This window comes from Misgurnus anguillicaudatus, chromosome 20 (genome assembly GCF_027580225.2).
Source record: "Misgurnus anguillicaudatus chromosome 20, ASM2758022v2, whole genome shotgun sequence".
Classification (NCBI taxonomy): domain Eukaryota; kingdom Metazoa; phylum Chordata; class Actinopteri; order Cypriniformes; family Cobitidae; genus Misgurnus; species Misgurnus anguillicaudatus.
This window is the reverse complement of record NC_073356.2, coordinates 38,286,945-38,575,302: the sequence shown is the minus strand read 5'-3', so window position 1 is coordinate 38,575,302 and position 288,358 is coordinate 38,286,945. Positions and strand designations below refer to the sequence as shown.

At 37.3% G+C, this 288,358-nt stretch overlaps 19 protein-coding genes, 2 long non-coding RNA genes and 1 other non-coding gene across 43 annotated transcripts in view; 12 read left to right on the top strand and 10 right to left on the bottom strand.

Annotated features, from left to right (window-relative positions):
• Window positions 1-3,239, top strand: part of tert (telomerase reverse transcriptase) — a 13,847-nt gene extending 10,608 nt beyond the window's left edge. Inside the window, exons 14-16 of one of the 2 annotated variants that reach the window (XM_055220192.2) lie at window positions 1,510-1,634; window positions 2,039-2,176; window positions 2,644-3,239. In XM_055220192.2, the coding sequence (XP_055076167.2) occupies window positions 1,510-1,634; window positions 2,039-2,176; window positions 2,644-2,747 (367 nt within the window). In that variant the 3' untranslated portion in view covers window positions 2,748-3,239. The remainder of the gene's footprint in view (window positions 1-1,509; window positions 1,635-2,038; window positions 2,177-2,643) is intronic. The other variant, XM_055220193.2, reaches the window with a different exon arrangement.
• A 283-nt stretch (window positions 3,240-3,522) lies between these two features.
• slc6a18 (solute carrier family 6 member 18) lies at window positions 3,523-15,857 on the bottom strand. 2 transcript variants are annotated; one of them, XM_073858670.1, is made up of 13 exons: window positions 15,630-15,857; window positions 14,920-15,060; window positions 14,618-14,755; window positions 12,938-13,119; window positions 12,619-12,729; window positions 12,425-12,537; window positions 10,386-10,514; window positions 10,106-10,262; window positions 9,656-9,860; window positions 5,260-5,419; window positions 4,990-5,152; window positions 4,478-4,595; window positions 3,523-3,815 (listed from the first exon to the last, which is right to left on the bottom strand). In XM_073858670.1, exons 1-13 carry the CDS (start codon window positions 15,781-15,783, stop codon window positions 3,739-3,741), a joined length of 1,848 nt encoding a protein of 615 aa, XP_073714771.1. In that variant the 5' UTR covers window positions 15,784-15,857; the 3' UTR covers window positions 3,523-3,738. The 2 variants fall into 2 exon arrangements, with proteins under 2 accessions (XP_073714771.1, XP_055076169.1); XM_055220194.2 differs by having other exon boundaries at window positions 3,523-4,595; window positions 15,630-15,854.
• Window positions 5,425-8,342, bottom strand: LOC141351591 (uncharacterized). Its single transcript, XR_012359882.1, has 3 exons — window positions 6,006-8,342; window positions 5,649-5,972; window positions 5,425-5,517 (listed from the first exon to the last, which is right to left on the bottom strand). It is a non-coding gene; the product is annotated as an uncharacterized lncRNA (long non-coding RNA).
• Window positions 15,858-18,414: 2,557 nt separating the features above from the next.
• On the bottom strand, window positions 18,415-25,317 carry LOC129412678 (sodium-dependent neutral amino acid transporter B(0)AT1). 2 transcript variants are annotated; one of them, XM_055167058.2, is made up of 12 exons: window positions 24,917-25,317; window positions 23,600-23,740; window positions 23,390-23,527; window positions 22,425-22,606; window positions 22,251-22,361; window positions 22,056-22,168; window positions 21,857-21,985; window positions 21,628-21,784; window positions 21,340-21,544; window positions 21,101-21,260; window positions 19,810-19,972; window positions 18,415-19,606 (listed from the first exon to the last, which is right to left on the bottom strand). In XM_055167058.2, the coding sequence occupies exons 1-12, from the start codon at window positions 25,113-25,115 to the stop codon at window positions 19,400-19,402; spliced, it is 1,905 nt and encodes a 634-aa protein (XP_055023033.2). In that variant the 5' UTR covers window positions 25,116-25,317; the 3' UTR covers window positions 18,415-19,399. The 2 variants fall into 2 exon arrangements, with proteins under 2 accessions (XP_055023033.2, XP_055023034.2); XM_055167059.2 differs by having other exon boundaries at window positions 19,472-19,606; window positions 19,742-19,972.
• A 92-nt stretch (window positions 25,318-25,409) lies between these two features.
• On the bottom strand, window positions 25,410-35,819 carry slc6a19a.2 (solute carrier family 6 member 19a, tandem duplicate 2). Its single transcript, XM_055167057.2, has 12 exons — window positions 35,525-35,819; window positions 33,390-33,530; window positions 33,174-33,311; window positions 32,903-33,084; window positions 30,104-30,214; window positions 29,915-30,027; window positions 29,710-29,838; window positions 29,463-29,619; window positions 29,167-29,371; window positions 28,925-29,084; window positions 27,531-27,693; window positions 25,410-26,354 (listed from the first exon to the last, which is right to left on the bottom strand). The coding sequence occupies exons 1-12, from the start codon at window positions 35,727-35,729 to the stop codon at window positions 26,103-26,105; spliced, it is 1,956 nt and encodes a 651-aa protein (XP_055023032.1). The 5' UTR covers window positions 35,730-35,819; the 3' UTR covers window positions 25,410-26,102.
• On the top strand, window positions 30,221-35,642 carry LOC129412680 (uncharacterized). The gene is made up of 3 exons (XR_012359881.1): window positions 30,221-30,447; window positions 33,360-33,552; window positions 35,512-35,642. It is a non-coding gene; the product is annotated as an uncharacterized lncRNA (long non-coding RNA).
• A 4,511-nt stretch (window positions 35,820-40,330) lies between the features above and the next one.
• fhod3a (formin homology 2 domain containing 3a) lies at window positions 40,331-77,308 on the top strand. 4 transcript variants are annotated; one of them, XM_055220926.2, is made up of 29 exons: window positions 40,331-40,711; window positions 45,327-45,439; window positions 47,732-47,796; window positions 55,509-55,576; window positions 55,732-55,837; window positions 57,481-57,575; window positions 57,676-57,787; window positions 57,910-58,004; window positions 58,102-58,245; window positions 58,321-58,511; window positions 58,599-58,637; window positions 60,199-60,294; window positions 61,322-61,582; window positions 61,892-61,945; window positions 63,353-63,487; window positions 63,587-63,637; window positions 65,036-65,226; window positions 66,570-66,890; window positions 68,115-68,989; window positions 69,119-69,277; window positions 69,376-69,558; window positions 70,822-70,941; window positions 71,022-71,183; window positions 71,345-71,535; window positions 72,513-72,729; window positions 74,857-74,880; window positions 75,188-75,386; window positions 75,478-75,636; window positions 75,729-77,308. In XM_055220926.2, exons 1-29 carry the CDS (start codon window positions 40,547-40,549, stop codon window positions 75,806-75,808), a joined length of 4,671 nt encoding a protein of 1,556 aa, XP_055076901.2. In that variant the 5' UTR covers window positions 40,331-40,546; the 3' UTR covers window positions 75,809-77,308. The 4 variants fall into 4 exon arrangements, with proteins under 4 accessions (XP_055076901.2, XP_055076903.2, XP_055076904.2 ...); XM_055220928.2 differs by lacking the exon at window positions 74,857-74,880; XM_055220929.2 differs by lacking the exons at window positions 60,199-60,294; window positions 61,322-61,582 and having other exon boundaries at window positions 40,333-40,711.
• Window positions 77,309-77,746: 438 nt separating this feature from the next.
• On the top strand, window positions 77,747-80,184 carry LOC129456121 (glutathione S-transferase A). Its single transcript, XM_055167055.2, has 6 exons — window positions 77,747-78,010; window positions 78,087-78,152; window positions 79,063-79,168; window positions 79,281-79,399; window positions 79,570-79,658; window positions 79,749-80,184. Exons 1-6 carry the CDS (start codon window positions 77,843-77,845, stop codon window positions 79,879-79,881), a joined length of 681 nt encoding a protein of 226 aa, XP_055023030.2. The 5' UTR covers window positions 77,747-77,842; the 3' UTR covers window positions 79,882-80,184.
• Window positions 80,185-82,579: 2,395 nt separating this feature from the next.
• On the top strand, window positions 82,580-87,455 carry LOC141349000 (glutathione S-transferase A-like). The gene is made up of 6 exons (XM_055167054.2): window positions 82,580-82,847; window positions 82,934-82,999; window positions 84,471-84,576; window positions 84,691-84,809; window positions 84,980-85,068; window positions 87,046-87,455. The coding sequence occupies exons 1-6, from the start codon at window positions 82,680-82,682 to the stop codon at window positions 87,176-87,178; spliced, it is 681 nt and encodes a 226-aa protein (XP_055023029.2). The 5' UTR covers window positions 82,580-82,679; the 3' UTR covers window positions 87,179-87,455.
• A 1,150-nt stretch (window positions 87,456-88,605) lies between these two features.
• On the top strand, window positions 88,606-94,542 carry LOC129456120 (glutathione S-transferase A). Its single transcript, XM_055220957.2, has 6 exons — window positions 88,606-88,907; window positions 89,007-89,072; window positions 91,998-92,103; window positions 92,212-92,330; window positions 93,922-94,010; window positions 94,101-94,542. The coding sequence occupies exons 1-6, from the start codon at window positions 88,740-88,742 to the stop codon at window positions 94,231-94,233; spliced, it is 681 nt and encodes a 226-aa protein (XP_055076932.2). The 5' UTR covers window positions 88,606-88,739; the 3' UTR covers window positions 94,234-94,542.
• A 1,624-nt stretch (window positions 94,543-96,166) lies between these two features.
• On the bottom strand, window positions 96,167-102,665 carry msto1 (misato mitochondrial distribution and morphology regulator 1). Of its 2 annotated transcripts, XM_055220949.2 has the most exons (16): window positions 102,508-102,662; window positions 102,121-102,300; window positions 101,919-102,010; window positions 101,535-101,664; window positions 101,238-101,307; window positions 101,045-101,120; window positions 100,915-100,966; window positions 99,894-100,059; window positions 99,239-99,353; window positions 98,962-99,096; window positions 98,552-98,704; window positions 98,199-98,330; window positions 97,936-98,120; window positions 97,733-97,837; window positions 97,502-97,614; window positions 96,167-97,097 (listed from the first exon to the last, which is right to left on the bottom strand). In XM_055220949.2, exons 3-16 carry the CDS (start codon window positions 102,000-102,002, stop codon window positions 96,850-96,852), a joined length of 1,764 nt encoding a protein of 587 aa, XP_055076924.1. In that variant the 5' UTR covers window positions 102,003-102,010; window positions 102,121-102,300; window positions 102,508-102,662; the 3' UTR covers window positions 96,167-96,849. The 2 variants fall into 2 exon arrangements, with proteins under 2 accessions (XP_055076924.1, XP_055076923.1); XM_055220948.2 differs by lacking the exon at window positions 102,121-102,300 and having other exon boundaries at window positions 102,508-102,665.
• A 33-nt stretch (window positions 102,666-102,698) lies between these two features.
• tmem79a (transmembrane protein 79a) lies at window positions 102,699-106,994 on the top strand. 2 transcript variants are annotated; one of them, XM_055220953.2, is made up of 5 exons: window positions 102,699-102,858; window positions 103,487-104,177; window positions 104,851-105,036; window positions 105,883-106,105; window positions 106,194-106,994. In XM_055220953.2, the coding sequence occupies exons 2-5, from the start codon at window positions 103,640-103,642 to the stop codon at window positions 106,384-106,386; spliced, it is 1,140 nt and encodes a 379-aa protein (XP_055076928.1). In that variant the 5' UTR covers window positions 102,699-102,858; window positions 103,487-103,639; the 3' UTR covers window positions 106,387-106,994. The 2 variants fall into 2 exon arrangements, with proteins under 2 accessions (XP_055076928.1, XP_055076929.1); XM_055220954.2 differs by lacking the exon at window positions 104,851-105,036.
• Window positions 106,995-107,942: 948 nt separating this feature from the next.
• glmp (glycosylated lysosomal membrane protein) lies at window positions 107,943-113,634 on the bottom strand. The gene is made up of 6 exons (XM_055220950.2): window positions 113,475-113,634; window positions 112,136-112,408; window positions 111,856-112,050; window positions 111,544-111,762; window positions 111,205-111,467; window positions 107,943-108,597 (listed from the first exon to the last, which is right to left on the bottom strand). The coding sequence occupies exons 1-6, from the start codon at window positions 113,571-113,573 to the stop codon at window positions 108,426-108,428; spliced, it is 1,221 nt and encodes a 406-aa protein (XP_055076925.2). The 5' UTR covers window positions 113,574-113,634; the 3' UTR covers window positions 107,943-108,425.
• Window positions 113,635-114,590: 956 nt separating this feature from the next.
• Window positions 114,591-123,947, top strand: LOC141351588 (uncharacterized). Its single transcript, XM_073858669.1, has 6 exons — window positions 114,591-114,711; window positions 115,281-115,378; window positions 119,514-119,768; window positions 120,541-120,798; window positions 121,434-121,469; window positions 121,555-123,947. Coding segments are annotated over exons 1-6 (804 nt in total). The 5' UTR covers window positions 114,591-114,709; the 3' UTR covers window positions 121,710-123,947.
• Window positions 123,948-130,351: 6,404 nt separating this feature from the next.
• On the top strand, window positions 130,352-135,564 carry LOC141351586 (uncharacterized). The gene is made up of 4 exons (XM_073858668.1): window positions 130,352-130,469; window positions 130,582-130,926; window positions 134,909-134,947; window positions 135,101-135,564. The coding sequence occupies exons 1-4, from the start codon at window positions 130,409-130,411 to the stop codon at window positions 135,280-135,282; spliced, it is 627 nt and encodes a 208-aa protein (XP_073714769.1). The 5' UTR covers window positions 130,352-130,408; the 3' UTR covers window positions 135,283-135,564.
• Window positions 135,565-136,620: 1,056 nt separating this feature from the next.
• nrm (nurim) lies at window positions 136,621-139,384 on the top strand. The gene is made up of 4 exons (XM_055220955.2): window positions 136,621-136,803; window positions 137,342-137,535; window positions 138,173-138,349; window positions 138,448-139,384. The coding sequence occupies exons 1-4, from the start codon at window positions 136,629-136,631 to the stop codon at window positions 138,754-138,756; spliced, it is 855 nt and encodes a 284-aa protein (XP_055076930.2). The 5' UTR covers window positions 136,621-136,628; the 3' UTR covers window positions 138,757-139,384.
• Window positions 137,226-137,298, top strand: trnak-cuu (transfer RNA lysine (anticodon CUU)). The gene has a single exon. It is a non-coding gene; the product is annotated as a tRNA-Lys (tRNA).
• Window positions 139,385-142,545: 3,161 nt separating the features above from the next.
• ppp1r18 (protein phosphatase 1, regulatory subunit 18) lies at window positions 142,546-149,554 on the top strand. Its single transcript, XM_055220945.2, has 3 exons — window positions 142,546-145,608; window positions 148,456-148,654; window positions 149,262-149,554. The coding sequence occupies exons 1-3, from the start codon at window positions 142,558-142,560 to the stop codon at window positions 149,279-149,281; spliced, it is 3,270 nt and encodes a 1,089-aa protein (XP_055076920.2). The 5' UTR covers window positions 142,546-142,557; the 3' UTR covers window positions 149,282-149,554.
• A 1,331-nt stretch (window positions 149,555-150,885) lies between these two features.
• Window positions 150,886-216,195, bottom strand: ptk2aa (protein tyrosine kinase 2aa). 13 transcript variants are annotated; one of them, XM_073858664.1, is made up of 35 exons: window positions 215,980-216,194; window positions 198,539-198,565; window positions 187,251-187,477; window positions 185,909-186,075; window positions 180,712-180,799; window positions 180,222-180,301; window positions 180,082-180,144; window positions 178,788-178,842; window positions 176,789-176,929; window positions 176,590-176,667; window positions 174,304-174,411; window positions 173,557-173,674; window positions 173,256-173,286; window positions 172,979-173,041; window positions 171,154-171,245; window positions 169,202-169,219; window positions 168,230-168,286; window positions 166,679-166,702; window positions 165,653-165,750; window positions 165,378-165,462; window positions 165,088-165,186; window positions 164,534-164,651; window positions 164,335-164,435; window positions 163,655-163,744; window positions 163,278-163,482; window positions 161,464-161,575; window positions 160,983-161,057; window positions 160,334-160,459; window positions 160,129-160,251; window positions 157,942-158,001; window positions 155,288-155,327; window positions 155,062-155,156; window positions 153,259-153,414; window positions 152,216-152,294; window positions 150,886-152,001 (listed from the first exon to the last, which is right to left on the bottom strand). In XM_073858664.1, exons 3-35 carry the CDS (start codon window positions 187,443-187,445, stop codon window positions 151,787-151,789), a joined length of 3,255 nt encoding a protein of 1,084 aa, XP_073714765.1. In that variant the 5' UTR covers window positions 187,446-187,477; window positions 198,539-198,565; window positions 215,980-216,194; the 3' UTR covers window positions 150,886-151,786. The 13 variants fall into 13 exon arrangements, with proteins under 13 accessions (XP_073714765.1, XP_073714760.1, XP_073714766.1 ...); XM_073858659.1 differs by lacking the exon at window positions 215,980-216,194 and adding an exon at window positions 204,993-205,081; XM_073858665.1 differs by lacking the exon at window positions 198,539-198,565 and having other exon boundaries at window positions 215,980-216,195.
• A 2,410-nt stretch (window positions 216,196-218,605) lies between these two features.
• dennd3a (DENN/MADD domain containing 3a) lies at window positions 218,606-239,567 on the bottom strand. Of its 2 annotated transcripts, none has more exons than XM_073858654.1 (24): window positions 239,359-239,567; window positions 236,955-237,239; window positions 236,593-236,878; window positions 236,396-236,511; window positions 236,127-236,257; window positions 235,928-236,039; window positions 235,701-235,820; window positions 235,361-235,579; window positions 235,123-235,231; window positions 232,998-233,160; window positions 232,367-232,463; window positions 231,978-232,081; window positions 230,785-230,959; window positions 229,588-230,122; window positions 227,468-227,727; window positions 227,223-227,393; window positions 226,022-226,151; window positions 225,786-225,893; window positions 223,195-223,329; window positions 222,780-222,945; window positions 222,551-222,690; window positions 222,335-222,453; window positions 219,688-219,825; window positions 218,606-219,598 (listed from the first exon to the last, which is right to left on the bottom strand). In XM_073858654.1, the coding sequence occupies exons 2-24, from the start codon at window positions 237,036-237,038 to the stop codon at window positions 219,395-219,397; spliced, it is 3,822 nt and encodes a 1,273-aa protein (XP_073714755.1). In that variant the 5' UTR covers window positions 237,039-237,239; window positions 239,359-239,567; the 3' UTR covers window positions 218,606-219,394. The 2 variants fall into 2 exon arrangements, with proteins under 2 accessions (XP_073714755.1, XP_073714754.1); XM_073858653.1 differs by having other exon boundaries at window positions 236,955-237,155; window positions 239,359-239,566.
• Window positions 239,568-240,906: 1,339 nt separating this feature from the next.
• Window positions 240,907-247,822, bottom strand: klhl7 (kelch-like family member 7). The gene is made up of 11 exons (XM_055220951.2): window positions 247,458-247,822; window positions 247,138-247,240; window positions 246,901-246,994; window positions 246,694-246,818; window positions 244,416-244,591; window positions 244,099-244,273; window positions 243,591-243,733; window positions 243,256-243,496; window positions 242,966-243,167; window positions 242,791-242,888; window positions 240,907-241,799 (listed from the first exon to the last, which is right to left on the bottom strand). The coding sequence occupies exons 1-11, from the start codon at window positions 247,596-247,598 to the stop codon at window positions 241,480-241,482; spliced, it is 1,818 nt and encodes a 605-aa protein (XP_055076926.1). The 5' UTR covers window positions 247,599-247,822; the 3' UTR covers window positions 240,907-241,479.
• A 12,535-nt stretch (window positions 247,823-260,357) lies between these two features.
• lrrc3b (leucine rich repeat containing 3B) lies at window positions 260,358-270,500 on the bottom strand. Its single transcript, XM_055220956.2, has 2 exons — window positions 270,296-270,500; window positions 260,358-266,936 (listed from the first exon to the last, which is right to left on the bottom strand). The coding sequence occupies exon 2, from the start codon at window positions 266,790-266,792 to the stop codon at window positions 266,007-266,009; it is 786 nt and encodes a 261-aa protein (XP_055076931.1). The 5' UTR covers window positions 266,793-266,936; window positions 270,296-270,500; the 3' UTR covers window positions 260,358-266,006.
• Window positions 270,501-288,358: the final 17,858 nt, after the last annotated feature.

Genomic DNA, 288,358 nt, shown 5'->3' with positions numbered 1-288,358 from the left:
TTGGGGAACAACCTCCTTCCCTCAGTTAGAGCATTGAAGATGGGTCGAGGCTGGGTATTCCAACAAGACAATGACCCGAAGCACACAGCCAGGATAACCAAGGAGTGTCTCTGTAAGAAGCATATCAAGGTTCTGGCGTGGCCTAGACAGTCTCCAGACCTAAACCCAATAGAGAATCTTTGGAGGGAGCTCAAACTCCGTGTTTCTCAGCGACAGGCCAGAAACCTGATTGATCTAGAGAAAGGAGATCTGTGTGGAGGAGTGGGCCAAAATCCCTCCTGCAGTGTGTGCAAACCTGGTGAAAAACTACAGGAAACCTTTGACCTCAAACAAAAGCTACTGTACCAAATATTAACATTGACTTTCTTAGGTGTTCAAATACTTATTTGCAGCTGTATCATACAAATAAATAGTTAAAAAAGCATACATTGTGATTTCTGGATTTTTTTAGATTATGTCTCTCACAGTGGACATGCACCTACCATGACAATTTTAGACCCCTCCATGATTTCTAAGTGGGAGAACTTGCAAAATAGCAGGCTGTTCAAATACTTATTTTCCTCACTGTATGTGGTTTATGGGGAAAATTCCATAGACTCTGTATTTTCTACTGTACAAACTGTATATTTTATATCCCTAACCTGCCCCAGTCCTAACCCTGACCATCACAAAAACCTGTTAGCATTATACACTATTTATGTCCCCCCCCCACACACACACACAGTTCAGAGTCTCTGTCCTCAGACTGCAGCTTTATAAGAAATGATTTTGATTGTTCATTAAATCGTAGCTGTTTTTTAGCAGGTGTATTGTCAGACGTCCATTGGATTCCAGTATGTTGGATTCATATCTTTGGCAAAAGTTTAACAAGTAGAAAGATTTAAATGATTGAGAATGATGTGTAACCTGACTTGAGATGTTTAATGAGTAAATGATTGTAGAAAAACATTCCATTGCTTAAGAAACCGACAGATGAGAAGAAACTTAGTTAATATTCTAATGTTGATGTGAGCGTTGTTTGATTTTTTTTTCTCACTTCAAGATCACAACTACCTCTTCATCATGAGCACAACTCATATTTATGGCCTACAATGCAACCGTGGGCATAAATCTTAACAGTTGGGGGGACAAAAACATTTTTAAGGGGACACAAATAATAAAAAAACAGTACTTGTTAGGATATGTGAACAGAAAGGAAAGCCTATGTTCTTCTTTTAAACCATTTATTTATTGCAATTTTTTAAAAGTTGTTTACAGTCAAGCCACCAAAGCTCGTTGACCTGTTAGTATTGTGTTTATTTTACACTGAATCTTCTGCACAGAGGTTTGTGATATTTCAAAAAAAAAAAAATTCAGTGGAGTGTTAATTGGGTGCAATTTTACCATGGAGCAGAGAGTAAAGGAGAAGTGAGCAGGAAATGGTAAACCTGGAGCGGAGCTGGAGCAGATTGATAATGAAATGCATACTCTGGTTGGTGTTAACATCTGGCTGTGTGTTTGTATTATCAGGTTCCATGCGTGTGTGAAGAGTTTGCCCTTGGGGCAGAATGTGGATGCCAACCCTTCCTTCTTCTTAAAGATGATCTGGACTATGTCTCGAGTTATTAATAAACTCATAAGACACACAAATACAGGTAAGAGTGTAAAGATGCATAAACACAATTTAAGAACCAAGATCCAAACCTTAGGAGGCGTGTGATATTACACAAACAGATGGGTTTTTAGATGCTATAGCACTGTGTTACTTGTATAGAGAACATCAGCCAAGATGATGAAAAAATCAGAGAGAATTTTTTTCCATTTGTTACTGAAAAAACTATCAAACATTAAAAGTCTTCAGTCATTAAAAATCTACACTTTAATATCTCAATCTTCTGTGTATTTTTATTTGTATTAGAAGTTGATCTACATTAGCAACATGCTAATATCAACTCCATTTAATCCCTCAGAATTTAGCAGTTTATGTAGACACAGCTTGTGTGTGTGTGTGTGTGTGTATGTGTGTGTGTGTGTGTGTGTGTGTGTGTGTGTCCTTTAGGTGTGGTTCTGGGTTCATCAGATGAAGCAGGTGTCTTGCAGTATGAAGCTGTACAGTTGTTGTTCTGTTTGGCGTTTGAAGTGGTGTTCACCCGATACAGACTCTTATATCGAGCTCTGCTTCCTTCACTGCACAAACGTAAGCTCAGTGTTTTAGCCAAGTCAAGTGCTTTGCTCACAGATGCATTATGGGTAAAGGCCAATGGTTATCAAACTGCGGGGCATGAGATGGTGCCATGGGGGTGCCATTTTTAAAAATGCATTAATTCATAAATTCTGTGCAATTAAACCACATTAAATAATACAATGTAGTGCTGTTGGTTAGTATTTTTCTTTATTTTTTCAAATTCAAAGTTTCATAACCACTGGTATTTACTAATGAAGCACATGTGAATTTCCTCTTTATATTCAGATAAATGTTTTGTCACATTGTGCTATAGCTGTTCTCTCTGTAGTTGCTAATGATTGGCTTTGTCAGGGTTTAAAGTGTTTAAATGGTTTGTCATTTTAAATGTAAGAGTTAAGCATATGTTGACTGATTTAAAGGCATACACATAAATGTCAGTATTAGTTTATAATGTCCAGTGATTATTTTGTGTTTTGTAGGTAAGAGGCGTCTACAGCGTGTATTGTGTGGTATGAGACTGGCACGAGTCCATCAGGCGGCTACACCCCGAGTCCCTCAAGACTTTAAAACCATCAAGATCTGAAATCATACAGTGAATATTGTGGCTATATTTACAGTGTATTTTGAGACGCACCTCGCTGTAATCGTCTCTTTACTGCAGTCACACGGCAGCCGCGTGTTTTCTGTATGACACATTTACTCTCAGGAAACACTTTTGCAAGTAACATTTTGCTTTTATGCGTCTCATTGCCTGGTGTTGTAAATCGTTAATGGTTTCTCATTAAACTGAGAGATGCAGTGCAGTGATAAGAGAAACTCATAAACTAAAGCTTGTCCGAGTAGAAAGTGCTTCAGGTCTTTCAACTTTAGTTTTTTACACACGGTCAATTTTAAGACTTTAATCTGTAATTATTGTTATGCTGCATGTTAAATGTTAATGCGATGTTTCTACACAGATTTAATTGTTATTTAAGTTATTTGAATGAAAAAAATTTGTTGCGTTCTTTCCCATAAAACTTGATGTATGTTGTGTTCAGTTTGATCAAATCGTATAAAGATCTCTAATGTTGTAAAAGTCCTTTTCTGTCTCATCGACAACTCTTAAACGATTAATCGCATACAAAATAAAAATTTGTGTTTGCAAATATATGTGCGTGTACTGTGTGTAATTATTTTGTATGTATCTAACATTGTTTATATGCACACATATATGCAAACACAAACTTTTATTTTGTATGCGATTAAACGTTTGACAGCTCTAGTCTCATTTAAAGCTATTTTCTCACTATGATTGGTTTAAATTTGTTGTGTGTAGATTGTCATTGTGTTTATCAACTTATGTTGTGTGTTACACAAACTTAAACAGCAGTTGCACACTTTATTAAAATAAGGCTAAAAAGGACGTGTATGACATAAATAGTTTTGTTGACATTGCTTTGACCGTACATGGATGTATTCACATGACAGAATCTCATTTATTCATGTGATCATTTAAACTCAGTGACATGAATGAAGAAATCTCTTTCTCTGTTCTTGGCATAATTTCATGAAAAATTTCTCTTCTTTAGATGAATTTAATCATTTACAGAAATTACTTCTTTCTCCTTAAATGACTTATATTTTTGTCTTGTTTTCAATATTTTACATATTCAAATATTTTAAAATTCTTAAATCAAGATGTATTTTCCTGATTAGTAAAATGATCTAAGAATATAAGTCACATTTAAGTGATTTTGTGCATAAAACAAGCAAAAAAAAATCTGCCATGGGTAATTTTTCTTGAATTAAGTGTTTAAGAAAAAAACATTTGCTTGTTTTGAGCACAAATTAACTTAAATTTTATACTTTTTGTTTATTTTCTTAGGTCATTTTGCTTGATTTTAGATTTTTAGATTTTTGTACTTAAAACAAAACAAAAATATTAAGTTAGAAAGTCATTTTTTTGCAATGCAATATTTACAATTCTGTTGCTTTTATTCTAACGGTTTTCTCCTACTGGAAATATAAAAATGTTAAGATTCAGAAGACGGCAGATTTCTTTCTTTACTTAAATGTGTTTTCTCCTCAGGTTTGTGAAAGTTTATCGTCCTGAGAGGAGTCTTGAGGTTTTTTCTATGCACAGTATGATCCTCTTCTACATCCATCAGAGAAAGACGTGGACACACTTCAGTACACACGCGTGTAACGTCACAGCTGAAGGTTTTCCTCTCAGTCCCGTGAGTCAAGACTCTATTGTATGACTGTCAGGTGTGAAGGCTTGGTTGTTGTAGGGGTTGGGAGAGTTTGGTTTGGATTGTGAGCGTGTTTGTCCTTTAAACAGTCTGTAAATGGCCACAATAGGTACGGACAGAACAGGGACAGAACTCAGCAGCACACAGATGGCAAACACCCAATCAGAATACGGCTTCTCCTCCAACGTTGGGAAATTTTCCTGGGTGAGAACACACATGGTAGAAGATTTCAACTAACACAGCCTTAAAAATGAACAATGATACTAGCTAAAATTTGGGTTCAGCTAGTGATCAGTTTAAACAATATCACATTACTGGCTGGTCACTAGAGGATCAGATTGGTCTGCCTGCAACATTAACTATGCAGTAAAAAAACATAATTGGTCGTCTAATGAGGAAATGTTTCATGGAAACATCTTTCAGGAAACAATGTGATTTAAACCTGTGTTCAAGACATATGTGTGATGTTAACAGTCAACCAAAAGGCAATAATGACTCCTGCTTCTTCAATGAATTATTTAGTAGGATACATAAAAAAAAGAGTCACATTGAGGTCAAGAACCTTTGTTGTGTGCAGATATGACTTCAACTCACATATGCAGGGTTCCAGGCGGGGTACGTGGGGTGTTTCTGCACCTGGACGACAACGTAAGCCACCAGAACAACCACTAGCATGACAGGACTGATTCCCATCCAGCACACACGCCAGAAGATGTTTGGTCTGCGTCCCGTCATGAATTCAATATCATTACTAAACCTGAAACAAATTTCTGTTTTTATATTTCACCATATTCTCCATATGTCCTCTAAGCAATGTACATGATATTCACCACGTTAAAATGTATTTTTTATGAATTTTATTACCGATTCATGCCGTAGAAAACGACGACCCCAATAATCTCGAAAAAAGCAATGACGAGGAGTGGAACAGAACCAACGTAACTGTTGAAGATCTCCAGCCAGTAGTTTCCAGAACCCATTGTGAAGATCAGTGCCATAAGGAAACACACCACACAGATCAGACCTGAGGAACACAAGAACACCACACACATCAGAACCGGTAACATGAGAACACCACACACATCATAACCTGGGAACATGAGAACACCACACACATCAGAACTGGGAACATGGGAACACCACACACATCAGAACCGAGGAACACAACAACACCACACACATCAGAACCGAGGAACACAACAACACCACACACATCAGAACCGGTAACATGAGAACACCACACACATCATAACCTGGGAACATGAGAACACCACACACATCAGAACTGGGAACATGAGAACACCACACACATCAGAACTGGGAACATGGGAACACCACACACATCAGAACCGAGGAACACAACAACACCACACACATCAGAACTGGTAACATGAGAACACCACACACATCATAACCTAGGAACATGAGAACACTACACACATCAGAACTGGGAACATGGGAACACCACACACATCAGAACCGGTAACATGAGAACACCACACACATCATAACCGAGGAACATGAGAACACCACACACATCAGAACTGGGAACATGGGAACACCACACACATCAGAACCTTTGAACATGAGAACACCACACACATCAGAACCGGTAACATGAGAACACCACACACATCAGAACCGAGGAACACAACAACACCACACACATCAGAACCGGTAACATGAGAACACCACACACATCATAACCTGGGAACATGAGAACACCACACACATCAGAACTGGGAACATGGGAACACCACACACATCAGAACCGGTAACATGAGAACACCACACACATCAGAACCGAGGAACACAACAACACCACACACATCAGAACCGGTAACATGAGAACACCACACACATCAGACCCTAGGAACATGAGAACACCACACACATCAGAACTGGGAACATGAGAACACCACACACATCAGAACTGGGAACATGGGAACACCACACACATCAGAACCGAGGAACACAACAACACCACACACATCAGAACCGGTAACATGAGAACACCACACACATCATAACCTAGGAACATGAGAACACCACACACATCAGAACTGGGAACATGAGAACACCACACACATCAGAACTGGGAACATGGGAACACCACACACATCAGAACCGAGGAACACAACAACACCACACACATCAGAACCGGTAACATGAGAACACCACACACATCATAACCTAGGAACATGAGAACACCACACACATCAGAACTGGGAACATGGGAACACCACACACATCAGAACTGGGAACATGAGAACACCACACACATCAGAACTGGGAACATGGGAACACCACACACATCAGAACCGAGGAACACAACAACACCACACACATCAGAACCGGGGAACATGAGAACACCCCACACATTAGAACCGGGAAACATGGGAACACCGCACACATCAGAACCGGGGAACATGAGAACACCGCACACATCAGAACCGAGGAACACAACAACACCACACACATCATAACCTGGGAACATGAGAACACCACACACATCAGAACTGGGAACATGGGAACACCACACACATCAGAACCGGTAACATGAGAACACCACACACATCAGAACTGGGAACATGGGAACACCACACACATCAGAACCGGGGAACATGAGAACACCACACAGAACACCACACACACATCAGAACCGGGAAACATGAGAACACCACACACACATCAGAACCGGGGAACATGAAAACACCACACACATCAGAACTGGAAACACCACACACATCAAAACCGGGGAACATGAGAACACCGCACACATTAGAAAACGGGAACAAGAGAACACCACAAACATCATAACCGAGCAACATGAGAACACCGCACACATCAGAACCGGGGAACATGAGAACACCGCACACATCAGAACCGGGGAACATGAGAACACCACCCACATCGGAACCGGGGAACATGGGAACACCGCACACATCAGAACCGAGGACCATGAGAACAGAACACCACACACACATCAGAACCGGGAAACATGAGAACACCACACACACATCAGAACCGGGAAACATGAGAACACCACACACACATCAGAACCGGGGAACATGAAAACACCACACACATCAGAACTGGAAACACCACAGACATCAAAACCGGGGAGCATGAGAACACCGCACATATTAGAACCGGGGAACATAAGAACACCGCACACATTAGAACCGGTAAACATGAGAACACCGCACACATCAGAACCGGGGAACATGAGAACACCGCACACATCAGAACCGGGGAACATGAGAACACCACCCACATCGGAACCGGGGAACATGGGAACACCGCACACATCAGAACCGAGGAACATGAGAACAGAACACCACACACACATCAGAACCGGGAAACATGAGAACCCCACACACACATTAGAACCGGGGAACATGAAAACACCACACACATCAGAACTGGAAACACCACACACATCAAAACCGGGGAACATGAGAACACCGCACACATTAGAACCGGGGAACATGAGAACACCCCACACATTAGAACCGGGGAACATGAGAACACCCCACACATTAGAACCGGGAAACATGAGAACACCGCACACATCAGAACCGGGGAACATGAGAACACCACCCACATCGGAACCGGGGAACATGGGAACACCGCACACATCAGAACCGAGGAACATGAGAACAGAACACCACACACACATCAGAACCGGGAAACATGAGAACACCACACACACATCAGAACCGGGGAACATGAAAACACCACACACATCAGAACTGGAAACACCACACACATCAAAATCGGGGAACATGAGAACACCGCACACATTAGAACCGGGGAACATGAGAACACCGCACACATTAGAACCGGGAAACATGGGAACACCGCACACATCAGAACCGAGGAACATGAGAACAGAACACCACACACACATCAGAACAGGGTAACATGATAACACAGAACACATTAGAACTTGTAAACTTGAGAAAACCGCACAAATGAGAACCGAGGAACATGAGAACACCGCACACATCAGAACCGGGGAACATGAGAACACCACCCACATAGGAACCGGGGAACATGGGAACACCGCACACATCAGAACCGAGGAACATGAGAACAGAACACAACACAAACATCAGAACCGAGGAACAATAGCACACCCCACACACAACAGAACCGGGGAACATGAAAACACCACACACATCAGAACTGGAAACACCACACACATCAAAATCGGGGAACATGAGAACACCGCACACATTAGAACCGGGGAACATGAGAACACCGCACACATTAGAACTGGGAAACATGGGAACACCGCACACATCAGAACCGAGGAACATGAGAACAGAACACCACACACACATCAGAACCGGGGAACATGAGAACACCACACACACATCAGAACCGGGGAACATGAAAACACCACACACATCAGAACTGGAAACACCACACACATCAAAACCGGGGAACATGAGAACACCGCACACATTAGAACCGGGGAACATGAGAACAGCGCACACATTAGAACCGGGAAACATGGGAACACCGCACACATCAGAACCGAGGAACATGAGAACAGAACACCACACACACATCAGAACTGGGGAACATGAGAACACCACACACATCAGAACCGGGGAACATGAGAACACCGCACACATCAGAACCGGGGAACATGAGAACACCACCCACATCAGAACCGGGGAACATGAGAACACCGCCCACATCAGAACCGGGGAACATGAGAACACCACACACATCAGATCCGGGGAACATGGGAACACCGCACACATCAGAACCGGGGAACATGAGAACACCGCACACATCAGATCCGGGGAACATGGGAACACCGCACACATCAGACCCGAGGAACATGAGAACACCGAAAGCATCAGAACCGAGGAACACGTGAACACCTCACACATTAGACCTGAGAAACACGAGAACACTGCACAGATCAGACCAGAGGAACACGAGAACACCGCACAAATCAGAAATGAGAACACAAGAACACCCACACATCAGAACCAAGAACACGAAAACACCGCACAGATCAGAACCGGGAACACAAGAACACCGTGTACATCAGACCCTAAGAACACAATTCAGAAATCACAGATTAGAACCAGGGAACACAAGAACATCAGACACAAGTATGATATGGCATTAAAAAAATTTCAGAAAGCTGATATTCAGTTATATTAATCCTACGAGTGTTATGATTTGTCTCTGGAAGATTCTGCCACTGAAGCGGTGGTCACTTTGTATTCAGTACCTGTAAAGAGTTCTTTAGGCATCCACTTTGGTACCATGTGCAGGTCCAGCAGGGGTGTCAGAACGCCTTCCAGATTTCCAAACATGGAGGACAGGCCAAGACTGAAGAGCATGATGAAGAAGAGCACAGCCCACACCTGTGACCCGGGCATCTCAATCACAGCCTCCGTGAACACAATAAATGCCAGACCGGTCCCTGAAGCACTCTGGGTAAGAGTCAGTATTCAGTTACTCACAGTAAACTCACACTTTACAGTAAAATGTCTATCAAATGCTTTTCAAAAAACAATTGTGTACTGTATGTAAAGATAAATGTGAGAAATGAAGTAATCCATAGTATTCAGGAGAACTAGCGGCTGTCTGCAGGTATGTTAGTTTACTTGTCTTAATGAAACTAGATGAAGGTATTCAAGCACGCATACTGACTTTTCATCATTCACATGTACTGTACCTGATCCATAAAGCTCTTGAGATCGCACTCTTTCAGATTCAGACTGAACACTTTATCAGGATCTGATGCGTTCAGAAACGTTAGCCAGCCCTCGTAGTTCTCAGTCGTGATGTTCTTGTCTGCGATGTCAAATGCGTTTGTCAGATCTAAGATGTTACTGTAACAGAAGACGGCACAAATCTTTGACTGATCTGATATCAGTACCTCTGCTCATGTGTAATGTATTAATATGTATACAGTTTTAGTTCAGAAACTATATAAGCACTTGTAGGTGATTCACCTGTTTAAACAGTTGTTGTAGTTTGATGTGGCCTTGAAGCCCAAAATGGCAAATATTGGAATGGAGGCGTATAGAGATGTTGCGCTGTTAATACATCCTACAACCAAAGCGTCTCGCTCGCAGTCGTTCCTGAAATATAACACTTCTGTCAACCAATCACAATCAAAAGCTTTGCAGCGTTAACAGTATTATAATACAACTTCCTGAATTCTAATCGTATGAAATATAAATTTGATTTATATGGAGCCCCTAAGGGGACATGCAGAAAAATTAAATAAAGTTTAGTTTCACGTGCGCACGCGAAACTACACTTTTTTTTAAAAATTCTGCACATGGGGGTTTTGCGTGAGCACGTGAGGCTAAACTTTAGATTTTTTTGCTCCAATGTCACCTTAGGGGCTCGGTAGATTTAAGCCTGATACACACCAAAAAAATAATCAGGGTGAATTTGGATAGATTTTTTTCCTCTGGTCAAATCGTAAATATTCAACATGTAATTATAAATAATTCCTTTCTCAAACCCAAGGTTTCTTTACATAGAAATAGCATCACACAGTCAGATAAAGATTACATATGAAACATAAGAAATTAAAATACAAATAGCAAAACAACAAACATTTAGTAAATTAACTATGAATTGTGTGAAGAGAAGTGATCATTAAACAGAAATGTCTTGAGATGGGTTTTGAAGAAAGAAAGAGAAGAACTGTCACAAAGAGGTTGTGGGAGGGAGTTCCAGAGTTTTGGGGCCTGGGCACTGAAAGACCTACCACCCAGGGTGGAAAGTCTAGTGCGGGGAATGAGGAGAAGGTTGTGGTCTGAGTGAGCGGGAGGGGGTGTAAGTATTTAAGAGGTCGCAGATGTATGGTGGAGCAAGGTTATGGAGGGCTATGAAGGTGAATAGTAGTACTTTGTATTTAATCTGGGATGGAACTGGTAGCCAGTGGAGCTGATGGAGAATGGGGGTGATATGGGCAGATCGTTTTGTATGTGTAAAGAGCCTGGCTGCAGAGTTTTGGATGTATTGCAATTTTTGAAGTGATTTGGTGGGGAGACCAAGGGATAGTGTGTTACAGTAATCTAGGTGGGACATGACGAAGGAGTGAACCAGAGTCTGTGCATCACTAATAGAAAGGAAGGGTCGAAGGCGGGCAATGTTACGGAGGTGAAAGAATGCAGTTTTAGTGAGTGATTTGATATGATGATCAAAACTGAGAGTGGAGTCAAATATAATACCAAGGTTTTTGACAACCACGGTGGGGTGAATTATCAATATTAAGAGTGAAAGTGTACGGTTTGGAGAGCATGCTTTTAGGGCCAATCAGCAGAATTTCAGTTTTATCCGTGTTGAGTTTAAGAAAGTTGTTTTGCATCCATGTTTTTAAGTCAGAAAGGCAGTCAGTGAGTGAGTGCGGGGGGGGGGGGGGGGAATCAGAGGGTGAAGTGGTGGTAAGATAGAGTTGAATGTCATCTGCATAGCAGTGGAAATTTAGACCGTGGCTGTAAATAATCTGACCAAGAGGGAAGGTGTATATGAGAAAGAGGAGTGGCCCGAGAACCGAACCCTGAGGGACACCACGAGTAACCGAGGACTTGGAAGACTTATGTGAATTAGAAATCTTGTTGTGTGGGGGGAACCCTGAGGACAAACGCTGTAGATTGTCACGTGAAACAAATCGATACCTAATCTGAAAGCGAGCTGATGTAAAACGAAACCATAACAAAAAAAGTCATGGCCTAGCAGGCACAGTCCAAAGTGAGATGGACATCAGAGATGTATAAAGCAGTCCATTGTGTTAATGCCATTTCTTTATGCATGTTTGTTTACTGTGAAGTCACGAGACATCGCAAGATCTCCGCTAGATTTGCTCTGTTTTCAGCTGAGCTTTGTGAAGTTAATCTGATGGTGTGTGTTGTGCTGTCATGAACACATAACAGCCCTCCACACATCACGTTTGTGGTCTCGCACATTTTGAAAATCTGATAAGATTTAAAAAAATCTTAAGGTCAAGGAAAAATGAGCTGGTAACTGATGGTACTTTTTGGGGTTGTAACTGGAGAATGCGATGAGACCTCCGAAGGCCAGAGACAGCGAGAAGAAGATTTGAGTGGCAGCGTCCAACCACACGCGAGGATCCATCAGGATCTCCCACTACAGAGAGAAGATCAGATTTACACCTTCTTGTTTGTATGTTTGTGTGTGTGTGTATTTGTGTGTTTGTGTGAGACTCACGTCAGGTGTGAAGAGATATATCAGACCATCTGTAGCTCCTGGCAGAGTCAGTGCTCGAACCAGAAAGATGGTCAACACCAGGTATGGAAATGTTGCGGTCACATACACGGCCTAGATATAGAATCGTTAGTGGTTTTATATTGGATTTCAATTAGACTTTCTAGTTCTTACTTGTTTATCATTTAAATCGTTTAAATTGTTCTTCTTCAAATGTGCTTGAATAAATCTTAAGGCCGCTCTCTATGCTGTTTTGTTTTACAGTATAAAATACAGTGACAATTAATCATATGCCAGCATTCGAAGTCCGTTTTGTCCTCACCTTGCCGATAGTTTCGATGCCGCGTATAAAGCAAATGTATACAATACTCCAGGCAGAGGCCAAACAGATGACGAGCCACCACTGCAGCGAGCCGTTCTCCTCGATGTCTGGTGTGATGTTCAGTGTCTTTCTGTACCAGAAGTAATTCACCGGCGTGCTAAGAACACATTCTTCCACATAACCTGTCAAAGATCAGCTCAGGTGTAAATATAAAAATGCTTAAAGGGTGGGGTGCATGATCTCTGAAAGCCAAAACATTTGAAATCGCCTCAACAAACATGCCCCTACCCCAATAGAATCTGGACCTTATTTTGATAGACCCGCCCCACACATACGCAACCCAGGCCATGATGTTGTTTAGTTGACATGCCCCTTACTGCTGATTGGCTACAAGTGTGTTTTGATACTCGGTCCAACTCCCTTTTCCAAAATGTTTTTTAAAATCGTGCACCCCACCTTTAATTCTTTCACTGCTATTGACAAGTTATCTCGTTAATTAAGAGAAACTGCTTCCCTGCCAATAACATGTTTTATGGCAAACCATATTTACGCTATTATCCACTAGGTGGCACTCTTACCCAATTTATAAAAAAATTATTTACCAACATTTTAAACTGTTTTGATCATCGTTCTGAATCTGACCTTTAACAAAATTCCTTTAGAAATTATTTCAGCTTTTTACTCAAAATGTGGTATATTTTAAAAAACCTACCCATAGTTATAAAAAGAGAACAAATTAAGATAGGATGAAATGTATTTTGTTTGTTTAAAGCGTAACTAAACCCCTGGTCAGCGCCTGACTCCACCCACTGTAAATATTTGAAAATGCAAGAAAAGTGGGCAGATCCCAACGGAGATAGAGGGGACAAACTAAACTCGTACCAAGTGTGTGGTGAGATCGTAACAAGGGCGTGGTGAGCTTAAACCTGCTTACGTCACGAGTTATTTTTTGGACCCAACATTCAATAGGAAAATTCTACTGCAGTAGCCACCATTTAACCTGAAGAGGGCAGCACTCAGACGTTTTTACACCATATATTGTAGTATTGAAACACTTTATATCCAAATGTCAAAAAACGTACTAAAATCAATGAACAGCACTAATAAAGCCCCATTCTTACAGATCAGTAACTAAAAAAATTTGGTTTAGGGTTTAGTTACTCTTTAAAAGCAGAGGCTTTGTTTTTTTTTATTTGATATATTGTATGTTTATATTTTTAAAGAAAAACATTTTTTAGAAGGCATTAAACTTCTGTGAAAATCATAAAAAATGCTGGCGCTGACTGGCAACTTAAAAATGTTAATGTGTCACATTTCACTGCCAACATTCAAAAGAAACAATACTTGATTTATATGGCATGATTTGTACCATTAATTTTTTTTTGCATTATTTTAGAATGCACTTGACTTTTAGGAGCTTGTTTAAAATGGGGCACTATCCAATACCATTATAAATCTGAAAAGAGCCAATATAATGCAACAGGAGTTATTTGGTATATATTTCAATGTTTTAAATGACCGGATGCATCAAACCTCATTGAGAAAATTACAAACTTGGATGTCTATGAAAAAGCAGTAATAATAATAAAATACAGTAATAATACTACATTACAGTAAAAGGAATATGTCATGAAAAGCTTCCGGTTCTCTTAAAGTAAATGCTTAAGGTTTTTTTTATACCTGTAAGGTTGTCATTTATTGGACACTGACTCCAGGGAAGAGGATCCTGAAACGAGTGGAAGAAATACCACAGAACCCAGGCCAGAATAGTGTTATAAAACAATCCCACCAGGAATGAGAGGATCATAGATGCCACACCTGCAAACATATACAGTACAACAACATCCGCTTTAAAAAACTATAATGATTCAAAGGCACTGAGAAAATATATAACAGTTACACGGTTACTTTATAACCTCAACATTATAAGCAATGCTTCAGATGCCAAACACTATTTCTCTTTGTCTAGTTTATCGACTCACCCACTCCACCTAACAGAGGAGAGATTGAATGCCAAACACCGATGCTGCCCATCCGCAGACTTTGTCCGATAGCCAACTCCAGATAAAGTAAAGGCAGACCCTCGAAAACCAGAGCGATCAGGTATGGGATGAGGAACGCACCTGAATGTGCACATACACACATACACTTATTTATTTTCATACCAGCGTTGGGTCAAAAAGGAACGAACCCGAACCACTGAGTTGTTTCAACCCAAATGCTGGGTAGGTTTAACCCATTGTTGGGTCTCTTTTGACCTGACGCTGGGATGAAACTTACCAAACATTTTCTATTGTATTGTATTGAGTGTATTGTAGAACAAAGATCAAAATAAGGAAAACATTTGAGGATTGAACATTTGATTGTAATATTAATTAGAGAATAAAGCTCAACAGCATTAGAATTTGTCATTAGAAAATATCTGAGCATTGCAGTATTAATGTCTGTAATTATAGCTAAGAGTTTTTTTTTTAAATCACTAATCGTATTTTACAAGCAGACAGAAAATGATAAACAGTTAATGGAAAAAAAAAACAGAGAAAATATGCATATTGCAGATGCTTTTAAGGAAATGGTAACAACCACAGTGGTTATCCCAAAACCTTTCAAATCTCTTCTAGTAGTTTCTAATATCCTGTCTTTTAGATTTTATTTTTAAAGCAATGCTGAAATGAAATCACAGATGTCGCACCTCCTCCGTAAACCTGGCACAGGTACGGGAATCTCCAAACGTTCCCAAGTCCCACAGCAAATCCAATACAGGTCAGTAAATACTGAACTTTATTGTCCCATTTCGGTCTTTCTTCAGTGTCTTTGGAGGCATCGGTGCTGCTGGTTGTGTCCATCCTGAAGTTCAGGTGAGTAGTGGTGTACAGGTGTAGTGTCAAACAGTTTATAAGCTCTGGGTCATGGGTGGGTTATATACTAACAGGACTAACCGTGAAACGAATTGATTAAAATGCAATAGCACAGAGGCGTAGTTTAATGTGTAACCGCAGATACTGTGACTCCACCAGGAAAACTATTTAAATCCATGTTTTCAATGTAAAAACAAACTGTTCTGGATGCAAAGGTTAAATGCAATAATATTTTACGATGTGTATTATGTGGATAATGTCATGTTGTTTAAAACAAAGTCCTTTGTTATGAAATGAAAATTAAACGTCGTAGGATCAGGTTACTTAAAAAAGACTTTGACTTCACAGTTTTCTCACTAATTCACTTCATGAGCAATAATTCACACCTTTAAACCAGTGCCTGCGACTCAACTCAACCATTATGGTGTCTAGTTTAAGTTTAATCAACTTTATTTCATCAGATTTGGAAATCACATGTTTGCTATGCAGGATCATGTAAAATATTCGATTATGTTAAAAACGACAGGTAGATAAATATTTTTTACTTGAAGAGACAATAAATTCCTTTTCTTTTAAATTTCAATTCAACATTTAGTCTGATCTTCTGGTTCACAACAATAAATACAGATTATACACAAACACATTTTTTATCCTAAAGAAGCTGGATGTTCAGAACTAGTTTAGAGATATCGGCAGCAGCTTTTAGAGACACATTTTGTTAAAACTACTTGATTACAATCACACAGTCATCAGAGATCAAACAATGTACCATTTACAATTAAAGATGATTTTTTTGTTTGCTATTGACAGTTGTTTGAGGGATTATTTAAGCCCAATGTTATACTTTAAATTCTTTAGCATTATAATGATTCAACTATTCTAAAATACACTTTAAAAAGTTGGTTCAACTAAAAGAAATACTTTAACTGGTTACACCTAAAAATTTTGAATTATTTTAAATAAAAAATTTACTTTAGGTGAAAAATATAAGTAAAATAAACTTAAATTGTTTAGGTTGTACCAATTGAAGTAATTTTTAAGTAGAATCAACTTTTCACTTTTTACAGTGCATATAGATCTGTGCAAATATTACATGAAAGAAATGTTGTATTTTAGACTAATTGTAGGTTTATTAGTTTTAGCAGATTTTTCTGTTCCTGAAATCACCTTTCTGCCGGGATCAAATGTATCCCAATCTTACTAAAATGTTTTGAACAACACAATCTGACAATTTGATTTAGTTTAAAATAGACTGTATTTTGTGATTCAATCTGATGCAGTGTTCACTAAATGCACTAAACATCTCGGCTTTGACATCTCTAACTCCTTTCGCTTTAAGAAATAATGTTTAGTGTTGTGTTGACGCACAGTGATTATAAAACAATAACACAATAAACAAGTCATTGTTTATCAGTAAAGATTCAGTGTCAAGTCCTTTAACAAATCCATTCTTCTTATTGCTTTTAGGTTCTTTGAGACTCAATACACTTTCATTTTAAAGTTGAATCTGAAAAAAAGAAGATTATTATACTTAATGTCATATTTAGTAGAAAATATATAATTATATATACTCATTATATAAATGTTGATGGTTGACCTTGACCTTACTGACGTCATCCACTCATTTAAATAGAAATAACTCATTAAATTAAACTTTCAATAAAAATCAATCGCAGACATCAAGGAGAATAGATGAAATGATATATTTCTGTACATTTATTTTGTGTTATTATTTATTATTTTTATTTATTGGATTTTTGCGAGATCTCTTTACAGAGATCATCATAGGAGTGAATACTGAGACAGTTTAATGTTTAAATGTGAGTCTGATTTCTATATAAACTAAACATAAATCATGAATCTAAGGTTTGTCCTGAAAGGGTTTGTTTTAGGAAAAGACAGGTTAACTTCACCTGATGTTGAGATGAACTAAAGATTATATTACTGCTCATGGATGTGATCCAGACTCCATCAGTAAGATCTAGATAAAGCAAAGGTTTACCATGTTCAATTTGATTGTTGTTATTTATGGTCAATCACATAGTTTTTATGATCGAGTCAGCGCCTCCTTCTGTTAACTATGTGCAGATGCAGTATAGTTCTGGGTTTGTTTATTATTAACCTCGGTAATGTGATTGGCCTACAGAGACTAGTGATCCTGATTCAACACAATATGTGTTAAAAAAGATTTTATATCATCTAGTCAGTAGTTTTGTTAGTTAATTTGACATTATTGTAATAGTTTGTGTTAGTAGTACTTCCGTAGTGTTAAACGCATTACAAGTTAATCATTATATATATAAAACCTTGAGGTTGTGAAATATTGATTTTCTGTTTGAATGGTATATCATATTGATAACTCTTTATAAAGTGTGTGTGTGTGTGTGTGTGTGTGTGTGTGTGTGACAGGTTCTCATTGAGTGTATATATCAGTAAGATGATGTTTGTGTTGTGTATAGTACATTGTGTGTTTGTAACACAGGAGAATTGTAAAAGTATTATTTTCACAGCTCTTTCCTCGTCACACAGAGACTTTAATGACATGCAGCTTAACATTTCAGAAGAATGTGATAATGATTAATTTATTAGTGAAAGATAAGATAAACTATTCCAGTAAGAGTTTTTTTTCACTAGTACAGTCTTCTGAAATACTTTATTGTGATTGGACAAAAGCAACATTCTTCATTCATACAAAAATATAATGAGGAGTGCAGTGTACCGTAGCTGTGTAATATACTGAATTATCAACACTGAACTCCTGCAGACTGATGCAGGAAATATAAGTCAAGGTTTATTATGACCAGCTGACTAACTTTTATCCTTTAAATTATAAATCTCTTCATCTCTCTCTTCTTTTTTATCATCCTTTCTATATGTATTGTAAACATTTCTGTCCAGTGTCTGCCGAATTCCAACAAAAGCAAACCTCAGACGTGACATAAACAGCAAATGTAAAAGGGTTATTTCATCAAATATCATTTTTGAATCACTCCTAAAATAAACATAATACGAATGTTGTTTAAAAATGAATATAAATGTGTTTTCTTTGCAGTTTTCAATTTCTGAAAACATTGCATCTTTTTGTTAGTTAGTCCGGTTTCATTGTTCTGCAAATAAAAAATGTTTTATTAGGAATTTGGCAGAAATGTTGTCCACAGTTGACATAATGAAACAAAAAATGCATTAAACGCATACCTATAAATAGTAATTTTAGAAAAACTGAAAATAATCTTAAAGTGGTCTCTTCATTTTTTTCCATGGCTGTTTATTAGTACAGATGCACAAATACAAAACATCTGTGCTGATAGCGATATTCAATTGCTTAGATGTCTACTGATATGGATAGTTTAGCTTTTTTCTTGTTTCAAATGATTCTTTCTTAAAGGTCTTAACAGTGCAGAGCGTACAAACTTAAAACAATCACACAGTATGAGATCTACCAGAATATAATCTGTATAATCTATCATTTTTGATTGTCAGGTTGTAATCTGTGCTAACAATCGGCTGATGAAAAATGCATTTATAGGCTGATATGTCTGTTTTAAAATTTTCCTTCATGTTTAAATTCCTCAGAAATCTAAAACAAGATCAGAAATGTATTTCTTCACTTGAATGTCTTTAAAGTAATGTGAAGTGTTTTGCAGTTGTCAATCTCTTCTTTCTGTTCATGTTTTCTTGAACGTAATCGTTTCCACAGACATTTATAGATGATGACTCCAGGGATCGCCAGACTGGGAACTCCAGCCAATATGAAGATGATGCCACTGATCCAGTCAGGATATGTTGCTGTTTTAAGTGTTGGGAAATGAATCTGGAGACAAAGAGAGAAGAAAGTTCAGTCTGTGATCATCTGTAGCTTCTTAGGCATTATAATCTGAATGCACACATCATATATAACAATAATACAGACACACAAAATCAATGCAATATTGTGAGAATATCATACCAGCACAGTCAGATTCATTACAGAAGTAGATTTTATACATTTTGCTTTGATGTATACAGAGCTTTTACCCAATGAGGATCCCAGACATTATACGTGAGCTGTTTTCTGACTATAGTAAAGAAATAGAAGATGAGAATGACCAAGATGATGACCGGACTGAGAAATCGCCAGGTGATCTGCCAGAAAAGATTGGGCTTGTGGCCAACCATGAACTCAATGTCTTTGTTAAACCTGAAAGAGAAACAGGAGAACTGTAACATCTCATCAAACTTAGAGCAAATTTCTTGATATATTTAAAGGGGACATATCATAAAAATCTGACTTCATGTTTAAGTGCTATAATTGCGTCCCAAGTGCTTCTATCAACCTAGAAAATGTGAAAAAGATCAACCCAGTAACTTAGTTTTGGTAAAACATTCTGTGCAAGCACATGAAAAAAATAGCTCATTGAAATGTGGCTCCCTTTGTGATGTCAGAAGGGGATCTTATTATAATAATACCACCCCTTAATCTGCACTATCCAACCACGACACTGACATTAAGTGTAGAGAGAGAAAAAATAATTGACAGCACAATCGAATTTCAATTAAAAAACACCATTATGGTGATCAGTGCTTGCATTTGCATTTTAAAGGACACACCCAAAAACGGCACATTTTTCTTCACACCTACAAAGTCAATTTTAACATCTTATAATAAATTATCTGTGGGGTATTTTGAGCTAAAACTTCACATATGCACATATGCATTCTGGCGACACCAAAGATTTAAAAAAAGATGATGCCTTTCATAATATTACATGTGATAGTATTCACATGTAGAAGTGTACTTTTAAAAGTGTAAAAGCCACACACTACTACAGTTTTACTAATATACTAATCTTTTTGATTTTGGTATTTGAAGCATTTGAAGGCAGTTTTTAAATAGTAAAACATTTCTAAATGTCAAAACATTAATAAACAAAACAAATTGAATAAATAAGCCATGCGTTGTTACAGTAACTTTGAGGCAGATGCTCAGTTTGTGGTTCATACTATTTTTATGAAAACCCAACAACAATTACACAAATACAAACTCATTTATATTAAGAATGAAATTAAACCTTTTATTAACCAGTGTTCTTTTGCTTCCGTCATTGTCCTGTCAGGGTTGCCAGATCCTCGTAACAAAACCAGCTCAATGGCCACTTAAAATTAGTCCAAAGCATCCCAATGACTATTCACCGCCCAAACACATACCAACAACTAATGAACCTAATGTTCAGAAAAACAAAAACCTTTATGGTTTTTATTAATTAGTTGTTGCAGAATAAAGTCTCTCCTGTGCTATTTGTTCGGTTTAAGAGTGATTTGACTTTACCTGTCAATCCCATAGATGTAAACAACAGCAATAATCTCACAGAGTGCGATCACCAGAAGAGGAATCGAGCCGGCAAATCCATCAAACAGAGCGAGCCAGTAGTTACCGGAGGACTGGACGAATATCAGAGCCATCGTGAACGACAGCAGACAGGTCAGACCTGAAACAGCAGTTAAGAGAGCTCAACACGTCTGCCCACGTGACGAATTCATGAACGTCATTAAGGATCATCTGTGTACCTGTGAACAGTTCTTTTGGCCATGTTTTAGGAAGGATGTTCAGGTCTTGTAGCGGCACCACCACACCTTCCATGTTGCCAAACATTGTGGAGAGACCCAGACAGAAGAGCATGATGAAGAAGAGGACGGCCCACAGAGGAGCGAAGGGCATCTTAGTGATGGCCTCGGTGAAGACGATGAAGGCCAAACCTGTGCCCTCCACTCCCTCATGTGGGAACAAAATAAACCAATTGAAGTGAAGGAAAAACAAACCCAAGAGACTTCAGATGAATGAAAGTAAGCCAGTACCTCACTGAGAAGAGTCTGCATGTCACAAGTCTTCATGTTGAGCTCCTGAATGAGGTCTGGTGATGTGATGTTGAGATTCTGGAGAACTTGAGCGTAGTTTCTCTCTGTGATGTGTCCCTCAGGAAGATCAAACGCATTTAGCAACGTCAGGATGTTCCTATAGTATAGGATGTCAAATTTATTTAAAGTAGATTTTTTTTGTTAACAGATTCAAGTGATTTGTACTCACCTGTTAAGACAGTCGTCATATTTCTCAGTGGCCCTGAAGCCGATGATGGAGTAAATAACAGTTGCGGAGTACACAGACGTGAGGCCGTTGATAACGGAGATCGTCACGGCATCTCGCTCACAGTTATTACTAATGGAACAGTGTGTTTATATTTAAAAAGTCATAAAGTTGAAGTCTCATTTCTTGTTTTTTAACTTACTGAACAGGGTTGTAACTAGAGAATGAGATGAGACCACCAAACGCCAGAGAGAAGGAGAACAACACCTGAGCTCCAGCGTCCAGCCAGGTTCCTGGTTTCACTAACTCATTAACCTTAACAGGTAAGCAGATCCATTAGAGCTCCCACTAGTGTACCCCAGAGTAAATGAACGACTGGTTTAACTGGTAAACGTACATCTGGAGTAAAGAGGAACCTGATTCCATTCTGAGAGCCTTTAAGAGTCAACGCTCTTATCAGGAAGATGGTGAGGACAACGTAAGGTAACGTGGAGGTGATGTACACGGCCTACAGACAGAAAATGAGTTTACACGCGTAAGCACTGACGTATGCAGATGACGTTCTTCTTACCTTTCCTGTCGTTTCGATTCCTCGAATACAGCAGACGTACAGCACGGTCCAAGCACAAAGCAAACACAACACCAGCCACCATTGCAGACCACCGGAGTCCTCGATCGCCGCTGAGCTGTTCAGAGTCTCTCTGTACCAGAAATAATCCACCGCTGAACTTTCAGTGCATTCTGACTCCAGACCTGCAGGGGGAGACACTCAAACACTTCATCATAGAAAACATCAAACTAATATACACCGTTCTGCATCTTTCCAATGCTAACACTTCTTCAAATCCATCGCTGTGTGCTGTTATTGTTAAAATGTTATTACAGTAATCCCTATTAAATCAGACTTCGGATGAAGAAGCAGTCAAAGTGAATGGTAGTTTCTTTAACATTCATTTAACATAACCACAGCAGAAGAACCATTTTTGGTTCCTCAAACAGTCATTCAGTCTCAAAGATCCATTTAACAACCTTTTTTTTTTTTTTACAAAAATTGAGATAACGATATTGACAAAATGTTCATCAATTACTTTCACTTTAAATCTGCTTAACCCCAGCATCAGGCTATTGAGAAATACTGGTATGTCCACTAAACACCACATCAGTTTTCAGCAAAATCCTCTATGTGCCCAGCAAAACATGGACCTGAATATGACGAGTCACGAGCTATCATTTACATGTATTCTTTTTCACATCTTGGGGATTTTGCAACTGTTCATCATGTCTTATTTAAAGATTTAAAAAAAAATTTTTTTTAGAAGTGGTGGTTTTTGCCAAAAAGCTTGCATGTCCTTAGAGGGTTTTGCAGTGAAAGACTGTCAAATTTGTTAAAAACCAATAAATGACTAAAGTAAAGTTTTTGAAAATAACTTTTTTACCTGCCATCAAAGTGAAATGACTGAACCTAAACACATGAGCCTGTACATGATAACATGGTTTTGCATGTGAACTGTAACACAATAAGAGCATCAGATGTACCGGTTCGGTTTGCATTGAGAGGACATTGACTCCATGGCAGCGGATCTTGAAGAGAGTTAAAGAAGTACCACATGACCCAAGCCATGATGGTGTTATAATACATCCCCACCAGAAACGACACCAGCATTGAGGAGATACCTGCGGGACCAGATTAACATTTGTAAAACATGTTTCATGAGTTCACCTCTTTAACACAACATTATGACTGACCGACTCCAGCTAAATAAGGATTGATGGCGGTCCAGACTCCAACACTTCCCTTCCTGAGCCTCTGTCCGATGGCAAACTCCAGGTGAAGCAGTGGAATTCCCTCCAGGACCAGAAGAATCAGGAATGGGATCATAAACGCTCCTGAAACAACAGAACAATCACATCTGAACTCTTTCTGAATCTGACAAAAGTTATTTCTTGTTTAAGGACTCTTTCTAGATTCTCAGCTGTTGTAGGATTTTGTGTATTAGTCGGGTTGTCATAAATTCACCAATAGAGCAAAATGATGAAAATTCTATGATTTTTTTTCTATTCCAAGTATTATTCTGTTGAACTAATGGATCCAGCAGGTTATTAACCGACTCTTTAACCTGTCTTTCTGTTACTCATTCACTGATATCACATGAAGTTTCTCTTCTTAACTGGTGCGGAGAGTACACCTTAATTTATACACCTTCAAATTAAGATACGGTAACTGGCATTTTTTTGGTCTAAAAGCCTAATCTTGGTCTTGTTTTAAAGAAGACACTTTAAAGATTTTCACAGAAGTGACTAGAAGTGAAAATATTAAATATTTTTTGCAATTTATATTTGAAGAGTTTCGTTGCAAAACGAGATAACCACCGTTTTTTTTAATTGTTCAGAAATCTCGTTTTTTGGTTGTGCATTTCAATTAATTTCAATTCAACTGCAGTTGGTTTGTTTTGATTTAAACCTTCATAACTTAAAAAATACAGCTAAGTAGCACCATAAAACAAAATAATAACATGATAACATGATAATAAACATGTTTTGACAAAAATGTTAAAAAATGGATTTATCTCGTTTTGCAACGAAACTCTTTATTTATTTCATGAAACAAAATAATGCAATAAAGTATGTTTTACACATAAAATTATCAGAAAAAATTGGTTTGTTACACTTTTAGTAGTTTTACCAACATCGGCCACTAGGTGTCAACGATTTGCTGCATACTCTTGTCACACATTAATAAATTACTGTTACTGCATTATTATCACTGCTAAAAGGTTTTAAAAAACTACATTCACCACAAGTTTATCGTGATAAATTAAAATAAACTCAGGTGTCCCGCTCACAAGACAGCGCCAGTTAAAATGTTTTTAAATGTCTGTAAATTCATCTGTTAAACCAATGAGAAGATTAAAGAAAAGTTTTAGTTTATATTATCTGACAACAGTGATATGTTTTGGTCTACATCTGATATTAATGCAGTGTTATCTTATGTCCTCACAGGTAGAAAAGCAATGCTAAATAATAAACGGTGGTGAGGTGAAATATTGAAATGTTCAGCCAAACCTCCACCGTGACTCTGACACAGATATGGGAATCTCCAGACGTTCCCCAGACCCACGCAGAAGCCCACACAGGTCAGCATGTATTGAGTTTTGTTGTCCCATTGAGGTCTTTCTTCAGCCTCCTCTTCCTCGATCTTCTCCAGTTCAGCGTGAGATGGGATCCGGTCATCAATACCCGGGTTTGGAATCTTAATCCTCATCTTGGTCTATGCGTGATCGTCGTCCAGTCTTTTGTCTTTCTTGTCCTGTGCCGTGGGTTTATGTGGTCAGTTCATTAACTCTGTGACCTTTAGTACGTCTCATTATTCAGATGATCTGTGCTCAGCACAATAACTAAACTTCATTAATGTTAGTTAATAAATAACGTTAACTTATGAATGGATTTTGCCTGTCAGTGTCTACTCAACCTGAATCCAAACGTTTGCGCAGATTTGCAACTAGATGTCATTCACTCATATTTTTTGTTTCTTTCCAAATAATTGAAAACTCCATGATTTGTGTAGCTATTCAAATCTGCTTTATTATTAGATGTACTGCGAGAAAATATTAAAAATGGTTACTTGTTACAAATGTTGAGTTATGACTTGTAATAACTGTTTAGATTTTACACTTTGCATGTCAATAGTTACTGTGTAAAATACACACAAACACTGATGTGTCCTAACTTTGGTTCAGTTACAGCCGGGTATACATTTTTTTTTTTTTTTAGGAATTATCATTTGACAATTGCATGTAGAGTTTGTGGATTTTGTAAAAGCATTATTTTTGTTTGACTTACACACCGTATTAAAACAATTCATAAAGCATATCTGGTTACATATCAAAACACATATCAACATCAGAACAGAAACACATCAGTATTATCATTTACAACTCACTTTAAATTATATTGTAAACTTTAGTACATACATTATGAATAGGGTTTCATATCTTAACTATATATAGACTCTGTACTGTAAATGATGAGGGAAGGGCTGTTTATATACAGTACAGTACATGTGTGTTATATAGATGAGAACAACAGCTCAATGAGGATCTCTGTTAACCCCTTCATCACAGCGCATCATCATATTACTGATATCACTTCATTTCTGAATGTAAACCAGTCATGATGAGGGTCTCTCTCTCTCTCTCTCTCTCTCTCTCTCTCTCTCTTCTCTCTCTCTCTCTCTCTCTCTCTCTGTTGTTTAGCTGTGATTTACTGAATGAGCTGTGTTCATGTCCACATTTGTCTTGCGTGGCTCATCCGATATTTCAATCCTGGCAGAGATGGAGTTGACGGTGTCTTCTGTTTTTTTCCCTTTTCTGCAGCAGTGTTTCTGGATGAGTTTGAATAAAGCCACACCTGGAATGAACAATGCGGGAATTCCAGCCAAAACAAAGATTATAGCATAAATCCATTCAGGGTAGGAAAGTGTGGCCAGGGCTGGGAAATTCTCCTGCAATGAAACACGACAAAAGTAAGGAGAAATCATTTACATTTACACATTTGGCAGACGCTTTTATACAAAGTGCACTGAAAAAAATCACCAGTTGCACATGATTGAATAAAGTCACATTCTTAAAATGAAGTGAATGTGAGTTAATCTTCATTCAATCATGTGCACCAGTGTCCACAAGTTTTTATTTTCTCAGTGTGACTTACAGTGCGTTACAAGGTTTGATCAGTATGTGCGTTCCTTGTGTTTTGAACCCATGAGGTTTTGTGCTGCTAACACAATGCATTTCTATACATGGTTCATGTTATAAATCCTTATGGACAAAAGCACAGTTGGCAAAGCCTACACATCATATACTTGGATGTTATTCCCATGTGCTAAATACAATTCTTTTAGTTAGCCTATAACATTTGAAGTATATATTATATATGTGAGGTTGTATTTTCCTCATGCAGTCTATTAGTTTATGTTACAATCACAGTTACAGTGTAGCTATTTTGCCTATAAGTGAATGTTTCTATAGAAATAAACTATTATTGCTATTTGTGTTATTATTTCTCTTACAGGCATTTCAACTGAACAGATTTTATCTGCAGAAATCCTCAGCTCGTCCTCCATAGAAATGAATGTGTGAGTAAAAGCATCTGTATGAGATGTACATTTATGCATTTGCCAGATGCTTTAATCCAAAGTGACTTTACGGTGCATTACAAGGTTTGACCAGTCTGTTTGTTCCCTTGGTTTGAACCCATGACCTTTGCGCTGCTAATGCAATGCTCTAAAGTTGTGGCTAGAAGGGATAATATAGCAAACGCCCAAATCTTGCTGGATAAGTGGTGTTTTTTATGCTACACTCTCAGAAATAAAGGGCCAAAAGTTGTGGGACAGTACCCTTTCAAAAAGGTACACCTTTGTACCAAAAAAGTGCATATTAGTACTTCAAAGGTACATATGGGCAGTTCAAAGATACATATTTGTACCTAAATGGTACATATTAGGACCTTTTTTAAAGGGTACTGCCCTATGACAGTGTAATCCTTTCCTTCAAACCTAACTCTAAACCCAACATCTCAGGAGATTTCAGTGTTTGCTGTATCCCTTCTAGCCAAAGCCACGCTTTACCATTGAGCTATACAGGAGCACAGATGTAAAAATAGGATCAGATTCAGTACATACAGACTCGGGGTCCCAGGCGATGTACGTCAGGTCTTTGCTTACAGTAGTTACAAAGTAAAAGAGGAAGATAACCAACACAAGAAGAGGACTGACGAATCTCCATGTGATCTGCCAGAAGAGGTTGGGCTTGTGACCAATCATGAATTCAATATCATCATTGAATCTGTTCAGAGAGAACACAGATACACATTGACAGAGTTTAAAGGATTGAAATGATAAACAAAGGCCATAAATAAAATAAAAAATTAAATCACGAGCTTGATAATGGGCAGAATATTGCCTATTTAATTTTGGCTAAAACAAAGGCTGTCAGTGAAAGTCTAATAGACGTCTACACTGCAAAAAATGATTTTCAAGAAAAAAAATTCTTAGTATTTTTGTCTTGTTTTCAGTATAAATATCTAAAAATTCTTAAATTAAGATGCTTTTTCTTGATGAGCAAAAAGACCCAAGAAAACAAGTCCAGCCCTCAGACCAAAAATATCAAATTTATTTGTGCACAAAACAAGCCGAAGAATCTGCTAATGGGGTAAGCTTATTTATCTTAAATTTAGTGTTTAAGAAAAATGTTCACGATATTTTGCTTATCCCACTGGCAGATTTTTTTGCTTGTTTTATGCACAAAATCACTTAAATTTGATATTTCTGGTCTAAAAACTAGACTTATTTTCTTGGATCGTTTTGCTCATCAAGAAAAAGCATCTTAATTTAAGAATTTTTTGATATTTATACTGAAAGACAAGCAAGACAATTTTTTTTGAAAATCCTTTTTTGCAGTGTAAGTAAACATAGCCCAAAAATAGACAATGTGTTTATGCTTAAAACATGTAAAAAAAAAATAAAGAAAACACCTTGAACACCTGTTGACTTTGCTTAAAGATGGAATATCAGATATTACAGAAGTTAATTTGTCAAAAATAAAACCAAATTCAAAGTTATTTTGGGTTACTCATAGCCGGACTATATTTGGCCTATATTTCCGGTCTCGGTTATTTCTTGCTTGAAAACTACTGAAATATTTTGAGCTCGAACTGATTTTGCCAAGTAAGAGATGTCCTCATGAAAGCATATTGTGTTGACCCATGGACAACATTTTTGATTCTAAAACCTAAACCCACCCCAAATCCCAACCCTAACCATAACTGAACCCTAAAATCAGAGAAAAGTGAAAACCAATGAAGAAGCTAATCCTGGTTTTTAAGCTTAAACTTGAAACAAACTGTAAATAAATTTTTTGAAATCTAATTGGTTGATTGAAATTTTGTCCCAGTGTCAACATAATGTTCTGGGAGTCTTCTTTCAGTTTTAGGCCAAAAAGTGCTTATTTGAAAATAAGATGATAGACTTACATCCATCATATTGACATTAGAAACAAGAAACATCTTTAGTCTGACCTGTCAATCCCGTAAATGTAGACCACGCCCACCATCTCACAGAAGGCAATGATGAGAAGCGGAATAGATCCAGCGAAACTATCAAACAGAGCCAACCAGTAGTTCCCTGAACCCTGAGCAAATATAACAGCGATACTAAAAGAGACAAAACACACCAGACCTGAAACACAGACACAGAAACTTCAGTCAAGTCAGAGCGAATGACCCAATCAGAGTCAACACGATGTATGCATCAGCTCCACCTGTGAAGATCTCTTTAGGCCATCTCTTTGGGAAGATGTTCAGATCTTGGAGCGGCACCACCACACCCTCGATACTGCCGAACATGGTGGAGAGACCCAGACAGAAGAGCATGATGAAGAAGAGGACGGCCCACAGAGGAGCCACGGGCATCTTAGTGATGGCCTCGGTGAAGACGATGAAGGCCAAACCTGTGCCCTCCACTCCCTGTCAACATCAGATGATGATGATCACCTCAACAACACCTTAGCTTCAGATGTAAAGATTTTATTCATCTACCTAGTAGTGAAAAACAGACCTGACTGAGGAAGGTTTGCATGTCACAGGTCTTCAGACTGAGGTCTTGAAAAGTATCTGGTGCTGTGACGTTGAGATTCTGAATGTACCAATCATAGTTCGCCTCTGTGATGTTTCCTTCAGGAAGATCGAACGCATTCAGCAGCGTCAGGATGTTTCTGTGCACAGATAAACACGATGTCTTTAAGTTAATTTTGGGATTTTTGTTTTACATGAATTCTGTGTAAATGTCAGATGTGAACACAAACCCATTGAGACATTCATCAAAGCGCTCCGTCGCCCTGAAACCGATGATGGAGTAAATCACAATGGCAGCGTAGATGGATGTCATCCCGTTTATTATAGAGATGATGACCGCGTCCTGCTCGCAGTTATTACTGTAAAGAGAGAACGAGTTCATATAAATGTGCTGTAGATGCTTTACTGTTATATAATGTTGATAAAGTTTCTCACTGTACGGAGTTGTAGCTGGAGAAGGCGATGAGACCACCGAACGCCAGAGAGAAAGAGTAAAACACCTGCGCACCTGCGTCCAGCCACGTCGATGGGTTTGCAAGCTCATTCAACTGCGTACATAAGATATGAATACATACAGCGCAGGAGTCATATATATGATTGATGTAGAGTATAGGAGAAGCTTACGTCAGGTGTAAACAGGTACACTATTCCCCTCACAGAACCTTTCAGGGTCAAACCTCGGATCAGGAAGATGGTGAGGACCACATAAGGAAGAGTTGATGTGATGTATACGGCCTGAAGTCAAAGCAACACAACAATACTGTTATATAAAAGTTCATAGAAAGTGTTTGAACTCTTTACCTTTGTACTCATGATATATAAGATAAGAAGATTCCATCAGTTTCCATCAGATTATCAGTTTAGTTTTTGCTGATCTCAGAGCTGGACTGATATACAGTACAAAGAAATGCATTTCAACTTTATGAGGCGGTTTACCGGACAGGGTTTACACTAATACCAGACTAAAAGTAAGTTTGAGCTGCTTTCATTTAAAAATATCTTGACTTGTTTTTATTTTAACATATATCAGTGACATTTGTCTCAAGACGCACATCTGTAGTGTTTTTTTTTGTAAGGTTTGTCTGTAAAAACTTTACAACTTTAATGGGCGGTTTCACGGACAGGGATTAGACTAGTCCTAGACTTAAACACTTTTAAGAGCTCTCCAAACTGAAAACAACTTGCACTTACATATCTTCAAATACATCAGTACCCTTTGTTTTACCTCAAAATGCACACAGGTAATGTTTTTAGTAAGGCATGTTTGTTAAAACTACTTATATTTCCTAATTAAACTAAGACCTAGTCCTGGATGAAGCTAATCCTGGTCCGGGAAACTGCCCCTAAAAGACTTAGTCCTGGATTAACCTAAACCACACCTCTATGATTCATCTTGATTAGTGAGGAGTTGAAACAAATTAAGCTAATTCAATTTTTTTACTTTTTAGTTATCTACATGTCACTAGTCAACATTAATCATATTCAACTGAAATGACTTTCCATGTTGGTTATACTTAAACATTTAAGGCAACCAGGAATTTCCCCATGCACACACCCGGCCTAAGAATGACTTTTCACACTTTTCAGTGGTTAATTCAGGGTTAATACACTGTAAAAATGATATCATAACATATATTTTTATGTTACTTTGACTTAACAAATTAAGTTGAACAATTTCAATTTGTTTTTCTAAGTTATGTCAACTTACCACAAGTCAAAACTTTAAAAAGTATGTTGGGTTTGTTTCATTTAAGTGGTAACTAAATCATAAAGAGCTAGTATGTTAAGCACATTTTAGTTCATATTCCAACCCTATATCACGCAAATACGTGACCATTTCACGCATGGACCAACGCGAAAACGTCACGTTCCGCCGGCCCTGAACGCGAGCATGTCACGTTTTCTGTTTGTGTCACTTTCACGTTTTGGTTACCCAATCTAACCCTAAACCGAAGCGACAATGGTAAGAAATTAGGACAAAAAAGTTGAGTAACCAAAACGTGAAAGTGACACAAACAGAAAACGTGACATGCTCACGTTCAAAACCGGCAAAACGTGACATTTTCACGTTGGTCCATACGTGAAATAGTCACGTATTTGCGTGATATTGGGTTGCATATTCACGATGTCTTGTAATAGCACAGATAAGTAGACTTAGATGAAGTACTAAAGAAGTAGAAAACTTTTTTAGTACATAATTAGTGCGCAAAAACTTAAAGCACTTCAATTGAAGTGTACTATTTTATCACCTATTTTAGGTTTGCTACCTAAAAAAATGCAGCATTTGTGTCAAATCAACATATATTTTTATGCTATTTAACTTATAAAACTAGTTGAAGTTGTTCAACTTAAGTTATGTCAACTATTCACAGGTCAAAACGTATACGTTGAGTTGACTAGTTGTTTTAACGTCATACTGCATTTTTTTACAGTGTGGGTTGAATTCTGGGTAGTCATCATTAGTTAAGACTTAATATTGTACAGCTATAAACCACACACAGTGTAAAAAATATTTTGCTGCCTATTGAATCAACTGGGATTTACAAGTCATTTCAACTTACTATTATTTATCTTGACTATGAGCTGTTATAACTACAGGTGAGTTGTTATAACTTATACAATTGAGTTGACTTTTCTCAACTGTATTTTGTAAGTTGTGAAAACTCATCTCTGTTGACATGGCTTGTAGATCTGAGTTGATTTAACAAAAAAAATTTAGGGCAGCAAAGTATTTTCTACAGTGCAGGTTTATCTTCCTATTTTCATACTGAGGAGGTTATTAACACACTATAAAGGAAATGCAGGATGAAGTTAAAATATCTTGGTTTTGAAAGTCAATTCAACCTAATATTTTAAGTTTTGACCTCTGAATAGTTGACATAACTTATAAAAACTAGTTAAAGCCGTTTAACTGAAATTTTTAAGTTAAAGTAGCATAAAAATATATGAAGAGTTTCGAGGCAAAACGAGATAAATAAGTTTTTAACATTTTTGTCAAAACATGTTTATTATTATGTTTTCATGTTATTATTTTGTTTTATGGTGCTACTTAGCTGTATTTTTTAAGTTATGAAGGTTAAAATCAAAACAAACCAACTGCAGTTGAATTGATATTAATTGAAATGCACAACCAAAAAATTAGATTTCTGAAAAATGAAAAAGTTATGCAACGAAACTCTTCAAATGTTAATTTGACAAAAATGCTGCACTGGTTAAAGTAACGTTTGTCTGTTTTTAAAAATGTGCTTTTCTATGTGAATTGTTAATAATCTTAAATAAATCTAAAATAATCTTTTGATGTGTTTTACATTTTGATGTGTATTTAATGCTCTTGTTAAGTTTATTATGGTCTTATGCTAAACAACATTTTTAATGTCATCTGTCGAGGGCTTTAACCCGTGTGTTTAAATGGCTCGTAATGACCTTGCCGGTGGTCTCGATGCCCCTCAGACAGCAAACCCACAGCAGCGTCCAGGCAGAGACCAGAGACACCACCATCCACCACTGCATTCCTCCTGATTCACCGATGGATGTGGTCGTGTTGAGCGTCTCTCTGTACCAGAAATAATCCACCGGAGAACTGCGCGCACATTCAGACACGAACCCTGTCACATACAGAAGAGTTTTCATTTATAAAGCACACACAAGAGCACTATATAATAACATCATGTCAAGATCAAAATCTTGTGTGCACCTGTCTTGTTCTCATTGAGAGGACATTGACTCCAGGGCAGCGGATCCTGAAATGAGTTAAAGAAGTACCACATGACCCAAGCGATGATGGTGTTATAATACATCCCCACCAGAAATGACACCAGCATGGAGGAGATACCTGCAGGACCAGATCATCTGTTAACATCTCACACTTCTTCTTTTACAGATCATGTGCTCTTCATGATCTAATACTGACCCACTCCAGCTAAATAAGGATTGATGGCGGTCCAGACTCCAACACTTCCCTTCCTGAGCCTCTGTCCGATGGCAAACTCAAGGTGAAGCAGTGGAATTCCCTCCAGGACCAGAAGAATCAGGAATGGGATCATAAACGCTCCTGAATGGATCACACATTTGAAGTATGTTTGCTTTCATTCATCTCATTTGCAGTATTTTATAACATAAAAACACATTGAATTTAAAAATGATTTTAGTTTGATTCACCGAAACCCTAATAAGTTGACTTAACTCATTTGATTGGGTAAACTAGTTCCCTCAATTCAATTTTCAACATTTTTAGGTGCAAGGGCTTATGTGTATTACTCACAACATTTTGATTTTTTTAAGTCAATGGTTTTTGGAAGTTACCGAGCCCCTAAGGTGACATTGGAGTAAAAAAATCTAAAGTTTAGTTTCATATGTTCACGCGAAACCTTCATGTGCAAAAAATTTTTTATGTTTAGTTTCAAGTTTAGTGCGGGCACGTGAAACTATAGCGCGCACGTGAAAGTTTCACGTGAGCACGCGAAACTAAACACGGTAGTTTCACGTGCGCACGTGAAAGTTTCATGTGAGTATGCAATAGTTTCATGTGCACGTGAAACTAAACTTTATTTAATTGTCCCCTTAGGGGCTCCGTAGTAAGTTAATAAGTTAAATGAACAAAGATAGTTAAGTTATGGATGCAGAATGACTGTTGACTTTTTGCGTACAAACAGCATTATGGCTTTCAGTGTTCATATTTTGAATTAGCTTTTATTTTTGATATTTTAGCTTTCATGATAATTTTAATGAAATTTGTAATGATTTAGTTGTAATCACGTGTGATTGTATTTTAATACTTTGTTTCAGTATTAGTTTTTTGCTGTGTCATTGGTGTTTTTATCTAAGCGTGGAGTTATTATCAGCTCATAGATGTGAAGTCTTAATGACCCGAGCTTAAAGTCCACATGTGGATATCAGCACCTGAGTTTCAGGTGTGAAGATATGAAGGACAACAGAAGATCCATCAGGAAGTTTACACCTGCTGTGTATACCCTCAACATATCTAAGAGATATACACAGTAATGATATATCATCATGAAAATCAACTCATGTTCATGTTTACTAGATTAACTCTACTATACACAACCCATAAAACATCTCACTGGAGACTCTTTTTATAACTCTTCATGGAGATCTCAGATGTGTTTACATTCAAGAAATCTTAAAAGACAGATTGTTTCTTTAAAATTCTTTAGGAAAAAGAGAATTCATTGATGTTAAGACATTGTTGAGATCTTTTAGACTTTAAATAAGACCCATAACACACAACTGAGGTTTCAGCTGATATACAGATGATTTGTTTTTGATCAAAGAGAAATGCAACCCATCTAATTTCAGATTTGATGTAATAACTTGATTTCATTGTTTTCTGTATAAAGAAGAATCTTGTCAAACAAACACAAGATGTGTTGAGATGTGTTAAGATGTTAACTGATTATGTTCATCAGGTTTAGATGTCTCACCATTTAAATCAGCTCTTCGGTTCATTACTGTGCTACACATCTGCTGTTTCTTTGAGGTTAAATTAATGTTTAACTATTTAACTGTTTTAAGTGGTTATATGGAGCCCATTAGGATTGGTATGAGGTTTTATGAGATGGATACACAAAAATAAGACGCATGCACGCAATTTGTATCAGACTCATTAACTTTGATTTCACTTTTTTACCGAATAACTGATTGTCAATTTAGTCACACTTAGAAAAATGCTATTGGTATTACATTAGACCCCAGTGGTCTCCAACATGCATGCCCACATGGAGTCTGTGAGTTGCCCACTAAAGCACATTATATTAATAACCTCTTATATTGACTTGGCTTTTAAACTATAAAACATATCAATAAGTAAAATAAAATAAAATAAACAAGTAAAAGAAAAATGTTTTGAGTAGACTTTATTAAAAAAGTAGCCCTCCAGGTTGGAGACCCTTGCGTTAAAATGTCCTTGGGCATCTTTCAATCAAATAATTTCTACTTGCTTTAATATTTTATTTACTAATTTAATGTAAGTGTAGCTTAACAGTTCAGATAACATATATTGTCTTCTTTTAAAGGTTTGTGTCTTACCTCCGCCGTGACTCTGACACAGATACGGGAATCTCCAGACGTTCCCCAGACCAACGCAGAAGCCCACACAGGTCAGCATGTATTGAGTTTTGTTGTCCCATTTAGGTCTTTCTCCAACTTCTTGTTCCTCGATCTTCTCCAGCTCAGCGTGAGATGGGATCCGGTCATCCAGACCCGGGTTAGGAATCTTTAGTTTCAGCTTCATGTCTTCTGTGTTTGGTCTGAGAAATGAAAGAGATGAACAGGCTGATGGGAGAAGAGAGCGATGGGTTGCAGTATATCTCAATAAATACTGTCACCAATATTAACATGATGAACTTTAGCTCTTTAACCCCTCCCTCTCTCGCCTCTCTCTCTCTCTCTTTCTATATGGATTGTTATTACACTGGAGAAAATCATTTGATCAATCAATATCAATGTGCTTTATGTTACTTTTACTTATGTACAACTTGTTTTATAAGTTATAGCAACTTATCACTAGTAGAAGTTTAAATGACTTGCAAAGTAAATGTGATTAAACTTAACCAAATTAAACCAAATTTGTCTGTCATCCTTTACATCAAACATGTACAAATGGCTGTTTTGCTGTAATGAAGCAGGAAACAGGAGCACCATTGACTTCCATTATAGGAAAGAAAAAACCTATGGAAGTGAATGGGGCTTCTGATTGATTTGGTTACAAACATTGCTCAAAATATTTTCCTTTGTGTTTAGCAGAACAAAGTCATTTTTACAAGTTTGGAGCAACATGACTGTGAGAAAATGATGACAGAATTATATATATATATATATATATATATATATATATATATATATATATATATATATATATATATATATATATATAAACTATTTAATACAAATCTCATTTAGATTAGAATTAAGTTATATTTGTTGTACTGAAAGTAATTTGTTTATTTTAATAAAAAATGAGTAAGAACCGATTAAAATCTTCTTGAAATAATGTTACTGGAGTTGCCTTTCATGCATTTATCTGTTATTCATAAAATCATTAATGTGTCAGATTGACAGCTGCATGACACACGTGAGGGGCGGAGCTACACTTGGCCACACCCACTTCAGCAGCAGAACACTTAACAAGGGCAGATTTACAATGTCCACAATCTTAGGTATGTTACAGATATGACATGAAGACGTCATAAACCCTGAAACTCACACGAGAGAACTGAACTGAAGTCCACAGCTGATCTCTGTTAATGCATTAAAACACTTCATACAGAGTTATTTAATGCAAGCACACGGATATATTTGTGGTTTTAAGCAATGATTGATAGCAATTGAACAGCTCAGCTTTCACTAGATGATATAAATAAAAACTTATTGACCAGTTATAACCTCATGTTCTGCGTGTTCAGGCATTTAGTCTGGTCAATGATTTGGGATTAACACTGAATAAATAGTTGTAATCATTTCTCTAAGCAGGTTCAATGTGTTGTTTATGTAATGTGAAGATTCATTTGGCAGATGTTGTGTGTGTAGGAGATCTTCACAAGCTTTACATGTGTTTTAGCTGTAAATGCAATCTTACTTTTACATTCAGATAAAGTTGACTGCAGGGGTCAGATAGTCATCATCATTCCTGACACTGAGTCATGTTTACAACATTGTTTACAACAGAAAAAGACGTAAGTACGACCAATTATGTTCTTAATTACTGATAATACAAACTGCAAGTGTCATTTGAGAGAGAGCGAGAGAGAGAGAAACAGAAAGAGAGCGAAGTTATTTATCTAGGTGCCCTTGTAAAGGTACATAAATACCCCTGGAAATCCCAATGGGCACATTTTGTCCCATTTAACACAAATGATAAAAAAGCGCAACAAGTATAAATCTTAAAACTTTCAAGCTTTCATTCAAAGTTTGATTGAAATCGACCCCATGATCCTGATGTTACAGCTACAGCTACTAAACTGCTACTGACCAGCTCCAGCTGTTTTACATTTACTAATGCCCAGTCAATATATCACTAATGCTTGTAGGTTTATTATTAAACTCTTGGTGATTTTTGTGTGCATGATTTTTAGAAAGAAAAGATAGAGATAATGAATGATGTGACATTACTTATGAGAAGAAAATCAGAACCGCTGAGAGTATTTAACCCATCACAGTGAGTGATCAATCAATCATTAACTCACACAGTGACACTTGTGATTATTGTTACGTCTTCTGTGTTGTCTCTTTATTTTACAGCACTTTGGTCACCTCTGTTGTTTTTTTATATGCTACATCAGTGTTTCTCAAAGTGTGGGGCGGGCCCCACTGTGGGAAATAGGAACATTACAAGGGGGCGTGTCTAATGGAAGGAAATTTGGTAATTTTTGTGCCCATCTCTATAAATTCCTTTATTTATTGACCATACACTCAAAACAACACCTTAAAATTCAAGACAAACTTAAAACAACATCAGACTGTGAAGACAATGTCACATGGAACTACAAAAATTGATCAACGCCATGATGTTAATTAAAGCGGAACAAAAATTTTAATGTGGAGAGGCGGTATAGCTGGTAGCGGGTATAAAAGTTAACAATGGATAAGTTTGTGACACAGAATGAAAAGAAAACTGGAGATTTGGCATCAGCAGAGAAAACCAAGACAGACAGTGGACATAATCAACTTTTTGCATTATTATTTAATTTTGAACAAAGTCTTATTTCATGCAAAGTGTTAATACATGTGCACATTTATTTTCTTTATTGAAAGTGTTTAATGCTGTCATGTTTTCAAATATGATACATTTTAATAGTTAAGCCTATTGATTGCCATTTTGTTGGGGTGATTTGGCACATGTGGGGCTTGGAAACCATTTTCTACATCCAAAGTGGGGAATGGCAAAAAAAGTTTGAGAAACACTGTAATACATGAATAATAAACACTAAAACACTTATTAAATTTGTGTAGATGACTTTTCTGTATTTGAATGAAGATGCAATGATGCAGTGCTGATTTCAGACAGCAGGGTGGCGCTTTTCCAGCACTACAGCATCACTCATCTATTACACAAATACACATGATCTGATGATGTAGTGTGTTGTAATGTAGACTCCTGATGCTAGTGCATGTTTACGCCACTAGGGGGCTCTCTTGGTCTTAAGATTACTTATGTTTATGTGCTGTTTCATAGTTTACTATTATTATACATTTTGAAACATTGTCATAATAAAGAGTTTAGATGTGAACAAACTTTTATTCATTAGCATTTATGCATTAGAGAGACGCTTTAAATTATTTAATAGAGTCATTTTCTCTGCATGTGTTTTCTGGGAATCAGATCTACAACCTTTTGCGCAACAATACTGGTTGTGCTTTTACTTCAGAGTTTACCTTTATTATACAAAATATAATAAGCAGGTTTTAGCTTGTACTTCATCATTTATACTTTACATATTTATGTGATTAAAATGAACAGATTAAAGTTTTATTGGAGTAAAGTGAAAAAGTAATACACTTCCATAATGTACTTAAAGTGCTCTATTTTCATGCACTACCTTTGTATTTAATATACTCCGTGTTGGGTGTGTAGCTAGTTACTAAGTAATCAGTTACTGTAATTGAATGACTTTTCTCTTGAAAAAGTAAAGTAAGGGATTACTCAGTCATTTAATTTCAGTGACTTCTGATGTAATTGAAGTAAATACTGTATGGACCGTAGATCAATTAGTCCTATATATATATATATATATATATATATATATATATATATATATATATATATATATATATATATATATATATATATATATATATATATATATATATATATATATATATTTTATATAATACAATAGTGGATTTAACATCAACATTTACAGTCTGTTGTTTTTAAGAATCCTTCTCACTTTAAATACTTGGGTGAGTTAATAAGAATAATGGTAACACAATACTCACTGTTAAGTTAACTAGTTGGTTATTAGCATTAATATTACTGAGATATTGTTTGTTTATTAATACTTAAAAAGCACATATTAATGCCTTATTCGGCAAAATCTTACTCTACATCCTTACCAATGATTAAACTTAACAACTACTTTACTAAGTATTAATAAGCGGTAATTAGGACTATATTGAGGCAAAAGTAGTTAATAGTTAGTTAATAGTGAGAACTGGACCTTAAAAAGTGTGAATTATTGATGTAATTGATGATTATTGAATAATTAATGTACTTTTATGATTTATTCCAGCTGCTTCAAGCCTTTCTTTGTATCATTTACTCTATAGGATTTAGAAGGTAATTAGTAATTAAATACTTTTTTGGAGAGAGTAATATGTAAAGAAATCTAATTGTAACTAGTAATTAATTATTAGTAATCCAACACTGAATATAGGCTACTAAAATACTTCTTTAGTACTTCTTCAGATGTTCTTAAGATTATCTGTGTAGTTATTTGTGCTTTTCTGAAACATACTATCTCTGTAGAAAATGTATTTTACACTTTTATTAACACTTTTACTAACCCTAACTTGAACCTTACATACCAAAATGGGTTCAAGTTTACTACAAGTGTAAGCTAAATACATTTATAGACATTTCAGTTCATATTCATGATGACTCAAAATAACACAGAGAAATACACTTATATGTACTTAAGGTTATCTTTAAAAGTATTAAGAAAGACTTTTAGTTTATTAAGTACAAAATTAGTGTGTGAAAATAGAGCACTTTTAAGTACGCTATATGGAAGTGTACTACTTTATAACCAGTGGTGTTTGAGAGGCTGCGATACTCTGTCTGTCCGCTGGATGTCGCTGTTTCACAGTAATCTGATCCCGCATCTGAAGCGCTAAATCCACGGGGGGCGTCCGCCCGGCTGTCCAGCACCTTCCGACGCGTCCACCCGGTCGTGACGCGCGACACTGACGCTCAGACGCGCAGCCACGGGACAGACTACTAGAATACTGCCCGTATCTTCACTTCATCCGCGGGTGCAGTCAGTGAAGGTCGCGGGACTTTTGTTGTCGTTACCGGAGAGCGCGCGCGTGGAAACGGCTCATGGACGCATCATGTCGACGTTTGTGTGTCGGGTTCAGTTTTTAGACGATACCGATCCGTTCAACAGCACCAGTTTTCCCGAACCGAGCAGACCTCCACTTTACACATTCAGAGAAGATATACCGGTGATAAACCAGCTCGCGGGGATCCACAGACTCCTCAAAGCTCCACACAAAGTGAGAAACACGCAATCTTTATTTCTTTATAAGTTATCTACTAAAGATTGTGCTTTTATGTTGGCATATATATTTAAATAAAACTTTTTTTAATTTATAAATACGCATAGTGTAGGCTTGTCACGGGTCTTTTATATATTTTGTATTATAATGAACTTGTTAAAGTATGGTGATTGTGTGTATTTGTCACAGTATTTTATTGTTTTTTAATCAGTATTTTGTATTATATAATGATTGATAAATAATTGTAGTGTGTTGTGTGTATTTGTGAGAGGTCTTGTTAAAGTGCGACAGGTGCTGGTGTGAGATTATAGCTCTGCTCCAGATATAGCGGCGCGGCGCGCACGAGTCTCTCTGTACAGCACTCATTTCACTCAGATTTAGATTATTAACACAAGCTCTCATAGAGAATATTCAAAAGATCCCTGCAGAATTAAAAGCAAATCTGTTGATTTATAATCTTAGATCAGGTGAATAGAAACCATCTTTAGTAAAGTTCTCACAGACTGAATACTAACAGTTCAATGTGACTTCATGATGAGATGTTTGTCTTTTCTCTCCTTGCATCCCAATTCACATCAATACTAAATACTGAAGTAGTCAACATTAGATTTAATGTGTCTCATTTCTTTTAATGCACTTAAATGTCTATACATTCCCATAACCTAACCAGTACATGCTTTACTTTTAGGGCAGAGTAAAATCAGATGAATTTGTATGCAGGCTTTGTCTGATGTTTGTGTGTGATGCTGTGTTTTTGTCTCTTGAGTGATCGTCATGGTAACAACAGCGGACAGTAATTGGCTGTTTTGGTCAAATGTGTAAAATAAAGTACAGGTCAGGTCAGCGCTTGACCCACATTGATGCTGTGGAATATTTCTACACACGCACACACACACACACACACACACACACACACACACACACACACACACACACACACACACACACACACACACACACGTTGTAGTTTTGCCGTTTTGTATTTTTAAGGAAATATTTGACTAAAACTGAATCTCAAGAGAAATTAATTTATTGTTCTTAAATGAACGGTCGTGGATTATTGCTGATGTTGTTATTGACTGTGAGAGTTGCTCACCGGCTCTCAGAAGAGTTTAGTGCTCACTAACCAGCACTTACTCAGTCTATTTATAACTAGAGAATGTGAAGAGAGCTGCTGTCTTTCATTCATGTTTGACAGACAGACGCTTAGATGTTTGTGTTTTGTCTGCACTGAGCTTCATTCAGTTCTTCATCATCTCATTATACACAAATATACAGACTCAGTCATTCAGACTTAAATATAAAACATCAACATTAGGTTAAATCCCCTGCACTGCTGTAGATGAAGAGAAGATGTCTGTCTGTCAGTCAGTCTGTCTGTCAGTTTCTCCGTCTGTCTGTTTGTTTGTCCGTCCGTCTGTCCGTCCATATGTCTGTCTGTCTGTCTGTGTGTATGTGTCTGTCCGTCTATTTCTCCGTTTGTCTGTCTGTCCATCCGTTTGTCTCTCTGTCTGTGTGTATGTGTTTGTCCATTTTCGTCCGTCCGTCCGTCTGTCTGTCCAGCTCGCAGGGATCCATGGATCTCCGTCTGTCCATCCGTCCGTCCGTCTGTCTGTCTGTCTGTCTGTCCGTCTGTTTGTTTGTTTGTGTGTTTGTCTGTTTGTTTGTCCGTTCGTCCGTCCGTCCGTCCGTCCGTCTGTTTGTTTGTTTGTCTATTTGTCTGTCTGTCTGTCTGTTTGTCCATCCGTCCGTCCGTCTGTCTGTCCAGCTCGCAGGGATCCACGGATCTCCGTCTGTCCTTCCGTCCGTCCGTCCGTCCGTCTGTCTGGCTGTCTGGCTGTCTGGCTGTCCGTCTGTTTGTTTGTTTGTGTGTTTGTCTGTCTGTCTGTTTGTTTGTCCGTTCGTCCGTCCGTCCGTCTGTTTGTTTGTTTGTCTATTTGTCTGTCTGTCTGTTTGTCCGTTCGCCTGTCTGTCTGTCTATGTGTATGTGTCTGTCCATCCGTCTGTCTGTTTCTCCGTTTGTCTGTCCGTCTGTCTGTCTGTTTGTTCGTCTTTCCGTCTGTCTGTTCGTTCGTTCGTCTGTCTGTCTTTCCATCTGTATGTATGTGTCTGTCTGTTTGTCTGTCTGTCCGTTTCTCCGTCTGTCCGTCCATTTGTCTGTCTGTCTGTCTGTTTGAATGTGTCTGTCCATTTGTCTGTCTGTTTCTCCGTTTGCCTGTCCGTCTGTCTGTGTGTATGTGTCTGTCCATCTGTCTGTCTGTTTGTTTGTCTGGCCATCTGTCTGTCCGTCATCCGTCTGTCTGTTTGTTCATTCGTCTGTCTGTCTTTCTGTCTGTGTGTATGTGTCTGTCTGTTTGTCTGTCTGTCTGTCTGTCTGTCCGTTTCTCTGTCTGTCCGTTTGTTTGTTTGTCTGTTTGTTTGTATGTGTCTGTCCGTTTGTCTGTCTGTTTCTCCGTTTGCCTGTCCGTCCGTCTGTCTGTCTGTCTGTCCGTTTCTCCGTTTGTCTGTCCGTCCGTTTGCCTGTCTGTCTGCCTGTCTATTTGTTTCTCTGTTTGTGTCTCTCTGTCTGTCCGTTTGTCTGTCTGTCTGTATTTCCTTTTTTTCTCTCTGTCTGTCCATCCCTATGTGTGTGTGTGTGTGTGTGTGTGTGTGTGTGTGTGTGTGTGTGTGTGTGTGTGTGTGTGTGTGTGTCTGTGTCTGTCCGCTTGTCTGTCTGTCTATCCGTCCATTTCTCCGTCCGTCTGTCTGCAAAGTTTTTTATTAATTTAATATATATCAAGAATAATTAAAATAAATTAAACATTGAATGTTTCATGACTTGTAATGTCATCAAATGAGGAAAGTATAGTGGATATACGTTTTCTTTAATTAAAATAGACCAGTTTCTCTGATTGGATGTATTGCTGCATCGCATGTCTTTACGTCTTTAGCATATTTGTGACTTGATACTAGCAACGTGTTTTTTTGCGGCATTTTATGGATCGCGTAAAATATGGATATTAGAAAATTTAGAACGAACCAGCACCGCCTGCTTCATCTGACTTCATGCAAACACAGACTGGCTCAAACTCAGAGATTAGAGGTCGAGGTGGAATTTTCAAATCTACAGGACACTGTTTTAAGGAAGTTTAATGTTCGTACACGCCGTCTTCAGCTATTTTAAAGGTAAGTTAGCGTTGTTTTAATTTACGTAATGTGATTATGGTAAAGCGGCTTTTAGGACGCGGTGTGCGCTGCCCTATGAAACCCATTCATTTCAATGGTTTGTTGTTGCGTCGAGCAAAGTGCGAGCGCAGCGGAGCACAGCTTGCGCTCATGCCGCGGTCCAAGTTCAAAATAGTTTTGCGCATAATTTGTGATCTTTTGCACTTTATACCGGAAATGAGCTGACAGTCTGTACTAGTTGTATGAGTGTGTGCTTGCACTGTATTTGTGTTTTAATGGCTTGTTTTTGCAAGGTATTGTTGCTATTGCGTGCCCCCCCCGTTGGAAGCCATGTGCCCCCCTGTTAATTATGGTCTGGCGCCGGCTCTGTCTGTCTGCCTGTCTGTCCGTTTCTCCGTTTGTCTGTCCGTCTGTCTGTGGTTCTTATAGCTCACTGGTGTAAATCAATAAGAATGTCAAGGTCATCATGTGTTTGATTCTCAAGTGACACACAAACTGATGATGTACTGACTGCACTGAAAGATGCTTTGGATAAAAGTGTTGAATACATTTACAAACATATAGTAGATTTGATGGCTCATGTGATTGAGCCGAAAACTATCCAGACATGAGTGTCTATAGCGCTGAGAGAGATCTGAATGACATTAAATGATAAATAATTACTATCCAGTTTATTGATGTGTAATGTTTAGAGGAACAGCATATAGATCAAGCAGATTTTATGCTGACAAGCCGTTGAAAATCCTCTCATTGAACGCTTACGGCTGTCACACATAGAGCAGATGTATGATCTCTGTGTTTATCTGTTATGTTATGTGACACATTCTTGGATAAGTGAAGTCTGATCATAAATCAAAGCTAGAAACTTTTGATGAGGTGTTTGTTAGGGTTTGGCTGAGCTCAGTTGAAATAGAGAAGCAAGTGTTTTAACCATAATGCTGCCAAACCCAATACTGAAGACAAACACAAACTCTCTGAGCCGAACACATAACACAGCAGGATCTGAACTGTGTGCTTTCATTTATATGCACACCTGTGTTTGACATGATCTGGTATTATTGCACCTACGGGTTTGAGTTTTTTACTGGTCACACACTTACGGATATCAGTGTTTTAACATCAGCACATGTGTAAGATACGTTTAGATATGCTGATCAGAGGTCATTTATATCTGAAAGATTAGCTTGATGTCTGGCCACAGTGTGATTGTTGATGATCTGACAGATGATGATGATGATCAGTTATGATGAGTCTCTTATAAATATCTATTAATGACTGAACCTCATAAAACCTTGTGAATCCCTCTGAATTGTTTCTTTAAGGGGTGTTAGGTTAATGAAAAGAGTCACAACACAACACAATCCCATAATCCATTGCTGTAGTGTGTTTACAATATCTACTGTATGATGATGTGTAAGTAATGATGAAGTATGTTTTCTGTGTGTAGCTCGATGACTGCGCTCTTCAGCTCTCTCATACTGGAGTTTATCTTGATCTGGAGTTATCTCTGTCTGAACAAAGAGATGAACTCGAAGGATTTCAGCAGGAAGACTGTGGAGGGTAAGACTCATACTGCATACTTTATACTATACTACATACTCTACTCTACACTGCACTGCATACTCTAAACTACACTACATACACTACATTACACTACACTACACCACACTGCATAATCTAAACTACACTACACTAAACCACACTACACTTATACTTTAAACTATACTACACTATAATACATACTAGGGATGCTCCGATCGATCGGCCGCAGATCGGTATCGGCCGATAACGGCATTAAATGACTCGATCGCTCCTCGTTAAATTTGCCGATCTCGTGAACCGATCTTTCTGTTTACTTTTGTCTGTCATGATATGGCTCCTCAATGCGGCTGCACGTAGAGACCATTTTTACGCAGTGAGAGCATTTTTATAACCCGTGGCTGATGAGCGACGTGTAGATTTGCATTTCTCTCTTTGCCTTCACAGAGATATGTGTATTTTCTACGAGGACGCGGTCCGGTCCTAACATCGCGACCCGTCTTCAGATCCCCATCAAACAGCGTATACAACACATATCTATCGCGGACAATTGCATCCTCATGTCAAAAGTTTATTATTTGCATGCATTTTAAAGTTTTGAGCGTTTAAACTTTCATTTTCCTCACAGCTGCTCTCGTCTGCATACACCCGCCGCGCGCACACACAGCAGCCTGTCATCAGTGAGTGCACGTGGACAGAGCGATCTCTGTCAAGTCTTAAAGCTACAGTAACCTAATTCATCTCTCAATAAAATCACTATCTGCTCTTCACTAAAGAACTGTTGTACCTCATACGAATGCGTGTATATTTAATTCATACAGTAAAGACTGTTAACTGTTTTATTTTCATTAGTTTTTACAGACAAGCCTTTTTAAAGGCATATTAAATTTCTCTTTGCAGAAGAAATATTGTTGCTAATTTATTTGATTCTCTATTAAAACAATAATATACCTAATTACTGCAAATAATATAACAAAGGCAACATCTGTGGTTTTACTTTATTTAGAAAAATTTTAAAAAGTTACAGTCATCAAAGAGCTTGCATATCAGCTTGAAAAATCGGTATCGGCATTGGTATCGGCCGATCACGAAGACAACAAATCGGTGATCGGTATCGGCCTGCAAAAATCCTGATCGGAGCATCCCTACTACATACTCTACACTGCACTGCATACTTTATACTTCACTACATACTCTATACTACACTGCATACTCTGCACTACACTGCATACTCCACACTACACGGCATACTCTAAACTACACTACATATTCTATACTACACTGCATACTCCGCACAACACTGCATACTTTATACTACACTACACTGCATACTATATACTGCACTGCACACTTTAATCTACACTGCATACTCTATATTACACTGCATACTTTATACTACACTACACTACACTACACTGTATACTCTACACTGCATACTTTATACTACACTACACTACACTACACTGTATAGTCTACACTGCATACTTTATACTACACTGCATACTCTGCACTACACTGCAAACTCTACACTACACTGCATACTCTACACTACACTGCATACTCTAAACCAGTGATTCTCAAACTGGGGGCCCGCGAGATGGTGCCAGGGGGGCCCCAGTTTTATGACATTTTATAAAATACTTGAATTTATCATGAATATTTATCATTCTGTGTAATTAAACCAAAATAATATATAAGGCTACTAACCAACACCACTACTTTGAATAATTTTATGTTTTGTTTAATTAAAATGTACATTTTAGAACAAATTTGTCATAAATTTCTTTGGGGGGGCCGCGAAGAAATGCACTGTACACACTGCTCTAAACTACACTACATTGCATACTCTACTGTACACTACAGTGCATACTCTCAACTATACTGCACTGCATACTCTAAACTATACTACACTACACTGCATATGCTAAACTACACTACACTGCACTACACTACACTACACTGCTCTAAACTACACTACATTGCATACTCTACTGTACACTACACTGCATACTCTCAACTATACTGCACTGCATACTCTAAACTATACTACACTACACTGCATATGGATTGATTGTTTATTTGTTCTGCACATTTCAGCTGTTAAGTGATTTGAATATGATTTATAAATCTACAATATATCCTTATTTAGATAACATGTGTGTGTGTTTTTGTGTACTCATGGTGTATTATCTGTCTGTGTGTGTTTGTGTGTAAATCACAGTCATGTTTCTCAGATCTTTAAATTGCACGTCCATCTTCAGACTGTGTGAAATGTTTGTGAGACATTAATGAACATTATTGTGTGTTTTTCAGGAGGGGAAAGAAACACAGCATGATCTTACGAACTCAACTGAGTGTTCGGGTTCACTCGTGTATCGGTGAGTCTTCACAGATTAAACACATCCTCAACACTCACTGTCACTGTAGATTTACTGTTTATAACAAACACACACTGACACTAATGCCGAGAAATAACTCACACATCTGTTTAAGTCATTACAGACACATCTGTGAGCATTAAATTATACACTTTACCCATCTGTCTCTCTCTCTCTCTCTCTCTCTCTCTCTCTCTCTCTCTCTCTCTCTCTCTCTCTCTCTCTCTCTCTCTCTCTCTCTCTCTCTCTCTCTCTCTCTCTCTGTCTGTGGTTATCTGTTTAGTGATAGTGTAGCTATTCCTGAATTGCAGTTCAAGCATCTCATTGGCTGTTGCTGTTAGAGACCGGATGAGGTCATAGGTCAGGGGGTGTGAGGGGGGTCGATCAGGTTCATTTCACTTGTCTGTAGTATGAAGGCTGTAAGCACAGTGTATTACAGAGATTGTACTTTAAGATGATCCGTCTGATCTCAGATCTGCTGGAGACTCTTAATCTTAATCTTGAGAATAAACTCGTTGGTTTATATGGTTATAGTTGCTGTGAGTGAGTTATTAAGCTCTTCATTCACACAATGATCTGTTCAAACACTGTGCAGCATTACAGTCAATGTGTGTTAGATTGTGTTTGTGTATCTGATGATGTTTCATTTCACCTCCATATTGATGACATTCACTTGAGGAGAGAGCTAGTCATTTCCTAAATGACTGATGGTGTAATGTTGAGACACACACACACACACACACACACACACACACACACACACACACACACACACACACACACACACACACACACACACACACACACACACACAGACACACACACACACACACACACACAGTGAGTTGTCATAGAGCAGCAGTGATGTGAGTTTGTAAACTGATATCAGAAGCAGCAGTGCTCTGAATTTAGCATCATGGTGATGTTGTTCCTGTCACAAGCCCCACAGTGACCCAGAGAAACACCCGGCTAACTCTGATATCTATAGAAACTGATGACAAGACAGAAGTATGCATGTGTGTGTGTGTGTGTGTGTGTGTGTGTGTGTGTGAGAGAGAGAGAGAGAGAGAGAGAGAGAGAGAGACAGGTCATGTTTTATTTCAAACTAACATTCAGGGTTAAGCGGGTGAATCTTCTGTTATAAGATTTAATGATTTAATTCTTCAGTTTTGAATCAAGGCAGCATTGATCTGTGTGTGTGTGTGTGCGTGTGTGTGTGTGTGTGTGTGTGTGTGTATGTGTGTGTGTGTGTGTGTGTATGTGTTTGTGTTTGTGTGTTTGCTGTGTGTGATTCAGCAGTGGATTTATATCATTTACTTTATAGTAACAATATTTTGTTGTATGTTCTTCTATAAACATGAGTTTGTGTGTTTGTGAGTAAAGCAGATCAAAATCTGACTTCATGATAAACACACAACCACAAATAGTGTGAGCTGCTGCTATTTGAATACATTTGTATATTTTATGGGCGTATTGTTTCACTGAGCCATTGTGTGTGTGTGTGTGTGTGTGTGTGTGTGTGTGTGTGTGTGTGTGTGTGTGCGCCCCCACAGCTTCTTTTCTTACTGCATCAGGTTGCCATGGCAATGTGATGTCACATCCTGAATCTTAAAGCCCCCATGAAGTTACAATGTAACTTTTTCCTTTTAGTATAAATACGTTAAGCTTAAAGCGGAATTGATCACAAGACATTCTAGCCTGTTATCATGGGTAATTTATTTAATTAATTTATTTATTTAATTAATTAATTCATTTTATTTTTCAATAAATTCGATTGATATTGTGTTAAAGCAGAATTTTCGTAACGTCCTTGATGGACTGATTTAACCAAAAATGCCCTGTGCAAAACTGAGTCATTAGCTCCACCCACTAACTACCGATCGATGCAGCCTTCAGGTTTGTTCGACTTCAGTCTTGTACATTTAATTTACGTAGATATTTATTCTTATATATGGTATGGATTTATTGTTATTATTGTTGGGGTTTTTTTTAGGTATCCACTCGTAGTGGACTATGATTCATATTCTGTGTATATTGCGTTATTTATTAATGTATGATGTTTTTATGTAGTTTGTATTGTTTGTGTAACTCTATGTGGCTCTGTGAATTGCCCCCTTGTGGATAAATAAAGTGTTTGAAACTTGACACTTCATGCGGCGCTGCAAGAATCGACAGCTGGATGACGTCAAAGTTCCACGATAGCGATTTAAAAACAAACTCCTCCGTATGATTTTGTGAATCGCTCTCACGGTACTTGCAGCGCCGCATGAAGTCGAACAAACCTAATAGCTTTTTTTACCGCCCAACCTGCTCTCAAATTAACCAACCAAAGAGTAACTCCACTTTTACCATCTCTGAAGGGGAAAATCACCAAAACCCTCAATAAGAGATGACTAATCCTGTGCAGTATGTGGATGTAAGGACAACAAATTCAGTTTTTATTTTTTACCCTTAGTGTGAAACTCAGTTGACACACCACTAACAGATTACTTGAACTTTCGTCAGGAAGATTTCGAGTTCAGTTTTTTTGCCCAGTTTTTCCGCGGACTCAGGAAATATAAAATGGTCAAAAAATCTAAAACATCATTTGTCTTAGTTGTTGCTTGTTTTGTGTTACTAAGGTAAACATACTACTTAGAAACTTATTATCATGTTGTTATAGACCCCTTCAAGGTTTGTAAACACTGAATGACTATCGGGTGCGCGCACAGCATGGGGTCAAACTGTTCATACCATTTAGGCTTTATAATTTAATATAACAGTGCTGAAAATGATGCCTTACCTCAAATGAAGTGAGCACTACAAACACAAGCCTTTTTGATATTTGCATTGTTCCAGTCCGCATGTTAATTGCTTGCAGACGCAGATGTTTTATTTTTTTGTTTTTGAGATTCTGCATGAATCGCAAAGACTTAACGGAAGACCTGGTGTGATTTTCAAAGCCCACGACGTAAGTAGGCATTTTTGACGATACCGAATAATACGCAACTCAATCTGCTGTAATGACTTTTCTGACCCCGACATGCGCAGTGGGAACCGCCTGTGACGTGAACCGTGAAGGGGTCTATTATGAACACGTGCAAAGCAAGCTAACGTTAGCTCATACTGTGCAGCTGTCAATCACTGTCAATCATCTCGCCTCAAGACCCGCCCCCATTCAGAACGTTCAGAATTATGTAGTAGTGCATTTTTCTTCCGGTGATTTGACGACCCATCCCACCTTTAAAGCGCCCCACCTTCTACGTTTTGTTACAGGACGTGCCATAAATTAAATTCTATTGGTTATTTTAACAAACGTGGGAGGGGCTTCTCGATAGTTCCATTGTTTCAGTAAAACTGACGTCACCACATTAAATAATGCTGCACAATTAGGGCACTTCAATGGACCTTTAAGATCATCATCACACATCCATGGGAAGAGTCTGATCATTAACATACAGTGTGTGTGTGTGTGTGTGTGTGTGTGCGTGTGTGTGTGTGTGTGTGTGTGCGTGTGCGTGTGCGTGCGCATGCGCATGTGCGTGTTGGTTGTTTGTTATTAATGAAGTGAATCTGAATATTAGTGTGCAGTATGTTTTATACAGGCGTGTCTGTGGTTAAAACAGAAGTGCAGGTCATTCACCTCCATCACCCGTCAGCTGTGTTAAAGACTGATGAGGTGAGAATTTTACAAATGACTGTCACCACGGAAACATAGCGCCATCCAGATTTAGTGATGTCACATCGGTAACAGGAAGAGAGCGCCTGAGCTTCTGATATTAAAAGAGTACGACAGTGGCGTGATGTTCATTACAAACACAAGAGTCACTGAAGATATAAATAATCATGAACCATATTTAATATATATTCATAAGGTCTTAACAGATCATTCAAACTCTAAATTCTGATTTGAAACTATAACTATGTGAAGGTATAACTCAGTTGTTTATATGTTGGTTTGTTAAGTTTATTTTGATTTGTGTCGTATCATACAGCTCTGGTTTTATTCTTCTTCTATAAAACTGTCTTTGTGTGGATGTAAAGAGACAGATGTAAGATCTCATTTAACTTCACCACAGACCTCCATCTGCTGCCAGACGACCGGCCGTCTCTCCTGACTCACATTCAAGAGGTTATTTTGGGCTTTTCTGCACTCAAATCATCTGCTGGTTTTCTTCTTCTGAAGCTCATAATGCAGGAGCTGTTGTGTGTTTGTGTTGTTTACACAAACCGACACACACAAACACATTAGATGTGTGCCACACAATGAGATGTTGTGAAGTGTGTGATGTTTTTTGTCGGTGGAGAAGCGATGCTGCTGTTGTTTCAGGACGTTTCACACTGCAAAAAATGACTTTCTTACTTCGTTTTGTCTTGTTTTTAGTACAAATATCTAAATCAAGATGCATTTTCAGAATGACCTAAGACAATACAGTAAGCTTAGATTTTAGTCATAATATATAAAATTCAAGTAGGTTTGTGCATAAAACAAGCAAAACAATCCGCCAATGTGGTAAGCAACATTTTCATTGATTTATTACTGGAAAAAAAGTGTTTGGGGAAAAAGTTTTTTTTCTTGCCCCATTTTTGTTTGTTTTCTGCTCAAATTCACTTGAATGTGATATTTTTTGTCTAAAACTAGACTTAGTATTTTTGTCTTTAAAGGTGCAGTGTGTACATTTTAGAAAGATCTAATGACAGAAATGCAATCTAATCTCCATAACTATATTATCAGTGGTGTATAAAGACCTTACATAATGAACTGTTTTGTTTTTATTACCTTACAATGAGATATTTTTATCTACATACACTGCGAGTCTTACATGGAAGTCGCCATTTTGTGCCGCCATTTAAACAGACAAACTGCTCTACAGAGCGCGCTTTGCCAATATTGTATTTTGTCTTAGTCAACGACATGTTTGTCCTGTGGCGGCTTCTCAATCCGTTTCGGTAAACGGTTGAATGAGCCGTTGGTTGCGATTCACAATCTCACTGCTAGATGCTGCTAAAATCTACACATTGCACGTTTAAGTACAAATATCTAAGTAAAAAAGTCATTAAAGTGCATTCTGAGTGACTTTAAGCCTGGTGGTTGCTAGGGTGTTGCTATGGTGCTCTGAATGGTTTTAAGTATGTTGCTAGGTAGCTTCCCTGATTACCCAGGTTAAGGCTGGTTGATTTAACAAACACAACTAATGGTTTTAGAAAAGCTTACTGTACACAAACCATCACAGATCTTTGAACTTTATTTTGGTCTGTCTGGTGTCGTGTCCTCTGAGTTTCTGTCATTTGATCTTCTTTTATTTCTGAAGACTGTAAGTTCAGTTTGTTTTACAGTAGCTGGTGTAGTGAGTTCATAAACAAAACTGGAACCACAATAATTAAATATTAAATAACATAAATTATAATTTTACCTGTATTGTAAAATGTAAAAATGTAAACTTTACTGTGAATTTCACGCAGTACACCTCCACTGGTGTGATGGTTAATGTAAGCACTCACCAAAGTCATATACTTACATATTATTTGTATTTTACATACTGGTAATAGTGAGCAATCTAACAACATCTTGTATTTTGGTAAAAGTAAATTTATATTAAGGAAACAGGGAGATATGTGAGCGTCTGTTATGTGTTTCTGTGCAGATTAACCACATCACTAATCTGATTTAAACATTGAGATAGCCTGCTGGATTACAAACACAGACACACACATGTGAGGTATACATACAGGAATTTCAGCAAACAGATTTGTGTTTAAAACCACCACAGACAATAATGATAATAGCAGTTAAAGAAATAAACCATCAGACAGAGAAAGAGACTTTCAAATCATCTTACCAGACTGAAAAACAAAGTCAACTTGAATGTTATTTGGTCCTGAATAGAGATTATACAACAGATGGCAAACTATCTGAGAGTTTAGTCAATAAAGAAGAAGAGAGATGTGTAGATATCTGTAACTTTATCACCAGATGAACAAACTATAAGGAATGTCTATTTAAAACTTGACTTTAGAAAGTTAATACTACACTATATTTTAGTATTTATTCAATGAAGAAAGAGATTGTATCTTACTGGTGGCACGATACATTAATGCCTTTCACATAAAAGATTGAGACAGATCCACACACAAACACACTGAATATTGAATCATTCATAGATGTTTATTATCCTGTTTACTCTGACCACATTTATGTGCACCCTTATAATGTGATTATAATGGGAATATTGTCATTATACTTTACCTCATGTAAACACAATACTTCACTAAAAATAATGCAATTAAGCTCATAATCACAGCGAGTGTTTTTGTCACGCAAATTCATTTTAAACATCAGGAAATTTTCCCTGAACTGTCAACACGACTCCCTGCCAGAAGTCTGTCTTCATCCAGAAACAGCTCAAATAACACAACAACAGCGTATAAAACCATTACAGGCACTGTCATAATATTTTTGTTTTCATCACGGCACCGAATAACAAAATACATCCATAAGATTGTGTTGGGAGAGCAGGACAGGACTAGAAGAAGTGAAAGTGAATGTGATGCCTGTGACAGCTTAAATGTAAATGTCTGACAGAAGAAAATGCATCTGAAACACTTAATCTGATCTGAGTGAATCTGGTTTATATTGAAGTCAGTGTGAATGTTGTGTTTGGATGTCTGACATGTGATGTGTTTGAAGCTGGAGTTTCATCAGTAGATGATCGATCGATCGATTGATTTTGTGTCTGTGTTGTGATGTTCAGAGCCTGTGGGGAGGTGACCGAGATCTCACTGAACTCATCTGATCTCAGCACCATTGATCTGATCTACAGTAGATCAGACTTAACCACAGATATACTCAAGCTGTTTCATTGAGGATAGACAAGGTGTTTTGTTTGCTTTATTGATGTTTCAGTGTTTCATCAAGTTTATGGAAGATTAGAACGACTGATGTCATATTTTGTATCTTTTCTGTTACTTTATTATTTTTTATTATATTTTTCTTACATTGCCAGCAAGCAATAGCCATCATTTCAGCATCTAGGTTAACTACAAACCTGATATAGTCTGGCCGTGGGTAACCCACCTCTAGACAAAATAAACTTGAATTTGGTTACATTTACATTTCGAGAGTTTGCATATACACTTACATTTGGGTTTTTTGGTCGTTTTTTGCACAAATATCTTGTGAGATATCTGATATTTCATTATGTAAGTAAAGATTTCATAAATTTTGGGCTTTGGTTAGTCATGATTAAATTTTCACAGATAAAATGATGCCTTGTTTTAGCCTAGACGTCTGGCTTGTGTTTGAACAGCTTTTGATTCTTGCATTTATTTAGCCAACACTTTTAAAGCGACTTACAAATGAGTCAACAGTAAGTGTAGTATAAAGCCATGTTTACATGTAGGAATAGAGTTGCATTTTGGGAAAGATGGAGGGTTTTTGTGAATAATCATGATTGATTCTCTTGGCGTCTTCATCCGCACATTCCTGTTGAGTTCTGTTGTGTTTCCATGAGAAGATCTGTGCTGGAGAGACACCTTTGTGATGCTTTAAAACTGCTCTTTGTCAATCTACAAATCTCTCATCACTCAATTCTGCTGTTACATTTGGAAAAAAATATCATGTGACTGGAAAAGCAGCGGTCTTTAAAAACTATAATCGTGCTAAAAACAAAGAAAAAAAGACAGATGTATGTTATTTGAATCTTTAAACGATGTCTTTGTTTCTGCCTCTCTAGAGAAGCTGTATGATTCAAATGGACGTGACTTGAGAAGAGCTTTGTTTTCTCTCAAGCAGATATTTCAGGTAAATACAAACAGACACACACACACACACACACATGCGCTGTAGTTGTAGTCAGATTAAAGACTGTGTGTGTTGTTGCCGTAACAACGAGGAGCTCCACGTGTCTGCGGTTGTAAAAGTGTTTGTGCTGCAGTCTGAGTTTTGTCTTTTTTCAGGATGATAAAGACCTCGTGCATGAGTTTGTGATGGCTGAAGGTCTCACCTGTTTGATTAAAGTCGGTGCTGAGGCGGATCAGAATTATCAGAACTACATCCTTAGAGGTAAGATCTTTATTTATTTATGTATGTCAATTATTTACTGCTTTGTTTTTAGAAGCTAACATTCTGCTGATTTACATTATGTATTTTTTTCACTTCAGACTATATTTCTTGAAATTTTCTTGTTCTTTAAAAAATTATTTCCCCCCTAGTCAACTATAGAGAGTTTTTGTTAAAGGAGGAACAGCACCACCTCGTGTTTACTGTTGTAATTACATGCAAATACTGTAAACTGATTTATTCTTTCTTATTGGGCATCAAATACTCTTCAAATAATAATAATAATAATAAGTGTGCTGTTATAAATTAATTTTCTATAAGAGCTGCTTGACAAATTTTCTGTAAAGAATTAGTCAAAAAAAAAAAAAAAATAATAATTTACTCACCACCATGTCATCCAAAATGTTGATGTCTTTCTCGAGAAGAAATTATGTTTTTTGAGGAAAATATTCCAGGATTTTTCTCATTTTAATGGACTTTATGGACCCCAAAACTTAACAGTTTATAATTGCAGTTTCAACGCAGTTTCAAAGGACTCTAAATTATCCCAAACAAGGCAAAAGGGTCTTATCTAGAGTAACGATTGTCATTTTTGACAAGAAAAATAAAAAATATGCACTTTTAAACCACAACTTCTCGTCTTCCTCCGTTCTTGTAAAACGCCAACGATACCTCTCACAATTGCGTAATGCCGTGGAAAGGTCACGTGTTACATATATGAAACGCACATTTGCGGATCATTTTAAACAATAAACTGACACAAAGACGTTAATTAGTATCATTCCACGTACAACAATGTCAGAACGGTCCTCTTAACACTTGTAAACACTGGGGCGTAGTTTTGATACGTCAACCGTGACCTTTTGACATGATGACGTATTATGTGAGGTCACGTTGGCGCATCAAAACGACTAGCGGAAGACGAGAAGTTGTGATTTAAAAGTGGATTTTTTTCTTGCCAAAAATGACAATTGTTTCACTAGATAAGACCCTTTTGCCTCGTTTGGGATCGTTTAAAGTCCTGCAATTTTAAACTGCATTAAAAGTGTTAAGTGTTGGGGTCCATTAAAGTCCATTAAAATTTGAAAAATCCTGGAATGTTTTCCTCAAAAATCATAATTTCTTCTCGAATGAACAAAGAAAAACATCAACATTTTGGATGACATGGTGGTGAGTAAATTATCTGGATTTTTTTTAAGAAAATCAATCTGCTCGATAATAACAAACTGTGATTGGTACATACTGATATACGCTAAATAAAGTAACAGCTATCATCTGACAGCACTTTTTTATGTGCCAGTAACCAATAATTGAACAATGACGCTGTAAAACTTTCATATACATAATGCGGTGGTTTCCTGGACAGGGATTAGGCCAGGACTAGGCCTTGGTTTAATTATGAAATATAACTGGTTTTAACAAACATGCCTTAATAAAAAAATTACTTGTGTGCCTTTTGACACTGATGTATTTTAAGATGTGCAAGTGGTTTCAGTTTGGACAGCTCTTACATTTATTTTAGTATAGGACTAGTCTAATCCCTGTCCAGAAAACCGGCTCTATATCAGAATCAGAATTATCAGCAGGACCACTGAGCCACACCCACATTTTATGTAGCGCTCTGTGTTTTATTTGTGTCTCTGTAGCTTTAGGTCAGATCATGCTGTATGTGGACGGGATGAATGGGGTCATAGGTCACTCTGAGACCATACAGTGGCTCTATCATCTCATTGGCTCAAAGGTGACGAATCAGAATCAAACTACAATTACTGATGATTAAATAAAGACTGACTGTATGTGCAGATATGTGATGTGTGTGTTTGTGTGTGATTGTGTTGTAGTTTCGTCTGGTGGTGAAAACAGCCTTAAAACTGCTGCTGGTGTTTGTGGAATATTCTGAAGCCAACGCAACACTGATCATACAAGCTGTTAACAGTGTGGACACCAAAAAAGGTACACAAACACGCACACACACACATATGCACACACTTGTGTGTTTATTTGTGTGGTTATTGGTTTTACTCATTTTCTAAGTGACAACTAAAGGTGTGTGTGTGTGTGTGTGTGTGTGTTAGGCTGTAAGCAGTGGTCAAATGCTATGGAGATTTTATCAGAGAAGGACGGCGTGGACACAGAACTTCTGGTGTATGTCATGACTCTCATCAACAAGGTCAGAAACACGCGCGCGCGCACACACACACACACACACACACACACACACACACACACAGACACACACTGATTGTCTCTGTTGATGTTTGTATCAGACACTGGCAGCTCTTCCGGATCAGGATTCGTTTTATGATATGGTTGATGTTCTGGAGGAGCAGGGGATGGAGGCCGTGTCCCGCAGGTATCTGGGCCGTAAGGGAACCGATCTGGACCTACTGGAGCAGCTGAATATATATGAGGTGTGATGATATCTTAAACATCAGTTAGACATCACAGACAGATCCTTTCAGATAATCATCATTTATTCACCACAGGCGACTCTTCGTCATGAGGACGGTGATGAAGACTGCTTGCCTCCGTCCTCCGGTCGCCGTGAGAGACGCCGCTCCAGTGTTGGGGGAGAAGAGAGACGAGGCTTGCAGAGACGTCGCAGCCGCAGGCATTCGTTGGGTAGATCAAGCCACGCCTCCCCATGCCACACAAATGGAAAGGACATTAATGAAAGGTGAGAGACGAGGTCATAGACGAGCTCGTGACTGCTACAGGATTTCTGCATTTGTTTGTGAATGATTTGTGTATTTTGTTGCTCCAGAACACATTTGATGCACAACACAAATCATCTGCCAGCCATGTAAGTGTTCACGCTGTTCAACAGAGCAGGTGTCCACTGTTAACACTGATCTGAGAACAGTTCATTCACACATGAGTCAGACAGGTTTCTTTGTGAATAAATGATGTGTTTTTGCCTGAACTGGTCCTGTATCAGCCTTAGGGCTGGGTATTTTAACCAAATTGTTGATACGATTATTTTTTTATATGGATTTGATTTTGATTTAGTCTAACGGGGCGTACACACCAACCACAAACGATTTGTGCGAGTAGATTACATACAAAATCAATGTAAAGACGCAAACTCATGGGGGTGATGCAAATGACACAAATTGGGCAGCGCGATTGCCCACAAAAACATGCACTATTCGCATCAAACGCATCTTTGCGCAAGTTGAAAATATTCAACTACAGCGCAAAAATTCACATGACACAAAGTTAAATCCTGCGAGTAATCTAGAGCAAGGGACACGATGCTTCGCGTTTGGTGTGTGCACAGCATAATGGGGCATACACACTGAACGCGAATTTAACGATTAGAGCAGTTTCATAGAGAATGAGACGTGATCTGGGAACCACACGTTAATTTCCTCGTATTTGAGGCGTGGTTTACGAATTCGAGGTTTACGAATGCCCAGAGCCATTTATTGGGCACTACAAATGTCATAGATGCCGTCATCGTCTTGCTGCCCCCTCCCCATTCTGTGATTGGTTCCCTATTTCAGGTGAAAATTTGTCTCATGGTTTCCATGCTAGACTTGCTGTGTGAATAAATGTGCGTGCAAGGCAGCATGGGGAAACTCAGGCTAAGATTACATACAAAGCCAAAAGACGCGAATAGACATGAACTTGCGTGGGGCGATGCAAATGATGCAAATTGGGTGGTGCAATTGCTACGAAAACGCAATATTTGTCTGAAACGCATCTTTGCACAAGTTAAAAAATATTTAACTCAAGCGAAAAATGTGCATGACACAAAGTTAAATCCCACAAGTAATTTAGAGACGAGGAATGTGATGCTTTGTGTTTGGTGTGTATGCAGCATTAGTTATTAATATTTCATTAAAAAATGAGTTTTGCAGACATGAAAATTATTTGATGTGCTGTCACTTCAGGAGCTATGTGCTGCTAAAACACGTCCAAATGATAAACTTGTAGCACTGGCCCAGTTCTGACAATGGTCCTGAGCATCATTCACGCTTGCCCGGTCCATCAGGCACATTAAGAATCCATTCAGGAATTTCCCGAAGCGATTTTGTTTTGCTTAATTGAAGCTTGATTAAAATCGAGAATCATTATTTTTTACCCAGCCCTAATCGGTCTGACTGTTCACACGTCTGACGTCTGTGTTGTTGTGTTATGGGCACATGTGCTGTGTGAATGGACAAAATCACAGCTGAATGAGTCTTGATGTGATCACACAACTAAAACAAAAAAAGTCCTTTCAACCTGAAACAACACTTTTAACACACACACACTTATGAGATGTATATGTATTTGTGCTGCTGGCTGCTTTCTCGCTCTCTCTGTGCTTGTCGTATGTTTCTTTCTTGGCATGATCAGTGTTTGTCATACCGCTGCAGAGAGGAAGATGAGGATGAAGCTCTGCTCACAGAGTCTTCTGATGATGATGATGATGATGATGAGGGGGAAATGAATCCTTCATCATGTGTCATCAGGTATTTTAGCGCAGAACTGACAGTGAGACCATCAGGTCCAGAATACAGTACAGCAAAATATCTTTTCATCCCAATGTCTAATGAAACCTGAGAGGTCGAATTCATTTATATCAATGTTCCTCATGCATTGTTGAGGTGCACCGATCGACCGGCCACAGGCCGATGTTACGCATGATTGGCCGGATCGATAACCAGCGGCTCAGTCTGAGGACATTCTGATTCTGAGACGGTCCTTTTATTGGCAGTTGCGCAAACAATAACGTCACAGCCACGTACACACTCGCAGTGGAAGCAGATCATGACCTGTTATCCAACAGCTGCATTTATTTAATTCTGTATTTTCATCAGGTTACGTTTATAATTTATTTAGAAAGATTGTGACCCGAACCGCCTGTGCAGTCCACCCGTGCCTATTGATTCCTGCCCTTGATCCACAAATGACACGTTAATATTATTCCACCAGTTCACCCGCAGGACCCAAACCGGAAAACTAAGAATAAATAACAAGTTCTTTAAACTTAGTTTATGTATATAACAAGCAAAAAAACAACACATAGATTACCTAGGAAACCAAAACATTTGTTATTTTCGACGAGGTATTTGTTCAAGAGATCAGTTTAGCAACTAGTCAGACAATAAAAAAAACGAAACCTGAAGTAAAGTTCGGATCCAGACGTGTATCGCGTCAGTGCACATGCATCCGATGAAACCGTCTATATTCTGTTAATTAAAGTTCTTAGAAAGATAATCAGAATCAGTAAAAATTGGAATCGGCAGATCACACCTACAGAAAAATTGGAACTCGGACTCGACCAAGAAAGTTGCAATCGGTGCATCTCAGGATATTAACAAACTTTATTAAATGATGCTAAACATAAAAGCCTAAATGTAAGTGATTAACTATAACAGTGAAGGAGTAAAGGGCTTTTTGATCACGCATCATAATCATAAACATGAGGGGTGAGATTTACTTTTAAATCAATCTGCTGTTTGCCCCCGCTGTCCTCTACCGCCCCCTTGTGTTCAGTGAAGATCCTCTCAGTCAGCACAAAGAAAACATAAACCCTGAAGAGAACTGCTTGACTCCGCCCCCTGATGACCCCGCCCAACCCTCTCTACTGGCATCTCTACTCGCACATCGCAAGTTGTCCGTCAGCGTGCCGCCAACCAATGAGGTGAGCCCTCCTCTCCGTGGATCTGCTCGGCCTCTGGACCATCTGCCGTACCTCCCGCACTCGCCCTTCTTCCTCTTCTCTTATGATGAAGAGAAACCGCAGGAGAAGAGCAGGTAGATGACCACGCATCCCATGATGCACTGCTGTAGAGCATGTTCACGTGTGTTTCACTGGACTGAAGCACCTGACAGCGACCTCCTGCACCTCCTGATGTTGCTTTCTGTCTCACTTCATGTTTGTCTGTTTCTCACTGTTCACACTCTGAAGTTAAAATGATACGATGTTGTGTTCACATACACACGCGTGATGATGTGTCGTTCTGCTGTATGATTTATCACTGTAGCACACATAACACCACATCTGATTGATTAAACCAGAAGCATTCATCATTCATTCATTCTGTCTCTCTTTCTCTCTCTCAGGTCATTTTCTGCCGTCAGTTCTCCATCATCAGCAGTCAGACAGCAGAATGAGAAGTGAGTTTGAGGTCTGCAGACTTCACAGCTGATGAAACCGAGAAATAACACCCTGTACCTTTATTCACTAATATAGTCCACATGAATAAGTGAATGAAAATGATTGAGTAAATTCGGACACTGAGTGCACTGGAAGTACTGCGGGTGCCATCTTTTGATCGTTTATTAGGCACAAACCTCACAGTGAAGGGGTAGCAGCTAGACATTAAATGTAGGAGATAGCGGAGCACAAAGTAATGCTTTTTAGATTAATAGTTTTTTACACAATCAACACACACATCTCTGCTATAAATGAACTTAAAGTTTGTTTGTGTGATCTACAGTTATCGTACAATTACACCGAAAGTGATAGGAGTGCAAACGTTACCCCATAGGTCAGGTTCATTGTAACAAACAGAGAGTTTGTTGTAACACCTGCTAGAAAATTGAGTTTAAACACAAATAATTCTGAACCACAAATAAATTTTAGTTTACACAATCAAATTGTGTCTATATACTAAAGGTGGATATTGTTTCTATATCTGTCTATAATAGATAGATATCCACACATTCATCCATCCATCATCCTTCATGTAATCATCCTTGTATTAAGCATCAATGCATATAAATTATTAAAAAAATCATAATGGTGAGTTATTTCCCCTGATATTGTATTAACAGTTATCATTTTGATGAATAGTAATTACATTATACTATTCATTTCATTATCACTGTATACCTGTGAGGCTGTGTGACAACTAAACCCGCTGTGTAAAAATGTTTTCAATCGCAGCTATCAGTTACTAGGAGTCGCTGACATGTTTTAAAATGCTGTTATGTTTTAGGTAACAAGACGGTGATTAAAATAATATAAGGTTTGATTTGGTGACTTAAACACCCAACTTAGAAATAGGATGAAGAAATTTACTTTAATGCCTCCAAAACACTCTTTGTTCAATATCTTCACCAAAACACATCAAAACTTTTCATCTTTATCTTCTGACAGTAAGAGAAAAAGACCAAAAGCACAGATTAGACCTGTATACATACTGTATGTAAAGTAGTCGTGTTACATTTAACCCTGTGTTAGTTTATGCCCCCCTCACCCTTACTCGCTATTGCGGTGCATTATGGGATTGAGTAGGTGCACTCGATAATGTCCACTATAATTTCATACAGTTTAAGGGTATAGAGAGCTGTTGCGGACACAGCGAGAGAATCAGATGTACTCATGATGTCTGTTCTTTTTGCACCTGATTCATTAAAAATAAAAGTCAAATATATGACCAAAAACTACACAGATCTACACAAATATGAGTGCTGAAAAGAAAGATAGATACAGCATCCCCTCATTAATGCTGTGCTGTCTGTCTGTCTGTCTCTCTGTCTGTCTCTCTGTCTGTCTGTCTGTCTGTTTGTCTGTCTCAGGCCGGCTCATGGTGGACTCTTGTCATCATCATATCGTCAGCATCAGGAGTCTTTGGCTGCAGAGAGAGAAAGACGACGAGTCCAGCGAGAGGAAAGACTTCAGAAGATTGAGAGAGAGGAGAGAAACCGACACAGGTTTAACACATCATCATTACACTCTCAATACACTTAATACACACAATAAAACCTACTGTACTCACCTGTGTGTGTTTGTGTGTTTGTGTGTGTGTGCAGTCGTGACTATTTGTTAAACATGGAGGAGGCCAGACACGCTCGAGAGGAGAGGTCAGTATTATTCATTCACTACAATTATTATACAACATACAGAAAACTGAGAGTGTGTGTCTGTGAATGTGTGTGTCTGTGAATGTGTGTGTCTGTGATTGTGTGTGTGCGCATGTGTGTGCGTGTGAGACTGATGTCACATCTTGAACTGGTTTTGTCTGTTTTTCTTTTAACGTTTTTTAAAGCACTTCTCAAATCCAAACCATTTGTGACCCGTGCTGGCAAAATGAGCAGATTTTCATTGAATTTTCAAATGAGTTATTTATTTTGACATTCTTTATTAAAAAACTTCAAAACGTTGTTTGATTTGTTGGAATCTGACACAAAATGACAGAGCTACACCTGTTTGAAGTTGATAAAGTCAGCAAAGTCAGTTTGGAGAAAAATTGACTTAAAGATTTATTTAAGGTTCAAAAGCAAAATCACTTCATCCATATCTTAAAATCACAGTAAAACTAACAGACTTAGCACACAAAGTCAAAAACAATATCTATAGGAAAATATATGTTAACTTTTATCTTTCTTTTATTGTTTGATTGACATTGAGACACAGACAGCTTTAAGATCTACTTTAATGCAAGAATTTAATATAATCTTACACATCAAATCCCCAACACCTACTAAAACATTCACTTAAGACACATCAGATTATATCTGCGTGAATTATTCTCAAAACAGATATTTGTAAAACTGTAATTCTGTGAATGTGTGTATATATTTGGGTCGCATGCTTCAGATCTGTCAGTCAGTGCAAGAAAGATTGTTTTCATGTCTTATCTCTCTTAACAACTCTTTTAACATCGATCAAGTCCTGCACTTTATTTTCTCAGTCCTGCATGTTTTAAAAACAAAGCCAAAATATCAGACATGTATGTGGATGGAGACACATCTGTGTATTAGATTAAGCATTTAGGACGATAACACCTCTCAGAAAACATACAAATAAAGATCATTTTAGATGTTTAGTGAATATTTAGAGCAATTAGACGAGGGCTTAATGTACTTATTTTTTATCAAAACCTATTTGACCAAAATCAACATTTATACTTTCTTTTGCCTGTAGCTCAAAATGGGACGGTGCTATTCAGACTCATTTTGCCAGCACGGGTCACAATTTTTCTGGTTGTTCTCAAAGATTCTTCTGTTTAAGTGCAAAAGTTTGACAATATAAAAGATTTTATAAACCAAAAGCAGCACACAGACTGGATTCATAGCTAAGAAACCTGAAAAAAACAAATAAAGTGAAGGATTGTTTATCGTCTGTTTACTGACTTCACCACAACACAGACTTTGTGCCTATTGCAGTTATTTACCTGAATCTCTCTCTCTCTCTCTCTCTCTCTCTCTCTCTCTCTCTCTCTCTCTCTCTCTCTCTCTCTCTCTCTCTCTGTTTCTCAGGTTTAAGACAGCAGAGCGTCTCGCTGCTGAGGAGTTTGAGAGAGAGCGATTACGTTCAGCACCTCGTGGTATCAGTCTCACTCTGAGTCCATCTGACAACTGTCAATCATCCCGCAGTTCCACACCCACCTCTATGACATCACAGGATGACCAGGACACGCCTGTCGAGTCATGCCTACCATCTGAACCAGGTAAACTGATAGATAAACCAAATCTAATCATGTAGTTTATAGCATGCAGTAAATGGAAATAAAGAGAGAAACCATGAGTTTTGTTTTAATTGCAGATTAATGGATTGAAAAGCATCTAAAAGATTTTTAAATATGTTTGTTTTTTAAACATGACAGTAAAAATGTTTATTATTTCCTTTTGCATTTTAGTCAGAAATCTTCTAGTCTCTGTTGATGTGTTTCACAGCACCTGGGGTTCATATGAAATTTCCACATGTTCAACCTGTCAAATGATTTAAACATCTGTCTTCTGTTTTATTCTTTCATAGCTTTGGGTTTTCTGTTTATATCATACAAATGTTTTGGTAACACTTTACATTAAGGTTGTATTTTTTAACAATTTGTTAATTCATTAGCTAACATAAACTAACAACAAACAATACTTCTACAGTGTTTATTCATCATAGTTCATTTCAGTTTTCCAACATTAACATGAACAACTAACATTGACAAGAATTAATACATGTTGGAAAAACAATCGTGTTTATTGTGTCAGTTAATGCAATAACTAAAGTTTACTAATGCAATCTTTTATTGAGTGTTACCACAAAATCATTACTTCAAAGTAATAATAAACTGACATCTGTATTATATATAAACATGGTGAAACATTTTACAAAAGTTGAGTGAAAGTGTTCAGCTGAAGGATTTGGTTGTTGTTCATCAAGCCTGGAAATATAAACTTCAGTTGTGTTCAGATATTTGTGAGCTTGCGTGAGGAAACTGTTCTGGAGTCAGTGCGTCTTTGTTTAACTACTTTAAATGGGCACAGTCATGACTGTTAATACTGTAACACAAACGCACACAAACACACAAGGAAATGAGCTCTGGGTCATGGCAGTCTTACAGGAAGTGTGTGTGTGTGTGTGTGTGTGCGTGTTTATGTTTGTGTGTGTGTGCGTGTGTGCGTGTGCGTGTGTGCGTGTTTATGTTTGTGTGTGCATGTTTGCATGCGTGCGTGTGTGCATGTGTTTGCGTGCGACTGTATGTGTATTGACACAAACAGGTGTGTATTTTGTTCATATACATGATCTACTGTAGCTGTGTTCTGATTGGTCGAGCAGATGTTATTTCACAAGGCCTCAAAGCACTCACAGGAAATCATAAATGCGAAACATGCAAAACTCATATCTTTAATTTTTACAAATAAAAATGTTAATGTTAAGCTTTTTGTTCTGTCAGATGTGTGTTCAGTCCAGTTAACAAAAAATGTCATTGCATTTATTCCCCACACGGTTGATTACTGTATTAGATCATCTGTGATGTCAATGCATGATGGTTGTATAACTCTATCTTCTCCCCAGATCCAGATGTAACGCCAGCTCTTGAAGTTGAGGAGAAAGAGCCAGAGGAACCCACAGAAGAACCAGAGGAGGAAGAGGAAGCGGAGGAGATAAGTGCTGAACAGGAAGTGGGCGGAGCTGAGGAACAGGTGGAGGAGGAAGAGGAGGAGCCTGAAGTGGAAGCTCAGGACGAAGAGGTGGAAGACAGCGGGATTTTGAGCGATAAAGAACGTCAGAATGAAGAAGTGAACGAGAAAGACAACTGCTCCGCCTCCAGCATCTCTTCAGCCAGTAGTACACTAGAAAGAGAAGACAGAGTCACTGGAGTCAACACTGAGACCGGTGAGAAAAGACTGTGTTTACGAGTATTGGGGGTAATGCATTACAAGTCACGTGCATTACGTAATAATATTACTTTTCTGAAGTAGCGAGCAAAGTAATGCATTATAAATGTACACATTCATTTTTTTAGACAATAAAATAAATTTAAATAATTTTTTTTAAGTAATTCAAGTTACTTTTCAATTTAATTAATTTGATAAAAAAATGTACTGAACCTAGTTACGTATAATTCTGCGCACTAGGCGGGAACAGCTTGAGTCAGAAATGGAGATGGCTGGCCAGAGATTAACATTTTTGCGATAAAAATATTATGCCAAGCTGTAATATTTTTAATTTTTTTCCTGGAGGAAAAAGTGTTTCAAAACTTCTTGTAAACCTTTTATTGTCCTCCAGTTCTTTTCAGTGTCCTATGGCTTCATTAGCTGAATGTCTATGGTGCTGAACTCAAGCTCATCAGGTGTTAGTAGATCACCTGCACCTCATCAGCTCAGATTATTTGCAACCCTTAACTAATTTGCGTTGCTTTTACTGTACATTCACAACGCCGCAGACTTGAGCTTCCAAAGTTACCGGAAGTCATTAATTTACAATGGAAGCTGGCTTCTCTCAGCTGTAAGGAGCTTCAAATCGTTTTGGGCGTTTTGAGCGACCAGAGCGTTAATCAGAAAGTTAAGCTGAACTTTATGGTAATTAGCTATGACGTGATTCAGCGGCAAGCAGCGGCAAAATGCCAATGACCTATCGGAAAAATAGCCTAGACGTTCTTCGCTGGCTGGTTCCAGAGAAACATACGATGTAAACTTTCATTCCTACCAAACATTAGTTACAAGAACACAGACTTCAGAGCGACCAAAGCGTCAACATGCTTCCCCGTACTTTTTGACAAGCGTCCTTGATCAGGTGGCCTGAGCTTCTTTGGAAGCTCAAGTCTGAGGCGGTGTGGACGTACAGTTAGTAGATTGTGTTGTGATTATGGAATTCAGCTGTTGTGCCTGTGTTATTTATTTTGCGCCTTTTTAGTAAATGACCCACAGATATTACCACTCCCATCGACCATTCCCTCTCCCATTTTTGGGAATTGCGCTCTCACGCTTATTTGCCGCATTAAGTAAATCTGTCCGTTATTCATTTTCCCATTTTATGTGGTTTTAAAAATTGTAAAAAAGCACTATATAAATATATTTTAATTGACTTGATTCTCTCTTCTGTCTGTCTGTACTGCAGGTCAGTGGTCTCAGAGCATCAAAGATGTCAATGTGAACGAAGAACGAAACAAGATCCTTAACAGTAAACTCTTTATGCTGGATATGCTGTATTCACAGAGCAAACAGCCCTCAGAGGAAGATGAGGATGAGGAGGAACAAGATTCAAGAGAGAAAGAACAGGCTGAAGATTCATCTGTGTCAACGCAGGAAACGCAGCATCCACAGGAGGACGACGTCAACCATAAAACGGAAGAAGAAAAGAAAGGAGAGAACCAGAGCAATGTACGAGCGTTTGCCGAGCGTTTTGGAGACCTGGTGAAGGGTCTCACCTCTCCGCCGGTAGAACCCAAGGAAGCCCCGGAGAAACAGCCGCCTCCTCAACCTCCGAAAAAGGAGTCAGACTACATCTGGGATCAGTTGATGGCGAGTCCTCGGGAACTCCGCATCGGTGACATCGATTTCACCGATTTGGGAGAAGAGGAGGATCGGGACGTCCTGGATTCTGAAAGTTTTCTGAGCTCTGGAGATTTACCCCCGCCACCGCCTCCACCCCCCTGCCCCTTCAATCTACCACCACCTCCTCCTATGTTTGGTTGCCCCCCACCTCCGCCCATGTTCAACATACGAATTCCTCCTCCCCCTCCCTGTTTCTCCTCCTCAGCCCCGCCTCCCCCTCAGCACCAGTCCGGGTCGCCTCCGTCCCCTCCACTGTTCCAGAAAAAGAAGAAGACTATCAGGCTGTTCTGGAGTGAGGTCCGACCTTCTGACTGGATCTACCGTCACCACAGACGAAGTCAGGAGTCCCTGTGGACCAGACTTGAACCTGTTAAACTTGACACCTCTAAACTCGAGACGCTCTTCGAGACCAAATCCAAGGAGATGCCCGTAACCAAGGTAAGATGTGGATCTCAGACAACAACAGGTAATAGAGGTCTTCAAGGGTCCATTTAGATCCAAAAACCTGAGTTTCAACCCGAGACGAAGTTTTGTAGTATAATTTCACAGCTTGTTTATATCTAACAGAAAACCGCAGCAGATGGGAAGCGACAGGAGATCATCGTCCTGGATTCTAAACGCAGTAACTCCATTAACATCGGTCTCACGGTCCTCCCACCTCCCCGCACCATCAAAACAGCCGTACTCAACTTTGATGAATATGCGCTTAACAAGGAGGGAATCGAGGTGAAGAGGACATAAATGCGGTTGACTGCTGTAAATAAGTTGAATTGTGATGTCATGATTATTTATAAATGAACACCATCTCTGTCTGTTTGATGTAGAAAATCCTCACCATGGTTCCCACAGAGGAGGAAACGCAGAAGATTCAGGAGGCTCAGTTGTTGAATCCTGATATTCCTCTGGGCAGCGCTGAGCAGTTTCTCCTGACGCTGTCGTCCATCAGTGAGCTCAGGGCCCGTCTGCAGCTTTGGGCTTTTAAACTGGACTATGAGGTCACTGAGAAGGTGAGAGACTGTGGGTTCGTCTCTTGTTCAGTAGTCAGGGGTTCAGCCATTTTAAGGGCGGTCTTAATCAATTATGTTTTTGGTTTTGCATTATGGTTTCACAACGTGTTTTAATGTGTCACGTCACTAGAAAAGAAGTAATCTATGGCCGGTTGCACCAGCTATGTCCGGATTTGTGAAAAATATTTATGCTTGTTGCAACATCTGAAACTACAATCAGGCATAGGTTTGTGTGTGTGTCAAACGTCCAGAGTTGTCCGTGTTTTCCCTCTGACGCTGGAGATACGTTTGTTATTAGATGAACATCATGTGCCACAATCAAAAGACTCCAGTAACAAGAATGTTTAGGAAACAAATGTGCTGATCACACTGTAGGAACAGGGAATTTGATTTCCAGCACAGGGTTCCCACACCTTAGTTAACTTTAAATTCAAGGACCTTTCAAGGACTTTCCAGGTCCAATACCCTCAAATTCAATGTGGGGACACATTTCAAGTCAGAGCAAGGTTAAAATGGTGTTACCTTTTAAGATACATTGTTACAGTTCCCTTTCAAGGGAACACGTGCTGCATCACTGCGGTGACACTTTGGGGACACCTCCAGGGGTAAGTGCGTCTGAATGTGTATATCAAATTCAACCAATGGTGAGGCTTAACCACAAAGACAGGGTGACGCGGGAGCCAGGAAGTATATCGCTATCTGAAATATTGCCAAAGACAACATTACAGGGATGCAGGAAGTATGGCAAGGGAGACGCAGCGTCTCGTTCCCTTTTCAGGGAACAACAGTTACATACGTAACCCGAGACGTTTTCATGTGTCAAACACAACTATGCAAAAAAACATTTTGGTATGAATTAACATTTACATACAGAAGATATAAACATTTAAAGTGAACAGTTTAGCACATATGCTTAAAAAGTCTAGAATTTTTATGATATTATCATACACTACACAGGGAATAATAGGGATTTTTTTTCCAGAAAACTTCTTGCATAAAACAGATTCAAGCACTTTCAATGATCTGTATCTATGTATGCATTTTCAAAAACTTCCCAGGGCCATGAATTTTTTCCCCCAGATTCACAAACTTTCAAGGATTTCGAGGACCCGAGGGAACCCTGCCAGCAGTCACATTGGGAATTCTGTGAAATCATTCATCTAGATTATTGTCCTTGTTCTGTGATGTCATTAAATGACATCATTATCTGAGACTTGTTATTTAATGAGTTTAATTAACCATGTGCTGTCTCCTGTTGGACAGGAAGTGGCTGAACCTCTACAGGACCTGAAGGAAGGCATGGATCAGCTGGAGAAGAATAAAACGCTGCGATACATCTTGTCCACTTTGCTCGCTATCGGCAATTTCCTAAACGGAACGAATGTGAGATTTGAACACGTTAACTTACACACCAATGCAAGAAATTCATCAGGTTATATTGACAGGTTTTTTTTTCTCTACAGGCTAAAGGCTTTGATCTGAGTTATCTGGAGAAGGTTCCAGAAGTAAAGGACACGGTCCACAAACAGTCTCTTCTGCATCATGTCTGCAGTATCGTTGTGGAGAACTTTCCAGACAGCAGTGACCTTTACTCAGAGATCGGAGCGATAACACGTTCGGCTAAAGTAAAACGCACACCTACAGTCTTACTCTTATGTCTTCTGATAGTGATTTATAACAACAGCCATTGAATATAAACACTGTCTGTGTGAATGCACTTCACTGATAAATGTGTCACAGCTGATGTGATGATCAAGGTCACAGTGAGTTTCGTCATCTTCTCCAGGTGGATTTTGATCAGCTGCAGGAGACCTTGACTCAGATGGAATGGCGCTGCAAAGCATCATGGGACCACTTAAAAGTCATCGCAAAGCATGAGATGAAGTCCACGCTGAAGCAAAAGATGTCAGACTTTTTAAAGGACTGTGCTGAGAGGATCATCATCCTGAAAACAGTCCACAGGCGAATCATGAACAGGTGAAGAGTCAGTTTAACCGATGATGGCCGATCAGTGACGCATTAAAAGATTACTCCACTTTCATAAGAACATTTCCTGATAATTTACTCACCTGCATGTCATTCAAGATGTTGATGTCTTTCTTTGTTCAGTCCAGAAGAAATTAAGTTTTTTGAAGAAAACATTCCATTCCATCTCCTTTAGTGGACCTCAACAGTTTACAGTTTCAATGCAGCTTCAAACGACTCTAAACGATCCCAACCGAGACATAAGAGTCTAATCTAGGAAAATCATTCTCATTTTTACAACAAAAATCTTACGTTTTAAACCTCAACTTTTCATCTTGCTCTAGCCGTGTGACGCGCCAGCGCGACCTTACGTAATCACGTGGCATGGTCACACTTTACATATGTGAAACGCACACTTGTGGATCATTTTTATACAATAAACTGACACAAAGACATTAATTAGTATCATTCCTCATACAACAACATCTGAATGCTCCTCTTTCTCCACACTTGTAAACACTGGAGCGGTAGTTTCACATACGCCATGGTGCGTCACACGGCAAGTGCAAGACGGGAAGTTGTGGTTTAAAGATTTTTTGGTGAAAATGAGGATGGTTGGCTAGATAAGACTCTTATGTCTCGGTTGGGATCGTTTAGAGTCCTTTGAAGTGTCATTAAACTGTAAACTGTTGAGGTCCACTAAAGTTCACTATATGGAGAAAAATCCTGATTGTTTTCCTCAAAAAACTTCATTTCTTCTCAACTGAAGAATGAAAGACATCAACATCTTGGATGACATGAGGATGAGTAAATTATCAGAATTTTTTTTTTATAAAGTGAAGTAATCCTTTAACAGTCTGAATGTAAGTGAGTGCTGTGGTTAACCCAAACCCTGGGTTTAAAGATGTTGTATATTTTTTTAAGAGCTGCAGTATTTAAAACAATTACTCTTTAACAAATGCACTCAATTATGAAATATCCGTCTCCAGATTTCATTCATTTCTGCTGTTCCTGGGTCAGCCGGCGTACAGCGCACGGGAGGTCAGTGTAAATCGTTTCAGTCGGATCATCAGTGAATTTGCCCTGGAGTACCGGACCACACGTGAGCGCGTTCTTCAGCACAAACAGAAACGAGCCGATCACAGAGAGAGAAACAAAACACGCGGCAAAATGATCACAGACATCAACACACAGGTCAACACACAGGTGAGTTACACTGAAATACACAAACATGGTAAACATTCATCTTATGTGAATTGAGTTTCTCTTTTCATTTGAGCTGGAAATATTCATGGAAGCAACACTGATTCTGGATCAACACTCAGTTATTATGAGCTAGAAAATCTCTTTACTAACACTATTGCTCATCATCTTTAATTTCAGCACAGAACTGAAGAACTGAGACGGCTAAATGGATGTTTTGTCTGGATAGAAAGCAAATCTTCTTTATATATTTGTACAGCGTTTATTCTGGGGCTCTTGTTGGTCTCGATTCTCTCAGCCATCGCTTCACATTTTCACAGTTTGATATTCTAGTGGTTTTTAATGGTGGACTCGTCTGCTGGTTTAACCGCTGGGTTGTGGGTTCATGTCCCGGATGAGATATCATTTAACCCAACTTTACTTGAGCAAGTTTGCAGCTGTTCAAACACAGACACTGAAAGAGCCGGTGCTGCAATAATAATCTTCATCTGAGACCGAGGAACAGTGTTGTCTTCAGTGACTCGCCTTGAAAGATCTCCTCTTAGTTAAACACCATCACTGGAAATAAATGTAATATAGTGATAAGAAGAGAATTGTGATAAAGAAACATCCACCTGTGTGCTGTTTAATGTGATGTGAGTACACAGGGCAGTGTGATCAGTCAGATATACAATCTTATTTGGGGTTAAAGTTATGATTGTTTAGAGTTGTGAGGCCAAGTTATGAATGTTCAGTAATGTGGGCAGGGCTAGAGTTTGATCGCTTAGGGTTGTGGGGCAGAGTTATGAGTGTTCAGTAATGTGGGCGGGGCTAGTTATGAACGTTAAGGGTTGTGAGGCAGAGTTATGAATCTTCAGTAATGTGGGCAGGGCCAGAGTTATGATAATTTAGAGTTGTAAGGCGGAGTTATGAATCTTAAATAATGTGGGAGGGGCTAGTCATGATCGTTTAGGGTTGTGTGGCGGAGTTATCAGTGTTCACTGTTCAATAATGTGGGCGGGGCTAGTTTTGAACGTTCAGGGTTGTAGGGCGGAGTTATGAATCTTCTGTAATGTGGGCGGGGCCAGAGTTATGATTGTTTAGGTTGTAGGGCGGAGTTATGAATCTTCAGTAATGTGGGCGGGGCCAGAGTTATGATTGTTTAGGGTTGTAAGGCGGAGTTATGAATCTTCAATCATGTGGGCGGGGCTAGTCATGATCGTTTAGGGTTGTGGGGCAGAGTTATTAGTGTTCAATAATGTGGGCGGGGCTAGTTATGAACGTTTAGGGTTGTAAGGCAGAGTTATGAGTGTTTAGTAATCTGTGCGGGGCTAGTTATGATCGTTTAGGGTTGTTGGGCGGAGTTATGAATCTCCTGTAATGTGGGCGGGGCTAGTTATGATTGTTTAAGGTTGTAGGGCGGAGTTATGAGTGTTTAGTAATCTGTGCGGGGCTAGTTATGACCGTTTAGGGTTGTTGGGCGGAGTTATGAATCTTCCGTAATGTGGGCGGGGCTAGTTATGACCGTTTAGGGTTGTAGGGCGGAGTTATGAATCTTCTGTAATGTGGGCGGGGCTAGTTATGATCGTTTAGGGTTGTGTGGCGGAGTTATCAGTGTTCAATAATGTGGGCGGGGCTAGAGTTATGATTGTTTAGGTTGTAAGGCGGAGTTATGAATCTTCAATAATGTGAGTGGGGCTAGTTATAGTCGTTAAGGGTTGTGGGGCGGAGTTATCAGTGTTCAATAATGTGGCCGGGGTAGAGTTATGATCGCTTAGGGTTGTGGGGCAGGGTTATTAGTGTTCAGTAATGTGGGTGGGGCTAAAGTTATGATTGTTCAGTGGTGTGGGCGGGGCTAGAGTTATGATAATTTAGGGTTGTGTGGCGTAGCTGGGAGTTGTGATTATTCAGTCATATGGGCCGGGATATATTATGATCATTCAGTGGTGTGAGGCGGAGCCAAGTTATGATTGTTTTGTCATGTGGGTGGGGTTAAAGTTATGATAGTTCAGTGGTGTGGGGCGGAGCCAAGTTATGATTGTTTTGTCATGTGGGTGGGGTTAAAGTTATGATAGTTCAGTGGTGTGGGGCGGAGCCGGTGTTATGATTTTATTAGTGCTGGTTTAACTCTCTTCCTCTTTCTCATCACAGACTGATGATGAAGATGACAGTGAGGTATGAGGATGTGTTTTGATTGGATTGTCTGTTTGCTTTGGTTTCTGTCTGATGGATATTAACCACTAATGTCTCAATGCTTTTTAATGTTCTTTTTTGCTCACCTTATTAATTGAACTCTGTCGTTGTTCAGTTTTGCACTTTGTTGCAGAAACAATAACTCGTATTAACCAAATATGTCTGAGTTCACAGTGTGATGTGATAGAGTTTGCAGATCTAACCTGAGTATGCTCTGTGTTCCTTTATGTAAACTCAGTACCTTCACATATAAACACAGTGATTTGTGTGTGTGTGTGTGTGTATACAGGCGGGTCGGTCAGGTGGGGGCAGCAGTGTTACCCCGGTAGTAGTGCAGAAGACTGAGCCACAGGGTTTGGGTCACGCAGAAAACGCAGCAGATCATGAGCAGATGAAGGCAGTACTCAAGACCGGCCTGCAGGGCGGCGACAGCGACAGCTCTGTTGTGCCTGGATTACGAATCCGCACACGCACTCGAGCCAGCCGAGGTGAGAAGCTCATGTTAATATAATCCTTCAGAATCCATTAATATCTTTAAGAATAAGAATTTATGCGTGTGTACAAACTTGATTTCTGCAGGTCGCACCGCCTGGGCCGCTGCAAATGAAGAATCACAGTGCGTTAAAGATGATGCTGCAGATGACATCATGGAGAGGATTGTACGTTCAGCCACTCAGAATCCTCGAGAAAGAGCGCAACCCCGTGAACGACGACGCTCACGTGCAAATCGAAAGTCACGTATGTTACCACCAGATGTTACTAGAACAAACAATTTATATATCAAATGAATTTTAATTTGGTAAGTCTCGTTTATACTTTGTGTCTTTCAGTGAGAAGGACTTTAAAGGGCGGTTTGACCCCAGAGGAAGCTCAGGCACTGGGATTGGATACATCAGAGTTGTCAATGTAATCAGACGAATAATTGAGCCTCACTGATGCCTTTAGCTGAACTTATCTCAGGTGGATTCATACTGAAGGAACAACACATTCAATTAAACAGCTGCCAATTCTTCTTATCTCTCAGATATATTTTCATGCCAAATATTACTGTATGATGTCACTGCTTGTTATTCTAAGCCACACCCACCCCGTTTTGCCACAACCAGCATTTCCACTAGCCAATCAGAAGCCTTTTAGCAGCTACATTTTAGTCTGTGAGGGATTTTACACTGACATGTTTAAATGTCATTTACATGGGATTTGTTAAGAGATGTTGTAAACATTTTAACTATTAATGACTGTAAAAAAGTCAAAATAAACTTTATCTCAGGGTTCCTAATTCTTCCCTTTCAGAGGTGAACAGTACATAAGTATTTTTACTCCACTTACGTACATTTTTCAAGTATCTAATCAAGAGTTTTTTCTTGAGAAAACTTTTACTTTACTACATGTTAAATCATAATATCATCCTATCTTATTCCACTACAGCCATGCTTTCACAGATGAGGCTTAGCTAAAGGCAGGACTAAACCTTAGTTAAATTAAGATGTTTAAGCATTTTTATAAACATGCCTTAGAAAAAAAATGATACTTAGTTGTATCTTGAGATAAATCAATAGCACTGGCATATTTTCTCTATTAAGATCTGTATGTGCTAGTAAAACCATGATTAATTTTTGTAAGGTAAAAGTATGTTAATATGCTTTGGAATGTAGTGAAGTATGTTTTCCAAAGAAAAACTGATAAAGTACATATATTTGAAAATGTACTTAAGTAGAAAGTAAAAATAGTTCACTATTGTTCATTTTATTTGTTTCATCTCGGAGATAAACGCAGCGCCATGTACTGAAGGTTGAGCTTGTGAGGAATCAAACAGTGCTGTGAATGTTACAGACTACTGTAAATGATCTGTTTTAGTCAGATGAATACTAGTGATTTGATCAGACTGAGAGATGATATTTAGGTTTATTTATTTTAAATGTGCATAAGTAAAGGCATAGAAAACCCCTCTTGACTTCTATAGAAACCCCATCAGATGTGTTCTCTAAAAATGATTCAAATTGTACAAAACTCTAAAAATACAATATTTTTGAACAAAGACTGTATAAATTATTTCTGCCCTTTTGTGTTCATTTTGTATTTTCTGTAGATTTGTGTCAAATGTTAATTTAAGAAATGCAAACACAGTGTTTAGAGGACGTACACAACTTGTTGTAAAAACAGAAAAGGTTTTCTCTAACAGAACACACGTTTTTAGTTTTGTCAATGTTTAGAAAGAAACTTCTGTTATATTTTATTTGCTTTTCGGTTTCAAAAGACACCGTACAGAAGAACATCTGCTCAACTCAAGCCTTTCGTGTTTAATAGTTTCTTTAGTTTAGCACGTGAACGCTGAAGTCATTTTGCAAAAAGATTTTCTGCTAAATTCACACATGTACACATTCTGCAATAAAAACCCTCTGAAAAACAACTATGTTGTCATGTTTTTATTGTGTATATTTGTGTGTGTCCGTTCCCAAGAGTGTGTGACATAAAATATAAAAATAAAGTACTTGCTTGTACCAAAAAACAGCAAGTAGGCTACATTTTAAGAACATTGTAATTTTTATGCTAAATAAAAGTGTAAATGTTACACACTATACAAATATGCTAATTAAAAGTATACTTCTACTTCAGTACACTTGGAATAAAAGTATACTAAATACCAGTAATACTTAGAATTGTAGTGTATTGAAATAAATGGCGTCTCAAAATAGCATAGTTAAGGTCTTAGTTTCTCTTAAGAGGTACTAGTATCATTTTTTTTTTTTAGGGTATGTTTAGGATTAGGATGAAAACAGCGGTTTTGTGTATTTTGTGAAGCAGACTCGCTGTTCCAGTTTCGTCCAGCAGAGGCGCGCTGTTTCCTGTCTGTCAGCGTGCACGCGCTTCTAGGTGCGTTGTTTGACGTTTCGTAACGTGCAGTGACTGTCATATTAAATCATTAAAGTGCTCAGTTGCAGACATGTCTAAAGATATCACACTGTATTGGTGCTCGGATTCTCCACCTTGCTGGCGTGTGAGGATCACGCTGGAGGAGAAACAGCTGCACGGATATAACAGTAAACTGCTTTCGTTTATAAAAAATGAACATAAAGGTCCTGAGGTGATGGCGCTAAACCCCAGAGGACAGGCAAGTTTTACACTTTAACATGTTTAATGAAGCGACAGAATAGTTTTGGGATTCATGTTGAACTTTGTTTTCGCAGCTTCCAACTATGAAGCACGGAGACAGAATCGTGAACGAATCGTTTGGCGCGTGCATGTATCTGGAGGTAGGGTGCGCGTGAACCATACATTTCTGCGCTGACACTCTTAAATGAACAACTAAAATATACACAATACCTCAAAAACCTCACCATTTATGTATTCAGATGACTTTGTGTAATATCTATATTTTATTTGTATATATATATTCAGGTATATGCTTTTAAAACATTTTTGATATATTGATGTAATATACTTTAGATGTTATTTTTTATTTTTTTATAATAATTAGAAATAGACATATGTGAAGACAAAGGTCTCAGCTAATATATTTTGTAAGGGAACACATTTTATTCAATTTGTAGGGGTGTGTCCCCAACTATGGTTTCTACAGCAACATGGACTTTTTGTGGACTAAACGCAACTTCCGGTAGACTTACACATAGAATCAATAACAAGAAAGTCCTTAAAAAGGAGATTATTTCTTATAACAAGGAATATAAATTACAAGTAAATTTTTTCATATATCTAACACGCAAAAATGTCGCAAAAAAAGTTTGATGAACTCCTAAACATGATCCTAAATACGACATGCAGAGCAACTAGCGCATTTGGCTAAATGGCATGCAAGCACGCAACAGCGCAACATCCATACAACAAAAAGCAACCAACATTTAGAGACTAAAATTGGATCAGAATTTACCTTAACTAAATAAAGTCAGAATTAAGTAACCATGTGCAGAACAAATCTACAGGGGAACAAACACAAGCCACAAATAGTTAAATTAGATAACCATGAGTAGTGTATAATTAATACTGGGGTCACTCCTAGCAAAATTTAAATCTAAAAAAATCTAAAACTTGAATAAAATGGTACACAATATGCAATGAAAGCCTGTAGATATAAAATGGTTTTTTTTAATGAATTTCTAATTTTTTTAACCATAAAGAGGTATATTACTTGTTTTGTGTGTGTAGAGTGTGTTTAAAAGGCAAGGCACCCAACTGATCCCAGATGACCCTGCTGAACAGGCTTTGGTTTATCAGCGCATGTTTGAGACAAACACCCTGCAGCAGAAAATGTGTAATTTTCTTACATTAACCGACACAAACACACACGTTGGCTGTACTGTGTGGTATAATATCATGTTGGGTTATTTGACATTGAAAGCTTGTGTTGTGTTAAATCTGTTCAGATGATGTGGCTTTCTATGAATGGGTTGTGCCTGAAGGAGAGAGATTTGAATCTGCCCTGAAGAGAAGGAAAGAAGATTTAATTTCTGAGCTGAAACTGTGGAACGGCTATCTGGAGAAGGTCTGATCATCTCCAGCTGTCTCACTTCATATTATCATCAAAGCTGAATGACGGTCCCCGTAGTGGTAGCAAGAATACAATGGCAGAATAAAGTTATTGACATTACAGCAGTGAGATCAGATGTTTTCTTAACATCTTTAATCTCTAATATAAACCTTCATCTTCATCAGATGGGGAAAGGCTCTTACCTCGCTGGCAAAAACTTCACCATGGCCGATGTTGTTTGCTTCCCCGTCATTGCATACTTTCCACGTCTTGGGTGAGTGAAATCTCCACACAAAATATGAATCATTGACAGTGTCAGATCAAAGTCTGGTTCAATAATGAATCTGTCCTGATAATCTTTCAGTTGTCCTAAAGAGAGATGTCCCAGACTGATGGAGTATTATGAGATGGTGAAGGATCGGCCCAGTATTAAAGCCAGCTGGCCACCACACTGGCTGGAGAATCCTGAGGCCGAGAGCAAACTGAAGGACTTATAAACTTCAGCCTTCTGTCACAGACTAAACTTTACTTCTTTATATAAAGTGTGTGTTGTGTTTATGAATATATATAACATTACAAGAAAATTACATTTAATTTAAACTGATATCACACACTAGAACAGGGGTGGGCATTCCTGGTCCTGGGGGGCCACAGTCCTGCAGAGTTAACCTCCAACCCTAATCAAACACAACTAAACATTTATTTAAAAAATCATTTTCCACCAAGATGAACTGACTCTTCATGGATCTGTAATTACAAACATTTATGAGTTTTCAATAAACCATTTTCTTGTTTCATCAGCTTGTGTTACATCTAGAACAACAAAACTAAACTTATACATTAACAACGCCTGAGAAAAGAAAATGACCTGACAGTTCCGTCTCAGTACACACAGTGTTGGGCAGTAACTAGTTACTAGTGACTACAGTAACTAGTAACTACAGTTAAATATTAACTTCACTGATACATTGTAGTGTAACTAATTACGTTTATTTTTAAAATAATATTACAGTTACCATCCAAGTTTTTAAAAAAGTTTGAGCAATGCCTACTCTTCATTTATCTGTAACTTTCATGGATTCACAGACTGCATAAATAATGCAATTACTATTTTTTATATAACAGAAAAGTAATGTAACTAGTAGTGTAACTAATTACTGTTGGCTAAGAGTTATAAGTAAAGCAGTAATATTACTTTTGAAAGAAGTAAATAGTAATGAGTAAATAGTAATGGTAAATAGTTACTTCTTATAAGTTACCTGTAGCTAGTTACTTGTAATCAGTTACCTTGTTACTTGTTATCAGTTACCTGTAACTAGTTACTTTTAGTAAGTTACCTAGTTACTTGTAATCAGTTACTTGTAATCTGTTACTTTTAATCTGTTACTTTTAATCCGTTACTTGTAACTAGTTTATTGTAATCAGTTACTTGTAATCAGTTACTTGTAATCAGTTACTTGTAATCAGTTGCTTGTAATCTGTTACTTTTAATCCGTTACTTGTAACTACTTACTTGTAATCAGTTGCTTGTAACTAGTTACTTGCAATCAGTTACTTGCAATCAGTTACTTGTAATCAGTTAGTTGTCATCAGTTACTGTAAAATATTACTTTTACTTCTCACATGTTGCCGGTACTGTGCCTCTTCAAGTTAAAGCGTCAGTGAATGGGTGATTAATAGATATGACATCACACTACAGGGAGGGGGCACTAAGTTAATTATCTGTTAACCAGCTAAATTTAGCTAAACCATCTTAAAAAGTCACCAGTTTATGCTGGTCTTAGCTGGATTTTTTCAAGAGAGTACATTTCAAGCACTGATTGATATATATGTATACATATTATGATTTCAGTGCAAGCAGTTTTCAGTTAAGAAAACTCAAACACATAGACGCCAATACTAGGATGAAACCAAATACTATGGAAGTGAATGGGTACTTCAAGTGTGTGCTTACCATCATTTATCAAAATATCTTGTTTGGTGTTCAACAGAATAAATAAATTCATACAGGCTTGGATCAACATGTGGATGAGAAAATATGACAGAATTTAGACTTTTGGGTGAACTGTCCCTTTAAGCTCCTTCATCAGAAACGATCTATTGAGACGTTTTTTTAGTCCTTTCAAGTGTGTTCTGTTTAGCAGACTCACTGTTTCGTTCCAGTTTCGTCCAGCAGAGGCGCTGTTTACCGTCTGCCAGCGTGCACGCGGTTCAATGTGCATTCCAGTCAGGAGGACGTTCTTTAGGCCCAATCCCATGTCTCTAGGCTTGTTCGACTTCATGCGGCGCCGCAAGAATCGACAGCCGGATGACGTCGAAGTAACGCGAGAGCTAGAAGAAATTAGACATCTTATGATTTCTCGAATCATTCTCGCGGTACTTTGACGTCATCCGGCTGTCGGTTCTTGCAGCGCCGCATGAAGCCGAACAAGCCTTCTGTCTTACCCCTACCCCTTAGTTTTGCACATTCACGAGAGCGAAAGGGCTATCCCGATTGGTCCTTACTCTCATGTGAACATGCAAAACCAAGGGGTAAGGGGAAGGGGTAAGACAGAGAAATGGGATTGGGCCTTAGGAGAAACGAAGCTTTTCGAAGCTTCGAATCAATTGAACCAATTGCTTAACAAATTGATTCAGTTTCGAAGCGTTCGAAACACCACACACGCTGGCGTCACCTGCTGGTCAAAATAGTGTAAAAGCAATAAGATCTGTCTAAACTTTTGACACTTTTTACAAAATAATAGCAAGACTTTTCTAAAATATGTTTTTAAGAAACAAAATATGTTTTTAAGAAAAATAAATTATTTAACTTAATTAAGCCACAATTAAAAGTGTATTTCGTGTTTTTTGTTTTATTTAGGGAAAACAAATAATTAAAACTTATACTTCCATTTTAATTATGCACATGTTTGTCATTAAATCTGTATAGATATAAAAAAAAAAAAGTAGGCAAAACCGTAGTGTTATCAGTCAGAAAGAATGACTTTTTTATGAAATTATTTTATTATGAGCATAATAAAACTGACCTGAGTTCACCTAGCCACTGGCCAATTGTAATCAACTCCCCCTAGTGGTGAATCATCAGATTTTCGAAACAGTTATGACGCAATGAACGCGACTTGACAGTTCGAAACCTCTCCGAACCAATGATTCGAAACAAAAGAATCATAAATGTTTCGAAGCCCCAAGAATGAAGCAGTGTTTCGCAAGCGACCATCATAACTAAAACGCGATACGGCTTGCAGTGACATTGACTGTCGTATATATTAAATCTTTAAAGTGCTCAGCAGCAGACATGGCCGAAGAGATCACACTGTACTGGTGCACGGATTCTCCACCCTGTTGGCGTGTGAGGATCACGCTGGAGGAGAAACAGCTGCACGGATATAACAGTAAACTGCTGTCGTTTATAAAAAATGAACATAAAGGTCCTGAAGTGATGGCGCTAAACCCCAGAGGACAGGCAAGTTTTACACACTTCATTTAAGACTGTGTCTTCATTTAAATACAAAATAGTTTTGGTCTTCATGTTGAACTTTGTTTTTGCAGCTTCCAACTATGAAGCACGGAGACAGAATCATTAACGAGTCGTTTGGCGCGTGCATGTATCTGGAGGTAGGGTGCGCGTGAACCATACATTATTGCGCTGAAAACTAAAATATAGACAATTCCTCAAAAACCTCATAATTTATGTATTCAGATCACTTTGTTTGTATATCTATTTTTTAAATATTTTTTATATATTGTTTCTGTTGTTAAACGTTTAACGTACAAAACATACATTAGATTTATTTAATTTTTTAAATACATTAATTAAAAGTGGACATTTGAAGAGTCACGTTTTTTTTTTCATTTTTCAGAAATCTCTTTTTTTTGGTTGTGCATTCCAAAAAATTCAATTCCAAATCAATTCAACTGCAGTTGGTTTGTTTGATTTAAACCTTCATAACTTAAAAATTACAGCTAAGTAGCACCATAAAACAAAATAATAACATGATAACATAATAATAAACACGTTTTGACAAAAATGATAAAAACGGAGTTATCTCGTTTTGCAACGAAACTCTTCAATTGTAGATAAAGGTCTCCGCTAATGAATTCTGCAAGGGAGCGTTTTATTTTGTAACTTAATTTGCATTTAAATTAAATGAAAGCATATCGATTTTCTAATGTTTTTTTATGAATTTAATTTTTTTAAGGGTTTTTGTATGTGTGATATTACGTCAGCTCAATATTGAGAAAGTTATGCGGTATGCTTTCGCTGATGGTCATCATGGTAACAGAATTTCTTGCGGTGTACCATTTTCCCTAGAGAAATGCTATTTTTATAAGCTATTTTTAAATATTTTATTCATGTAATTATCATACTGAAATAAACAGGTAATACATTTTCTTCTGAGTTAGTTAAATCTTATTCAGGCAAAAAAAATTCAGATGTACCATTCTTTTTAGGCACAAGTTTGCAGTGTTGGGGGAAACGCATTACAAGTAACGTGCATTACATATTACTTTTCTGAAGTAATGAGTAAAGTAACACATTACTTTTTAAATGTACACATTAATATTTGAGTTAATTTAATAAAAAAGTAACGTGAGAATTATTTTCCATAAAAAGTAACTTAGTATGCAATTAGTTACTTTTTTGTGAATAACTTAATATTGTAATGCATTACTTTTAAAAGTAACTTTCCCCAACACTGCAAGTTCATCGCTGTAGTTTTGCTCTCTCGTGTCTACTCCTGCCATATTTATTTTTCGCTCTCTGCTTTGAGCCGCTAGGTTCACCTTTGTGCCCGCAGTCTAGCCAATACAATAACAGTATGAAGCCAAAGGTATAGACTTTTTAGTGTTTGTACACAATGATGATATAGAAACTTATGCGCGTTCATTTTGGCAACGCAAGTATGGCGAGAATCAGCAGTGTGTTAGCAGAGTTGCTAACATGTTAGAACCACTGGGGAATAACACCACTTCTGTTGCCAAAATGCGCATTCAACTATTTTCACTATAACGATAAATGTTTTTGGTATATCGTGCAGCCCTATATGGGTTATTTTTTCATGTATTAATTGTTTTGTGTGTTTAGAGTGTGTTTAAAAGGCAAGGCACCCAACTGATCCCAGATGACCCTGCTGAACAGGCTTTGGTTTATCAGCGCATGTTTGAGACAAACACCCTGCAGCAGAAAATGTGTAATTTTCTTACATTAACACACACAAACACACACGTTAGCTGTACTGTGTGGTATATCATCATGGTGGGTTATTTGACATTGAAAGCTTGTGTGTTGTGTTAAATCTGTTCAGATGATGTGGCTTTCTATGAATGGTTTGTACCTGAAGGAGAGAGACTTGAATCTGCCCTGAAGAGAAGGAAAGAAGATTTAATTTCTGAGCTGAAACTGTGGAACGGCTATCTGGAGAAGGTCTGATCATCTCCAGCTGTCTCACTTCATATTATCATCAAAGCTGAATGATTGTCCACGTAGTGGTAACAAGAATACAATGGCAGAATAAAGTTATTGACATTACAGCAGTGAGATTAGATGTTTTCTTAACATCTTTAATCTCTAATATAAACCTTCATCTTCATCAGATGGGGAAAGGATCTTACCTCGCTGGCAAAAACTTCACCATGGCCGATGTTGTTTGCTTCCCCGTCGTAGCATTTTTTCCACGTCTTGGGTGAGTGAAATCTCCACACAGAATTAATTATTAATCAGTTGTCCCCTTTCACACATACAGTCTTTACTGGTGAATTGCAGTTAACAGGTCCGAGCCTTTCTGGTAAATCAGTGCTGCCAATTTACCAGTAAGAGAGGTTGTAAGATTACCAGTAATTTACCCGTAGGCGCTATGTGTGAACAAAAAATAAAGATTACCGGCATTTCGAACGGACGACGTCAGGCAGCTTCGGCCCAATCGTTACTTTTTGATACAGATGATGCGTTATTTACGGATGTTTCCACACTTAAAAGCACACATATTACTGCTGTTCAAGACGCTGGTTGCGTATCTTCCCCAGTTCAGTTACGGTTTGAAATCATCTAATGCAATGTTGTTTGGTCATGAGCATTTTCGTGACTGTCAGTGTTCACAAAGTTGTGAAACCAACAAAATACGGATTATAGATATGAAGTCATACGGACTACCGGCACATCCGGGAACTTGACTGTAAATTTCGTCACCGCCCCTTTTCGGGGGATAAAAAGCAGCGCTTCCATTGGCTTCCATTTAAAATAGCGGAACAAAGCAACGTTTTTACACAGCCGGCAGGCGTAAATAACTTATGAAATCACTCAGATTAAACATGTCGAGTATTTATCTGTCCACCCTGCCTGCCATAGAGCGCGAAAGATACATTAACACATTTAATTTGGTCAATATAAAAATATGTCCCTTTCATTCTCACAGCGTCAAATGTGTGTAACAACGCCATCCAGTGATTGCTGGAAATATCGCTAAGCCAGTTAGTTGTATGGCTGGACGGAAAAGTGCACTCATTACTCTAAATATAAAGACATAATATATAAATACGAAGTAACTTTCAAATACGAAGTAAAATCATTCACTTGCTTCCCTGTTGACTCGATGAGGTACGAGTTTAATGTCCGGGTAAGACACCTCTGGCCAATAGGGAGCGTTGTTACACAAATTTGACGCTGTGAGAATGAAAGGGAGATGCTTTTATATTGACCAAACTAAATATGTCAATGCATCTTTCGCGCTCCATAGCAGGCAGGGTGGACAGATAATTACTCAACATGTTTAATCTGAGTGATTTCTTAAGTTATTCTCACACGTCTATGAACGTTGCTTTGTTCCGCTATTTTGAATGGAAGCCAATGGAACGTCTAGTGCGATTTCCCCCAAAAGTGGGCGTGAACCTGTTCAGAGACATTCTATGACGTTGCACCGGTTGTGCGTATAACCCACCAATGTTTACAAATACAACACTGAGCTTGCCGTGCTGCCCAGGTAACTTCCGCTTTCTCTCTGAGTTTACCTGTATTTCGTTACTGATGTGTGAATGATGTCGTACTGGTAAAAAGACGTAACGTCACTGCATGTGTGAACAGCACATTTTTGTATTTAGGGCTGTCACAATGATTAAATAATCGTCTCATTGCGTTTTTTTTATCTCATCGTGATTATTTCAAATCACCGCAATTATTGCACATCTCTCTAAAAACACAAGGGGGAGCTGTAGCACCTGTATAAGCAAGATGGTATTAGATGGCGTTCCTTAACTGACACTGTACTGTAAAGAGATAGATTGCAAAACCATTCAATACGGTGGAAAAAACAGCATTTAAAGAAATGCTGCGAAACTTTGATAAGCAGTATGAACTATTATCATTAAATAATTACTTTTAAATATGTGTTATGTGTATTAATATTCACTGCTAGGTAAACCTATAAATGTATACAAAATGTATGAGAATTAAATGGCAAAGCCCTAAAACCGTCAATTAATCATCATAATCGTCACAATTTATCAGGCAATTAACCGTCAGCCAAATTTCATAATCATGACAGCCCTATTTGTATTTACTGGTAAATATATTCTGGTAAATTCATGGTCATTTTTGTGAAAGAGCCTATTGACATTGTCAGATCAAAGTCTGGTTCAATAATGAATTTGTTCTGATAATCTTTCAGTTGTCCTAAAGAGAGATGTCCCAGACTGATGGAGTATTATGAGATGGTGAAGGATCGGCCCAGTATTAAAGCCAGCTGGCCACCAAACTTCCTGGAGAATCCTGAGGGTGAGGGCTCAATGAAGGACTTATAAGCTTCAACCTTCTGTCACAGAGACTTAACTTAAATGCATTGAGTATATATAACATTACAAGAAAATTACATTTAGTTTAAACTGATATCAGAAATGATACTAATCTTTTATTTGTTTGTTATTTGAAGTTAATCTTACATTTTTTTTGTTTGATACTTGAATAATAACTAAACATTTATAAAAAAAATCATTTTTTCCATCAAGATGAACTGTCTTTTAATGGATCTGTTATTGTATGTTATAGATTCATAAGTATTCAATAAACCATTTTCTTGTTGATCGGCTTGTGTTACAGTAGTGTGAAATCATTTCTCAGTATGGATTTTTACAAACAAATCACCAAACTTTGTAATCTAAAGTTATACATTAACAACGCCTCAGCAAAGAAAATGACATGACAGTTTTGTCTCAGTACACACAGTGTTGGGCAGTAACTAAAGTAACTAATTTCTGTTAAATATTACTTTTCTGATACCTAGTAGTGTAACTAATTACTAAAAAAAGTAATAATATCTAGTAACATACTAATACCTAATTGTAATAATAACTAATTACAAGTAACTAGTTACTTGTAATCAGTTAGTGTAGTGTAAGTAGTGTTAGCAGTATAACTACTTATAACTAGTTTAATTACTGTTGGTTAGGGGTAATATTACTTTTGAAAGGAGTAACTATTAATGAGTAATATATTACATTTTTCTAACCCTCCCAACACTGCACAGAGCGTTAATATTTTTATGGAGATAATTATAAGTGGTGGGATTAAAAATGTTTGTGTGTATGTACATAAAATGTTAGTTTTGCATCTGTTGTTAACCATCACATGGTTAACACCAGATGGAGACAACACCACCTGCATCGATGTGGAGGATGTTTATCAAACGTGATCCCACAGGAATTTATATGCATGTTACGAGTGTGCTAATTCATTTTTTGTGTAGTCTAATATAAATATATGAACAATGTTGACACACAATAATGTGAGAGAAGCATTAAAAAAGTAGTTTTCAGTTAAGACAACGCAAACACACATTTTAGTCTAGGACTAGATTTAAGACCTGTCTGGGAAACCACCCCATTAACTATCTTACTAAATTAAAGTTTAACGTGCAAAGAATCAAATGAAAATAATATGTATTTCGTGACTTTATATACTTTTTTATATTTCAACCAAATATAAGCACAAGTTAAACCTCATAAATATTACAATGTTTGATAAGTTACTTTTTTACAGCAAATACTATGATCAAAATATCTTGTTTGGTGACTTCGTCTTGTACATGTTAAGATAAACTTGAACATCACACTTAACTGCTATTTTGAGATACATTTTTTTTTTTAGTATATTTTAGTCCTTTCAAGTGTGTTCTGTGAAGCAGACTCACTGTTTCGTTCCAGTTTCGTCCAGCAGAGGCGCTCTTTACCGTCTGTCAGCGTGCACGCGCTTCTAGGTGCGTCCCAGTCAGGACCGTCAGGACGTTTACGTAACGCGATTCGGTTTGCAGTGACATTGAAAATCATATATTGTCATTTTAAATCATTAAAGTGCTCAGCTGCAGACATGGCCGAAGAGATCACACTGTACTGGGGCTCAGGTTCTCCACCCTGCTGGCGTGTGATAATCGCGCTCGAGGAGAAACAGCTGCACGGATTCAACAGCAAACTGCTGTCGTTTATGAAAAAAGAACATAAAAGTGCTGAGGTGTTGGAGTTGAACCCCAGAGGACAGGCAAGTTTTACACACTTTATCTGCTGTGTCTTCATCTAAACATACACAACAAGCGACAGAATAGTTTTGGGCTTCATGTTGAACTTTGTTTTTTTGCAGCTTCCAACTATGAAGCACGGAGACAGAATCATTAACGAGTCGTTTGCCGCGTGCATGTATCTGGAGGTAGGAGGCGCTGACACAACTCTTAAAACAACTAAAATATACACAATTGCTCCAAAACCTCACCATTTATTATCTATTCAAATCACTTTGTTTATATATATCTATATTTAAAAAAAATGTTTATATTGTTTCAGTTGTTAAACGTTTTTTTTTTTTTTAGAAAACATACTTTAGATTTATTTTTTTATACATTAATAGGGCTTGGGCGTCGTGACGTCATTACTTGTCGTGGCGGCCATGTTGGTTGCCTCCTTTACTGCTGCGCTCCATGCTGCGCTCTGTTTATAGACATACTTTCTCTCAATCGTGTGTCTTAATTTGATTAATTTGTCGTTATTTTTTCAACCATTGTAAACCGTTGCTGTATTAATAATAAAGTAACACATTAAAAGTAATTTACATTAAAAATGACAGATAAGAACAAAACTTCATTATGTTTTATTCAATATCGGAAACCAAACATTAACCTCAACCCCTCAGTAATGTGTATACATGACATATAAATGACATTTATATATACGACAGTGAAGTATAACATCTGAATATTAATTTATATAGCTTAAGTCAACACTGAACATAAGGGAAATGTCCCGGTGTACTCGCCCAAAATACGGGAACATTTCAACATTCATCTTTCTGTTGCTATCCCTCTGCTGACAGCAAAAACTGCTGCATTAACTAAGCTAGTTGTGAAGCTAGGTCATACGTGACTTTGCTTACAGATTGGCGTGAAATCGTGCTCTTACAACAACCACGCTGTTATTTTAAATGACTCTTTTTTTCATATGGATCCCAACCGTTAATAGTTCCGATTTTGTCCACATACCGGTCCCTGCTTCCCTGTTTAACGTATCCCAGTAAATTACACATACTTTTCCGGATTGTAAAATCTTTTTTCTTTATTTTAATTATCCCCACTCTGCCGCTTCTCCTCGTTCAACTTGCTGTATGATTACATTCGCGAGGCCACCAACATGGCCGCCACGTCCCAGAATGCAACGCGGCGCCCAAGCCCTATTAAAGGTGGAGTCCACGATGTTTGAAAAACGGTTTGGAAAATTAGACGGGCCGTCTACCAAAACACACTTATAGCCAATCAAATCAAATCAAATGCCGGTTTGCGTATGTGTGGGGCGGGTCTATCAACAGAAGGTCCAGATTCTATTGGGGTCGGGGCGTGTTTGTTTAGGTGATTTCAAATATCAACATTGGCTTTCAAACATCATGGACTCCGCCTTTAAAAATGGACATTTGTAGATGGTGTTAGCTAATGAATTCTGCAAGGGAACGTTTTATTTTGTATCCTAATTTGTCTCTTTTTTTATTTGTATTAAATGAAAGCATATAGATTTCCATTTAAGTGTTTTTATTTTATGAATTTCAATTTTACTTTTTTTTTAAAACCCAAGAAAGGGTTTTTGTACGTGTGATATTAGGGCTGCACAATATTGATTACTCAATATTTTGGATGGTGCGATAGCGGTATTTCTTTGGGTGTATCATTTCCCTTTTTATTAGTTTTTTTTTATAATTTAGATATGTAATTATCTTACTGAAATAAACGAGTAGGGGGAGGCTGCAGACCTGGAGCCGGTAGATCTACGCCCCTGGCAGTTTTACGCCCCTGACAGTTTTACGCCCCTGTTTTTCCTCATGCGTCCAGTAGGGGGAGGCTGTATATTCAGACAAATATTAGTATATGACCGTATGATAGCAGCAGACCTTCTTGAAGCGATACGAATTGACCCTTGGAATTTTAGAAAATGTACATTGTGTTTGTCTCCATAAAATGCTATGTAGGACATGTTTTGTAGCTGTATGACGACCTATTGTGAATTGTACAGCAGATATTTAATTAAGGATCCATATGATTACACAGTACTTTATGTCTAATGGCCTACATATGGTTAATATCTAAATGTAACGTTAACTTAATATAAATTCACAACATCATATCAGTCAGTCTCTTGTATATAAAAACAGTTTATAAAAAAATATAAATAGTTAAGTGTGACGTCATCACGAACCGCTTCCGGGTCCAATCGATTTCAAATGCCACAGGAAAACACGCTAATATACACTCGTATCATAATGCAAAACTATTTAAACCCATGATACTTATTTTTATCTTCAGTAATAAAAACCAAGATGACCAGACCTGGATTTTTTTTACTGTCTGTGGTTCCGTAGTGTGCAGACTGCAGTGTACACTGTAAGTTTATACAATTTTCGTTTAAATGTGTAATATTAATAAATAGTGCTCATAAACGGTTGTTTAAATAGGCTTGTATTTCCCTCTCCCCCTACTGGACGCATGAGGAGCAACAGGGGCGCAAAACTGCCAGGGGCGTAGATCTACCGGCTCCAGGTCTGCAGCCTCCCCATATAGAAATAAACAGGTAATACATATTCTTCTGATGTAATTAAATCTAATTCAGGATAAAGAAACTTTGGCTGCGGATGAAAGCTTATGAAGCTGACTTGTTGCCTTGACTTGAAGGCAGCTCAGAGAAATGAATTCGGACAGCCTTCGTATGCAGCGTAATGGAATTCTGTTTGAAATATAAACAGAGAGCGCCTTTATGATAACTAATCCCATATTTGAAAACTACAATACTAATTTCTCACTAGAAATGCAATTAAAATGTATTTAAACTAAATTTATGCTCCAGCCGCTTCCTTCCTCCTACCTTTGCGCCCGCGGCCTAACGAACAGTATAACAGTATAAGACCTACTTGCCGGGTATTTAATAAGGTCCCTTCTGATTGGTCTAATTTGAACAATCTAAGCATGCAACACACAAATGATAGACACGTAAAATAAATATAAGTTATGGCACCTCTGCGATAACAATATTTTCCCGGGTATATCGTGCAGCCCTATATGGCGTATTTTTTCATGTATTACTTGTTTTGTGTGTGTAGAGTGTGTTTAAAGGGCAAGGCACCCAACTGATCCCAGATGACCCTGCTGAACAGGCTTTGGTTTATCAGCGCATGTTTGAGACAAACACCCTGCAGCAGAAAATGTGTAATTTTCTTACATTAACACACACACACGTTAGCTGTACTGTGTGGTATAATATCATGGTGGGTTATTTGACATTGAAAGCTTGTGTGTTGTGTTAAATCTGTTCAGATGAAGTAGCTTTCTATGAGTGGGTTGTGCCTGAAGGAGAGAGACTTGAATCTGCCCTGAAGAGAAAGAAAGAAGATTTAATTTCTGAGCTGAAACTGTGGAACGGCTATCTGGAGAAGGTCTGATCAGTCTCGCTTCATATTATCATCAAATCACATTGACTATACTGCTGGTCATAAAATTGGAATATCCTCAAAAAGTTGATTTATTTCACTGGTTTCATTCACAGGGTGAAGCTCATGTATTATATTCATTCATTACCCAAAGACTGATATATTTCAAATGTTTATTTCTTTGAATTTTGATGATTATAAATGACCACTAAGGAAAATCCCAAATGTAGTATCTCAGAAAATTAGAATATTACTTAAGACCAATACAAAGAAAGGATTTTTAGAAATCTTGGCCAACTGAAAAGGATGAATATGAAAAGTATGAGCATGTACAGCACTCAATACATAGTTGGGGTTAAGGTCAGGTGAGTTTGCTGGCCAAGGAATAGCATGGAATAGCATGGTCCTTAAACCTGGTACTGGTAGCTTTGGCACTGTGTGCAGGTGCCAAGTCCTGTTGGAAAATGAAATCTGCATCTCCATGAAGTTGGGCTGCAGCAGAAAGCATGAAGTGCTCTAAAACTTCGTGGTGTACGGCTGCGTCGACCTCAGAAAACACAGTGGACCAACACCAGCAGATGACATGATACCCCAAACCATCACTGACTGTAGAAAATTTAGGCTGGACCTCAAGCAACGTGGATTGTGTGCCTCTCCTCTCTTCCTCCAGACTCTGGGACCCTGATTTCCAATGGAAATGCTAAATTTACTTTCATCAGAGAACATCACTTTGGACCACTCAGCAGCAGTCTAGAAGCGAGACACTTCTGACGCTGTCTGTTGTTGAAGAGTGGCTTGTGCGACAGCTGAAACCCTGGTCTTGTATATAACTGTGCGTGGTGGTTCTTGAAGCTTTGACTCCAGCTGCAGTCCACTCTTTGTGAATCTCCCCCATATTTTTGAATGTGTGTTTGTTTCACAATCCTCTCCAGGGCGCAGTTAGTTATCCCTATTGCTTGTACACTTTTTTCTACCACATCTTTTCCTTCCCTTCGCATCTCTATGAATGTGCCTGGACACAGAGCTCTGTGAACAGCCAGCCTCTGTCAAGTCAGCAGTCTTCCCCATGATTGTGTAGCATACAGAACTAGACTGAGAGACTATTTAAAGGCCTTTGCATTTCTTCAAAATTGAACCTTTTCACAATATTCAAATTTTCTGAGATGCTGAATTTGGAATTTTGCTTGGTGGTCGGTTGTAATCATCAAAATTAATAAACATGTGAAATATATCAGTCTGTGTGTGGTGAATGAATGTAATGCACAGGTTTTACTTTTTGAATGGAATGGGTGAAATAAATCGGCTTTTTCATGATATTCCAATTATATGACCAGCACCTGTAAATGAGATACAGTACAGTAGTTTGTTGACTAGAGTCCCCCACCTCACTTCACATTGAAATCCATATAAGTGTATACTTCACAATAAAATAAAGGTTATTTATAAAAACATTAAACATTTTTGCACTGCAACATTTTGTCATTATTGGTGGTAGCGAATACTCCAATGGCAGAATATAGTTATTGACATTACAGCAGTGAGATCAGACGTGCTCTTGACATCTTTAATCTCTAATATAAACCTTCATTTTCATCAGATGGGGAAAGGCTCTTACCTCGCTGGCAAAAACTTCACCATGGCCGATGTTGTTTGCTTCCCCGTCATAGCATTTTTTCCACGTCTTGGGTGAGTGAAATCTCCACACAAAATATGAATCATTGACAGTGTCAGATCAAAGTCTGGTTCAATAATGAATTTGTTCTGATATTCTTTCAGTTGTCCTAAAGAGAGATGTCCCAGACTGATGGAGTATTATGAGATGGTGAAGGATCGGCCCAGTATTAAAGCCAGCTGGCCACCACACTGGCTGGAGAATCCTGAGGCCGAGAGCAAACTGAAGGACTTATAAACTTCAACCTTCTGTCACAGACTAAACTTAAACACAACCCACACTTTATATAAACAATGCATTGAGTATATATAACAAAATTGCATTTCATTTAAACTGATATCACACACTAGAAGAAATGATACTAATCTTTTAGTTTGTTATTTGAAGTTAATCTGAAGTTTTTGTTTGATACTTTAATAATAACTAAACATTTATTAAAAAAAAAATTTTTATTAAGATAAACTGACTCTTAATGGATCTGTAATTGTATGTTAACATATACAAACATTTATGAGTTTTCAATAAACCATTTTCTTGTTTCATCAACTTGTGTTACAGTAGTGTGACATCATTTATCAGTGTGGATTTTTGCAAAAAAAAGTTGTTATTTGTAATCAGTTACTTGTAACTGGTTACTTGTAATAAGTTATTTGTAATCTGTTACTTGTAATCAGTTACTTTTAACTGGTTGCTTGTGGTCAGTTAGAGTAAATATTACTTTCACTGGCACCTTGTAATCAGTTACTTGTAACTAGTTACTAGAGTAAATATTTCTTTCACTGGCACCTTGTAATCAGTTACTTGTGATCAGTTACTTGTAATCAGTTACTTGTAGTCAGTTACTTGTAGTCAGTTAGAGTAAATATTACTTTCACTGGCACCTTGTAATCAGTTACTTGTAACTGGTTACATGTAATCAGTTACTTGTAATCAGTTACTTGTAACTAGTTACTAGAGTAAATATTTCTTTCACTGGCACCTTGTAATCAGTTACTTGTAATCAGTTACTTGTAATCAGTTACTTGTAATCGGTTACTTGTAACTAGTTACTAGAGTAAATATTTCTTTCACTGGCACCTTGTAATCAGTTACTTGTAATCAGTTACTTTTAACTGGTTACTTGTAGTCGGTTAGAGTAAGTATTACTTTCACTGGCACCTTGTAATCAGTTACTTGTAATCAGTTACTTTTGTAACCAGTTACTTGTAATCAGTTACTTTTCAGTTACTTGTAATCCAGTTACTTTTGTAATCCAGTTACTTTTGTAATCCAGTTACTTTTGTAATCCAGTTACTTTTGTAATCCAGTTACTTTTGTAACTAGTTACTTGTAGTCAGTTAGAGTAAATATTACTTTCACTGGCACCTTGTAATCCAGTTACTTTTGTAACCAGTTACTTTTGTAACCAGTTACTTTTGTAACCAGTTACTTTTGTAACCAGTTACTAGAGTAAATATTTCTTTCACTGGCAACTTGTAATCAGTTACTTGTAATCGGTTACTTGTAATCGGTTACTTGTAATCGGTTACTTGTAATCGGTTACTTGTAATCGGTTACTTGTAATCGGTTACTTGTAATCGGTTACTTGTAATCGGTTACTTGTAATCGGTTACTTGTAATCGGTTACTTGTAATCGGTTACTTGTAATCGGTTACTTGTAATCGGTTACTTGTAATCGGTTACTTTTGTAACCAGTTACTTTTGTAACCAGTTACTTTTGTAACCAGTTACTTTTGTAACCAGTTACTTTTGTAACCAGTTACTTTTGTAACCAGTTACTTTTGTAACCAGTTACTTTTGTAACCAGTTACTTTTGTAACCAGTTACTTTTGTAACCAGTTACTTTTGTAACCAGTTACTTTTGTAACCAGTTACTTTTGTAACCAGTTACTTTTGTAACCAGTTACTTTTGTAACCAGTTACTTTTGTAACCAGTTACTTTTGTAACCAGTTACTTTTGTAACCAGTTACTTTTGTAACCAGTTACTTTTGTAACCAGTTACTTTTGTAACCAGTTACTTTTGTAACCAGTTACTTTTGTAACCAGTTACTTTTGTAACCAGTTACTTTTGTAACCAGTTACTTTTGTAACCAGTTACTTTTGTAACCAGTTACTTTTGTAACCAGTTACTTGTAACTTGTGTAAAACCTCATAAATATTAAGTCTCAGTTGTTTTATAAATGTGTATTTCTTCAAGCACACACAGCAGAAACAGTCAAAGAAAATAAAATAGTTTTATGAAACATGAAGCTCTGCAACATTTTAATAATAAACATTAACCGTTAACTTACAGACACATATGAAAACATTTACTTTCTTTATCTACATATTTCTCATTGAGTGTGACTTTTGTTTCTTTATTCACGAGTGACGTGAGAACTCATTTCCACCAATGACCTGCAGATCTTTAAAAACACAATTGAGGTCACACGTTCTCCTCCATCTCTTCTGTCTCCTCAATCTTTTTCTTGAATAGTTTCAGCTCTTGAGCATTTAATGAATTCACAGCCCATCAATGTGAACATGCTAGAGATAGTTCACCCAAAAGTCAAAATTCTGTCATCAACCTCATGTTGATCTAAACCTGTATGAGTTTCTTTATTCTATTCATAGGAGGATAAAAACAAATACTATGGAAGTGAATGGGTACTGTCAACTGTGTGTTTACCATCATTTATCATAAATATCTTGTTTTGTGCTCAACAGAATAATGAAACTCATACACGTTTAGATCAACATGAGGATGAGAAAACAGAATTGTCATTTTTGGGTGAACTCTCCTGTTAAGCTCCTTCATCAGAAACTATCTATTGAGACGTGCTTCCCTCTTATGACAGTTGCTTCATAATCTCTTAGTCATCATCGTCATCTGATGAAGATTGAAGCCGGTCTGGGCGATAGCAGTGTGCGAGATTGCCGAGCTGCTCCATAGCTTCAGTCAGCTCACTGAACTCAAGACCGTGAGAGAGGAAACTGGGAGCCACGCGGCGTATATCCAGCGCAGCACATGATTTCTGTAACTCAGACAGCTGAAGACCAACGGCCGGACTGGACTGCAGAGACGTTAATACAGGAACACTAGAAACTGAATGAGCAGCGGCTGAGGAGACAACAAACAGAGGATTTACAAACAGAAAGAGACTTTTAACTTAATGGCTGTTAGCTAGGTAATGCTAATAAAAGACTTATGGAAAAATGCATCGTTATCATCATTTTTTGTCAATTAATTTAATAATGACTCAGCTAAATCTGTATTAAAGAGAAAAGAATCACTTCATCTGATGTATAAAGTGAATAAAATAACTTTGACAGTCAGTCGACTTACTGGAGTTCACAACTATTTACACAATTATTTAAATTATATATATATATGTTTATAATACATATGGTTTTTAATGATAATTGCTGGGATGTCCACCCAACACCCCCAGCATGTAAGCCTATGCTTGTAAGAGTAGTCTAAGCAGTTAATGCCACAGACTTTAGTTATAAAGTATCACTCACAGCCAGCAGGTGCAGAATGGTTTTGGAGGAAACCCTGTGAACTCAGATCTGGACTAAACATCTGAGGGAAAGGAGCTGTAAGCTTACTGGGGCTGGACACCAGCTGGACCGCCCTACAGACAGAGAGACAGACAGACAGACAGACAGACATCAGTTGTGTGCTAACAGTTAAGATTACTGCACTGGTCTTATACTGATTTTCAAGCAGTAACTGGATTATATGTGACTCACAGTGGGGTTGATGGGTAATGTTGCTGAATGTATGTTGCCAACACATCTTCACCACAGCGCTCATAGTGCAGAGGACTGGACGGCTCTATGCCGGGCAGCAGAGGACTACAGAAAATAAATACTGTATCAAAACAACACATCTGAAAAGTGTTTCACACATTCAGTATTCACATTACTGTTTAATGTTTCTCTATAACACTCACCTGACTAAACTCTGTCCCTCAAGGCCTTTGAGCGTCACCGATTGACCAAAACAGCATCCATCACCGAGCTCTGGGCAAGCCGACAGGGGTTTCCACGGCAACCCATTAGCAAAAGCATCAAGGGCATCCGGTAGACAGCTGCCGTGCATCATGGGAAACGGAACGGACCCATAAGCTGAAACAACCTGAAGAACAACAGAAAGTTGTGGGGATTCTGTGACGATCTGTTGTGATGAAATTCACAGATGAGTGACATCACTGACCTTCCTCCCTGAGGCGGTGAGAGCGTCTGAAAGATGCCACATGGGAGCGCTGTTCTGTCTCAGTCGATATGATACGGTCATAGCATCCAATGCAAGAGCTAAAACAGCGCTGGAGTGATACCACAGCGTCGGCTGAGACAAGACACGACAGATATGAGCAAGAAATACAAACAGTTCAATACTGCATATTATATTCAGGACAAAATGCAAGCATCCCTCAAAAGACAAAACTAAACATTGGAAATTAGTTAATGCAGTGTTATTAAAAAAAGTATTTATATTAACAGATCAGATCAGATTACTCTGATAATTTCACAGGCACAACCTGAAAAAGCAGAATGAAAGAGACTCACATCATAGTTAAGTAGTGGAAAGGTCGTGGGTGGAGGTGGGCGTCTCCCCAGACCCCCGCGCAGGGTCAAAGGGCAAAAGAATGAGCTGTGATTGGCCATACTGACAGTACCTAATGCAGTGTTCATCATATGAAACACGTCCTTTATGGAGCTCTGATGATAGAAAATCACAACATTATATATTATGGGTAACTATATTCATTTACTGTAGTGAACAACTTTAACCAGCATATTACACAACCATTACCAAATATATTATTAAATAGATTAACCATACACACGGTTGTCAATGTTGTTGGTTTCATTATACAAATATGAACATTTGAAGATGTTTGGTTAAATATATAATACAAGATGATGAGATGTCATAACATCACTACATTCATCAGGATGAATGAAACTCTTCTCACCTTGTCTGAATGACTGACAGGACTCATGCCCCAAGTGAGGATGCTACGACCTCCATAAGAGTCCTGCAACATCTCTGTCACCTTTGAACCCAAGCCTGAAAACCCATCAGCAAGATCACACAACACCTGAAATCCCTGAGACAACAGAAGATGATAATATTTATCCTGATACTCCGAAGAGATGCTTTAATAAGTCACACGAGGCAATGATATTAACATATAAGACAACTCTTTTATAGGAAAAGAGTTTGCTTTGTAGTTTTGATCTGGTGTTTACCTGCAGATAATCACATTCTTCAGTAAAAAAATGAAGTCGGTCCTCCAAATCTTCTAACACTGAGCGCTGTAAGAGCATCTCTCCCTGACCGAACGCCTCTAAACGCTCCGATTCACTGATGACAAACACATACGCAACACATCTGTGTGACATCATTCAAAAATCAAATGTAATGCTGCGTACACACCAAACGTGAAGCATCGCGTTCCTCGCTCTAGATTTCTTGTGGGACTGAACTTTGTGAAAATTTTTCACAAAAAGTGCATGTTTTGTGACAATTGCGTCGCCCAATTCGTGTCATTCACACAAAACGTTGAATCCGCGTTTGGTGTGTACACCCCATTCTTCTCCTGTGTTGTCAATATACTCCCTCCTGAACAGGTATTTAGGGTGGCATACACAGTATGAAGGCTCATCCCATTTAATAAACAGTAAACATGGATTTCATTGAACATTTACACACCCGAGAAGAGGGCTGAACATTTTTGGTCTCAAGTGTGCTCTTTGCTATTGCACTTACACAGAATTTCATTAGCATGCAAGTGACCCTCAAAGCTGATAGACATGAACTTAACACTGACTGTGATGTTAAACCCCTGATACTGATGTAAATGAATGCTCACTGGTTAAACTGGTCAACTTATCATCTACTCACCCATCATGATTAAACTGGTTAATGACAGAAATGGTACGCGGGTGAAGGTGAATCCTCAGGAAATCTGACCACACCCTCACACTTCCCTCCAGCCTATAGGATTTCTGTATCCGGTCCAGACAGCTGTTTACGGTCTCCATGGCAACAGCAGCTTTTCCACTGGTTACTGTATGAGGGTTAAAAAAATTGGAACTTATATTTCAACAAATACAACTTTGATGTCAATCAAACGCATGATAGCAACAAAAATGACATAGTATCTTTAACGCTCTCACTAACAGAGGCGGACACTATTTGAGTATTTTAAGTCAATTTTCCAAGCATCTGTGCTTTATCAGAGTGTTTGTAAAAATTGAAAAAATTTACTTTATTAAATTTTTTTTACTATATTCTAAAGCATAAAATCAAACTGTGTTTTCCTTTTATATTGCATATTAAAATTGATTTAATACCTAATTACATAAAAATTGTGTACTTTTATTTTTATAAAATACTAGATGAGTATGAAATTATGAAATGTAGTGGAGTAAAAATTATGATAATATGGAATGTAATAATGGAATGTAATAAAAATATTGGAATGTATGTTTTCCAAAGAAAAGACTGATAAAATATATATACTTAAAAATGTACTTTTATGTAGAAAGTAAAAATACTTAAGTAGTGCCCGCTCACTAATGCTTCTTTACGAAACTAGATGGCCAAGTGAAAAGTGCATTCAATTATTCATGAAGATACACATCTGTAATGAGGGGTACACACCAAACACGAATTCAACAATTTGCGCAAAAAAGAAACAACGATAAAGACACAAAAATATCGCAAATATAGACGCAAACTTGTGCAGGGCGATGCGAATGATGTGAATTGTTCTGCAAAAAACACACGCTATTCACCACAAACCCGTCTTTGCGAAGCTTAAAATATTCAACTCAAGTGAAATATTTGCATGCCACAAAGATAAATCCCGTGAGTAATCTAGCGTTTGGTGTGTACGCAGTATAGCACTGACACATCTCACCTGAGCAGTGACCTGGACCGGAGAAGTCCGACTGAGCTGGAAAACTGCCCATCTAGAGGAAAAACAGAGAGAAAACCTTCAGAAACATCACTGGAATTAAACATCATCACATCATTACAGACAAACTCACATCCAGACGGTTGAGATCTTGTAGGAAAGAGTTTTTGCTTGTTGGGCTTTCTTTATGGGTCATAATCTGTCCTTCCCTAAAAAGCAAAAATACTCAATCATTTATATTTGTCAAGACATTTCATTTACAAATACTACAATAAAAAGTGTAACTGTAAAAACAGAAACTGTAAATGCACATAAACACATCTAACCATGTAAATGTTGCATCTTCATGCTCTGTTTCATACAAACTGCCCTCCTGTCGCAGCGTCTGAAGACTTCCTGAAGAAATAAAACAGACATGATGATGATAATATTAAACAGACATGATGATGATAATATTAAACAGACATGATGATGATATTGAATACAACAGCACTCCTCTATTATAAACTGTAACTCTGTGTAATCAATACAAATTTGGGTTTGTCCATGATGTTATTATTGTACACTGAACAAAAGATGTAAATATGCCGGACAAGCTATCAGAAGAGATGTGATAACTTTACCCTTCAGGTCCATGGCAATGAGTCGGGGGGTGTATGTGACGTGACCGCCCAGAGTGCGACCCTCTCTGAACAACACATCACTCTGTAGCTCACCCGGAGGTGAATCCGGGTCATAACACAGACCTGCATCCTAGAGAGAGAGAGACAGAATTATTACTGAAACACCCGGGTTTATTTCTTTGTTAGTTTATCATATTATTTTGTTTAACTAGTTTACCATGGTACGTTTTGTAAAGAAGCTTCCATCTGAACTCAACTAAGTAACGAATCATTACACAGATAATGTTTTTCACAGATGCTAGGTTGACATAAAACTTGAATAATTATCTCACTATTAAAAGTGATGATAAAGTGATGTGATCCGCTATAAACACACACACTGACCTGCAGATTCCACCAGTGTGTGCCGATGAAGTTAGAATAATGTCCCAGCTGAAGTGTCACAACCTCCCTGCAGATCCCGCTCATAATGATATCTGAACATTAAAACAGATTACAGATTACTTCTGTGAAATTTAAAATGATTCAGCTTATGATGCGCTAAAGAAACACCGCACAACTCTCACGCCATCAGTGGCAGACTAACTTCCGCATGTGGGCGTCACTCTGAGAGTTCTCAATGATGATTGGCTGCTACATCTCAAGTAACGAGATGATTGGCTTCTGTAGCTGAAGGGGTGCAATGATTGGCTGAGGGAATGTTGGTGTCGTCTAGGGGTAGTTTGGTTTCACTGCGCCTGACGCGCACGTGTGCAGCGCTAATAAACTGCGTAGATGTTTAAAACAAACATTTTATATATATACATGCTTTAAATAAATATTTATTTATTTATTTATTAAGTTAATATACGGCATATTTATGAGCTTAATAAATATTTTACTAACAAAAAGAGCAGCATATACACAGTAAATAAATAACGCACGTTAAGGTATAGTTCATATAAAAATGAGAGTTCTGTCATCATTTACTCACCCTCATGTTGATGTTAACCTCTACGAGTTTCTTTATTCTGTTAAATACAAAAGAAGATATTTTGATAAATGATGGTAAGCACACAGTTTACGGAACCCTTTGACTTCCATAGTAGGATAAACAAATACTATGGAAGCCAATGGGTAACCCTTTAGTTACATTTGTCGCTATTAGGGGCGTTGACGAAAGTCACATGATAGTGTAAGCGAAAGATCAGTGATTTACCTACAGCCACACCTGTTTCTTTAAGTGTGTGTGTGTAAATGTGTGTAAGTGAGATCGGACTATGATCAGATTTGACACTCGTCATGACTTTATAAATACTTGGCTTCTGTCTTACTGGAGTAACAGGTGCGTCTTTACTTCCTGTCTCTAACTTTAGAGTTTGTACGATAAGTGTCATGTGAAATAATTAATGTCGGTGTGTTTAAATTTATGATGTACGCTTTACAAGCTTTTAGCTTTAATCGATTTAATTTAAGTGAAACAGTCTATCAGTGGAGTGAAACATTCAACAGAAACTGTGTGTGAGGTTTGTTTATGTCTCCTGTACTTTTAGGTTAGACTTCATGGGGGGTTACAAGAACTGACAGGCGTATGACGTCAAAGTACCGCGAGAGCCAGTCGAAATTAGACTTCCCCGTATGGTTTCTCGCGGTACGTTGACGTCACCCCCTGTCAGTTCTTGCAGCGACTCATGAGGACGAACAAGCCTAACGTCTTTATTCCCTGAGGTCTGATTTCAGGTTAAACAGGTGTAACTGCTTTATTGCGAGTGTAAAAGTAAACTCTGCACTCATAAACACTGTTCTTCAGTTTGAAACCATAGATGAGCATTAAAAACATGAAAACATTATTGATTTTTTTGAATGTTTTCATTTTCATTTAATAAAAAACATCTTGGTTAATAATGAATCAGTCTGGTAGATAAATAGTTCTTCCTGTAGTTTAAAATATCTTTCTTTATCTCTTTGTTCAGGATTTGTCAGTGCAGATCAAAGTTAAGCATTCAGATGAGCATCAACTGGACTTTAATGCTTTGTTTCAACCAACATGAGAACAAACAGATGTTAAATACATACAGAGCACAGTTTAGTTTACAAGCTAAAGAGAAAAACAAGTCAGTGCCAAAATGACAGACGCGCTGGTTTTCAGACCTGAATCCCCTGAAGAGAACCTCACAGAACCTCAGAGGAGCGATGGAGATGAGCTCGAGTCCGGCAGCCTGCGGTGGTTTGAGATTCAAAGCACAGAGAGGGGATCGCCTGAAGGACGGACGTCCAGTCAGGAGCAGATGAACCAACCGGAGAGATCCAGTGAGCTGAAGGGACAAGAGAACTGGATAGACATGCAGGATAAGAAGAAAGATGATAATGATGATGATGAAGATGATGACGATGAAAGTGAAGATCAGTTAAAGGAGGGAGACGGCTCATTGGCTGATGATGAGGATGATGGTTGTGATGATGATCTCCAGGAGACCTGGACGTCAGAGAAAGCAAGACTGGTCTTTACTCCAACTGTAATGATCCTGAAGCCAACAAGCAATCAGGAGGACCTGAATGAAAGCAATATGATACAGATGGAGAAAGTTCCTCTACATAACTTACACATGAACCAATCAGAACACTTCCACCCGCAGTGGATTGATGAGATTGATAAACCCAAAGGTAAAAAACAATACATCGGATATGTCAACTATAATCATTTCTTTTTAGTTTATAATAAGCAAAACAATGACACTGATATATGTCAATGCAAGATGTTTTTAAATGAAGGCAGCTCAAACATGCATTTTAGCCTTGGACTAGACTTAAAGGTGGAGTGTGTAAATGTTAGCGGTAGAGGTCGACCGATTTATAGGCCGGGCCGATTAATGAGGTGGTTATTTTAAGTTATGCCATGGGCCTGTTGAGTGCTTTATTCTGGTTGGTTGGGAAATGTTCCATAGGTGTGCATTATTTTTCTGTAGACCGCACACCTAACCTGTCAAATGTCTTAAAATAACCACTAGAGCAATTTGTATGATAACCATCCGTGGTATAAGTGGAATAATTGACTCCTGTCCTTTGAATTATTGAAAATAATGCACACCCGGCATTACCACTTTGGGTGTGCATTATTTTCAAAAAATTTATTCCTTACATATTTGACTGGTCAGGGGTGCGTTTATGAAAAAATGATGCATACCTGTGGAGCATTTCTCAACCAATCAGAATAAAGCATTCAACACTCCAGTGGTATAAATCATATATATAAACTTCTCCTGTATCATTAACAGTCAGTGAATGGCTCAGAAATGTTGATAAAATAAATGTTATTTTCTCTCTTTGTGTATATCAGATAGGTGTTGTGGAGAGATCATAAAGCTGTGTTTGTGTGTAACGTCTGCCGCTGTGATTTTTCCTCTATTGACGTGGGGAGGTTATGAGCTGTTGCCCTTTAATACCCCTCCTCTCAACAGTGCCCCCCTCAGGCTGCTCTACACACTGCGCTGTGCTTTTTTTGCCATTATTCCTATAGTGCTGGGTGAGAGAATATTTACTTTCTTATTGATAATTATGAGGCGTACACACCAAACGTGAATTGTGTAGATTACATGCAAAGACGCGAATAGAGACAAACAGGTGCGGGGCGATGTGAATGATGCCCCATTCAGACCGCCAGCGACTAGCAGTAGAAGAGTGAAGCAAACCATCTTTCTTTTAAATGGGAGCTTGGCGACTTTTAGCGACATGAGCGAAAGTGACTGTTGGCCGGATGGTCTTGTCCAGCGACGTAAGAAAGTTATAAAAGTTTAACTTTATGCAAATGATGAGCAATTTTCAGGAGCGACTACCAATGGGAGGAAAGTAGGTGGAGTTAAGGTCATCCGACTCTTGTCAGTAACTGGACAGTGCTCATTCGTTTATGACAACCAGATTTAGAAACGCCTCATTGAAAAAAAACGAGTAACACACAGCGAGAAAGTCACTGGTGGTCTGAACGAGGGGTAACACGAATTGAGCATTGAGATTTTTACGAAAAAACACATGCTATGCGTCTCAAACGCGCAAGTTGAAAATATTAAACTCAGGTAAAAATGTGCATGACACGAAGTTAAATCCCGTGAGTAATCTAGAGTAAGGAACGTGATGCTTCGTGTTTGGTGTGTACGCAGCATTATAGCTGCTCCTTATATAACCTATGAAGAAATGATGACTTGTGTGTTTATATAATACTAAGTGATATCAGGATCATTTGTATCGGTCTTGTCAAGGAAGTACAAAGTTGAACTTTCTTTAGGAATGTGCTTTTCTCTATTAGAAGAGTTTGTTTAAATCTCTTTTGAATCACACTTGTGTAAACACGAGCTTTGATTGTCGTCTGTTTCAGGTGTGTTGGTTCAAGGTGTGTCTCGTCTGAAGTTTGGGACACTGAAGCCTCTGTTTGATGGGATATTGAGGAATCGTGAAGTGGGTGTACACAGCTACTATGTCAGAGAGTCGCTCCATCTGTACCTCCTTTATTTCATGCAGCTCGCCGTCATGGCAACGTACGCCCAACAGGAAGTACTTAAACTGGTACCGATGCTCACCATCATCTTTGTGTTTGGCAGGTGCGTGCTGGAGTTTATGTGTGGGGAAACATCACTTTTAAAAGTATCTTTAGTGTTTATTTGTATCTGATATTTTCTGCACCATCAGGTTGATTTACTGGGTGTGCGCCGTGTTTGGTAGCAGCGTGCGAGCGTTTGGTTTCGGCCTCTCATTCTTGCCCCTACTTCCCCTGCTGGGGGCAAACATTTACTTCATCTGCTCGGCTGAGGGGCAGGAGGTGATGTTTGATGTTGCCCCGCCCACTACAGCCCCGCCCCCAAAACAGAGATGGTGGGGGTGAAGAGAAACGGAGTTTGAGGATGTGAAATGTTCAGTATGTGACGTGTTTGCTCAAGACAGCACAGCAGGACATTCAGAGATAAAGACTGAAGAGTTTCACTTACATTGAGTTAGATGATGAACTCAACATGTGTCATGAGCTGTTTAACTGATCTGACCTCAGTTATAATACTGCGGTAAACATCACAATCACATGACACATTATAATGAACATTTGAAGTGAACTCTGCATAATTATCTCAAAATCAGCTTCATTTCCTTTGTGCAAAAATCTGTAATATTTCTTTCTCGTGATTTTGTGATGAATATCAGTCAGTCATACAATGAGAAGTCATTTGCTTTGTTTTACACAAAAGTATTTTGATGTTGCTGATATTCCAGTTGTTTACTATAATATCATAATTATTGTTATTAGCACATTTACTTGTGATATATTACTGATGTTTTATTCATGTCAATGCAGTGTTATATTTCTGTGGATTTTATCTGTCTCCTTTTAAATCATTTCAAATATTTATGATGAATTTAAACACATGATGTCTGGATGTTCTTGCTTTTTAACAGCATCTTTAAAATGAATCGCTAATAAAGAACAAACACTAAACGTCAGTCAATGACTTTATAGGGAGAGAAAGACGAGCGTTACAGAAAATATTATTTACATTTTGGTCAGTTACTGAGAAAGATACGGGGGTCATAAATGTTAGTAAATATGCTGCTTTCAGGGGCATCATGCACCAATTTTTAAGGGGGAAAAAGTGTGCATAGCTCAGAGAATGGGGACCGTTGACTTTTCATAGTAGGAATAAAAAATACTATGGTCAAGTCAATGGGGCCATTTTTGACTGAACTACTCCTTTAATCGCGCCATTAATGCATTTGCACAACAACTGCATTATGCTATAAAATGTATGTATAAAGTATATAAACAATGAAAATGACAGAAGCAACAATCCTGTGATTGATTTTAATGTTCGATAATGATTAAAAAAAATGTTTATATAAAATTATTAGAGGAACGCACTAAATTTTACCGTGCCCCAGTGAACTCTGGCGTTGTACCAAGATGAATCTTGAAATCTACTAATATAACATTGAGACGGTCACATTTTGAACCATACATTTTCTACACAGCGGAGGTTAACTGCGCATTACAATACTGGGGTTTGACAATGTTGTGAGCATTTCTGACGACGTTTTTAATTTTAATTTGTTTAATAACAAAATGCCGCAGCAAGGAGCCATGACTGCGCTAAGATGCTGATGACGTCTACGACTGTGCTGTTGCGTCTGACAGCTGAATAAAGTAACATGTAACACTATCAAACGCGAAAATCTCTGAAAAGAGACAGGTATGCAGTACAGGATTGATTAAATTGTGCGTATTAAAGAAGAAGTCCACTTTAAAGATGGGGCCCATTGACTTCCCATAGTATTTTTTTTCCAACTAGGAAAAGTCAATGGGCCCCATCTTTAAAGTGGACTACTCATTTAAACAGATAAAAAGACAAGTAACAGATTTGATTTGGAGGTTGCATGCATGACTCCTCTGGCTGCTTTTGTCAACAATTACAAGTAACATTCACTTTATTATAAACTCATAGTACATTTCTCTTAAAAACAAATGATGCATTTTATTATCAGATTAAAAATAAATTGTCAGCGGTTTAACAGCGAGAATCCCTGAGAAACACTTAAGTGCAGATTTGATTGTTTTCATTCACATATATTAAAATCTCCTAAATTTCCACCATCAAATGTCAGGTTTTTTACAGGTCAGATTTTGCAAGACAAAATAATCAAAAATCACTCGACTGAATCTTGGATTTCTACTCTGATCTGTTGTACGATCAGAATCATGACATTAAATCCAGACAAGAGAAAACGTTTCATCCTGCTGTCCACAGAAGTCAAATACTGTATCATTCCCTGATTGGCCAATTTTAAGGTGCACTGACCAATCCTGAGAGAGTTTGTGTGTAGGTGGTGAGTGACAACCACACTACCAATCAGTAAAGGCAGAACTTGTACCATACGGTCTCAGTTGATTGGCTCATATCCTGTGGATTGTGACATCCTCTTACGAATCCAAACAAAAACTCCACCCACGATAATAAGAGCCAGCGGTGTGCCGAGTCCAACAGCCATGATGATGATGATTAACGTCGAGAAGGAATCAGCCGGAGGGTCACCCATACCCATTAACACAGTCCTGTCGAACACATGAGACACAGCGAGAGATCAGAGTTCAGATCAGATAGTCAATGAGTGACAGATCAGTGTTATAAACACACAAAAACTAATCTATACAGTTATGAAATGTGACCCAAGCTGGCAAAATGAGTCGAAATGAACAAATGTTCAAAAATGAGTTATTTTGACATTCTTTATAAAAAAAAATTCAAAAAGATTCTATGATTTCTTGGAATCTGACACAAAATGAGAGAGCTACACCTGTTTGAACTTGACAGTCAGCAAAGTTAATTCTGAAAAAAATCCAGTTAATTATTGTTGAAGGTTCAAAAACAAAATCACAGTAAAACTAATAGATTTAGCACACAAAAACAATACTATAGGAAAAAAATATATTCAACTTTTTTCTTTCTTTTATTGTTTGATTGACATTGAGACAGACAGATTTAAGATCTACTGTAATGTAAAGATCTAATATAATCTTACACATCAGATCTCCAACAGTTAATCTAACATTCACTTAAGACATAACAGATTATATCTGTGTGAATTATTCTCAAAACAAATATTTTTAAAGAGCACCAATGGTCCGATTCAAGTTTTACATTTCCTTTGGTGTGTAAGTTTATGTTAATGATATGCAAAAGGCACAAACCCCAAAGAAAACGATGATGCGAGTTATCGTCTCCAACGTAAATCTCTTTTCTTGGACTACAACAAACACACGAATTGTAGGCAACAGTTTACTTCCTGGGATTGGTGATGTAGTAAAGACCGACATTATCATAACTCCTCCCACTTCAGACTCACAGGCCGTAAGTTAACTCCTGTTAGCTATGCATTGTGAGCGAATCTTTCAAACATGGTAAGGAGCGTCACATTTCCGGCTGATGTCAGAGGTATTCAGACTAATCACAACGTACAGATTAGCTGGCCAAACAGGGACACAGAGCTTTTCAAATCAATGAGTTTTATACAAAATCAGTGCGTTTCAGGAAGAGAGTGAAATCTGGAGCAACAAACGTGTTTAGTATTTAAAAATAATGTGTTTTTTAACTATAAACCAAGCGATCGCATTTGTTACAGCAAATACACAAAATAACGCTGTTTAAGCAATGAAATAGGTGCTCTTTAAAACTGTAATTTTGTGTAGATGTCAATATATCAGACTCACGCATCTGTGCATGTTTCTGATCTGTCAGTTAGTGCGAAGAAGTTCATTTTCGAGTCTTATCACTCTTAATAACTATTTTAACATCAAGCAAGTCCTGCACTTTATTTTCTCATTCCTGCATGTATTAAAACCCAAACCAAAATATCCGACGTGTATGTGGATGGAGACGCATCTTTGTATTAGATTAAGCATTTAGGATGATACACCTCTCAGAAAACATACAAATAAAGATGGGTATAGATGTTTAATGACTATTTAGAGCATTGAGATCGCTAGATGAGGGCTTAATGTACTTATTTTGATCAAAACCTCAACATTTATACTTTCAGGGTTCCCACACTTTAGTTAACTTCAAATTCAAGGACCTTTCAAGTACTTTCCAGGTCCAATACCCTCAAATTCAAGGACTAAATGTGGGGACACATTTCAAGTAAGAGCAATGTTACATTGTGTTATCTTTAAAGATACATTGTTACAGTTCCCTTTTGAGGGAACTGGTGCTGCGTCACTGAGGTGACACTTTGGGGATGCCTCCAGGTGTAAGTGTGTCTGAATGTGTAAATCAAATTCAACCAATGATGAGGCTTAACAACAAAGACAGGGTGACGTGGGAGACAGAAAGTTAATCGCTATCTAAAATATTGCCAAAGACGGCGTTACAGGGACGCAGAAAGTATGACAAGAGAGACGCAGCGTCTCGTTCCCTTCTCAGGGAACAACAGTTACATACGTAACCCGAGATGTTTTCATGTGTCAAACACAACTATACAAAAAAGCATTTTGATATGAATCAACATTCACATACAGAAGATATCAGCATTTAAAGCGAACAGTTTAGCACGTGTGCTTAAAAAGTCTAGAATTTTTATAATATTATCCTGCACTACACAGGGAATAATATAGATTTTTTTTCTAGAAAACTTCTTGCATAAAATAGATTCAAGCACTTTCAATGACCTATATCTATGTATGTATATTTTCAAAAACCTCCCAGGGCCTTACATTTTTTTCTCCAGATTCACAAACTTTCAAGGATTTCAAGGACCCGTGGGAACCCTGTACTTTCTTTTGCCTCTAGCTTAAAATTACAATGTAAGTGTTCAGACTCATTTTGCCAGCACGGGTCACATATACTTTTACAGACATCCTCATAAGAAACAATTACTATTACTAACAGAAAGAGCAGAATAATTTTCATGTGGAAATCACTGAAATCTGAAAAGCACGAGTGCAAATGTCCTAAAGTTTAAATGCATTGAGTCTATTTTATTAAAATTGTGTGCATACAAATTTTCAATTTTAAAAGTGTGAGTTAATTTGGGATTAGGGTTAAGACAGAGATATGGTAAAAATCATATGTATGGCTCTTGCATTCATAAAGTTATTATTCACTTGTATCGATGTGTAATGTGTAGTGAAGAGATTTGATCATGAAAACTTTGTCTCACTAACCAGCTGAGGTAATTGGTGACGTTATAAAACGGATCTCCAGCGATTCCAAAGCTGATGTTCAGCCCGTATGTCTGTGGATGACCTTTAAAATATGCCTGAATCAGACCCGAATGAGGCGGCTGGGCGATGGGAACTGGCTGTGAGTGTTTGCAGGGTGTGGCATCCTCAAAAACCGGTCTGGGTTTACGATACGCGACAGGTTTCCATTGAGTGTAACCCCAAATCCTGCTGCTGTTGACTGGAAATGAAACCCACTGAGACACCTGAGGACAATGAGGTGAACACATGAGGTGAATATTAGCAAACCTAAACATTCAGTAAACCTTTAGATGTTTTCACCTTAAAAATGGAGGGCGTGTATTCGTCATCTATAGAGCTGCGGACGTCGACTCGGCCCTGAAACTCAGAGTCTCCAACCGTCTGCAGCTCAAGCATGAATCTGGAGTTATTGACCCGCGAGGTCACACCGTCCAGCCACATGCGCACCTGTGTAGAGTTTGAGTTATGGAGGAGGCTCGGCCACGATGACTCTCGACCTTCTGACTCATACGCTGAGATCTGATGTGTTAGAGGAGATCAGACACACATACAGGTGACTACACAACATCTCTGCAGACCGCATCTGTTTGTTTGTTTATTTATTCTCCTCACCTGCAGACAGAAGGAGCCGTTGATAAAACTGACAGTCCTGTCACCTCCACAGATCATGATCCTGTGATCCGACTGGTTAACGGTTGTGTTCAGATCAGACCAGATGAAGTTCTGGAGCTCATATGGTGGGTAGAATCTGGACTCTGATGTATTTTGTGGGTCTGCTGTGTTATTGACATCACTGTACTCCCACAACTGAGACACACAACATAAGTTATTGTTTGATTTATTACATGCTCAATCTGCTCTTGATCAATCCTTCATATAAAGTTTGACTTACTCTGGTGATCATGAGTGCATTGCTGTACTGTATGCTGCTCTGTGGCTCCACCTTCAGGCTGCCAGATGAAGTGCGGTTAATAAACTCCGGCCAGTTCACGTGCACTGTTGACTCGGTGCTGTTAGTGTGGACCAGCAGCAGTGATGGCGCCCCCTGGTTACAGAAGAGGAAGTGCAGGGTGTCATTGTGACCCAGTGCCCGCACGTGCACCAGATTGACTCCAGGGGGAAGTGAAAAGGGAGGATTCAGACCAGGATTCACTTCTACAGACAACTGAGGAAAAAGATGATGACCATAAGACACATTTAAAGAACTTTAAAAGAAGCATAGACAAGATTAAACCAGCTTTACATAAGGTGTTTTTGGAAAAGGTGTTTTGAAAGGTATATACAAAATACATGCAAGTTTAACTTGATATTTTAAAGGAAAACACCACAGTTTTTCAATATTTTACTATGTTCTTACCTAAACTTAAACAAATTAACACATACCACCTATCTTTTTCAATGCATGCACTTTCAATATGTTAGCATTTAGCCAAGCCCCATTCATTCCTTAGGATCCAAGCACACATTTTATTTTGTGCCACCATACTTACTCGTGTAACTACTCATGTAACAGTCTTTAAATAGGGAAACCATGGAAGTGTTTGGAGGCTTCTAAATTCATCCCTGTTTGGATCCTTAGGAATGAATGGGGCGGGCTAGGCTAAATGCTAACACATACATGATGCGCTGTACAAAGATTAAAAGTGCCCGCATTGAAAAAAGATAGGCATGTATTAATTTGTCTAAGCTGAGGTAAAACTTAGAAAAATGGTGGTGTTTTCCTTTAAACAAACTGGATCGTTTCACAACTCAGTGTTAAATCACCCAAGGAGATTAATAGGAAACTAATAAACAACTGCACTGTCACTGACACACTACCAAAATCACATCTTGGTAGTCTCCCAGCTTGAACATCTTTGCCAGGTTGGGAGGACCAGCTTCAATCAGCTACCAGCAGCTTATACCGGTCTAAATGGTTTAAGCTGGTCTTACAGCCTGACTAGCTAAGTCCAGCTACACCTTCTTAAAAAGTGACCAAAACGCAACTAGACCAGCTAAAACAAAGCTGGGAGACCAGCTAAAACCAGCTCATGGCTCATATGCTGGTTTTAGCTGGGTTTTTTTTTTCAGGAAGCATCCTGAAGTTATGTGTACATAAAGACAGTATAGACATTTATATCATGTACAAAACTCTATGACCACAAATAAACATCAAGAGAAAAATCTAAGGCACACTTCAGCTTAAACATACGCCCATAAACTCTGTCTCACTTGTCATCTTTGAAATGTACCTTCCGTCGAAATGTTTCTCCATTTGTCATGAATGCAGACGCTGAAGTGAAGACGACAGACAGCACCGAGCAGATAAAACACAATTTAAACATCGACATGACTTCAACTCTTAAAACAGATGAGGAACCAGAAATCACATCTTACTGCAGCCGTGTTGTGTTTGTCAGAAATCATGTGACTCGCCCGCGTCAGCTGATGTTTGTTACTAGAAGCTTGTTCAACTTCATGGGGCGCGGCAAGAACCGACAGCTGGATGACGTCAAAGTTCCGCGAGAGAGATTTAAAAGCAAACTCTTCCGTATGATTTCGCGAATCGCTCTCGCTGTACTTTGACGTAATCCGGCTGTCGATTCTTGCGGGCCTGCATGAAGTCGAACAAGCCCGGCGGATGACGTCAAAGTACCGCGAGAGCGATTCGAAATTAGTATTCTCCTATGGTCTTCTCCATATGACTTCTCGAATCGCGGTATTTTGACGTCATCCGCGAACAAGGCTAATGCTGCGTTCCAGGCAACCTGTAACCCGTAACTCACGACTTCAAAACCACGACTCACGACTCTGAACTGGGAGTACATCGATCTAGTACGAGTTCACGGGTGGAAAGGCACGGGTTTTACTGCCGTTCCAGTGCACTTTCACCGGTAGAAGGTTGTAAAAACATGAGTTACAGGCTGCCTGGAACGCATAGGGTCGTGAGTCATGGTTTTGAAGTCGTTCCAGGCAGGTTTAAAAACCTGCCTGGAACGCAGCAAGTCCATCTACTGGACTGTAGAATGTATAAATCTGATTTGATTTAATAACAGCACAATAAAGTGAGTTACGACACAAACAAACACTATTCAGAATCAGATTCCAACAAACTTCTGAAACTCTTAGTAAAAAAAACTCTTAGAAAAAAAAACAGAAGTAATATGTCTATCGCACTTCTATTTTTCAACTTTATCCCTTGCTGACTGAAGAATGCTCATGCTGAGTACACCTGTATATTTAATGTTCTGGCATTTTCCACTCACACAACCACAAGATGTTGTATATTTAGGTCGTGTTCACACTTTGCGCACAACAGGCAAATAATGAAAAGTGAAAGTGATGTCACCCGCCACACCCGCAGGTAACGTTATGCAGTACGCACGCACGCACAGTTGTAGGCTACAGTAGTTTACCTAGGTCATTGGTACTATCTCCAAAATGCAGCGGGCATTATAGTTTTGAAGACGTATTCAGCTGGTTTAACATGTGAGTTGTGATGTTTTTACATAAAGCGGCCAGTCGATGTATTTATTATTTAGCTACTAAAATTTATTAACTAACCAAACTAAGGGACTGTGTCAATCAAGTGCTAAGGAAATACTCTAATGCAACTAACGAATGAGTCAGCGTTTTTATTTTTCCTGTTAATATGATTATTGATGACTGTGTATTAATACAGTTGTTAGGTTATTATAATCATTTGTTTCAGTCAATCAAATTTTGAGATGATAGTTTGATACTTTGTAATTATACATTTAAAATCTAGGATAAATTAACCATGTTGTTTGTAATAAAAGTGTAGTAACCATGTTTGTGTGTGTGTGTGTGTGTGTGTGTGTGTGTGTATTGATTACCATTAGCATATTATATTGATATTGATTACTATTAGCACTATTACCGTGGTTTTCCTACAGTAACCATGCTTTTTTGTTTTAACTGTAGTAAAACCATGGCTAATTTTCGTAAGGGTATTGTGTGTTCTGCAATATTTCCGGATTAATTTATAATAACGTGCTGCATTATGATCATTTCGTTTTTTTTATTTATTCTTTTAGGTGTATTTTATTCCAGCATTCCTGTACTCTCATCGGGCTCAAATTGTTACAACTTCTACTGCTCTTTGTTGTTACTTGCAATGAGTCAAGTAGTAAACGTAAGTATAATTTAAACAATAAATGTATTTTTTTATTTTGATAATAAATCAATGTTTTCACCGAATTTTGTGAGACTATGGGGCTGGATTGCACTATACTGTATGCTAATATGCAGAGGTGGGCACAAATACATCAAAAACTATTTTGTTACAAACTACAAATACTGGCTCATGAAATGTAACAAAATAAAATACAAAATACTGATGTGAAAAATGTATTTAAATAAAATACAAGTAATTAGTATATACAAAAATACTCCCAATAATCTTAAGTCTATTATTATTACTTAAAGGTCAATAACACAAATAGTAGTGTATATATATATTTTTTATTTTTTTTTCTCTATAATGCCATTCATTGTGCAATATGTGTGTGTAGACTGTATATTTTTCAAAAAAAATTCAAAACACTTTACCTTAATGCCGTTTTTAAGAGGAGCAGCACCACTTTTTCTTCTGTGTTCAAAAATGATTCACTTCTTAGGGAGCCCGGTCTACAGGGTGTCACATGATTTTCGTGCATCTTACTTGGACATTGCCTGCATTGCCAACATCAGACCGAAAATATGGCAAAATCATTTACTATGGTGATAAGCATATGGCGATTTTTTTAATACACTCCCTCAAAATATTTTGGGATTAGAACAAACTACATTTTACTTTTTCCACACCTGAAAATAGAAATGACAAAATACACTTAAGTAATTACATACGTATTTAAAATACATTTAATTGAAATACTACCCATGTCTGCTAATATGTTAATAAGTGTATCCATGACGTCATTGCATCATATTTCATAGACATTATGCTTGTTCGACTTCATGCGGTGGCGCAAGAACTGACAAAGTTTTGCAAGTCAAGAAATCTTGCGACACTTTGACGCCATCCAATTGTTGGTTCTTATGGCACTGCATGAAGTTGAACACCTAAAAAATACGTAGTCTGCATCCAAAATGGCACACTACATGTGGACTTGCAGGCTGCGTTTGAAAGCCTAGACAGCTGACTTGATGCTTCAAGAAGCAATGACTTCGGAGGCATAAAGACAGCCCTGAGAAATGCATTCTGACACACTTCATAGGCAGCGTAAAGGAATTCTGTTTGAAATAAACAGAACGTCGTAAGGAGTAATTGACGACCGTCCATTGAGTTATTATGATATTTAAAACAGCCGAAAGTGTTACCTGTCATTCTGGCCTTCAAATCCGTGGCGGAAGAAAGTAGTTCCCAAACAAAGAGGCTTTTAAAATAACTCCGTTGTTGTTTTCCTGTTTTCATTTTTCAAACGTGTGCCGTCGAACTGTTGTATGAAAGCGGAGTCGTGTGATATATGCCAGCGGCCTCGTGCCACTGGCCTAATAAGAGCCGTGATGATATAGAGCTATATCACACGACTCCGAGAGTGATATTGCTTTTATACAACAGTTCGACGGCACACGTTTGAAAAACGAAAACAGGAAAACACAACAGAGTTATTTTAAAAGCCTCTTTGTTTGGGAACTATGATATTGAGCTATATCACACTCCTACTCGAGCGATGTTGCTTAAATAACTAATTCCATATTAAAAAACTTTAGTACTAATTTCTCACTATATGCAATGAAAAGGTGTAAAAGGGGAAAATGTTACTTTATTTACAGTAAATTTGTGCTCCAGCAACTTACTTGGCCACCATTTAACTTGACAAATCACATTCCCGTGGACACCCACGCATAGAATTGTGGGACAGGACAATGATGTATCTTAAGAGACAGGAAGTAAATCTAACATTCACAGTTTTGTAATTCAGTTTATAAATCATACTCACAGAAACTTTTTACAGTTTAACAAATGCACAAGTTTCCGATCCGTGCTGTCAAATTTGTAAACCATACCTTCAGTTTCTACCATGGTTTTGCAGACTGTGCTCACAGATTTGTGGCCTCTCCCTCATTTTAGAAATCTGTACTAAAATCGGTTAATCTGCAAACAAGAAAAGGAACTCCCAGGACTAAAAGTTGATTGAATACTGTTTTCTGTTTATTTGTGATTTTGCTCCTCTATTACTCTCCATAAGTTACTTTTGAACTTTCAATAAAAAAGTTTTACTTCAAAACTAGTGTTGAAAATACATGTAAATACATTCAGAATACATTCAACGCCATATGATACATTATTAATATTATTAGGAGATAACTGGTAAATTTAATCTAAACTTTATTCCTGTACAGTATGACTTTAATATCATGTTTGTAATGTACAATATATTCCTTTATAAGTTTTCCTTTTAAAGTTTATTTATTTGTTTAATTTAACATAGAAGAAAACTAAAAAAAAACAAAATCAACAAAAAAATTAACGGCATCCTTTAACCCCGCCCTCCTCCAACTGTCAGTCTGCTGCGAGTTCCATTTTTGAATGAAACACTTACTTTTAATATCCAATCAATTCACAGTGAAAATCATAATTAAACAATACTACTACATGTACAATAGGTGAAGATTATAGCCTAATGTTAACATAAAAAAGTGGGCTAAAATCACAATCCATTGACATTTCAGCACTTGACTAAAAGATAGCGACTCCTATGGAATTTAAATGCTGCTGCATCTGATGGACTTTTAAGTGCATTTTTGGGAAATGTACATGAAAAATAACAAACTGAATTTGTTAGTACAAGTTGCACTTAAATGCTAAGGTCCATAGTGAAAATTAGGCACAGATTTCTAAAATGAGGGAGGGAGCCACAAATCTACAGTTTGCAAAACTGTATGGATTACAAATTCTATGCATGTGCACGTAAAAGTATGAGGAATAGAGTTCCGATGTGTTTGTCCTTTGCGTGGTGTTCCTTTGGAGATGTTAATTCCTTTTTGCGTTATGAGTTAAGGCCAACCTCCCTGAAGTTGAGATGACCAATGGGGGAAGCTGCGATCCAAGCAGGAAAACTGTCTTTGTTCTCCCCCGGGGTCCTTGTGCGTGATTGCTTAATGTTTAAAGTATTGTCTCCATAATACTTCAGATCAATATTAAATGAGTTTGATATAATTTATGGTAAAATGATACACATCATTAACCAGGAAATTATCAGAGGATTGTTTAGAGATTAAACTTGACATAGTTTCAAACATGCATCAAATAATAATCTGACAAATGTGAATTATAAGGGAAATAATGATTGGAATAAGACCTATTTAGATCAAACAAAATAACAATATAGTGTTATAAGAAAATGGTACATTAAAGATCTAAACATGCAATATGTAATATATACAGTACATTTTAAAACAGCTTATTTTGGTCTCTTTTGCATTCTTAGCTATAGATCCACCGGCTGTGGTGCCCAGTTAAGTCTCTGGCGATTGTCTCATACAAATGGTCACTTGAAGTCTTTAGATCTCATGTTGCTCTGGGGGAGATTCTTTTGAACCGGGTTTGAGGTGTTCATTTAATAAGATTGCCACAATAAAAGACAGCCAGAGAGAGTCAGTACGTCTGGATGTGTGTGTTTTCAAGAGATTAAAATCTCTGATGAAAGCACCTTAGTTCTGACCAGGTGTAAAACTCAAATCTAAAATCAAAGTGTGACAACTGATAACAATCCAGACTAGTGCTGTGTAATTTGAGAAGCTGAACAAGCTTAAATTTCCCTCACAAATAACTACACACTTTTTTGGGGACGTTGATTTCGTGTCAGGTTTTGGTTGGTGTGTGTGTGTGTGTCCGCGCACGCTATTCTGGGTGAAGTTTATTTTAGTCTAGGACTAGACAAATTCCTGTCTGGGAAACCGCTCCATAATGTGTTAAATAGCATAACACAAAAAATGTGTTTAAAATGAACATCCGTTTTTAGAGTGCTACCATCGCTTTTTGTCACAGTCATCTTGCACAAATGATTTTACTTTATTTTGTCTGAAAATGAAAACATCCCTATAGTTGATTGTCACAATATTCTGTGATTTTATATCTTCAGCACAATTATCTTGATAATATCTAATAATTGATAGCTTGTGGTGAAATTGTCATAAGCAATAGAAAACACATTCAGTTGATTAAATAACTCTACTAACAGATAATAGAAAAATGCACCACAGTTTTAATTATTAATGTTTTATGTTAAATATTGAAACTATTATTTTGTTTTCATTTCTAGCACACCCTGTGGATAGGAGAAGGGGTGGCAACTTTACCTTTGAATGCAATTTTCCTAATCCCATTAAGATCAGTTTAACGGCTGAATCAAAGGAAATTAATGATTCTCGGGTGTTTAGAAATGAATCATTATGTATCATCATCATAAAGAACCTGACGCTTAGTGATGCTGGGAGATACACTTTGACAGTCCACCTTAAGACTGACCAAACAGTTGTGGATCCACAAGACTATTATTACCAACTTCATATCCATGGTACAGTCAAAACTGATTAAATTGTCTAGTTTTCCTGTTTTAACAGTGTTGGTAGCATTGCATGCAAGGCAGTACTGTAACTACACAGCAAAATTGTTACAAAGTTAACACTGCTTGGTACATCCAAAACGGGATAACTTAGTTAAATTGTTGTCAAAACATGTTTATTATTATATTATCATGTGTTTATTGTGCTACTTAGCTGTATTTGTTTGTTATGAAGGCTTACATCAAAACAAACCAACTGCAGTTTGATTTATATTAATTGGAATGCATCAAAAAACAAGAGTTTAGAAAGTTTTAGTTATCTCATTTTGGAACCACGCTTCATATAATCCACACCCAGTATGTTAAAAAATTTACACTAAATCAGTGATTTGATTTTTTTGTATTCTTCATTGAAACAAAAGTGCGGTTTAGAGTCGACAGACTCGGTTTAGAGTCGAAAGCGCGGTTTAGAGTCAACTTCCTGCTTTAGAAGACAATAACTTTATTTATCTTTACATTGATGGACACATGACACACTACAATAAAGGTAATTTTCGATATTGGATCTTTCTGGCACTTTAACACTGGGGATTTTGCTGTGTACCAAAGGCATTAGTTGGGATGCAAACTCCCCAGTTTGCAGATTAGTGGCTGACCAATATGGGTTTATATTATAAGGTGACCCCCAATCCATAAAGTGTTTATGAATTTTATTAAATAACATGCTTATAATAACAACAAAAGCATTACATCACAGTCATTCTCTGTCTTTATTTTTCCTTAGATGAGATTACTTTGAATAGTGGAGAGAATCTAACATTAGATATTCCACCGGTTAAAGTGAATAAAATCGAGCATGAGCAAACTGAACGTAAACACGAGTCAAATATCAGCACCCCACTGTGGAGAGAGGTTGAGGGGGTCCTGAATAAACAACTGACCAATGAGAACCTGACCATTCCTAATATTACAGAAAGTAATGCTGGAACATACAGATTTCTGGACAGCAAGAATAATATCTTGATCACGGTGACCGTTAAAGGTATGAGAAGCAACTTTAGGTCACAATTAAAGCATTTAGAAAAGGCGTAGTAAATATTCAGTAGTAATGTCCATTTATTTCTATAGCATCATTAAACACAACAAATGTTGACCAATGTGCTGTACAGCTTACAATTGTAAAGAAATTTGACAGGTTATATCTGGTTATCGAAAAATAATGCACAGTGGAACATTTCTTAACCAATCAGAATAAATAATTTAACAGCCCTGGTGTATAACATAATTTAACATACTAAGGGGTTGTTTCCCAGACAAGGATTATCTTAAACCAGGACTAGGCCGTAGTTTAATTAGGAAATATAACTTGATTTAACAAACATGCCTTACTAAAAACATTACTTGTGTGCTTTTTGAGACAAAACAAAGGGCACTGATGTATTTTAAAAAATGTCAGTGCAAGTTGTTTTGAGTTTGGACAGCTCTTACATTTATTTTAGTTTAGGACTAGTCTAATCCCTGTCCGGGAAACCGCCCCTATAACATTTAAAGGGGATAAACTATGAAAGTCATCACTAAAAGACTGTGTAATAGTAAAATATGTTTGTCAACTTCAATTCATTTTTCCTCTCAAAATAATGCTTAAACTTATGACTAACCTTTTAAATTCTTTTACAGTAAATGGCTCAAACATAAAAGATCTTGGAAAAACGTGTAAGTAAAACAGGAGGGAATCATGGGTGCACAATGAACTAAAAAAAAAAACAAATATGAAAATGTGTGCTCTCTTCCTCTCTAGTTCTAGGTGTCGAAGGGGAACAACCATCTGATAACAGGACACATAATTGGATTATTCTGCCTTTTGGTCTTATTATTATTATTATTATATTTTTGATTGTGGCTATCTTAATAATAAAAAAAAGAGCAGTATATAGGGAGAGTGGGGTGATTTAAACCAGGGGGAAATTAGTTCCACCCCTTGTTTCTGTAAAACCATAGAAGAAATTGGTCATGTGACCACATCATTTTGAAAAGCCATAAATTGTACTTATCCTCAAAAAAAGAGAGACACATGGCATGAGAGGTAAGCACATATTGGCTTTTTTTCCTTTCAAAGTAAAATTTATTTTATTAAAGCTCACGTAACACATGCTGTTTCTGCATTTCTGATGTTAATCTGGAGTACCCATAGAGTAGTATGACATCCTTTATATCTCTGAAGAGTCTTTAGTTTAATCAGATTTATAAAAGAAGGATTAGCTTTACCGAATCTTTCCGAAAACGTACCAAAAAAATGAAGAAGGAGGAGTTATAACGCGGGAGGAGCAAGTACGAGTCATGCAACACTATACAACACTGTTTAATTCACTACATGTTCGTGTGATTTATATAATATACACGCGACTATTTCCAACATAAGACAGAAGTCTTACTTACCACGTGTAACTCGTCATGACCCGGTTCTGAAAATCCACCGCATCAAACACACACGCAAAACTCCGCTGCTAATCCGGATAATAAACTATATCCATTGTTTCCATAAGGCTGGATGTCTTCTCCTTACATCCAAAAACACACTTCTTGTTGTGCCATTGTTGACTTTTGAAATTAAACAAAGCTGAGTGGCGTGATAGCAGCTCTAGCGTCTCCCGCTGATTGACGGCTGGGCGGGGTTTTCCGGGGAAAGTTTTCCGGCGGAAGCCCATATAAAGAAGTGATACGTATCGAAAACCCCTGAAACGTCAGTTGGACCTGTAATCGAAAAAAACTTGCCGAAACTTGTTCGAACCATGGCGATGTGCATTCGGCACAGAAATACTCTGAAACACGCCCAACTGCGGTTTTGACACTTTGCCTACGTTTAGCATGAGGAAACAACTCTATAACTGTGTTAATAAGTCAGAATGCTTGAAATACCATTAAACCCCCCCTTTAAAGTATTTTGTTTGTAGTATCTAAACAATTATAGATTAGGTTTGAAAATATTTCACACATGTTTTAGTGCTTTAGCAGGCTACACAATGAATCTATACAGTTAGCATAATGTTAGCTCTTAACTGCTGGATCAAGCTAATTGTTCAGACTTGTAGGTCTGGGTTAAGTTGTACCAGAGGTGATGTGCTCAAGAAACTACCCACACCCCAAAAACTTGGTGGTTGAGCCATAAGACAGCATATGTTTATATTCCCCTCCAGTATTGACAAGTGGGATGTTAAATAGTAGGCCAGATCCAGACCACCTAGACCTACATACTCACAGGGGATAATCTGGAGAAGTGAGGAGATGGACATGCCTCACCAGTGTTTGACTTAGGCCTTCCTGCCATTTTTTTCATTTAGCTAACATTGATTTGAGTTTGCACTATGTTATTAAAGAGAAGTTTTATTAAGTTTTTAATTGGCCAAGTTACAATAGGATGTTTAGAAATTAGTCTAGTCACTTTATTCTTATATATTACATAATTGACAGACAGCGTTTCTGTGTCAACAGGCATCTATTGCCAAAGCCACTTTGCCTGAAATTATTCAGAAATATCAAATATTGTGTATTTAAGTGTTTTTCCAAAAACTACAAAATATGACTTATTCCAACAGTTTAATAGAGTGACATTATCTAAATAAACCTTAAATGAGTAATTGTGTATTGAATTTGTCTTGCTTTAATACAGCATTACAGTTCATAACATTAAAATGTTCTGTTTTACATCAGAAATCACCGGCACAATTTACCTCAACTTATTTCCCCAAAAGGCACAACTTACCCCCATGGCCGGAGCCAGGGTTTGAAAATTACCGAGGTCCAGGGTGGGGTGTTAAGAGTTAACAAATGCTATCTGAAAAAAGTGCACTTAAATAAAATACACTTTTTAAGTACACTTCGTAAATGTACTATTTTCGTGCACTCATTGTGTGGCTTATATCACATTTGTTTTTGGTACTTCTTTAAATTAAGTTCAGAACATCTAAGTTTTATTTTGAGACATTATTTATTTCAATAAAAATCTAGTTGGTACTACTGGTATTTTTACTTTTTCAGGTAAACTGAAGTACTGCTCAAGTAGAACTTTACTTTCAATTAGTATATTTGTAGTATAACTTTACATAACTAACAAACGTACTTGCTAGTAGTATTTAAGTGGTTTAAGTACATTGAAGCATATTTTTACCTGGGATCTAATATTTTCTGTCTTAACCTTTTTACACTTTGGGTACACTCTCTGTTTTGGGGGATGGACTTGGACTGCTGGATTATTTATTACTTTTTCATGCAACAATGTTTATTTTTGTAATCATTTTAATAAGCAATATTATTTAACAAAAACGTTTCAAGATTTTAAACAAGAACTTGTTTAGTGCTCTTATTGTTTTCAGCATGACTTTGTTAAAGGTTAGCTTCTAAATTAAATGAAATAACAGAATTCTTAATGCTTTTGTTTTGTTGAGATTAGCTTTACCGTTTTACGCTACGTGTTTTAACATATTTGGCATATTTTATTTAATCCCTATTCTTCTACATCTTTGTACCAGAGTTATTTTCTGTTTTTCGATAGTGTTTTTGATACTGTTGATACACAATTATGATGATTACTGCTCTTATCTTACTGCTTTTATCCTGTCAGCAATAACCTGCTCGCGCTGAATGATGCGTCTTATTTGATAACGTTCAGTTTCCATGTTGCCAGATATTAGTACGAAAAACAAGCAAACATAAGTGGCCTTAAAAAACAAAGTTCGTCCAAACATTGTATTTCAGAAATAAATCAGAGAAATCGCTAATACTAACCTACACCTAACAATCACTTTATAGATAATGTCAAAGTGTCACATTAATTTCTAAAACACTACGTCTAAAGAGGATTTTGAACAATGGGATCTGGCAACACTGTAAATTCTGTACCTGTGTCAATCTTCGTAATTTTACACTAAACTATACAGTAAACTGTCCAAACTTAATTATATATGCGTATTCGTTTTGAAAAACTAATTAGTCATTCAGAGAACTTCAAATTAAAAAATTTTATATGAAAAAATTACCGAGGTCCGGACCTCTGTGACCTCATAGCTGGCTATGGCCATGCTTACCCCGCACCAGGGGCAAGTTGTGTCATGAGACCACTTTTTCCCCAAAAGCTATATTTCTGAAACAATTTATTTCAGACCCAAAGTTCTCAGGGATGCACGACATCCTGAAATATATGTACATCCTTAAGTTGAAGGCGTTACTGTCATGGCCTCACTTTAAAGTCACTTTGAGTAAAAACTGGCACAACTCACCCCACTTTCCCCTACTGTAACATTTACTCACCTCCAAGCTACCATGGTTCTGTTTAATTGATTTTTGTTACATGCTGTACAGCATCTAGTCCAAGCTGTTGTCATATCAAAACTGTACTATACTGTAATGCCCTTCTGTGTGACCAAGCCCATGCAAATTTTTCAGAATGTAGCACATCTGGTGAGACTGTACTCCAAAAACTACAACCTCATGGTCATTTGTGCAAGCACCTTATTACGACATAAAGTGACGTATTAAGGGATTAGTGTCCTCTATTGACAGCTTATACAACCTGTTGTTACATCAGATTAGACACATTTAATTTTATGAATTTTTAAATGTAGAAATGGTGTCATAAACATTTCTGGTTTTCAAGATATTTTGGAGCATTTAACCACACCCTTAACATACCCTAAACTCAACCACTTCTCAACCATATAAAACACAACATGCAAGTAAAAGTACAGTCACAGGTGTTTATTGCATAAAACAGAATAAAATTATTACAAACCATTCACGTTGCAAACCTTGCGAACTGAAGCCATACGATTACTTTATGAAGAACTCTGTGATCAAAATGCAGTTGGATCTCATTCAAACATAACGCAGTCGGTCACGAGAGCCAAGAGCGCTTCACGTTCTTAATGCACATAATGATGCAATCGATCACGAGACACACGAGAGCCAGTGCCTTTGCACAATCATAGATGATGTATCATCGCTTCTTCAGCCGGCAGTTTTTAAATCAGTGATTCAGTGTACACTGGATCTGATATTTACAGTTGATTGTCATCACTTTTGCATCTTTGCTTCAAATAAATAATAATAATAATAAATCATTACATTTATATAGCGCTTTTCTGCAGCACTCAAAGCACTTTACATTTGAAAGGGGAAATTCTTCTTAACCACCACCAATGTGCAGCATCCACCTGGATGATGCCACGTTGCGCCAGAACTTCCACCACACACCAGCTTATTAATGGAGAGAAGACTGAGTGATTTAGCCAATTAGTATGAGGGGATGATTAGTAGGGCAATGGGCATCTTTGGCCAGGATGCCGGGGCACACCCCTACTCTTTTTTGAAAGACATCCTGGGATTTTTAACCTCGACAGAGAGTCAGGACCTCAGTTTAACGTCTCATCCGAAGGACGAGAGGTGCTTTTTTACAGTATAGTGTCCCCATCACTATACTGGGGTGTTAGGACCCACACAGACCACAGGGTGAGCATGAGAAATCGATCATTTGACCTCTGTACGCTTGGAATATTTTAAGTACATTTTGATAAAGTTGTGACTGTTTTGTATGCTGTGTTTATATCATATAACAAATAAATGGGTATGTTAATTGCCCTAAATGCCTGTATGATGTAATGTGTAATAAAATACAATGAATCCTGGTGTTTTAAATTGAAAATCTTATCCCAGTACATGTCATCATAGCAAAATTATACCCCAAAATATAATTTTATACCCTAATATATTAAGTTTCACCACTAATTTAGTAAATGCATCTATTGGTCGTATTTGGTGAACTAGACAAACAACCAAAGCAATCGTATGGGAATAGGTTGCATCAGGTCTTTAATCAACCACTGTGCAGAACACACATACACACACAAAGAAAGATCATCCCACTGGGTGATTTGAAGATGCTTCCAGAAAACATTGCTGAAGTTGAGTTTTCAAGTCATTCTGTAGCAGCCCAATGGCAACGAGGTTTCCTGTAGGAACCCTGAATCTCGTACTTGAAATTTGATGCTTTTCGCTGCAGATATAGGTATCTCTATACTGCCCTTTCTTGTTTTTCTTCCTATCTTACCAACAGACAGTTTTAATGTCATGATGCATAACTGTAGTTCACCATAGCACATCAGATGCAGAAAAGCTTATTCATGCTTTTATGACCTCTAGAATAGACTATTGTAACTCGTTACTCGGGGGATGCCATGCAAATCAGGTAAACAAGCTACAGTTCAAAACGCCGCCGCAAGAGTGCTTACTCGATCTAAAAAGTATGACCACATCAGTCCAATTCTGGCATCTTTACACTGGCTACCAGTTAAATATCGCATACAATTTAAAATAGTACTAATCACCTACAAAGCCTTAAATAGCCTAGCGCCTTCGTATATTAAAGAACTACTATCAGAATACAATCCATCACGTAAACTGCGCTCACAAAATTCTGGTCACTTAATTATCCCTAGAATATCAAAAGTGTCTAAAGGTGGTAGATCCTTTTCCTACTTAGCCGCTAAGCTCTGGAATGATTTACCAAATAATGTTCGAGTATCAGACACAGTCGATCAATTTAAATCTAAACTTAAGACATTCTTCTTTAACAAAGCATTCACATAAAATGTCCAGTAAATGTACTTTTCCCACAGTAGTTATTTTGTCTAGAGCAAAGCACTCACATACCTCATATGGGTAATATACTATTGCCGCAATAGTTAGCCTGTCTGGAACCGAGCTGACTTGAACCACTATAATGTTTGAAACTTGCATTACATGCGAACGGCCCCTACGCTATTAGAAATTCTGTTTTTTTTCTCCCTGTCTCGTCCTTGACCCCGAGGACAATGAGACAAACAGACCCAGTTCCGGTTGCTGTGAAGATCATTGCATCACTGATCCACTGGCTGTCCTTCAACGTGATGACCAGCCGATGCCCGACCAATGACCACCGGCAAACCAGTTTATATAAATATATATTAATTCCTCCCAAGGGTTTTTGTCCTTCTAGGAGTTTTTCCCATTGGGTTTTTTCCTAGGGGGTTTTATCGTCCCAGGGAGAGTCAGCCAACTTTGGCTTAACTTAGCACTTTACTGTATACATTACATTATTAATATGCTCGCTTGTACGGTTTAACCTTAGCTGCTATCTCTACTTCTTATATTATCTATTGATTTTCTGTGTTCTCCTCTACATCTTCTCGTGTAAAGCTGCTTTGCAACAATTAACAATTAATTTGTGAAAAGCGCTATATAAATAAAATTGAATTGAATTGAATCTGAAGCATGGTGTTCCCCAGGGATCTGTTCTTGGCCCATTAATATTTACCATTTACATATTATCCCTGTGCCAAATCTTGTGCCGGTATGGTTTTAATTATATGCTCATGACAGCAGATTGGCACATCTGTAGACCGACATTATCCACTCAAATCACCAAAATCTCTGAATGTGTTTGTGCAATAAAACAATGGCTAACCTCTAACTTCTTGAAATTAAATATGGACAAAACTGAGATGATCATTATCGGTACTCCATCACTTACTACCAGCATTTCTAGTTATTTTCCATGTGAGGTCACTGTTACTCACCTCAAATTATCCAAAACTGTCAAAATTTTAGGTGTCATTTTCGACCAATCCCTCTCCTTTCTGTCGCATATTAACTCAAATCAAGCATTCTTTCAGTTGAGTTGCATTGACCAGCTTCGTTGGTTTATTAATATCAAAGAATCTGAAACCATTATCCATGCTTTTGTCACATCCCGCCTTGATCACTGTAATGCCTTCTTCATGGGTCTACCTGCCAGCTCCATTTCTAGATTACAGTATATTCAAAACTCTGCCACTAGAATATTACACTAAAAGTTCTTCCCATATCACCGCACTTTTATTCAAACCCAATGGCTTCCAACTGTATATGGCATTAAATACAAAATTCTACTACAAGGGGGGTAGATCATTATGTGTCTATGCACCAAAGCTGTGAACTTCTCTACAGCAATCACTTTCCCGTGTCAGCAACATTTTTGAATTTCATTCATTACTCAAGACTCATCTGTTCTCTGAATGTTATCATTTATAAGCTTTTTTACCAGTTGTGTTTGTTCTGGCATGTGTGTATTGTTTTTCTTTCATGCTTTAATTCTCATCTGTATTTGCTTGTCATTTTTGTCTTTTTTTATTGCTGTTTGTACCTCACTTTTCTATTTCATTTTAATGTTAAGTGACCTTGAGCTCTGGAAAGGTGATATATAAATATCACTTATTATTATTATTATTATTATTATAAAATCTAGAAGATAAGACATTAAGTTTGTAACAGTAAAAATGTGCCATGTTTGGGTGTTTCCTTAAAAATGCAAATGAGTTGATCTCTGCAATAAATGTCAGTGCTGTGGTAAGCGGCGTTATTACTATAAGAAGATCCCCTTCTGACATCACAAGGGGAGCCAAATTTCAATTATCTATTTTTTATTAAAAGTGTGTTTGCATGTTGTATTACCTGCTGGTTTGGAAATGCCACGATGAAACAAAAGAGTTTGATTAGGAAAGTTTTGAGTACAGCGAGTAAAATAATTGGCATCCCCTTGAGAGGTCTGGAACAAATTTACCAAAACAGATGCCTTAGTAAAGTGACAAAAATCCCAGAGAATAGTAGGCATCCTCTGTTTACTAATTTTGAGAAATTACCTTCAGGGCGTAGATTCAGGATGCCAGTGATTTTTAAAAACGGGGAAAAACTCCTTCCTGTCTCAGGCAGTTAAACAAAGGTTATGTTGCATGCGCCAACGAAGCGGGTCTCAGGTATGAGTGTGTGCATTACTCTTATGTTTTTATTTTCATTTTTATTCTCTACTATGTGTGTGTGTATTGTCGGTGCTGTGTGTGTGCATGTAAAACGCAAGCAACAAAATTCCCTAAGCGGATAATAAATTATAAAGTAAAAGTCAATGTGCATCCAAAATTTCATAGATGAAACATAACAGATCCCTTTCTAAACGCTTTCATATAGTTTCAGGGTTACTATTACATAAAACCTTTATTTACTTAAAATAGTAAGGTTTGTAAGGTATAAGCAATCTGGTTTAAAATTATTGTTCAACCGCTATCGATATCTACAATGCTTAAATGCTGTACGATTGCCTGCCAAAAGGGCGGAGTTTAGGCTGTGTGACGTCAACTGCAGGAACTCCATAAAAGGTTCTTTGCAGCGATGCCATAAAAGAGCACGTTTTAGTTCCAAACAGAATCATTCAGTCAAAAAGTTCTTTAAGAGAGCCATTTCACTCATACATTTTTAATCTAAAAATCTCTCTTTCACTACAACCACTTTTGTGAAACGTTGATTTCATTGTGAAGCACCTTTATTTTTTAAAGCTAAAACATAATCAGTAATGCACGCAAATATTCCACAGTACAAATTATCTATATGTAAACTCATTAAAGCTGCTCTCATATTGAAAATAAATGTCTGAAACAACAGACAAAAGCAGAAATGTTAGAAGAACTATTGAATTTTGTAGACTATATGCTCTCAAAAGGATGTGGAAACAAACTGTGGTTTTAGTCTATTTTAGTGTCAGCATTCTGCATATGCCTGCAGTTTGATGTACTCGGTTTAGAGTGACAGATAAAATGGAGAAATTCCTTCTCTTCTGTGTGTTTTCTTATTGGATAATGCTAATCACGTCCAATGGTAAGTGTATTCTATTTAAAGATGCATAATTGACTAACAAATAATCAATTAACTTCAATAAAAGTATATATTTAAGTATAGTTCACATTATTTAAAAACCTGGTCTCTTCAGATGTGTCAAGGCAGGAGGTATCTGGTCCATTAAGACCTCAGCTGGGTGATAATATCACTCTGAACTGCAGCATGATCGACAGATATGAAATCACTTGGTTTCACCTGAATGCTGAACAGCTGACTCTTCTGGTATCTGCTGAGAAAGATAGATCAGGAAGAAAACTTCTAATTAAGTACAATCACAACAGTAAACGACTGAGAATAAACGCAGACAGCTGGATCACAGTGGTCAGTCTGGTTATTTCTGAAATAACACAGTCAGATTTGGGACTTTATTTCTGTGGTACAAAATCTGATACTCCAGAGATGCAATTTGACAAATCCTTCAGACTAGAAACTCAGGGTTAGTATTGGTATTAAATTTCATTGTCTTTCATTAAATCACCACGGTCAATATATGTTCTCAGAAAAAGGTACAAAAGCTGTCAGTGCAATTGTCCCCTTTAAAAAGGTCCTAATATGTACTATTTAGGTAGAGATATGTATGCATTAAGGTACAAAGATGTAGGGGAGAGCAGGGGCGAAAGTAGCATTTTTCAGAAAAACGTCATTTTCAAAGCTAATGTTTTAGACAGAGATATATTTTTGCTGTGGTTAGTAACTCACAAGTGTGGTCCATCAATACCAGATGCAATTTTGAACAAATGTAAAACAACTTTAGTATAATTTCACTTTGAACATAAGTAGCGCATTGTTACTCTTGAACCTGACAGCTGGAACGAAAGTAACACACAGGTGGGTCAAAAGTAACAAAACAAAATAGATTTTTTAGTAAATAAACTGGACTATGACCTTGCAAAAAAAAAAAATCTAATTGCAAACATATTTTGTTGTATTTTGTTGCAAAAAATAATGAAATTACATTTTCATTTTAAATTTCAGTTTGAATTGAGAATAAAAAAAAATTCAACAGAATGAACACTATAAAAATGAAATTAAATCAAATTAAAATAATGTACATTAGTAATATAATATAATATACAATATAATATAATATATAATATACAAAAGTAACAAGTAGGGGTGAGTGGGGCACAAACTAGCGCAGGGTTAATTGTAACGCAGCTACTTTACATATTTCTACAGGGCCGAGCAATCTGTGCTTTCAGTCTTTTTCTCTTACTATCAGATGATGATATCCTGTGAATTTGTGAAAAGTTTTGATGTGTTTTGGTTAAGATATTGAACAAAGAATGTTTTGGAGACATAAAAGTAAATTTCTTCATCTTATGTTTTTTTTTGTTCGATTTCTGAGTTGGGTGTGTAAGTCACGAAATCCAACCTTATATTATTTTAATCACTGTCTTGTTAACCTAAAACATAACACCATTTTGAAACATGTCAGCAACTCCTAGTAACTGATAGCTGGGATTGCAAACATTTTTTACACAGCAGGGTTAGTTGGAACCAGTGTTGGGGTAACCCATTACAAGTAACGTGCATTACGTAATATTATACAACAGTTCTTTCTGGTTCTCGAATCTGATTGGCTAAGAGCTATACGATATTGTACTGATAACGGCACTGTAACCGCTTCACCTGTCGTATTATTCCGCCACCTAGTGAATGGAGGTCCTAAGCAGGCTCATCTCTGAATGGAAAAACACAGACGCGTTGTGTGAATCACTCTCCGTGTGTCTCATTAGTTTACTAGCTCATAAATCAGTCTGTGAATCCCCAATCAGAAGTATTATTCCGTCAAAGATCAGCGCTCTTGGATGTTACGTTACAGTTAATGGGAGTAATGTCTTGTCACATCGTGTGGACGATTAACACTTGGAAAGAGGAATATAAACACTCTTTTTTCTGGAGCTATATCTCTTATCAGAACGCGAAAACACCGTGAAACTGCAGGTAAGCACTGCAGCTTTTAAATGTGGACATTGATCATTTACTTTATCGTGACGTGACTATTAAAACATGTTATGAGATATCGCCACTGGTATATTTATAAGCAGCATGCAAAAACATCTCTCTGACACTTATAAAAAACCGTTTTGTATAGTACTGACAAGAACAAAGTTTAATAATAATAATCGAGTGCTCGTATCACGTTAAGAATAAATGAGAAAGCAATAGTAACGTTATACAAGTATAGTTTTATTAACGTTTACCTCGCGCCAAAACAATAACAACACAAAAGACACTAAATATGAATAAAAAAACAAGTACTAGTTTGATCATGACACCAAATACTGCTGATTTGATCTCATTTTGACTATCATAAACAAACAAGGCCAACATGAGAGCCGGGGTATCCCTTTCAGAAATGTAGCCCAGAGAGGGCGGTGGTCAGCGGGGCGAGTGAACACTGATGTCCGCTCATGCTTTGGTTCTCATTCGTACCGAATCTCACTAAGCAAACGTTCAAACAGGCGCTATCTTTACTAATCGACTGCAGATTTAAATATAATACATATACATTCTCGACTGAACTAATCTTAAAACTACACTTTGTGACCAAGAAACGGTAATATAAAGTAACGGCTTTTCCGTCCATTGAGTTGTTATGAGCTTCAAAGCAGCCGAAAGTTTTACCTGTCATTCTGGCCGCCCTCAAATCCGTGGCGGAAGAAGTAGTTCTCAAACAAAGAGGCTTTTAAAATAACTCCGTTGTTGTTTTCTAGTTTTCGTTTTTCAAACGTGTGCCGTCGAACTGTTGTATAAAAGCAATATCGCTCTCGGAGTCGTGTGATATAGCTCTATATCATCACGGCTGTGATTGCCTCCGGCACTCGGCCTAATCACAGCCGTGATGATATAGAGCTATATCACACTCCTACTCGAGCGATATTGCTTAAATATTACTTTTTTGAAGTAATGGGTAAAGTAACGCATTACTTTTTAAATGTACACATTAATATTTAAAAAAGTAATGCAAGTTACTTTTTTAGTTTAATTAATTTGATTTTAAAAAATGATGTACTGAATTAAACTAAACATAGTCATATTATGCACTCTATGCGTACGTGTGGGAACAGTTTGAGTCAGAAACTGAGAGGGCAGGCCAGAGCTTGACATTTTTGCGATGGAAATATATGCAATTTCTGAATGCAGAACTTCTCAGTCATAAAAAATACCTGCAAGGCCTGAAAGAGATCAAGCCTTAGCCAAGAAAAAGTAATGCAAAAGTAACGCAAGCATTACTTTTCCTGAAAAGTAACTAAGTAATGCGATTAGTTACTTTTTGTGAGTAACTTAATATTGTAATGCATTAATTTTAAAAGTAACTTTCCCCAACACTGGTTGTAACACAGTGTTACAACTAAGCCTCCAGTATACAATGAGAATGAAATGAAAACAATGTAAATAATGTTCAACAAATGATAACTGTTAATACAATATCAGGGGAAATAACTCATTTATGATTTTTTTGTCTTAATTGTGCAGCCCTTTAAAAAAAAAACAGTTTGGATGGTTAGATAAAGGATCATGGATGGATTGATATCCACACATTCATCTATTATAGACAGATATAGAAACATCCACCTTTAGTATATAGACAGAATTTGATTGAATTATTTGTGTTTAATCTAAATTTTCTTGTTACAATGAACCTCACCTATGGGGTAACGTTGGCACTCCTGCCACTTTCGATGTAATTAGGGTTAGGTACGATAACGGTAGGTCTCACAAACAAACTTTAAGTGTTAGTTTGTAGCAGAGATGTGTGTGTTGATTGTGTAAGAAAAATAATTTATCTAACTTAAATATTTTTTGAATGATAGAGCCAAAGCCAAAAAGCGTTAGGTGTGCCCCGCTCTCCCCTATTACTTTCGTCCCGACAGGAACTCCTGACATTTAAATATGATTCACTTTTATTTTGAAAAACTCTAAGTCGTCAAACTTCAGGATGTGTTACAGCACCTGTAGATTGATCAGTACTGTAACACATGAAACCAGAAACACAACGCGTTTTAAAAAAACATGACCGTTTTAGGAATTTACTTATCATGGTCGAAAACAGCTTTCTGGATCTACACATGCAAAACGATAACGAAATATTTGTCAAGTCTGTAAAGGGTTGCGTGCTAAAGATGCTTTTATAGTTTGAAATGCAACTGTAATCAGGGCTTGGAGAAAATCACTTTGTTACTTTCGCCCTGTTTCTCCCCTACTTTTGAAAGGGTACCGCTCCAGTAACAGCTTTTGTAGCTTTATTTCTGAGGGTGTAAAAATGCATAGCAATGTCAATCAGACAGACCACCTTAGCAATGCAAGATGCAGCATGTCCTGACATTGCACACAAACCTCAGGCAATTACTATATCATTACTTCAGAAAATATGATAATATTTAATGTTTGATCAAATAATGTACTTTCAGACAAGCTCACAGAATTGCTGAAGGATGTTGAGATCACAAGTAAGACTTCTGTTATAGGCCTATTGAATTCGGAAATGAGCACATATTAACTATTCATGTGTACTGTATATAATCACCAATCTATAAAATATTACAATTTCTTTAATCTGTAAAAACACGCTATATAATTCTGAATGTTTTCTTTCGGCATAGATGATGATTTGACAGTAACAGAGAGAGCCTTGATGTTTGGTGGTGTTGGACTTGCATTTGTGATATTTTTCTTTGCAACAATGGCTGCCGCTGGAATTATTCATCAACACGGTTGGCAGAAGGGCTGGGCTGAAGGAAAAGATGCAGCTGCACTAAACTCAGATTTAACAACCACAGACTAATTCACACCAATGTCTACTTTATTTTACTATACAATTAATTGCCTTAAGCGTATCACTCCAAGTATGATATGTCCAGCACTGCAGTTAAACAGCCTTAAAAAAGCTTAAAAAAAAACTTTGTATCTCAGATGTGTACTATTAGTTAATTCTCAATCACAGATGTTAGAAGTGATGTCTTTATTATTGCCAGTGAAGCTCACCTGTCTTTTGTTTATCATATAAATCTTGATTATAATAAAAACCTTTGAAATAAAAAAACAATGTCAAAAAACTTGTTCAAATACAGATGCTTGAAACAACTCCCTCACCAAATCATCAGTGAACTTACTAGATTCACACAGCCTTTGTCACGCAATAATTGGTTATGACTTCCTGACTGACTGCATTCATCTGACTGCAACTAAACCACACAATGCAGCTATAACAAAGCCACATGGTTTGGGGTTTGTCCTTTCTATATTATTACAAAAAACACTGGCAATTTATTCATCTTAGTTCATTTCAGCATTGACTAATTCATATTTACAGTCAAACGATGAATCTGATAACAATGGTTAATACACAACGAGCTAACATACATGAGCAATGAATTGGTCTTAGTTCATGTTAGATAACGCATTTACCAATGTAAGTAAACGAGACATCATTAATTTTACATTATAATTAGGGCTGGGCATAGATTAATCTAGATTAATCTCATACAAAATAAAAGTAATTTCTTGCATAACATATGAGTTTGTGCTGTGTGTAATTATTATGTATATATAAATACACACACATTCATGTATGTATTTAAGAAACATTTACATGTGTATATATATTTATTTACATTTTTATATATTCTATATTATATATAAATAAAACATTTCTTAAATTTATATATGTATGTGTGTGTGTTTAAATATACATAATATTTACACACATCACAAACTCATATATTATGCAAAAAATACTTTTATTTTGTATGAGATTAATCCAGATTAATATATGCCCAGCACTTATTATAATGTTAAAATTGTATTTATTTTTGTACAGTGTTTATTGCTGAATAATTTTTTGTATGAATTAACCCACAGACAGATAAACAGCTTTAAACTTTACTCTTTTAAGTTACAGAATTATTTAAACATTTAAGAAATGAAACCATATGAACGTGATAACATGAAGTGTGTCTCCATCTAGTGCTCAAAAGTTGTCACTGCAGCTGCGCTTTCCGGAAGTTATCGCCTCTTCGTGTTTGAATTCATAGTACCGCGAGAGCGTTTCCAGACAACACGGATCGGTCTGTTCTCGAGATACTTTGGTGTCATAGGATATTTCTGCGCAGCCAATGTGCGCAGGAGCGCATGAAGTCGAACACACCTTTTATCATGGCGTCGGTGACTTTTCGCGATTGCTTTCTCTGTGTTTCGGCGCTAATTAACTTCATCTTCGTTTTTGTAACCGGTGCTGATTTTGTTCGCTTTGTGTCGTTTCGCGCAATCTTTCATAACCTGAGCGGGGACGCGCCTCTGTGTCGAGGTAAGTGCGCATGCTTGAGCAAACGTTAAACTGAAGAACCAGCAGCTGTTCACATCTGTGTTTTAAGACCTTATGTGCACAAAAAGTGATGTGAATTTAATCATCAATAATTAGTTTGTGCCTATAAGCTTCTTGTTTTGTTCTTTTTTCATAGTGTAGTTTTTCTTGTAACTTACTCTATGTAACTTTTAATACTAAATAATACTAAAATGTAATACTTCATAATAAAATTATTATGAACCTTTTTATAAACCTAGGGCTGTACTTTGTAGTATTTATGCATGTATTTGATAATAAAACGGATAGTTTGATTAGGAGTTACAGATATTGAATTAAAATGACATTTCTTGTCCAATAGTAATATGCAAAAACAGACGCACGCTTGTGTCGTCATTACGGCGTGTGTGCGTGAAGCACGTACAGCCCGGCTAGCTCAGTCGGTAGAGCATGAGACTCTTAATCTCAGGGTCGTGGGTTCGAGCCCCACGTTGGGCGGAAATCTTTTTCTGAGTTTTTGTTCCTCTGTGTCTCTACTTAGATTCAGTGTCATGGTCTGTGGCTCTACGGGACAGCGGGGTTTTAAAAGCTGTAGCTGTGGATGTTTTCCTTCTGGTCCTCTTCAGTGTTCAGCACAGTGTGTTGGCCTGGGCTCCAGTGAAGAGAAGATGTCAGAACCTGCTGGGGGTTTTAACCAGAACCATGTACTGTTTTACTACCGCTATAGCAATGCAGGTAACTACACAATACTCTCTCTATGTCTGTCTATTTGTCATCTTAGAAATAAATACTGATATTGTGCATCTTTAAACTAATAAAAGTAGTGTGTTTGTGTACAGAAACTCATTGGCCCTTTTTAAAATGTTTTCTTCTGTTGGCTGGATGTCTGATCTATAATTCATAATTACTACATCATCCAAATGTAATAAATACCAAGGAGGAATAAAAAGAAAACCATCTCGAGATTAAAGTAATTATAATGCAAGATTTAACTAGTAGTTTTTAGAGAAAATGTCAAAATAAGTAAAATTATGGGAAAAACGTTACATTGCAAGACTAAAGTCAATATAACGAGAATAATAATTATTTTAATTAATTAATTAAATTTAATTAATTAATTTAAATAATAATTAATTACGGTAATAATTTAATAATAACATTTTTACATTCGAAATATCTAGAAAATAATTTTGTAATTTTATTTATTTTGACTTTCTTTGCTAAAAACTACTAGTTAAATCTTGCATTATAATTGCTTTAATCTCAAGGTTTATTTATCTTGGCCTTAATCCTCCTTCATAAATAAAATTTGTCATGTAAAAAGAATCTTATATATAATCTATTAAAATTAGCTTCTAACTGTTGTTTTCAGGTATTGATGCGCTATTGGCAGCCGATCACCAGCGCCCCCTGTCTGTGGTCTGTGCAAAATACAAGCTGGGATATTTATTTCCCTCTCATCTGTTTTATTTTACACTTTCTGTGCTGGGCGATCATCTGCAGTATTTTACTGATTTTTGACTATCCAGAATTACTGGGCATCAAACAGGTACTGTGTGAATCATCATCATTATAACAACATGTATTTTTACTCTACTGTACACTAAAGAGAGATACGTGTCGTCCTGTCCTGTGTGTGTGTTTCAGGTGTATTATGAGTGTTTGGGTTTGGGTGATCCTCTCTCTTTAAAGTCTCCACGCGCCCAGCGACTCTTTGCTCACCTGAGACATCCGGTCTGTGTGGAGCTGCTGGTGGTTCTCTGGCTTCTTCCGAGTTTTCCTCTGGATCGACTCCTGTTGGCTCTTTATCTGTCTGTTTATCTGATCCTGGCTCATTCTCTGGATACACAAGACTGCACGTATCTCAACCGGCAGCTGCAGACCAAACTGAAACTCTTTGGTACTCCGCTGGAAGAAAACGATCAGAGTAATAACAACATCAACAAACAGGACTGAAGAATCAGTAGAGTACTAGTTTCATTTCTTTATCAGTATGAGAGTCGTCGCTTGCATTGCTTTGAAATTGATATTTTGCTAAAAAGGGAAAGTGTTAATATTCATAACAAAAATATATATTTTGTTACAAAATTACTGGTTTGTTAAATGTAAAAAAAATTGCAAGACATTTTTATAGAATTTTTATCTAAATTGTTGATGATGTGTTTTTATACTGTTGATATTGTAATGTGTCACCTGTCTCGTACCCTTACTGAAGAAAACAGCTAAATCCAGCATGAGCTGGTTCCCAGCTTGGTATTACCGGTTTTGCTTGTGTAGCAAGCTGGTCTAGCTGAGTTTTGGTCAATTATCAACTGGAATTAGCTAGTCAGGCTGGAAGACCAGCTGACCCACCAGCTTTGCCAGCTTGCGAGGACCAGCTTAAACCAGCTATTGCCAAAATAAAACCAGCTAAAAACTGCTACCAGCTCATGCTGGTCTTATGCATGTTCCCTTATGAAAATTAACCATTTTTTTGTGTGGTAAAAGTGTAGTAACCATGGTTTTTTAGTGCATTGATTATTATCAGCAAAACCATGTTTTTACTACAGTAACCATGGTTTAACTTTGGTTATTGAAAATCATGGTTTACAAAATTTATTTATTATTATTTTGTGGTAACTGTGGTTTTACTACAGTAGCTATATATTTTTTTGTTTTAACTGTACTAAAATGTTTAATTTTTTTAAGGGTTGTGATGTAATTGCCAAGAAAAAAGTAAGAGTTACTGGTCTGGTAAAGCATCTTTTAGTTCATCTTCATCATCCCTTTGCAGTTTCTTGTTGAAATCTTTTTGAATTTGATATAGTATGAACTTACATGACACATAAACCGGGTGTCAATCATATTTGATTAGTTTAAATATCATTTTTTAATATCAATAATATGTTTTTAGGTACATTTGTGATTGAATAAGCATTTCAACAAGCAAAAGCTGAATTGAAGAATGTGTTATTGAGAAAGTGTTTCAATATTGAATGGGTTTGTAATACACGGCTGTTTCTCAGTTTGCATACTTCATTGCACTAAAAGTATGTAGTTAGTTTGTGATGCAAAAGTATGCATGTATGTTATAGACTACAGTATACTGTCATTGTGTACCACAGATCTATTTATTGATCACTTTGTGTTTGCATGCGGGTCAATGAATGTCAAGCTATCAGTTCATTACCATACATTCATTAATACCAGAAAGCACACCAGAAATAGTAAAACACCTTAGCCTGCTGTTTTAAAGTACTATAGTATGTAGTATGTAAATGGTGTGTAAACTGGGATTCAGCCCAACTCTCTTTCCTCTAACAGATGAGATGATCAGCAGAAAAAAGATGCGTTCATCAGGAGTATTTTAATATAAAACCAAATTGTGTCTTTGTCTATTTTCATGATGTGTCATTGTATTTTTAGTTAGCTGGAGAGGATCTGAGGAGCACAGGTCAAGAGATTAAACTGCTTTACTCTCATCTGACCAGACTCATTAACAACACAGAGACACATTATACACACAACACGCACAACATCCAATCCCATGAGCAGCTATAAGATATATGGAGAAAAAATTAAAGATTTTGTTTGTGTCAATATGTTTGTCTATTAAGAGCTTTTAAAACCGCTGTTTAAACCTTGCTGACTGTATTGATGTCAATTCAATAACATTTAATGTCAATGCTTTTATATTTTTAAAACATCATGTTAAAGCACGTCTCTGATGTGTGTTATAGAGGATTTGGGTTTGCTTGTTTACATTCATGTGTCATAACTACTGAAAAATGATGTGCCTTTTCTTTTGTGTTATGAATACAGCTAAAGATATGTTTACATAATGAATACAAAGCTGAATGTATTTTTTTACATCAACAGTAAATTTTGTTTAATAAAGCTTTTATAAATTGTGTTTTTTTTTACACAAAAGGTAAAAACTAAATCGCATACATGATGTTTTTAAAGTGCAGGACTTATATGTGACCCTGGACCACAAAACCAGTCATAAGTTACATGGGTATATTTGTAGCAACAATATAGGTCAAAATTATATCCGAATGATTTTTGACACAAAAGTCATGTCGCATTATTATATTTTGTAAATTTCCTACCATAAATATCAAAACACTTCTGTGCAGTTGCTAAGGACTTCATTTGGACTTTAAAGGTGATTTTTTTCAATATTTTTCAACCCTCCGATTTTATATTTTTAAATAGTTTAATGTCTGCCAAATATTGTCCTCCTATCCTAATGTCCTAGCTTATTTATTCAGCTTTTAGATGATGCATATCTCATTTTAAAATCTCAATAAAAATAATTGACTCTTATGAGTGGTTTTACAAATAAACGCCCTAATATTGATTATGTCCTGAATAATCAACTGCATGTAAAAATGTTTATCAGAGTTTGACTTGCGTTTACCATCAGTATTAAATGATCAATGTTGCATAAAATAAAATGCTGAAATATAGCAATTAGTACACAGTATTATTGACAGGTTTTTTATTATTAACTGTAGTCTTTGAATAGTACTAGTTAACTATAACAAAAAATTTATAGGCAGGTAAGTTGTGAAATGAGAAATACTCAATGTCTCTTAATTAGAAATCATAAAAACAACATGTATTATGTAATTAAACTATGACGTCAGGCTGTTAAACTATTTGTAAATAATGCACACCCAAGGTGGTAATGTGACATGACGGGTAGTGGATTTAAACAGCAGGTGTGGATTATTATCAAAAAATTCAAAGGACCAGAGTCAATTATTGCTTGTATATCATGGTTACAACAGACATTGCTCTGGTGGACATTTTAAGGCATTTGACATGTCAGGTGTGCGGTTTAAGTAAGGAATAATTGACGATGGGCCATTGAATTATAAGAAAATAATGCACACCCAAGGTGCAATGGCGTTACACCGCGGGTGTGCATTATTTTCAAATTCAAAGGACCGAAGTCAATTATTCCTTTTATACCACAGTTACCACAAACATTGCTCTGGTGCCTATTTTTAAGACATTTGACAAGTTAGGTGTGCAAAAAAAATTAATGCATACCCACAGAACATTTCTCAGCCAATCAGAATACAGCATTCAACAGACCCGTGGTATAAAAATATATAATGCAGTATCAGGTGCAGGTCAGAAAGACAGAAGACGACTTAAACAAATGTGTGTGTGCGCGTCTTTCTCCTGCTGGAGTTTAATGTAATTATGGGATTACAGTCCGGTGCTTCTAAAGCCGGCAATATTTACTACAGAAGCGCTCCGATTCACAGGAATCAAACACTTTCAGGGATTTTTTCATCCATATTCATTGTTATAAAGTTTCTGATTCAATTCAACATGAAGTGAGAGACTTTAGCTGTGTCTGATTGGAGTAACACAGATGGAAAGATGAGGAAAACTTCATTACGGTGAATCAGGAATCCAAACTCAGGAATTACAGTCGCAAGGTCAAGTGATTTTCATTCTTTTAAAGATCATTTGTCATACAAGTAAATGATCTCTTGATTATTGTGTGTTCATCATGTTTAGACTTACATCTATAGAGAGATTTAATATCAGCAGATCTGTTTATTATGAGTAAAACTATGAAATTGTAACTGGACGAGAATCAATATTTTATTCAGACAGAACTGCTTACAGCTATATACAAATTTGCTACATCAAATAATTTTAACAGATCTACTTTTGTGTTGGATTGTTTTTAAAGGCTTGCACCAAGAGTAAATCATACAAAAATCTCATCATCTTTTGATCAAACACAGTGTGATGATGTCTCTGTCCACGCTACCCGAATGGAAACAACTCCTATTAGAGCGCAAGAGACGAGAGGAAGAGGAGAGAGAGAGAAGAGAAAGAGAGGAAGAGGAGAGGTTGGCCAACATGCCTGCCTGGAAGAGAGGGATTATCCTGAGAAGGAGAGCAAAGCAAGATGAAGGACGAGATAAAGATGGTGGACAGCATACAGCAGAGGTCTTGACCATCATAGAGGACATCGCTACAGAACAGATGGACAATAAACTCACACTCCATCTCCAAACTCAAGAAACCATCGGCTCCATCCAACACAATCCTTTCATCAGGTCTGAGAACAGCTGGAGGAGAGACAACACATGCGATGGAACCAATAATATAGGAAGAGAGAAAGAAGCGGAGGTGAAGAGAGAGAGAGAGTTCTGGAAAAGACGAGATAGAGAGATATGGACAGACAAAGTAAGAGAGAAAGAACCGCTGAAGAAGTGCAGAGAGGTAGAGAGCAGCACATGTCTCTTTACTCCAGTCACAGGTCTTCACACCATCAAAGCAAACAACATCATCATCATCGAGAAAGAGAAAAACTGCAAAGAAAGACCGGAGAGGAGAGAGAGCGTGCGCGAGGAGGTGGAAGAGAAGAGGATGAGGATGGATTTAAGAGAGTTTCTGGCTGGTGGTGGAAGCGTTACAGAGATCAGAGCATCAGAAGTATTGATCATCAAACCGCCCGTTACAGACGAGGAGATAGACACACCTGAAGTGAGAGAGAAGATATGGAGAAAAGAGACATTGATGACGAGAATAACAAAACTCAAGGGCGGAGGAACCGAATGTGGCAGTCGAGTCAGTCAGCTGCTCAGTAAGTTTGGTGAACACCCCAAACCCCCAATGCGTTCCAAGAGCACAGACTGCTTTGACCCATCAGGCAAGAACCGGATCAAATACAGCACCGGAGATCTGTACGTACGGAAGGATGAGGAGGACCAAACGAGGCAGACATTCCGAGGTGTTCCCAAACGCTCCTTCAGCTTCTCCGATCGTGTGCTGTGTCATCAAGAGAACAGAGTTTGTGAAGAGGAACCGGAGTTTAAGGTGATAGAGAGGACGTACTCAGATCGCAGGGTCAAACCGAACGTGAAGGTTCGATCAGAAGGTGAACCGAGGGTCACGAGACGATGGGGGAGACACAGACGTGATGAAGAGGTACAAATGAATGAAAAGAGACAGAAAGAAAGTGCAGATGGAGAAGAGGGCTTCATTGTGGCCCCCATCAAAAACCCAGAAGACATCGCATTTGCCCGACGAGTTCTAATCAAAAACGAAGGGAGAGAAAGCAGCGAGAGGGAGATGAAGATAGATAAAGAGATGCAAAGAGATCAGAGGTGCGAAATAAGGCCAAATGAGAAGGAGAAAATTGAAAGAAAAAGTCAAACTGAAGAAGTCAAGAGGAAAGGGAATCAGGATGAGGCGAATGAAGTTCATAGTACATATATCCAACCCTCAGATGACATCAAAGATATCATCAAACCATCAGCAGACCACAGTCTCCAGTCTTCTTCACATCTGTCAGAAAATCTGGACCACAGGACAGAAAGAGTTCAGATGGACAGAGAGCTCAACAGGACAGGGAAGATGTCTTCATGTGAAGATCCAGACACAATCACTTACAATCATCAAAAAACATCCCATCAAATCAAAGAAGAGGTAACCATTCCCAGAACAGTGTTTTATGGAGTTGATGTATCTTCAGCAAGAAGGACAAGTTTCCCTGTTGGAGATGGAGAAGGTGGAGGAGTAGAGAGGAGAGGAAGCTGGAAGACTGGACGACCTCTGACCCGAGTGGAGTCATTAAGAGAAAGAATCCGTCAACAAGAAGAGAAACTGAGCGGTGTGAAGAAGACTGAAGTGATGGAGAGCAGAGAAACAGAAGGCACTTTGACTCAACAGGAAGAAACCACACTGCAGACTCTCAGACTGTTTGACGTCACACAGGAAGTTACAGTGGCAAGCCCTCAACTTCCTGTTCCTATTTCTCTGTCACGGTCAGACTCGACAGAAAGAGAAGTTGGGGAGATCTCTGGGGATGAATCCGAGAGCGATATCTTCCGTGGAGAAACAGAGAGAGATCATGTAGAGGAGTGTGACAGACGCAGCACTTGGAGACGACAGAACATTGACGCGGGAGAAGACGAAAAAGAGAGAGAGTTGCTAGAGGAAGAATATCTTCCTCCCTCTCTTTCTCCCTCTCCACCTCTTTCAGACTCGCTTGTCGAAATGAGTCGGATCTATAACCTCAAGCCGGTGGGATCCAGGAGCGCCGTATGTATCGGTGAACGAAAAGCCGATCTTTCCACGGGACAATACAAGTCCATCAGAAATGCACAATCACCGGACATTCTGCCCGAGAAAGCCAAACTGTGGAGTTATGGGAGGGACGGTGACAAACCTGGGACGGTGGAGTCGACAGGTGTACAGACGGTCCAGCGTCAGGTAGAACGACTAAAGCTGAAGGAACAGGAAGGAGACGGAGAGACGCAGAGTGCGATGACATCACAGGAGGTTAAGACGGCTGAAGGCCAGAAGAGACCAGACATACTTAAAGAGACTCAGAAATCACAAACATCTATGAATCCTCCTCAACAAAATGATCAAAGGTCACATCCCAAACCTCAGCAGCTCAGGTCCTTCACCGTCAACGCCCGCACTGTCCAACCCACAGAAAACTCCTTATCAACCCCAGAACAAGTCAACAGTCCTTCATCTCCCTCGACAGGCCCCTCTCCACCGCTGTTTACCATTAGGAGTGCATCAGGCGGACCGGCGAAGAGAGGAACCACCATCACCATCACCCCTAGAAGATCTGCTGGATCAGCTCCTTCTGGAAACAACTCAACAATAACTCCATCAAAACCGGCACCACAGGCCCAGACGTCCACCAATAACACCAGTGCAAACAAAGACACGGGTAAAAAGAGATATCCGACCGCCGAAGAGATCCAGGTGATCGGAGGATATCAGAATCTGGAGCGGTCGTGCTTAATAAAGAACAAAGGAACGGCGAAAGCGGTGAGTGAACAGATTTGGGTTTATTGAGAGGTTTAGACATTGAGATACTGAAACATGATTTGATAAGGTGACAGTGGTTTAGTAAGGATGACCTGAGACAGAAATGTGTGTGTGATCTTTCTCTGGGTCGGGTCAGGACATCTCTGTCCTCTTTGATTGTGGCCACAGTGATTCTTGTGTGTTAAAGCGGGATTAGGATTATCTGTCACGCCATCATGCTTCACTTCACGTCACAATCTCCCTGCAGCAGCTAAGACATTCAATTACTGTGCAATGAAAGAGCAGCGTCAGAAAATGCTTGATTTATACTTAACCACAATTGTGCATTGTATAGCAGTATTAAGGTAACAATAGATTAATTTTTTAATAAAGGATTTCTCTGATAACTTCTCAGATTTCTCTCTCTGTAACTTCTTCTTGGTTTATAATTGAAAGGCAAAAAAACCTGAAATAAGAGTTCATGAATTATTTTTAGAGGTCAGATCTGACTTTTTTCATGTTTAAGTGCTATAATTGCATCCCCAGTGCTTCTATCAACCTAGAAAATGTGATAAAGATCAATCCAGTAACTTAGTTTTGGTAAATCATTCTCTGCATGTGGAAAATGTGGAAAAATAGCTCATTGAAATTTGGCTCCTCTTGTGATGTCAAAAGGGGATCTTATTATAATAATACCACCCCTTAATCTGCACTATCCAATCACATCACTGACATTTAGTGCACAGAGAGAGAGAGAGGGAGACAAAAAAAATTGACAGCACAATTGAGTTTTAATTTCAACAAATCGTCATTATGGTGATCAGTGTTTGCATTATCATCTCATTTGCATTTTAACAGACACACCCAAAAACAGCACATTTTTGCTTGCACCTACACAGTGTCAATTTTAACGTGTTATAATAAATAATCTCTGGGATATTTTGAGCTAAAACATTACAGATGTACTCTGGGGACACCAAAGATTTATTTGACATCTTAAAAAGTCTTGTGAAATGTCCCCTTTAAAGGGGTTGCATTTACTCTGCTGGGTTCATCAACAGCTGTAATAAATCTTATAAATATCTATCTCCTAAAATCTGATGCTTTATTTCTCATGTCAATGGGGTCACAAGCTGTGTATGAAACACTGATGTGATTTGGGACATCTGACGCCCATGAGCAGAGAAACCACAAACATCTGATGTTTCCATCACTTGTTTTTGCATTTTCATCTTGAAAACTTTCACTTTTGGAGATGTCTGTGTAAGCATTGCTATGATTTATGAGATCTTTATTCTGACTGTGTTCTTGTGTGTGTGCTCTTCTGGCCTGTTCACATCTTACAACTATCGACTACTTCCATACTGTATAGTAATATGTACAAATTCATAGTGTTCAAAAAAAGAATTCAAAAAGTACCCGGATGACTTAATACTTCTGGCAAGATTTGTAAGTTTGCTATCCTGTAAGCCCCCAGATGAGGAGGCAGTCGACGAAGAAGACGAAAGAGAGGCGTCGTCATATTTAAAAATGTTGGAAGCAGTAATGCGGCTCAATTCAAATGTAAAAACAGAAGAAAAACATCTGACCATTATGGTTAAATTGCACTTAAATAACAGCATTCAAGTCAACATCTCACTTGTTGCTATGACGATGTACAGTATGTCACGTGATGTATCAACATAGCAGATGCAGTACGTCCGAATTTCATTTACATTACCCATTTTCATACTACATGTGACCCTGGACCACAAAACCAGTCATAAGTCCCATGAGTATATTTGTAGCAATAGCCAAAAATACAATATATGGCTCAAAATTATCCATCTTTTATCATTAGGATATTTAGTAAAGATCATGTTAGATGAAGATATTTAGTTAATTTCATAAGGATTTACTCGATTTTCTCAATATTTACTTTTTTTTGCTATTTTCCAGATTTTCAAATAGTTGTATCTCAAACAAATATTGTCCCATCATAACAAATCATGAATCAATAGAAACCTGGTTTATTCAGCTGTCAGAAGATTTGTAAATAAAAAAGACTCTTATTGACTGGTTTTATGGTCCAAGGTCACATTAAACTTGTTATTTTACCAGTTAATGAGTATGTACTTAATATAATTTGGCATGTGCTGTCACAGAAGAATGTTTTCATGATCAACATTATGACCGTAACTTCAGAGAGACGACAAAGATGAAAGGAAGTCTTTAGATGAATCTGAATTATAAATGTAAAAGTCCTCTGGCTTCTTCTGTGGATTTACTGATTCATTTCTTCACTGAATTTTCTCAACATGGCCCGCTATCACATTCAGCACATTATCATATTAACTTTAAATCAATCTTATCCATTTCTTATATGAAAAGCAGGGATTGCATGAACACTTTGAGCTCTTTCTTATCCAAACTATTTGCTTCAAACTCTGATGTGTGACAAACAGAGAAGTGACACTAAAATGCAACTAACAGAGACTTTAGACTGACCTGGGAATATCTTGTGTTTTCTATATACAGTATGTGTGTTTTTTTTTTAGTGGTCGTGTGACAGCTCGATGGTTTCTTCCTCCTCTCATTTCCTGTAACACAAACACAAGAGCATGCACTTAACCTTACACCATTTATGAACACCAAGGCCGTTCATCTGACAATATCACATATCAGTTAGATCTCAAACAGACTCACTTGTAGCTCCTCGATAATGTTCACACGCTGACCATCATTCTTCTTATAGTTTCACACACGCTGATGCTTTTAATCAGACTTTATGTTCTGTAACAAAAGATTACAGCCAATGAAAACAGTTCATTAAAGATTATAAGTTAACTAGAGATGAAATATTTGAATACTGATGTGACTGCGTTTCAGGTGAAGGTTTGTTTCGATGACGCTCAGCTGGAGAGAGTTTGTGAATATCCATCAGAAGATTCTCATCCCTGCGCTCCTCATCCGATGCCAGAGGACGGGAGGTGTGGGGGAGAGCAGGAGGAAGAGGAGGAAGAGGAGAACGGAGCGTTTGTGTCCAGCAGTGACAGGAGCTCGGGAAGGATTCGATTCCTCAAAGTTGGTCAGTGTCATTTTAATAACCTCATAAAATAAACAACATGGGGAGAGAAGCTACAGGCATATATGATTAATAAATGATCTGTTTTGGGTTAACTCAACGTTTATTTAAATGATACACATTTCATTTATGATGTTTTAAAACATTTTGCATAATAAACAGACCTTTTAAAACTTAACATTAAACAATAAACATTTCTTTTGTTGATGATTTTAGATATAATTTCACTTTTTCACATAACATGCAATATTGCATTTGTTAATATAATGCATTATTTTGCTTTTTAATATGGCAAAGTTTATTTTGATACAATTATTTAAAAATTTTAATCTCTAGTCACCAACTGTAGTGCTTCCCAATAAACTTCTGAGACTTCTCGGTTGTTTTCTCTGTATTGTTAAGAGGAAATGAAACACGACTCCTAATTCACATTAACTGAGTCTTCAGTACTGCATTGTGCTGAAAGCTTTGATACTGGGTTATAAATAAACCTGTGCTGGGTTATTGTTACTCAACCATAAGTTAAACACAAACCCAGGATTATTAAGAGTGTATAAGTGAAAGTAAGGTTTGTTTTTAAGTAACATTATTATTTCTCTCTCTGTTTCAGATGAATCCTGTAAGCGTTAATGATGAATCATTACAAACTTTAGTTTATACTTTCTTTACAGTTACAAAAGCTGTAAGTAATCATAAACTTAATCAATAGTTTAGTTTGTTTTCTTGTCTGGTAGCAGAATTAAAGAGTATTTGAATGTGATATGAGATTTTTAAAGCATATTTTTTTGTTAACATTCAGAGATTGCTGAGTTTCAGTAATAAATGTGATTGTTAATAATCTCAGGTCTTGATGGTTTGCACAGTTTACAGTGTTTTATGAATAATAAATCCTCATCTATAAAAGTCTAAAGGCTATGTGTGTTTCTGCAAAAATGGATTTTACCGTGTTATGTAATATATATATGTATATATATATATGTATATATAAAAATATTTATAAAAATAAACCCTCATCCTCCAATTTAATCAAAGACAGGGGGTGAGATGTCAGTATCTTCTTGAGAATGAATGTTTACAGTTAAAGGTGCAGTGTGTAATTTTTAGAAGGATCTCTTGACAAAAATGCAAAATAATTTACAAAACTATATTTTCAGGGGTGTATAAAGACCTTTTTATAATGAACCGTTATGTGTTTATTACCTTAGAATGAGACGTTTTTATCTACATACAACGAGGGTCCCCTTACATCAGTGCTTCTCAAATAGTGGGGCAGGACCCCCAGGGGGGGCTTGAGGCGACACCAGGGGGGGCGCGCGAGACCCGGGGAAAATACTTTTCAGGAAGTGATTTTTTTGCCCCGTCAGTTAAAGACATTACCCCCCAAACACGCTGATAAGCCGCTTGAGTTTTTTATTATTATGTATTGATTATATTTAATTAAATTTTTCAGTATCAAATGGTCAAAAAATATACTGTAAATAAGGATTGATTTATTTTATTTCAGGCAAATTGATGCATTTTTAGTCTTTTCTGTGACAGACTAAAAAAACAATGTTAATAAAGTTATTTTTTGTTGTAAGTTGATTGATATTTCTTTTTTTGTGTTTTCTTTAATGTTAATAAGGATACAATGTTTTGCAGATGTGTAATTTTATAGACAAATATACTATTTACAGTCGCAGAGAGTTGGGGGGGCGCAAAATGTTTATTTCTTCCTAGGGGGGGCGTGACAGAAAATAATTGAGAAGCACTGCCTTACATGGAGGTCGCCATTTTGTGCCGCCATGTTTCTACAGAAGCCCTTAACGGACAAACTTTTTTTACTAAGTGGTCTTCAAAGATGACATGTTTTACTGGTGGCCGCTACTGTAGCTTCTCTATGCGTTTCAAAAGCGAGGGGTGAGCAGTGGACTGAGCCGTTGGTTGCAATTCGCAACCTCGCCGCTAGATGCTGCTAAAATTTACACACTGCACCTTTAATAAAAGACAAATAAAATAACAAAAATAAAAAAAACACAAAAATAAAAGACTACTGAAAGAGAGAGATGAAAAGTGTTATTCTAGGTATTCTGTAGGCAAGACGTGGCAGACGCATAACGACACAGGTCCAAAGGAAAAGGTATAAGTATTCAGTTTGCCCCTCTTTTGCCTTTTATGACAGTAGATGATGTTCTGCAGAGTCTTCTGAAGAACATCTCGTGTGTTATAATACAAATAAGACAGCAGGACAAAGATAAAGATAATATTTTATTAGTTAAAAGCTCTATACAGTTGGTTCTTCCTGAGAATAATTTATATCAGAATGAGAAAATGGATTCACGATTGTTCTATACACAAGTCATTTAATCAAAAATCTATTGATTTGAAAAGTCTGGCGTGTGGAAAAACTAATAAAAAACCAAGCGGGTCATGGTTAAGAAGTTGGAAGGCAGTTGATTCTAACAGTTTACCAGTACTGTGCTTCAAGTGACTTATATGTGATATGAACTTCTGTCCCTGGTGTAATAATCGTCTCACATCAGGGTAACTTTACTCTCCATCATTTTATTATAAATCCCTCTTTTCCAATACAAGTAGATGTGATTCTTTAAAAAATATGTTAAATACTGCTGTAGTTTGGCTTTAGTTATATTAAGATATGTACAAAAAAGTATCTGTTTGTGTCTCGAAACCTAGTGAGGTGGCATCATAGACATGTTTTGAGCCGTTGTGCCCACATGTGGAACCCCTGAGATTATCAGAGGAGAACACGAGCCCTCAATGCACCTTCATCATCTGAGGTCACCATACAAAATAATGTAAAGGAAGCGTTTGTGATGCCTTTGGCCTTAAACCCGACTTCGGCTCAGAGTTCACGTGGGTTCCAGTTGCAGGTTTCTCCAACGCTGAGAACGTTTGTTAGGAGGATACGAAATCAAACGCAACACTGCTAAAGGTTTATAAAACGAGTGTTTGTCATCCTCTCAGCCAATGAAACCCTAATGAGTGTCTATTAAAAAGGGTTTATTGATGTAAAATCTGAAGGCAGTCTTCATGTTAAAAGTGTCAAGGTCCACTGATGTACATGAAAGCATGAAAAGTTTTGGACGTCCCGTGCTGAAGCGTTCCTCCGATGATCCAGCCATCTAGGAGAAACTAATGCGGCCGGTTGTGAGCTAACATCTTCAGTCGTGCTTGATCGATCACGTCCAGCAGATTCTTGGCATCTACGGCGAGCGCGTGGGCCGCAGTAAGCATCTGTTTCTTGTAGTCTTGTTGTAAACTGGTGAGCACGTACTGTTGGGCCAATCGCATCTTACCGATGAGCTCACCAAGGTCAGAGTTCAGAAGCTTTTGTGCCATCTCGATCTGAGCAGAGATAATAACAGACTGATGAATACACAATGTGTAGTATATACAAGTTAGAATACTAATAAAATCATCTGTCAGAAAAATATGGCTGGATCATGAAAGATAATATAGCACACAATAATATCCACTGTAGCTTCTCCACCTGCAGAAAACTGCACTTTATGATTCTATGAATTTAGTCAATTTAGATCTCTTTTGAGATCTGTCTCATCTCTCTGTGTGTGCTGGCAGGTAACACTGGGATCGTCTCATCCACTGTAGCCAATAAAGTTCTGAGGGCCAGGCCAACATCCTGTCAGTACAGATGTCAATGTTAACTTTATAGCATCATTAAAAACAGAGCACTGCACAATATCTCAAAATTAAAATCATATACAACATAATTTTCCAAAAAACAACTCCAAATGAAACGTATTCAAGCAAAACAGAATTGGGGCGAGAACAGAACCTTGAGGTACACCATACATACAAGAAGCTGCACCTGAGGTGAATTCACCAATGCTAACAGAAAAACTTCTATTATTAAAGGATCAGCCTTGTGTCATCCAAGATGTTAATGTCTTTCTTTGTTTAGTCGAGAAGAAATTACGTTTTTTGAGGAAAACATTTCAGGATTTTTCTCCATATAGTGAAATTTAGTGGACCTCAACAGTTTACAGTTTCAATACAGCTTCAAAAGTCTTTAAGGATCCCAACCGAGGCATAAGGGTCTTATCTAGCGAAATCGTCCTCATTTTCACCAAAAATTGTAAAGAATTTTCAACTTTTGGTTTTGCAGTAGCCGTGTGACATGCCAGTTTAACCTTATCTATTACATTGAACTTAGAAACCTAAAATTTTTTTTATTTTGTCTCGACAAAACAAAGACTTAAACATCTTGGATGACATGGGGGTGAGTAAATTATCAAGATTTTTTTTATGAAAGTGAAGTAATCCTTTAAAATAGGACTGAAGCAGTTCAAGAGCAGATTTCCTCAAATGCCCACACAGTACTTCAAATGTGAGATGAGAACAGTCTGGTTTATTGCAGAATCAGGAATTAATTTAAAACATTTACCAGTGATGTTTCTATTAGGTGGGAATTTCTAAAACCTGATAGGAAAACTTTAAAAAATCTTGTTTCCTACAAAAAACTCTGTAATTGTTTTTGATCCAAGATTTTGCATATAAAGGAAACTGGTAAGAAACTGGCCTAAATATTATGAAGATTACTGATGAGAGTAAACACAGATCACACAGGACCAGCTGCTTCTCACCTTCACCATGGGCACATATTCCTCAGGAGGTGCCGGCTGGATTCTGCTTGACATCTCAATAACGGCCTTCACAAGCCCGGTTACGTTCTCATAGACTTTATCATTGGAGCGGTCCAGGTTGGCTGTCGGCGGTGGACTGATTTCCTGAGGCTGGATCTGAGATTTAACACCAGACGTGAGTGTCTGAGCTCACATGAAACTTTCATGTCCAACAATTGAAGTGTACATAATCTCCAGCATTAGTCCAATAATGTCAATTATCAGAGAAAAGCATTTCAACTGGATTGATTGAAATTGATTTTGAAGTAGAAATTGCTATTTCTGCTTAATAGAGTAAATAAAAAAGCAGAGAGAGAAGTTAGATTACGTCCAAACAGATATAGACTGACGGGACCCTTACAAAAATGAACCATGGTTTTACTACAGATAAAGTTAAGTATTATTGCCTTATCTCTCGGTCTTTCTTTGTACTTGCATAATAAAAACAATTCTAAAAAAAGTTAAGTATAAAAAAAACCCATGGTTAATTCTCGTAAGGGACGCTGAACTGAGAAGATTTCTGCAGTACTCATATTAAACACAAGGGGCAGAATTTTTTAACATTATGTCTAAAACAGCTCTAAAGAAAAATACTTCATTGTACATGAAACACTGAAAGTTCAAATATACTGACAATTAAATACTAAATCCTAGACTGCACATAAAAGACTTAAACAATTTAATAAAGTTTGTGAGGATAAGAAATTAAAGCCAGAGTGGAAGTTAAAGATATGAAGCAATATTTCGTTTACATCTGAATGCAACACAGCTGTTTAAAGTCAACATGAAATCTAATAATTTACTTCTTAAGGCAATTACCATTCATGATTAAGCCGTTTTATTTCAAATAAAAATATTTGGCTTCTATCATCAAAATAAAAAACAATAAAATGGTTCTCCGGTCGATCATAATCAAATAAATCGAATCCAATGTGAAGCCGAACAAAAGTGACGATCAATATGTCGTGAAAGTAATGTCTATGTTGACTTTAATCAGATGAGTGTTTATACAGACAGACGGACGGACAGACAGACAGACGGAGATCTTACCCTCCAGGGCTACGTGCAACAGTGCAGGTAAAAGCAGGTGAGCGTGAGGGAGGGATGCAGGAAAACAAAACATATCAATATTAATGCAAAATAAATTAATTCATGCAGACTCAAATCCAGACATCGCATTGAGTCATGGGATATAAAAGGGTCGAGGGTTGGAGTTGTATTATAAGGTGAGGGTCACTTGGGTTTGGGGTTTAACTCTATACAAAACAAACAGAAGAAAGCCGAGGTGTCCCAGCCTGTTAGTTCAGCTTGTGTTCAGGGAAAAGACTCGCATCAGTTGAATTATTAAAGCTTTACTTCTATTATGAGCCATGAGAACGAATGAACACTTTACAAAACATCCATTTGTTACGGCAAACCATAACACTATACTATCTGAAATTATAAAGACCAAAAATGTATTTAAAAAAACATGATAAAAACTGTTAAGTAAACATGTATAAAGACAGTAGGGCTGCATAACGATTAATCACGACTTATCGTTTGCAGAATAAATGTTTTTGTTTACATCATATATATGTGTGTACTATGTATAATAAACACCTACATGTATACATTTAAGAAATATTTATGTGTGTTGTGTGTGTGTGTGAGGCAACATGCAAACAGATCAGCCAGTCAATGCATGCTGCACACTAGTGAGGGGTTACTACACAGCATTCACTTCTGATGCAGTTAAAAACAAACATGCTTGGTCAATGTTACCTTTACACCCTCATTGTAATTCTCCACTGGATTGAGGCTGGTCAGGTGACTTTGAGCTCCTGGACGAGGAGGTTTCTTTGGAGGTGCTACATGTTCTGTTCAAAACAAGAGGAATATCATTATCTCACCTGATTCTCTGATTCAGTATGAGCGATTCATTTTGATTCATGTAATAAATGACTGGTTTAGTAGAGATGAGGATGTATTTCATGGGCTTTGGTCGTACCTGGTTTACCCACTGGCTGGTAAACATGCTGCTTTCCCATCTGAAATAAAGCACAATCACAGTGTTTAATAAACATGTTCTCCTCTAGACATCATCTCCTCTTCCATCCAAACGTGAAGCAAACCCAGATAGCATGCAACCATTGAAACAATGTTAAAAATCGTTGATTTGTCAATGTTAATACCATTGAATCAACATCACGTTTGCACCCTCCACCAACATTGAAAAAACACAGAAATTTCAACAAATCACCATTATCGTGATCAGTGTTTGCTTTAGTCGGGCCCTTTACTCTTGTGTTTTAATGGTAAGTTTTCTTTGGCTGCTGAAGCAGTGTTTTAAAATACATCTGCTATTGCAAAGAAAACAAAGATCTAATGTTATCAAGTAGTTTAATTCTTGTAGTTATGCAAAAAATGGATTTTACAGTACTAGGTGGAAACAGTGTCAGGTCTGTTACTACTAAATCTATCTCTGACATCATGAATCAGTCTATAAATCTCATCAATGGTGATGATCAACAAAAGAAAGCTTCATGCTGCAATGCATGCTGGGTATCATCGTAGTATACTTTAGAAGGTATAATTTAGAAGGTTTTAAGTCTCAGTTAAAAACATATCTTTTTAATTTAGCGTTCGTTGAGAATAGACCTTGTTTGGAGATAGCTTCTTGATGCTTTTATATATTTTATTTCATTTTATCTCAGACTGGTTTTCTTTTATTGAATTTTATCCTTATCCCTTATTCTATCTTAATTTTCTTTTTATTAATTGGTTTGATATTTTGCTTATGTCTTTTAAATACTGTGAAGCCCTTTGGGCAATTGAAATTGCAGTAAAATGTGCTAAATAAATGAATAAAGTTGAATCAGTTTCAACTTAACTTTGAAAGACCTCTTTCTTTTCCAATGCACATGTGTTTCTATATAAACACATACAAACACTAAACAAAAGAAAAGAAAGATTTAACTTAGTGAATAACAAGAGTCAAGGACCCAAATAAAGCAAACACTGATCACAATAATGGTGGTTTGTTGAAATCTCAATATTTTTCGATATTAATGGAGGGTGCAAACCTGATATTGATTCAAAGCAGTTAACATTGACAAATCAACTGTTTTTAACATTGTTTCAATGGTTTGCATGCTATCTGGGAAATCTTTTTAAAATATAAAAATAAAGAAAACAAAATGCGCATTAGGTGCATTTCCATCAAGTTGTTTGAGCGAATTAAAGTGGTATTGATAGGGCTGTCACGGTTATGAAATTTGGCTGATGGTTAATTGTCTAATAAATTGTGACGATCAATTGCCTGTTTTAGGGCCTTAACGTTTAATTCTCATAGATTTTTTGTTTGTTCATGAAATAATTTTCACACATTGTTGTAATTATTTAAATTAAATATTTTGCAAGGTTTACCTGGCAGTTAATAATAATACACATAACACATTCATTTACTTTTAAATATATATCTTTCAAAAACGGAAAAAAAATTCCCTAAATTTGAAATTGCTTTTTTGGAAATGTATGTTTTACTTGGCAATTCATACTGCTTATCAAAGTTTTACAACATTTCTTTAAATGCTGTTTTATCATTGTATTAAATGGCTTTGCAATGTATCGCGTTACACTGTCAGTCAAGGAGCGCCATTAGATACGGTCTCGTTTATACAGGCGCTGCAGCTCCCCCTTGTGTTTTTTAGAAAGATGTGCAATCATTGTGGTGATCTGAAATCATCACGATGAGGTCAAACAATTGCAACGAGACGATTATTTAATCATTGTGACAGCCCTAGGTATTGATAACCTAGTTACCAACAGTATATAAAACAAGGCACGGTTAAAAAATGGAGACAGGACTGCATTTAGTTGGGATTTGGGTAAGTTATAAATTTACCAGCAGTGCAGCTTGTATTGCCAGACTGTGCACAGAAAAATAAATGCTGAGTTTTTACCTTACAATGACGTCAAGGCCATAAAGACAACGACAGCGGAAACGGTCCATCTCCTATTATCCACATTTACTCTTTATCGCATAAGTCAAAAACATATCAAGTGAGCGTAATTTTTTTTGCGAATTAAGGGATTTTTATTCAAAATTTTGCATTTCAATCACTCATTATTAATGTGATACTTCAAAGTGTGGATAATATCGGGGAGATGGAGTTTCTGCTGCTCCTCAGGGCACTGTGGAATTGTGGGAAGTTTGTGGGAAGCTTAAGATATTCAGCCCAAATCCTAAAATGAGCGTGACCCAACTACTCACACAATTTCACACAGACATCAGTCTCTCTTTCTGCATCGTGTCCTCCTCACTTCTGTAAGTCACTCATCTGAGAAATGTAAATGTCTTCAGAAATGTTTCTGTTTTGTTTATTATCCAGAAAATGTTGATGGCACCCAGAATTCAAGCCTGTGTTTACAGTACCACCAAAATAATCCATGATATTGCACCAATGATCTCTTTAACAAATGACTCACCCAACCATCTTTAACTAGTATTTTTCATCTCTTTTAGATTATACTGTTTAGAAGAATAAACACAAGCTGTATTACAGACCGCAACTGTCGTCCATGTGAGAAATATTCACTGTCCTCATTGTAAATCTCCCTCTGGGAGGAAACAAAAACAAGCAGGGAATTATGGGAACTCACCAGACCCTGAATAGAGCCGTCCTCCCGCTCAATACTGCTCCGAGAGTTCGGCTCCGGTTTCTAAAAATAAACAAAATTCATTCATTTAATATCAAATGTTTATCATTCAAATCAGTCTAAACAGAACAAAATGTTTCTATAAAATAATAATTAAATGAATTTATCTGTTTATTGAATTCATAATTAAAGCAGTTTATCCTTCAGCATTATAGTTTCAGACATAAATAACATCAACTATCTCTACAAGATATCATCAGTTTGAAATTACTGTCTATTAACTTTAAACATGTACAATTTATATTCACTGAAGACATTTCCAAGACAAAAGATTTCTTAATATTGAAGTGCAAGTACATAAATATTAGTATTCCCAGATATTCCCAGGTATCCTGACAGCGTGGGAATCATGAAGCATATATTAAAATATTAATGTAAAGAATAAAGCCATCAGCACTTTTCTATACTTATAAATCAACCTCACAAACCACAATGACACAACAACAAACTTCACAACTTCTATACCAATGAATCAACAAATAATACACATAGTTAGTTGATCATCTATCAGTCCTGTAGAAACACATGAAAGCTCTGAACGTTTAGTTACCGGCTTTCCAAAACAGAATTTAAAGAGACGCATCCTCTGACCCGATCGTCCCAACACTCGTGTCCGAGAGACATCGAGAAAAGACTGAGATGTGTGAGTTTCCATAAGACGACTGTAAGATTCACTCAGATTCCTGATAAAAGATGTTATTTCTCTCTCTCTCTCTCTTTCTCTCGTGAAGCTCCTCCCACACATCCTTCATTCTCACTGCTTTTAAATAAACAGTAAAATAACCTCTGGTATGTGTTGTTCAACATCTTCAACTAATAATTCACAGTTTCAGACTGAGGTTATGTTTGGAATGATTTATTCATCCTATTGTGTAAAGGAAGTTGTGTGATATATTTACACAATCTGCAGAGGATGTGAATTTTTCTGTGTGTATAAAAATAACACAGCAGTGATCTGATACAGAAACATACTGACATCCCATTGATTTCAACACACAGTATTCTTTTAAAGGTGCCAAAGAATGCATTGATGTTAAATTGTTCTCTGATATCTGTTTGTGAAATCTTTCATTTCTTCTTTAATGAGATAAAGATGACAGACAGCAGCATTATGAAGTTCACAGGTTTCCTGTGATTCGCACAAAACGTTACTGCCAAATGTGACTCTATATCCAACCAGCGGTCACACGGACTCATTACATGCTGAAGATCTCATTTTAGCTTGTGGTAAAGATCACTTCTGCATCAAATCTGGTAACTGTCAATTAAACGCCTCTCTTGGTACACAGGAAATTGTTCTCAGCGATATTTTAACCAAATGACTTTTCTTGAACTCACAAGCTTAAAATATCTCTGAAAATAAACACACACTGCATGAGAGGCGACTCGAAGGTTTGGCAGGGATTTTGAAGGATTGATGAGAAGTTTTATTGAAAGAGGCTCACAGGTGCACAATACAGATTTACTGCTTTGTTTTTAAATCTCTTGCCTGTGGGACGAAATGTCTTTGTTTTGTTCCATTACTTTCTCTCACTCCATTTATAATGAGCTCAACAGATAGTATGTGACTGAAAGTTAAGATCCTAGAGTGGAAAACAAATAGATTTTGTGAGCCATTAATCTATTATACTACTACTTTTAAAGGCCACCTATTATGCCAAATACAGTTTAGACATAATGTATGTTGGCACAACCACCCTACAATGAGAAAAATCTACCCACTCCTTGATTTTTTAATCCCCATTAAACCAAAGTTGTCTTATTGGACATGCCGTTTGATTTCCTTATTACTGTGAGGTCACATTGATAAAGCCCCGCCCACTTACAGTCCTGCATTACCATAGTTTCCACCCTCAGCGAGTTGTACTCTGTCCACTAGATTATATTGTCTCAGACTGTATTAATCAAACCTATTTAAACTGAAAGTGGTCACTGTCTGTTTGTAAGGAAGTGAGGAGCTGTAGCTCATATGCATTTGAAGGTACAGATATTAAAACAGCACGTTTTTGCAGTTGAGAGAGAGAGAGAGAGAGAGAGAGAGAGAGAGAGAGAGAGAGAGAGAAAGAGAGAGAGAAAGAGAGAGAGAAAGAGAGAGAGAGAGACAGATGTAATAGGTGTGTCTGACTGTACCAGGAAGCTCTCCTCTTGTTCTAACCATCTCTGATCTTCCTCCATCTGCTGCTGTTGTTTCATAAGCGTTTCCTCGATAAGATGTGCTGGCAGCACTTGACTCCGCCCCAGAGCCGCCCCATCCTGACACGCACATAAAACGTCTGAGAAACTCGGCATTCATGAAACAGACACACTTTCAAAGCTGCAAAGAAGTTCAGCTCACCTCCAGGTTTGGAGACCAAACAGGAGCGTCTTGTCTGTGATGATTCCAGGCGTCGTGAGAATCGAGCACAGAGACTGAAGGTGGAAACGCTGCACCTGATACATGTGTGCCAGGATATCCAGAAACCTTCAGATAAAGCGTGAGAGAAGACATTATGCGGCAGCACAAACCATCTTTTTGTTAAATAACGACTGTCAGGATTTACTAAAGACATGCAGTGGATCATTAGCGCTGTGAAGGTGAGGTCTAGTTATTTTTGCAACTGATCTTTTATAGCATATGCATTTCTACGAGTTTCCCTTTCAGACGCTGGACTTCATTAGCTGCCGTGGTGCTGAACTCCAGCTCATCAGGTGTTAGTAGATCACGTGCACCTCATCAGCTCTGATTATTTGTGACCCTGAACTAATTTGCGCTGCTCTTAGTAGATTGTGTTGGTCATTATGAAAATTAAATGTGTTATCACGAAACGATCATTATGATGATGAAATGGTATTCATTTTTATAATAAACACCATAGTCTCAATATGAGCTAAAAACTTTTACTGTGCATGATACCACAACTCCACTTGAAATACATAAAATATAATCTGAGCAGTGAATAAAAATGCCAGTTTTAAGTTTTTAATGCAAGCTGAAGTTTTGGTACCTGGTAATGGTTATGTTGTGGACTTGGGAAATAACCATCACTGGTTCGAGGGCTTGGGTAACCAGGTCTGCTGGGCTGTAAAAATGAAATGTACATGATTAAAACCCCCCCAAAAAGCAAAGCCAATTTTCTTAGTCCAGTGATTTCTAAAGCCGTCATCCATTAATAGATCATTTATACTTTATACAGAGAATCTGTACCAATGTCCTTCACTTTTACAAAATGAATGCTTTTAACATCCTGTTAAAACTCTGATTTTGACAGAATCAACTCTAATATCCCTGGATGATACAGTGTGTCTTAAAAACTGTCACATGTTAAACACATCTGACAGACAGAATGTGTGCTGGCAACTTAAACCTTAGACATCTCCTGGACACACAACACATCAACACAACACTGCTGTTCATCTGATGGCAAAATGGACACACGTAATGTGTTTAGATCCAGTTGTGTTGTTTGGGTTTAGTGAAGATCTCACCTTAGGAGGAGCCTCGTCTGAATTCCCAGTATCCCAGGATACAGTCACCTGTCTTCTCACCTCCATACGGAAGCGTTCCTCCTGCTGAACCTTCTCCTCTTCCAAGATAGTGCTACAGATAGATAGATAGATAGATAGATAGATAGATAGATAGATAGATAGATAGATAGATAGATAGATAGATAGATAGATAGATAGATAGATAGATAGATAGATAGATAGATAGATAGATAGATAGATAGAGAGAGAGAGAGATAGATTCAAATTTAAGGGAAAAGTTCACATAAAAAATACATTTCAGTCATCCTTTATTGGATCTCATGTTGTTTTAATCCTATCTGTAAGGAAGCCCATTTCTCCCACATAAGAAAAAAATCATGCTCTGGTAAATCATTATTATGAGAATGTCCAAATTATGAGATAAATAGTCAGATTTATGAGATTAAAAGTCAAAATTATGAGATAAAATTTTTTAATTCTGAGATGAAAATGAAACATTTTAAGATGAAATGTTGTAATTATGAGATAAAAAGTTCAAATTATGAGATCAAAAATCTAAATTATGAGATGAAAAATTATAAGATAAATAGTCAGATTTATGAGATAAAAAAAATAAAAATTATGACTTTTAAAGCTGTAATTATAAGACAAAAGGCAAAACTTTGAGATAAAAAGTAATAATTATGAGATAAAAAGTCAAAATGTAAAAAAAAATTAAAGTTGAAAGTCTGAGATGAAAATTCGAAATTTTAAGATGAAATATTGGAATTATGAGATAAAAAGTTGAAATTCTGAGATGAAAATTCAAAATTTTAAGATGAAATGTTGAAATTATGAGAGAAAAAATTCAAATTATGAGATGAAAAATTATAAGATAAATAGTCAGATTTATGAGATTAAAAAAATAAAAATTAGGACTTAAAGCTATAATTATAAGACAAAAGGCAAAACTCTGAGATAAAAAGTAATAATTATGAGATAAAAAGTCAAAATGTAAAAAAAAATTAAAGTTGAAAGTCTGAGATGAAAATTCGAAATTTTAAGATGAAATATTGGAATTATGAGATAAAAAGTTGAAATTCTGAGATGAAAATTCAAAATTTTAAGATGAAATGTTGAAATTATGAGATAAAAAGTTCAAATTATGAGATGAAAAATTATAACATAAATAGTCAGATTTATGAGATTAAAAAACTAAAAATTATGACTTTTAAAGCTATAATTATAAGACAAAAGGCAAAACTCTGAGATAAAAAGTAATAATTATGAGATAAAAAGTCAAAATGTAAAAAAAAATTAAAGTTGAAAGTCTGAGATGAAAATTCGAAATTTTAAGATGAAATATTGGAATTATAAGATAAAAAATCTAAATTATGAGATGAAAAGTCAAATTTATGAGATGACAATTCAGATTTATTAGATAAAAAAAAGTGTAATTATGACTTTAACATAATAATTATGAGATAAAAAGTTGAAATTATGAGATCAAAAATCTAAATTATGAGATGAAAAGTCCAAATTATAGGATAAATAGTCAGATTTATGAGATAAAAAAATCTAAATTATGACTTTTAAAGCTATAATTATAAGACAAAAAAGTCAAAACTCTGAGATAGTCATAATTATAAGATAAAAGTCAAAATTATGAGATAAAAAGTCAGAATTTCAAATTTTAATTATTAATTTACCAGAGCATGATTTTTTCTTATGTGGCGGAAATGGGCTTCCATACATGTGATTATCATTAAAAACAAAATGCAGATTGACAGCATCAGCCAGTCGTCCTAAAGCCGACTCACTTTACACACCCTTACCTGAGTTGGGTTTTGAGCTCAGTGAAACGCGGGCGTTTGCTGGGGTCGTACGCCCAACATTTGGTCATCAGACTGTAGAGGGTGGGGGGGCAGTTGGGTGGCATCGCCAGCCTCTCACCGTTCTCTATCCGCCCGATGACATCATTATTCTTCACACCCTGGAAAGGCTTTATTCCAAACATGAGAATCTCCCACATACACACACCTGAGAGAAGAACCACACATCAGACGAATCAGATCAGATCAGACAGCACAAATAAACACAAGAGAGAAATGCATCCTGTAAAATTAACTCTATAGTAGATTAAAACAAAAACTTTTTTACCGAAAAACTGATCTTAAACATTCTTAGCAAACATTTAACACAAAGAACTAACCAAACATCCAGACGTCACTCGCTGAGGTGAAGCGACGGAAGTTTATGGATTCTGGAGCCATCCATTTAATCGGCAGTTTCCCTTTAGATGCTGTAAATACAAACTTCTGTTGGGTGATGAGGTCTTGAGAAACTTTTACTGTCCACCAGAGGGAGTTGAGTCTTTACATTACATTACATTACATTACATGGATCTTGACTATTTAAAGGGACAGTTCACCCACAAATGAAAATACTGTCATAATTTTCTCATCCTCATGTTGATCTAAACCTGTATGAGTTTCTTTGATTCTGATGAACACAAAAGAAGATATTTTGATAAATGATGATAAGCACATCTGATTGTAACCATTCACATACATAGTAGGAATAAAAAAATGATGGAATTCAATGGGTACCATTAACTGTGTGCTTACCATTAATTATCAAAATATCTTCTTCATCATTTTTTTCAATACTTCAATAATATTTGTTTTCCTACTATGGAAGTCAATGATTGCCATCAGCTGTGTGCTTACCATCATTTATCAAAATATCTTCTTTTGTGTTCTTAAAAAACTCATACAGGTTTAAAACAACATAAGGGTGAGTAAATGAAGACAGAATTTTCATATTTGAGTGAATCTTTAATTTATAGATTTTGTAGATATAATAGATTGTAATATGATTGTTGATTGTTACCCTTATAATATGAACTGTCCTCCATGTATCTGGACAAACCAAAGTCACCCAGTTTCACACAGTCTGTGGATGACACCAAAACATTCCTGGCAGCAATGTCCCTGTGAAACACACGCCAACACAAACGCGGTGTCAGATGAACTCCTCTGTGATCATGAGATGATAAAGGACATGTGTGTAGATCTGCAGTCATTCTCACCTGTGAACAAAGCGTTTACTCTCCAGATACGCCAGCGCTGTACTCAGCTGATAGGCGAACAGAATCAGTGTGGAGAGGTCCAGGTTGTACTTTCTTACTTGCAGGAATGACCTTAACTAAAAAAGAAGTAATGAAGATTTTTAAACGTACAACATTCAACAAGAGAGCTTTAATAAAAACGGTCCAATCAAACGGCAGGGTTAAAACTTCAATCAATGTCCAAGGCCGCATTTACACCACCTGTCGGAAGTTACTCAATTCTCAAAAAAACCCTCATAGTTTCCGAGATTGTCAACCGGGTTGTCAAAAAAATCAGATACAAGCAACAAATCAGAACTGGGCATCAAGATTTGTGGTGTAAATCCGGCTTAAAACAGAGTTGGGAAAACTACGGCCTGCAGCACAGATGAGTTTATACATGTATTTAAAAACCTGATCTGACCAACGAGTCAAAAATGTTTGCACACCTCTGGTCTAAAACCTTAACCAATCAACAGATCAATCAAAAATATATTGATTAATAAGAGCTGTCAAATGCAATAAATCTCTTAACTCTCCAAGTGTGCACAACTCCATAATAATCCAGACGGGATTTTCTGTGATTATTCCAATCAGCTTCACGATGTGCGGATGGTCAAACTGCCTCATTGTCACTGTTGAATAAAACAATAACACACTGTCTCACACCATTACTGTAGATATTTCACTTCTCTGAAACCATGTGAAATTGTGGTAGCAGTGACTTCCTCATGTTCAACTTCAAAAGATTTCTTTCATGCAAATGTTCTGCTTGAGACTGAATAAAGACACTTCTCAAAACACATCTGAAGTCAATTATACTCACGGGCTTCCTGAAGAAACTTCTCACGCACGCTGTCAGATGTGCAGTTTTTACACGTCTTGATGGCCACAGATAAAGATGGATTCTCCTGTCCGAACAATAAATATTTATCATACGATACAGGCGTCAACACTAGGCAGATTTAAACACTTTTAATTTAACTTCATGCTCACTTGTCTCTATTTATCTAACAACCTTACAGAGTTGTGTTTTACCGCTATAAACATCTAACAGGACACTCTTTACTGGCTGATGTTCACAATAAACAAGAAGCTTACCGGACTGACGTAGACGCCTTGGTGGACGTCACCAAACTGTCCCTCACCGATACATCGTCCCAGCTCGATCTTTTCTCGCTGGATTTCATAGTCCTGAGCTATGAGCAAAAACACAAGCAAACCTGAAGAACCTACAAGCATCAATCTACCCGTGAGACCTTGATCATCATGCTAATGGTCCTTCATGTGACCTCAGTTCAGAAGATCCACAGAAGAACAACAACAACAACATGCTACAAAATTTCATCACAACAATGTCAGAGAAAGTCTAAAATACAACATTCACAATGACAAAACTAAAAAACTAAATTAAAAGATACATAACCATTTTACTAAATAAAATATAAAAATATAAATGCAAAAAAAATCCCCAACTTTGCATATCAACGGCTACTGCGGGTTTTCTGAAAAGGAAAATAACGTCACAATTTTAAAATATGAAATGACTTTTTTTTCTTCATATAAATCATAATTTCTCTTTCAATATTTGGTTGAACTCTGAGATGGACTGTTGTGAAAACCTGCATTAGCCTGCGAGTAGAGCTGCATAATGATCAATCGCAACTAATCGATTGCAGAACACAAGTTTTTGTTCACATCATATATGTGTGTAATGTGTATAATAAGTATGTATATAAACACACACACATACACACACGCACGCATGCACGTTTATGTGTAATGTTAAGTATTTTTTAAATATATTAAGTATTTTTTATTTAATTTAATTAATTGAATTTTTATATTTGATTATAATATAATTTCTATGCAAATATAAAAAATTATATAAACATAAATTCATGAATATATGTAAGAAATATTTACATATGTGTGTATTCATATAAACAATTATACACACTACACACACATCTATGATGTAAACAAAAACCATTCTGCAACCGATTAGCTGCGATCAATCGTTATGCAGCCCTACCTGTGAGACACTTTAGAGAATCAAACACATTCACAGCTCACACAAACTAAACAGAAAGTAAGAAAGAGACAATAACAGACGACTGGAGTTACCTGCGTCCAATCCATAGACTTCAGCTGGTTGTTAAAGAAAAAAAAGATTTTAGAAAAGAATGAAGGAGAAACCTGAAGACGCTGAGAAATAAACATTCACGCTGGTGTCTGGACGCTCAGGGCTGTGAGATTAACTCTCATACTCTTCTCTCTGTGTGTTTATTTAACACATTCAATCATATGAGAGGATTCAAAAGAAACAGAAATAAATCACTGGAAATGAGACAGAAATGACAAACTCAGTTTTTGAATGAGATTCTGAATGATTGACAGCTGCTGAGAGGATTAGGAGTCTCTCGTCATTTAAACATACACAAGTTAGGTAATCCCAAACCGGTAAGATTTCCTCTTTTCCATAAAACACAAGAAGACACATTTTGTCCATCATTTATAAACATCACATAAAGATGAAATGAAACGTTCCTTCTGTAGCAGTAAAGATTATCTGCTCTCACATCATCTCAGAAGTCATATCAACATGTTTAACTCTTTTCCCGCTATTGACCAGTTAACTCGTCAGTCAAGAAAAAACACTTCCCTGCCAATAATGAGTTTTTACGGCAATCTAAATTTCCGCTATTATCCACTAGGTGGCAGTCTTACCCAACTTATAAAACACTGAAGCATCCACTGATCCAAAAACAGTAAAAACAACAGTTTTGCTCATCGCTCTGAATCTCATTTCTAATAAAAGTCTTTTACAAAAAAAACGCAATTATCTCAGCTTTTTGCTCAAATTTTGTTTTTGTTTTTAAGAAACCCACCTATATTTGAGAGGTGATAAAAAGAGAACAAATAAAGGTAGGATGAAAGTTTTTGTTTGAAAGCACAGGATCTGATATATATTATATGTTTATATATTTAAAGAAGAACATTTTCTGGAAAGCTTTTTAAAAAAAAAATACTGGCAGGGAAAGAGTTAATACATTCATAAATCTTTACAACCAAGCATAAAAAACTCACTTTTAGAGCACACAGCTGAATAAATGATTTACATAAAATATAAAGCTATCTTAAAAGACACAATCATAACACACAACTGACCTGAGATCAGTGTTTGTACAGAGTCAGACACTCGTGAGAGTTACAAACTGATCTGCAGGCACTGACTCACACACACACACACACACACACACACACACACACACACACACACACACACACACACACACACACACACACACACACACACACACACAGTGTATAAATATATGGAGTTTATAAATAGTATATAAATATGTAGTATATAAAAATATGAAATCTCTGCAGTTTTAATCTTCTTAAGCCTGAATATAATCTGAAGTTCAGACTGAAACTTTCAGGTCTGCAGTATGAATCTACATCAGAATATTCCAGAGTCTCAGAGCTGGATACTTTAAATTTCATTTGTCGCCACATCAACAAACTGAGCGAGCCAGACAGGAAAGATACGGTCAGGATTTGGCTCCGAAACCGTTTGAATCTGGATAGAAACATCTGGATCCCGGGAGAGTTTACAGCGATCGCAGACACATACACACTTCATATACGACATGAATCAAGGGTACTTACTAGACGGCATAGTGTAGGTGTCTTCTTCATCTATGATCTCTGCGTAGTCGTCTGTTTCTGCAGAGAAAAAAGTAGTGGTCAGTGTCACACACACACACACAGGCCAAAAAACGCCCACTCGGTCACTACACAACCCAAAACACATGTAACCTTACACTAAAGAAACTAGATCCAACCCAAAAAACACACACAGACATGCGCACACACGCGCACACCAACACAGACAGACAGACCAGACACACAGACACACTTCTCTCTTTGAAACTCTTCATACTCAGTCTATGTGGCTTTACAAATCTGTCTGTCTAACTGACCAATAAGAGAGCAGCTCTGACAGTCTACTCAGCCAAACATAGAGCGGCTCTGTGTTTGTTCTTAGGAGTCATGGGGAAGGAAGTTATTTCTTATGAGAAACAGACTGCGTCCCAATTCTTTCTTTTTTTTAGATGTGGTCATGATGGTTATATGACTTCTCTAAATAACTGCACCTTTAAAGAGACAGTTCACCCAAAAATTAAAATTCTGTCATCATTTTGTCATCCTCATGTTGTATTAAACATGTATGAATTTCTTTTTTTGGTGAACACAAAAGAAGATATTTTGATAAATGACGGTAAGCACACAGCTGATTAACTATTGACTTCCATAAAAGGAAAACAAATACTGTGTGCTTATCATCATTTATCAAAATATCTGCTTTTGTGTTCTTTAAAATAAATAAATAAAAAAATCATTTTTGGGTGAACTATCACTTTAAAGAAGACAGAAAAAGAGAGAGAGAGAGAGAGTAAAATAATGAAAGAGAAAACACAGAAGAAACAACCACAACTACAATCTATGCCAGACTCACACAAGATTGTCTATCCAAATCACTACACAGCACACACATGACACACAGAGCGTTCACAGGAAATACATAAAGTGATGATGATAAGTCATTATTTAGTGTTAGGGTTATAAGTCAAACATTACCATCTCCACTAACATCTTCTGCAGGTCCAATGAGAGCATGCAAAGAGAGAAGAGAAGCAGCGAGTAGATGAAAGAAAAGAGGAGATGAGAGGACAGAAGATACAGGAGAGGTTATTTTCTATATAAACAACAGAAGACAGAAGTTCAACAGGAATATGAGAGAGTGTTAAAGTGGTTTTGTGGCTGTGAGTGACTGTGTTTCTGGTTATATGCGTGCCGTACTGCAGGAATGTTTGGGATAAGATTCAGATCAGAAGTGAAAGCAGATCTCTCTGTATTCTTCTACCACAGCATCTGAAAATGGCAAGAACTGTTGATTTTGTGTTTGTATCTAGGGATGCACCAAATGTTCAGCAACCAAAATTATTCGGTCAAAAATAGCAAAAAATAATCACAAAAAAGTGAAAAGACTGAATAAAAATGTACGCCTTGTGGAGGTGTACAATTTTGTCTCTAGTGTCTTTGGACAGCTCTTTGGTCTTGGCCGTGTTAGTAGTTGGATTCTTACTGACTAGCCGTTTCTCAATGTCAAGGATACTTCCTTGGCAGGACTAGTCCTTACAAGTCACTTCCTTCAAATGCGAGGCGAGGCTCCTTTTAAGCATTCGGAGAACACGTTAAATGGAACAGGCTAACAAGTGCACGTCATTACGTCATTGCGTGATTGAAAGGTGTGCTTTCGGTGCTGCGCGCATAGGATTGTGGGTGATTTCAGCGCGTGAAGAGCGCGAAGGATACAAATTTGCATCCTTTCCTGTATATGGGATATTTCTCGAACGAAGGACTCAGTCCTTGGCTGAAATTTCGAGGATCCTCGACATTGGAACAGTCCTTCCGAGGATCCTTCCTTGACATTGAGAAACGGCTACTGTATGGGGTGGACAGGTGTCTTTATGCAGCTAACAGGTGCATCTAATTTAGGATAATAAATGGAGTGGAGGTGGACATTTTAAAGGCAGACTAACAGGTCTTTGAGCATCAGAATTCTAGCTGATAGACAGGTGTTCAAATACTTATTTGCAGCTGTATCATACAAATAAATAAAAAAAATCATATATTGTGATTTCTGGATTTTTTTTAGATGATGTCTCTCACAGTGGACATGCACCTACTATGACAATTTCAGACCCCTCCAGACTTTCTAAGTGGGAGAACGTGCAAAATAGCAGGGTGTTCAAATACTTATTCTCTTCACTGTATGTGGACGAATGTAATGGGGGTCGCACATCGGACGGGCAACTCATATCGAACACATTTTATTTTCTATGAGTATAGGCACACAGTCCGCGTATGTCCGCTGTGACTCAGAACGCTGCTCAAATCCCTGTCGTGCTACAGAGTGCCACTCACATAGTTTAATAACATCATATTTGTCCCAAACCTTTTGCATTTGAAGTAGACACTATCTGACTAAGATTGCGCTATTTAATGTGCACTTCCGGTGTACGATACCTTCGAGTTGTCCTAGACGCGACGCAGTGCTGCGCTTCTCGTCCAGTGTGCGACCCCCTTAAAATGAACAATTTCATCAAATCAGATAGCTATCCAATCAGAGGAGTGACAAGGTGTAAAAAGGCTCTTTAAATAAAATGTGAAATATAGCAAAAATTACATTCTGAAAATGTTACTGTAGTTAGGCAGTGTTGAGACAATTGGCAAAATAATTTGGAAAATGATAAAAAATCTTTCGGTATTCGGCTAAGTGTTTCATTTTATTTAGCTACAGCCAAGATTTTCCTTTCGGTGCATCCCTATTTGTAACACATTTATTTTGAAAAGAAAGTGATTTGGCTTTTGGCAGAAAATGTGTTTGATTGTCAGGATATGTGAGCACTGTAATACACCTGCTGTGTGAGTCCATGAGAACATGAGTTAGGTGTGAAATCATGAAGTTAGAAAGGGTCAGATTGTACACACGCACACACGCACACACACAGGAGAAGAGCAGATACCCTGAGGATGAGACTCGTGGGAACAGAGAACAAACGGCAGGAGAAAGCGACGAGCTTTAGCAGCTTTGCTGGGTGTCTGAAGCTCAGAGTCTTCAGTGAAGAAAACACAGACAGTGGAGCAAAAGTAAAGAAATGAAGAAACACATCCACCCTTCATTGACAAACACATGACAGTCTCTGATGTCCTCAGCATCACTTAACATCACAAATAATTACAACCTGTTATTAAAAACTGATGTCACCTATGCTTACAATCTCACAAACTGTTCAATTAATTTTTGCTGTGGGATGCTATGTTTCAGCTTTCCAGCTATACATCTTAAAGGTGCCAAAGAATGCATTGTAATAATCTGTTAAATTGTTCTCTAATATCTACACAGAAGGTTTGTGGCTTTATTAAGTGCACAAATTATCCAGTTTTACATGTTCATTTACAACCCTTTATAATGAAAGGGTCTATTATTACCTTATTTGAAAGGGTCATGAATAGTAATGTTGAGCTCTGCTCTGATTGGCTGTTTCTCCTTCAGTAGCTCTGTGTGTGTGTAAACAGATCTTATGTTTGAGTCTGTATCAGATTTTGAGGAATAATCAATTGTTTGGAGATTGTTAATGGACGTTTCTGAGTGGGTTTTTTCAGTATGGACCTGCAAAATGTAACTGTAACGTCAATAGTATAACTTTAGCCTAAACGTTAGCATATAGCCTTAACTAACTAGCATATAGCGCTAACTAACATATAGCATTAACTAGCATATAGCATTAACTAGCATATAGCATTAATTACCATATAGCATTAACTAGCATATAACGCTAACTCAGCAGTTATAACTTTGATTTTATCATTGTAACAATATTGTAATTAATTTAATATGTAATTTAATGTTGGGGGTGTCCATTTAGACTGTAACTTCACAGTTGGTGTTATGTTGAGGTTTGTCTGTTTTCCAGCAGTCTTTTGCGTGCACACAGTTTACATAAGGAGGAGGAAACAATCGTGTTTAAGGCTCATGATATGTCATTACCATCTCTTATTATTCATCTATGACTACATAGATACAGTTTTAACTTCTATGACACCTTTAAAATGTTTTTATCTAACCCTTGTCATTTCTGTGTTGATATTTTAACTATCTGTATTGATCAACAAATCCCGCTTGGGGCGCAGTTATGATATAAACACAACCAAAAACATTTTATTTGATCCTACAAACAATCACAAATCATGTGACGTGTAGTTAAAATTTCTATACATTATGCACTGAAAGTCTGAAACTTATTTACTTTCATTTGTAAGAGGATATATTCTTAAATAAATATTATGCACAATAAATGTTCATTAAGTTTTACCTATGTTCTCATTTATTGTACTATATAACAATTGTGTCATATCAGCCACATCAAAAAAACATCAGCCATCAAAAAACCGGTGTCTGTCGACCACTACTGATATCCCGAGTTGTTTTGCTAATATTGGATGTGTGTTACACAGCTGTTTTCTCTCAGGTCCTGAATGTCTGACCTTTTCTAAGTGATGTTTGTAGATTATGCTGAACATCTCTGATGTAAACAGACCACCAAACACGCTTTAAACCAGCAATAAACACCGATCTCATCCTGAGCTGAGCTACAGACAACACACAAAACCTTCTTCAAACGTGTTACAGACACATCCTAAACATATCAGCTGAAATCTGCCTTTCTGTAATGCCACAATTTTACTGAAAATAATATAAAATGAGACTTGTTATCTGAGGACTTTTCTCATTGTCAATACACAGTATGATATTAGTCATATAAACACAGATGAATTAAACATGTTTCTGACACAGAGATAGCTCGAACTCCTGCACGAATTCCTTCAAGCTTCTTCTCATTGTTGGCAACTCTGTGAAGTAAACATTTTATTAATATACAATAAAAAAAGACATACTATAACACACAACATATATAAACAACTCAGTTAAATGATCATTACTTCATCATTACTATGGTAAAGGGGTATATACACTTTCACTGTGACATATTCTGGAGGGGTTTAAATCTGGTATTAGAGATTTATTTTTCAGTTTAAGAAGACCAGAAGTATTTTCAGAACTTACTTTGGGATTGATGGAAGAGCTCTCTCGCCCTCTGTTGGACAGAAAAACACACAACATTCATTTCTGAAGAATAGGATAAAACACAGCAATGAATTCATACTGATAATATAAAGCTGTCAAGAAGATTTCTACCTTAAAATGAAAAGACAAACAAACTTATTTTTGAAAGCCACTGAGATGTTTTGGTATTTTTGAGCATTTAGATGGATGTCAGTGTTGCTTTACACAATACATTTCTTTCATTATAAATCCCTGCCTCACTCTATACATCCCACAATGCATCAGCGTGAAGAAGACCCACCTTTCTGAGGCCTGATGATGAAGGACTGGCTGACGGCATTAAGCAGTCGACAGTAGCCGTCGATGAGGTCAGCCATGTTCTCCGCGGTGGTAAAGTTTGATGTGCTGATCGTGAGAGGCTGTGAGCGGGCGAGAGACATTCACAATGAGCCTTTATCAGCAAACACGGCCACATGGTGATGTCAAGCTACTTTAACAGCTGTACAGAGACCAGCTGCACTGACACATAACATTCACTACAGAGTAAGAGGACACACCCCAAATTATGTCAAATAACGCACATTGCTCAAGACACAGCCCCAATGATCTCTAAAGAGCGGTGCTGAAGACACGCCCCCAATTATGTCACACATACAATGCTAAAGACACCCCCCAATGATCTCTCATGCACACTACTGAAGACACACCTCCAACGATCTTACACACACCCACGGCTGAAGACACACCCACAATGACCACACACTTAGTGTTTAAGACACGCCCACAATGATGTCACATGCACAACGCTAAAGACACGCCCATAGTTATCTCTTATGCACACTGCTGAAGACACACCTCCAACAATCTTACACACACACACTCACGGCTGAAGACACACCCAGAATGATCTCTTATGCACAGAGCTGAAGACACACTCCCTGACACACACACACACACACACACACACACACACACACACACACACACACACACACACAGAGTGTTAGCGGTCCACAGCAGTAGCAGTAGTGTGATGTGTGTGATGTACCTCAGGTGCTCCTGCCACATCCAGCTGTAAGACACCTTTCCTCTCTCTCTCCTCCACACATGAGTACTGGATACTCTGCACCTGAGTGAAGTTGGCCAGGTGTGTCGGCTGAAAGAGAAAAGTGAGATGATTTACAAGATGCCCGTGACCAAACACACACATCAACAAACACACAGATCTTAAACTTTAAAATATCAGTGAAGTTCCTCTTTACAAACCACACAAATGGCAGGACTGATGAATACAGTATTTATCATTACTGATTTACTGATCACAGCAGGATTTTGACCAGTGACTGTAAATGTGGTGGCAAAAGTTTGATGAAACAAATCAACAGTAGTGTGATGATTGCTTGTTGCTTTATTCAACAACATTCATTTATTTAGATTAAAGACATGACAGTATAACTGTCTGTAAAAATACTTTAAAACACTATGCATATTTTGTTAAAAGGGGACATATCATGAAAATTAGGGATGCACCGAAATGAAAATTCTTGGCCGAAACCGAAAAGAGGAAACAAAGGCTGAAAACCGAAACTCCGAAAAAAATTATTATGGCAATTATTAGTACCATTGCATTTATGGCTATCACTGTGTACTAACTTTACTAGGGCTGTGTGATGGATCACAAAACTCACGGTTCGGATTACATTACAGTTTTTGACGGAGGGATCGGATTATTTTTTGGATCAGCAAAAAGGGGGTGGGAAAAATCTAATAACAAATAAAGAAATTACAAACATTTATAAAAAAGAACAAAGATGCACATTACGTAAGGTCTAAAATTAGCATTAGGTACAGAAATCAAATTAAATGAATCATAACACTGCCTTTATTGTATAAATTAAATATAATTATTATTATTTTTATAGCTTCAGAAGTGATTTTCTCTTTGTCTTGGGTGGTTTGATTAACATTAATGACACAGACTTAAGTAGGTTAATTGAGGTTACTGTCTCTTTAAGATTAGATAAGCACAGACTGGTTTCTGACTCTAATAGTCGTATTCACTTATTAAGGAGACTGAGATCATTTGGTGTATGTCAAGCATTGTTGAAGACTTTCTACGACTCTGTTGTGTCATCTGTGATTTTGTATGGTGTCACCTGCTGGGGAGGAGGACTGTTGGAGAGGGAGAAAAACCAACTTAATAAGCTAATTAAGAAAGCAGGTTCTGTTGTGGGGTGTGTGTTTCCCACTATAGATGACATAGCCCAGGTTAGAATGACTGGCAAACTGATTAACATGAAGAATTATGAATGCCATCCTTTTCACGAATTAGTGCATGCTTGCGAGAGTTCTTTTAGTACAAGATTAATTCAACCAAGGTGTTATAAGGAACGTTACAGAAGGTCTTTTTTACCAACAGCCATTAGATTTTACAACCAGTGCTACACAAGATAATTGTTAGTAAATTGATGGTGTAATTGATGTGGAATGTGTACCTTATGCTTGAAACTAAACCAATGTGTGGTATTATGTAGTTGCTCAGGTCATTGTGTACAAACTGTTGTAATTGTTTTGAAATTTTATTTTTTTTGTATTTTTATACTATTTATTATTGTGTGTGTTGAGCTTGCTGTGGCATGTGAATTTCCCTTTGGGGATTAATAAAGTTAATCTAATCTAATCTAATCTAATCTAATCTATACTGTGGAGATCATTTTGTTTGTATGTGTCCTGTCAATAACAGAAAGATTTTGTTTGTTTTTTGAAACGCGTCTCTCTCGTGTGCACTATTAAGGGCACTTAAACAGGTGTGCACACAGAGACCGGGGGTGAATCTCAAACAGATCAGCATAAAAACGTTACGTTGTTTTTCATTGCTTTATTCGCCAAATGTATGTTAATGGACTACAGTATGAGACACGCGCGACTTTCTCTAACGTTTACACATCAAGAGTTCTGATCTTTGAAGGGCATACTGTGATGATCACGTCTGGACCGGACACATTCAATGGCATGTGCCTCTGTGCGTACAGAAAGCTGCTCACTTTAGCACCTTTTTGCGGTTAAATACGTCAACACTGCATACATGTTGATTCAGACAAGCACATGCAGGTCACGGTTTCTGTTTGCGTCATTACAACATTTCGGCCGTATTGTTTCGGTGATAAAAGTCTTTCGGTGGCTGAATATTCGGTGCATCCCTTTTTTATGTTTAAGTGCTATAATTGGGTCCCAGTGCTTCTATCAACCTAAAAAATGTGAAAAAGATCAACCCAGTATTCACAGTGTCAGGCCTCAGATGAGATGTGAATATGTACACATTAATATCTCTTACTGTTGAGCCTTTGTCTGTCAGGTAGCTGATTCCTTCCTCTGGACCGATAGCAAGATCTACTGAGATAACCCAACTCGACTGAGAGAGAGACAAAACATCACATAAGATTTTAAATGTGTGTTTCCTCCACTGGCCACTAGAGAGCAACAGAGGACAGTAAGTGTATGTAGGACGAGTGATGTGACGTGACGTGACTTACCCCCAGAGCACATCTAAAACACTCTTTATCAAATCTGTACACAGGCGCCAGGATTTCAAAAAACTTCAGTATGCTCTGCTCATCATTCAGGTTGGCAAACTGCTTGAAGGCTTGTTGGATCTGTTTCCTCAGCGTTTTGGCCTGATGAAGAGGAAACCGTGTTAGATGAGTATTACATTTATTAATGGTAAAACTATTTAACTCAATCATGCTAAATCTTTTCAAACCAGTACAACACTCAAGAGATCTCTCTACTGTATATACACTAATGTGTCTCTCTGCTACACTTCTCAATAAAAAAAAGACACAGACTGAAATCTGTGTGTAAAAGCACACTGGGTCCTCCTGGCACATTTTAGGGAAATCTATCTGTACACTGAAAGGCATTATGGGTAACCGAGCGACATTCCCTGCCGAGATACACAGATGATATCAGAGTCACCTCAGAGGGACGTCTCCACCCGTCTGACAGGAAATGCATGCCAAACATCTGAGGAGGAATTATGGGAAGGGTCTGAGAGATTTCTTTATCTGCAGCCTGATCTCTTAAAACCTCTCATGAAAGACAATTCTCACGTTAAAATCAGCTCGGGGTTTATTTCATTACAGTAAATTGTGTTGGAACAAATTGAGAAAGACGAAACATCTCCTTTGTGTTTTTTACTAGAAATAAAGTCATACAAGTCTAAAATGACGTGAAGATGAGTAAGTGATGAGTATTGGGCAAACTATTGCTTTAACAAGCCCTTACAGCCATGAGTTAATAGTAGCTATTACAACATCACTTCGGAAGAAATGCTGTTTTACTCAATCACAGTTGAATCTGATCGATCTCTATCTGCATTCAGATCTGACAGATGGCTGCGTTAATAATGAAAGCTGTTTTTAACACAATTAACTCGCTCAACAGACGCTAGAAAACTCAGCTGCAGGAATTCTTTAAAAACAACACATGGATTACATGCAATAATCTGTTCTCCAGAAATATCTCTACAAAAACCTTCCCCAGATGAAAAAACGCACTGGGTGATCTTAGAGGGATAAAGATTCGGGGGATCGTGGTGGGATAATCATAGTAGTGAAATTACAACACTTCCACACACACGTACACATATGCATACACACACAGGCACGAACATGCATGAACACACACACACACGCATGCGCACACACATGGCACGCACATACATAAATGCGCAGACACACAGATACACGTACCCATGCACACACAGGCACATGCACGCCCACACACACACACACATGCATGAAGACACACACGTGCACACACACTTAAGGACAACCCAAAGGGTCAAAGGACAACCCCACTTTTTTTCAAAGCATCTGTTAGCAGGGGTGTGTGTGTGTGTGTGTGTGTGTGTGTTTGCTCCAAAAGAGTAGAATCAACCAAATGTATTCTTGTGCCAGATGAGCCCCCAGACAGGCACACACACGCACACACACACACACACGCACACATTACAGAAAATACATGAAAAATCTGTCTGTTATTTGTCCTAGGATTGTTTGATTTTAGTTTATTCACAGTGCCAATGAGTTTCTGGAATCTGTGCGTGCATTCACACACATCCCATAATGATCCCGTAAAGATTCATGACCTGTAATGTATTTCTTTCCGTGCACTTTGTGGATTTTTTTCCATAACGTTTTAAGTTTGCTTATCTTGAGAAACCACACACATTTTTTTCTGATCCCAAAATCAATTACGGGACATGTTTGAGTTCTCAAAGAAGGCACATTTTCTGGGATCAATGCTTTATGTGAAAGAGGTTACAGACACACAACTGCTAGGCAACACCCTAATGTACACAAACAACAACCTAACAATTCTCTGAATATCTTGATATCATCATTAGCAATGCACTTAAAACTATTAAGAGCAAACAGAAATCACAAACAACCATTCATAAAACATCATCACTGACATCATCTTCATCTACACAATAATCATCCTGTGCATGAACAAAAAACATCAACTCACCTTTACAGACTCCAGTAAACTTTTGGGGAAGAATCGTCTGAGCCCGACATCTTTCCTGAAAAACAGACCAGATGATCTCAGCATAAACACGGTGATGTCATCACCATCACAAACACAGTGATGTCATCACTTTTACTAACACATCAGAAAAAAAGACATTACATTACAATATTCAAACCTGATATCATTTTTATATGTTTAAGAAAATAGATGGCAATGCTGAAACAATAAAGTCATATTTAAATGCTTACAGATCTTCCTGTATATTAAATGTTAGACCTTATGAAATGTGTCTCTCTCTCTCTCTCGCTGTGAGTATACGGGTGAGCAGGAAACCTAATAAAATCTTATGGTCCCTCAAGATTGTTTCATTATTTAATCTCAATGAATCGTGCATTTGTTTGAAGCTTTAACCGCATGGCATCTCACCAAAACAATTCAGCATGTTTATGAAGCAGAAAATCAGTCAATACTTTAAACTGCTGAAACAGCATCAGTCAAACACTTGAACACATCCCATTCTCCAATCAACATATAACGTTTGCCACATTATTAGAGTAAAAACATCAAAACAAGCGATGCCTGATTTAAACTCTGATGTCCACAGGACCACAGCTGTTCCCTGCAGCTGTCAATCTAATCAGAGTTGCTTTGTGATTGGTGTGTACTCTCTGCCCTGCCCCGCCCCCTGAGGGGCAACACACTGTGTGAATGCAGGGAATGACCCGGAACTAACATACACACGTGTGAGTCACACCCCTAAGAGGAGTGAGGCGTGACTGTGTGTGTGAGAGAGGATGAGGACAGTGAATGACTTTCATTAGATGAAACTAAACTTTAGACTTATCAAAGATAAATTAATCTGCCAGAGAAACATGTGACTCGTGCTGGCAAAATCTATTAGTTTAACTGTGTTTTTTTTACTGTAATTTTGTTTTAGAACCCTCAAAAATCTTTAACTGGATTTTTCTCAAAATTAACTTTGCTGAAATTATCAACTTCAAACACGTGTAGCTCTGTCATTTTGTGTCAGATTCCAACAAATCCAAATACAAAGTTTTGAAGTTTTTTAATAGAAAATGTCAATATATAAATAACTAATTTTTGAACATTTGCTCATTCTGACTCAACTGGCCAGCACTGGTCACATATTAAAGTAGTAGTTGACCAATATTTGGAAATGTAAAGATTAGCGTTTACAACATGTTAAAATAATGATGAAGTTGTTGATAGACGTTGATGATACAGCTCATCTCCTTCAACATTATTTTGCAGAAACTATGATGATACTCACTCTAAGAGTTCATAGTTGGATTTCTTATCCAGGGCGTTTCCTCTCATTTCTCTGTAGAACCTCCTGTAAAATAACACAAGAACATCAGAACCTCACTCTGTTCTGCAGATACTGAGAGATTAAAAGAAAACTGAAGAGACCTGATCTCAAGACAGCCTAACTTCAGAGCAATCTCCTGCTCCACCTGATCTGCCATCTCCAACATGTAGTCATTCTTCACCTGGAGAGAGAGAGAAAGAGAGAGAGAGAGAGAGAAAGAGAGAGAGAGAGAGAGAGAGAGTGAGACTGAGACTATAAACTATGATTCATTATTGTTGTTTTGGGCTCAAGCTGTTTGTGAAGAGTAGATGTTTAAAGTGGCAGCAGGACAACATCATCATCATCATCATCATCATCACAGAGCATCTTTCACCATCTTCTAACTGTTCACACAATGAAACATGAGTTCAATTCAGACTGCTGTTGTTAAAATATTGTACTAAAGTAAAGACATGGGTCATAAACCTGCTGCCCTTCTTTAAACAAACACACAGAGCCTGCGGTTGAAATACACTGACATCATCACTACTGATGTTCACCAGCTGTTGACGAGTGACACACGCAGAAATGCCGTAAGCAACCATCACTCACCTGCTGGTAAAAATAGTTCAGTGTTGGTTTGTCTTCAGTGAACTGACTCAGGAAGCCCTTGGGCAGGTAACGGATCCGCAATTCATACCTAAAAACACACAGAGAGAGAGAGAGAGAGGTAAATCAAACATTAAATCAATTTCTGTCAAATTGGCCGAGAGGCTTCTGTGTGAACACAAACACGTCCCGTAAATGTTCTGGGATCTCTCCCGTAAAGAGGACCTAACACATCGAAACACAAACGTTTGCAAGAACACGTGTGTATGACAACAGCTGCAATATAATGATTATTCTCTTCAGCGTCTTTAAAAACCACTGCACACATTTACATTTAGTCATTTAGCAGACGCTTTTGTCCAAAGTGACTTACAAATGAGGTAAACAATAGAAGCAATTATAGCAACACAAGAACAGTAATACATAAGTGCACTAGAAATAGTCTCATCAAGTTTAACACACTATATATAGACAAGGGTTGGTTAGTAACTTTTTTTTAAAGAAATGTACAGATAAAGAGAAAGGTAAAATAGAGAAAGATAGTAAGTCCTTTATTAGGAAGTGAGGTAATGGAGGAAGAGATGGGTTTTTAGCTGATTCTTAAAGACCAATTTGAGGAAATGACACTTGAAAGAGTTTCATGACCTCATCAAGAAATGATCAAATCTGAGAAAACAAACTAAATTCCAAACATACTGTAATCTGAAAGATGTCCTAGACTTATAATACAGGACAACACACATTGTGATATCATATTTCTATAAAGCAGGCAACTAAAGGACAGAATGGCAGGGCATCTAAACTGATGGAGAGTTATAGCTGAGGCAACTTCATCCTAAGATGTGATCACACAAAACCACATATAAAACCATCAGCATGTCTGAAGATCTTCACAAAACCATCAGCACCTCTACTGAGTCTGAACAGACCTTGAGCTCCAGGAGATACGAGATCAGTGTTCATGACACCCTTAAACAGACCGACCCAATGCTTCATCCAACCAGAGACAAAATATAAAGAGTTTGGTTCCAAAACGAGATAAACGCCATTTAAAAAAAATGAGTTACTGCCAAAATCAGATTTATATCAGGTCAGTATTTAAAAGTAAATTCTTAATTTTACACAAAATCCAATATCCGCCGTGTTATTCTGTCATCTTTTCTCCCTTTTTTCTCAAAACATGATAAACGGCACTCCTCCGTTTCTGCAGAATCCAATAAATCCACTCAACCAATCATAGCGCACCATTCCACGCATTATAAACAATAATGACGGCGCGTTGAATACACACAGAATCCTAGTTTTCCTCATCTACTTTGTACTTCCTGATCAACAAACAAACAAAAACAAATGACATTTGATGACATTGATAAACTTGTGGTGGTTTTCGTAAGCCATCAAAATCTAATTATTTACATGACAAACACGTCCCGTAAATGTTCTGGGATCTCTCCTGTAAAGAGGACCTAACACATCGAAACACAAATGTTTGCAAGAACATGTGTGTATGACAATAGCTGTAATATAGTGATTATTCTCTACAGCGTCTTTAAAAACCACTGCACACATTTACATTTAGTCATTTAGCAGACGCTTTACATTATTATAACTTTACATTATTTTACGTGAAGCCAATGAAAATTGAGCAGGACCAAAACATATTATAGCTGATCACTGTCAAAAAAGTTCAGCGACGACGTCCCAAGTATAACCGCAGCAATGACAGTGTTCTTAATATGACAAAGTAAGTGTTTTCAGTAATGCCATTACTGTTTATTTTTTAATCAGTGTATAGCACGAGTCAACTTAATGAATATAACATGACAAAGATGAATGCACATTTATATATTAATTCAATAGATTTATAGAATTTTGAAAAAAACTTTGGAAAAATGAAATCAGTTTTTATAATAAATCTTTGAAAATCAAATTTTAATGTTTTATTTTTATTATAACCTAAAGATGCTATGTGAAAGTTTGTACCAGAAAATAGTGGTTTTCATCTTGTCACTTTCCAGGTATAGAAAACACATTTTTACCCAAATTAGTCAAAATGGATTTATTGCGTTTTGGAACCAAACTCTTCATATCTTCTCCAACAACTTGTCTTTATCTGTTACACAACAGCTTGTGGGATTTCCTGACACAGAGTTTTTAGGAATGTGCTGTCATTACGAGAGGATTCCCGAACACACACAAGATCAAAGACTCAACTCCTATTTACATGTCACAATAGGTCTCATTCACTATAAGCATGCGTATGCACAAATTTGTGCACAAGATGTGCGCACGGACGTTTTCACAAACAAATTATGATTTAACAAAAACTTCATATCAAAATTGTACGAAAACATTCAAGAATAACAAATATCACACGTATGCAATAATTATGTACGCTATAATAAAATACTAAGCTATAATTAAAATGTATAATAATGTTGATATATAACATTTACATTATTATGTTTTATATTATAATATTTTATATTTATTATATATAATATAGACACATTATCTATATTATTATTATTATTATATACAGGATATTACACATTATTATAGCCTACTTATTTTTCCTACCCATATAAGAAGATGCGCATAATGACAAATCTTCACGCTTTCCTTCCTCAGTTTTTAAATCTCTATATGAAAGCATCTGCTTAACCTCCTAAGACCTGGTGTGTCCACATATGGGTACATACATTTTTTTTATTGTTTGCACCATAATACTTCATTCTGTGTAATTGAAACCTGTTGTACACAAACATGGACAATTGCACTGCTTTATGTTCAAAGAAAAATATTTGCTTATTATATTTATTGGTTCTTACAAAATCAAAATAGCTGGAAAAAATCTGAAAAAGAGACAAACCAAAGCTCAAATCTTACGGTACATTCACACAGTGTGAAAGCATTAACGCTTGACAGAAGGCTTGTCTGAAGCGTGGCCAACAGTCAATCACAGTGGCCACAGCACATGCTCCGGTCTTCCATAAACATAATTGGCTGGCTCTGGCTAGGTTATTTGCATAAGGCAATCTGATTGGCTGACGCACACTTGAAAAGTTGAGAAAAGTTCAACTTCAGCCGCAAGCAACGGCAGTAATACTGCGCCGACGGATCCACAATTCAGTTTGCCAATTAAAAGTGAATGGGAAGCGTTAACGCTTACGCCCGTGTGAATGTACCATAAGGAGGTCAATGCCTCATGTAAACGTATAAGAAGTTGAAACGTCAATCACTTGATCTCATATTTGTTTTATTTTAGATACAGATGCATGTCTCTGTCATGTTAATTAAATGTCATATTAATAAATATATTTGTAATCGCTTCTACTACTTTAATGCTTTAAAATTTTCTGCTGACCAGCGCTGCGCTGCCGAAAGCCCTTATATGGAGCTAGATTGTGCGTGTTTTATGCAAATTACCAACCTTGTGCACGTGGCCGCTCATGTAGAACACATGTGTGAACTAGAAAGTTTTTGTGAGAAGTTCAAGTGTGCGTATAAATACGAAAAACGTAAGCAATTAATAGTGAATGAGACGCAATGGGACTAATTCGATTATTTTCAAGATTAATTTCCACCATCTTTGAACTGTTCACAAACCAACACACACACGATTCATAAAATCACAAGAGTTTTTTACAAACATCCTGGCAACTGATTGGCTGCATTTCTGGTTTACATGAGTCTGCTGGGACATTTTGTTTACAGGGATGGCAAAATTTCTCTGTTCCAAAACCTCGTGAGACATCCTGGTGCACTAACAAGGGTGAACACGTTGGTAGAAAAGCAGACGGTGACATTATTCTCCCTCCTAAAGCACAATCACGTGTGTGTGTTTTATTAGCAGCAGGTGAACAGAAGCTGCAGATGGCTGATACTGAAAGTGGACCTCATGTGTTTGCTGTTGCATTGTTAGACGAGACATAAAATGCCATCTGCAGGGATATAACTTACGTCTCAAAGACGGACGACGAGTCAAGCCCCTAAAACTCATGGACACGCACATAATACAAACAGATTAAACAAAAACCTCATTCACAGACACAAATTTAGAGGTCTGGAAATTCAAAGACTCATCCTGCCTCAATAGCCTCTTTCACACAGTCATTATCATGAATTTACCAGAATGAATTTACCAGGAAATACAAAAATGTGCTGTATGTGTCTTTTTACCAGTACGACATCATTCACACATCAGTAACAAAATAGCAATAAACTCGGTGAGGAAACGGAAGTTAACTCTACACTGCTGCGCGGCAAGATCAGTGTTGTATTTGTAAATAATGGCGGGTTATGACTTCATATCCATATTATCTGTATTATGTTGTTTTCACTTCTGTGGCAAACGCTGACAATCTGACCAAACATTGCATTACGTGACTTCAAACGGTACTGAACTGGGGAGGAGATGGACCGCAACCTGCGTCTTAAACCGCGGTGATGTTTACATATGAAGTTTAGGTTAGGTTTATTTAGTAAACCTACCTCATCACCCGTATAAACAAAACTTCACCATCGTCTTGATCGTTTGTATTTATCTCTCTGTCAAAGAATTGTGTACTTGCACAAGTGTGTAGTGTTTCTTCACAAAGTAACATCACCAACTACTGGCCTTAGACCACATAACACTGCAAAAAATGACTTTCTTACTTAGTATTTTTGTCTTATTTTCAGTAGAAATATCTAAATATTCTTAAATTAAGATGCGTTTCCTTGATGAGCAAAATGACCTAAGAAAATAAGTCGAGTTTATAGACAAAAAATATACAATTTAAGTAAATTTAAACTTAAAACAAGCAAAAATATCTGCCAATGGGGTGAGAAAAAAATCTAAAAATAGGTTTTCTTTTTTCTTGAACACTTAATTTAAGCAAAATTTTCTCACCCCATTGGCAGATAATTTTGCTTGTTTTAAGCACAAATTCACTTAAATTGTATATTTTTTTGTCCAAAAACTACACTTTTTTTGGATCATTTTGCTCATCAAGAAAATACATCTTGATTTAAGATATTTCTACTGAAAGTTAGAAAGTCATTTTTTGCAGTGAATATATCGCTTTCGTGTAAACAGGGTTCATTTTAACATTGTTGTACGCAATCTAAATTTCAAAAACACAAAAGACTTTTCTGTATTTAGTACAATGGTTATTTTGTAAAGATGTGCTCAGAAAGACACTTGAGAATCATTTACCTCCATTCATCCTGAGGATGATTCTGTTCGTAATTCTCCCGTACGTGGGATACGCCCATATCAGGGTGGAGCCAGTGGATGTCGCCTGATGGGACGTGAGTGAGACGCAGCCCATAACAAGCCACGTGTTTGACTTTATGAATGTCCACAATCTTCTGAATGATTCCCTGCAGACACAAACATACACCTCAGTCATAAACCTCACAATAAAAGATCACTGAAGTCTGTACTATAATGCACAGATTTATGGATGATTACAGCATAATGAACCTGCTGTGTGAATTCACCTTAACCTTCGTCAGATTAAATCTTCACATCGCAAATTAAACCGCAATGCGGTAATGCAGTTCCTGCATGTGCTGCGCTGCTCGGCCACACAGAAAAACAAATATTTGGATTTGACTTTTAATATTTGCATTAAAAACCTCATTTAAGGTTTATCATTAAACATGTTGTTTGTATGAACTACTGCTGTGAGGTCATCATCTAACAGCCAGGATGTGTCACATGAGCACCACTGATTGAATTACATGCTTAATGAATTACATCTTTACATACAAGTACAGAAGTTCTGTGATAACAAAATCATGATATATAATCAGTTAAAGGACCTGAAAGAGAACAGTTACACAGTTAGATCTGCACATTTAAATAACATGCACATAAAATAAAGCCTGCACATTAAGACAAATATGTATTATGAACATTTTGACCTGTCTAGTTTCTTATTTAAATATCTGTGCATCTGAACAAATCGTGTCTAAACAGGGAGGGTCAGCTGGAGATTTGGGGAGGTCACCAGAGACCTGATCAAGAGGAACGCCATGTTTACCCTTCCTGGGGATGTGACGCTGGTCAATGTGACTGCTGGGTCTCTAACAGAGATCGTCTGATGTCTTTCTTACCCTTAGGCCTGAAATGAATTCTTTCACTTACACTTTAGTGTTTCAGTGAAACTCTTATATCTGCTGTCAGCCCGAGGGGACAGATTTACACATCTTAAGACACACATGTATTGCATCTGACAGCAAAAGCATACAGAACAACTGATGGATGATATGACGGCCAGTGCTTGATTTGTTTGTGGGGAATGACACAAGTGTTTTATAAACACCAAACCAAGTGTTTTAAGAAACGATTTGTTTTTGCTTCAAATTAGTCAAGTAGCTTTAAAATCCTTTGCCAAACTGCAATAACACATTAAGATCAGTCAACTGTCTACCTGATTAACATTCAGACTAGCTTCAATCAGCTAATGACATCAGCTGGAGGGAGAACATCAAAACACCCTATAAATACATCAGACAGGACTTGATTATTGAGTGTAGTATTATTTTCTCACCCTGACGTCTGTTGCATCTCCATGTCGGATGTTACTGGACCAAGTGCTGTGTTCGCTGTTGTTCTCGAAATGGTGAAAGACCTTTAGGACCCGGTCAGGTGCTCCAGGGGCCCTCTCTGTCCCTGTACTGAGACGAGCCTTGGCCACGCCCCCCAGAGTGTGGTTGGGGTTGGGCTCCAGATATGCTGTCGCCATTCCTTTTCTGTGTGCTAGGTGTCGGTCATATTCTGTTAAGAAACAACAAAAACAAAAAATTAGTCACAGATTTACTAATTATTAGCAACCAGCAATGAGGACAACATGATTTCACTGTATTGGGAAAGAAAAAAGAGGGGTTAAAAAAGTAAAGGAGGAGAAAAATAGGAGTGAATGAGGAGTAAAGGAAGAGTAAGAGGAGTGAAAGATGAGTAAAAGAAAAAGAGTGAAGGAGGAGACAGAGAAGTAAAGGAGGAGTGAACGAGAAATGAGTGAAAGAGGAGTGAATTAAAGGAAGAGTAAGATGAGTAAATGAGGACTGAAGGAAAAGTAAGAGGGGTGAAGAAGTGAAAGAGGAGTGAAGGAAGAGTAAGAGGAGTGAAAGAAGAAGGAAGAGTTAGTGGAGTGAAGGAGTTAAAGGAGGAGTGAAGGAAGAGTAGGAGGAGTTAAGGAGTAGTGAAAGGAAAAGTAAAAGGAATGAAAGAGGAGTAAAAGAGGAGTAAATAAAAGTAAGAGGAGTGAAGGAGGACTGAAGGAAGAAAGAGAACAGTAAAGGAAGAGTAAGAGGAGTGAAAGAAGTGAGGGAAGAGTAAGAGGAGTAAAAGAGGATCAAAGGAAGAGTAAAAGAAGAGTAAAGAAGTAAAAGAGGAGTGAAGAAGGAGTAAGATGATTGAAGGAGAAGTAAAGGAAGAGTAAAAGGAGTGAAAGAGGAGTAAAAGAGGAGTAAATAAAAGTAAGAGGAGTGAAGGAAGAGTAGGAGGAGTTAATGAGTAGTGAAAGGAAGAGTAAAAGGAATGAAAGAGGAGTAAAAGAGGAGTAAATAAAAGTAGGAGGAGTGAATGAGAACTGAAGAAAGAAAAAGAGCAGTGAAGAAAGAGTAAAGGAAGAGTAAGAGAAGTGAAAGAAGTGAAGGAAGAGTAAGAGGAGTAAAAGAGGAGTAAATAAAAGTAAGAAGAGTGAAGGAGGACTGAAGGAAGAAAAAGAGCAGTAAAGAAAGATTAAAGGAAGAGTAAGAGGAGTGAAGAAGTGAAGGAAGAGTAAGAGGAGTAAAAGAGGATTAAAGGAGGAGTAAATGAAGAGTAAGAGGAGAACATTTGTCTTTCTATCTCAGTGTGTGAAGTGGGTTGAGAACAAGACATCAAAATATGTCAAAATGTGAATTACATGATATAGACCATTTCAAAAGATGTAAACACCACTGGTCCAGAAGCACTTCCTGTTTCAGTTTTTTAACACTAGGTAAACGTTGGGATAAAATAAACCAACAGAACATATAGAACTGAATTAACTGAAGTTTAACAAACATCTTAAAGATAATGATATATTTGAAATAAACAAAATACTGTCACAAACTGTAACAGGAAGTGTTTCTGGACCAGTAGTGTTTACATCTTTTGAAATGGTCTATAGAGTCAGAGAAATTAAGAGGAGTGTTAATTCTTCTCAGACACCTCACTGATAGATTAAGAGGATGATAGTACAGTCAACCAGCTCACTCTTATCCATCCACACTTACATCATGGTTAATAGAACCAGAACAGTTCATTACATACACTTAGAATAACTCATACATAAGGATCAGGACACAGGCTGGAACACTGAGAGGATCCGACCATTATAACCATCACTAACAGTCCCAGACACCCATTTACATGTTAAGATCAGACACTTGGACAAATATGAAACGTACCCATGACAAAGATAAACATCAAAACCTAACAACAAAGATATTTGTGAAATACATCTACTAAAAGTGTCTCCACATGAAAAATATGAAATAAAAATTGCCAACACAGACACAACACTGTTGAGACGAACATTCATCTCCATGTTTAAACACAATACAAACATACCTTTGACCCAGCATCACATCCTTCTAATCCCATCTGCATACAAGTCATTTTTACACCACTGATGATCTTATTCTGTCTCACCTGTACTCCAGGTGTAGGGGTGTGGCTTACACTAAACAAACCCCTACAATTTTCCAACAAATACTGTTGATGGGCTCATTTAACATATAGGTGATTATATCATTGCAGAATGATACATTTGATTTCCATTATTTTTTCAAATGGTTATCTCTCTAATTATTCTAATAATTTTGTGCTCATTGTCATGGATCAAAAGATGTCACAGGTCATAGCAATATAAATATCTTATATAGCTGAAAAACATTATTTCCTGTTGTCTGAATCCATTTTGTTACTGTCAAACTCTGTTAATAAGTCATGTATGTCAACACTGTTAGTGTACCTTGGTTACAGACTGTAACAGAACTGACACAGAGTAATTCAAACATGATTTTTTGTTAGCAAAACTCAAATTTAAAGTGCACCTATTATGCAAAATCCACTTCAACAAGGTGTGTAGGCAGCACAACAACCCTACAATGAAAACAATCCACCCACTCATGATTTTTGAATCCCCATTAAACCAAAGCAGTCTCATTAGACATGCTGTTTGATTCTCTTGTTAATGTGACGTCACACTGATAAAGCCCCGCCCACAGCCCCTGACTAGCAGTCCTGCATTACCATATTTTCCGGCCTCAGCGAGTAGTACACTGTTTGTCATATCTCAATAGTGAATTGCCATTGTCTCAAACTGTATTAATCAGATCTATTTTAACGGAAAGCGCTCACCGTCTCTTTTAAGGTAAGGAGGTGAGGAGCTGTAGCTTCATTTGCATTTAAAGATACAGACATGAAAACAGCAAGTTTTTGCTCCCACCCAAATGGGGGCATTTTTGGCATGCTATAATAAATGATCTGTGCAGTCATTTGAATTGAAACTTCACAAACACATTCTAGGCATACCTGAGACTTATATTACATCTTGTAAAAATGGGCATAATAGATGTATTTACAACAGATGTCTGTCTATACCAAATTCTGTGTCATGTTGCTGTAAATAAAGTGTGCTAAAACAGTAAATAAAAAATGACTTTCATAAGCACAACTCAATAAAACCTCTCTTATGACTTTACAACTTGAAACGACACGGTGTCATTGCAGGCGATTGCATGACGATGTAAGTGAATTTTCATCATCTGAGTGTAATGAGTCATCCTGCTGGAGAAATCTGGCAAAGTCAATGAGTCTGAGAGAAACTAAACTGCTGAGTGTGCGATGGGGCGACATATGGCCAGACACAGCACACGAGGACGTGTTGATGAACAGATGCCTATTGATGCTAAAATCATCTAGTGGAACTGAAATGATGGGTTAAGCCATATTGTATGATCTCATCCACAAATATCCCATCATGCATCAGTAGTGACACAGCCACACTAATGAGACTTTAGTTGACATCAGGGACTGATGAGACGGAGCAGACCTGCATTTAAATAGAAAACATTGATTTGAAGGATATCTTCTGAACTGTTTCTTTAGCATATAACCTTCCCGTTTAAATCCTTTATCTACACAACATTACTATAAGAGTTGGGCTGGACGGCTACATGATCTTCATTAGGCTTCATTTAAACACAAACATACAAACGCCTGCCCTCAACACACTAAACAGACCGCAGGGGTGTTAATATGCATCAAAATTAAGCTTTTAGGGTTGGGTATCGTAAGAAATTTTCCGGTTTCAGTTCTGCCTAGCGATTCCCGGTTCTGATTCCGATTCCATTGTAATAAAAGAAATATGCTAAATATTGCACAATACTTAGGGCCAATCCCATTTCTCTGTCTTACCCCTTCCCCTTACCCCTACCCCTTAGTTTTGCACGTTCACGTGAGAGTAAGGGCTATCCCAATTCTCGTTTTGATCAAGGGGTAGGGCTAAGGGCAAGTGGTAGATACCCCTTAAAACCAAGAATTTCCGCGAGCTTACTTGAAACCAAGGGGTACCCAGAATACACTGCGCAAACGGCAAAAATGGCGGCCAGAGCGTCCAGAGAGTCCCATAAATGTAAGTATTTTCGGCTTAATAATTAATTTAAAAATTACTAACGTCTTGTTTTGTGCTCTACACAGTCCTGTTCATATATATTTGAATTATGTTCTTAATTTAAATGTTTTAAAATTTCGCTAGTTTGCTACGCTAACGTTACGTTGCTGATTTGCACAACATTCCCTTATTTGCTGATTTGCACAACATTCCCGTATTTCTCTAACTAGCCATGAATGGACTGCATGCTTGTCTACAGTTTAACTGGCAGCCAGCAAACGACGATGTATGATGACGTAACCGTAACCAAGCGGTGTCTCATTTCATAGGGGTATGTTTTCACCCCTAGCGCTTAACACTTGATTTTGAGGGACAAGGGCTAGGGGTAAGACGAAGTGGTAGGGGAAGGGGAAGGGGTAAGACAGAGAAATGGGATTGGCCCTTAAACAATACCATATGTGTTTATTAATCACTTAATGTGAATGATATTACAAGTCACTATATCATTTATTCCTGTTGAAGTAATCCCCGTAAGGTTTCCTACCTGGTGAAGTGGACACGTTAGGAGTAGTAGTTAATAAACATTTGAAAACACTGCATGATTCAAGATTTATGGCATGCTGGAGTGTTTGGTCATATTACTTGTACAGCCGACTTTGCAGAATATCATTTTTTCACGTGTTAAAAAAATTATTATACCTTTGGAAATAAATCCACACCTTTGACTTTCTTTTAAACGTGTTTAAGACTAAGTATACAAAGCGTACCTCAGCAGCAAGAGTGTTTTCTGTTGTAAGTTGCGTTCCTTTTTTTGCGTGACTGTAAACAGTGGCTCCAAGTAATTAATATTCATGAGGTAAGACGTGGCTAATTAAAGTGACCGCTCCCAGCACTTTGCCCTGTGCATCGCATCGGAACCACTTTAAGAACCGAAACTTAAGAATTTCATGTGGTTCTGATTACTTTTAAAATACAGAACTGGTTCTCGATTCCCAAGCCTATTTTAATTATTTAAAATTCATTAAAATTACTTTAAATAAAGCAGAAGGGCTCTGGTCTGGCCAATCGAAACTCAATCCCACACTGCAAAAAAAAAAGATTTTTTATGAAAAACAAATTCTTAGTATTTTTGTCTTTTTTTTAGTAAAAATATTTAAAAATTCTGTAATGAAGATGCTTTTTCTTGATTGATGAGCAAAACACCCCAAGAAAATTAGTCTAGTTTTCAGACAAAATCTGCCAATGGGGTAAGCAAAAAAATCTTGAAAATGTTTCTTAAATACTAAATTCAAGAAAAATTTGCTTACCCCATTGGCAGATTTTGTTGCTTGTTTTATGCACAAAGTCACTTAAATTTGATATTTTTGGTCTAAAAACTAGACTTATTTTCTTGGGTTGTTTTGCTCATCAAGAAAAAGCATCTTCATTTAAGAATTTTTAGATATTTTTTCTTGAAAACACCACAAAAATACTAAGAATTTTTTCCTTGAAAATCATTTTTTGCAGTGCATGTTGTTCTGCTACAACTGCCCACATCCACTTAACACATGAATGAGCATTACATAAGAGTAAAACATCTGCAAAACCATCACTGATGGATTAGTGATTTAAATAAACCAATTAAAATTAATTGGCATAATTTTCATTCAGATCAATTTATCTTCCTTAATGATTTCTCTGATGGACCCCCAGGGGATCAGTCAATGTAATGTTTGCCCCATTGGTTAAACGCACAAAAGCCAATAAGATTAAGACTGAATGAGTGTTTGATAGACAGCGTCAAGAGCAGGTGCTGAACCAAACACACACACACGCACGCACGCACACACACTACACTAATACTATAGCATGTTTGTTTATTGAGAAAACAACATAAAATATGACTAACACAACTTATAATTATTCACATATGTTTCTTACACAATTCCTCTATTAAGGTGCTGAAAGAGAGGCTAAGGAAACACATGGTTCACAGTGACATGATGATATTCACTAGTATGTTACAGGAATGTGTTTTTCATAAAGAAAACTAGACAGATAACATAACGCAAACAGCACACAACATTAACAAATCATCCCAAAACAGGAAACTAACACTAACAAACAAAACACAGAGATAAGAGAGACACACAAATGTACCTCCAGCCCAGCATAAAGGAAAAGGATTACATCGTCTTTTCTCCATATAGACGGTTGACTGTCTCCCTGAAGCCGATGTAAGGGCCATCCGGTGCCCGTTGCTCTCAAACACCCGCATGAGAAACAGGGCGCGCACACACACACACGCTGATCTCCTTAAGAGCTCAATCCAGGTTCTGATCTGCAGCGATACACAGACTCGGGACAACCCAATCACAATCCCGACCCGATACGCCTGACAACAAAACCGACCTAACGTTCACAGCACGAGTCAGAGCATCCTACGAGACGCAGAGAGTGACAAATGGTGTTTGTATTGCTCTGCCTCATAGAGGCGACTGAGATGATTGTGTTGGAAAAGGCCAGTGCAGAGGCTACAGGGGGCGGGGCCACCGCAGACTCATTAATATGCAAATCCAAGCCGAAGTTGTTTACCAATCAGACTGTGGCTGCAAATCACGGCTGACCTGTTCAGCCCCCTTCTCCCTTTGAGCTCAGACAGAGACCCGTGCCGTTACCCAGCATGCACTGCGGAGACGTTTCTGTGGAGAGAGGCGATGCCCTCTGGCTACAGCTGCTCTTCAGAGGCACGGTGTAAAGAATACAGACCGTCTGACACTTTTGTTATTTCACCCTCAGGCAAAAATCAATCAATTATCACAGTAGAGCCATGACATAACGACATTATTAAAGGGTGAAATGCTTGCGTGTGTGTTTTAGGTCTACACAAATATACAGATATTATATAAAGCATGCATGGCAGGCCAACAGTCTGAATGAATCTGATACTAAACTATGTTATCACAAAGTCAAAAGTATTTTATTGACATTAACAGTAACATTAAGAAAACGTTAGACCCAGAGTCAGCATAGCATTACAATTCGCACATAGCCAAGTGTATGATATGATATAACCTAGGGCTGGAACGACGCGTCGACGTAGTCGATTACGTCGATTACGTAATTACGTCGATTTGCCGGAAATGCGTCGATGCGTCGCATTGTTTACGTTTTCAAATGAAGGCGGCTTCAGCTCCGACCGGATAATACAAGTGTTATACCAAACAGCCAGAACGTGATCAAAAGTGTGGGAATACTTTAAGCAGAGACCAAATAAAACACATACTGTGTAAAACTGAAATGGCATACCACAGCAGCGCAACATCTGTGCATGATCATCTTAAAAGATAAACAACCTGGAGCTCTCCGACCTCAGAATGACGCGACGGCAGCGTAAGTATTTGAATTTTTACAGTAAGTTTTTATACAACAATAGAATCAATGCAGGCATATATAGTGCTTAATACAGCTGTGTTGACATCTTAGTTTAATACGAGCTGCGAGACGCCTGACAGACACGACATTGCATCGCGTCTGGGCAGTATGTTGAAACAGTAAATAAAGAGCGGGACATGTTTAACTTTTTATATTAAGAAGTTATGAAATAATAAGTTACTGTGTTACACTGAGATAGGCATGTGCCCGCGTGCACTGAAAGCCAGCTGGCAGCGCGGAGTTCCCATAGCTTATTTTTTTGCTATGTGCGCAGATATTATAAAAGCTCGTCTCGTTAGGTATTCCTGACATGCGTTTATTTAAAGTAACAGCAGCGTAAACGCAGTTTATAAAATATTAGAAGATCATGCTAACTAAATTTGTATTTACCCGAGACTTAAGAAAAGTTAAATGTTAAAGTTGATGCTAAATGAGAATGCAGTAACTTTACTACGGATAGTAATAATTTTAACCGTAATAATATAATGGTTACATTTTATAATAAGGGTTCATGAATCACAATGAACTTATTTTTACTTCAGTCTGAACTAATGCTGAGTAAATGCATGTACTAATCATAAACTAATGAAGATTCATCATTAAGTACAACATGACATGTTTTTTAGTTAATGTATTAATAAACAATGATTTCATGTGAGTCATTTTGTCGTTAATGATGACTCTTCATTAGTTTATGATTAGTACTAGGGCTGGAACAATAAAGAGCGGGACATGTTTTTATATTAATAAGGAGTTATTATTCAGTTTGATTTATTTTTATTTTACTTCTTTAATATTAATATATTTTATTTGTTTAAGGTGAATAATGCCCCTTTTGCACTTGTTTTTATGTGATTTGTTATATTTTCCTTGGCACTGGCACTGTTTGTGTATTTGTTTAATTAAGAAAATGCTTCAATAAAATGTTGGCATTAATAGCAGATGTTACATTTATTATTTGTAAAAAAAATCTTTAGACTATTCGATTAATCGAAAAAATAATCGATAGACTAATCGGTTGAAAAAATAGTCGAAATTTGCAGCTCTAATATAACCGGTTGAATTGGGACGTAGCTTCTGTATCCCCACACGGGTGGTTAAATGATCCTGCACTAACCGTGACAAAACAGAGATGGTCGCTTTTGCCGCCCTACACCCTCATCCTCTAAAAACCCTAAATAAATCTGAGAAACAAAGGGAATGCTGGGAAGGGAGGGGGGCTGTGGTGCTCTTCCTATACAAACTCTCCACATCCGGCCTGCTGATCCTCACAAAAGCCTTTACAAACTCACTCAAACCGCCCAGCATGACATCTTACTGCGCTGACACACACTACACGCTTCACTCGCTCATCACACGTAACACGTAAAGATGCATGTTATGAGGAGGGTTGACAAAAGACTAAATATTCCCTTTGTGACGGAAAATCCCAAGAGATTTAGACGCTTCAGAAGTTAACATATACAATGAAGATTATACTCAAACAACTAAATTACTATGGTATTACCATGCAACAGTGAATGATTCTTTTAAACGATTCATTCAATCACTAGGAAGTATAACCTGTATACAACCTGTATAGTATACAATATTCGACAGCATACACATTCTGGATTAAACATGATGTTGATGAACTAGATACAAATGTTACCATTTTCATTTTTAGCATGACATCTGCTGGTAAATACATGCTTTAATGTACAGAAGTAGAAAAACTAGTCTTCATTTGTAAATGAATTTATGATTGACTGCTTTGATGATTGTTGTTATTAAACTCTGATATTCTGGAGCACAGCATTTCTAACATTTCTGTTATGACGAATCACTTGTATGCATATGTTCTTGCCCCAATGCATCATGGGAAAGGTTGTAAAAATCCGGGAATTTTCATGGGAGTTGATGGGACTATATGGGAATGAATGAGAATAAAGTGAGAATTTGCCTATAACAGGGAACTTAAATGTAGTTAAAAATCTTGTAGCACAATTTAGTTTAAAACAATAAAATTTAATGCACACAGCTTACTAGGATGATTTTTTATCAAATAAATCCAGGCTTGATGAGCGCAAGTATTAGGATTCATTGATGAATAAAAAGTAAAAAAACTGATTTATTAAAACAAAGAACAAAACACATACACATTACTGTTTAAAACTTTAGGGTATTTTTTTCTTTCCTTTTTTAACGTGATTTTTAAAATGTGTATTACCTTGCATGCATGTCTGCCCAGTTAAGACAAAACTAAATGTTTATTTATGTTTGTATATGATATAGTTTATATACATTTCCAAATAATTCCCATAACTTCCCATGAAATTTCCAATTTGGAATATTTCCAAAACTCCACAGATTAAGTTCACCTGGAAATTTTCCGGAAACTTTCCACCCCTTTGCAACCCCAATCATGGGTAACAAGAAAACAGTAATAGAGAAGCCAAACCATCTGAGAGGCTGTTTACACTTGGCATTAATGCCAGGTGTAAACGTTGTTCAAAATGTTTTGAGCTCGTCCACTTTCAACCACATCCAAAGGTAGTCGAAACCACTTTCGATCGGATCGCTTTGGAGTTGCGGAACGCACATGTGGTTGAATCTGTTCGAACAGCCACATGCCTTCTCTCCGCCCATATATCTAATCTGAGGTATTAAACACAAGTTTTACGTCTTTTTTTGACTTCTGGCGTGAACATACGGTGAACAGCGCTATTTTTAGCCTTTCATTGATAAAACTAAAGCGGCTGATCTCCGTAGTTTCGTATAAAGCGTAAAGCGTGTAAAAGTTGCGCAATCCTATTTCATCAATTGCGTTGCAAATTCTGAGAAAAGCTCTTACATACACACGTACAAAACTCTGTGCAGCATGTTTACTTGCTAAGCAAGCAGTGCACTCCGACATAATATTAGTTTGCATCCATATAAACTCCTGCTCGCGTTTGAATGACAGCAGAGAGACTCGCCCACCGTCTCACAGACCACCCCCCTCATAGTATTCAGCACAGAAGCGGTCGAAAGTGGACAAAAGAGACGGATTTAAATACCAGGTGTAAACGTAATGTGTCTCTCTCGTCCACTTGTGATCTGATCAATGAAAACACATCTTAATACCAAGTGTAAACAGCCCCTGATAGATGTCTGTGTATTAGCCAGGCAGACCATTGTATATTATTTTAATGCTGCAACTGAGTAAAGACTGAGCGGTGATACAGAAAACACCACCAAACCCTTACATCTACCAACATAACAAAATGCATACAAATCATGATGTACTGAATATTTCAGTAGATTCCTGCAGTAAAAGAAAGAAATTTCAGGTCACGTTTACTGAATTAGAGGACACAGAATGAAGCGGGTTTGCTGTCTCTATGGTATCAGAGATGGAGAGGACCCCAGACACCCAGAGCTGTCCTGAACGCTGCCTGAAGGACAGTTAAGAACGCTCTGATGAATATTGATGTTGTGCGCCTATTGAGATACTCGACTCTAGTACCACTAAACCACAAAGTAATGAATCAAAACCCCAAACATGGAAGACATATGCAAAGATGTACAAGAGTAAATATACAGTATAAAAACATGAATTGGATTATGTGATCAAGACTAACATATGACTTTTTGAGGAGAGTGAATATTAGTTTTATAAGCAGTCTTTGCTTTCCAGAAAATAGATGACAAGTTACGGCAACACAACAATACAGAATCCAAAACGTCCATAACATCACTTTCTCCTCTTACTTCACACCTCAGATTATTTAGTGCAGATTTATAATAAAGTCACTCACCTGTGTAGAATGAAATTCTGGAAATATCTGTAAAGGAAAGAGAGACTAAAATTAGATGTCAGTGTATTTTATCATCTCAGCAAATTCAGCAGACCATGTGGTTTTATAGGTCAGCTGTGATGTCCTGCAGTGAACCCACGGGCCAGACCGCAGTGCCCCCTATCTACAGTACTTCTTATCACGGATAAACCTACAGTCAATAAACATACTAGAGACGTGTGATTTCTCCTTCCTGGAGTTGTTTTATTGCACATTATAAAGAAGACATGAATGACGTCAAATAGAAGTAGGAACAGGACATCTGAAGCCAGCGCTGGGACTTTACACAGTACACATGAACAGGAAGGAAACCTGCCATTCACTTACAAGGAAAAGCACCAACAACTATCAGCTGCGTACAGGGATCAATAAGCAAAGATAAATCACAGCCTCAAGATTACCATCTAGATCTGTACCGGGCTGTTTAAAAATATCACAACCAGATGAGTGCGTCTCATAAACACTGAGCAGTCAACTCAACATGTTTTTCATCAATTCATTCTGGTCATATGTTTGAGGTTTTGCATTCATTCACACTGTCCTCAACATCTAGATATTTTGATAAATGATGGTAAGCACATGTGTGTTTTTCCTACTATGGAAGTCAATCAGCTGTGTGCTTAACATCATTCCTTAAAATATATTTTTTAAAATAATAAACTACATGTTTTTTACATGTTTAGAACAACATGAGGATGAGAAAATGACAGAATTTTCATTTTTGGGGGAACTATCCCTTTAAGCAATGAGGGATATTTTGCCTATTTATTTACAATTAATTTGATATTATTTGTACCAAAAAGTAAAAGTGCAGTAAATAGATGAAGTGGTCAACATGATGCTGTTGCAAATGGGTTTAAATGAGACAAACAGATGGGGTGATAGGAGACACGAGTACAAAGAGACACAGATAAGCATTAACCGAATGTCCGGGTCATGGCACCAGATTCACAGATGGGCTCTCTAACATCTCTCTGCCAGCAGTTACGAGCTGCTTTAATAAGAGAGACCCATTACAAAGAAGAATTCACTTAGTACGAGCTTTCTACGGCCTGATATTGGACCCTAATGGATGACAGGTTCATCTATGGATATCCCAAGCCTATGCCTCTCTTCTGTACGGCTCATATTATACACTTCAATTACACAAAGACTTCAAACAATCAATATTATTATGTGGTTCATCAAATGTGATGTGTGTCCAGAGATTAAAGGATTAATGTGACTCTATCAAAACGACTTCATACACACTGGCGAGGCAAAGATAGACATCATTAATAGATTCTCAGTTCACACTTCTCAATGTGCAATCTATTTGATATTCACCAGTTGATGATTTAGACACCATATCATTTCACACATTGAGGAAAGGCAGTGATAAAGACTGTGTGTGTCGGACACCTGCCCTTCAAGCTGTCATCTTCTGTCTCTGATCTGAACACATACTGCATTTCAGATTGATTCTTTATGTGAGAATAGAGACAATGAAGCTGTGAAACCAGAAAACTTATTTATTCAAATCTGGTGAAAAGCTACAGTCATATTCAGATAGTGGACTCGTGTATAGTAAGCTATCGTACAGCTTTACAATGCAAAATACAGCACAGACGTCATAAAGACAATTATTTTTAACAATCTATATTTCTACTTCTGGACCTGCTTACATCATCTTTTAAAAGCGATATCTGCATTTACACTAAACACTTGGAAAAACAATTCAATGTAGACATACTGACTCAGAACAGCTTAAACACAGAGGAAGTAACATGTTGCAATATGGAGTCCTCCATTGTCACGATTATGAAATTTGGCTGGTGGTTTATCGTATAATAATTGTGTCAATTATGACGATGAATTGCCTGTTTTATTGCTTTGACATTTAAGTCTCATACATTTTTTGTTTGTTCATGAAATAATTTTTCACACATTGTTGTGATTGTTAAAATTAAATATTTTGCAAGGTTTACCAGTAAATATTAATACACATATTTAAAAGTAATTATTTAATGAATATATCTTTCCAAAACTGAAATAAACACAATAAAGTGTCTCAAAATAAACTGTACCAGAACAGGCCTTAAATAGTAGCCAATCCTGCTAAGGTCATATTATTACTGGACCGCACATTCTCTGTAGTGGCTGCAAAAAATCAATTCCTGCAGCTCCCCTTGTGTTTTTAGAGAGATGTGCAATCATTGCGGTGATCTGAAAGCATCGCGATGAGGTTAAACAATCGCGATGAGACGATTATTTAATCATTGTGACAGCTCTAATTGCACTGCTAAAAGCGTCACATTTTTAATGATGTATGACACGTCTTCAAATGGGAATATCTAATCTGTCCGGTTATATTGTAGACGCGAATACATGTATGAAGGAAATCGGAACCTATGCGTTTTTTTCCTGCTTACATGTCCGTGGGTTATATCCGATGCGTGCCACATGAGGGGGAAAGAATCAGAATTGAGTCACTTCCAACAGGCAGTGTAAATCAGCCTAAATCTAAGACATTGGGCCTTATCTAAGCACATGGTCTGAAAGCGCATGGCACAGGTCCACTTCTTAGGGCGCACTCACACTATCCAAACCAAACCGCGCTCGGGCGCATTTGACCCCCAAAGCCTGGTTCGTTTGACTAGTGTGAGTGCTCTGTTCCGCGCCCGGGCGCGGATTGGTTAATCGCGCCGCGGCCGGGTTGCAGAGGTGGGCCGGAGCGCGGTTCACTTGGGCTCAGGCGCGGAAGGCTGTGGTGTGAGCGCAATCGCGCCTGAGCGCGATTCAAAAGGTGAAGACGTCAGTTCCGCGACCACTACCCTTCATCTGCCTCCGTAAAAACCTTTTGATGCGCGCAGCGGGGTTTCGTGAATGTCCGCGCTGCGCACGTGACAGATCAACTAAGCAATATGATGACATGTGAGAGGGCTGTCTGTAATCGCGACTCCGAATAAAAAAAACACAGACCTATCATTACGGTGGGTTCCAGTGTTCAGTGAGAGCTTTACTTCCTGCTTTTTTCAAAACAATCGCATCTTAATGACGAAAGCGCGCCCGGACTCGAATCGATAAAAGTACAGTGTGAGTGCATGCACATGGGGGAGTAGGGAGGGGTGACATTCGCGCTGGGGCATGGTTTGGTTTGGTTTGGATAATGTGAGTGCGCCCTTAGAGCATGTCTGAATCCACTTTTGCTAGCTTAACAATGGAAGAAACGATCAGGCGCATGGTCCTACAAGGCTGTTCCTGTTCTCTTAATGAGTCATGGGTGTGTTTTGGGTGTAACGTGCAAGAAACCAATGAGAGTCTCATCTGACATTCCTTTTAAAAGCCAGTTGTGCTTGCACTAAGGTCTCTATTTACATGGCGAAATTTGAGCAAAAACCGAACGATTGGATCTGCACACCATAATCATCTTTTAAATTGTAATCCTTTCATTTTTAATATTTAGCATGTTTGGTCAATGGCACAATTGTTTTCAGTTGACTCAAAACAGCAACGCGCCAACAATGCACATGCAAACACCACGTTTTCAGAGCAAGCACACCCATGGGTGAACAGTTGAGCACAAATGCATTTGCTATTTAAACAATGTAGTGCTAGCTGTAAAAATTATAGCTGCGTCGGTTTGAAACTAGCAAAAATACTTGAGTAATATGCCTGCCGTTGCATTGTACCGAGTGTATGAAGTGTCTGCTCAATGAACACGAGACGGAGTTCGAATCTTTAAGAACCTATAATAATACAAAAAACAGCTCGTATTAAACCTGCTGAAAGCTCCAGACACAGCTGTGATTTCATTAGAGTAAGAGGTTGTGTTTTAAAGGACAGACGACGGCTGTGATTACTGAAGGTCAGAATGATGGAGTAATGTCTGAAGGAAAGTAAAAACAAACAGAAGAATCAAGTAATGTCAGGTATGACAGCGTGTATAGCACACCTGTTCTAGTGTCTCTCTGTTTCATATAGCGTGTGGTTTTTACTGTGCAGACCTAATACTGTGCATTTATTTACCTAGTTAGTTAGTCAATATTATAGAAGTCAATATAAATTTTAAATAAGACATTTATTCTACTACTGTATTCATTTATTCTATTACTGTATTACTTACATAGAGCACGTTTTGTCACTACACCGTGGCAGCTACCTAAAAAGCTAAAAAGAGGAGAAACTACGCCACATTTTAAGATGTTTTAAAGAACGCATCATGTTTTCTTAAATGACAATTAAAAACCAATACTGATAAAAATGCAGGACATTTTTCCTAATATGTGACCTGCGGGACAAAGGTTCAAAATGCTATGCGGTACAATGTAAAGCAGGACGGGTGCTCATCCTAGCTGTATCACCTCATCTATCTTCATTTTGTAGTGGTGTCAGAAAAAATAGTGGATATTGAATGCACCAATTTAGTCACATATTGCTTTGCAATAAAATGTGTATAAGACATGTACAAACTCAAGAGAATACCCACAATGCACGGTAAAATTCATGTATAATGAAATCTAGAACTTATAGATTTCAAACAACCCGGGTGATTCTCACGAAACCATTGAAACACCACGGCACTAATGATTTTAGCTTTAAAATGTGTAATATAGTAACATTAAAAAGCATCAGAATTAACACAATACTGTGTTCTACCTTGAACAATGTGTGATTTCAACATAAGAATTTATAATTGGAAATTTTATCTAATTTTCTGCTGAAATTCTCATTACCGCAATGTGTCCGGCTGTGGTTGAACATGTGTTATGTTGTAATTTAATCAAATTAACACAAAAATATTAAGAAAAAAATAAATGGATGTTTTGCTAGACTACTTTAGATGACAGAAAAAATATTTACTGAATATTCATGTATAATAATAATGAAGAAAAATTAGGAAAATGATGTGTCCATGCCTGATGTTCTCATCCTCCGCAACACTTTTTGAGAACAGTTTAAGCACACATACAGAATTTTAATAAAGTTTGATTTTGAGTGACCAAGCACATGGACCAGTTACTTCAAGATGGCTACCAGGTAAGATCATTTTTTTACAGTTAATTTGAAATATTGTCTTGTCAGAATGCTTACACGACATTTTGATTATCATTACAGCAACAGATGCTTATTAAATGTTAATTTAAATAATAGAAGCATAATACTTTGATTTTAAATGCATGTGCAGAATCTCCAAATTATGTTCTTTCAGGTTTGTCATGTCATTTTGAAAATATGTCAGTGTTGATGTTTTCTGACTGTTGCGGTAATGAGATTTTTTAGGACTAATTTTTTTAATTATGTTACAAAAAGTGTTAAATGATAAGTAAAAGTTTTTAAATTAATGTTCCCATTTACTCCAGACTTTGTTTTTCAATATCTGGTGGGAAAAAAAGTAAATTTAAGCAATTTTTACATTTTCATGCTTGACATTTTTAAAACCAAGTTTTCGTGAGAATCACCCACCCGCACAATTACACCTGTCAAACAAAATTAAGGCCAGCATTTTTAATCTCTTTACACAACTCAATCATGCATCAATTTACACTCAGGGTCAGCAATTGTCCAATCAGAGGAGAGCAATAATTTATAATCCAAATATCAGAGTTATATTGCCACATGTACACATGAACAAACAGATATACAGAAAACACACATGCACACTCATATCAATCTGCATATGACCTTAATATAACAACAACTTATGATGACAAAAATAACCACCATAAGAATGAAGTGTTGAACCTAACCATTAAAATTCATACAACATTCATACAATCTTCCGCTCGCTTTTCACAAAACTTTTACATGAATATTTCATAAGGGTAAAAATAAATGACACTAGCATTAAATATTAACCAGCACTGATGATCAGTTGAGTCATGATGCAGGTGTACATTTAACATCATTTCTATTATTTATACACATTTATATATATCTGTGCAGGTCTGACACTGTCAGCATTCGCCTGTAATACTGAATACAGCAAAACTTCCACAAATGACCCAAGAATAAACATTGTGTCTTTCAGATGCAAGGTGTTGTTAAATATAACAAACCGTTCAATGACAATTATAATAGTATTGATTTGCAGCATTTCTAATAGCAACAATAAAATACACAACTATAAAAATCATCAATATCCTTCTGACAGATCTACTACCGAGTACAAGTAAAACTCTTTAGCAGTTTAACAGTGCAGTGCACTTTTGTTAATAAAAGCTAAATCTATGGAAATGTAATAATCCAGAATCTGTACAAACACAAGCCTCTCCATGTTAAACACACACACACACACACACAAACATACAGAGAGAGAGAGCGAGAGAGAGAGAGAGAGAGAGAGAGAAAGAGAGAGAGAGAGAGAGCGCGAGTCAAGAGAAAAGGATTCGCTCAGAATAATGTGGCCGCTCTGAGCAGCAGGGAAAGCACTTACCATGGTAAAGTCCTTCCATTAAAAAACAAGAAGTCTAATCCACCTCGACAAACCGTAAAATACAGCTTTGTACACTCATACACTGACACACACACACATAAGTTAACAGGCACTCATAGTATACAACTAAAAAGCGCTGAACAACAACGTCTCTCAGCAAATGAGTGTGTGTGTGTGTGTTAACGGATGCATGTCTTTGTCTCTCACTCCGAGCTCAAGAGAGAAAAGATGAGACAGCTCGAGGGGGAGGGAGGGATGAAGAGAGAGAGAGAGAGAGAGAGAGAGAGAGAGAGAGAGAGAGAGAGGAGAGAGAGAGAGAGAGAGAGAGAGAGGGAGAGAGAGAGAGAGAGAGTGGGGAGAGTGGGGGACAGTCAGGGAGAGTGAGAGAGCTCCAAAAAAAGAGAAGGAGAGAGAGAGTAAAACACACACACACGTCAGCAACAATAACCTCAGAAACCTGTCATTACCCTCTCAATGTGTGTGATGGGCAGCTGTAGCTCCGCCCATCCCTACAGAGATCATAAAAACAAACAGTGTAAACAGCAGACTGCCACAACAGAAATGACCATGACACACAGAGGATCTTCAACAATTCATTAACACCTGTGATTAAATGACCTCTAATTAGCAGTGGGAAATATTATGTAAAAAATATGGATGTGATACTGAATAAATACTTTAAAGATAAGTCACAAAGGTAGCTGCAGTACAACACATTTGGCACAGCCTTTACAGAAACTAAATGGACAATAATCACAATATTACATTTATTTAGGTATCACAATATTTTTTTTAAACAGCAAAGTTTCGCTCTTCATCATTGCATCATGTTTCCATCCTAATGTTCTTGAGGAGGGGATTCATCTGCTCTTGTGTTTGACCCTGGTCTCGTGAGAACGAAAAGACTGATTCTCATACTCAAGGTCGTACGAGTGGCACGTCAAAACAGCTTAAAAATTCCTTGCACGAAACCTGAAAAGCGTACAAAACTTAAAGCTGCTTAACTCACATACACATGAGATTAAAAATCCAGCCAGCGTCTTACATTCTGAACCTCTGTGACACACACTTTCACCCTCCTCCTGTCAAATCCATCTCTAAGACTAACAACCAGGGAGAGAAAGAGAGAGAGAGAGAGAGAGAGAGAGAGAGAGAGAGAGATGGTGTAGCGTACTGTGGGAGGGGCTAAAATTACTGTATTCCTGCTGTAACGCACTGTGGGAGGGGCTACGATTACAATATTCCTGCTGTAACATACTGTGGGGAGGGGCTACGATTACAATATTCCTGCTGTAACATACTGTTGGAGGGGCTACAATTACTGTATTCCTGCTGTAACATACTGTTGGAGGGGCTACAATTACAATATTCCTGCTGTAACATACTGTTGGAGGGGCTACAATTACTTTATTCCTGCTGTAATGTACTGTGGGAGGGGCTACGATTACAGCATTCCTGCTGTAACGTACTGTGAGAGGGGATATATAATTACAGTATTCCTGCTGTAACATACTGTGGGAGGGGCTATGATTACAGTATTCCTGCTGTAACGTATGGTGGGAGGGGCTACTATTGCTGTATTTATGCTACAACTTACTGTGTTAGGGGCTATGATTACAGTATTCCTGCTGTAACGTACGGTGGGAGGGGCTACAATTTCTGTGTCTATGCTGTTACGTACAGTGGGAGGGGATATAATTACAGTATTCCTGCTGTAACATACTGTGGGAGGGGCTACAATTACAGTATTCCTGCTGTAACGTATTGTGGGAGGGGATATGATTACTGTATTCCTGCTGTAATGGACGGTATTATTCAGTATTCATGCTGTTTTAACAGATGCTGTGACTCACAGCAGATTATTTGAAATAAATTATTCCAGCACTCAGGGTTCGACACTGAGAGTCACATTTCTCACGACAATGTCTCTCTTGCTGTCTGGCTTGCTTTTATCCCCTTTTTCTCTTTGTTATTCACATTTGACAATAATATAACCTAATTAAAAACCATCAGATCCCCTCACCTCCTCAACCCCAGGGTAGAATATGAGCTCTAAGTGGGCTGGATGGGAGGTCAGAGTTGAAATGTTTGACCCTGTAGATAATTTCAGCAGACATCCTTCTCTGACCTTTAAACCAGTGACTAATTATTACCTGAACATTACCCTTTAATCACAGACTTTATTTAAATATATATGACAAATAATATCTCAATAACTTCAATACAAACATATTTCCCAGTCTTAATCAAATCTTCCAAACATGATTGTCTCTATGCTCTCACCATCACCATTGCATTTTGAGGACACAAATGTGTGTTAATCCGTACACGTGTATGTGTATTACGGTTCAGCTGAAGTCTTGTGAACACAGTCATGAACTATGAGCTCATTTCCTTCAATTGTGAAAGCAGCAGCTAGAAGGATCAGAGTTTTACCACTACAGCAAGTGAACAACTAAAATGCTTTAAACAAACCAAACCACAAGCTCACCACTAATAACACACAAACACCAAAAAGAGAGAGAAATCTGACAGAATTTTATGCGTGAATGACGCAAATTTTTCACGTACTAATGAAGTGAGTTAAATCAAAATGTTCAGCATTCCAACTATGCACCACATCACAATTTATTTGTTTCATTCGAGTCTGGTGTGAATGCACATTCAGACGGTCAACGTGTGTTTCAAAGCCTGCCATAAGAAGCTACTTAGCTAATGAATACATAAACAACACAACATGTGTGTGCTTTACAGAAGAATAATTATAAAACACTTTCCACAAATATTCCTGAAAAAAGGAGATCTTAACAGAGATCCAAAGATTTCTATCAGAATAAAGAGGAGAGACCAGGATGGCAAATAAACCAAGATGAAAGGGAAAGAGAAAGGCATTAAATCAATGAAGGAATCAGAAAGACATCAGAAGATCCAGACAAGAGTGGATCATCTTATCTACTCAAACACCTGCTAAAATCCACAGACACAAACATCATCTAACCGAATGAGACCAGAAGAGTTTAGTTAGTACACAACCAGAGATGGAAATTTAAATGAAAAGATGACTGCGATATCAAAACATTCTTATATACTTTTTTTTGCTTTAGTAGATTCTTGCTTGGGGTTTAAATGGTAAAATAAAAGTACTCAGAAGTTGAGAAGAGCATCTGACTGTTTTAATGTTAAATACTGGAGCTTCTGGGTACATGTAAGCGAGTCCCAACAGGCCTGAGCGCTTATTCACCTGTGACATGCCTGTGACAGCACCATCCACACCTCTCAAAGACCGACCATGACATTATAAACTTCTTTAACTCAAAACAGAGCAGGAGAAACATCAGGACCATGTCACATCTTACACCAAGTCTGAGGTAAACCCTAACAGATAGACACATGATCCAAAGTGTTTCAAAATGCAGTGTTATAAAGACAACACAACCACTTAAAGGGACATTCCACTTTTTTTTTTAAAAGGTGACATAGAATGATTGAACCGAGTATTTATCCTTGTTCTGTGATGTGATATGTAGACAAAAAAAAATTGTTTGGGTCTGTAATGCCTTAGAAGCTTCCTAAAAACCTCTCTCAGATAGCTCTATTAGGGTGGGGGATTTTAAACAAGTGGTTTTGCACCTATTTGGCTCCCCCTACTGGCTTAACTTGCAATCTCATTACTGATTGGCTGACTTTGCTGCCACTCAAAAAATGTAGCCAATTATTTTAAAGTGGATGGGCAGTTAGATGCCTGTGATGTCATAAGCATCAGTTTTTCAGATTGGACTGTTTTCTGGCTGACATTTATAAAAGAGGAATTTCTATGAGACTGAGATGTTTAGCATGTTTAGCACTTTTTGTATGTTTGTGAATGTGGGTAGACTACAATTATTCAACAAAGACAAGGTAAAAATGGTTTTTCATTCTCTGTCCCCTTTAAACATTTGATTCCTACCATCCCGGAACCCACCCAGCCGATCTCCGGGTCCGGCGCTAGCACCCCCAGCACAGCTTCAAAGGATTGTGCTAAGCTGATCAGACCATTAGCATCACGCCCAAAAACAACCAGTGTGTTGTAAATATTTTTCCTATTTTAAACTTGCATTGTATACTAAGACCGACAGTAAATTAAAAGTTGCGATTTTCTAGTCAGATATGGTTAGGACTAGGGATGTAATGATTAATCGTGTGTCCCACTAAAAAAAATTTATTCTGAATCGCAAGGCTGCCATTCTGTGTTTCATGCACAGCTTGTGCGTGTACTCTCATTCTGCCGTAATAATCAAGGACTTTGCTGCTGTAACATGGCTGCAGAAGGGGTAGTGATATTATGCACTGCCCGAAAATAGTCCCCTGCCATTGAAAGTAACCAAGGGAACTATTTTCGGCTGCTGCGTAATATCATTGCGCCTCCTGCAGCAATGTTACGGCAGCAAAGTCCTTGATTTTTATGCCAGAATGAGAGTATATTTCCTAGTCATATCTGTCTAGAAAATCACAACTTTTAATTTTCTGTCGGTCTTAGTACACGATGTAACTACAGGAGAGTCAAATTTTAAATAGGAATATCTAAACTCTTTGATTATTTTTTAGCGCAATGCTAATGGTCTAATCAGATTCAATGGATTGTTCTATAAGCTATGCTAAAAGTGGATGCGTCAGACCCGGAGATCAGCTGAATGGATTCCAAAACGATAAAAATCAAAGAGCATATTTTCAAAAAAAGTGGAATGTCCCTTTAAATACAGTATCCCACAATGCACTCAAAATAACCTACTACATGCAACATCTGTTACTGATTCACAGCACGCAATAGACGTCATTTTACCATCTAGGTTAACTACAGACCCGATATTGTGATTTACACGCTTCTAGACAAAATAAACTTGAATTCGGTTACATGTAGTTTTTGCCTAAATAGCAAAGGATACAAAGTCAACAGTGATTACAAGGTGTTTGGTTTCATTTATTGATTATTTTATTTTCATGCTACGGTTAGACGTCTATTCAATTTTCACTGATAGCCCAAATTTTGCCTTGTTTTAGCCTAGACGTCTGGGCTGTGTTTGGATGCCTATAATACATCTTTTAATCTAAAAATTGTTTGCTGGTTTGTATGTGACTTCCTGTCCTGTAGCACACAGTTATGTGTTAATGACCTCTGGGTGTTGAGGAAAACCGGCCACAGCGTTTGAGCTAAAGCCTTATGAAACTGGAAACAACTCAAAGCTGGTTTCCTGTAAAGAGGTCTTAACACCACAACATGAACACACAGTAAAACCTTCAAACTTCAGTATGAGGTTCAGCTCTTGTACAAAGACCTCAGTCATATCAGCATTTTTAGTGATCCAAACCAATATCAGCCAGGATTAACATCTCTGAATTAAAGAAACCCGTTCAGCGTGGACGCAGTTGGGCAAGAATCACAGAAACGTTCATTCTGCAGGAAGAAAACAAACATGCTGAAAACTGGAGCGCCAAACACAGAAAAAACACTTTTATAAAAGAAAGACTTGTGTAAGATGTTTGTTGTAAATGTAAGTGGCATCACCTCTGCTGGGTAATTCTGATGGTTTCTGAATGGGCCATTGAGATGTGTGTGGAAAGTACAGTGGCACCATCTCTCATTCTGAATGGATCTACTGTTCAGCCCCTGACAGCACACATTACACATGGACAGGTTCTGGATCTGTCATGTAACGATCCATTAAAATCAATATGTGTTTGGCAGTATCAGTACTGATACAGGGTTTCTGTAAAAATCATCATGTTTAATTTGATGCTTTTTAATGCTATTTAAAGGTGCTGTGTGCAGATATTAGCAGCATTTATTGGCGATATATCCAAATATATTTAAAATGAAAGAACAGACCCTCTGCTTTTAAACAACAAACAAACAAAACGGAAAAAATTATCCTTTTTATTACCTCTCAAATATGAGTAGGTTTCTTCAAAAATACCAAATTTTGGGCAAAAAGCTGAAATAATTGCATTTTTGTAAAGGACTTTTGTTAGAGATCAGATTCGGAATGATGATCAAAACAAACGAGTTTCAAAGTTGTTGAATAGCTGATGCTTTATATTTTTATGAATTGGGTAAGAGCGCCACCTTGGAATTATAGTTTATAGTAAAAACTCATCAGGGAAGTGTCATTGGCACGGAAATATTTTCTCTTAATTGACGAGATAAATCGTCAATGGCGGGGAGAGAGTTAATATGTACTAAAAATTCACTCAAAAAATATGGCAAACATTTGAAACAGACTCTTCTGTTATCTCAAGCAACAAGATTTTTGCAATCTCACTAGAGCTGCAACTAACGACTATTTCTTCTGTCGACTAATCTAGCGATTATTTTTCCGATTAGTCGACTACTCTAAAGATTCTTTTTTATTATTAATATAGTGTTCTTTTTTTATTAGCTATTTAATATGTTGGATAATCTGTTTTTCTACTCTCTGTTTGATCTGACAGTCATTATTTGTTTTATTGTATTTTAACACAACTGAATGCTATTTTCACATATTATCTGTTCTGTTGTCAGACAAATTGGGTTCGGTTTCCCAGACAGGGATTAGACTAGTCCTAGACTAAAATAAATTAAGAGCTGTCCAAACTGAAAACATCTTGCACTGACATATCTGTTGATTTTGTGGCGCACACAAACAAATCAATGTATGGAAAACACTGCCAGGAGTAGAAGCCGCCATTACGCGAGATGAATGTAAACAGCGTGACGCATCGACACATTTTACGTATGTCGACGTATTTTCGTAGTCGACGTAATCGATGACGGCGATGCATCGTTGCAGCACTAAATCTCACAATGGCCAAATATCTATAAATTAATTTTCAGTAATCAGTCCTGATTTTTGAGTTTTTTGGGATTGTTGTGGGCAAAAATCCTTGATCTTGCAGCACATTTTCTTAAAAGATGTGATGGAATATGCAGGATATTTATGCAATTTTATGCGATGAAATTGCGGGTACTATTTGCAGCTTTTCAATGATGTTCACATCGTGTAATTACGTCACTTACTAACATTCCCATGACAACAGGGGACATGCAATGTTTTTCAACTTTCTGCTAAGACATATATGACATATATGATACAAAAATGCGGGGATTATGAAATCATGCAAGCCCTGCATATTTTGCGAGCAGAAATTTGCAATTTATGTGGCAAAAGTGCAGCGTATTTAAAAAATGAGACCCCCGCATAAATATAACCCTAACTTTGGTTGATTATGCATTGAATCATGCAATCACATTATCACGTTTTTCTGGAGGGACTGAGTAAAATAAATAGTGTCAATAATGTTGACTCAGTCTGATAATAATTCAAAATATGAATTGAGTTAAAAGACAACTGCTTATAAAATACACAACCAGAAGTTAATTTATCACAATACAAAAACATTGTTCTCTTTTAACACACATACACAACTTCTATCTGCCCAAAAGGAACAAAGGCGTTTTCCTCTTAAATCCTGAGGGACGTTACAAGGTAGTAACATCCTGCTAAACCAATCTCGGTTAAACACTATACCATAATCACACACACGTATGCACACACAAACACACACTGAACTTCCTATCCCAGCTTCTCTTCCTGTGCAGCTAAAACAACAGAAAAACACACTTTCAGAAAGATGCATTCATCCACATTCAACATCTGCAGTCCTTCTGCAGATTATATTTTAGTAGTGTAGCAGAAAAAGACACTTTTAATTAACAGATCAAATCCTTTTAACTGGCAGAACATGGTGCTAGCAACACAAAAGTTATAGGTTCAATCCTCAGCAAATACACACTCACATGCACTGGATAAAGGTGTCTGCTAAATGCGTAAATATAACCTGGCCATCGTTTACAGTGAAGAGCCTAGAGATTTAAGGAGGGTGGCTGTTCCCCTAACACCAGCTCTAAAAATACCCCAGTCATTTTCATCACCCTGGACACATGAAATACAGTATCACTGTCGCACATCAGTATATCACACACACATGCTCAAAGCTTAGGACTAAAATACATCCATGTTTTATTATAACTACTGCTGTTCATCACATCTACATTCATTTTGAAGGTGCCAAGAAATGTCTTTTACAACTCTAGGATTTGTCTTTAGAATGAAATTATTTATTATTACCTTATTTGAAAGAGTCATGAATAATAATGTTGAGCTCTGCTCTGATTGGCTGTTTCTCCTTCAGTAGCTCTGTGTGTGTGTAAACAGATCTTATGTTTGAGTCTGTATCAGATTTTAAGGAATAATCAATTGTTTGGAGATTGTTAATGGATGTTTCTGAGTGATAAATGTGTGTTTTTGGACCTACAAAACATAAATGTAATGTCAACCTCAGCCTAAACGCTAGAATATAGCATTAACTAGCATATAGCGCTAATTAGCATATAACGGTAACTCAGCAGTCACAACTTTGTTTTTAGCATTGTAATAACATTGTAATAAATTGAATGTGTTATTTAATGTTGGGGCGTCCAGCTCGTGTGTAACGTTACAGTCTGTGTAGGGGTGGGCGATAAACCGGTAGACATAATTGACCGGTAGAAATTTGTCAACCGGTAGAGATTTTGGACTATTGTATCTATCTAGGTTACGCGCCCACGTCACGCTCCTGTGCGCGTGGTCGCGAAAACGTAACGTTTGTGCACTGCAGTTTTAAAGTTATATTAAGCCATTGAAACACAGACAACAGATCTGTATGCGTGCGTTCTTTCTGTGTGTCATGAGCGGACAAGTCGCGCAACTGCTGCTCTTTCTGCCTGTGAGGAGCGCGCAAGTCACGCGACCGCTGCTCATTAAGCTCGTGAGCATTTTTCCGCTTTATTGGCCTTAAATACACATATGTGTCAAAATTCCTGTCTTTGCAAGCATCCTCATAAACACGACCAGTTAGGTCTTAAGAGAAAGTAAACAGCTAAAAGAGAAGGCGCATGTGTAACAGTGTATTGGATCTGGACTTTGGTCTTAAAGGGGAAGTTACCTAATTTTGCTCCTGTCTGTCACTCATGTTAATCAATATATATATATATATATATACACATATATATATAGGCCTATACATACGTGCATAATTATTTATTATCATTCTTATATCATTGACTGTTTATCAGAGAGCTTGAGTTTTGTTTGTTTTTATCTTCTTTCTATGCTTGTATATGTTTTTTGTGAGAATTATAAACATTTCTATGGTATTAAAGATTTAAACCTTATTAAAACATAAAAAACTCTACCGTGATACATATCGTTATCATGATATAAAATTAATCCTACCGTGATAGAAGATTTATTGTACAAATCATTGGAAATGTACAATGTTTTTCCAGAGAGTTATTGATGAACGTTTTGGTGGCATGCAAGTACATTTTCTCATCATATGTTTTTTTCGGTTTCTTAGTTGGGTGTGTTAGATACTAAAACCAATGTTATGTCATATTAATCAGTGTCTTGTTGACTAAAACATAGCATCGTTTTGAAATATGTCTGCAGCTCTAACAAATTTTTTGGTGGGCTTGAAAATATTTTGACCCAGCGGGGTTAATTGTAACGCTGTGTTACAACTAACTAACCCCTAAGCACTTACTAAATGAAAACCGCTAACGTTAGCGTAATTCTTGCCGTTGTTTTAAATAGTCTACGCATGAATGATTGCTGGCTGCCAACAAAATAAATGTGCCTGTCTTATCAACAATCGTGTGTCAAATGTATTTTTGTTCATGTCTTTAATATTGATTGAATAAGATCACATCAAAGATTGAAATCATAATGAAATGAATGTCTAAAATCAGACTTTAATGCTCATTATCTCAGAATTTGATTTTGAAACTGTGGTATGGTTATTACAGACTGGGTCACATATAAAAAATGCTTTGTCATAATTGTGCTGCTTTTTCTCTCATATTTAGACATTTGTATCCATTTATAATTGAACTATTGTTAGAAAAGGGCGAGATGAATGAATACAGTGTGGACACCTGTCTATTATAGACAGAAACAATATCCACTTCAAGTATATAGACGAAATATTTGCCTGCAAACTTCATTTTTAGCAAGTGTTACTAACCCCCTACCTGTTACAATCAACCCCACCTATGGGGTAAGTTGTAACGTTTGTACTTTTGTCACATTTGTTGAATTGTCCAAGAATGGTAAGTAATAGAAACAAACTTCAAATGTTTATTTGTAGCAGAGATGTGTGTGTTGCTTGTGTAAAAGTATAATTATTCAAACTCAAATATTTTGAATGATTGAGCCAAAACCAAAAAGTGTTAGGTTGTGCCCCACTCTCCCCTACTTCCATAATACCACAGACTTTGCATTACTACTGTATTTCCATTAAACATGTTTAAAAAAGCATGGTAAAGGCGTGGTACGTGTTTGTAAACATGGTAACAGCATCATCCACATCAGAGATAAATGAAATGATTTTGATTGGATGTTTACATCACAATATATTGGAGGTTTTTTTTTTTTTTTTACAAATGACTAACATTATAGCCATAACGAAATACCGTGATATTATTTTTTTAAACTAATACTTCATTCCTATATGTGTACATCGTTAAAGTAAACAAAGCTACTTTCTCATTCATCATAATGAGACTATTATTCTTATTACACAAAAACAAACATTAATTATCATCAAACACTTTAAAGTGTTGTGTTGTAAAAACAACATGTAACTGAATTAACTTGAGTTTTAAACAGGTTTGTAATAAAGTAATTTAATGTAAACAGCTGAGGTAAAAACGACTCTTTCCGTTACAGAAGCTTTGATTCATCGTATCAATGCGTGAACGCGCAATCTCTGTTCGGTCCCGCACAAATCCCGCGAATATTCTGTCCAAATCCATCAGATTTAATCCAGTTTTCTTTATGAACGCATGGCAGCACACGAATCCTTACATTTACAGCTCACACTGACAGTATTTGTCGTGAATAAATGTGTGAAAGTGTTCGTGATCGCGACTCACCCGTGTGTCCTCAGATGTGATCGATCAATGATTATAATCCAGAGGTGTTCAGATCCGATTTTCTATTTTCTACAGTCGTTTATCTCTCATTCCAGCGTCTCATTCCAACATGGCTGACGGGCAGAAACCAGCCCACCCAGTCCAATCCCACACACTCCTCCCAGTCGCCGATGGAACTGCTTGCGATCCCGCGGACACGGTTATAATGGTTCATGTTCAGAGTCGATTAATGTATTCGGTTCGCACGGTTACAGTGATTCACTTGTTCATTTGATTCACTTCTCAAATGTGTTCCTCATACAGCATTTCTGTTTTTATGAACTGTTTTAAACAAATTGTTGTGTAAATGTGGAAAACGTGGAAACACTCACACTGACGTTGCGGTTGAATCATAAAAAGATTCGGTTCACAAGAACGACTCGTTGGCGAATGACACATTCCACTACACTGGAGAAAACACGCCTGAATACAAAAGAGTGATTATAACACACTTCCAATGTGTGTGTGTGTGTGTGTGTGTGTGTGTGTGTGTGTGTGTGTGTGTGTGTGTGTGTGTGTGTGTGTGTGTGTGTGTCTGCGCGCTTGAATTGACTGTTATACATAGACCATGATGGACGCGCAGATCATGTTGATACAACATGCAATTTCTGAATTTGTTTATTTAACTTAAAAAGGTGTTACTGTCTCAACTACACAAAACCATTTTCATTCACTAAAAATGTTTTCCTCCCTTCAAAGTCTTTAGGGTAATGATCCACATCTATATTTTATAATTTGAGCCAATACAAAAATAGAGAGAAGAAAGTCCATTAAATCCAATTCTAGTCCAGTTTTTTATGGTTTAAAGAATGTTTGTTGGTTGTGTTTGAGGAATATACATTTTATCATTTTCAAACATTATTTCTGAACGTTCTGTTAAATATTGCTATAGACAATCCTTCACTTATTAGGTTTAGATATTGGTTTTGTTTCATTTAAAGTCACCATGATGGTGATCAGTCTTTGTTTTAGTTTGATTCTTGACTCTTTTAGCTTCTTCTGTGGCTGCTACAACTTTGTGTTTAAAACGCATTTGTTGTGGTAAAAAAAGTCAATAATGTAACAATCACAGTGGTGGTTAGTATCTGATGCTTAAGATCATCATCTAGTGAGCTGATTTATTAATTTACTGTTTGATCAACCAAAATATATTTTTCTGTTGGTGATGTGATACTACAGTAGGAGATCCAGAACTCGCATATATCATTTTATAATTCTGACAGATTTTAAGAAACCATTGTGCCATTTAGACACACAAACATCAAGAATCAGATGAATCTTAACAATGGTGACAAAGAAAATAGTAAAAAAGTACATTTATTCACATCGCAGTGCATGCTGGGAGCCTTGGATGTGATTTGTAATTTGTTGGAAAAAAGTAGATGTTGTAAAAGTGACGCTGTCTAGTGTCAGTCTGCACCTTTAGAGGACCAAAATTGGACGTGCAAAAGATGTTGTATGGACGTCACTTTGTGCAGTGGGTAATATCAATTAAGTGATGTGTGAGTTTTTTTATTTTATTAAAACAACAACACATTATAGCAGTAATCATACAGTCATAAAACAACAAAAAAATTAAAGAAAAATAAAAAACAAAAATTGCAAATACAATGCCAGGAATACACAGAGGACAATAATGTTATTAAGATATTGTTAGGCTACCACATAATTTCATTTGGAGTTTAACAGACGAAAAAAACAAAACAAATGTGAGATGTGTATGGGACATTAAATGTAATGTGTAACTGTATACACTTAATAAAAGAGTGTTGTAATGTATCTACTGTATGTCTGTAATGTCTTCTGTCGAGGTCAGTGTTAGATGAATGAGAACATCTGTCCACGAGTCCTCGACATACTCTGATAGCAGCACACAGCAGTGAGAGATTATCAGCACAAATCCTTCATCTCTAGAGATTATGATTATAAACACTAATCTCACATCATTCACTGCTGCTCAATGAACCAAATCCTGTCATTTGTCTTTTCAATCTGCAAATTATGAAACTACACTAAAAATATCATAGAGAGATGATTGCAATACCAGCACGACCCACTACATTTACCAAAACATGAAGCTTTCTGTGATAAACTGTACTGTATCTCATAATGCACTTGACCTTCCTGAAGATCTGTTGTGACCTTTATAAGATGATAGTTCAGAAGACACAACTGAATGAAACATGTTGCAGTCATGAATACAGCACGCTAAAGTTCAGCTCATGTCCTGTGACATATACACAATTATTAAATAAATAGTGGCCATCATACAAAGCATAAATGTTAATATCATAAATGTGAGCCTATATGAAAATCTAAATGAGAATCACATTGAGTTGCCTTGTGATGAGTAAAAGGACACTGCTGCCCCCTAATGGTTTAAACCCTCCGACTAAGTCTTCTTTTGAATCTTTTAAAGTAAAACTGTAATGTTTTGTGAAGTATAGTAACCCATAATCTAAATGTGACCTCTGCATTTATCACAAAGACACAGAAGGATCAGCGAGCAGATATCAATACAGTGCGCGGAGAGCAACTCATGTTTAGATGCCTTGTCGGCTTAAAAAGGAATCAAAAACAACACATGTTCAGGTCAAGAACGTTTTATGAGTTTATGAAATAAAGGTAGACTACATACAGTATGAACCCAGACTAAAAATGTCAATATAAAATATTTGAAAGAGAACAATGCTTTGATGATATAAAACCAGTATGTCTATTTAAAAACAATTTAGTATCATTTTGTTAAATATCGATATAATACAAAGCATAATCAACTGTATTTACAAAACATCTTTATACACAGTATATAAACAGGTTCAGTGCTAAAATTCTGACATGATGTTTATTAATCTTCCCTTCAGCATCACAAATGATGAACTATTATTGCTATAATAAACAAGAGAGTCAAGTTTAAATGACACCGTTGTGTTGGTTTAAAACAACTGAATGTATAGATTAGATTAGAAATTGTTTCTGAAACTACAAATAATTAATCTCAAAGAAATGAATATATGGCATTATTCACTTAATCATTCTTTGGCTTTTAACTCACTGTAAACAAAGAAAAATACTCCTTCACCACTATATTAAGTGACTGATGTACTGTAATACTGATATAACACTGATTATTTCAGAATAAAGTGTGTCTTTCCCTTCTATATTGACAGCAACTTCACAGTTCTGTAAAAATAAACACATTATTACATCTTCATACGAAAGCAAGGATAATTTGTTAGTTTTGGTCCCTTCATAATTTCTTTTCAGGTTGAATATGTTTGCATGGTGTTTGTTTATAATAAACTGTATATAGTTTGTATATACAGTACTGTATTCTGACACGGTTCCTCGTGCCGGTCCACTCGTTAGAAATCATCTACTCGACTTTCCATATGCCGATCTTCCCGTCGTCCTGCGCAGCTCCACTGAGCACATAACGATCTTCAGCCGAACACAGAGTCTGAACGCAGTCAGCGTGTGCCACCAGCTCTTTCTCCACCCTGCATTGCTCTACATTCACAACATAGATCTTTCCACGGGTTTTCCCAGGGCCGGTCCGTCCACGGCCACCCACCCAAATCTGACACCGTGAGAGAGAGAATCATTATACATTTTCTAACATCACAGAAATGTCAATAATCAGACAGACGTGTGGCGTGCGTGCGTCACCTGATCTTTCACTCTGATCATGCAGACGACGCTTGCGCAGTCTTGCAGCTGGATTCTGATGATTGGTCTGATCAGGTCTTTGCAGTGCCATACACAGATCTCACCTGCGTCTGCAAAGCTGGCCCAGAGATACTCTGACTGCAATGCAGATGAACAGCACAGAAGCATTATAAAATCTCAGTCGAGTCATGAATCCAGTTATTACAGTGATGTAGTTTAATAATCTTAATAATCTCAGTTTCTGAGCTTTATATACAGCCACACACAACCCTAAAAGGCAATTCGACAGTAAGTTTTTACCAACAACCACACAGCAAAAAATGACTTTCTTATTTAGTATGTTTGTCTTGTTTTCAGTATAAATATTTCAAAATTCTTAAATGAAGAAATATTTTCTTGATGATCAAAATTTTAAAGAAAAAATAAGTCTAGTTTTTACACAAAAAATATACAATTTAAGTAAATTTGTGCTTAAAACCAGTAAAAAAAATCTGCCAATGGGGTAAGCAAATTTTTCTTGAATTAAGTGTTGAACTCTTGAAGAGTTATCTCATCACACTGCAAAAAATGATTTAAGAAAAAAATGTCCTAGTATTTTTGTCTTATTTCTTTATTAAAAATATCAAAAAACTCTAAAAATTATAAAAATTAAATAACATCTAAAAATTCTTAAATTAAGATGCTTTTTCTCGATGAGCAAGACGCCACAAGAAAATAAGTGATTTTGTGCATAAAACAAAGCAAAAAAATCTGCCAATGGTGCCAGCAAAAAAAATCTTGAACATTTTTCTTAAACACTAAATTCAAGAAAAATTTGCTTACCCCATTGGCAGATTTTTTTTTGCTTGCTTTATGCACAAAATCACTTAAATTTTATATTTTTGGTCTTTCTTGGGTCGTTTTGATCATCAAGAAAAAGCATCTTAATTTAAGAATTTTTAGATATTTTTTTACTGAAAACAAGACAAAAATATTAAGAATTTCTTTTCTTGAAACTCATTTTTTTGCAGTGCAATTAAGAGGAAAAGCTTCTCTGCCAATGACGAGTTTTTCTGGCAAGCCATATTTCGCTATTATCCACTAGGTGGCAGTCTTAGGGCTCAGTCACACCAAAAGCGTTTATGGCAGTTGCAGGCGCCTTTTTTGAATGATATTCTATGGGCAGGGCGCGTTTGCGCGCTGTTTATGCGCGCCGAGCGCCTTGCGGTTTTCTGCCGCGCACGCGTTTTTGAAGGAGCGCTGAGAGCGGAGAAGCGCCTGACGTCATTCGCGTCTTCCATTGTCCAATCAAATGAGGGGAGAGGCGGGCCTTACGTTGTGGTAGGGAAGTTTACAGTTGCTTTGAAGAACCGGACTCCACTCGCTCACTCTCTCCTGCGTGTTTGTGCTCCTCTTATCCTCAAACAAGGTCAGAGCAAGCGCCCTCCTTTTAAAGTTTCTGCTAATATGACAGTTAACAGCAAAAGAGCGCTCACGCTTCAATATTTGATTGACCAGACAGCTGAGGCGGTGGTTGCTTAGCAATATGAAAAGGCGCGTCGCACTGCTCTTTTTTAAAAAAGGCAGTGCGTCGCGCCTTGCGTTTGCAAGCGTTTAAAGCGCTTTTGGTGTGACTGGCCCCTTACACAACTTATAAAACACTAAAGCATCCACTGATCCAAAAACAGTAAAAACTCTGTGTATGTTTTGATCTTCATTCTGAATCTGATCTTGAACAAAAATTCTTAAAAAAAAAAAAACACAATTATGTCAGCTTTTTGCTCAAAATTTTGTATTTTTGAAGAAACCTACCCATATTTGAGAGGTGATAAAAAGAAAACAAATATAGATAGGATATAATGATTTTTTTTAAATGCAGAGGGTCTGTTCTTTCATTTGATATATTGCATGTTTATATTTTTAAAGAACATTTCCTGAAAACCACCAAACCTCTGCGAAAATCATAAAAAACGCTGCCGCTGGTCGGCAACTTCCCATAAAAACGCAGGCGGGAAAGAGCCAAGAAAAAAAGTTAAAGATGTTTTTCTGACCCCATTGGCAACTAGACTTCTTAGGTTATTTTGCTCATTAAGAAAATGCATCTTGATTTAAAGGGGGCATTTCACAAGACTTTTTTAAGATGTCAAATAAATATTTGGTGTGAAGTTGTAGCTCAAAATACCATATAGATAATTTATCATAGCATTTTAAAGTTGCCACTTTGTTGATGTGAGTAAAAGTTTTGGGTTTTTTTTTTGGGGGGGTGGGGGGTGGCATTATCTCCTTTTGACATCACAAGGGGAGCAAAAATGAGCTATTTTTTCACATGTTTGCAGAGAATGTTACTGAATTGATCTTTTTCACATTGTCTACATTGATAAAAGCACTGGGGACCCAATTATAGCACTTAAATATGAAGATTCAGATATCCCCTTTAAGAATTTTAAGTTATTTGTACTGAAAACAAGACAAAAATACTTAGTTAGAAAGTCATCTAGTGTAGTTTGACACATTAAAGTGCCAGTAAATGACCTCACACGTGTTGTTTATTAACACCGCATTCACAGTGAGTTCTGCGATCTGATCTTATGAGTGATGAAGCCCAGCTGAGTTCAGAGAAGCGGAGGCTTCATTTGGACTTTTAAACACAGAGGACACAGATGTTTACCTCATTATAGAGCAGGAAACTGCTGAAGGACGCCGGAGAGCCCTGCAGGTGAGCGGGAAGTGACACCTTACGATGCACTGTGCCGTTCCTCCGAACTTCTACCAGACAATCATGTGCACCTTTGATAAAAAAACAATGTTTTTTTTTAGTAGTTTAATCAAACCTAAAAATTAAAGCCAGTTATGTGTTTGTTAGCGGATGCAGGACGTGACTCACAGCACCACAACATGCCGTCATGCATCTGAATGGACTTCAGTTTGTCACACGAGACTCTGAACTGACGTTTGACCTGCAGCATGGACACATCCCAGAGGATCACACTGCCGTCTGCGCTGCACGAGTACGCCACCATCTGACTGCAACGGGAAATGTTCAGCATTCATTAACCAAGAGCATCAAACATGATTTAAATAATACCTGCTCACGGCTGTGATCTCAGGGTTACCTGTATTTGTCTGCTCTCTCCTCCAAAGTGAATCCAGTGACCGCCGTGCGATGTTCAGTCAGGTGTTTATTGCAGGATGTACTGCGGGGGTTTATGATGTAGATGAACGAATCCTCCGATCCGATCCACAGCTGCTGCGAGTTCACGGACAGCATGCAGTTCAGACCGAAGCAAAAACAAAAGTCATGAGAACCAGCAGGGGGCAGCACTACTACAACAACTATATACAGTATGAACTATAGTCTGTGGTGTATTACAGTAAATGTGACTTATTTTTATTGTAGTGCAAACAGAGCGATTATAGTATAATAAACTGTTGTTTAGTACGTCAGATGATCTGTCATGTGATAAGAACAGGTGGTAAATAACACACGGCACTCCTCAGGATTCTTCTAAAAGAGGTTCCTCACCAGACGAGACGTTCCCACTTGAACCGAACTGTGCTGCATGGTCCAGCTGGCTGCATCGAACACAAGGACCTTCCCATCACTCATTGCACACCAGAGCTTTGGGTTTCCACCTCCGTCCAGATCTGACACACCCAGCTGACCTATAAAAACACACACATCAGTGTACTGGAAACACTTACAGAATGAGACGCTTTCATCACCACTCAGTTTCCTGTAGTAAAAAACTTCCTTTGATGTGTCACAGCACCCAGAGCCAAGGGTGAATGTTTGGTGGGGCTTTATTTTTTATACTCGCTGATGAGAGAAAATTGATCTGTTCTGAAATAATTAACTGGATTTAAACTTGAATTTAACTGAAAAATATTACACTGATTCAATGCTGATAGTGTATAGTCTTTATAATATTTTTTAGAATTTATATTGCACATTTAATTTTTTTAAAATAACCTAATTGTTTGTATTGAAATATTTATACATTAATAATTATCTGCCATGAAAATTGAAATGATCATAAAATTAATCTTCATTTTCTTGTGACATTCGCTCTTTGACACTGATCATACTCAAACAATATAAAAAAATTCACAGAATTATCTTTAATGTAGGATGATTTTATGTAAATCACAGAGAAATGACTTTAGATGAGTTGTCACAGCTTGGGTCACATATAATGTCTTATTTGCTGGTTGTGATTTGTAAACCATCATCTACTTGAGTTAAAGAGTAACAATGGACCAACATAGTAAAAGATTAATAGAGAGAAATGTAAGTCATCTGTGAGACATCAATATGAGGAAATCAAAGTGACTAAGATGTTTAGATGAATTATGTGTTAAGATTGAGACATTAAGGGAATCACATGTATAACATAGTTAATGAAGAAGAGCAAAGGTGAAGTGTTTAAGGTCAAACGTGTTCATGCATTCCTGTTCAAATGAGTTTGGACTTTTGAAAACCTGTTCTCTGTTTGTAGGAACGCACAGAAGCATGTGATCAAGTTACTGAAATAATGTGGGCTGTCTGCAAACATCTACACGAATAAAAATTCTTTGACAATACTGGTGAAACCGGTTAAGCCTGGTGATGATACTTTCTGTCTCTCCAAAAACTGCAGATTAACTTGAAAGAGCAGAAAAAGTGTTAGTGCCACATTGCTTTAAAAAGTATCATACATATATAATATAGTGACCACGGTCGACATGCAATTACACATGCAGACCGCTAGTAGGCAGTATCCGGGTGATTCTCACGAAACCATTGAAACACCACGGCACTAATGATTTAAAATGTGTAATATAGTAACATTAAAAAGCATCAAAATTAACACAATACTGTGTTCTACCTTGCACAATGTGTGATTTCAACATAACAATTTATAATTGGAAATTTTATCTCATTTTCTGCTGAAATTCTCATTACCGCAATGTGTCCGGCTGTGTTTGAACATGCGTTATGTTGTAATTTAATCAAATGAACACAAAAATATTAAGAAAAAAAATAAATGGATGTTTTGCTAGACTACTTTAGATGACAGAAAAAATATTTACTGAATATTTATGTATAATAATAATGAAGAAAAATTAGGAAAATGATGTGTCCATGCCTGATGTTCTCATCCTCCGCAACACTTTTTGAGAACAGTTTAAGCACACATACAGAATTTTAATAAAGTTTGATTTTGAGTGATCAAGCACATGGACCAGTTACTTCAAGATGGCTACCAGGTAAGATCATTTTTTTACAGTTAATTTGAAATATTGTCTTGTCAGAATGCTTACACGACATTTTGATTATCATTACCGCAACAGATGCTTATTAAATGTTAATTTAATTAATAGAAGCTTATTAAATGTTAATTTAATTAATAGAAGCATAATACTTCACAATGCATGGTTTTAAATGCATGTGCAGAATCTCCAAATTATGTTCTTTCAGGTTTGTCATGTCATTGTGAAAATATGTCAGTGTTGATGTTTTCTGACTGTTGCGGTAATGATATTTTTTAGGACTAATTTTTTAAATTATGTTACAAAAAGTGTTAAATGATAAGTAAAAGTTTTTAAATTAATGTTCCCATTTAATCAAGACTTTGATTTTCAATGTCTGGTGTGAAAAAAGGTAAATTTAAGAAATTTTTACATTTTCATGCTTGACATTTTTATAACGTTTTCGTGAGAATCACCCATCCACACTTGTAACCCCCAACAGCAGTGCAACAGCCGAAGAAGTAGTGTGTAGGCGGAAATCCGTATGAGGAAATGCGACGCAGATCTTTTTGACCTGATGGGAGGGGATTCTAGAAGACCAATCACAGCGCTTGAGCTCCGCGTAGCCTTGATGCGCTGTTACATTTGGGAGAGGTGCACGCCGTAGGCTACTGTGTAGGGTTTGCATCTCTGCGTGGGCTATGTCATACAATCGACCAAAAGTATAAAGCCCGCTTTAATGTACCATTTAGGTTATATATCCTTGATATCTTTAATATTGACTGAGTAAGATCATGTTATAGATTGATATCCAACTTTCATGCTCCAAATCTCATCATTAGATTATGAGACCTTATCCTGGATATTACAGATATATTTTTTATACTTACCAGGAGTGTAGCACAAAACATCTACGGCCTGTGGTGAGGTGAGATCCAGTGATGGGTTAATCTTGTGCTTCAGAGTTTCTGATGTAGTCTTAGGAACCATTATTGGACCTGAGTAAAAACCAAACATATTTTACACCACAAAACAATGTTCATTTTCAGCCCTAAAACATTTATAATAAAGAATTTAGTTTTTTATTCAAATATTTTGCGATGAGAGTTTATATTGATTGACACACCCTCAGATTTCATCTTGTCGAAGTAGGCGAGCTTTGAAGCAGCATAGATGGCTTTCTGAGTCTGCAGGCTGCCGACCACAGCGTCCATCAGAAGAGCATTGATCAGTGCTTGCTCCATAAACTGAGGGTCCTGAAAAAAAATCACAGAAGAGACCCGAGTTATGGTCCACTTGTACACAACTTTGAAATAAATCTTCATTCATCTGAAAGAAGTACAGTACATGCGTTCCTTCTCTCCATCAAACAGTGGGGTCCCTCAGGGATCAGTGCTTGGTCCACTCCTTTTTCCATCTACACAACAGCATTAGGACCTATAATACAGGCACTTGACTCCTCCTACCACTGCTTTGCTTATGACACCCATATCTTCTTCTCATTTCACCCTGATGATCCCACCATAGCAGCACGCATTACAGCCTGCTTACAAGACAGTTTGGCTTGGATAAAGAAACACCACCTCCAGCTGAAACTAAGACTGAGCTGCTAGTATTTCCAGCACAACCCAATATACTGCATATTCATTCAAATGGGCAACACAACCATTCCTCCTTCCAAAACTGCCGGAATCCTCAGTGTTATCTTTGATGACAAACGGTCCTCCACAGATTACACTGCAAAGACAGCGTGATAATGCCGATTTGCAATATACAATATCAGAAAGATACGCCCATTCCTTACTCTTAACAGGTATTGTTTCGGTATAAGCACATCTTGTATTACTGCCTCCTTAAACAAATCGCTTTATTGTTTCCTAATCTTTTTAAGTAGTAAATGTAAACCTCACAGATGCCGAAACAGAAAGGAAAACATTGCAATGTACTCCAAAGTTTAAACTACTAACAAAATAACTGCACGTTTGCTGCTACGTCACATTTGAAACACTATGTAACACATATATAACACACAATATCCTTCATCTACAAAAAAACCCTCGCCTTTCTTTCAGCATGTCATGACTATATTGATAACAGTAATGGAGACACCTTAACCCTAAGGCTAAGAGAGATTACTATTACGAAACGTTTGAAAAACAGGAATTTGAGAAAATGAGAACGACCCCACCCTAACCAACACACAACACCTCCAGTGTGATACCTTTACATCAAACTCTACCCTGTATTAAATCTATTCAAATCTATGAACAATCATTCTCCAAAAAGAAAGAAAAGAATGAAGGATTCGGGATGAATGCCAATCAAACCTTATGATCGTCTGCCATGTTCCTGCCTGCCCACATCTCCTTGATCATCAGATGCCAGAGATCACATTCTGACTTCAGATTGGCCTCAAAAGATTCCTTTCTGAGAGACGTCTTGATCTTCAGGGTCGGGATCCTCAGAAGAAGGAAAGGTGCAGAATATTTCTTCACGTCCTGTATTGAACAAATGAATAAAGTCAAATGAAAGACCCTCAAACAGAAACAATTACTGCTGTTTGTCTGCTCACCTCAATATCTCTGAACTTTGTGATCTCGACGTACCCGGGCCGTCCCTCTGTCAGCAGGAAAAGCCTGCGCTGGGTCATGGCGATTTTTCCCACACCGTGGCTGGTCTTTACTGAAGACGAGAGCTTGTACACACACTCGTTGATCTCCAGATGTTCCAGCACGATGGCCGGTAACTCGACGTCGTGAGCTGCGGCTTCGGTCTCCTTCCAGTAGTTATAAAAGAAGCAGAAGATCTCTGGATCCACCTGCTTCTGCTGACCTGCACACAAGAGATTTCAAACACAATTGAGTCAGACTGTGGAAATATAGTTTCTATGTAATAACAGTAAAGTAAAAGTGGATGGAAGCTTTATAACTAAAAAATAAATAAATAAAAATAAACAATACAGCACAAAACTATTATAACACAGATACATGAATAAAAACTTTATCAACCTAAAAAATGTGATAAAGATCAACCCAGTAACTTAGTTTTGGTAAACCATTCACTGCAAGCTTGTGAAAAAATAGGTTATTGAAATTTGGCTCCCCTTGTGATGTCAGAAGGGGATCTTCTTATAATAATACCGCCCCTTAATCTGCACTATCCAACCACAGCACTGACATTTAGTGCAGAGAGAGAGAAATAATTAACAGCACAATTGAGTTTCAATTTCAACAAACCACTTTTATGGCGATCTGTGTTTGCATTTCATCAGCTCATTTACATTTAAAAGGAAACATCAAAAAACAGCACATTTTTTGCTCACCTACAAAGTGTCAATTTTAACATGTTATAATAAATTATCTATATGATGCTTTGAACTAAAACTTCACATACGTAATATAGGGACACCAACGTTTTTTTTTTTACATTTTGAAAAAGTCTTGTGAAATGTCCCCTTTAAATAGCTCATGAGTCACATCTAATACTTGTATGAACACGATTGACAACTTCAGGTCACTGCATGTTTTTGTTTGATGAAAAACAGTGTATACTTTTTGCAGAATTTATATTTTTGTGAATCACAGAATAAAGTAAGTCATGATCTACAGTAAATGCTATGAGGGTCATTTTCTTAACTCTTTCCCCAACATTGACAAAATATCTCATCAATTAACAGAAAGCATGTTTTGATCATTCTCTGAATCTGATCTCTAACACATTTTTTGAGAGGTTATAAAAAGATAAAAATGAAGAAAGTTTTTTTCCCCGTTTTGTTTGCTTGGTTGTTTGAAAGCAGATGATCTGTTCTTTCATTTCATATATTTGTATGTTTATATATTTATAAAAGTAAATTTTCCTGGAAGGCATTTGTCACAAAAATGTTGGCGGGCAACTTTTAAAAAAAATGCTTGTGGCGAATGAGTTAAAAACGTTTCTGCTCTCTGATATGACTGATGATAAGACAAAGGTGTTTTCCCTTTAAAATTGCGGTAAGACATTATTTAATATATACACTATTATGGCAAGCTGTGACGTCATAAAACGCCCAGAGTTGAAATTCCCTTAAACTTGAATGTTGAGTTGTTGTGGTCTGTGTTTCTAAGATATATTTCAACACCACAAACTATTATAAAAATCAGCTGGCAGACAAATGTTTCGTAATACTAAGTGTCCAGGAAGTGTGCAGCGTCATAAAGAGTAAATGCAAGATGACTTTAAACAGATAGGAAATGATTAACCAGCGTTCGGCACTGATGTGTGGAAAGAGTTAACCACAGTTAAGGGTCAGGACTTTAATGTGTCTGCTAAGAAATATCTTTGGCACAAACATTCATGCACATGCACACAGTAAGTCACATGTGTGTGTTTCATGCTCTGAATGCATTAGTTAGACACCGGTCCGTACACAATACACATGCAGACGCTCTTACCCTTCAGCTCAATGTAAAATACAGACTGACCAGTGGCTTCCACACCTGGCAAATCAAAGCCATTTTTACCAAATTTATGGCACGTTTTAAAACATCACGATTGGTCTAATGTTGAAAGCATGTTATTTTTAATTCACCAATGCATTGAACTCAAGATATCTGTAATGCAAAAGCAGGAAAAAGCTTAATTTTGCATGGCATCTTTCTTTAGCCAATCATGCACAATCTCTATGCCGATTGGTCCGTTGTGCGGTGTACTCACCCACAGTGAAGGCTTCAAACAGGCGATGGATGGTGCCCAGGTCCTTCACGATGCCCGACTCCTGCACCCGCCGCACAAAATCGTCCAGGTGAAGGTGTTTCTTTGGCAGCTCGAATCTCTTCACGGATCCGCCATCCAGCGGTCGAGCTTGCTCGAGTTCGTTGTCCTTTTTTACCCGGCTGATCAGACGCTTTAATTCGGTGCGGCGTTCGGCCATCTGTCTCTCATCGGCGGGCAGAGAATCCACGAGTGAGTTAACCAGCTTGACGGGAAAGATGTCCACATCCGTCTTATATAAGCTCTGGAAGTCTCCGAGAGCATCCACGCGTTTCCCGGCAACATAATTCACTAGTCCTCGCAGGTAATGGTAACGTGCCAGGAGGGCAGAGTCGTCTGGGGTTGCCATGTTGATGGCTTTACTCAGTTGACTGATGAGGTCGGAGTAATAGTTCTGAACGTACTGGAAGGCCAGCGGAGGAGGGAATTCTGGGAGTTTAAAGATTTCGATTGGTCTTGAGGGACTCCAGGTACTGGAAATGATGATGTGAGAGATTACTATGACTTTGTTTAGCTTTTGTAGACAAAAGACAATTTATTCTGAAACTAGACATGCCATACGACATATCTGGGAACCTCACTGTAAAGTTTTAAAGGGGTCATATGATGAGATTTTATGAAAGATGTAAAATAAAAAAAAAAGGATCCCCAGAGTGTGGATGTAAAGTTTAAGCTTAAAATACCCCACAGATAATTTATTATAACATGTTAAAATTGGCACTTTTTAGGTGTGAGCAAAAATGTCCTGTTTTTGGGTTTGTCCCTTTAAAATGCAAATAAGCTGATGAAATGCAAACACTGATCACCATAATAGTGCTTTGTTGAAATTTAATTGTGCTGTCAATTATTTTTTTCTCTCTGCACTAAATGTCAGTGCTGTGGTTGGATAGAGCAGATTAAGGGCGGTATTATTATAATAAGATCCCCTTCTGACATCACAAGGGGTGCCAAATTTCAATGAGCTATTTTTTCACATGCTTCAAAGAGAATGGTTTACCAAAACTAAGTTACTGGGTTGATCTTTTTTTATATTTTCTAAGTTGATATAAGCACTGGGGACCCAGTTATAGCACATAATATGACCCCTTTAAATGATTTTCTCTTGATCATTAAACATCAATAAAGATTCTTTTTACTGGATTGTGTGAGCATCGTCTTCATGGACAGGTTTCGAACAGGTGCGGTTAGTAATCTGTCATCTGTCAGGTTCGGCATACTCATCCCCAGCCTCTTATTTAAACCATTCTCAGGTTTGGAAAACTTTCTGATCTCCTCCACAGTGGGTCTGCGTGGAGACTCCGTCATAGACCTCAACCTTAAGACAAGAGACATCAGATGAGTAAATGTTGTCTTAACTTGATGAGTAAATGTTGTCTTTACTTGATATCTGCATGACGCGACCAGAAAGGTCCGTGATGTTAAGCAATGTTTATATACAGTATGAAGACACAGTGAGAACTTTATGCAATAAGAAATGTTATTTCAACAACTGAACATTTCAGCCTTTGCATCATTATTGGCTCGCAGTAAAATTTTATTGCATTGGAAATCCACTCATCCATCTAAAGCATCATATTGGCTTACGGACTTGAGGTTTTATCTACACTTGGAAAGATTCAATATTACATTTTCTCAGAAATTCTCCTATGTTTGGCAACCCCTATTATCATACTTCTCTATCATAAATGAGCAACGAGGCGTACATTGTTAAAGTAACTTATTTCTGGCACCCCTCTCTTAGATACCGGTGCATATTAATATTTATGTTTGCTATAGCAAAGTGACAATATATTATAAATTTGACTGTGGTATCTATATGGTATTTTTCGGTTTTCCTTCTTAACGTTTTGTTTTCATTTATTGCATAATTTAAATTATTGTATTATCTTAATCATTATTTCTTTATAGTTTATTTTTAACTTATTTACTTTACATCATTGCTCTTACCAATACAATAGACAGAATGTTTTAGGTTCTTGGGGAGTGGTACAAATGTTTAAAAGTATAAACAAAAACCTGTTTATGTACAAATAATTACATAATTGTTTAAAAAAAAAAAAAGTAATTTCAGCTTCTTTTCTGAAGAATAAAAGTGCTTAATATAAAGCGTGTCATTATGTTTAAAACTTTGCCAGTAAACCACTGATAGTAAACACGTTTCATATTTACTTTACACATCCTTCAAGACAAGGCTGCTTGATGTGACACATACCTAACATAACTAACTTTAGTGCTCCTTACAGGAAGTTACAAGAAAAATAGAATCAAGATTTCAAAGAGATAGTGAAAGAGAGAGATAAAGAGATAGAAACAGACTGTTGAAGTTAATTAACCTGTTAGTCTCTGAGCGGTTCTTCAGCTCCATACGAGTGAATGCATCGTTTCTTTTGTTCAAACGATCCCGCAGAAATGAGTGAAATATATGAGTGTCTAAAACCTACAAACACACACACACAAACAAATACACGCACACACAATACAATCTCAGGTAAATGTCTTTAATCAACCCAGCATCAAGCACTTAGTGAAAAGTTTTTCCTAAACTTTATGCTTTTAAAGAAATAAACTTTTCTCTTGTAACTGATATTACTGATTACAAACATGGTAATATTAGCAGTCAACTGTGACTTCATTGAATTTATGTCACAATAACACAGTGAAAATGCACGAGTACATCGTCATTTACTGCCCTTTATTTCTTTCAGGAAATAAACTTTCTGACCTTCTTGTAAAACGAGTGATCTTCAGGCTCTCTGGACCTGAGGAACTCTTCACTGTTGAACACACGGTGCTCATAGTTCAGATATTCACGCACATCACTACAGGAAGAAAAATTAAATTTCAAAGGTCGTATCAATCACAAGGAAACTTACAAAATAAATGCTATAATCAGGAAATAATGTGTCACTATGTTTCCATCCACCTATTTTTATGCACATTTTGGAGTATCGATCGCATAAAAACACTTGATGGAAACACCAAAATGCATATAAATTCTAAAAAATGCACACAACTGAGTCAGATAATTTTCTTATCTGATAAGAAAATATGCGCATGAACTAAGATGGAAACACTTTAACCGAATAAATCCCTAGATTTATTCGAAAAATAAATCTAAAATGTCATGTGACTTTGTGCGTCGGACGGCATAACTGGACTAACCAGTTAACAGAACTTTTTGCACAGCATCAAAAATGTAATCTCAATGGTTTACATTTACAGGTGTAAAGTAATATTAAAAGCTCTGAGGTGATCATACACCAAAATTTTCTTAATGATATTTCGCACCAGTTCATCAGAAAATCATCTGAAAGTGAAAGCGTTGAGTGATCAGAAAGCATGAGGATAATCACCTGAAGATATTGACCATCAGCTCCATGGTGACGTTCAGGATGACAGCATTAAGTTTCTGCTGCCAGCGTCTCCTGTGAGCTCGCAAATCATTAATGTCTGTGTGTGTGCTGGTGTTACACAACTCGAGATCATAGTGTAACTTCAACTCCTTACACCGGAAAAACATGTGCAAAACATGAGCAAAACTCTCAAAACAAAGGCAAACACACACAACACATACAAAACACAACACATACAACAAAAACAAAACACACACACCACAGGCAAACAGACACATAAAATAGGACAGACACATGCAAAGCTCAGGGAGGACACACAACACAGTCGTGTATCAATGATTGTCAGACATATCGCCAATAGAGGGCTTTCATAACGATAGTTGGCAATGGTTATTATTATTATTATCATCATAGTCTCACATTAACATGCACATTGCATGCTTGTAACACGCACAGATTCCTTCTCGCATGCACCTGGACTTAATGCGCACGTCTTAGACTCTTGCTCGGACCTGAATGTGCGCGGCATAGACTCCTTGTAGCACCTGAACTTGTAATCTGCATGACTCAGACTCCTTCTCGCACATGAGCTTGTAATACTCGCGGCTTTGACATTTCCTTGCACTGGAGAGGTTGTTAGGTGCCGGGAGTTTAAAACCAGCGTTGTTCCCGCACCCTGGCACACCGAAAATTTTAGAGCACCTGGACTTAATGATGCGGATGGATTAATGGCATCCGTTTTAAGAAGGATGCGGTCATGACAGTTTTGCCGTCAGGGCCTGAAGTTAACTTTTTTGACCACCAGCCATTTTTTTTTGCCCGAATAGTGAATGATAACGTTGTCTTTATTGTATGAATTAAATATAATTATTTTTTAGAGCTACAAAAGTTTGTCTTAGGTTGTTTGATTAACATTAATGAGTACGTTTACATGCACAGAATAAGCGGATAACTATCAAAAATCTGCTTATTCCAGAAAACTGTTTTCATGCGTTTACATGCAAATCAATAAGCCGCCTATGCAGACAATTGCGTTTACATGGGACTTGCAGAATTATCAGTTTTCTCGCAGGCAGTGACGTCACCACCTATAGTACACAATAGTCGTTCAAAAAGTCGACGGCATATCTGTCTTAAGCTGTACTGTTGTATATCTTCTCGTGTCTGCAGAACCTGTAAATGTAACATGAGCTGCTGTTTTAACAGTTTCTCTGCCAACTGCTTTAGTCGAGTGGAGACTTTTATGCGTTACTTTGCGCTTACTTCCGCGTGTGACGTTTATCTTTCATACGCGGAGACATGCGCACATGGACAAAACCAAGAGAAAGCCAGTTATGGTGTTTACATGCCATGCAAAATCTGGGTAATGGGCAAAAAACTACCTGTGCCGATCGGTTTTTGCTTACGCCGTTTATGGGCTTTCCCCGATTAAAGAAAACCGATTTACGCGTTTACATGACCACACGTGTTATCAGTTTATTAAAAATAATCGGCGTAAGACTGTGCATGTAAACGCACTCAATGACACAGACTCAAGTAGGTTAATTGAGGTTACTGTCTCTTTAAGACCAGCACAGACTGGTTTTTGAATCTCTATACATACACTTAAGACATAAAAAAATGTTTTAAAAGAAAAAGAATAGTGTTGAGATCATTTTGTTTATATGTGCCCTGTCAAGAGCAGAAAGATTTTATGTACACTTGCTTTTAGGAATGCGTCTCTCCGATGTGCCCTATTGAGTGCCCTTGAACCCGCAAAAACGTCGGTCGGGAGTGGGTTGTTTATACATTGACCCGCACATCACTGATTCGCATTGGCTACCCGCCAATGTGGCTGGTAGATTGACAGTGTTACCCGCCAATTGCAAAATCCACCCGCATTTGGCGTGTGGTTGGGTGTTAATTTCAGGCCCTGGTTGCTGTGCTTCTTTTTTTGTTCAAGAATCAAGTGACTTGTCATAAATAGGTAAAAAATGATAAATGAATGAGTAAACTACTGCCCCGCCCCCTGATACTATCATGTATCGGCAATCTCACAGGCTGACGACAATCTCAAAATGGGGCACATCGCCCAACACTAGTGTGCTCACAGTAACATAGGAAAGTTGTTTCGCTTACCGGAAAATAAAACAATTTTTGGCTGTCTCTGGCACATCTGGAAGCTCCAGTTTGTCTGAACTTGAAGATAACACAGTTCCTCGATCAATGTCTATAAGAACAAGATCCTCAATCTCCTGACAAAAAGCAAAAGAAACCATCATTAATAAAGAAGCCACATGTCAAGAATAGCTTCATTCTGACCGAGAACTGACTGACTTGATGCACAAATACATATGCAGTATACACATGAATGTGGTCCATACCTCAGTCACGTCTTCAAAGTGGAAGGTGTGGCAGCCCATCAGAAAAGCTGTGGGGGCCATGATGAAGTCTAGCATCTGACGAGACAGGACTGGCACAAATGGATGCTGCCAGCGCAGGGGATGAATGAAGTTCATGAAACTTTCAGCCATTAGAGTGAGCTTGGACCAGTTGGTGGACAGAAACACCAACCTCTGTTCCATCAGGATACTGCTGATGATCTAGGAGGAACACAGAGATCCGGTTTAGTAGGTTAAAGCAATAAACTCAACTGGTGGTGGTTACTAAACTGCTTCTCTGATCCTGAGCAAACTGTGTAGCAACTGTGGATCAGGATCTTACCTGCAGGATCTGTTCGGGTTTGAAACACAAGAAGGGCAGGTGAAGATTCAGGTCCACAACGGGTCGGTCTATATCCAGTCTTGAAGGAAGTTCAATGTGAAGAGGTCTGAGGTTAAACACCTAAAGTAAATATCCACAAGACAACCTATGATGTGCTACAGCTCAAGGAAAAAAGTCTTGTGCAAGAATATGACCACAGATTACAGCAGCAGCTGATGGATTCTCACCACGTGCAGCTGTCCAGGTGGAGGAATGGGCACCAATGCCAACTTAGCAGAAAACTCCTTCACCTGCTCCTCAAACTCTGACATGCGGCCGGTCTTCAGTTGAAGCAAGAAACTACACAAGCAAACAGGAGATAAAATACTTTATGACTTCAATACTTTTTTCTAAGACTCATAAGGCACAGAAGCAACGCGGTCTTACCAGGACAGACAGTCTCTGAGCGCATTATAATATGGGTATTTAGAAATGATACAAATGCTGTATGTTGTGTACAAGCGCTGGAGTTTGGAGGATCGATTTCCGTTGTGATTCATCATATTATCCTGGCAGAACTGCAACACAAAGTCCGACATTTCAGCACATTTCATTTCTGTTCAACGCATCCTCCACCTATTGTTTGTTTATATCATATACCACCCAAATCAGTGCAGAAAATCTGGGCCTGCTCAAGACATACATGAATATCCCACCTGAACAGGTTTGCTGTATTGAGCCACCACCCCATGCGTCTGGTTCCCAAACACATCGGTAAAGACCAGGAAATGATACGAGTCCTCTCTGCTCTCTTTGGTTATTCTCAAACCATCTGACCAATGACAAAGCAGACATCGTTTTAATGGGCTGTGAAGACAAAATGCTAAATCAATGTGATTGTGAAGGTGTTTACCTGGGAAACAGAGCTGTTGCATGGCTATAAGGTCAATGTTTTGTGGAACGCTGAGATCCTCTAAAATGGGGACCGCTGATTCATTGGTCTTAGTGGAATCGCTAACGGTGGAGACCGGTCGTTCTCTTTTCTTTTTGAAAGAGCGTCTCTTCTGGGCTCTGCTGAAGGCCGGAGCGTGAGAACTCTCCAGACCATTACAGGAACTCTCCCTCTTGACGAACGGAGGTGCGTGAACCTGTAATACCTCCGCCTCCACCGGAGGAATCTCGGTCTCTGTACCACGTAGCTGCGCGAGAAAACAATGTTAGCATTACCGAATGTGTGTGTGATGGATTTGAATCATAAAAAGGACTGTCTCATACCTGGCATAGCTCCTTCAGATTTTCATTCGATACACCGACAACGACACATGCCTCCAACAGACCGGACGGGACAGTGTCTGCCATCAGATGTAGATCTGCTCACCGTACAAATGATTTTTTAAGAATTTAACCTTCAGGCTTTAGTCCCATTACACCAGAATAACAGGGGAATTAGACTGGGGGTCTTCATCTTCCGTTGCCCTGTTCAAATTATTACAAAAAAGTCTTTTGAAGGGGACATATCATGAAAATCTGAATTTTTCCAACGTCTTCACTTCTATCAACCTAGAAAAAGTGAAAAAGATCAACTCAGTAACTTAGTTTTGGTAAACCATTCTCTGCAAGCACGTGAAAAAATAGTTCATTGAAATCCGGCTCCCCTTGTGATGTCAGAAGGGGATCTTATTATAATAATACCGCCCCTTAAAGGTGCTCTAAGCGAATTCACGCGTTTTAGACCATAAAACATTTTTTGTTACATACAGAAAACATCACCTCACTATCTGCTTGCTGCCTGTTCGCTGATCAAACTGTAAAAAACGTGATCTCTGTTGACAGCCCAGGCTCCACAAACTGCAATAAAAACAAAGTGGCCAATCCTACAAACAGAAACCATAACAAAGTGTTCCAGCCAATTAATCACAAGAAGGTTTTGGGTTGGGCGCGTTCATGAAAGCACGGAAGGGGGGGAGGAGTTAGCTACGCTCCGTTTGTTTGAAAACAGTTCAAACATCAACAAAAAGTGACGTCACACAGATTCGCTTAGAGCGCCTTTAATCTGCACTATCCAACCACAGCACTGCCATTTAGTGCAGAGATCGTCTCATTTGCATTTAAAGGGACATGGCATATTTTTTCTCACACAAAGTGGCAATTTTAACATGTTATAATAAATATCTATATGGTATTTTGAGCTAAAACTTCACCTATGTACTTTGGGGACACCAAAGATGTATTTTACAACTTAAAAAAGTCAAATTTAAAGTGGTGCATGGAAAGAGCAACTATTGCTCATGTTCAAATAAAAAAAAACACCTGTAACTGTATTTCCAAAGTTGTCAGATTTTCCTGGCTAAGATGAAAGTTTTCATAAGAATGCCTACATCATTTTCTCCCACTGGACAAACTGAGGAATCAGAAACACGCAAGACCAAGGGTGTAACTTTGGTTTAAGAAGTGGGGGGGGGGGGTGGCAAAATGTTTTTGATTTGAATTCCATTTCTTGCATGTACATACGTTTAGGGACTATGGTGATAAAAAATCTGGGAAATAAGTTAAGGCAGACTCTTAGTCCTGCTTCTTCATGATGACGTCATGAAAAAGTGTGGGGGGCATGTCCCCCCTGTCCCCAGTGGAAATTACGCCCCTGTGTAAGACAGATCCTCAGTGTCTGCTCTCATGCTTTGCTTTTAGACAATCACACCCTGAAGAGTTTCTGTAAAACATACAGTTTCTGGGCCATAAAAGCACTTTAAAGAACATTTAAAAACTAAAAGGCTAGCAAACGTTATTAGGCATCATTAGGCATCTGGTTTAATAGAGGTCATTAGCTCGGTTCTCCTTGAAAAGCCGCCAGGGTCATGGATCTCAACAAGATTTAGCATCTGGTTTTTATCTGAAACTGGACTGAATTCAAGAGTGAGCGAATGACTGCAGAGGAGTCAAATCACAGCGTGGGCCATTTACAGTCACCGAATCATCTACTGTAGGCTACATTCAAACACAACACACACACAGAGACCTTATTCATACATATGACGTCACAACAAGTTTTCAACACAAAACTCCTCCTGTGAACATGACTGTAGACATCTTATGTTGAGTTTTCATAGAAGTGAAGACATAAACAGTGTGACAAGGGGCTATTTGTCAAACATTTGCTATATTCTTGAAACTTACCACATACACAGTTTTTAATGGGATCACATTATAAGCTATCTGAGAGATTGCATTGAACAGATTAATATTTTCATAAAGTTTTTGGTCACAATACCACAATTTAAATGGCTCAGAATGAATAAAATACTGAGGAAAGAATGTGTGACCAGTTGCTTACAACACAATATTATACTTCACATTACTTATACTTTACATTTAATACTTCAAATCCAGTTACAAACTGCTTATAAACTACATTTAATCTGCATATGAACTTTTAATGAATAGATTTCTTACTGTGTCTTTGTTTAAACGACTGCTTCATATTTACTTTATACTGTGTGTCATATTCTGTCAAACATGAAGCAATCCGCGTAACTTTAAAGTAAATCTTACAAGAATGCTTACAAACACATCTGATCTGAATACAGTCACGGTTACATCGCTACATGCACGCGCCTCTACATGTCTGAGTGAAACAGTGTAACAACAACAAAATATCATTCATTACAGATCAAAAACAAACCTTTCAATCCGCTGCGTCTCAAAGCGACTCAATGTGTCGGAAAACACCAAAGATGAGTGAAGAAATGAAGATGAGAAATCAGTTCAGATGATGCTGTAAAAACAACACGAGTCCTGAGGAATATGAAATAAATCACACGCACACAGATGAAAGTCTCTCACTTTACACCGCGAAACACCAAAGACGTTACTCATGAATATTAATTAACTATCGCTGACATTCTTGGATGCCTTCCTGGGCGTCTACTCAGTTGACCTAATTAATATTCAGCCGCGTCCCCATGACGATGTGATTCGCCGGTTCAACAGGACGACGTCACCTTCCGCTATTAATATTCATAAGATAAGCGTTCAGGCAGTGAAATGCGATCAATAACATAATCTCAGAGTTAAAAACTTTAAAAACTCAATCAGGACTGACACAAGTAATACATATTTAACGAAAAAAAGATTAATCTAAGTAAATATTAGATGTTAATAATTACTGATGTCTATACAGTGAATTTAATACTAAAGCGCCATCTGGTGTCTAAAATCAGCTTTTTCAATCTCATTTGGCTTGTTCGACTTTATGCGCGCCGCAAGAAACGACAGCCGGATGACGTCAAAGTACCGCGAGAACGATTAGAGAAATCATACGAAGTCTAATTTCGTCTCGCTCTCGCGGTACTGCGATGTCATCCGGCGCCGCATGAAGTCGAACACACATATTCTGTGTATGTCAGAACATTTCTTAAAGGGGTCATATTATGAGATTTTTTTTAAGATGTAAATTAAATCTTTGGTGTCCCCAGACTTAATATGTGAAGTTTTAGCTCAAAATATCCCACAAATAATTTATTATAACACGTTAAAATTGCTACTTTGTAGGTGCGAGCAAAAAATTTGCCGTTTTTGGGTGTATCCTTTAAAATGCAAATGAGCTGATGAATACAAACACTGATCACAATGATGGTGGTTTGTTGAAACTGAAACTCAATTGTGCTGTCAAATTTTTTTTGTCCCTCACTTTCTGCACTTAATGGCAGTGCTGTGGTTGGATAGTGCAGATTAAGGGGCGGTATTATTATAATAAGACTTGCTACCTACGTTACAAAACAGGTGAGCTATTTTTTCACATGCTTACAGAGAATAGTTTACCAAAACTAATTTACTGGGTTGATTTTTTCACATTTTCTAAGTTGATAGAAGCACTGGGGACCCAATCATAGCACTTAAACATGGAAAAAAGGCAAATTTTCATGATATGTCCCCTTTAACACAATTCTGAATCACAAATAATGGCATTAACATGTTTTTGTAGTTTCTGTAGCTCAGCCTCAGTTGGTACAGGATTACATTAATATTGCAAAGGAAATGGGTTCAAACCACAAATAGGTCATCTACATGTATTGATAAAAAATGTCACTTAATATTTGGATAAATGCATCTGCCAAATCCATAAATGTAAGTATGTTGTTTTTAGATGTGATATTATAAAAAGTCTTATACCAATATAAATCACTACATTGAAACAACAGTAATTAATGTAAGGAATATAACTAAATCGACAGGTTATGCTTTTAAAGGACATCAGGTTGATTAATCATAAAAAAGTATACAATTATTCTGAAACAGAGCCTATTACAGGTGATAAAATTTTATTTTAATACTCTGAAATGATTCATTAAAGTCTCAACTCAGTTTGGTTGTCTTATTAAAAAAAAATCTAACTAAAAATTCACGTTAAGAAAGATTGTAGCATATACAGTACAGCATTCTCCTAGGTCTGCAACATAAAGATAAATACATTAGCATTACTTAAAAAAGTGACAACTTTATAAACACACAGCAAAAATGTTGATACAACCATAATAAAAACACAAAAGGATAAAGCTAAACGTATGAAAACCATTTAAAATACTGATTTCCATCTAGGAAGTGATCGTTTCTATGATCTGTAAAACATCAGCTCTCCTGACAGCCGTTCATCCAGTAACCTGACTGGTCTAATCTGAATGACATAAATCCATAATCAAATGGATGGCAAATATAAAATACAACAAATGTCTTTGCACAATACTAAGTCAATATCTGTGTGTATGTTCTGCATCTTTATGCCACAACAGGCGCCATGGCAACGCTAAATTCTCCCATCCGCAGATGAAGATGGTAAAGATGTGAAATTCATGTCCTCTTCGTTGGCGCCGCACGTGTCCACCAAACAGATCAGGCAGCTGGTGACGGGGAAGGCACGGACTTTACTGGACACCACCCACTTGTCTGTCTCTGTGTAATATTCCATGATGTGACCCAATCGCCCCACTCCCTGAAACCCGGCCAGCACGTAGATGACAGAGCCCACGGCCGCACACTTCACGGTCACACCCCTCCAGGGCATCGGTGACGCCATCTTCCATTCGTTACTGCCGATCTCGTAATATTCCACCGAATCTAAGCCACCTGGAGACACAGATCACAGATCAGTCGAAACACAAACACACTGCATGAGCTCACTATTACACGAGCATTGCATGAGCTGCTAGCAGGGTTCCTGCTTAAAGTCAAAATGTCAAATTCCCTTAACAAAAAGCTGAATTTCCAAGACATCTGTCCGGGATACCATGAGAATAATGTAGCATACACCGTAAGTTTACAAAAATGTAGCTTAAATGCGTGAAATGAGTAAACAGTGCCAATAAACAGATGTTTAAATAGTAGTCAGCGGAGGCTGAAATCTTATTCCTTACATCACAACTTAACAAGCGGATAACATTTAACAACAAACTTATATTTAAAGCGACAAACAAAATCCCTCATATTCCATGATTCGGACAAAAATTTTTAAATTCCCTGACTTTCAATGTCTGGAATAGACCTTTCAAAATTTCATGATATTCCAGAAATTCCATGACCTGTAGGAATCCTGTGCTAGTCTGTAAAACTGACTGATAATACTTAATGTTATTTAAAGATATATTTTCAGCTAAGACTTTACAATAAAGTAAAGTTTAAATCTAAATATATTTAAAAAAAACATAAAAAATAAAAAAAATAAAAATATTTAAAACCAAGGAAATATATTTACGTTGCACTGGAAGAAAAACTTTATTTATGTTACAAAACTTAAAATAACAGGTTTGAATAGGTTAAAATTAAATATATTTTCAACTTCAAAAATATACTTTATAAAATTAACTTGTATTTAGCATATATTTAAAATATATTTTTGACATGAATACATTTTTTGTCATATGGGATGTAAAATTAGAAATGTATTTGCTTGCTCTTGAAATACATTTTGAAATATAGGTTGTAATATATATTTTCAAATTCAAAAATATATTTAATAGGCTTTACTCTCTACAAAATGTGTTTAGCATATATTTAAAAATATTTTTAGCAAGAGAAATACATTTTTTGCTGTTAAAACAATCTCAGTTATATAACATACCCAGTGTGTTCTGCCCACCGACGGCGTATATTCGTGAGTTCACCACCACCAGGCCGTGATTCTTCCGGGCTTCTCTCATCCCGCACAGAACCCTCCACCTGACACAGATAAGACCTTATTTTTAAGAGCCTGATGAGTCACAGTTCCTATATTAAAACATTAAAAGCAGACGCACTCTTCTGTGACGGGGTCATAAACCTCACAGTCGTTCAGCACTCGACCCGATACGTTGTTTCCCAGACTTCCTCCGCAGACGTAGATGAGACCGTTGGCTTCCACCGAGCCGTGACTGCAGCGAGGCATCAACATGTTGGGTTTGGTCTGCCACGTCTCTGTTCGTGTGTCATAACACTCAAAGAGATTAAGAGCAGAGCTTCCTGTAAACACACACACACACAGATTAATGTCATGTTTCTGATCATCGATTAAACATCTCCTTTTATTGTGTTATCCGCACAAACGTACCCACTTCAGATCCTCCTGACGTGTAGATCTTTCCTTTAAAGGCGCATGCGGCCAGACTGTCTCGTGGATTTGGGGGTCCGAGTTTTGAATACCAGCTGTCCTTCACTACGTTGTAGCAGTCCATGCGTTTTATGGGAAAGAGTTGAGAGCCACCCAGAATGTACACAACGTTGTCCCAAAACACAGACGTGGCGTCCCGTCGTTTTTCGAAGGGACAGCGGATGTCTGTCCAGCTGTAATCCTGAAAGCCCACAATAATTCAGATTTAACATTCACTTCTAGATATCTCTGGCACCTGATCTCTATTGTGTTATATGGGATTATTTAACGCAAACCTTCGGGTTAAAGTACCGGCAGGACTGCGGTTGCGAGCCGCCAAACAGAGCGATGCGATAGTCGTGTTTCTTACGGCGGGGTCGACTACTCTCACCGAGTTCCTCGCGGTCCTCTGGAGACAACAGATGATAGCGCATGCCACCTGATCACAAACACATGACATGTAAAACTTCATCATTCATACTGTACAAACATAACAGATACATAACTAAAAATGACAAATTTCCAATGCAAAATAACAATCACAACAAAATACATTTTAAAGGCGGGGTGCATGATCTCTGAAAGCCAATGTTGACAAGCAAAGATGTCGGTTAGTAGACACGCCTCTTACTGCTGAATGGCTACAAGTGTGTTTTGGTACTCGGCCCGACTCCCTTTTCCAAAGTGTTTTTCAAAAATCATGCACCCCACCTTTAAATGAATACATAAAATAAATGAGATAATGACCACATGATGGTAATAAAGTCAAAATCACAGATGAGCATTCAGTTATTGATAACTCACAGATGACCATTTTCAAGCACTCTGGATTGTCTTGAATCAACGGCTCGGCCTGGACCGTCTTACTGAGGAAGTTTTTGGACACGAGGGGGAATCGAACTTTCCCCAAAATGTCCACAATGTAGTGCTGCCGATTTAACACATCATACTTGAGCCATCGTACAGCTGCGTCGTATATCTGTAAGCACAAACCGCCATCATCTCCATTAAAAGAACCTAATGACTGGATTATAATATGTACCAGGGTAAAACCACAGTATGTGAAAATGTCAATCAATCAGATCAAAGCACAGTATTTAAGGTTTGACTGAAGGTCTCACCTGGTCTTCAGCCCGGACGGTCAGCGTGTCTTGTTGGAGCAGATGTGTCACCTGTTTAACGTCCAGCTGTAGGAACTCATCCATCTTATAGACGTCTGTGAAGTGCTGGTGAATGAAATCATCTGCAGCGACCTTCAGCTCAGGACAGTTCAAACACTCAGCCAGAGCACTGATGCCTAACAAAAAAAAAACAATCAGGGGTGCTTCTCAATATGCATCTTCGTTTAATTACTCACGTCCTACATCCTATGATTCAGTAACCGATTGAGTTTCATCATCTTGTAGGACATCTCAATTCTTTAAATGTACAGCGAGGAGGCTTCCTGAGGAGTCATGAGCGATGCAGAAGTGTTATATCAACCAAACATGATGCATAGTCACATCTTTAAACGCGCATAAATGTTAGTATTAATCATTCAATTATTGTAAATGTAGACTTGTTTCAGATAGTATATTTATGTATAGACCACCAATCTATATGGGTGATTCACACGAAAACTTGGTTTTAAAAATGGTTTTAAAAGCATGAAAATGTAAAAATTGCTTAAATTAACTTTTTTCCCACCAGACATTGAAAAACAAAGTCTGGAGTAAATGGGAACATTAATTTAAAAACTTTTACTTATCATTTAACACTTTTTGTAACATAATTAAAAAAATTAGTCCTAAAAAATCTCATTACCGCAACAGTCAGAAAACATCAACAATGACATATTTTCACAATGACATGACAAACCTGAAAGAACATCATTTGGAGATTCTGCACATGCATTTAAAATCAAAGTATTATGCTTCTATTAATTAAATTAACATTTAATAAGCATCTGTTGCGGTAATGATAATCAAAATGTCGTGTAAGCATTCTGACAAGAAAATATTTCAAATTAACTGTAAAAAATGATCTTACCTGGTAGCCATCTTGAAGTAGCTGGTCCATTACTTGGTCACAAAAAATCAAACTTTATTAAAATTTTGTATGTGTGCTTAAACTGTTCTCAAAAAGTGTTGCGGAGGATGAGAACATCAGGCATGGACACATCATTTTCCTAATTTTTCTTCATTATTATTATACATGAATATTCAGTAAATATTTTTTCTGTCATCTAAAGTAGTCTAGCAAAACATCCATTTATTTTTTTTCTTAATATTTTTGTGTTCATTTGATTAAATTACAACAGAACGCATGTTCAAACACAGCCGGACACATTGCGGTAATGAGAATTTCAGCAGAAAATGAGATCAAATGTACAATTATAAATTCTTATGTTGAAATCACACATTGTGCAAGCTAGAACACAGTATTGTGTCAATTCTGATGCTTTTTAATGTTACTATATTACACATTTTAAAGCTAAAATCATTAGTGCCGTGGTGTTTCAATGGTTTCGTGAGAATCACCCATATAAATGATCAGTGGTATAGACACATATATTTATTTTACAGCACTTTTAAGAATGTCTTTATTTTGATGTAGTAAGGCTATGAACTCTACTCAAGTGTGTATTTATCTTGACTTTTCCTGTTAAATATTTTGGGTTTTTAATGCACTTTATACAGAGATTGAGGATATGCCATATCATTTGCTTTGCCTACTTCACAACACTTTGTCTCCTCCGTCCTTGTGCATAAGATGCAAGGAAAGGAAATGAGGATGCTTAAATAAGAATTGAGACGCACCCCCAGATGCTGATGGCATACGAGAAAACAACCAATCAGAGTGTTTCTCACAAAACATTTCTGCTGTATGTCCAATATGTCATTGATATAAATATAATATAATATACAAAAAAACTAAGGGAAAATAAAAGCAAATTCAACATTGCAAAAAACAATTTTCAAGAATTTTTTTTTAGTATTTTTGTTTTGTTTTCAGTAAAAATATCTAAAAATTCTTAAATTAAGATGCTTTTTCTTGATGAGCAAAGCGACCCAAGAAAATAAGTCTAGTTATTTATGTAAGTGATTTTGTGATTAAAACAAGCAAAAAAATCTGCCAATGGTGTAAGCAAAAAAATTCAGTAAACAGTAAATTCAAGAAAAATTCAACAAAAATGTGCTTACCCCATTGGCAGATTCTTCAGCTTATTTTATGCACAAAAATCATTTAATATTTTTGGTCTTAAAACTCTCAAGGAAAAGCATCTTAATTTAAGAATTTTTAGATATTTTTACTGAAAACAAGACAAAAATACTAAGAATTTATTTCTTGAAAATCATTTTTTGCAGTAAAGATGCTGAACAGCATAATATGACACAAGTGATGATGTTGATGTCTTACCCAGGCAGTTGGTAGCATCCACCTGCTCCTTTAGGAAATCTACACACATCCTCTTCACGGGATCAATCTGATACTGGTTAGCAGCATTCAGCAGAGATTGAACATTATTACTGTTCACTGAAATCCTACAACAACCCAAACATTCACAGTATCACTGTCGTGTGTTTACATTTCGACCGGTAGCGTCTGTATCTATTCATGTCTTACCTCGCCGTGTAAACAAACTCCACCAGTAATTCAACAATCTCTGGTTCAGCTCCGCCGAGCTCCACCTCATGATTCGTGGCTTCCATCATACTTGCTACAGCACACACAAAAGCATGCATATATGACTGTCTACACACTGTATACTCTATACACACAATGTCTATTGTAGATAATTCTACGGTTCTTGTGTTGTACTGTTATATACTGTATGTGATGTAATGCATTGATGTGTCTCACATGTAAACATCAGGTTAAAGAAGTGACTCGCAGCCGACAGCACCACTCTGTGTGCCAGGATGTGTTTTCCCTGAACCACCAGGATGACATCACACAGGATTCCCTAAAAACACAGGTCAAAGTTCACATGCATCTATAGTGACTTACAAATAGACATTGTTTTGATTTTGTAATTTACAGTAGACGTGTATTTTAAAGTGCATAAAGCCTGGACAATACATGTGACATCACCTATAAATATGCATGATGTAATGTTAACGCTATAATGTAGTTCATATGATGCATTTGTCAGATATTTCACTGGATGTCAGGAGATTTACCTGTTTCCTCAAATTATTCATTACTCCCATGATGTTGGACAATAATCTGTATTCTTCTTTGGACGCAATCTTCTTCTCGCTTTTCTTCTTGGGTGCTGATGTTTTCTCGCATGATGTGGAAGCCAAACTCATCATGCTCATCACTCATATAACTCAATGTTTATTCAATTAAAACCAGAGATGTGCTTGTGTGCCTTCTGAACTGTAAATGTGAGCCTTATGAATGATGTGAAGCACGCGACAGTAAAAGGAACCCACAACTTCCGCTTAATGAATGGCTGTGTCAACATAAAAGTCGCATTTTAACGGAAAAACGTGTGAGTCGAAATAAAAGTCCGAACTCAAACAGACATGTTAAAATTAGAAAGCGTTCATTTTATGGTATTCAAACAAAATATGATTTTATGATAAAGTCTTAAAAAATGTTTTATAAACCTAGTTTATTGTGTTACATATTATGTTACATTTTAAGGGGTTAATATAAGAAAAGTTCTAGGCCTAAGCCAATAATCCTTTTAAGACATTTTGTTAGTGTGTTTTTTATTATTATTATGAACACACGTACATTTACACATGGCATGTATATTCGTTACACAGTGAAAAAATAAAATAAATGAAAGCAGACGCACAAAAATCAGAGAAGAAATTACGCAAAATGAAATAAAGAATAATAAAAATATAAAAATAAATAAATAAAGGGGGTCATTCATCTTCTAAAATGTTGAAGTCTTTTATCAGACCAGCAAATTTACAACTTGCTTGCTTTTCATGCAATGTAAAGAAGGAACGTATCAATACATTCTTTTTTAAATAGAGAAAAATAGGGTTTGAATTTAGTACATTTACATTCGTGAATAAAAAAAATTACCATAAAAATAACATTATATTAACAAAAATAATTTTAAGACATGGACGTTAAGATTTCAAAGTACGTAGGCTACGGCTGATGTTTGGCTATGAGGGGATGACGTTACTACTTTACCTAGACAAGCGTTTATAATTTTCTTAAAGGGACAGTTCACCCCCAAATTTTCTCATCCTCATGTTTTTCTAAACCTGTATGAATTTCTTTTTTCTGATATAAACAAAAGGGGATATATATTTTGAGAAATCCTGGTAAGCACACTATGGAAGTCCATAATTTATAAAAATATCTTCTTCTTCAAAATAAATAAATTCATACAGGTTTAGAACAACATGAGAATGAGTAAATGATGATGACTGAATTTATCATTTGTTGGTGAACTAAACAAGTAAGAAAAAAAAGTTTATTGAGATGCAGCGCCCCCTTGTGTTCTGGCCTGTAATCATTTGTGTTGATCATTAAATGTAAAAGTGTTATGGGCTGGACGGGCCAATTACATAGAGAGGAAGAAAGTCTAGTATCTCAGACTGCTCCAGCATTTGCATTTATCCTTTGACTTAATATGAAGAGTTTTACACACACGCCAGATGCTTTTTTGTGTTTAATGAGGTAGAGAAAGCAGACCTCAGGTCTTAGAAACGAGACCTCTCAGAGGTTTGCTTATTAAAGAACCAGAACACTTCTGCCCTGTTTCATTTCAGAAAGCTTTCAAACAAACCGCTGTCAAGTGTCTGAGAAGTGATTAGACCGAGCTCCTCATCCACCTGTGCAATACATTACTAGTTGCTTTTCATGTTAGTCAGATTGCATCCAAAAAAGCATTAATTTTTTAATTCTTCATAGTTTGATTATTTATTATTACACAATTATTGACAAACAAACAGATAGATGGTTATATTCTATATACAGTTAATTTATGTCTATTATCTAAATGAATGAAATGACATTGTAAATGTGTGCAAATGCACAAAGCAATAGACAGTAAATAGACAGTTCAATAGATGAATAGAAAATCTTATTCAGACAGAGTATGAAGCATTGTTGGTGCTCACCAGACACTTAGAAAACATTGACAGGGAATTAAAACAGATTCTCATATGAAAGACTGAAAGTGCAGACTGTACAACCATTTAAATGCACTCCTCCTCCTGTTTTTTGTCTCTTTAAATTATGCAAATGTATTCAGATTAAATCCAATCCACTGCGAAAACATTCACACCTTTTGGTGATCTCTCAAAAACGACACAGGAACAAAAAGAGAGATAATAAGAGGTTCAAAAATCACTCAAGTAGGAAATCATAATGGATATTTTTATATGACACAGTCTCTTCAGTGTATGTGGGACTTTAAATTCTGGGGTTTTAAAACACCCCGTTCTCATACTGATTCTCTTTGTGGGCACAGAACAAAAGTGATTCATTCCTCAAACCAGGCATGGATTAACAAACGGGCCTACTGGGCACTTGCCCAGGGCACTGGGCCAGCAGGGGGCCCTGTCAAATTTACTGTCTCTATTCTTTTCAAATAAATATTTTCATTTAAATTTTATTTTCAGTAAAATTGTGTTAAATTTTGAGGAATAATGTGATTTTTTTGCAGTTGCAAAGTATTAACTAGTAAATAAATCAAATAAATAATTTTAATGTATTGCTGCGCTGTTGAGAGGGACATAGAGGCGAGTGAAAAGCATTGTGTAATATAAAAGTCACGCGTAGAAGACGGTTACTCAAAAACCAAAACAAAAATGAGTTTAAAACCACAACCAAGTGGATCAATGATAAGAAAGCACAAATAGGACAGCTTTCCTCACCCTGCCAGTCAGCAACTGTAAAGGAGAACGTTCATTTTCTCTAATGGCAAACATGTAAAAAACGAACTAAGAAGCAAAATGTGTCAAGGACATCTAAATTCACTGTCTTTAATGGCCATTGAATGCGATCTTGTGAGGGAACTGGATTTTGATGATGTTGTGGAAGCGTTTTCTCTGAGGAAATCGAGAAAGATACCCCTCAGCTAAGATAAATTTAAACCAACTTTTTTGTTCTAAGCTGGACACACGAAGCTTTTACGCCCGCGGCCGGCGCATGTTTTCAATTGATTCCAATGGAAACTCAGCGTTTTTCAAATAAGCAAGCAGCTAGCTGATTTTTTCTGCGCTGAAAACCGGCGCTCGGGGTTTTTTCGCGCTCAGCACCGAGAGTTCAAAAATATTTAACTTTGAGTGAAAAGCTCTGCTGGTCAATGTCAGTTCTCACACAGCCGTCCAATTACAGTGGAGGAGGGGCGGGACATTACCACAGTAACCAACCGGGTCACAGCTGAAGTATTACAGCTACCAAAGTGCTCGGCTGAAAAACAGCTGGCATTCGGCATCCTCAAGGTGTTTTCAGCTGCGTTTAAAAGTTTTGGTGTGTCCAGCCCCTAAATGCCTGTGGTTAACGACAGTAACGCATGAAATGTAATAAAATGTCTGCTAAATGTAGAAATGTAAAATATTTATGGAATTTTCTCCTGTGATATGATTTGGAGAGGTCAGAATCTTTTTGATTGAGTATGTTGTACAGTATGTTGTATGTTGACAGATACTGGTGAGATATAAACAGGGGCGCTGCTAAGGATTTTGGGCCCCATGAAAAGAATCTTGACAGGGCCCCCAACACAGCTGAGACTTTTTTCATATTAATTTACATAAAATCATGCGCTTTTATGGTATTTTGACTACCAATGGGGTGAGAAATTTTTTATTTAATTTTGAATTAAGTGTTTAAGAAAAAATAAATCTTATTTCACAATTTTTTTCTCACCCCATTGGCAGATCATTTTGCTCGTTTTAAGGACAATTTCACTTAAATTATATATTAATTTGTCTTAAAACTAGACTGATTTACTTAGGTCATTTTGCTTATCAAGAAAAAGCATCTTAATTTAAGAATTTTTAGATATTTCTACTGAAAACAAGACAAAAATACTAAGTAAGAAAGTCATTTTTTGCAGTGTTAAATGTTTAACTAAAACTGTGTATTGTTATTTTGTCCAGCGTTTTCTTGACCTAACATGAGGAGAAAATTGAGTTCCCTTATCATGCACTTTTAACAGTAGAGCGGCCACCAGCAGTCATTTTAACCGCAACATTTAAACTTATGCATTGCAAAAAATGATTTTCAAGAAAAAAATTCTTAGTATTTTTTTCTTGTTTTCAGTAATAATATCTAAAAATTCTTAAATTAAGATGCTTTTTCTTGATAAACAAAACGACCCAAGAAAATAAGTCTAGTTTTGAGACCAAAAATATTACATTTAAGGGATTTTGTGCATAAAACAAGCAAAAAAATCTGCCAATGGGGTAAGCAAATTTTTCTTGAATTTAGTGTTTAAGAAAAATGTTCAAGATTTTTTTGCTTACTCCATTGGCAGATTTTTTTTGCTTGTTTTATGCACAAAATCCCTTATATGTAATATTTTTGGTCTCAAAACTAGACTTATTTTCTTGGGTCGTTTTGCTCATCATGAAAAAGCATCTTTATTTAAGCAATTTTAGATATTTAGACACAAATACTAAGAATTTTTTCTTGAAATTCATTTTTTGCAGTGTGGTAATTATCTTTAACACTAGAATGAACAAGGCGTCATTTTGACAGTTTGAAATTTGCAATAACTTTGTCTAAATAATCACGTGCATAAATAAACGTGCTTACTTGTCGAAAAATGCTACCGTAGAGACCTGGGGCCTTCTGTACAAAGCGTGCGCGTTAGCACAGAAAAGTGCTGTAGGCTATGATCATTGTCACGGACGGGCGGTCCACTAACAATTTAGGCCTACTTACAAACCCACCTTGGTAACATAATGTCGACCCTTTGCCTCTTTCACTTCTTATTTTTTTGTCTTTCCGTTTTTGACTTCCAGATTTTCCAAGTGTCCGAACCAACACTTGAGCCCTGTGCATACAGGTGCAACGCTGTTGCCCAAAAATTGATAAAGGGGGCCTTTGAGACATCCGTGCCCAGGGCACATCATCGCCATAATCCGTCCCTGCCTCAAACACTTTATCTTTCTTTAAATAAGGACAGATAGATGGGTGCATGCTCCTGTATTTGGATAAGACATCACGTTTAATTCTGTTTAAGCAAACTCATACATTTGAAAAGACATTTAACAGAGCAGAATCTCGTGAACTAGAGTAATGAACGACACACATTCAGCCTTGGCTCTCTGCCCCTCACATAACATAATTACACAAATATAAACTCAGCAGAAAGACACCGGGCCAAATCCGCCTTCAATGAGGCGTGCAGGCCTGCGACTGCAGAAATTAATTACCAGAAGATTTCTTTAATAGTTGGAAAGCAAGCAGTGTGTTCAATTTGGGATTCGCCGAGAACCTCTGCAGTCTTCACACCGCTCTGTGCCAGATCACACGACTGTGAAAGTGTGAAAACACGGCTATAACAAGCTGCCTGCATCACACATTAAACAAAAACACAAGTCATTCTCCATCAGCTACAATCACTTCATTTACATTTCTGTTTCCTAAAGAGGCCACAATGTCAAACTGGGTTAGGATGAAGGGAAGCTATAGAGAAACAAAATGATGCAACCGCATGTGGCCGAGCTGCTGTCGCAATAAATTTGAGATTTTATCTGCGTGTGTTTGACTGCGGTGGAGTTTTTGCAGATAATGCCACTCACCATCCGGAAGCTAACAACATTCCTCTGGGGATAAACAAACAAAAAAACAAACAAAATCTTTAAAAACATAAATCAAAACTTTATACATGCTCACAACCATCAGCACAGATTATTTGAAAGAGAAAGGTTTAAAGAAAACAAAAATATCTTTAAAAATGGTCATTATAATGTAATAATTTCCTCAGCTTTTGAAATAACCTTTCTGTTGACAATAAATGGGTTAAAAATATTGTTATAACATTATTAAAACATTATTTTAGTTTACTGTAAACACAATAATGTACGCTCTAAAAATGCTGGGTTATTTTCAAGCCATGTGTTGGGTCAAAAAGGGACATTTTCCAGGTTATTATAATTGCTATAATTGAGTCCCCAGTGCTTTTCTCCATCTAGAAAATGTGAAAAGATCAACCAACTTAGTTTTGGTAAACCATTCTCTGCAAGCATGTGAAAAAGTAGCTCATTGAAATGTGGCTCCCCTTGTGATGTCAGAAGGGGATCTTATTATAATAATACCCCCACTTAATCTGCACTATCCAACCACGTCACTGCCATTTTCTGCAGAGATCAGCTCATTTGCATTTAAAAGACACACCCCAAAACAGCACATTTTTGCTCACACCTACAAAATGACAATTTTAACATGTTATAAAAAATATCTAGATGTTTTTTTTTTAGCTAGAACATCACATACGTACTCCAAAATACCAAAGATTTATTTGGCATCTTAAAAAAGTCTTGTGAAATGTCCCCTTTAAATGAACACAGAAAATGTTTTTATTTGACCCAGCAATTTGGGTTAAAACAACCAAGCATACTTTAAATGATAAACTATTGAAAGAAGCGTCATTAATGTTACTGTAATAATAGCAAGTAATGATAGACTTCAATAAGAAATGTTAGTATTGGGATAAACAGATATGCTCAAGAGAATGAACTTGACTTTTGGTCTTAAGGTCCGGAGGAGAATAAACTCACATTCACATCTAACTCCGGTCACAAAACAACAAAAAGCATTGATCACCAACTCTCCCAAGCATCCAGAATTGAATGTTTATTGTTATAAAACATGACATGATGTCTTTTCTGCAGTTTAACAATTCAGATGAAGAGCATGTGGAGAAACAGTGAGAGTTTTATCACATGAACGTTCACACCTCAACTTCTCTACAAGCCAAAGGAAAGAAGTGAGTGAGAGATGCGATGGAGAGAAACCGAACGAAAGACAGAGATGAGCAGACAGAAGGTGACATGTTTGCCTGCTATAAACAGACAGATTCACGCATGCTGAGTTTGAGTAAACACCGATCGACGGCTTTTCCATCACAAACACACTACCATTGAAACCAGAGCAAAAATACACACACACACGTACACGCGTGCACACACAGCTCATAGAGGTCAAATACAACACCATCACAATGAGAAACTGAATGAAACACACGTGAACTGTATATGATGCACATTTCATTTAATGAGACCGACTGAACAACACATGAAGTAAGCGTTCATTATTACATTTTAATACTTTAATCCCTGTTAGCTTGTAATCCTGGTGACATTTTCTTCAATGCACATGCTTAGTCAGTAGAAAGATTGTGTCGTGTTGTTGTATACTTTGGGAGAAGCTGTTTGCTTTAAATAGACAGAGACTGAAGATTTAGCTGTCATTGCTTTAAATATGCTCTTCACTATTTGTGTTGGTGAATTTAAACTCTACAGCGGCTCCATTAAAACGCTTCAAAGTCTCTTTTAAATTTTACAGCCTGTCAGGCTTCACAAAATCTCTAATTGCAGTGATCACTTAAAACTGAGAGAGAGAGAGAGAGAGAGAGAGAGAAAGAGAGAGAGAGAGAGAGAGAGAGAGAGAGATTTGAAAGTGCTTTAATTTCCAGTTTCTGCTGGTGTTAAAACATACAGTACTGCATCACACGTGTGTTGCCATGGACGACTCACACAAGATCTGTGTTTCATATTTAGCTGTTTCAGATACATTACAACACACACACACACACACACACACACACACACACACACACACACACACACACACACACACACACACACACACACACACACAGTCATGTAATGCACACGTTGAAAAAGAAAAATATACCACATTTGACTTAAAAGAGTATCAGACGTCTCTCCATGTGAAGAAATGAAAACACAAATGAATGAGACTCACATGAAGTGTGTACACATACATGTAAATAACAAAGCTCAATTTGTAAGAATTTGATGAGTTCATATTGAGATCTGTCATATTTGATTGAAGATTTTAATATGTTGGTGACTCCAATGTTCGAATTATGTCAAATATTATGGCGGTCCCCAAGCTAAGCCCACCATCATTATAGCGTCTAAAAATGCAAGTGGTTATATAAATTATATTTCCATTGTTGGTACGTAAGGAGTAATTGACGTATTATTCAAATGTAATGCACACATAAGGTGGTAATGCGACGCGACAGTGAATAATTTCTCTTATACCACGATTACCACAGACATTGCTCAGCCTCTGGTAGTTATTTTAAGAGATTTGACAGGTCAGGTGTGTGTTTTACAGAGAAAATAATCAACACCCATGGAACATTTCTCAACCAATCAGAATAAAGCATTCAACAGGTCCGTGGTATAATGTGAAATAATCCACACTGACTCGTCTGTCAATTGCTCCAGAATATAGTGTGAGGTACACTTGGGAGTTTACATTTATTTCAGACAGAAATCTTTTAGATTAGTAGTTAAATTGGAACAAATTATGGACATTATTGTTTTTTGGTAGCGCATCACAAGAATTTTAATTCATATATATATATATCCCAGCACCCCCCCAATTCAAACACTGGGTGACTCTAAACACAGTTTAAGTCTGATGTGATCACTTTTAGTAGATTAATGGAGAAACATTTTGGGTGCACTTTTATAAAAAGAAACACCTGAGATCTCAATATGATCTGACTGATGGCATGGAGATAAACTCATGTGATGATTAGTTAGTGTAATTGTTTGATTGACAGTGAATGTGTACAGTATTGAAGAGCAGATTGTAGAGTAAATCATCAGGACGGTGTTTTAACAGGGTACCTCCAGATGGAGGAGGAAGGTGGATGTAGGAGTTAAACTCTTTTCCGGTGTATGAATTTAATTCACACCCACTGGATGGTGAGTCGTACAGATCTTACATAAGGACAAAACTGCCAGATTCACTTTGTATAATTTTACAACTTATATGGCTTGAAGAATATTATGGGTTTGTTTTGTGGCTTAGTCATTCATAATGAAATAAAAGTATGTTGCATTGGATTCTGGGATACAGTGTTTCATACAAAATGAGATAAAATACAGAATTACCATTGCATTTACATTTTTGCATTTGGCAGATACCAAATTGGCCATTCCACCGAATCAGAGCCATTTCTGTCCCAGGACATATGTATGATATATGTATAAAAATGCAAGAAAACTAACTCTAAAATATTATCAAGCAAAGTGTCATGCATGTTAATCTAACACCATATACTATATCATTTAAAACATTCATAAAAACTACATAGAAAAACAGCATTTTTATCTCTCCATGTCATCTCTACACTTTACCTTTAATTATAAAGCATACAATTCTTCAGATATCTTGATTTTTCTTGCATTTTTTTATAAATCCATATCCCATCTTTGCTTTAAATATTTTTTTACCATAATATTTTAGATAAATGCACATTTTAGTCCCCAAGTACTGTTACACATTCCCTCCTCTGAAGATCTATGATTATCCCACAAGTCACATTTGGATCTTCTGAAGGCCATGTGAAGATCAAAAGTTACTTTTTCTGATTTTCTTTTCTATATATTTTATGATATTGATGCTATGACAATCTTTATGTTAAGTCATGTTATCTATATTATTTCTTTGATGTTATCGGTTTATTTTAAAATAAAACATTTTGTTAAATCACTAGAATTTGCTCAATGTCTTCATGATATCCGCACATATTTAATGCAGATATATTTCATGTATTTATAAATCTATGCTAAAAACTCAGTCCTGTTACTTTCAGTCCTGTTACCAAACTGCCTCCATCCTCCATGTTATAAATAAACTAGTTACCTAAATTTGCTCAATACTCATTTTGTGTGTTATTAGATTTTGACAAGTTACAGCATACAAATGGCACAGATTCGTTGTAATGGCCCATATGCATTTTTATCATTATTTGTTTCCCGGGTTGGTTTGAACCCATAATGTTTTACTTAAATATAGAGGAGCAAATAATTCAGTTTTTGAACATCATTCTCTTCTGAGCATTTTATTCCTAAAGTCTTCTTAGTTGATCTTATTTTATCATGGCTTTACAGACTTTATTTAGAAAGAGTTTTCTCATTTGTGAAATATTCTGGACGATTTTCATGAGAATGAGTCGTCTGCCTTACACAAATCCATTTATTTAAATAAACAGAGGCTTCTTTCCCACCTGAAACAATCATTACTGGAGTTTCTCTGTCATTAGATGAATCGTTTAATAAGAGAGGAAATCTTCAGCTCTCTCTGTGTGATGATCTCTATATGAGCTTTTATATTGGATTCTGTTGTTGATGTGGCGTCAAAGCTTTAGCATGAATCCTTCTCATTTATTCATGAACATTTAATCAAACTCAAAGAATCATGGGAACATGTAAAGATTCGGTCAATTTCAAACAAAATCTCTTTATTTCTCAATAACAGAAACCTGATAAAATAGAGGGTTTTGTGTATATCAGTATAATATGATAGACATGAAGGCCACATATCCCTAAAGACTCCTGTTGGTTTATCTAGTCAAGATCTTAATGTTCTTCTTTGTATTTCTGGAAATGTTGCAAGAGATGTGGAGTGGACCAAGCATCGAACCCTGAGGGACCCCAGTAACCATCTGGTGGTACCCTATATCTGTATATAAATGGTATATATTAGGACCTTTTCTACCGTCCCAGCTATTGTAGCTTTATTTCTGACAGTGCATGAAACACAGTTATCACAAAAAATAATCTGTACAAAAAAACAAAAACAAAGGTATGGCTCTTATTAATAGGATGTGACACTATCATCTCTATAATAACTTATCTGCAGTCTCTGTCTATTGTTATATTTATACACCAATCAAACATAATCCACAGAGACTCTGTCTGTAGAGCATTCAAAGACTTCACATAAAAATAATGAAAAGTAAACATGTTCAAACCTGCTTGTAATATGAACACAATGATGTTTACGCAGTGATAATTCATCTTCTGTCATCCAGATCTATTTAAATATATCATCAGCATACATCTGAACAGATCAGGTGGAGTTATTTAGTGAAGTCATTGTAATAGAAGACTTTTATTTTGACTCACGTAATAATAATATACTTTTAAGTTTGTTCTGCCTCATGAGAATTGTATTAAAAAGTCTCTCAGGGAAATCTCTCATGAGTCCACACTGTACAAGTTGAAATTGTTTAACTTAATTTGTTAAGTCAAAGTAACATAAAAATATATGTTTATTTGATTTTCATTCTTTACAGTGCATATACAGAAGATGGATTTGTACGTCTAGATGTTTCTGTCACTACAATCACATGATCTCCTCTCAAGGTTTTACAGCTATTTTAAACACACGGTCACTCGAGTTTATTTCAGTTTGAAGCGTCTGACTGCTTTTGTTTCTGAAATTTGCTGTTAGCATTTATTAAAATATTGAGTTCAAATGAAATGAGATGCTGTATGAAGAAATTACACAAAGACAAATGCTTCAGTCTCCAATTCAGGACAAGAAAATTTCAAAATTATTATCAAATATTAATGTTTCCAAATAAAAAATATATTTGAGGCAATAAACATTCAACTCAAGTTATTTGGAAATTAACTATTGGTATATTTTCCTCCTTAAAAAAAATCTACTAACTAAACTTTGCAACTACATGTCAACTAACTTTTATTCATTTGTAACTACATGTCAACCAACTGTCATTAGAGTATAGGTACACTGTAAGGGTTAAGGTTAGAGAAGAGGTTAGGGTTAGTGAATTAAGTTGACATTAACCTGCAAAGATACTTATAGACAGTCTGTCGAGTTATCATCACAATAAAGTGTTAATAGATATAAAGCAGACAGTCTACTAATACTGTAAAGATTGGTAGTAGATAAGTAGTTGCAAAGTTAATTTTAATTAGTAAAATGTCTAAAGTGGACTATAGAAATAAAGTGTTATCAAAATATCAAATAATTGTAATGATATGATTCAAGTCTTTTTTTATAAACCACACATTAAAACTTTGAAACACCTGAGCCGTGACAACAAAAATGATCTAGACACTTTTACATCATCAATGCATTAACATATAAAAAATATATAAAAGTGTCATTTTTCATCATGTTTTGAATGATGTCATTGTTGATAACACTTTACAATAAGGTTGTATTTGTTAGCATTCATACTATCAATGAACAATACTTCTAGCATTTATTCATCTTAGTTCATGTTAATTACAAATACATTTCTAAAATCAAACATTGTACCTGTTAACTGACATTAACAAGAATTAGTAAATGTTGAAAAAAAATATCGTTCATTGTTTGTTCATGCATTTACTAATGTTAACAAATACATCCTTATTGGAAAGTGTTACCTAATTGTTTATCTCGCCCGTGTCTCATTTAACTGCTGACCCACAACATGCCACATGCAGTTTAAACCGTCTTAAAAATAGATCCAATTCACGGAGCCGTTTCAGACACAGCGGACTGATGATGTGTGTCCACACTTCATATGAAAAGAACAACAGCTGTCCGTGTCAGAGATTGGATGGTGCTCTCACTGAACCCCTGACAAACCTCTCATCTCATCTCGCCTCCCTTCAAATGCTTTTGTTTTCATCTCGGCCTCTTTAATTTTGGCCTCGTGTCAGAATTCTGGCTGTTTATTCATGATTCTTTCGTTTTTATCTCAGAGCCAGAGAATTCAGGCATTTTATTCCTGAGAAAAAAAATAAAAATGGACAGTTGTGTGTTTTGGTATTGATGATATTTTTGGCTCTGTGCACTGGCCACATTTGAATCAAATCCTGAATTCATATTTAAACTTCAGTGTGAAAAACACACACACACAGATATCAGGCATGAAGACCCAGCTGTCTCTGCTGCCTACATATTCAGTCTACTGTATGTCATCTGTTATTATAAGACATCATCTTAAAGCCCCTCATATAGTAGACAGACAGATGTTGATTAAATGCAGGATTAGTGTAGACAGAAGACAGCGTGCATGCATGCAAACCTCACAGACCAACCTCCATGTTGGGAAGCTTATAAGAAACACCAGAAAAAGAGTGAATGAATCTTTTATTTCAATTTCTCTACATCATGCGTTAACAATGTGATGTACTGTTGGTCGGCCTTCAGTTTAACATTTTCTAGGGAAGTAACTATTCGAGCAGAAGACGTGTGTTACAAACTAAAACATGAATAATGTGGGAAAAACGATCACATGATCTGTGTAAATAAAACACTTTCATTTACTGCTGAAACACATCCAACAATTACATGACAACTCCTTCACATCAACCACACCAACCCATCTCATCAAATGCATATAAATAGCACACAGTGTGAAAAGTCGTGCAATACATATCACAAATTACAATTTTGCGTGCATGATGCGCCAGTCCATCCCGTTCACTTAATTAGGGCGACCACACGTGCCACTCCTCCCAGACGCGTCCCATCCAGGACCCCGGGTTCGTCCCCCGGAAGTCGCACTTGTCAACCGCATACGTCATAGAGTATTATTATTATTATTACAGAAAAGCAACCGTTACATTTTAAGGTAAGAATGAAACTACGATTGTATGGCGTATGCGGTCAACAAATACGACTTCCGGAAGAAACACCGAAATCCTGGCCAGGACGCGTCCAGGAAGAATAGCACGTATGGCCACCCCAACTTAATACGGTGCATCTTTTTGTGTCATTTTATGTATTGGTTTCACTTTTTTCATTTTTTTTCATTGTCGCTTGGGTTTGGGGTTAGATTTGGGATTTGCTTTAGGATGTCATTTAATATAAAGGTTAATATAGGTCAATTTTCAAACTATGGTCGCTTGAAGTTGGGGTTAGAATTGGGGTTTGGGCTAGGATGTAATTTTATGTGTAAAATTACAGAAAGAAACTGTATTTTTGTATCACGGAAAATGTTTGTAATTTATTGTGACTGTTATTTTACGGTATTTTTCCAGCACCCCAGCTGCCGGAATACTGTTTTTTATGATTTTTTTACAGTGTTAATGCAAAATTACAGAAAAAACTTTTTTTTGTATTTCGGAAAATTTCTGTAATTTGTTGTGCCTGTTATTTTACTGTATTTTTCTGGCACCCCAGCAGTGTAACAAAAACTTTCTCTAACTCCAAACCCAAGCGACAATGGTAAAAAACAGAAAAAACGACACATAAAATGACACGAAAAGATGCGCTATATTAAATGAACGAGAATGACTGGCGCATCATATGCACGCAAAATCCGAATTTGGTGTATGTATTGCAATGTTAATAAAAATGCAGCATGAAGTTAAAACAACTTGGTTTGCAAGTCAATTTATCGTACTATTTGTGATTAGTTGAAATAACTTCTAAAAACTAGTTGAAGCTGTTAAACTTATTTTTTTATGTTGGTTTGACAAAAATGCTGGGTGTGTTTTACAGCATGCACGACTTTTCAGACTGTGTGCTATTTATAGGCATTTTATGAGAATGGGTGACCTCTGCTTATATACAGTACAGTACAGTACATACATCAGGCTGTACAACATTATGTTGTCATGTATCAGAGTAAGCAGTACATTTATCTCTTCAATACTTTGCCTTTCATTTGACTTGACTATTACTGGACATTTACGGTGCTACTTTATTATTGTACAAGACATCTTCCCGTTTCAGGGCAGGCAGACTTGAGTTCGGCAAGACTAAATGAAACGTTGAAAACAAGAGTTGTCAATAGCTGGAAGTATGAAAGAGAGAGAGAGAGAGAGAGATATGGACGAGTATTTCAGGCACTTAGAAAATCTCTCTCCATGTGTCCTTGGCTACAGCATGCTTCTGTTAAACACAACACAATACAGCATCAGTGTAAAACAACCGCACTTAGACAAGGCAACAAACTAGATTCATACATTCAAACACTAATCTTTAAAGGGATTTCTGAATATGTCCTACACTAAAGACAAGCTCTTTATCTACACTGATGTCCTCAAATAACTGATGTCATAACTGCAACACCATCAGAATTCACTGAACACAAAAGACACAAATTACAGAAAATAAACAATGCTCATTCCTCTAACAGAAACATAATGTGGTATTATAAATATGATGAAGATATTTTGCAGGTCTATATTCTGACTGAAGGTCAATCTATTCAAATGACTGAATCTTATTCAACAATTTCACTTTTACATTTCTTCCCTCTGGAATAAATGGTTACATTTGTACTATGGTAATATTATGTTTACATGAATAGGTACTGTTTTTAACATTATACCTCAGTATTTTGGACAAATAATGAAGTACATTAGAGTAGCATACACTCTTAAAAATAAAGGTGCTTCACAATGCCATAGTAAAACCATTTTTGCCTTTAAAGTTTAACTTTCTTTTTCACAAAAATGATAAAAAAAGGTAAGATTGATTCTTTAAGGGAACCAAAAATGGTTCTTCTGTTGCCCCTTTTCCACCAAGGCAGTTTTAGTGCCTAATATTTTTCGACACCCAAAGCACTGGCTCTGCACGTACACGTTGATTTGCCGCATTTGGATGCCAATGTAGGTACCCAACCCAATAACCATTAATAATAATGCAACCCCTGACATTGCTAATGGTGCATTTGTGTTTGCCGTTGCCACACTAACATTGCTGGGAAAAATGAGACTAATTCAGTGACGTAAGACTTGGCTCTGTGGTGGCTCTCTAATGCATGGAAAGGCAAACCGGTTCTTAAACCAACTTGGAACTAAAAGAAACTAGCTCTGAACCAGCACCTGGGCGTATGGCATCACTGTGAACAAGCGTTTAAGCACCTTTATTTTTAAGAGTGTCTAAAAACATGACCCTGGACCACAATGGTAACGTTTTTGAAATTGAGATTTATACATCATCTGAAAGTTGAATACATAAGTGTGATATGCTTGTCAAGTATGCAATGCATACTCAAAATGTGACCTCTGCATTTAACCCATCCCAGTGAGAAGTGGCCAGCTATCCCTTCAGTGCAATTGGGGTTAAGGTGCTTTGCTCAAGGGCACTACAGTCGCAACCTGCCAGCCGTGAGACTCAAAACTCTCAGGTTACAATCTCTAACCACTATATGACTTCATTTTTAAATAAGTTTTCCATTGGTGTATGGTTTGTTAGGATAGGACAATATTTGGCCGAGAACTATTTGAAAATCAGGAATATAATTTTATTTGTGGAAAACCGCCTTTAAAGTTGTCCAAATGAAGTCTTTAACAACACATATTACTAATGATAAATACATTTTGATATATTTATGGCAGGGTTCCCACACCTTAGTTCAAATTCAAATTCAAGGACCTTTCAAGGACTTTCCAGGTCCAATACCCTCAAATTCAAGGACTAAATGTGGTGACTCATTTCAAGTGAGAGTAAGGTTACACCGTGTTACCTTTTACGATACATTGTTACAGTTTCCTTTCGAGGGAACTCGTGCTGCGTCACTGCGGTGACACTTTGGGGACGCCTCCAGGGGTAAGTGCGTCTGAATGTGTATATCAAATTCAACCAATGGTGAGGTTTAACCACAAAGACAGGGAGAAGCGAGATATATCGCTATCTGAAATATTGCCAAAGACGGCGTTACAGGGACGCAGGAAGTATGACAAGAGAGACGCAGCGTCTCGTTCCCTTCTCAGTGAACAACAGTTACATACGTAACCCGAGACGTTTTCATGTGTCAAACACAACTATGCAAAAAAGCATTTTGGTATGAATCAACATTCACATACAGAATATAAGTTTAGCACGTGTGCTTAAAACGTCTAGAATTTTTATGATGTTGAATAATATGGATTTTTTTCCCAGAAAACTTCTTGCATAAAATAGATTCAAGCACTTTCAATGACCTGAATCTATGTATGTATATTTTCAAAAACTTCCCAGGGCCTTGAATTTTCCCCCCCAGATTCACAAACTTTCAAGGATTTCAAGGACCCGTGGGAACACTGTAACTATCTTAATGGAACAAGATCTTTACATAATATCCTAATGATTATGAACATTTTTACCCATCCAATGTATTCTGGGCTGTTGCGACTTACGACTGGTTTTGTGGTCCAGGGTCACATATAAGAAAATGATATTGTAAACAATCATCATTGTATACCACGCAACTATAGCGTAAACTATATCATAGCATCACCACAATGCCCTGATCTCCTCTTGTAAATGTAAAACCTGATTTAAGTATTTCCTGTATTTTACTTTATTTTCCATCATTCACTCATTTTCTCTTCTGGACCGATCATAAATGACAGCTGTAATTTTCTGCTCATAGTTGGCCTGTCACATTACTCTACACACACACACAATAATATTACAGCATGTCGAAGGGTTTCATTACAAACATCTGATGTGCTGATCCAGCTGACCAACAGTTTGGTTTCAGAGGTGGAAGTTTATGCGATGTTAATATCTGAACTAAAACAAATTGGCCATTTAGTTTACACGACAACACGAGCCTCTTTATACACAGTGAGATACGACACTGACTGAGTCTCACCACTTACATTAAAGACAAAAGACTTGATGTTTCCTCAAACATCACATTATACGCAGCACTGTTGTGCTCTACCATCACCATTTAACAAAGATGTGCAAATAAAGTCGTAAAAAATTGCACAGGGTTACGATAATGATCATTTATGAAGGTTGGAAGAAATGTAGTGTAGGGCTGCAGAACGATTAATCGCGACCAATCATTTGCAGATTTTTTTTCATCATCATCATGTTTGTGTACGGTGTATAAAAACCATGTATATTTAAATACACACAGATGCAAGTATATATCATATATAATTATAAATACTTTTTTCTTAAGATTATATATGCATCTGTATGTATTTAAGAATACATAACTATTACACACAGTACACAAACACAACAAAAACTTTTATTCTGCAAACAATTAGTCGCGATTAATCGTTTTGCAGCCCTGATGTAGTGCTTTATTCATAAGCTGTTCGCTAATAAAGGGTTTGTCACTTAAGTTTTAAAGGTCGTAAGATGATTCGCACGTAGCTAATGAGAATTTTTGACGTGCCTGGATTATCGTTTGCCTTACAAAACGTTATAGCATCAAAACATTTGTAGGGTTTTACAAATTATCAGAATCTATCAACATTTATCAACACCTGAGATGTAATTTCTCAAAAAACCTGTACTGCTCACAAATGATTGACAATCTGCTCCAATGTACCAGTTAAAATAGAAAAGGACTCCCGTCAATACGCCTGATAGGGCTGCACAACTATCAATCGCGATTAATCGTTTGCAGAACAAAAGTCCTTGTTTACATCATATATGTGTGTGTACTTATATATACATAATTATTATACACAGTACACCCACATATATGATGCAAACAAAAACTTCCACTCCTCAAACGATCAATCGCGACCAATCGTTAAGCAGCCCTACGCCTAAAGAGAAGTTTTCATGTGAACGGTGGGTGTTAAGCACTTTTAAAGGACAACTTTGTAATTCTGTAAATGCCACCTAAACATCACATCTCTCATAAGGACACAGGGCTGGAAGTGTATCACAAACTCTTCTACATACAGTACAGTACATACTCAGAAACAGTGAAGCACATTGGAAAAAGAGAAGACTACGTTAAATCACATTTACGATTTGCCGAACGGTCTCTGAGCCTTGCTTGACACCGACAGACCTCCCTTTCATTTGCGGCGTCACACGACCGTGCTGATATCTTCTGGCTCGTCTGGTTTCTTAGGTTTGCTAGGAAGAGATTTCAGATACTCCAGGTGTCGCCTGGCATCTTCCTGGTTCTGCCTTACATAGTACACAACGTAAGAGATGACCATAGCAAACCATCCGAACATGGTCACTAGCATGGCGTAGTCGGTGGTCCGCTTCGCCAGGTTGCACAAGTCCGCGTCCACGGCCAGGAACGGCTGGCCCTCTTGGTCCCTGATCTCCGAACTCCTGCAAAGCACGCGCGTGGCCGCCTCGTGGTTGTGCGCCATGCCGCCCAGCGCCTGCTGCAGGGCGCAATCACAGTGCCAAGGGTTGTTATCCACCAGCACACGAGCCTTTAACCGGGTGAAAGCGTCTTTGTGCACGCTGGTGATGCGGTTGTGAGACAGGTCCAGGACTTCCAGAGATCCTTCCAAACCGATAAACGCGCCCTCGCCGAGGGTCTCCACGGCATTGTGGGATAGATTAAGCCTCCGAAGCATCCTCAGGCCGTGAAATATGCGGTCGGGCACCAGAGATATGTGATTCCTGTCCAACTGCAGCAGTTGGGTGTCCGGCGGGACGTCGGGCGGGATCTCCTTCAAACGCGACAGGCTACAGGTGACGTTGAGGCCGTGCGGAGGGCTCTCAGAACGCTGACAGGTGCAACCTTTGGGACAGGTGCTGGCGGACGGGAAGCAGAGGACCATCAGAACCAAACTCTGCAGCAGCAGACACATGGGGATCGAACGCGATAGCCACAGGTCCAACGGCGACATGCTGACGGACAGTCAACATACTCCTGCCAGCGGCGAGCCGACTCCCGAGACCTTCACCGGCGACCCATAACGAGAGAGCGCCGTCACCACGAGCCTCGTGTCTCTGGAAAAAAGCGTCCGTCAACTCTCATGCCGTGTTTAAATCTGTAGGGGAAGATCACACAGAGATTGTCTATATGGCAATGCATGGAGTGATGCCGCTCCATATAAACACAGTAATTTTATCTATATATCTTTTTTAAGTAGCCTAAATAAAAAACATTGTAGTGCAATTGCTGCCACTACCTGGATTAACATTTTTACACATGCCAAGTCCAAGTAAGTGTCCCATCAGATGAATAACTCTACATGCACGCTTGGGATCTTCACGCCCACTAGAACACTTGGACCAAATAGAGGAAATACGAAATGTATGTAGTCAAGTGAACAAGTGATCACATACAAAGACCGCAAGTGTTAGTATTTGGATGCAGCCATCGAATCAATACATTTGGTAACATGAATGAGCATTAGTAAAACAGCAGACTGTGTGTAGTTAAGTTCACATAGCTGTAAGAGTTAAACACACATGCTGGGTGGGATTAACTTTAACACACGCTCATACAGACATGATGTCAATCATGGGTTTATGTACATAACTAACAAAACACAAGTGAATGAATTAACATGAATATCTGAAGAAGCTCAATATAGAACAAAGAGTCTGGTTATTTAAAACCGTACAGTCATTATGTGAATAAAATGGTTTCCAATTCTAGAACCGAAGGACACGCGTGAAATAAATGAACCCACAGTGATGCGGAGCTCTGAGATCTTCTTACTGTTCTGAGTACAGTTCTGTTCACCTCGCTCTATTTGGCCGGAGGCTCCTGAGATCCGCTGTAGATCACATTCAGACTCCTCAGCTGATGTAATATTCGTCTGTTTTTCTCATGGGATATTCAGTATGATGAAGGCTCACACAAATCTCAAACTTCTGTGACTACTGTATTACCGACCGACCAGCAAGAAAATATAAACGTTGGTCACGGCCGGGTGCGAGTCAAAGAAACTTCTAAGGCTTTTAGATAATGCTGTTGATGTATTGATGGAAATCTAATCACACTCAATTCAGAATTTTTACATTTTAGATGTTTAAAACCATTAAAGCTTTCTGTTTAGGGTTGCAACTAACGATTATTTTCATAATCAATTCATCAGACGATAATCTTTTTTTATTAATTGGATTAAAACCTAAACGTCTTTTCAAATAGATTTTACACGTATTATACTAAATAAAACCCTATGCATTCACATAGTGTACTTTAAAAGTGCAAAAAACACACACACTAATATATTTTACTAATATATTCTTTAATTTTTTATATTGTAATTTAAATAAAATTGCCTTTAAAGCACTGGTAAAACTAAATTAATAAAACAAAATAAATAAACAATACTAAATATGAATTTGAATGATAGTATTATTTATTTGTTGAACATTTCAATAGATACCACAATAATTTTGATATCATAAGAGGGTTTTTTTGCACGATAACAGGTCTGATATTGTGACAGCCCAACTTACATGATCTATTTATTACACATACATAAGTAGATGATATTTTAAACCATCTTTAGATTTGTAGACAATCACAGTTCTATACCGAAATTCAACCGTTTTTATTTGCTAATAGTTTTGGCATTATGGGAGATCATTAAAGTGACTTGTGTGTACTGTATACAGTCAGAAAAATGGGAAAATTCTTTCATCATTTAGCTGTCCTGAGATTCTCTAACCTACTGTATATTATTTCTATAATCTATGGAGATCTAACGTGAGAATTTAGGAGATTACACAATAAACGTGACCATAACCAATTGTGGTATTGACATATCATGATCCTCATACACGATTGTTTCCTCCTTCTTATGTAAACCTCGTGCATGCAAAAGACTGCTGGAAAATGTACCAATCTCAACATAACACCAACTGTGACGTTACAGTCGTGACTAAATTACACATTTAATTAATTACAATGTTGTTACAATGCTAATAACAAAGTTGTGATTAATGCTATATGCTAGTTAATGCTATATGCTAGCGTTTAGTCTAAAGTTCTACTATTGACGTTACAGTTACGTTTTGCAGGTCCATACTGAAAAAAAAACACAAACTTAGCACTCAGAAACGTCCATTAACAATCTCCAAACAATTGATTATTCCTCAAAATCTGATACAGACTCAAACATAAGATCTGTTTACACACACAGAGAGCTACTGAAGGAGAAACGGCCAATCAGAGCAGAGCTCAACATTATTATTCATGACCCTTTCGAATAAGGTAATAATAGACCATTTCATTCTAGGGTTGTACTGTAAATGGACATATAAAACCGTCTCTGGTTAATTTGTGCACTTAATAAAGTCACAAATCTTCTATGTAGATATAAAAGAAAAATTTTTTTTACAATGCATTCTTTGGCACCTTTAAGGTTAAAGTAATTCATAAGGTTACAAGTACTGATACAGAGCAACAGTAAATGTCAAACATTTCATGTTTTGATTGGATTAAAATGCATCCAATATAGGTCACAACTCAGCTGACCATACACGTTTTATCATCATGACAATCATTATAATACATTAAGATACAATAGATCTGAAGATAATGCAGCTGGGGAACAAAATCATAAATATTTTTTGCTCCAATTAATTTGATTAATCTTTTGAATCTCGATGTAAGAGTGTCTGAATAAAAATGAAGATCTGTTCCAGCGCTACATAAACAAAAGCTTGCTGAAGAGTGATTATATAGATGCTTATGTCATTCAACAGCACTTTCAGAGAAATGATTTCATGCATTATATTTTATTACTCAATTAGTTTTAAGGAAGATGTTGTCATGCAAAAATGATTAAATGCAGGTTTAAGAGAATTATATGACAACATGCATACAATACAAACAGCCAAAATAAAACAATAACTATAAATGCTTTGATCCGGTGAATTCAATCCCTGACTGATTTTGATCTGACATCATTTTACAAACTTACAGTGTGAAGATTAACACTTCCAGCATTTTCAACACAACACACAAACACTTCTTTAGGCTTGTAAATAACACACACAAGTATTGTAAATAACTTTTGTTCTTCTTGTGAAGCAATGGCTAGAGTTTTTTTTCTACATTTCACTTGATATTTCCACACCCCAGTCACACAACCACAGCCTGCATTTAATAAATATAAGTATTAATATTTCATTATAGAAATGAATGACAAACGTCAGACTGTTTTAATATCAATGAGCCACGCCAGAGGAAAAACCCGCACAATAAAAGCATCAGAAGATCTTCATCCTGACGCATCACACTTTATTCTGCATGCACATATAAAAATATCTTCAGCATGCAACATGCATACTGTCAACTGCACATTCGACACATATAAATGCATATGCATGCGTGTGTGTGTGTGTGTGTTTTTGTGTTTGTGCAACAGGCGACATGCGTGTGTCTCACCTGCGGCAGAAAGCCTCGTGAATCTCCGCATTCGTGTTGTTGATCATCCTCAGAAAACACGCGCGTTTATGATGCGATGCGATCAGTCGTCATGTCTCACAAACAATCAGATATCTGAAGATTGATGGCTCATGTTTGTGACCACAGCCACGCGAGTGACTGACTGGGAGGGGTTCGATCGCGCCCTGGTTGTGGTGTCCGATTCGCGAATCTTTTTACTAAACCGATTCTTTAAAGGATTCGGTCGAATGCGAGTGAAACAGGTGACTGGCAGCAAAACTGTGATGTGAGGGAATAAAAGTTTACAAGAGAGAAAACGATTCATATTAGGAATTATTTTGTTGATAATGTTAAGAAGAAATATAACATATTTAATGATAGCCTATTTAAAGATATATCCTAATCAAAAACACACCGAGAAACATTTGTATAGAATGTGTGTGAGAATAACTAAAAGAACAGATGAATTGCGTATTAGAAATGATTCATTGATATAAGCGATTCAAACGAACCGATTCGCGAAATGAACATGACAGTGAAGCTGTCGGTAGTGCGCGCGTGCTCACCGTGTGTGTGTGTGTCTGTGTGTGTTACCGGGGTAACCCCAGCCTCCTAAAAATGAGTTTCACGTCACATGACAATATATGTGGGGAATATTTTTGTCAGTCCATACAAATATAATTTTAAACATATTTAAAAATATACAAAAAATGTCCAAAAATAATATGTGCTGAAATAAATTTTGAAATATGTTTACAAACATGTATTTTTCACAAGTATATTTTTTGGCCTTTTTTGTATATTTTGAAATATATTTTAAAAATAAATATATTTTAAAGCATTTATAACAATTAATGTTGTATGTTACAAACCTGTAAACATAACAGGTTTGAAAATATTACAATAAAATTTAAACTCAGTGGCGGCCGGTGACTTCTTTTTCGAGGGCACACGATGCAAAGTTTGTCACAACATGTATGTAGCTTGTCATGTGTTATAGACAGATATTTACACTAGATGTCGCCTTGGCTACGGCAGTTCATTGGACCGAATGCGTCAAGCATCAGCGTCATTGTAGGCAATCGGAAATAAAATCACCATAAATTGTCATGAATGTGATTTCCTTGGTTTTCTTTTGGTTCGTTTCAACAGTCAGACATGTATTTAGCACTGACTCCAGAAAAAAATAAAAAAATTTATATTTTGAAAATCTACTTTTTCTATTTATACTGCATAGTGCTAGTAGGCCCAACATCAATACTCAGCACAAAAGTCCGGCATCGTCCATGAATTCGAAGTACAAGCGGAGATAATAGCTTTATCTGGATACTTCCTAAAGGGGGTCGGATACCGGCCGCGCAGCTCAGCGTTGCGCCGCGTCGAGTCGCGTCTAGGACAACTCGGAGGTATCGTAAACCGGAAGTGCACATTAAATAACGCGAGCTTCGTCAGATAGCGTCTACTTCAGAATTATTATTATATTATTATTATATTTAATATTAAGCTATGTGAGTGACGTTGTGTGGCACGACAGGGATTTGCGCAACTTCCCGAGTCAAAGCTGGGCGGCGCGGACAGGCGCCACCTGGCGGCGCCGGTGTGCATATACTCATTGAAAACAATGTGTTCGATTTTTTTAGAACAGTGCGGTGCTGCTGCAATCCCCTTAAGACCCCTGCTCCAAGATGCCGGCGGTTTTGACGCATACTTAGAACACCAAGGCGACATCTAGTGTATATATCTATGGTCATGTGTGTGGCTCATCATTTGAAAATATGTGTTTGGCGCGTCATGTAAACTTATGTGCATCATGCATCATGTTAAAATATGTGCCTGCTGCAGACGCTTTAAAGATTTGCTCGCATTTGCCAGTGTTAAGTGAGTATTTTGTGAACATGAACGTCTCTTTTATCATAAACCCTTATGCCGCAGGCACTTATTTTGACAAGACGCAGGATGTACATGATGAACATGACGCAAAGAACACATATTTTGACATGACGAGTGACACACACAACTGTCTGAACAAATTCGCGCCCCTTGGAAGAGAAGTCACCAGGCGCCACTGTTTAAACTGCTCAATTGCAAAAATATACTTATTCATTTTATATTTATCTTTAATATTTAATTTATTTAATAATCATTTATTTGTAAAAACCTTCATATTTTGTCAAAGAAAAATAACTTTCAGAACAGCAATTTATTTGTTGCCCCTGAAATACATTTTGAAATATATGTTTATATATAAAGGTTAAAACTTACGGAGCCCCTAAGGCGACATGGAGCAAAAATTAAATAAAGTGTAGTTTCGTTTGCGTTTCGTTTGCGTACTATATCATGCTTACATGAAACTATCGCGTGTTCACGTGATAGTTTCATGTGCGCAGGCGAAACTTTCGCTTTCACATGCGCATGCGATAGTTTCACTAAACTTTTTTAGATTTTTTTACTTCAATGTCACCTTAGGGGCTTGGTAAAAACTAAATATATTTTCTAAATCAAAAATATATTTAGCTAAGCTTTACTTTCTACAAAATGTATTTATCATATTTTTAAATAATATGTTTGGCATCATTTAAAAAACTTTTTTTTGCTGTTTGGGAGGATGTGTTCAGATGCTGAGGCGAACCAGAAAAATCTCATATAGGCTATTTAAATATTATACTATAGGAATATGTAATTAAATTTTGAGACTGTACATGAAATACCAGGCAAGACAAATATGGCATTCAAACAAAGTACAACATGTAGGATACAGTTCAAATCTGAGTTGTTATCTAAAAGGTCACAGGTTTAAATCCTGCAAGTAATGATGAATGACCAATGAGTTTTGTGCCCTTTAACATGAGTCTGAGATGATACTCCAGGGTTTGTCTCATTTGTAATGAATGTCACTTTAGATCAAAGTGTCCAATAAATGACAAGTTATTCATATAAAACATCTTGTGATCCATAAGAAATCCTCCTCAGTTTGACTGTTTTATAGATTTAGCATAAATAACAAGCAACACATTCAATACATGACGCGCTGTCTTAGTTATCCGTTGATGTCGGTCGACTGTAGAAAAGCAGCAATTATCTGTGGTGTCTTTGACAAACATTGTCTGCCTCTTACAAAGCAAGTTGACTCATTCCATATAAACTCTCTTATAATAATAGAAAATCATCCATCACAAGACAAATACACTGAAGTCAATTACTAGTTTAACTTGAACAAGCAAAAACAAACAAACTTACCTTAAAAGATCATATATTCAAAGATTGTTGCTGATGTAATTGACTGCTTCGTGGACCTTGAAGTAACACAACATATATAATTCAGTGTGGTTTCAGTAAACAGGTTTGTGTGTAGTGCAGCTGCTGTTTTATGGCTTGATATGATTTTTAGGAATGAATCTGGCAGGTGTAGCGTGTCATTAAGATTTCTTTTCTTCATTCTGTGTGGAATCGATACGTCGCATTTGATTGACAAACAAAAGAATCTCAAACAAACACATACCGCTCCTCTATTCATTTGAGAAAGGGGGTTAATTTAGAACAAGACATTTACATTCCTGCTTTTCAAAGGTCACGCTTCATAACGCTCATTTGCATACTAAGTGACTAATTATCTTGCAGCCAATAAGCAGGTATGTGATAGTGTGTGAATGTGGCGGGCGGTCACAAGTCTTCATGTAGAGCACACACATCAGATGAATTTCACTCATTTAGATTTCAAAGAGAGCCAAATTAAATGTAATAACATATAAACCATCATACATCTCATACAGAAATATCTCACTGTCTGTTCCTAGAGAATGGCTTTCTCTGCTGGTTATATTTCTCTGCTGGATGTAGTATGCAGTGTATATACTTTCTGAATGACCTTGCGCAGTATATTTCCCAAAATGTGCCACATAAAACAGAACAAAAATGGCAATGCTTTCAAAAACACGTTTTAAAGGTATTTCTCTGGAGATGCAATACGCAGCACATTATCCACAGAAAAACCACCAACAAAGAAACTCTCTATAGTGTTGCCACATTTGTTGTGCATCTGTAGATTTGTGTTATTCTCAAGTCTCTTAAGGCTGGTACAGACGGTACGACTTTAAAATCGTCGGCCGATTTTCCAACCCTGAGAGACCCCACACACACCGATAAAACATCGCGGGTCTAACAGTTTTGGTCGTACAGTTAGTGGTGCGCTGCCACATGGCAAAATCAACACATCACACACGAACCGATTTGACTCCCGAGCAGTCCCAGGTCAGACGGGAAATCTCGCAAAATCTCTCGCAATCAAACGTGATGTCAGAGTAAACAATCATGGCGGACGAAGAGGATGCAGTGGCGATAGTTTGCAGTTTGTTTTTAACCGAAAATTGCGTTTGCGCGCAATTTCTGTTTTACCCTTGGTCTAGTCCATAGTTGGATGCATTGAGATGCAGTAAATATGACCCGTGACTTCCCGGTACTTCCTCGCTGCTTCGTCACCTCGCTTTCTGATTGGCTACATGTCACAGTCCACAGGCTGCGTGCTCGTTTGTCCGCAGGAGACACCACACACGAGAAGAAATCGGGCCAAAAAAATCCAACATGTTGGATATCCCCGATTTGAGAACGGAGCGGTCCCGAGGTCCTTCCGAGTAGACGAGAGCAGTCTTAACACACCACACACGGCAAGAATATCTGATCAGTTTATTTTACGATTATCGGAGCATCCTTAAGGGGGTTTTCACACCTGCCTTGTTTAGTTCGATTGAATCGTACCAGAGTTCGATTGCTCAGTTGGTGCAGTTCGTTTGGGCAGGTGAGACTGCAGCAATCGAACTCTGGTGCGCACCAAAAGCGGACCAAACAAGTGGACCGAGACCAGCTTGCAGAGGTCTAGAGCGGTTCGTTTGTGGTGAGAACACGATCCGAGATCGAACTGACCTAACTGCAAAAGTACTGCGCATTTTGGACTAAACCAGCTGCCGTAGTCAACTGCGCAGTGCATTATCGGATGAGGAAGTGTTTGTTGACCGTTTCTATTAGCAATATTAGCACAATGACAAATCGCGGACATACCTGGAGTTGCGAGGAGGTGCGGGCGGAGCCTCGGAAATTTTTTGTCTTCGCCGTTTGTAGTGCATTAAACCGTTGTTTTCAAGCCGCATCCGCGATTCATTCTGAAAATGAACAGTTTGTCTAGAGTGATGTATACAAACTATGTATAACAACCACGGAGACATAATTACAGCGCGCAGCCGTCTGTCCATGGTGTCTGCTGTATTATCCTTCTTTTGTTTACTTCCGGGGGTTCCGTTGGAATTTGCCGCATGTTGATTCTGACCAATCGTGAAGCCGTTTAGGAAATACGTTCAAATACATGTGGCCAATGAGTGATGGCGATTTTATCACATGACAGAATTTTGGTTCGTTTCAATTGGTGCGGATCAGAGCAATCAGTGTGGTGTGAAATGGAACCAAATCTGCTAAAAAAGTTACAATGTATCATTTTTTGCTTTTGGTCCGGACCAAATGAACCGAATTACAGATGTGAAAACGCCCTAAGATTGTCGGAAGGGGTGAATCGGGGCTAAAATCGGCCTAATTATCCTGCCGTGTGAACCAGCCATTATTTAGAAGTCGATTTCTTTGGGATTTAAGCTAGAATCAGGTTCACTCTTAAAAATAAAGGTGCTTCTTGATGGAAGAACCATTTTTTTTGGCTGATGGTTCCATAATGAACCTTTAAAGGGGGGGTTCAATGGTATTTTATGCATTCTGACTTATTAACACAGTTATAGAGTTGTTTCCTCATGCTAAATGTAGGCAAAGTGTCAAAAAAGCAGTTGGACGTGTTACAGGGTATTTCTGTGCCGAATGCCCTTCGTCAGGGTTCCTACAAGTTTCGGAACGTTTTTTTCGATTACAGGTCCAGCTGACGTTTCAGGGGTTTTCTATACGTATCACTTCTTTATATGGACACTTCCCCCGGAAAACCCCGCCCACCCGTCAATCAGCGGGAGATGCTAGAACTTACAAACATCACGCGACAGATTTGCTTAATTTTAAAACTCAACAATGTCACGAAAGAAGAAGTGTGTTTTTGGATGTAAGGAGAAGAAAGCCAGCTTTTAAGGAAACAATGGATATAGTTTATTATCCGGGGTAGCAGCGGAGTTTTGTATGTGTGTTTGTTTAACGCTGGATTTCATTAAAAAGTCCCAACCGGGTCATAAGTTGCATGCGGTAAGTAAGACTTCTGTCTTATGTTGGAAATAGGCGCGTGCATATTATATAAATGAACATGTAGTGAATCATAAGTTATATAGTGTTGCATGATTCATACTCGCTCCTCCCGCGGTAGTAACTCCTCCTTCTTCATTTTTTTACGTTATCGGAAAGATTCGGTAAAGCTAATCTGCCTTTTATAAATCTGATTTAACTAAAGACTCTTCGGAGATATAAAGGATGTAATACTACTCTATAGGTACTTCAGATTAACATCAGAAATGCAGAAACAGCGTGTGTTACGTAAGCTTTAACATCTGAAGAACCCTTTCAAGAAAGGGTATTTGTAGTGAAAAAGGTTCTTTAGATCATAAGAAATGGTTCTTCTAAAAAAAGCTTTCTGTGTAAATGGGAAGCAATGCAACAATGCATTGATGGGCATGCTGTAGTGAGGACGCATGTGTCATGAAGTTATGATTCGGCTCTTTGACACAGGAATTCAAATGCAGATCAACATTCATGATGAGAAATGTCATAAACTAAAATGCATGTGCATGGTTTCTCAAGGCAGAAATCACAGATAATTAGCAAACTTCAGACGCTGTGGAAAAAAACTACCAAGTGCAGGACTTTAAATATGTCACGTGTCTTAAGAGAAAATCATTGGCAGTGTGAATGAACCAAAAAATCAAATGATCCCGGTCGCATTTTCTGTGTATTTTCAGTGAAAAGGGCTTAAGAGTAAATGGTTCTTCTATGGTATGGCTTTAAATCACATTTCGTTTTGTGCCACATTTCTGTATGTTTAGGGGCGAGGAAATGTCTCTACACAGCAACAGTCCGGTGTGCAACCAGTAAATCAATCATTCAAGAAAGTCTCAAGCGTACATGACAAATACATTAAAATGTCCCTTTTAAAACATTTTAAGGCATAATGGGGCGGTTTCCCAGACAGGGATTAGACTAGTCCTAGACTTAAACACTTTTAAGAGCTCTCCAAACTGAAAACAACTTTCAATTACAGATCTTAAAATACATCAGGGCCCTTTGTTTTACTTCAAGATGCACACAGGTAATGTTTTTAGTAGGGCATGTTGTTTAAAACTAGTTATATTTCCTAATTAAACTAAGGCCTAGTCCTGGATTAAGCTAATCCTGGTCCGGGAAACCGCCCCTAAGTGTTTATTTCATCTTGATGGAAACACGACAACTTTCTTCGTCGATCAGATGTGACCCACGTCTCCCGTAAATCCTGTGTATTTCAACCAATCAGAGGACGACTTTGAATCCGCTGAAGTGTTTGCAGTTAAGTGTGCCGCATGCATCAGATGTTCAGGGTGTGATGTCTGTGACTACATTAGAGTCTGAGGATGATATTTCAGATTGAATTGTTTGTGTGGAACCTTATTCTGATCTCAGACCTGTGTCTCTGCTCTGAGTGATTCAGTGGTTGAATATCTGATCATCAGATCCCTCTAGAGATGTTTGATGCGATTCTTTTCCATCTGATGGTCTGCACGCACATCCTGATGCAATAAAATCATCTGCATATATATTTCCATCTCCATATAACGTTTGCAACCTCACCAAACATGCATTCTCATCAAGTGATTGAAATGCTTCAGACAACGTCTGACCTGAATTATTCTCATCATTTACAAGAATCCTCTGTGGCACTGATCTGACCTACAGTACACACTCAGCAAAAAGTCACAGATCACAGATCAGATCTGACTGAATATTATCAGAGCGAAAGATTAGATGATCAAAAGTGCTGCTATGCATGAAAAATGGAAGACGTTTCTACTGTGTTTTCAGAAATCGAACTGCAAAGTAGCAGTACATTATTTTCAACCCAGCATTGGTTCATAAAGTGATAAATCCAGCCTTTGAGTTAAATTAAATGGACCCAACATATAGGTTAAATTACAAGCCAAAGGTTGGGTTTTGACCCAGCGCTGGGTGATTATTTGCTTATATAATAAAAATGCAGTAGAAAAGTGTAAGTCAGTGTTTATATTAAACCTGTTGCCCTTGGGTCACGTTAAGTGTATATTCTCATGAATAATTTGCGCTGGGCAAATGAATTTATGATGAGGTGTTATTATTGTGTTGGATCTAAAACACTGGACCTAATGTTTTATTCATGATAGTTAAGTTTTTAAAAAGACATGGCTCCAAAAGACTGCACATTGTCTCTAAAGGCTGAAAACATTTCAAACTTTGTTCTCAGTATGAATCTCTAATGAATGACTAATGGATTGTGTAACAGATCTCAGACCTGTGATGTTTATCTGTACTGATTTACCATCACTGACACAAACTGACAGATCTGTAGTTCCAGGTGATGTTAACCAATGACGGCCGGTGACTTCTGTTTCAAGGGGCGTGAACCCTTCGAAGTGTCTGCAGCAGGCACGTATTTTGACATCATGCACATAAGTTTACATGACGCACCGAACATATGTTTTGAAATGACGAGCGACACACATGAAGGGCTACATACATGTTGTGATGAAACTTCGCATCGTTCACCCCCTTTTGAAAAGGAAGTCACCGCCCGCCACTGACTGTAATCCTTTAAGAGATTTTAATCATTCATTAGGTGAAAATTTCAAGTCTGATTGCTTAGCAAAGTAAACAGAACTTCTCTCCTCAACAAGACGCTTGATTTGTAGATCATTCGTGTCTGTAAAAAATATAGCCTACTTAACACGTTCCACATCTAGATTTCATATCGAGAGATTTTACAGTCAGATATAATAGTGAGACAGCAGTAAATAGATGCTCATAAAACAAAGATGCTTTATTAAAAAGAGCAAAAAATTCTTGCAGTCATTTGGCAATTAAACCCATCGTATATCAGAATTACCTCCTTTATCTTTATCACATGATTTCATTTCTCTCTCATTTGAGAGCCACAGTACATTGAACATTACTGTCAGACACAGGACGCTCTCATCTCTTCACTCTCATTGGCTGATTGGAGCCCTGCTGTTACTCATCTTAAAATAAAACTTCACCTTCACTTTCACCTTCAGACAAGATGATCGTGACAGGCCACAGAAGCTATATTAGATTCAGCTGTTTTCAATGTTATTTCATGAGACTTGATGATCACCCCTAAAAATTAATTAAAACGATAATGTATTGTCATGAATTAATTGTGTGATGTAATGATCGAGAGTGATGGATTGTTTTTCAGCTGTGTCTGAGTCGAGCTGCTCTACAGAACAATCACATGATGATGATGATGATGATGATGATGATGATGATACAGTTATTACATAATGATGAAGTTTCCCAGCATGACAAATCAATTCAGTCCAGTCCTAAACCAAACACACCTGCCACTTCTGAAGCCATCATCCTGAAATAATCTCACTCTATAGTTCACTTCAAAATTAATTGATTCACACTCAAATTGTTTATATGTCATTTAAAACCCATCTGACTATTTTCGGATGAGGATTCAGTCTGATCGGTTTCACAAACTGAACACATGCACTGTAAAAAATACTTTGCTGCCTTAGATTTTTTTGTTGAATCAACTTAGATTTACACGTTATTTCAACTTACTATTATTCATCTTGACTAAAGATGAGTTGTTATAACTACAGGTGAGTTGTTATAACTTATAAAATTAAGTTGACTTTTCTCAACTATATTTTATAAGTTGTGACAACTCATCTCTGTTGACATGACTTGTAAATCTGAGTTGATTCAACAAAAAATTTTAAGGCAGCAAAGGATTTTTTAAAGTGTGAGGACAGACTAATCACTACAGTCACTTATACCAGAAATCATGTCAATGTTTGATTAAATAAGATAAACATCATGAAACATGAGTTGACTTCTGAATTTTTTTTTAAACATACATCACTAGATGCCCAGGAAGATGCCCAGGAAAGTTTCAAGGAAAGTCATTTAAAATGCCTTGTAAATCCGAGTTGATTTAACAAAAAATTTTAAGGCAGCAAAGTATTTTTTACAGTGTAGCTAATGTAAAACTGTAACATTCGACTGAAATATTATTTAATAGAATAATGATCAAAAATATCAAGTTCTTCATATTTTTCAACATAAAGCCAAAAAGATTTTGGTGTGTAATTTCCCCATTGATTTCCTAAGATGATGCAATGATAATCTGTGTGGCTGATGATGATACCTTGAGCTCCTGATGTGTCCCCAGAGTATCTTCTTAAACCTTCAGTCTTTATTCAGACTCCAGGAGGTGTTCAACACAGACCTCACATCTCAAAATACAAGAAACTTATGTGGAGTAAAAAGTCAAAGGTCAGTCGAAAAAATCTCTTAAAAGAGACATTTCACAAAACAAATTTGTAAGATTTTAAGAAAATAAATCTTTGGTGTTCAGAGTACACATATGAAGTTTTAGCTCAAAATACCATTTAGATAATTTATTATAGCATGTTAAAATGACCACTTTGTAGGTGTGAACAAAAATGTGCTGTTTATGGGTGTGTCCTTTAAAATGCAAACGAGCCGATAATGCAAACACTGATCACCATAATGGTGGTTTGTTGAAATTAAAACTCAATCGTGCTGTCAATTAATTATTTTTTCTCTCTTTGCACTGAATGGCAGTGCTGTGGTTGGATAGTGCAGATTAAGGGGGCGGTATTATTATGATAAGATCCCCTTTTGACATCACAAGGGGAGCCACATTTCAATTATACATTTTTACACGCTTGCAAAGAGTGATTTACCAAAACTAAGTTACTGGGTTGATCTTTTTCACATTTTCTAGGTTGATAGAAGCACTGGGGACATAATTATAGCACTTAAACATAAAGTCAGATTTTCATCACATGTCCCCTTTAAGCTTACATTAAAGGAGTGATCAGAATACCAAAGCAACTTGAGGTCGGGTCCTCTGGCGACCCATAACACATTTTTGGTTTTTATCCTCCCTTTCTTTGATGAGAAAGAAAACAGAACTGTCTTAAAATGGGAGAAAAGAAATGAGAGGAGACATTGATGAAAGGAAACGAATAGTGTGTAAAACTTTATATGTGCTAGTCTGAGACCTTCAGCTCATGGTTTTGTCATTCATAAAACATTCAAAATAATTCAGTGAAGAATGAATTTGGCTTCTACTGATGATTTATTTTCAAATGAATTGATTTTTAGTGTTGTACAAATCCTCACATAAGATCTTCAAACCGCAACTGTATTTAAAAACAGAGCATATTAATTGAATTTAAAAATCAGCGTTAAATAGGATTAGAGAGACTTCTGGAAAACATCCAGAGCAAACAAGATGCTCGTCTGTGGATGTTGATTATTTCATTACAGTGACAGAAGCCTCTGTGTCCTCCATATATTTAACCCTTCCATCACCACAATGAATTCACACGAAGATGATCAGATTTAATGCATTAAGCTGTAAGATTTCACATAAGTGTTATAATAAATTCACTTTTTTATTGATGCTGTAATGCTTTGACACAGATATTTATATTAAGAAAATGTTGTCCATCTGGTACCTGAGATCTGGCCTCTGAGCTATACAACCTTTGAGACCAACTCAACTATATGAGAAATTCCCATTAGACCCATTATCAGAGTCAGAAACCTCATGGGCAGATTCACACATGCAAAACTATTACAGCTCGTGATCAAAACAACCAACAATAGTGCATCGATTCCCATCTGACCTTCTGTAAATCTAAAATATAATCTATATCTGGCTTCAGTGTTTGATTTGATGATTTCTGTACAGTCAACACAATAGTGTAACTCATACAGCAGGAGTTCAGTGCTGTGAATCATCCTTGAACAGCAGGCAGCTAAAATAATCCATCATCTGACCACACATTCAATATCTTTAACTACAACAAATCATTTCAAAGCTCTATAACCGCTGTTAGTAATCTTGTGAGTCTTTTATATGTGTCATGATGAAGAATCTGGTCATTTACTGAAATGTGCACACACAACAGAAAGAAACGCAGAGCGCCGTTGAGTTAAAGCTTAAGAAAATGAGTGAGTACACGTACAGCAGTCATAAAACAGATGGGTGTAGATCACTGGAGATGAAGTGTGATGCTCAGGTTGAACTCGACTTGTACGCCGTAATGAAGAATTTCACCTGCGTTGTCGTCACGTCTGCCTGTTTGCTTTATAGCTACTTAAGTCTTAGATATAGACATTAATATTGTGCAGGTGAAGAGATCATCTCAGAATGAATTAGATGATTCAGAGCTATGCTGGAAAACTGCTGGATGAGCAGATATACAGATGGATATAGATGGATATAGATCTCTCAGTGAGATCCGGGTGGACTTCATTAGCGTCCCGTTCAGTTTGGTTCTCTTCTGTAATAGATGACTATGTCAGAGTAATTGGTTCATGTTTACAAAGCTCACAGTTTCTAAAGGAGTTTCACACACGGCAGCGGTCAATAGTGTCAGATTTAAAGCCTCTAATGAGAGGACAGAACATTAAATTGAGGTCAAAGAACGACAAGCAGCTGATTGATTTACTCTCCTGCTGTCATTCTCTTAACATGTGAAAGGTCAATCAGAAACATCCCGATACCATTGTTTGTGCAATACTGGTGCATTATGGGATTGGATGGAAATTCGTGATAATATCACGATAAAAGAACAAAAAAAATATGCGACTATATCACGAAACCCCGTGAGACTGGGTAGCAGCGTCAACCATGTGCAGCCCAGTCTCACGAAATTACGAACCTATAGTCACGTATTTTTTTTTATACTTCTTCGTGATACTGTCACGAATTTCCGTGTTTTTTGTGACCATATCACGAATTTCTGTTTATGAGTCATTGTCACACATTTGTTACTCAACTGTTTTGTGCTATTTTCTAACCATTATCGCTTCGGTTTAGGGTTAGAATTACATAAAATGACATCCTTACCCAAACCCAACTCTAACCCTAATGACAGGCGACAATGGTTTAAAAATCAGAAAATATAAAAAAATAATCAGAAAAAAAAGTATAAACCATACTGAAAGTGACATCCTAACGCAAACACCAAATCTAACCCTAAACCCAAGCGACAATAGTTTGAAAATAGGAAAATGCAATTGAGTAACTAATACGTGACAATGACACGTAAACAGAAATTTGTGATACGGTCACGAAAAAACATGGAAATTTGTGACAATATCACGCAAAAGAATCAAAAACTTACGTAACTATAAGTATGTAATTTCGTGAGACTGGGTTACAATGTGTATCATCATGCGTCATGTCAAAATAAGTGCCTGCTGCACACGTGTGAAACTGTTTATGATAAAAGAGATGCTCACATTCACAAAATACTCACATATACATTACACATGAGATTAAGCATATATTTGGCAAACGCTAGCGTAAATTTGATCATAAACCCTTTAGACGCGTGTGCAGCAGGCACTTATTTTGACAAGACGCATAACACACTGAACACATATTTTGAAATGACAAAGCACACACATGATGGGCTATATGGAAGGCCACGAGGGACAAAATCAGGCAATTTTTTACATATCAATGACACGTTGTTTGCTTATAGAATGCATGTTGTTTACGTGTTAAATACGCATTGTTTACGTGTGAATAATTGACACGTAATTGCTCAAACTTAATTTACGAGTGAGAATTTGCACAATTTTGACCCTCGTGGCCTTCCATATGGCTAAATACATGTTGTGATGAGCTTTGCATTATGCGCCTTCGAAAAAGAAGTCACTGAGATTGAATAAGGGCACTTGATTCTTTCAGACCCCTTAACATAAGATCATCTGATCAGCTGAGATAGATTTGTGTTGTTATAGCAGAATGATGTGCTACCATGTTTTCATATTAGTGTTGACAATACAAATGTAAACCTGACCACATGATTAAATCACGAGCTGCAGACCCTGTACATAATGTCTCTCCACATACTACATACTCCTGAAGTCACAAACTCTGACTGACAGGGGCAAGCAAGCTTTTACAGTAAATATTTAAATAATGTTTGTGAATCAGTGCTCACAATCGTAATGACCGACCCGTCAGATTACTAACACTGTAGATACTGTAAGTCACAGAGCGGTAACCAAAGACAGGAGAGGATTTGTGTGAGAGAGAAAGGCATAGTGTGAATAAGAGAGAGAGACTAAAAGTGCTAATTTTAGCACACAGTGATAAAGCTGCTACCCTGTGGGATAGACTGAAATCAAAGACAAGGCATGCTGACTTTGTTTCCATGGTGAGCATCATTTAGCTTGGATGTTTCCTAATTGGAAAGCAGGGATATATGTGGGAAAATTTTAATGGAAAAAGCTCCTCAGTTATAAAGCCTGTCAGGAATCACACATCTGAATATTTCATGGGTGTAGTAATTGGTCAGGAGAGACAGTGAGACAGATCAATGGCCAGACAAACACTTTAATAATCCCAGAAAACTCATTCTCATATATCTGAATTATCTGTCTGAGATACAATTCAGCCCTTCTGCTCTCCGATTCTGATAAATGTACAGTACATCCGAAAGTGACTTTATAGTTTGTTAACAATGATTCAAAGTTTTGTTAACTCATTTTCAGGTATCTCACTTTTATCAAATATAACCATCAGACTGGAGGCCATGATCCAATCATTAAACTGGGTGCTCCGTGCACCAATCCAGTCTAACAGGACTCTCCTTAACCTGTCAAAAACATTCAAATCAATAAATAAAAAGGATGAAATAATGAAAAGGTTACAGACTCATCTATCAGCTGAAGAATTAAAATTACAGAAAAAAAGATGAATAATTGATTTATTCATTACCAGCCTACGACATCCGCAAAAGTGAATAAAGATTCTCCGTCTCTTAAAATGGCCCTGGGAAGCAGACGATTCCTGACGATTTATCATAAGACCCCGGCTCTCTCCGAAATACCCTGCGACATCTTCCTTCCCAATCCATTTGTGGACTCATTCATCTCTTCCCACAGAACATACAGGGTTAAAAACAGCTAAGATTCTTACAGAAAAGTCTTCTGGCTGATCTCCAGTCATTTACAATGAAAACAAAGCAGTCAAGTTGGCAACTGTGAATAAACATTTATAATATGCCAATACTAGAAGTGATTAAAAAATGAACCAAACAATGAAATAAACCTTAAACTTAGATTTGGGGACACCAATAAGTGTCATGACACGGACATGTCTTCTCTTTATAATGGGATACATCATGAGTTCATTATTCATCCACCTGGAAATTTACAGCAAAAATTCATGTAAGCACTTTAACCAAAACTAGACTTTCACATTTCTGCTGATAAACCCTCCAGCTTGCAGGTTTGACATCCGGTGTAAATTTAGCAGTGATTTAATCCACATCAGCAGATTGACTCATATTCAGATGTTATAACCATCTGTCTCTGTCTCACCTCACTATACAGACAAAGCATTTCATATATTTTTACTGTTGTGTGCAGGATCTTAAATTTAAATACACAGATGGCTTAAGGATGATTAAAATATGACCTAAATTTCATTTGGGGGTAAACTGTTCCTTATTTATCAGATGACAGTAAAATGACAGTAATGTGTTATTGCTATTTATCATACAGTATTTGAACAGCTAATGCAGAAAATGTAACTTTTCAGAAATAATCTCTATATTTTAAATATATAACCCAAATTTCATAATTATATTGCAAAGCCTGGACACATTTATGGCCTTTTAATATTACTGACCACGACCCATTTTAGTTTGAACATCATGACATATTTGTGAACATATGGCAGTGGTTAATGTAAGGGTTAAAGATATACTTTAGCAAAATGAGTTTGCAGTGGATTGTGGGAAACTTCTGGTGATGCTTAAGTTCATCTCCATCTGTCCCTATGAGGATATCGGCTAAACGTGTAACAATAACTGCCATTAAACTATAAAGATGTTATAAAGGCTGCATTGTAAAAATGTTGCTGTAGTTATGCAGCTGTTTGCCAGTAACTTACTGTAGATTTAAATTGATGTTATTTACTAGCAACAGTTTGTTTATAGTTAAATAAACATTAAACATTACCAAGTCTTTATCTTTACAAAGTAAAACTAAAATAACAGCCTCACACAAAGCATTCTGGGAACCAGAAATCCTCATAAACTGTTTAGACTTTTTTCTTCAGATTTTGGTTCTCAGAATGCTTTGCATGATGCTGTTATTATATAATTTTAGATAAAGACTTCATTTAACTTTGAACAAACTGCTGCCAGTAAATAACATCAATCTACAGTAAGTTACTGCCAAACAGCAGTAATACTGTCATTTCAACAGAAATTTTAATCATTGATATCATATTTTTGCTTAAAAATGTAGGCAGTATTTTTGTTTGAACATAGAAATCTGTGACTATTTTAAACATGCGTATAATGTTTAAATCAATCCTATTATAACTAGAATGAAATACAGTACAGGTTTAAAGTTTGAACTCTGTCTGTCCAGCAGATGGAGACACAGATTGTTAAAAAAGTAAGAAACCAGAGATCTGTAGGGCATTATAAGCTCAATGTGCTTCTACATAAATACTGTATATACACCATCATAATATATTTCTTATTAAATCCCTTAAACAGTTGTAGTGAATACAGGGGCACATTGTGAACATACAAAAAGAAATGCCAGACTCAAGGATTTGGTTTAAATTCTTTAAAGGTGCATTCAGTACAGTGTAATTCTTCTATATCTGCAGGCATACAGTATGTACATGATTTATATACAATCCTTATAGAAAATAAAACTAATAAAAAATAATCCGCTTTTGTACAGAAGCAAATGAAACTATATATACATCTTTAAAATGACAAGGCATATGGTACACTGCAAGATTTTCTCTTTCATTATGCATTGAAGTGCATTCAAACTGACTTCACACGAACCGCTCATGTTTCAGAGGATTTCTGCGTTACAGTATGACCTTTTGCTAAAGTGAAATGTGAATTGTAAACTGAAGATGATTGTAAAAGGTTAAATCTCATTAAACTTACAGGTCATATTTCACCTAACAGAAAGCATCTAGCGTTATTAAAACACAAAATCACAAAAATGCACTTCATTACTGTAACAGGAATCTAATGGGAATCAGAATTGAACAAAAACATCTTTATTTGATTTGTAGTGAAATGACCTGGTTGTGTTTTTATGAGATTTACCCTAGGAGTGAGAAGTGAAACGCACGCACACACGCACGCACGCACGCACGCACGCACGCACGCACTTTGCTCATACAATCATGCAAATAGACATGCTTGCATACATCTGTCTGTCTGTCTCTCTCTCTCTCACACGCATACAGATAGACACACACAAATAAACACACAAATATACAGACAGACGCACAGACGCACACACACACACACACTCACACACACACACACACACACACACACACACACACACACACACACACACACACACACACACACACACACACACACACACACTCACAGAGACACACAAACATGCACACAGACATGTTGATCATACAATCATGCAAGTATAGACATGCTTGCATACATCTGTCTCTCAAACACACATGCACACACACGTGCACACACACACACAAGTGTACACACCTCTCTACTCTTACATTTTCACAAGAGTAAATATATCTTTCTCTGTATGTATAATTTCTTTAAATATTTAAGAATAAAGCGCTTTAAAAATAAATAACCACAGTTTTAAGTTTTTTTTCTATTGCAAGATAGTGATTCATTTTCTTTTAAAACTCTGTATGTGCAAGATCTGTGCAACAGTGAAACTTCTTATCCTAACAAACAAACAAACAAACAAATAAACAAACAAACAAAAGTTACATTCAATACTGGGAACTTAAAGCACTGATGAAAG

What these genes read in the sequence shown, in the direction of transcription:
- fhod3a (XM_055220926.2), top strand. Translation starts at nt 40,547, where the DNA reads ATGTCGACGTTTGTGTGTCGGGTTCAGTTTTTAGACGATACCGATCCG. An exon ending in CAGCAGGAAGACTGTGGAGG is followed by an intron (nt 45,440 to 47,731) that starts GTAAGACTCATA and finishes TGTGTTTTTCAG; the next exon opens with GAGGGGAAAGAAACACAGCA. An exon ending in ATCATCTCATTGGCTCAAAG is followed by an intron (nt 57,576 to 57,675) that starts GTGACGAATCAG and finishes ATTGTGTTGTAG; the next exon opens with TTTCGTCTGGTGGTGAAAAC.
- LOC129456120 (XM_055220957.2), top strand. Translation starts at nt 88,740, where the DNA reads ATGGCCGAAGAGATCACACTGTACTGGGGCTCAGGTTCTCCACCCTGC. An exon ending in CCGCGTGCATGTATCTGGAG is followed by an intron (nt 89,073 to 91,997) that starts GTAGGAGGCGCT and finishes TTGTGTGTGTAG; the next exon opens with AGTGTGTTTAAAGGGCAAGG. An exon ending in GGAACGGCTATCTGGAGAAG is followed by an intron (nt 92,331 to 93,921) that starts GTCTGATCAGTC and finishes CATTTTCATCAG; the next exon opens with ATGGGGAAAGGCTCTTACCT.
- glmp (XM_055220950.2), bottom strand. Translation starts at nt 113,573, where the DNA reads ATGTCGATGTTTAAATTGTGTTTTATCTGCTCGGTGCTGTCTGTCGTC. An exon ending in ACACGCCCTCCATTTTTAAG is followed by an intron (nt 111,468 to 111,543) that starts GTGAAAACATCT and finishes CATTGTCCTCAG; the next exon opens with GTGTCTCAGTGGGTTTCATT. An exon ending in GTCACCAATTACCTCAGCTG is followed by an intron (nt 108,598 to 111,204) that starts GTTAGTGAGACA and finishes TGTGTTCGACAG; the next exon opens with GACTGTGTTAATGGGTATGG.
- LOC141351588 (XM_073858669.1), top strand. An exon ending in GATCACGGTGACCGTTAAAG is followed by an intron (nt 120,799 to 121,433) that starts GTATGAGAAGCA and finishes ATTCTTTTACAG; the next exon opens with TAAATGGCTCAAACATAAAA. An exon ending in AAAAGATCTTGGAAAAACGT is followed by an intron (nt 121,470 to 121,554) that starts GTAAGTAAAACA and finishes CTTCCTCTCTAG; the next exon opens with TTCTAGGTGTCGAAGGGGAA.
- LOC129412678 (XM_055167058.2), bottom strand. Translation starts at nt 25,115, where the DNA reads ATGAGGATTAAGATTCCAAACCCGGGTATTGATGACCGGATCCCATCT. An exon ending in TCTAGTTACAACCCTGTTCA is followed by an intron (nt 21,986 to 22,055) that starts GTAAGTTAAAAA and finishes CTGTTCCATTAG; the next exon opens with TAATAACTGTGAGCGAGATG. An exon ending in TATGACGACTGTCTTAACAG is followed by an intron (nt 21,785 to 21,856) that starts GTGAGTACAAAT and finishes CCTATACTATAG; the next exon opens with GAACATCCTGACGTTGCTAA.
- slc6a19a.2 (XM_055167057.2), bottom strand. Translation starts at nt 35,729, where the DNA reads ATGAAGCTGAAACTAAAGATTCCTAACCCGGGTCTGGATGACCGGATC. An exon ending in GCATCGAGACCACCGGCAAG is followed by an intron (nt 30,215 to 32,902) that starts GTCATTACGAGC and finishes CTTTGACTTCAG; the next exon opens with GCCGTATACATCACATCAAC. An exon ending in TGCAAACCTTCCTCAGTCAG is followed by an intron (nt 29,372 to 29,462) that starts GTCTGTTTTTCA and finishes TGATGTTGACAG; the next exon opens with GGAGTGGAGGGCACAGGTTT.
- nrm (XM_055220955.2), top strand. Translation starts at nt 136,629, where the DNA reads ATGAAGTCGAACACACCTTTTATCATGGCGTCGGTGACTTTTCGCGAT. An exon ending in CTACCGCTATAGCAATGCAG is followed by an intron (nt 137,536 to 138,172) that starts GTAACTACACAA and finishes TGTTGTTTTCAG; the next exon opens with GTATTGATGCGCTATTGGCA. An exon ending in AATTACTGGGCATCAAACAG is followed by an intron (nt 138,350 to 138,447) that starts GTACTGTGTGAA and finishes TGTGTGTTTCAG; the next exon opens with GTGTATTATGAGTGTTTGGG.
- slc6a18 (XM_055220194.2), bottom strand. Translation starts at nt 15,783, where the DNA reads ATGGACACAACCAGCAGCACCGATGCCTCCAAAGACACTGAAGAAAGA. An exon ending in TCCTCTGTTAGGTGGAGTGG is followed by an intron (nt 14,756 to 14,919) that starts GTGAGTCGATAA and finishes ATATGTTTGCAG; the next exon opens with GTGTGGCATCTATGATCCTC. An exon ending in AATAAATGACAACCTTACAG is followed by an intron (nt 13,120 to 14,617) that starts GTATAAAAAAAA and finishes GATCTTTGACAG; the next exon opens with GTTATGTGGAAGAATGTGTT.
- LOC129456121 (XM_055167055.2), top strand. Translation starts at nt 77,843, where the DNA reads ATGTCTAAAGATATCACACTGTATTGGTGCTCGGATTCTCCACCTTGC. An exon ending in CACCCTGCAGCAGAAAATGT is followed by an intron (nt 79,169 to 79,280) that starts GTAATTTTCTTA and finishes AAATCTGTTCAG; the next exon opens with ATGATGTGGCTTTCTATGAA. An exon ending in GGAACGGCTATCTGGAGAAG is followed by an intron (nt 79,400 to 79,569) that starts GTCTGATCATCT and finishes CATCTTCATCAG; the next exon opens with ATGGGGAAAGGCTCTTACCT.
- klhl7 (XM_055220951.2), bottom strand. Translation starts at nt 247,598, where the DNA reads ATGAGCATGATGAGTTTGGCTTCCACATCATGCGAGAAAACATCAGCA. An exon ending in GAGTTTGTTTACACGGCGAG is followed by an intron (nt 246,819 to 246,900) that starts GTAAGACATGAA and finishes GGGTTGTTGTAG; the next exon opens with GATTTCAGTGAACAGTAATA. An exon ending in CCGTCCGGGCTGAAGACCAG is followed by an intron (nt 244,274 to 244,415) that starts GTGAGACCTTCA and finishes TTGTGCTTACAG; the next exon opens with ATATACGACGCAGCTGTACG.
- LOC141349000 (XM_055167054.2), top strand. Translation starts at nt 82,680, where the DNA reads ATGGCCGAAGAGATCACACTGTACTGGTGCACGGATTCTCCACCCTGT. An exon ending in GCGCGTGCATGTATCTGGAG is followed by an intron (nt 83,000 to 84,470) that starts GTAGGGTGCGCG and finishes TTGTGTGTTTAG; the next exon opens with AGTGTGTTTAAAAGGCAAGG. An exon ending in CACCCTGCAGCAGAAAATGT is followed by an intron (nt 84,577 to 84,690) that starts GTAATTTTCTTA and finishes AAATCTGTTCAG; the next exon opens with ATGATGTGGCTTTCTATGAA.
- ppp1r18 (XM_055220945.2), top strand. Translation starts at nt 142,558, where the DNA reads ATGATGTCTCTGTCCACGCTACCCGAATGGAAACAACTCCTATTAGAG. An exon ending in ACAAAGGAACGGCGAAAGCG is followed by an intron (nt 145,609 to 148,455) that starts GTGAGTGAACAG and finishes ACTGCGTTTCAG; the next exon opens with GTGAAGGTTTGTTTCGATGA. An exon ending in GATTCGATTCCTCAAAGTTG is followed by an intron (nt 148,655 to 149,261) that starts GTCAGTGTCATT and finishes TCTCTGTTTCAG; the next exon opens with ATGAATCCTGTAAGCGTTAA.
- lrrc3b (XM_055220956.2), bottom strand. Translation starts at nt 266,792, where the DNA reads ATGTCGCCGTTGGACCTGTGGCTATCGCGTTCGATCCCCATGTGTCTG.
- msto1 (XM_055220948.2), bottom strand. Translation starts at nt 102,002, where the DNA reads ATGAGCGGGATCTGCAGGGAGGTTGTGACACTTCAGCTGGGACATTAT. An exon ending in CATTACCCATCAACCCCACT is followed by an intron (nt 97,615 to 97,732) that starts GTGAGTCACATA and finishes CTCTGTCTGTAG; the next exon opens with GGCGGTCCAGCTGGTGTCCA. An exon ending in CCATTCTGCACCTGCTGGCT is followed by an intron (nt 97,098 to 97,501) that starts GTGAGTGATACT and finishes TTGTCTCCTCAG; the next exon opens with CCGCTGCTCATTCAGTTTCT.
- dennd3a (XM_073858654.1), bottom strand. Translation starts at nt 237,038, where the DNA reads ATGGCAGACACTGTCCCGTCCGGTCTGTTGGAGGCATGTGTCGTTGTC. An exon ending in TGTTTTGTGCTACACTCCTG is followed by an intron (nt 223,330 to 225,785) that starts GTAAGTATAAAA and finishes GTGTTTTTATAG; the next exon opens with GTCAGCTGGGTGTGTCAGAT. An exon ending in TGATCAGAGTGAAAGATCAG is followed by an intron (nt 219,599 to 219,687) that starts GTGACGCACGCA and finishes TCACGGTGTCAG; the next exon opens with ATTTGGGTGGGTGGCCGTGG.
- LOC141351586 (XM_073858668.1), top strand. Translation starts at nt 130,409, where the DNA reads ATGGAGAAATTCCTTCTCTTCTGTGTGTTTTCTTATTGGATAATGCTA. An exon ending in AATGCTAATCACGTCCAATG is followed by an intron (nt 130,470 to 130,581) that starts GTAAGTGTATTC and finishes TGGTCTCTTCAG; the next exon opens with ATGTGTCAAGGCAGGAGGTA. An exon ending in GAAGGATGTTGAGATCACAA is followed by an intron (nt 134,948 to 135,100) that starts GTAAGACTTCTG and finishes CTTTCGGCATAG; the next exon opens with ATGATGATTTGACAGTAACA.
- tmem79a (XM_055220953.2), top strand. Translation starts at nt 103,640, where the DNA reads ATGACAGACGCGCTGGTTTTCAGACCTGAATCCCCTGAAGAGAACCTC. An exon ending in TGAGATTGATAAACCCAAAG is followed by an intron (nt 104,178 to 104,850) that starts GTAAAAAACAAT and finishes TGTGTATATCAG; the next exon opens with ATAGGTGTTGTGGAGAGATC. An exon ending in ATCATCTTTGTGTTTGGCAG is followed by an intron (nt 106,106 to 106,193) that starts GTGCGTGCTGGA and finishes CTGCACCATCAG; the next exon opens with GTTGATTTACTGGGTGTGCG.
- ptk2aa (XM_073858655.1), bottom strand. Translation starts at nt 193,602, where the DNA reads ATGCGGGTGTTTGAGAGCAACGGGCACCGGATGGCCCTTACATCGGCT. An exon ending in GTTCGAGCTATCTCTGTGTC is followed by an intron (nt 171,246 to 172,978) that starts AGAAACATGTTT and finishes TTTCTTCACTGA; the next exon opens with AGACTCTGAGCTTCAGACAC. An exon ending in AACAAGAGGAGAGCTTCCTG is followed by an intron (nt 158,002 to 160,128) that starts GTACAGTCAGAC and finishes GTTTATTTTTAG; the next exon opens with AAACCGGAGCCGAACTCTCG.